This window comes from Sminthopsis crassicaudata, chromosome 3 (genome assembly GCF_048593235.1).
Source record: "Sminthopsis crassicaudata isolate SCR6 chromosome 3, ASM4859323v1, whole genome shotgun sequence".
Lineage (NCBI taxonomy): Eukaryota > Metazoa > Chordata > Mammalia > Dasyuromorphia > Dasyuridae > Sminthopsis > Sminthopsis crassicaudata.
In genome coordinates, this window is record NC_133619.1 from 24,412,529 (window position 1) to 24,650,349 (window position 237,821).

Sequence of the window (237,821 nt, forward strand, 5' to 3'; positions counted from 1 at the left end):
TAAAAAAGCCAAGAATCCCTTTAAATACACTTCTCTAGCAGAGCTTAAAAAGGTCTGGATTGCCTCGTCATTGGTCAATGCCTTGAGCTCCCAAGTCAATAGGTAAAATTGAGATAAATTCAAATTACAGCATTTGGTAATGAGGTCTGCTCCACTGAGCAGTTTGTGCTACAATCCTAAGAAACTAATGAATATTTTAATCACTATCATTATCAAGTCAATAACAGAGTCCAGGAAAGACATTTCTGCACTTAACAGTACACCTGACGGTGTCACTACTATCTATAAAAGTAGTCGTACTGCTATCAAAGAAAATATTCAGGGGGAATATTTTTTCAGAGAAACTCACCCATACCTATTAAATTTTGCAGGACTCCTACTTGAATTGTGAGCATTAGGAAAAACCTAGTGGAAGATCAGTCTCTGAATAAAACTTCAATGAACTTTCCACTCAGTAACTCCACCTCTATTTCCTTATATCCTTTTAGTAGACATGGGGTGAAGCTGTTCGTTTTACCTCCAAGTCACACTTTGTTTACTTTTTTCTCCTATAATACTGTTTGATTTTATTTTAATATAATTTCATTTGAAAGGGATGGGATGAGGGGGAGAATAGTATGTGATTTTCAAGGGATTTTTCTCTCCTTCAAATGGCCAGGTAACTTTTTTTTTTTTCTAAAGTGGAAATACATGAAGGATAATGAATTTTCCCATATTGTTCCAAGGTTGAATTAGAAACAATTAGCACTGTGCTATCAGAGTTTTCACCTTTACAATTTGGTGACTTCACTTCTGCAACTGCTTATTTCCACTTATCCTCTAGGAAGCCCTGATCCACATAATACTGGGGAAGAAGTAGTCAATCTGACAAGGGTCACTATGAATCTCCCTTTGGATTTCATGCATGAAATGAGAAAAGGCCTAAAAAAGAAAGGACCCACATGCCTTGAGCCTGAACAAGAAGCAAGATAAAACATACCAAGTCAATCAACATTTAACAATTTGTCTTTTATAAGTTTGTGTATATTCCCTTACACTCTGATTTTCTCTGTTTGGATATCCGTTGTCCTTATAATGTGAAAAGAATGACTATTTAAATAAGTTATAGATTTTTTAAATTGTGTTTACTTTCCCTTAGATTGTGGATTATTTAAAGATGAGGTAATATTTTATTTTTATTGCCTTTATTCCCCAATGTCTGGATAGAGATATACATACAATGAGAAACTTCAGAATTGATTAATAATGTTCTGGGTTTCTGGGGGAAAAGTGAAATAGCTTGTCTACAGAAAAAATCAGATTTGTCAATGAACATCATATATGTGTAATGTGTGTAGATGTTTCTATTTATGTGTATATATATATATGCATAATATGTGTATGTGCAAGTATATATGTATATATGTGTATATGAGTGTGTATGCATAAGTATGGGTATGTAGATTTGTGTGTATATATGTATGCATATTTATGTGTACATAGGTGTGTGTATATAGATATGTGTGTATATATGTGCATGTTTATGTATATATATATATATAGATCCATTTGCACATATATATGTATGTATAGATATATGTGTGTAAGTGTGTATATATAAGTATGTATATATGGGGAGACAGAGAAACAGACAGAGAGAGGGGGTATTTATGTAGATATGTATAGATAGATAGAAATATATACAAATAGATATTGATAGATGCATATAGAGACGTATAAAATCAGTTTCTTATTAGTGAGATTTATATGATAACCACTTTGAATCTGTCTTCAAACTGGACTTAGATTTCGAGCCTTTTAGCTTTTTGTAGACAAAATTTTTCTAAAGTAAAATATTTTTTTCATTTATTTATTTTTACTGTTTCCATATCTATGTGTATGTCATAAAGTTATCACCTTTCTTTTTGTACAGCAAAACAACTGTTTGGACATATATACATATATTGTATTTAATTTATATTTTAACATGTTTAACATGTATGGGTCAACCTGCCATATGGGGGGGGGGAAGGAGGGGAAAATTAGAATAGAAGGTCAATGTTGTAAAATTACCCATGCATATATCTGGTAAATAAAAACTATTAAAAAATAAAATCATCACCTTGAATTTATTAAACAGTTATTATATGACACGCACTGTGCTAAGCACTAAGACTACAAATCAAAGCAGAAAGACTAGTGCAGTTCAGGGAGCTTACATTCTAACAGAGGAGGGAAATACATTAAAAAGAATTACTCACAGAGGCTCATAAGAGAGCAAGTCCAAGGTCAAGAGATAAGCCTAGGAGGAACAAACACTTGGCTATTCTGGAACTTTTAGAAAATGGAATTTCTGGATGGAATCAGACAATCAAAAGCAAAGGACACAAGGGTCAAGATGTGTCTTATGTGGAAAATCCAGGGGTGAGTAAATTATTAGGATGAAGATATTTCTGTGACACCTTAAACACATACCAGTGATTCAGCAGCATAACCTTGGGAAGAATAGAGGTATATGCTTTATTTGTTATTTACTCCCGGGGAATAACAGGGCAGCAAAGGAAGATTATCACAAAACAGCTCTTGACTGTGGAAGCTCAGGCTTGTTATTAGAGAAACCTGAATCCAAATAGGTCAATTGAGTTTATCTGCTATCATGTGACTTATTATAGCATCATTGCAAAAGGGAAATCTGGGGAAATTTTCACTTAAATGATTTGTATGGTTTGTGTCTTTGGTTTCTCCAAAAGGAATTAATAGAATCCCTTATAAAATAGAATTATCTGATATTTTCACCACAAAAGAAATATCATTTTATTAAAAAAGATAGTTTATAAGTACATATTAATATGCAATTAGAGTATAAAACAATAATCCATCACATCTATTATATTTTCATGATAAATACCCTAAAGGTTTGCTTAAGAGATAATTTACTTTGTTCTCTTACCAAACCTGCCCACATAAATCACCAGTCCTACTAGTGGTGCCCATCTCCTTCAAGGCATATTGCAGTAGCAAAAAATAATGATTGTTCATATTTAGTCCATTTCTATAGAACTCTTGAACTGGAAAGTTCATAAGATTAGTCACCAAGATTTGAACTACTTAGGTAGAATTATAGTCTTTGTTGAACAGAAGGAACACAAAAGACAAAATAACAAGAGAATTGAACTTTAGTTAGGTAAGCTCAATTTCTCTTTGACAGGTTCTTAATATCTGCCTTACATGCAGAGGGAAAGACAAAAGGGACAAGATAGATGAGCATCATCAGCTTAGAAATGACCATTACATCTAAACGAGTTAAAAAGATGACCAGATTTCAAGGTCCAACTTCAATGGTCTACTTTACAACCTCTGACACATAAAACTCAACTTTCCTGGGCCTCAGTTTCCTTATCTGAACATTGAAATTGTCAGACTAGATGACATTTGAGGTACAGGAAAAAAAAAAAACAGTATCAATGACTTATCTTTGAAGCAATAATGTTTAAACTTATTGGATCCATACGCCCAAGGAATCTGAGATGGTATAAATCTAGAATAAGCTCATTCATTTGAAATTAAAGCTTGAGTTTTGCTGAAGTAATTTCCAGAGTTTCTATATACCTTAATTTTTTCAAAGTGCATTAAAAGCATTAAGGTCATTTTGCTATTCCATAATTTAATTTGGGTTATGTTTTATTGTTTTTCTTTTTTGGTTGCACAATGATAATGATAATTACTGTAGTAAAGACCAATAATAATTATTTCAATAGTATTTTTAAATATACATTCTCTTCATTCCCAAAGAAGCAACTAGATAACACCATGCATAGACCACTAGACTTGAAGTCAGGAAGATTCATCTTCAGATTTCAAATATTAGCTCAGACACTTACTCAGTTTCTAAATTATATTGTTTTCTTCTTTAAATTATAATCGTTCTCTTAGAGCAGATCTCTTGGGGGAGCTCCTGAAAGCAGCCTTAGTTTCAGTTCAGTTCAATCACCCCGAATGCAGCCAGGAGCTAAAAGTCCAAATCCTTTTTCTCCTTCCAAGTCTTTTATCCTTCCTTGGGCCTGGTTAGCTTTAATCGAGGCCTATTTCTCTCCTTGGTTCCTGAGAGCTCTTGTCCAAATGTCGCCAGCCAGATCAAAGGTGGAAGTAGGAATGAATCTGACTCTGGTTCAGAGAGTGGCTTGTCGGTTACAGTGGGCTTGTGGGAGCTCCTTGCTTATATGCTGTACACTGAGCATACACTAATCATTTCATCAGTAGGAAACCATTATTTGTTGTAGGATTAAATCAATGCTAAATTAGACCATTGTCTCCTCAATTCCACTCAGTACCTTGTTTCAAGTTCTGGCCCATAACATCTCCTTGTAAGGTCAGATCAATCATACTGAACCATTCTAAATTAGATAATTATTATCTCTTATCCATTCCAGTGACTTAGCACCTTGTAAGAATCCTAACACTAAATCAATAAAATCAGTTGGAGAAGAAAATGATAAACTACTCCTGTATCTTTGTAAAGAAAATTTCAAATAGAATTGCAATGTTTTAAACATGAGTGAAGAACCCCAAAAACAACTTTATGAAGTAAATGGTATTATTATCTCCATTGTAGATATTAAGAAAATTGAGGCACAGAGATAGAAAATTATTTGTTTGGGGTCACAGAGCTTGTTTGAATTGTCTTGAATACAGAATTTCTGAATGCTAATTATTCTATTCTGTCCATTGCACATCCAGTTGCCTAACTTTTATCCCCTTGGAAATCCTTCTCTAATAAACACACTCTTCCAAATCAGATAAGGTATTAGTCAACTGGCAGTGATTATGTACCTACTATATACCAAGTGCTTTGATAAATAAGCACTCACAAGCAGGGAAAAGGAAAAAAAAAATAAGCCCTGTCCTGAAGGAGTTTACAATCTAACACTTATGCGATATTTAGTCTCAGAGATGCTTGAGACACTGAAAGTTCAGATGATTTTTCCACACACATTTTATGGCAGAAATAGGGCCAACTCTAAGCCATTAGGTGCTCCAATATATATTAGCTTAATACAATGCTTTGCATATAGTAGAAGCTTAATAAATGTTAATTAGATTGGGCCACCTCTTATAAATTAGTTCCAGTCATCCAAGAGTAGCTGATTAAAGAAACTTGTCCAAGAAAGCAAATATCCGCCACTATTTTAAAAGAGTAAGTTCAAATGGACCTTTACATTTAAATTGATTCTGTAAAATGGTGTTTCAATAAAATCAACTTATAGGCAAAAGATCTACCATCTCTCTGGTCAGAGAGTACAACATCTGATGCCATCTACCACGAGTAAATTCTTTTTATCTCAGTTATATTTTGTTGTTTTTCCTTCTTTCTCACAGTATTGTGACTGAGAAACAAAACTGGCTCAAAAGCCAGTCAGGACACATCTTTAAGATTACTTTGATAATGCTAATATGCCCTTTAAAATTGAGGCCAGCTGGGAAATTGAAAGGGTGACAAGTGGAACCAACTTGTTTTGGGCTGGCATGAAACCAGCCATTGGCGTGGTCTAAATGACAGCCGCAGCATCTGGGGAAAGGTTGATAAGAAAATCCTGTTATAATGCTGGACTAGTTTTCCTTACGTTACATCTTATATGATTTAAGGCCCTTTTTTTTCTCCATTTTGTCATAAATGTATATGTTTTTCAAGACAGAAATGTTCTTGTACCCAAGTGCCTGTGCAGGAAGTGATATTTAGCTATCTTTTGGGAAAAGGCTTCCTTTGTGTATATATAATTAACTCTATTTATGGGATTTCAGCCTTAGAAGCACAGATAGAGATCAAAGCTTTAGAGAACTGATCACATGCTATCAGAACATACAGAGTAGAATGGATGAATTGGAAAATATATTCAATGTTGTAAAGGCAAAGCAACATGGCATAGGGTGGCTTAGTAGTATCACCATTTGGTGTGACCATGGTCTTCCTTTCATTCTTAATTGAATTGCTTTAACAGAACAAAGAACATAATCTTCCAAAAACACAGACTTGATCATGTCACTTGCACAATCCTACTCAAGAGAATTTGGTGTCTTCCTATTTGATCTCACTCCAATGTCCTGTCCAAGCTTTCTCTCATATTACTCTCCTTCCTAAAGCCTATATTATAATTGATTTGGACTTTTCTCGGTTCCCCAAATTAAGCATCCCATGATACACCATTAAGGAATTGTATAAGCTGTTGCTCATGTTTAAAATGGATTAATTCACCATTCTCCCCTTTCAGAATCCTGATATTCCTTCAAGGCTCAGCTCAATTGTCATGCTCTAAATGAAGTTTCTTCTTATTCTCTTCCTCTGGACTGTCGACTTCTCTGTAATTTAAATTGTAATTTTTCTGTGTCATCATTTCTTTTTCAACCAATATAATGAAGGCAAGCAGCAGTTCATATTTTGTTTTTCTATCTCCAGTAGATAGTGTTCATACACTGTGCTCAGTATGCATTTCATAAAAGTCATAGAATCTGAAAGTTGAAGGTACTTTAGAAGCCATCTAGTTTAACACATACTTGAAAAACAACAAAAATGTATTACCTCAATATAGAATTGGGAGTTGTCATGTAAGTTTACTGTTTTCTGAATTCAAATGGCTGAAGCTGCTCACAATATTATTTTATTAAAAACATTTACAATCTTTGGAAAAACAAAAAAAAATGTATTACCTCTGGGGTTCTGTGATATGAGTGTTTTTTAACCTTATCATTTCCAGAAATAAATCTCCACACTAAATTTCAGTTACCATGCATAGACCGCCCCCCAATTATTCTACAACTTTCAACTTCTAGGTCCCATATATTTATAACTTTCCAGTCTTAGAATGTAAGCTATTGGAACAGAAGGATTTCCAAGTGGTTTTCCATTGTGATATGCAATGGTATCTGGTATAATGGTTAACATGGTATCTGGCACAAAGAAAGTGATCAATTATTATTTTTGTTTATTTACTTATAAGCACAGTGCTTGATACAAAATGTGTTCTTTTTTAATTTATTAATTCTTCTGTAAATAGAGTTCTTGGTCCATACTAAAAATACATGCTATTTCAGGTATTAATTCATTCATTGATCATTCACATTCCAGGTTTTGCTTACAGATTTCAAGTAAAGAGAAACCCACAAAATTTTGAAGCAGTCCATTCTACTTCACACAACTGCAATATGAAATGTTTTACTTATATTCCACTTAAAATTTACTCTTTGAATTTTGATCCATTTTTCCTAGGTCTGTTTTGTGGGATAGGACCATAATACCTCTTTTGGAGGGCATCATTTCAATACCTGATTTGACTTTAATAAATGTTGAATGAATGGATTAAATCGAGCTACCTTTTCCCAGCAACTTGAAGAGATAAAGGAAATAAGCTTATACTGACACAATCATTGTACAATCAATGATATTCAAAGCCCGGGCATTTTTTGGGCCAGTGACCTGTAATGTTCTTCTCTAAATTGTAATGTTTTCTGGGAGCAGGTTTCTTGGGGGGCTTCTGAGAGGCAGTTTTTGTTTCAGTTCAGTTCAATAATCATCCCAAATGCAGCCAGGAGTTAAAGTCCAGATCCTTCAAAATAGCCCAGTTAGTTTTCTTAGAGGCCTATCCTTCTCCTTGGTTCTGAGACCTCTTGCCGCTAGTACTTTGTCTCTTCCAGTTTCTGCCTCTAGCTCCCTCCGAATCCAAAGCCTCCAGCCAGCACAATGGTGGAAAATGGAATGAATCTGTCTCTGCTTCCAAGAGTGGGCTTGTGTGTCTGGCCCTGAGAACTTCTTGCCTATATGCTGTACACTGAGTATACTCCAATCATTACATCACTAGGAAAACATTGTTGTAGGATTAAATCAATGTTAAATTAGATTTAACCATTGTCTCCTCAGTTCCACTTAGAACCTTATTTCAAGTTCTAGCCCAGAACATCTACTTATAGGGTCAGGTGAATCATACTGAACCATGCTAAATTCGATAATTATTGTCTCTATCAATTGCACTGTCTTAGTACCTTGTAAGAATCATAACAGTGACCCATGCCCCAATTTTTGCTACATGACTGGAAGTAATTGCTTAAGTTTGGGATACAATTTAAACCTTGCAGAATTCAGAGGGATTCTTCTTTCACTACTATGTCTTCCTGCTAGACTCACTCCCAAAAGAAATGAGACCATTGTATCCTCGGCGAGTTTCTACTTGAGACTCCCTGAATCATATGAAGTATATACATGAGGTTAATCAAGTAAGTTGATAAGTCACTTATTGCCAATCTATTTATCAAACTCTCTAAATTAGAGAGGGAGGGAGAGAGGGAAGGAAGGAAGAGAAGGAATGAAGGAAGAGAAATAAAGAAAAGGAGAAAAGAAAGAAAGGAAAGGAAAATTTCTAGCCAAGACCGTAGTTAAAACAAGGGAATAGATACAGGGTTTTGCATGGTTATGGATTATATAAATCTAGATATAAATAATCTGTTGTTGCCTTAGCCACCCTAAAAAGAGTAATTCCTTTTTTTAAATTAATGTTTATAATTATAACACTTTCTTTGACAGTACATATCCATAGGTAATTTTTTTACAACGTTATCTCTCGTACTCCCTTCTGTTCCAAGTTTTTCCCCTCCTTCCTTCCACCCCCTTCCCTAGATGGCAGGCATTCCCATACATATTAAATATCCTATAGTATATCCTAGAAAAGGGTAATTCCTATGCCTAAAGGGCTGCCAAACTGTGCATACCCTCTGGTGATATTGGGCCTGTATCCCAAAGAGATAATAAAGGAGGAAAAGGGAGTTGCATGTGCAAAAATGTTTGTATTTGCAAGGAACTGGAAACTGGGTGGAAACCCATCAATTGGGACATTGCTGAAGAAATTATGGTATATGAATGTTATGGAATATAATTTTTGATTTCAGAGAAGCCTGGAGAGATTTACATCAACTGATACTAAGTGAAGTGAGTAGAATCAGGGGATACAGTAGAATCAGCAGTACAGGGCAACAGTAAGATTATACAATGATCAATTCTGATGGACATGGCTCTTTTCAACAATGAGATGGTTCAGGGCACTGCCAATAGTCTTATGATGGAGAGAGCCATCTACACCCAGAGAGAAGACTGTGAAAACTGAGTGTCAATAACAACAGAGTATTTTCACTTTTTTATTATTTGCTTATATTTTGTTTTATTTCTCATTTTTTTCCTTTTCAATTTGATTTTTCTTGTGTAGCATGATAAATGTGGAAATATGTATAGAAGAACTGCACACATTAAACAAATATTAGATTACTTGCCATCCAGGATGAAAGGTAGGGGGAAGGGAGGGAAAAATTATAACACAAGATTTTGCAGGGGTGAATGTTAAAAATTATCAATTCATATGTTTTGAAAATAAAAAAAACTCCGATAATAATTTTTAAATAAATAAAAAAATGTTAAAATAAAGAGTGGTTTAACAATAGGACCCATTATTGGGAATTAACTTGGAATTTTACTTTGGGAACCCTGAACAACTAAGATCTGCACTCTGGGGCCACTGTGCAGTAATATTATCACTGCATGTAAGCTGGCTATTGGCTCAGTGTCCTTTCTGGTCCACTTTAAATCTCTAGGCAAGGACAGCTGTTTAAAGAAGATCTGAATGAGTTCTAATAAGTAACACAATACAGATCTTTTACAAAATGTGTTTTTCAGGAAGATACAGACACAAATAGGACACATTGTTTAGAACACTTCAGGATGTATTCTGTAAAAAACTAACAGATTGACATCTAATCAGTCCATTAATAGAATAGTGATGGGTTAAAATGGCTATGTTTTTGGACAGAAAATAAGCCTATTTTAATAAAAGTCTTAAGTGATGGACTGGCAACAGGTAACCATAACATATTATTATTTTAACATCAATTATTTACTATCACAGTTCAGTGAGTCCTAAGTGAGAATTGAACTGGAGTAGAGTGCTTCGTAATGTTCATCTATTGTCTCTTTTCTTGCCATTTAATTGTTTCAGTTATATTCAACTCATTGAGGTTCTTTGAGGTTCATTACTTGGCTTTCTTGAAAAATATACTGGAGTGGTTTGCCACTTCTTTCTCTGGCTCATTTTCTAGGTGAGGAAACTGAGGTGACTAGATTTAAGCTACTTGCCTAGGGTCACACAGCTAGGAAGTGCTCAAGGCTAAATATGAATTTAAATTTTCATGAATTTAAATTAAAATTCCCAGACTGCTGGTCTATCCACTAAGTCAATCAGTGGCTTATGTTCTACACTAAAGGTTTAGGCATATGGACGTTTCTAAGGCAAGATGTCCTGTACTTAATTCCCTTTCCTCACCTATGACCCATTAACTCCTCCTTTCTCAAGGACTAAAGGGAGATGATTATTGTCAACCTGGAGCTCAATTATTACCAAACATCCATAAAGCTCCATATTTGAACAATTACCATTCAACATTTTGGTCCCCTGTATGATAAGCCTAGGAAGTAATTAAATGACTCAATGGATAGCACATTGGACCTGACCTGAGTGCAAATGTGAATTCATTGCTAGCCATGTGACCCTGGACAAGATAAATAACCTGTGTTTATTTTAATCTATTAGAGAAGGAAATGATAAACCACTCCAGTATCTTTTTTCCAGAAAAAAAAAAAAAAAACTTACAACATAGTCTATGGGGTTACAAAGTCAGATAAAAAGTCAGACAAACAGAAAAATGGTAAAACAATAACAAAAAGAGGAGCAGCTAGATGCCACAGGGAATATAGCACTGGTTCTGGAGTGAGGAGTACAAAATGACCCGACTTCAAATCTGGCCTCAGAAATATAACTTTACCAGCTGTGTGACACTAAGTAAGTCACTTAATCCCAATTCTCTCCCTCCCCCCCCCCCCTCTCTCTCTCTCTCTCTCTCTCTCTCTCTCTCTCTCTCTCTCTCTCTCTCTCTCTCTCTCTCTCTCTCTCTCTCTCTCTTCTCTCTCTCTCCCTCTCTCTCTCTCTCTCTCTCCTGTCTCTGTCTCTATGTCTCTCTCTGTCTCTCTCTGTCTCTCTCTCTCTCTGTCTCTCTGTCTCTCTCTCTGTCTCTCTCTCTCTCTCTCTCTCTCTCTCTCTCTGTCTCTCTCTGTCTCTCTCTCTTTCTCTCTCTCTCTCTCTCTCTGAGAGAAGATCATCTTTCCTTGAGGTGAATATCTAAATTAAGAATGGAATAAAGGCCAATTGAATATCAGTTTTATGTTCAAACCTCAGACTAAGGAAGCAAGGGGGAGACGGGTGAGAAGACTATATACATCAGGCAAAAAGGCCTCTTTGGGCTTTTTGCCCAAATGTTTGAATTTCTTTGAAATCAAAGTCAAAGTGTCTTAGATGCCAGGGAATTTACCTTCTGCCTAATTAAACAGGATTCTCCTTCTCTACTGTGCCAGCTCACCAATGGGGAAAATGTATTAAGCCCCTTTCTGATTCAGTTGACCTTAGTGTGACTTTAGGTCAGAGACATACATACATGTACAGGAATTTATTACTCTGACACACCTTGACTTGTAAATGACTACTGAGGTCTCTGGTAGTCATAAAATTCTAGAATGAAAGATTCCATCTATACAAGGCAAGCAGGTGACCTAATGTATAGAGTACTAGAATTGGAACTGGGAAGACCTTTCTTCAAATAATGCCTCAGACATTTACTATGATGTGATTCTGAATTCCATTTCCTCAACTGTGAAGTTGAGGAACCTGTGTTTACCTAATAGGGTTTTTGGAAGGATTCTCACTTAACCTGGCACATAGCAGGCACTTAATCAAGATTTATTTCCTTCCTTCCATCTCCATAAATTTGTCTTTATCTTTCTGTCCCCTTCTTACCACTCACATAGCCAGAACTCTATTTAAGACTTTTTCATTATTCTCATATGGACTATTGTAATAAATCCTTCATGCATCTCTTTGCCTTGAACTCCCCCCTTTCTAATTTATCTTCCACATAAGTGCCAAAATAATATTTCTCATACATAGATCCTAATTCTCCTCCTCAAGGATCTTCAGGGGCTCCCTATTGCCATGTGGGTAAAATACATTTTTTTTCTTTCTAGCTTTTTAACATCATTTATAATGTAGTTCCAACCTACTTTTCAGCTAACTTAACCTATTTTTTGTGCCCTGAATATATTTCAAATACCATCGCAATGCTTTTGCACAGACTTTCTCCTTTCCAGAAATTCTTATCTTCACTTAAACAACATAGAATCAATCACTAGCTTCTTTTAAAGCCCAATATAGGTATCTTTGCTTACAACAGATTTTAACAGCTTTTTAAATTTTTTTTTCCCACAAATAGGCAAATAAAGTCTTCAGCCTTTACTTTTGCAAATCTTGTGTTATAAATATTTTTACTCTCTCCACCCTCCCCTAGACAGAAAATAATCCAACATAGGTTAAATATGTGCAAATCTTCTAAACATTTCCATATTCATCATAAAGCACAAGAAAAATCAGATCAAACTAGAAATTAAAAACATGAGAAAAAAATGAACAACAACAACAAAGGTGAAATACTGTGCTTTAATCCACATTCAGTTTCCACCATTCTCTCTCTGATTGCAGATGGCTCGCTCCATCAAAGGCTATTGAAATTGCCTTGATTCATCTCATTGTTGAAAAGAACGGCCCATTTTTCTGATATCTCACATGTTAGCTCTCTTCTACAGATTCAAAGTTTTTATATTTTATATTTTATATCTATTTTATATTTATATCTATATATATTTTATATTTATGTTGCTGTATCAATCATTCTTCATATTACAGAGATTAAGAAACAAACATAGAATGTTCCAGAGACATATCTAGAACTCAGGATTTGTTTGCCAAGCCTGATGCTCCACCCATTGCAACCTGGAGCTGCTTGGAATCACCAAATCAGATCCAAAAAAAAAAAAAAACCACAACTAATCCTTTTACTAGTGAAAACAAAAATAACACCTGATTAAGATTTTCTATGTATTATTTTCTATGACTTTCTTAACAGGATTTTGACTTGGTCAATAGTTTAATTTTTTTTTTTCTTAAGTGTCTACTATGTGCCAGGCATGTGCTAAATGCAGGGAATATAATAGGAAAACAAAGGTCCATGTCTTCAAGTTGAAAAGTGAGTTGAGGAGCAGTCTGGAAAGGAAGAAGGGGAACAAGGGAAGTACCTGACTTGGGGAGATGGGTTGAAGAGTTGAGAGGCCTAAGAATTCCAAGATAAATGTATGCCGTTAGGAATAGAGGGGGAAAAAAAGGGAGATGTGTTTCCTGTCCATCCTCCTTAAATGGAAGTCATTTGATTAACCTCCAAAACAATGCTAATGACTTGTGTAGTAGATGTATTTTATCCCCATTTTACAGATGAGTAAATTAAAACTCAAGAGTGATGTTGTAAGGGCCCTTTAAATGGGCTGCGCCAATGGGAGATTGAGGCCCAGAAGTAATCTCTGTGGATATTAGAACTGCCCTGTAGGTGGGATCTTGACCACATTGAGATAGCTTTGTCATGGGTGACTCTCTTGCTGGTTGGCTGTGCCTGTGACCTCACAGGCCCTTTATAAGCTCACTGCAGACAGCAGCCACTCTCTTTACCCTGGCTCCCTAGCCTGGGTGTCCAAGCCGAGACGGATAGCCGAGAGGTAAGGAGTTTGGTAGTGATCATGTGGGTCTTCTGACCAGGTGTTCACTAGGGAACTAACAAGTCAGGGCATCAAGTCTGGGCATTATGTGAGTAGGTATAATAAAGGCTTTTAAGATTACATGTGGCTGTCCTTGAGTGCGCTACTGGTTATTAAACTATAGATTCTAGAAATCATGGCCAGAGACCTTTGAAGGCCTCAGAGGAGGCGAGCCGGGTAGAGTTGACACTGCAAAGGTCAGTGGTCAAAGGTACTCTGTTGGGTCTAGGGCAGACTAATAATTGTAACTGCCAGGAGGGCATGTTACATGATGTGATATTCCCATGGATATTGAGAGTCCCCATGTACATATTTAATAGTCTTTATTCTCATATCTTCCTGAGTCTGTCTACTATACTCTGCTTTGCAAATAATCCTTGAAAAGGAAGGGGGTATACCCTTTTATAAAAATTTACTGACAAAGAATAAAGAAGTCCTATCTGAAAGATTCACTTGGGTGCCTGACATTTAAACCTAATCCACTGACACCTGGCTCTCAGTGATCCTGATAAGTATTCACCACCAACTGCAAAAATGAACTTACCTTGGGAAAGTACTGAAATGAGACATTTTATTTGTTCTTACTAAAATGTATTCTCATTTTATGATTTCAGGAGGGGAAAGAGAGAAGAGTGGAGGGAGGAGGAGGAAAGACAGGACAGGGAGAGAGGGGGATAAGGAGAGGTAATAATAGGGGAATAGTGGAGAAAAAGAGGAAGGAAAAAGGGAAACATAAGATGGGAGAAAGAAAAAAAAAGTAAAGAGAAGGGCAGGTACAGGGAGAAGAGAAATGAGGAGGAAGGAGAGGGAAAGTGAGAAGGAAAAGAGGGAGGGAGAGGATGAGGAAGGAAGAGAAAGAAGGATAGGAAGAGGAACCAGAAGGGAAAATGGAACAGGAGAGAGAGAGGGGAGAGGAGGAAAGAAGTCTTCCCCTCTACACTTTTATAAATTTCCTACAAGAATCTTTATCTTGGACTCTAATTAAGCTATACTGTGGCTCACACATGTTGTCAGGTTCGCATGGATTTCCAGCTCTTTGGCACAAGGGTGTAATAATGCATTATACAGTTGGCATTCAAATACAGCTGAGAAAATGAAATCCCTGGCATATGAGACTTTTCATTGCTCTCAGAGCTCCAATTTTCATTTTTGGGTTTGGTATTTTTTTTTGTAATTTTTGTTTTAGCTTTCATGTAAAACCATCTTAATATGCCATGGGTGGACATCCTATACAAGGCCAAGAACAAAGAGCCAAACTAGAGATAATAATGTGCTAGTTGACTCAAGGGCCCATTAGGCACATTGAGAGAGGGACTCAAGTATTTGATTCTATTCCAAATAATCTTGTTTTATTTTTCCTTTTTTTTTTGGTCCCAGGACAAATTGACCCTTGCTGAGCTTTAGGAAGGATTATTTTTAAACCAGACTTACAAGAAGCTTTCAGTTTTTGCAATAATAACAGCCACCAAGTGTTTATAAAGCTCCCACTATGTGCCAACAGCTGTTTTGGTCATTGAGAATACAAAGACAAAAATGCAATAGTCCCTCTTCTCAGGAAGCTGCCATCCTATTCAAGAATCAACATGCATACATATATGTACACACACATATACATACACATACGTATATGTTATATGTTTTTATCTGTGTGCATTTCTATATTACTATAAAGGAAGTATTTATATATACATATATAACTTTTTTGTATTATTTTCACTATTTCTGTAAATGGATGGTAATTTCTTGAAGATGTTTTAATTTGCGCTTTTCTGATTATCTTAGCATCATTTTATGCAAATATTAATATTGGCATTTTCTCCCTCAAAATTACCTGTTCATAATGATGAGATTTAGATTTGGGGAACCCAAATGAAATTAGGATTTCTGGTGGTCAGGGAGTTATTTAAGGTCTAGTGTCATGTTTGGGGTTCAGGTAATCAATGGAGAGGTTTGGCTCCTCTGTAACCCCTCAGGATTCAGTGCAAGAGTAGGGAGTTTTGGGGAACTTTATTCTGGCAGTGCAAGAAATCCTCTGTAAAGGAATTTACAGACCTGAAAACCGAGATTGATAAAATAGATTTATTATGGGGATTGGAAGTAAGGTAAAGTCTAGTTAGGGAAATAGATGAGAGTAAAGAGATGCTAGCACCGGAAACAGTATTCCAGTGGTCAGAGTGCGAAGCATAGGCTGACATGTTTGGAACCTCTGCAAAGAGAAGATTTTAGTTTCGCTCTTTTATAATACGGGGCTTTGGCTAAAAGTTGAAGGGGCCTCATGGGTGCAGTCCCAAGTTGGCTCCTAGCTGGGTTTCAGCTTCAAGCTGGAATCTGAATTGAATTCAATGGGTTTCAGGACTGAACCCACCCCACCCAGATAACAAAGATGAAACTGTCCTTCAGGGTAGAGTCCCCTCACTGAGGCAGAGTTGAAGGAGATTTTCTCCTTCAAGGATTTTCAGAGTTTTGAGGTCCCCTCTTCAATAGTTGTTGAGTAATTTTCCATTAAGAACTAGAATAGTAGTTTTGTAAGTAAATATTAATGTGTTACTGATTTCAGATATCAAAGCTTGATCTGAAGCATTTAATGGCAAAATTATTTACATTGTAATTTTTTTTTCCTTTTAAGTTTAGAAGTCTTTGGCTTTTGTTATTTGGCTTTTTGTCATTTTTCTATGTATAACAAAATCATTGCTTTTGTTTCTAATTTTTTTTTATTATTTGATGAGAATGGTCTTCCTCCTTATAATTACTCCATATATATCACTAGTTGTTCTTTCATTTTGCTTTACTAGAAAATTTAGTCCATTTTCATTCATTTTTGCAAATTTAGTTTTGTCTTTAGTTCAATCATTCTGTCATATGGGAATATACACACTTCTATTCTTATCCCATTCTAAGGGCAGTCCAGATCTTTTCCATTCAGGCAAAAATAAAATGGAAGGTTTGTCAGCTGTGGTGAAGTTTCAAGATCATTTGAATGTCATCTTCATTAGGTGCCAGGGGCACAATGAAATTTAAAAGGAAAGAATCAGTCTTGTGAAGCTAACAATGAGAGTTGGTGTTGTGCTAGTCAATTTGAAAAAGAAAAAAAAAAGTTATTGACAGATAGCTTTAATTTACAAAAGAATGGAAAATTCACCCAGAGGCAGGTTTCACAAATGAAGGATAGCAATCTCTGAGGAAAAGAGAAGCCAACACAACAGATGACATCTCCAGCAGCTGGCCAGCAGAATTTCCAGAAATGTCATTATATGGGAGCTTTAAAAGCAATGAGGAACAACTATGGGTGAGCTTCAAAGTTTCTAGGGGTTGATCTCATAAGATAAGTTCTATCAACAATGCAAGGAGACTTATCTGTATAATGTTCCTTCTCTCCCTAACATGATAAAGGGATTGCACTGACTTGAGCATCTACGTGACATAGTAGAGAGTGTGTCTGATCCATAGTCAAACACCTGAGTTAAAAGCTAGCCAGGTACTAATTAGCCATGAGATACTGGGCAACTGACATAATCTTGTTTGCCTCAGTTTCCTTATGCGTAAAATGATCAGGGAAATACCAAAGCACTCCAGTATTTTTGCCAAGAAAACTCCAAGCAGGGTCATAGTCAAGCATGACTCAAATGAATGAGGAACTACAATCTGTAATAAGAGGGAGATTTTTTTTCCTAGTTAGATTTTTCTATTTCATTTACTTTGCCTTTCTATCTGAATTAAAATGTTTGCTATTTGATTTATGGTATTTTCTTGATACATTAGTAGAAAAAACAATTTTTAGAACCTCAAATGATATTTGAATACTCAAAATACTCCAGAATAAATAAACGTGTTGAAGAGTTCCAGCATTGAGAAAGCCTCTTAGTATGTCACTATTTATTGATCCAAACAAATGGAAACAGATTGCAGACTGCATTAAAAGCCAGAATCTTACAATATGTTATTTACAAGAAGCACATTTGAAACAGAGTAAAGGTAATAGAATTGATTATGCTTCAAGTGAAGTAAAAAACGCAGTGGTAATGATCCTGATCTCAGATCAAGAAAAAGCAAAAAAAAAAAAAATAGATCTAAACAAAAAAGAAAAGCAGGAAACTACATTTTGCTAAAGGGTACTATAGATAATGAAGTAATATCAATACTAAACATATATGCACTAAGTGGTATAGCATCCAAATGCAACAGGAGAAAGTAAGAAAGCTGCAAGAAGAATTAGATAGGAAAACTATAATAGTGGAGGAGGATCTCAACCTTGCTTGGTCCAGAACTAGATAAATCAAACTACAAAATAAATAAGAAATAAATTAAGAAGATAAAACAGAATTTTGGAAAATGTTAAATATTATGGACCTATGGAGAAATTTGAATGGAATCTGAAAGGAATATATATATATATATATATATATATATATATATATATATTTTTTTTTTTTTTTTTTTTTTCTCAGCAGTACATGGAACCTATACAAAAAAAAAATGACCATATATTAGGGCATAAAACCCTAAAAATCAAATGCAGAAAGGAGAAATAGTAAATGCATCTTTTCCAGATTATGATGCAATTAAAATTTACATGTAATCAAGAGCTAAGGGAAAATAGACCAAAAATTAATTGGAAACTAAATATTCTAAACTTTAAGAATAAGGGGATAAAACAAGAAATCACAGACACAATCCATGATTTCATCCAAGAGAATATTAATTAAGAGACAACATAGCAAATTTATGGGATGCAGCCAAAGCAGTTGTTAGGGGAAGTTTTGTATCTCTACATGCTTAATTGCATAAAATAAAGAAAGAGAAGACTGACGATTTGGGCATATAACTAAAAAAAGCTAGAAGAATAAATTTAAAAACCCAATTAAATACTAAATTTGAAATTCTGAAAGTAAAAGAGTGTTGAGACCCTGGATATCTTAGAATCAGCTGGAATCAGGATAAGCAAAAGTCTTTATTCTTGGTCTTTTTGGGGTTGCTGTCAGGGGATTAGATCTAGCAATCTCCACACCTCCTTCCTCTCTCTCCACCACCCAAGAATGATCCTTCTTCTCCTACTCCACCTGCTGATCTCTCACTTCCTTCTTTGTCCACACCCACAGATTCAGCCAGCACAGAATAGTTAAGTAGGGTCATCCTCCAAAGATGTTAATAGAGAATTGTCCAATTGGTAATTAGCCTTAAGTGCTAGGTTAAGTACCACTGTTCAGTTCTAGCCCTTTACAAAAGAGCAGATTAATAAAACTGAAAGTAAGAAAATTATCAAACTAATAAACAAAAATAAGAGTTGATTTTATGAAAAAAATAGATGAACTTTTAGTTAATATGATTGGGAAAAGGAAGAAGAAAATCAAATTGTTAGTATCAAAAATGAAAAAGGTGAACTTTCCACCAATAAAGAGATAATAAGAGCAATAATTAGAAGCTATTTTGCTTACCTGTATGTTAATAAATCTGATCATCTAAGTGAAATGGATGAATAGTTGTAAAAATGCAGATTGCCCCTATTACATAAATACATCAATTATATGAATAATCACATTTTAGAAAAATAAATTGAGCAAGCTATTAATGTCCTTTAAAGAACCTCCAGGATCAGAAAGATTTACATGTGAATTCTACCAACATATTAAAAATGCTCAATCTCAATACTATGTATTTGGAGAATAGGGAAAGGAGTCCTACCAAATTCTTTTATATATATATGGTGCTGATAACTAAACCAGGTAGGGTCAAAACAGAGAAAGAAAATTATGCATTTTCCCTTATGAATGCTGATGCCAAAATCTTGAGTAAAATATTATCAAAGAGATAATAGCTAGTTATGCCCAGGATAATGTACAATGACCAAGTGGGATTTAAGGCAGGAATGCATGGCTGGTTCAATAATAGGAAAACTATTAGCATAATTGACTAAAACAATAACCAAATTAATACAAATCATATGATTATCTCAATGGTTACAGAAAAAAGCATTTGACAAGATCTGTTCCTATTAAAAACACTAGAGACTGTGGTTCCAAACATAAATTAAATTATTCCACATAAAAATTAATAACTATGCAGGTATCTGTGACTTTGATGGTACTTCCAAGCTCTCTATTATTCTATTATCTTGTCATATTTAACTTGAGCTTCTTCCTTTATCAAAGGCAGGATCCCTGCTTGGTTATTATCTTTCTTCCATGCGCCCCTATTTTTTATGTTCTTTAAGTTTCTCTGAAGTACCCTTCTGAATCATTTAGTGTTTTTACCCAACATGATACTCTGAGGATTCTCACTTTGTGAGCAACTGGTTGCTTTTTTTTATTCCTGATTTGAAAAGTGTTAAATGTTTAAGTATTTATCTCCTTTTTTTTTTCTTTTTCGCTAGGAGGCTAGACTGCTGTTGGAAGACATCCTTAAAGTGAATATGTCTTTGACTTAACTTTTCAAAGTCTTAGACAAGCAAACCAACTTGTGCTCATTATAGAATCTTGGCTTTGTGACTCCTACTTCATCAGTGTATATGCTATATTCTACTTTCTCCAAATGTCCCTTTTCTTTTTGATTGATAAGTTCCTGGAACAAAAAGACTATTTTCACTTTTGTCATTTAATCTCCAGTATCAATAATTTCTTAATAAACTGTTGATGAATTATTGCTCAATTGATACTCCTTCATAGATTACTACTGTTCCCCTGATAGTTCCAATTATTTTCCTCTTATCCTCACAATGTTAATGCTCAATTAAAGTGTGTCTAAGAGTGTTAGAGCATAGAATCTCTCTGATCATGGTAAAATGAACTCTACTTCTATAATATTAATAATGGAGTCAACAACTATACTTATCCTAAAACAGTCAAGTCAATAAAATGCAAGAAACAATATTCATAAGAAATAGGACAGCTCAAATAATATTATAGAGTTAAATAATCAATATATATATTTATTCCCTTATAAATTTAGGTAAGCAGCCTACAAGTGAGAAGATTTCTAAGTTAGCTTATCAAATTAATTTTTTAATAGATTTCCTTAGCCAAATAGTCCATCTCTCCATATCCTGATAACAAGGTGATTTGGAGGTAACAGGTAAAAGGGTGGTTAACAAGGGTCTCCTTAATTTGTTAAAATAGTCCTTTGAATGCTGGTGTAAGTCTTTCATGAAAATGCTAGCCAAAAGCTTTCTAATACTCTTCAGGCAAATCTGTAATTTTAATATGCATTTTTGAGCTCCTGATGATGAAAGAAGGAAGGGAGAGATGGAGGGAAGAAAAGAAGGAAGGAGGGAGGAAGGAAAAAAAAGAAGGAAGGAAGAAGGGAGAGAGGAATGGTAGGGATAAAGGGAAGGATAGGAGGGAGATAACTTGAAAATTTGTAAAACATGACACTATCTAGTTCCCCCTTTGCAAGGAATTTAAAAGAAGACTATAAGAAACAAGGTATGAGGGAATAAATCCTAAATACTTGCAAAATATATAAGAAATAAAAAAAAACTTTGTCTGTTAGAAAATTTTCTATGTTTCACCATTCTAGACAATGCCCACATTCAGGCTATACCTCATCAGTAGACTTTATTCTGTATATTTCTCTTTGTTTTTATGTTACTGGGTATAACCCCTTGTGTAAATGCTGCAAGGACAGGTATTATTTCCAATCAATAAAGTCATCTCCACAGCTCATAGCACTGAAACATACCCTCGTTGAAGAGTCAATATATTGTTGGTGAAACTAAAGTTTTTGGAAACTGGAAAATCTCATACTGAGTTTTCAACACTGTACATTTCTTCTATAAAAGTACTTGAATTTATACAATATGTTCTATGTAACCAAATATGACAGTTTCACAGTGCATAGATGATCAATTCTATTCCACAGCTGAGGAAACTGAGGCATAAAGATATCCAATGCTTTACCAGAATAAAATAGCTAGTAAGTATGAATCACGATTTGAACCCAGGTTTCAGGACGCTAAGAGTGAGAGTCATAGTCTGTCACTTTTGTCTGATTGTCTATCACTCAGAAGGTCTTATGGATACTAATTGCTATCCAAACTTAATTAGCTTTCAGAAGAAAGTATTTATTAATGTAATAAAATAAGAACAGTTGAGAGTAAAAATGTACAGTCTCCTACAAATGTACAGTCTCCTACAAATACACATAGGTTTATGTGAACAGTGGGTTCAAATACGGAGCCCAGTGATAAGGAGACACTTGGAGAATCCATATTATGGCAATGGGGTAAACCATAGGTTTAGCTGCTGGATCCTGGAAATCCTTTTGTACCCTCTTCAATCCTTCATGAAATTATTTTTTTGATTTGCTCTGAATCCTGAGTTCTGAAGTATTCTTTTTTCATTGTACAATTCTAAAGTGGATTACTCTGTAATATACACAGTCTCAGAAATGTGTCTTATTCTTTCAGCTGATAATAAGATAAGATGATTTCCATGTGTCATAAGCTGTCTTTACCCATGAACAAAGCACATCCCTCTTTCCAAATTAATTAAGAACTTGTTCCTAAGGAGTCCTAACAAATTCCTTTTATGACACAGATATGGTACTGATAACTAAACCAGGTAGGGTGAAAGAAAATTATATACTACTTTTCCTAATGAATATTGCTACAAAAATCCTAAATAAAATATTAGCAAAGAAATTACAGCAAGAGAATACACCATGACTAAGTAGGATTTATCGCAGGAATACAAGGCTACTTCAATTTAAGGAAAACTATTAGCATAATTGACTAAATCAATGACCAAACAATAAAAACCATAGATGCAGACAAAAGCCTTTGACAAAAGCCAACACAAATTCCTAATACAAACACTAGAGAGAATAGGAATTTTCCTTAAAATGATAAGTAAGCATCTATTTAAACTCATCATCAAGCATTATATGTAAAGGGGATAAAGTAGAACAATTCCAAGTAAGATCAGAAGAGAAACAACATTGCCCACTATCACCATTATTATTCAATATTGTATTAGAAATACTAGCTTTAGTAATAAGAGAAGAAAAAGAGATTAAAGGAATTAGAGTAAGTAATGAGGAAACCAAATTATCACTCTTTGCAAATGATATGATGATATTCTTAGAGAACATTAGGGAATTAATTTTAAAAGTACTAGAAACAATTTACAACTGTAGCAAAGTTGCAGGATACATAGTAAATCCACATAAATCATCAGCATTTTTATATATTACCAACAAAGTCCAGCAGCTATAGATAAAAAGAGAAATTCCATTTAAAATCACTTTCAATAATATAAAATATTTGGGAATCTATCTGCCTGGAGAAAATCAAGAACTACATGAACAAAACCACAAAACACTTCCCATACAAAGAAACACAGATTTAATCAATGGGAAAACTATTAATGTTCATGGGTAAGCCAAGCAAATGCAATAAAAATGACAAAGCTACTTAAATTAATCTACTTATGTGGTGTCATACCAATCAAACTCCCAAGAAATTATTTTACAGACCTAGGAAAAAATAATAAAAAAGTTCATCTGGAAATCAAAAGGTCAAGAATTTCAAGAAAATTAATGAAAAAAGGTGACCTTGTTGTTCCAGACCTAAAAATATATTATAAAGCAGTGGTCATCAAAACTATTTGATAATGGCTAAGAAATAAGAGTCATTGATCAGTGGAATACGTTGGGTTCACAGGAAAAAATAGTCAATTACAATAGTAATGTAGTGTTTGCCAAAACCAAAGACCCCAGCTTTGGGGATAAGAACTCATTATTTGACAAAAAATACTGGGAAAATCAGAAACTAGGCACTAACCCACATATAACACCAACCAAAAGGTTGAAATGGGCTCATGATTTAGAAATAAAGAGTGATATAAGCAAATTCGAAGAACAGAGAATAGTTTGCCTCTCAGATCTGTGGAGAAGGAAGGAATTTGTGACCAAAGAAGAACTGGAACTCATTATTAAACAACAAGTAGATAATTTTGATTATATTAAGTTAAAAGGTTTCTGTACAAACAAAATTAAATCAGACAAGATTAGAAGGGAAGCAATAAAGTGGGAAAACATTTTTACAGTCAAAGTTTCTGATAAAGGCCTCATTTCTAAAATATATAGAGAATTGACTCAACTTTATAACAATCTAAGCCATTCTCCAGTTGATAAATGGTCAAAGGATATAAACAGACAATTTTCAGATGAAGAATTTTAAACTATTTCTAGTTATATGAAAAGGTGCTCTAAATCATTATTGTTCAGAGAAATGCAAATTAAGATGCCACTACATACATCTCAGATTGGTTAAGATGACAGGAAAATACAATATGGAATGATGAAGAGGATGTGGGAAAACTTGGACATTAATACATTGTTCCTAAAATTGTGAACTGATCTAACCATTCTGGAAAGCACTTTGAAACTATACCTAAACAGTTATCAAACTGTGCATACCCTTTAACCCAGAATTTCTTTGATTAGGCTTATATCCGAAAGAAATCTTAAAGGAGGGAAAGGGACTCACGTGTGCAAAAATGTTTGTGACAGCCCTTTTTGTAGTAGAAAAAAAATGAAAACTTAGTGGATGCCCATCAGTTGGAGAATGGCTGAATAAGTTATGGTACATGAATGTTATGTGCTATTATTGTTCTATAAGAAACAATAAGCAGGATGATCTCAGAGAGGCCTTCAGAGACTTATATGAACTGACGCAAAGTGAAATGAGCAGAACCAGGAGATCATTGTACATAGCAATAGCAAAATTATCCAATGGTCAGTTCTGGTGAACATGGCTCTTCTTGACAGTGAGATGATTCGGGTCAGTTCCAATGATCTTATGATGATGAAAGAGGTCTGTGGGAACTGAGTGTGGGTCACAGCATAGCATTTTCACTTCTTTTGCTGTTTGCTTGAATTTTATTTTTTCTCATTGTTTCTTCTTTTTTGATCTGATTTTTCTTGTGCAGCAAGGTAATTGTATGAATATATATGCCTATATTGGATAAACATATATCTTACCAAGCTTAACATATATTGGATTACTTGCCATTTAGGGGAGTGGATCACAGGAAAGGGGGGAAATTGGAACACAAGGTTTTGCAGGATTCAAAAGTGAAAAATTATCCTTGCTTATGTTTTAAAAATAAAAGGGCTTCAATTAAAACAAAACAAAACAAAAACAAAAATTTGTTCTTCCCTAGTTTATACTTTTGGTGGATTGATTCATTTAAACTCTATCTCTTTAAACTCTATCTCTTCATTAATAGAAATGGCATTAAAAAAAAAGGATAGAGAGGTGATGAAGGAATTTCACTACTGCCTGTAACAGCCAATTGTTAAATTTCTAGTATGAGCACTTATTCCCCAGAAAGCACAATCAGTTTGACTCACTGTTTTCTTGATTTTCTTGATTAAAAAAGTGATAAAGAAAATGTTAGTAAAACATACAATATTTAAAAGTGTGACATATATGCCCTTTAAAAAAAGATTCAAGTTTTAAATATTCACCAGCATAACCCTCAATAGAAATATATATTCTTACAATAGAATTATAGATATAAAGATCAAAGGGACTTTAGAGATCATAGAAGTCAAAAGTCCTCATTTTAAAGATGATTGATCCAAGGTATGAGAGAAGTGACTTGCCCAAGTTCAAGCAAGGTTATGTTGCAAGCAGGCTCAGTTATTTCTAACCGTAATCTGTTTTCTTGGGTAGACTGATTGATGTTGGTAGATTGCTTGAACCCAAAATCTCTGAAATGCAGCATATTAAGAAAGTTAGATATCTGCATGATTGGCAACAATATGGAGAGTCCATTACCAGGTAGGAGCCGCAAGTGATTTTTTTTTTTGCATATAAAATCCACACAGTAACCAAATTAATTATCCTAAGTACATATCTAATCGTGTCATTGTCTTCCCACCAATTTCACAAATTCCTGTGGCTCAATATCTCTGGAAATGAACATAAACTCCTCTGTCTGAAATTTAAAGCTCCAACTCTTTTAACATAGTAGTGTCTTCCACAAGTTCTATAATTCAGCTGTTCTGTTCTACTTGCTATTTCTTATCCATGATGCTCCATCTCCCATCTCTGTTCCTTTCTATTGGTTATCCCCATGTCCATATTCTCTGACTATACCCTGCCTCTTCTTTCCTTCAACTAATCAGCTTTTTCCATTTTTTTGGCTAAATTTAAGATTTTTCTTGATCATTCAAGTGTCATCAATCAACATTTGGGGGATTGCATATATCACTTCTGTAAATATAGCTTTAAGATAAAGGACAATATTTTCCCTTTGTTTTATTTGTATTTTTTGCTTTTGATTTTCAAAAAGCCCATGATAATTCACCATTGACACTGGAATACTTTACAATGACAGTTTAGATGGAGTTTTTAATCTTAAAAAAAAAAAAAAAACTCGAATATGTTCTCCTCTCAGCTAGCTGATGAATAATGGCAAAGCCCTTTTGAATCCATTTGGAAATACAAAATAGGAAATCAAACAGCATCCTTTGCTTCTAGAAAAATTTACATTTTGAAGTTTATGTAATAAATGAAATGATAATTCATTTCCCCTAAGAAAGAAATGAACTAAGGGTATTCAATCTCTTAATTACTATCTCAGGCTCAATAATCATATTCCATACTACATTTATTTACTATGTTTAATTACTTCTATTCTCTTTCATAGATTGTAAGCCCTCCAAAGGACAGGAACAATCTAGCTTTTTATCTCTGTATACTCATTGCTGACTTGAGCTTGATATTTGAAAACAAAATAATTCTTAGAACAGTGTCAGGCACACTGAAAACACTTAAATATTCACTAAATTTTCTTCTTGATCAATTGTTTTAAGTAAGCAAAATTTTGAAACATTTTATTGTAATGTCAAAACATTGATATTTGCCATAAAATTTGTTTTTTCTTACACAAGGCAATAGATCCTGGAAGAGTAAAATCTACATTTTAAAACAGAGAATTGGTCTCCATTAAACTCTGAATCACTCCTGATAAATTCATTTTAAGATTTAGGCTTAATTTAGAACCCAGAGACCCAAGCTACTTGTCAATTCTGCTATTTCTTTCTCCTATGATTTGAGACAAGTCAATCATCCTTTGGAATCTTATATTCCCTATCAGTAAACATGATTTTTAACTGGAATACCTCGTGGGTTCCTTCTAATGTGAAAGACTATGATTCATGAATCTGAGATCTCATGTTCCCAAATTGCCTTCCAGTAAACAACGATCTTTCTAATATAACTCAAGCTCCTTCTCCATGCTTGGCCTTCCCAATCATCATTGGAAAACCACTAAACAGTAAAGGTAAAAATCAGAACAGGATTCTGTCCTCAGTGCTTGTCTTATATCAAGCATGTGAAATGGAACTAGGAGCAAGAAGGCAATGTGAAAAAAAGGCTGTTTATTTTGGGATTGGGACAAACCCTAGTGTCTACCAACCATAGTATAAACACTATGAATCTATAAGACAAAGTAAAATCTTATATCAACCCATCCCTCTTCTAGTGGTAGACTCTCTACATGGTTTTACATCTGATAATCATATATATCATACACATGCAGATAGTTCTTAATAATGGATTAGAAACTGCTATAGGAATTAGAAGAGATACAATGATAAAATCTCATACTATTTTATCAGGAAATAAAGGTATCTATCCAGCAAATTGTGTGACTTTAGATAGGTCACTTCAAATGTGTTGGTCTTAATTTTCTCATTGAAAATATGATCAAGTAGAACTGGAAAACTCCAAGGTCCCTTCTGCTCCTGAATAATCATAATTCCATGACTATCAGGAGGTCGTAAGAAAAGACAGTTGTCACTTTAAATTTGTTTTGGAAATAAATAAATAAAAAGCAACAAAGGAATTTCGATACTTGGATGTGTACCTATAACCACAAAAGATAATATTTGGAGAATTGTATTTACCCCAAATGAGGAAATATTTGTAGAGCACTTAGTTTAGGACCTGGAATATATTATAGACACATCATACATCCTTATTCCTTTCCTCCCCATTTTACAATATTGTAAAATGGAGATTAAGTTATTTGCCTAGGTCACATAATCAGTAATTGTTCAAGGCAGGATGTAAATTTAGGTCTTCCTGGATCAGAAAGCTATTCACCACTTCACATGGATGTATCTTTTTAGTAGACTTGGAACAGAAAGTACATATACAACTATTCAAAAGATTGTAGAGATCTCTCTTTCTCCCTCTTCCTCTTTCTCTCCATCTCCTTTTCCTCTCCCTTTTTCTCTCCCTCTCCTTCTCTCTATCTCTCTGCCTCTCTTTGTGTGTCTTGCCTCTCTTTGCTTCTATCTTTGTCTCTCTCTTCTTCTCTCTCTATCCTTTATCTGTCTCTTTTTATCTCTTTTATCTCTGTCTCTCTCTCTCTCTCTCTCTCTCTCTCTCTCTCTCTCTCTCTCTCTCTCTCTCTCTCTCTCTCTCTCTCTCTCTCTCTCACACACACACATACACACACACACACACCCCTTGCAAATACCTCCAAAAACGTTATTACCACTACTGTCATTATTAGTAACAGTATTTGATACTATTAGTATTAATGCAGTAATAGTAATAACAGTAATAGCAGCAGCAACAATGATGGTGATAGTAGTAAAAGTAGCAATAGAAATAGCAGCAGTAGTAATTGTAGGACCAAGCAGTGCAGGATTAATATTAGTAGAAATAGTTCTAGTAGCATTAGCAATTATATGAAAAGTAGCAATAGAATCAGTAGAAGGAGGAGGAGGAGGAAAAAGAAATAATATTAGTATTAGTAAAAACATCACATCACAACTGCAGTATTTCTAAATGAGAGTAGTAGTTGTAAAATAGTAAGTAGTAGTAGTAATAACAGCAACAACAGCAGCATCAGAAGGAGGAGTAGAAGAAAGAGAAATAGTATTGGTAGTAATAAAAATCAGCAATAGTATTTCTAATAACAGTAGTAGTTATAAAACTAATAATACTACTTGCAGCAGCAATAAACAGCAGCAGCAGTAGTAGTAAGATGAAGAAGGGAAGGAGGAGAAAGGAGAAGAGGAGGAAGAGTATTGTAAGTCTTCATTTTTATTTGAACAAGTTCAGATTGAAATGGTTCTTGGATAAAGCTTTGATCTTTCCTTTTTAATGTTATTTGAACAAGTGGATTAAAAATTGTTGGGGGGGTTTTGGCAAGAGGATGAAAGTGATGCTATGTGATTTTTCTGTTATCTCATTGCATGAATCTTGGGAACAGCTATAATATGATTATTGTTATTATTGTGATTACATTAATATAATAGGATTACTAGTATTGTGATGATATTTAACAACTAGCTGATGAGAAAGGTTGCTATTCCCCACCTTACTACTAGGAAAATGATCGCCTCCTAATAAGAAAAGGATTATTGCAGGGGAATTACAAAAACAAAAAGTACCTATGCAAGTATAAGGAATACTCATTAGGTCTCTTTCTTCCTGTTTTTACTAGCCATGTAAAGAAGAAATCTATATAGTAATACAAATCCTGTTTCTTCCACAGACACATAAATTAAGGACTGGGTAAATAAGATCATGGATCATAAAGCTAGAGAGGGAAGTCATCTAGTCCAAATCCCTCATCACAGAAGCTGCATTTAAGCCAAGACAAAAATCACTTTACAAATTCCCTTGTTTAAAAAGAGCCATCTAAACTTGGTATAAGAAGTAACTTGATTATAAGAAAATGTTGAAGATAATTTTTAATTAAATAGGCCCAGGCTTCAACTAACCATTTATGGATGCTTCCAATTAGTAAGAATGTAACTAAATTTATTCAGGCTTTTGAATTTTTCCCATTCTTAATCTAAATTATGTAAGCACTTTATACACATACATAAATATTATATATAATTGTATAACACATATACACACATGTGTACATACGTATACATATATATGGGACTACACATTAAAATTAGCAATCATGCTTTATTATTTTAGGGGAAGCTACGTGGTAAAGTGGATAGATCACTGACCCTGGAGTCAAAAAGACCTGAATTGAAATCTGACCTCAGACACTTCCTAGATGTGTGACCCTGGGCAAGTGATTTAACACTATTTACCTTAGTCCATCATCTATAAAATGATTTGGAAAAGGAAATCTATTACATTTGCCAAGAACATCCCAAATTGGGTCACAAATAGTTGGACGTGGCTGAAATGATTAACTAAATTGATTATTTTAATACTAAGCAATAACTAATTTAATGGAAAATGAATTTTTCCTGTCATAAGTATTAGTTTCAACCTTATTAAATGAAACTAATCCATTTGAAGCTTGCACTCATAACTTAGACTGCACTGCCAATCTAACGTGATCTATCCACATCACATGATATCCTATAAAATAAATAAAGTAACTGACTTAGATGTGCTAAACTGGTAAATCTATATCTAAATATTACAATCAGCAAAAATTATTTGAGAAAATTTCAAATGAAGTATCAACAATGTCAGCCACCTTAATAAAATATTTCCTTCTCCCTGTACTTTATATGATAAATTATAGATGTAGACGTCTCCTAGTACTTCTATCTGATTCAAAATAATGAATTTCTCTTTTTAGTGTTTCTTAGCTCATTTTTTGAAATAATAAAAACCACAAAAATAGATATATAAGGAGAGAAACACCATAATCTTGCAAGCATTATAATTTTATAGATGCCATTATGCATGTCAAAATAACATCAAATCCCATTTAGTTTATCCTCGTGTATGCAATACAAAACACCAAGCCTGATTGGGAATGTTACCTCTGAAGCAATGACATTGGAATGCAAAAAGTTTTTAATACTATAGTGGAAGGCCATGCTTACTCTTTATGCTTAATTCCCCCCCCATGGAGATATTATAATACAGTGAAATATTTAATCTCATTGTCACCATAAAATGTAGAATGCGGACATTACTTGTGATTTTTTTCTATTATAATAAATCATATTTTACAACCCATCTATAACTTTATAACTAGGTCAAAAGGAGAAGCTAAAAGGCTGTAAAAGTTAAGGGGATTAAAAGGAATGATACAAATAAAAGCATTAAATGAAGGTTTTAAGTTTTGATCTTCATGATAATTGCCCACATTCTTTTATCTTTGTCCCACCACCTCTGAACCATTTTTTGGTCTAATATCATTGTTAACTGTGGAATTCTTACAAGATATACTACTATTAGACTTTAATTCCAGTCAATATCTGTTTTACTCAACTCTTGGGACCTATACCTACGGGATCAAAGTGAAGTACATGCCACTAGTATACTTTATCAAAATTAGTTTGAGGGAGAGAGATTAGTAACAAAATCCCTAATCAAATAACTTCTCCCAAGCTTATTTAAGGTAATAATAATAAAAAAATCTGTCCAAGGTCCTCAGATTCCAGAGCTAGGGTTTTATCCTGTTTGTTGTTGTTATTGCTTGTTGTTTATTGGTGAGGGTGATGTTTATGTGTTTCTTTATTTTTCCTCTCACAGTAACATGTGATGATTGATTTATTATGAAATGGAATTTTACTACCCTGATTATCCACTTTAAATATTAACTTAAATGTCTTCATTTGAAAAACTTATCTAATAATACTTGTGATAGCTACCTCATTATACTATTATGGAGGAACGGTTGTCCAATCAATGAAGTAACACATATTTTTTAAATGGATATTTGCTTATGTAGCAGACAATATGCTGCCATTTAGTATCTGGATGACAAGGAAAAAAAACTGACATAGCTCCTGCCCTCACAGAGCTTGAATTCTATTTTGAGAGGCAAAATGTATATCTTTAATTATATATAGAAAACAGAAGATAATTACTTTAGGAAAAAAACAACTTTCAGAAACATGATCTGTTTGTTCCGATGCATCCTGGAGTCACTGAAAGTATTCTTCACAAATGGAGTGGTTTTCTGAAAGTCTTTATATAGAGAGTACATTAGTCTTAGTGCATTAAAGAATTCCCCAATGAAATGTATGATGCTTTATTTATAACATGCCAAATACAGATCATACACATACCCATATATCTGTGATTGATACAGCAGCTAGGCAGATAGATAGATGTGTATGTACATATATACATATATATATATGAAACATATATGTATATATATACACATGTGTATATATACATATATGTAAATATTGTGGTCCTCTGCATACAATCCATGTTATGCACACAAATAATGCATGTATGAATTGTGTGCACACACATACACATATTCACCTACATATATTTAATTACACAAACACATTTTCACAAGCATATGTGCATAGACATACATATCATATGTGTGTATATATCTATTGCCCTTTTTTTTTTTCTAGAAGGACAAACAATATAATGATGTTATGGATAAAGTGTTGATTTACCTGTGAATTAGACTTAAGAGAAGCAGAGTTGCTCAAAATGATCAGTTTTCTTCTCTATTACAGAGTAAATAAAGTCCAGTGGCAAAACAAAAGTCAAGATGAGTGCTAGTGGTCCAGAATTCAGCAAATCTTGGCACCTCTGAAATCTGGCCAAGTTCTAAGTGCTCCACAGTTCTTACTTTATCTGCATTCATGGCAATTCTGATCCATCTATTCTCCAGGGCAAGTTTGCACATGCTGGGGATAGACATGCCTTTAATTCACGAATAGGTTGGAGACCTATCTTAACCCAGCTTTGTCCATCTGTCAAGACAGTTTTACCAAGGCTTAATGCTAACCTTGTGGTTTCCAGAAATTGTAGCATATTCATTGGCAACATACCAGTAAAACATGTTATGTTTGGTGTTATTGTGTATGCATACGTGTATATAAATATATGAATATACAACATGTATATACATTTGTGTAGATACATATATATATAAATATATGCATATATTATATGCATCATTTTTGTATATGTATAGTGTGCTGTATATATATATTTATATATATATATATGCATGCATATATCTTGTATACTTGTATGTAGATATGTTCTCTATAAATTTGATATATATTTTTAATATATGCATGTGCTAAATGAATATATATATATAAGTGTGCATAAGAATAAATGTATATATTGTATACATTTATAATATATATGTTTATGTGCATTGCATATATATTCATATATGATTCACATATAATTATATGATTTATCCAATTCATTAAACATATTTATATGACTCATTTCTCAAGGACAAACAGACTGAAAGTGTGTATATGCAGAAGTGTATTTTCAGTTATAAACAGAAAAAAATTGGGTCTTTAATGATTCCAGAGACTTTTTCTCTCTCTTTTTTAAATGAGATAAGTAACTCTGTCAGTGAATCAAAATGAATGGAAGTTTTCCAGGCATGAGTAAAAGAATTTCAAAATGTTGGTTTTCATCTCTGTCTTTCACAGGATGTCCAGCTTACAGCTTCTAGGAAAATTTTTTCTGAGTGTGTGATAACTTAATTTAACGTTCTTTAAAAGAATACCAACATCATTAGTGACAAATTAACCTCTTCTCAATTTCTCCTCTCCAGTCTGTATCCCATTAATCATGCCTGGAGGAATTCAGATGCTATGGAATTCTCAAGAAGATATTATTAACTGTCATGACAATGGTATAAATGTTCTATGAAGACACCACATCTGGATCCATTCCAATTTCTAACCCCTTCAATTTATAGATAAGGATACTGAGGCCAATAGAAGAAAAATACTTGACAAACATCTGCAGTAAGAGGCAGAATTTCAAAGGCCTTCTGACTCTAGGACCAGTTTCTAAGATACTATATTTGTTCTTAAAAAGTTGTTGGGAGAGAGGGAGAGGGAGAGGGAGAGGGAGAGGGAGAGGGAGAGGGAGAGGGAGAGGGAGAGGGAGAGGGAGAGGGAGAGAGCGAAAAGACACACAGACATGACAGACAGTGAAAACTGCAATAAGATTCCTGATATTCCAAGAGAAGCCTAATTGAGATAATCTTCAAAAGTTAGATAAATTTTCCCCATTTGCATAGATGGAGATGTTTTGTTATTAGTTGCTGTTTTTGTTGTTGTTTGTTGTTGTTCTTGTGCTTTTTCTTCACTTGGTTTCATATATGGTGAACACATTTAGTAGATGCTTCTGGAGTCAGTTACCAAGAAGAAACCAATAAGTAATGAACCTATGCTTTGTAGCTAATTGAGTGATCTGAATGACTGATCTGAGTTTCCACTCCCATCCATAAAATGTTGTCTATTTGAGGATTAAATGAGAAGAATAGCAACTTAAATATGCTATCTTCAAATATGTTGGGATATCCTTTAGGAATTACTATACAGTAAACATTTATTAAATGTATTTCTAATATAATATGGAAACAGATCATGATGACATATTTGGTCTGAGAAATTTGGTTGTAATTAATGGATACAAGATTAAAAACTATGATTAAAGGAAAATGTTGTCATGGTTAAAGTTTTTTCAAGTGGAGTAGCTATCTTGCAGAAGAGATTGGTCCCCTCATATTAAAACAAAAGTTTCAGGACCATATCTGTAGTGTGTTGGAGTATAGGATTCTTTTTCAATTATGAGCTCAATTATGGGCCAGATTCCTGGAAATTTTAAGATTCAAAAATCCTTGGAATTTATCATGCAACACTGTCATTGTAAATATTTGCTGAATTTATGAGTTACTGCACAATTTCATTTAGCCAATTTCAATTCAATTCACCAACCATTTATTGAATACATCCTATGTTCCTGGTAAAATACTAGGCATCATTTTTTAAAAATTAATTGATCTTTTACATATAATTGGGAAAATGTTAGAATTTTTAAAAGTTAATTAATAAATGCAGAACATGGAAAATTTTGCTTTAATTGTATAAAATAGTTAAGAGAATCATGATTCCTTTTGTGTAACATATATCCAGAGATTTTCATTTCTCTTATTGACACTATGTTGAGTACACTGCCTCAAGAATCCATGTGTATGAAAAGTGTTCTTATGCAAAATTCTGACAAAATTCTTATTATATAAAGTAAAAAAAAAGAATATATAGGAGACTGAGTCAACTCAACCTATTTCCTTTTCATCTGATTATGGACAAATAACTAGTTTCAAAAGATTTTCCTTGTCTCATTAGATTTATTTAAAGAAAAGGGGGAAGGACTACTATACCCCAGAAATAAAAAAGCCCTATAATATAATTCATTTAACAAATATTTCATCTGATTGGTCAACTCTAAGTAACTTGCTTGCCCAATACAATCTCTGAATAATCTTCTTAAAAGTGGACAATCCTGTTCATTAAAAAAATCTTTGGCAGAGCAGAAATAGAATTTTGAGATTATTTTTTGGATACAAATAAGATGTAAGTTCACATTCTGAATCTATATACAATTTATTTTTTTAAATCTTATATGGAATTTTCTTAATGTAGTACATTATCTTGAATTTCTGAGGCTTCACTCATCATTTTCTTTTAGTACTTGGGGTGAATTCAATTTAATTTTTATGTCAAATAACTTCCAGATGACCTAATATCCATAATTATTCTTGTACAAATACCAAACATTTAATTAAAGATAAAAACAAGTCAAATTTCTAAAAGTGTTCTTGATTTAGCTTACCAGAGTGCTTGACATATAATAGGCACTTTACAAATGTCTATTGATTGATTGATGATGGATGGATTGCTTAAATTAAAGAGGCATAGAAATAACACCTTCTTTCTCATGCACTGGAATAAGCACTTGTTAAGGATATAGTTTTCACAGAAAGCTCTATCCTGAAGTAGACACAAATTTGAAAACTAAAAATCTTCATGGAGATTTTATTCTCAAGGAAACATTATTTGCTATAAGGAATAAATGAATTAAAGATAACATTACCAAATTTGTGTTAATTTTTTTAAAACCTTCATTAGGAATTATGTTCACAAACAAATGAATAGTAAGTCATCATGAAATCATGGCTTCCATCATAGCATCAAACCAAAGTAATATGTGAAGATTACTTTTATTCTAAGTTTCATAAGCATGGATTTCAATCTATGTTATTTGAAGGGATTTGTAGGATCATGAATTTAGGGCTTGTATGGATCTCATAGCATATTGAGTCCAATTACTTCATTTTATAAATGAGAAAACTGTATATCATAGAAATAAAGTCATTGATCCAAGATCACACAGCTACATGAGGAATATAGCTGGGATTTGTTCCAAAGCTCTATATGCAGAGCCATTCTCTTTCCAATATGTTATTTTGTTTCTGTCTCATGCCAGGGGAGAGCTTTGGCATATGCACTCATGTACAATCTTATTATTGTTCAGTAGTTACAGTCAGGTCCAACTTCATGATTCCATTTGAGGTTTTCTTATCAAATATACTAGAGTGGTTTTCTTTTTTCTTTTCCAGATCATTTTACAGATGAGAAAAGACAAACTGACTTAAGTGACTTGTCCAATGACACACAACTAGTAAGACTTAGGATCAGATTTGAATACAAGAAGAGTTTTCCAGACACCAGGCTTGGCACTTTATGCATTGTACCACTTGGCCTCTCTATTAACTTCGTATAGATCTTTAATAAAACCAAGCCTGCATTTACAATTATATTCAAAACACTATCCACAATACAAATCGCTAAGACACTCCTCTCTGTCCTAAAAATAAGTCAAAACCCCTGAAGAGGGAAAAAAAGTGGGGAAAGAAGTAGAAAACTTAGTTTTAGCAGTTCTAAGTAGGGAATTTAATTTCTTCTGAGTGAAGGGTGAAAAACTGGCAGAAAAAGAGAAAAAGAGTTGTGTGAGTATAATTGCCATTTTTTTTTACCAATTGTAGTAACTTAGTTATGGTAGCTTAGTTCTATCTCTTACATGAAAGAGATTAGAAAATACTTTTTGGTAACTTCATATTTCAAAAAGCCAGATGTTGATAACTGTAAAACATTTTGAAAATTTACTCTGTTATCATTTAATCAATCAGTATGTATTAAGTATAATTTGTGTCATAGATATTATGATAAAAAAGCCAAAAATGAAATTATTTCTTCAGCCAAGTAGCTTCTATTCTATCAGATAAGATAATATGTTCATAAGTACATACAAAATAAATATAAAATGGCTTTTGAATAGTGAGTAGAACTAGGGCAGACTACATATAGAAATATTGCTTGCTCAGAATGTAGAATGGGGAAAATGAATCATCTGTTATTGCTAATTTTTTATTGGCATATGCACAATCTTTTCCATTCTTCTATAAGTTCTTTGAGGAACACATTGTCTTACTTTGACATTTTTCTTGCCTTAATTATCTAACACAGTGTCAAGCACAAATGAGGTGCTCAGATGATATTTTTGATTTTATGATACTTTAGTGAACCAATAAATACAAGTTTTTTTTTCAATTTGGATGCTTCCTATAGCAAAATATATCAAATACCTCTCAGCCTTTTTAAATATGAATGAATTGCTTCAGAAATTCCTATAACTGAAAAATGTATCATCTTGTATTCAACCAGGTAAGATGCTTCTCTTAATTTAAGTTGTGAAGTTGGTCCTGGTCTTCTTTTTAACATGTTAATAATTAAATTGCTCTGGGCTAACAAAATGATTGGGAAAAGTAATAACTTTGGACTAAGGTCATAGTATCTACTCTGTGTTAGCATAATTATCCACCCAAGAGCAGGGGGGAGGATACATTTCTTTCTAAAAGGTTACCAATCACTTCTTTCTCAGTTGGTGAAACAATAGGATACAGTTTCCTTGGTAACAGCACCATCTGAATGCATCTTAGAATCACCCCTCCTGTTTAGAGAGAAGAAAAAGTGATTTGGTTTTGACAATCAATCAATGCTTATTTCTGTTTTCCCTCAATTTGCATGGAAAGATAGCTGATTAGATAGATAGATAGATAGATAGATAGATAGATAGATAGATAGATAGATAGATAGATAGACAGAATCTATATCATTGTAATCAGAAAAAATGGATGAAGAGGTATCTGATCACAGAAAAAAAAATGTGCTTAAACATAACGACAGATCATGTCCCATGTCAGATACCTGTTTATCTTGATGGGATAAATGTCCATCTATCTTTAAAAAAAAGTCACCAAAAATTGTACTGGCATTCAAGAATGACAAAAATGGAGGATTACAATGGACATTAGTCACCATATATTTCCAAGAATGTCCACAATATACAATTCATATATAAAACATATCCCTGATGCAACAAACCAAAAAGTCTCAACAATTTCACTCTGCTCTAAGAACTTTATAGAGGAGAAACACACACACACACACACACACACACACACACACACACACACACACACATATATATATAATTCCACTTTTAGAAAACTTTAACCACTGAAAAGTTTTGCTGTTTTGTTTCCTGACACAAAGATTATTTGGATCTCTTTGCACATTGTATCTTTTTCTTAGCTCTACTAACGAGAGCCAAATAGAACAAGATTGATGATACCTTCTCATGATTCTTCTGAGTCTCTTCAATTTAACATGACCAACTTCTTCAACTGTTCCTTTTAAAATATGGAACCAAGCCTTTCACCATCCTGGTTGCCTTTAGGGGTAAAATCTCAGCATCCATACACTATGATATACAGAACTGAATCTAATATTCCATATCATGTTTGATAAAGGGATAGTCAAAGGAGACCATAATCTCAATATTCCTGAAGATTGACTTTTTTTTTTCAATACAGATCAAGATGATATTACTTATTTTCCTGTGATATGAATCACCTTATTGACTCATATTAATGTGGTAAAATCCCATGCATTTTTTATTTTCATTTTGCATGGGTAAACTATATATATATATATATATATATATATATATATATATATATATATATATATATATATATATATATATACATAGGTTTAAAAATTTAAAGTTATACCTACTGAATTTAATTTATTAGATTCAGCTCTGCTCTGTGTGTATCTTTTATAGAACCTTGCCTATTATTCAAAAGATTAATTCCACCTCTTAGCTTCCCATCATAAGTAAATTTGATAAGCCTGCCATCAACATTTTTACCTAATTCATTGTTAAGTAGCAGAGTGGCAAACATATTCACAAGATAATCCATTGGAAATTTCCTGCTACTTTCATATGAATAGTTACTTCTTGAATTCAGCCATTCTTTCAAGTTTGAAGCCATTTAACTATGATCACTTAGTCTATATTTATCCATTCTCTATCCAAAAATAAGTTTTTTTTTTATCAAATGCTTTAATAAAATCAAGGAAAAATATAATTGCAGTATTTATATGTTATGGAAATAATGATGAAAAAGTGAATATGGGATTTTTCTTTTTTGAACATACACTGATGGCATCAAAGCTCCTCAATAGTTTTATTTTTTTTTCTTAAGAATGTGAAAGTAGGAGAATTGATCATTTCAGATGCTTCCCACAGAACTTATCCACAAACAAAACCAAAAACTTGGTCAATAGAATTACTCTAATTAAAACTGATCATAATAGAATTTGGTATAAAATATCAATTTTAGACGTGGTATCAAACTGCCTCTGGTGGTGCTGGATAGCCCCTTTTGCAATTAGTGAAACAGCAAATAGATGTTCTCCATTAAATTTAGAACTAATTTTACAGAGACTAATTAGATTAGATGGTAGCTGAGCTCCTTTTCAATATTAAAATTCTAATATTTCAAAAATGCTAAACAATCATCCAAATCCAATGTTTCTCATAACTCCACCTGTATTTGGTTATCAAGATCACAAATGTTAAAATGAGGGGAGGATCTCATGAATGGTTCTACAAATATCATTTTAAGTCTTTAAACTTTAAAATCAGAAAAAAAATATTAAAAATTATTCATTTAAATTCCCTCATGTTATAGATTGAGCATTTTACAAGTAATTGGACCACAACAAGGTTAAATTACTTTTGAAAAACAAAAGTTTCTTCAGTGTCATGTAAAAGGTTCTAATATTTCTCCCATAATATAGGAAATCTTTATTCTACTGGAAGCTATTCATGTCCCTGTACAATCAGATGGCGGATATGTGTGTATGTGTGTACATATACATATATATGTATATTTACAAGCAAATACATGCACATAAATCTAAGTAGAAATATGCATATATGTACATTATAAAATTATATGTTTATGAACATAAAATTAATATAAAAGCTTATACATATGTATATTTTCATACACATAACTTAATACCATAAATCTGCACTGATTCCTTTTGGACAAATATATAGTCAACAAACATTGTAAATGTTTACTATTGCCAAACACAGTTCAGTACATTTTTTTCTAGGTGTTTAATAAATGCTTTAAATAGTACTTATGCCCTCAGACAGGCAGACAGCCAATAAATAAACCTTTAAGTGTCACACAAAGCAATAAGCATCAGAGAATATAAAGAAAGGGGAAAACAGCACCTACCCTTAAGAAGTTTACTTTAGATTGTTTTGAAGAGGATATAATTTCATAGATTAAATATGTAAGTGATGTAAAGGAGTTGAATTTAAAGTTAGGTGTCTTAGTTGTTTTTTTTTGTTTGTTTGTTTTTTTGTTTTTAGGTAGACTCTAGTCATTTCTTGAGGTGGGGGTGTGTAAAATGAAAGGTTGCACTTTTGAAAAGTGTTTCTTAATGACTAAGAATATCTTGGATTTTTTCCCTTGAAAACTAATATTTCTTATTCTTGGTTCACCTATCAATTGGGAAAATGGTTCTAATAATTATATGTTAGAATTTGATTTTTATATATTTTGAAAATACAACTATTATTAAATATTTTTCTAATTTTTTTCTCAGCTAAATATTTCAGCCAGATTTTAGCTACACTTCTTTAATGCAGGGGAAAAAACACTTTTACCTAAACAAAGTTGTAAATGTCGTCTTCTGTAATTTTCTAAAGAAAAATCCCCTATGTCAGGCATTCTTCTTTCCTTATCCCTAAGTATAAAAAAATAATTCCTTCCTTGCTTATCTAATTTTTTGTGAAGTGCCTTTTTAATCTAAATATTGTATAAATAATTGTACATGGTATTAACTATTGATTTCTGCTAAATGACTTTCCAATTTTCTGTGCATTTAGAAGCATTACATAATGAATCAGACTATTAATTTCATTCTATTAGTTTCATTTTCATCCCTATACTGTAGATATATTTTGTCCTAATGATTGATCTTATATATGTTTCAATGCATGACAATTTTATTCATGGTGAATGCTTTGTAATGCAAGCTATGGTACAGAAAGGCCACTTTCCTTTTCACTTTTTTCCCATATAATGAAGTAAATAGATTGCCAGATCTGGACTAGGCAATATGAGTTTAAATTCTATCTCTGACATTTATTACTTATAGGTCCATTATGTCAACCTTAAATCTAACAAAAGCAAATATTATATATATATATATAGAATAATAATAATAAAATATTATATATATGTATATATATACACACACACACACACATATATATATATATAAAACAACACCTGCCTCATAAAGTTGTAGTGAGTTTCAAATGACTTTATTAAAAATAAAACAACAAAAAAAAACTTATGTAAACTAAAATCCTTTTAGGTTTTGTTAGCTAAATTCTAGATATTGTTAGGTATTGCTTCCATAGGAATTCTTGATGTGTATTGTTAAGATGAATTTAACGAATAATTTCCTTCTTTATAAAGTAAAGCTTTTTGTGTAATTACTATAATATTGACTACTGAGGAATAAAGTTATGTTTCAGTTTATTTGTTTTCCCTTTATATTCTGAGTGCTTACTGTATATCTGTCATATAGTAGATATAAAATAAATGCTTCTTGTTTGCACAAGTAAATTAATTTAGCTAGCATTTTCATTATTATATTGGTTCAGTCACTTACAAGGAATTAATTGTTATTCAATCATTTACATGCTTTCATTTCCATAAAGAGTGTTATGTTGCTGCATCCATAATAATCGTTGTATGTAACTTGGTAGGCAGATTCTCAAGGATTTTATATATTTTATATTCACCAAGAATGGAATCAGTCTTTACTTCATTTTTCAAATTTATTTCAAGCAACTTCATGCTTGATGATTTTGGTAATCTCTAAAGATAAAGATGATTTTATATCCTGCTATGTTTCTTGAGAGTAAAAAAAATCAAATAAGTTTGACTGATTCTCTAAGATTTTCTAAATAAATCTTTTCATTATCTCTAATGATATAAGAATTAAATTTATTCTTTGTTATGCTATTAATGCAATTTCCTTCTACAAGCTTTATATGTATACTTAGTAACATACAACAACAATAGTAATGGATAGATATACTTTCTTTACCCATGATCTTATTTAAAAAGATTCAAATTTATCCCCTTCTATGATATTGGCACTTGGTTTTAGAGATATATTACTCTGAGGAGAGGAGACATGACTTTCTGTGACCTTATCTGACCTTCTCTCAAACCAATAGCAGATTAAGCTTCTAAACTGTGGAAAAGAATCCACAAATATTTGGAGTACAACACATTCCCAGAAGATACCTTTGAAAAACTTCAGAACAGGTCTGTTTCAAAAGGCCAGTGGGACAGCTTTCCAAGCCCAAACCACAGCACAGGGAGCCAAGGGCAAGGAGATAGGGCAAGGACTCAGAGCCTTGCAGTTTCCACATATCTGGGAATCTTCTGTGACCTCTTAGGCTATTTTGTCACGGTTTCAAGCAGGTGATTTGGCATATTTGCCTTTTGTAAAAGGCAAATTGTAATCCACTGAGCCCCAGGGGAAAGCCAAATCTAGCTGCCATAATCCAGCAGTGGAAATCAATGAACAGGACTGTCCCAAGGCAATTTAAAGCAGCTGTTACTCTTTTGCATTGTACAGACCTTAAGTTTAAAAAATGATTAAAAAAACAAACAAACAAACAAATGAAAAGTTCTCACCATAGACAGCTTTTATGGAGACACAAAAGAACAGACCTCAAATCCTGAGGCTCCTAAAAGCAAAGCAACTTCAGATGAAGCCCCAAAAGGGGGACATGAGCTGGTTCCCATTTCACAAGGCTTACTTGGAAGATTGCATAATAAATCTTAAAAGAGTGATATAAGAAAAATGAGGAAATGAAATGAGATCATTGCAAGAAGGAATTGAAAAAACATATGATGCCCTATAAAAGAGATATGAAAAAGACACTAGTTTACCAAAAAATAAAATTTGTGAAATGAAAAATGAATGCAATGAACAAAAACATCAATTGTCCAATTATAAAAGGAGTTTGAAAAAAATAATACACTAAAAATTAGAATTGAACAAGTGGAAGTGGAAGTGGAAGTGGAAGTGGAAGTGGAAGTTCAATAACACTTCAATAATCAAACAGAAAGAAAAAAAATTGAAAAAAATAGAAGAAAATATGAAATATTTTCTCTAAATATCTCCTAGGAAATACTATATATGAAATACATACCAGGACAAACAACTGACCTGGAAAATACATTCTTGAAAACCATGATAAAAAAAAAAACTCAGACATTATATTACAAGAAAGCACAAAAGAAAACTGTGCTGATATTTTAGAATCAAAAGGTAAAATAACCTTTTAAATAATTTACTGATCACCTCCTGAAAGAGACCCCAAAAATAAATCCCCAAGGAATATCTTGGCTAAATTTCAGAACGATCAAACCAAGGAAAAGATATTGCCAGCAGCCAAAAAAAAAAAAAAAATTAAATACAGAGGAGCCACAACTAGGTTATATAGGATCTAACAGCTTTCACCTTAAAGGATCAAAGGGGCTGGAATCTGATATTCCAAAATGCAAGGAGTTTGAATTATAGACAAGAATTAGCTAACCAGCTAAAATGAGAATTATCTTTCATGGAAAAAGATGTATATTCAATGATATTGTTGGGGGCAGTCGCCCTCTTTGATATTCCTTGTTTAATCTCCAACTTCCTTTGGGCTAGTTTTGGTTTTCAGCCCCCATTCTAATGATCTGAAATTCCTTTCTGGGGAGAGACTGAAGGAGATAACAACAGAGAATTCCTGTCTTATTTATAACAACAGAGAATTCTTGTATTATTGACAAATATCTCCAGAACCTCTTGGATAACATCTCTGTGCAAACATTGCTTTGATGACTCTAGTTATGTATATAAGGAAGGTTGAAAAATGGAATCTTAGCACTTGGTGTATACAGCCAATGCCTGCCAACTGGCATCCCCTTGCAGGCAGTTTGGTCTTCCTGAAGGCCAAATGCTTATCTATCCCTTTACTATCAATAAATACTTTGTTTCCATACAGCATTGAGTAGCAAATTCATTTGCTACTGAACCCGTGAGGCGGTTGCTTTGGGAAGGAGAAAAGGAACTGACCTATCTTGGTTTAGAACCTCAGTTTACTCATCATTATAGGTGAATTTTACCTATTTCTAATGAAAAGACCAGAACTGAACAAAAAATTGGATCCCCAAACACAGAACTCAAGAGAAACATAAAAAGGTAAAAAGAAAGAACTTTTGAGAACTATATTTCTGTTACATATATACTTAGAGAATGTGGGTATAATTTGATTGTATTATGATAATATAAAAAAGGAGCTAGAGCTAGAAAGGGGATCTTACTGGATAAAAAGGAAAAAAAGAAGTAAAATAAGGGAAATTACATCTCACGAATAGGCAAAAAAATATTATAATTGAAGCAAAGAAAGCAGGAGGAGGAGCACTGTGTGAATCTTACTCCCGTATGTCTCTAAGAGAGAATAACAGACATATTTGGTTTCACAGAGAAACTTGTCTCACCTTATAGGGAAATGGGAGGGAAATAGATGCAGAAAAAGCTTTTGAAAAGATCAAGAGAATGATAGTTTTATTTCCTCATTGCCTATTCTAATTTCTTTAATTTATTTTTCTCATTCCTAAATTCAAAATTTCCAGTAAAACTTTGAATAATAGTAGTGATAATGGGTTTCCTTGTTTCTCTCTTGATCTTATTAAGAATACATCCATTACAAACAATGCTTGTTGTAGGTTTTTGATAGATACTGCTTATTATTTTAAGGAAAGCTTCCTTTGTCCCTATGCACTCCATGTTTTTTAATAGCAATGGGTGCTGTATTTTATCAAAATATTTTTCTGCATCTACTGAAACTATTGGAGGGTGGCTGAGCACAGTTGCCAGCAGCAGACAGTGCAGACAGCTCAGACTGAGGGTGGTGTGCGCTCCATAGAGCAGTGCAGACTTCCCTGGACTGAAAATCTACAGGGAGGAATCTACAGCAGTATTGGTTACTCTGCCCTGTTTGGAAGCCAGTACTTCAGCAGTGAAGTTATAAAACATCCAACACAAACAGAAAAAGTAAATAGTGAACCCATAAATGACAGAAACTCACAAAACCTGGCCATACCCAGCAACAGGGATGTGACAGCACTAACTCATCACAGCCACTTATAGAGGAAGCTTGGCCAATGTCCCTTGCCCTAAAAAGGGATCTCAACTTAAAAAAAATGAATAAAATAGCAAAAATAACTCTGACCATAGGTAGTTTTTATGGTGAAAGACAGATTTCACACCCTGAGGACACTAAAAGCAGATCATCTTTAGATGAAGCCCCAAAAGGTAATATAAATTGGTCTCCATCACACAAGGCTCTCCTAGAAGAAATTAAAAAGTATCTTAAAAGAGAACAAAAGAAAAATGGGGAAAGGAAATGAATGCTTTGTAAGATAGTTTGGAAAAGGCAACACAGAAATTATCTGAAGAAAATTTACTATAAAATACACTTAGTGAAATGGAAAAAGCATATAAATTCATTAAAAAATAGATTTGACAAAATGGAAAAAGAAAACAACTCCCAGAAAAACAGAATTTGTGAAATGGGAAAAAAAATCTATATAACAAAACAACTCACTTAAAAATTTAGTTGGACAAATACATAAAGAAGTAAAAAAGTAAATGAAGAAAATAATTCAATAAAACTCAGAACCAAACAAATAGAAATGAATGAGTCAATTAGATATCAAGAATCAGTCAAGAAAACAAAAAACAAAAGAGAGAGAGAGAAAGAGAGAGAAAGAGAGAGAGAGAGAGAGAGAGAGAGAGAGAGAGAGAGAGAGAGAGAGAGGTAAAATACCTAATTTAGAAAACAACTGACCTGGAAAATACATCAAAAAGAGACAATCTAAGGATTACTGGATTTCTTGAAAGCCATGATTTTAAAAAGAGCCTAAGCACTATTTTTCAGGAATTCAGCAAAGAAAACTGCCCAGCTGTCCTAGAATCAGAAGGTAAAATAGTTATGGAAAGAATTCACTGAACACCTCATAAATCAAGGAAAAAATCAAGGAAAGAATATTATAAGCATGAAGGCAAAAAAATTAAAATGTGGAGGAGCAACAATAAGGATTACTCAGAACCTCGCAGTTTTGACCTTAAAAAATCAAAGGGACTGATATTCAGAAAGGCAAAGGAACTTGGAATGAAGCCAAGAATAATCTACCCCACTAAACTGAGCATTTTCTCTCAGGGAAGAAAATGTGCATTCAATGAAACAGGTCAATTCCATTTATTTCTGATAAAAAGACCAGAACTAAACAAAAAAGATAATTGACCTCCAAATAGAGAACTGGAGAAGCATAAAAAGTTAAAAACAAAAGAACTCTTGAGAAGTATATATCTGTTATAGGTATACAGAGGAGTGCATATATAATTTGATTTTACTGCTATAAGATTAAATAAAAACTAAAGGTAGAAATGGGATTGTACTGGAAAAAGAAGAAAGTGGAGGTATAATGAAGGAAAGTACATCTCAGGAAGAGGCAAAGAAAACCTATTATAATCAAGGGAAAGAAGGGAGGGGGTGAACATTCTGTAAATCATCAGAGAAGATATTAGACATATTTGGTTTCACCAAGAAACTTTTCTCACCTTATAGAAAAATGGGAGGGGAAAGGAGAAAAAGGAAGGGTTAGGCTAAATAGAAGGGAAAACAGAAATAGTAGGGGAAAGGTATAAGAAAGCGGGAGGGACTCTAAAGATGGAGGGCTGCTTGAGGCAAGTGTTGCTCATAAGTAAAATACTGGGGAAGACTAAAAGGGGGAAAGGACAGAGAAAAGTATAAGTTTGGGTTAATAAGATGGCAAGAAATACAGAATCAGTAGTTTTAACCATAAATGTAAATAGGGTGAACTCTCACATAAAGCAGAAGTGGTTAACAGATTGTATTAAAATCCAGAATCCTATAATATGCTGTTTACAAGAAATGCATTTAAAGAGGTCTCCTCTAGTGTTTTTGTCCTCTCATCTATCCTGTCCCTCCCTTTTCTTTTCTTCTTTCTCCTCCTACTACATTATATGGCTATATAAATTTCTATATCTAATTGAATGATTAAAATATTCTAAGAGCCAAAACTGATGAGATCAAGCTTCAGACAATACTCACCTTCCTTCCTTTCTTTCCTAAAAATACCTTTTAATAGGTCTTTTGACCTCTTCCTGTTAAATAATTTTCCTCTTTGTTCAATACAGACCTTTTCCCACCACTTAAAGTCTTTTTCTTTGATGTCATCACATCAGGTACCATTCACAGCCACACCTTCAGTCCATATGATGCCTCCCACCATCTCCTCCAGTGACAGATACAGTTCACAAGAGGTACAGTTACTATTTTATATTTAGGAATGTAAACAATTTAATCTTTAAATATTTATTTTCCTTTTTTTTTACCTTCTTATGGTTCTTTTGTGTCCTGTATTTGTAGATTACATTTTCTGTTTAGTTCCATTTTTATTTTTTTTATTTTTTATAATATTATCCCTTGTATTCATTTTTCTAAATTATCCTCCCCCTCCCTCTATTCCCTCCCCCCGATGACAGGCAATCCCATACATTTTACATGTGTTACAATATAGTCTAGATACATTACATGTGTGTGAATATCATTTTCTTGTTGAACAATAAACATTAGATTCCGAAGGTACATGCAACCTGGGCAGACAGATATTAGTGCTAACAATTCACTTTCACTTCTCAGTGTTTCTTCTCTGGGTGTAGCTACCTCTGTCCATCATTGATCAACTGGAAGTGAGTTGGCTTTTCTTTATGTTGAAGATTTCCACTTCCATCAGAATATATCCTCATACAGTATTGTTGTTGAAGTGTACAGTGATCTTCTGGTTCTTCTCATTTCACTCAGCATCAGTTGATTTAAGTCTCTTCAGGCCTCTCTGTATTCCTCCTGCTGGTCATTTCTTACAGAACAATAATATTCCATAACCTTCATATACCATAATTTACCCAACCATTCTCCAAGTGATGGACATCCATTCATCTTCCAGTTTCTAGCTACAACAAAAAGAGCTGCCACAAACATTTTGGCACATATATGTCTCTTTCTGCTCTTTAGTATTTCTTTGGGATATAAGCCCAGTAGTAGCGCTGCTGAGTCAAAGGGTATGCACAGTTTGATAACTTTTTGGGCATAATTCCAGATTGCTCTCCAGAATGGCTGGATTCTTTCGCAACTCCACCAGCAATGTATGAGTGTCCCAGTTTCCCCACATCCCCTCCAACATTCATCATTATTTGTTCCTGTCATCTTAGCCAATCTGACAGGTGTACAGTGGTATCTCAGAGTTGTCTTAATTTGCATTTCTCTGATCATTAGTGATTTGGAACACTCTTTCATGTGAGTGGATATAGTTTCAATTTCTTCCTCTGAGAATTGTCTGTTCATATCCTTTGACCATTTATCAATTGGAGAATGGTTCAGTTTCTTATAAATTAGGGTCAGTTCTCTATATATTTTGGAAATGAGACCTTTGTCAGAACCTTTGTTTTTAAAAATATTTTCCCAATTTGTTACTTCCCTTCTAATCTTGTTTGCATTAGTATTATTTGTACAGAAACTTTTTAGTTTGATGTAATCAAAATCTTCTATTTTTTGATCAATAATGATCTCAAGTTCTCCTCTGGTCATAAATTCCTTCCTCCTACACAGGTCTGAGAGGTAGACTATCCTCTGTTCCTCTAATCTATTTATTATCTCCCTCTTTATGCCTAAATCATGGACCCATTTTGATCTTATCTTGGTATATGGTGTTAAGTGTGGATCCATATCTAATTTCTGCCATACTAATTTCCAGTTTTCCCAACAGTTTTTTCTGAATAATGAATTTTTATCCCTAATGTTGGTATCTTTGGGTTTGTCAAAGATTAGGTTGCTATAGATGTACCCTTTTTTTTTTCCTTTGTATCTAATCTGTTCCACTGATCTACCGGTCTATTTCTTAGCCAATACCAAATGGTTTTGGTGACTGCTGCTATATAATATAGCTTTAGATCAGGTACACTTAGACCACCTTCCTCTGAGTTTTTTTTTCATTAGTTCCCTTGCAATTCTCGACCTTTTATTCTTCCATATGAATTTTGTTGTTATTTTTTCTAGGTCATTGAAATAGTTTCTTGAGAGTCTGATTGGTGTAGCACTAAATAAATAGATTAGTTTGGGGAGTATTGTCATCTTTATTATATCCGCTCGGCCTATCCAAGAGCATTGAATGTCTTTCCAATTATTTAAATCTGATTTTATTTTTGTGGCAAGTGTTTTGTAATTTTTCTCATATAATTCCTGACTTTTCTTTGGTAGATGGATTCCCAAATACTTTATACTCTCAACATTTGTTTGGAATGGAATTTCTCTTTGTATCTCTTGCTGTTGCATTTTGTTAGTGATATATAAAAATGCCGAGGATTTATGTGGATTTATTTTGTATCCTGCCACTTTGCTGAAATTTTGAATTATTTCTAGTAGCTTTTTAGCAGAGTCTTTGGGGTTCTCTAAGTATACCATCATGTCATCTGCAAAAAGTGATACTTTGATTTCCTCATTTCCTACTCTAATTCCTTGAATCTCTTTCTCGGCTCTTATTGCCGAGGCTAGCGTTTCTAGTACTATATTGAATAGTAATGGTGATAGTGGGCAAACTTGTTTCACTCCTGATCTTACTGGGAAAGGTTGCAGTTTATTTCTATTGCATGTTATGCTTACTGAAGGTCTTAAATATATGCTCCTGATTATTCTAAGGAATAGTCCATTTATTCCTATACTCTCAAGAGTTTTTAGTAGGAATGGATGTTGGATTTTGTCAAATGCTTTTTCTGCATCTATTGAGATGATCATATGGTTCTTATTAATTTGATTATTAATATGGTCAATTATATTAATAGTTTTCCTAATATTAAACCAGCCCTGCATTCCTGGAATAAATCCTACTTGATCATAGCGTATTATCCTGGAGATGATTTTCTGAAGTCTTTTTGCTAATATCTTATTTAAGATTTTAGCATCAATATTCATTAGGGAGATTAGTCTATAATTTTCTTTCTCAGTTTTCGCTCTACCTGGTTTAGGTATCAGTACCATATCTGTGTCATAAAAGGAGTTTGGTAGGACTCCTTCATCCCCTATTTTTTCAAATAATTTATATAACATTGGGGCTAATTGTTCTTTAAATGTTTGGTAGAATTCACATGTGAATCCATCTGGTCCTGGGGATTTTTTCCTGGGGAGTTGATTAATAGCTTGTTCTCTTTTTCTGAAATGGGACTATTTAAGCAATTTATCTCCTCCTCTGTTAATCTAGGGAGCCTATATTATTGGAGGAAGTCATCCATTTCACTTAAGTTATCAAATTTATTAGCATAAAGTTGGGCAAAGTAACTCCTTATTATTTCTCTAATTTCCTCATCATTGGTGGAAAGATCCCCCTTTTCATTTGTAAGACTATCAATTTGATTTTCCTCTTTCTTTTTTTTGATCAAATGTACCAAAGGTTTATCTATTTTATTGGTTTTTTCATAAAACCAACTCTTGGTTTTATTTATTAATTCACTAGTTTTTTTTACTTTCAATATTATTGATATCTCCTTTTAATTTTTGTATTTCAAGTTTAATTTTTGTTGGGGGTTTATAATTTGGTCTTTTTCTAGCCTTTTAAGTTGTAAGCCCAATTCGTTAATCTTCTCTTTCTCTATTTTCTTCAAATAAGCCTCTAAAGATATAAAATTTCCCCTTATTACTGCTTTAGCTGCATCCCAAAGATTTTGGTATGATGTCTCATCATTTTCATTATCTTGGGTAAAATTATTAATTGTTTCTATAATTTGCTCTTTCACCCAGTCATTCTTTAAGATGAGATTATTCAGTTTCCAATTACTTTTTGGTCTATTTACCCCTAACTTTTTACTGAATGTAGCTTTTATTGCATTGTGATCTGAGAAGAAGGCATTTATTATTTCTGCCTTCCTACATTTAATTTTGAGATCTTTATGTCCTAATATATGGTCTATTTTTGTATAGGATCCATGAACTGCTGAGAAGAAAGTATATTCCTTTCTATTGCCATTCAGTTTTCTCCAAAGGTCTATCATACCTAGTTTTTCTAATGTTCTATTTACTTTTTTAATTTCTTTCTTGTTTGTTTTGTGGTTTGATTTGTCTAAATCTGAGAGTGCAAGGTTGAGATCTCCCACTATTATAGTTTTACTGTCTATTTCTTCTTGCAATTCTCTTAACTTTTCCTTTAGAAAGTTAGATGCTATATGTTTAGTATTGATATGGCTTCATTATTTATGCTACCTTTCAGCAGGATATAGTTTCCTTCCTTATCTTTTTTAACGAGATCTACTTCTGCTTTTGCTTGATCTGAGATAAGGATAGCTACCCCTGCTTTTTTGGCTTTACCTGAAGCATAATAGGCTCTGTTCCAACCTTTTACCTTTACTCTGTATCTCCCTGCTTTAAGTGTGTTTCCTGTAGACAACATATTGTAGGGTTCTGCTTTTTGATCCAATCTGCTATCCGTCTCCGTTTGATGGGATCGTTCATCCCATTTACATTTACAGTTAAAATTACTAATTCTGTATTTCCTGCCATCATATTAGACCCAGATTATGCTTTTTCCCTTAACCCCCCTGATCCCCCACCCCGATATTTAATTTACAGACCGCCCCTTGTGACGTGCAACCCTCTCTCTCTTTTTTTTTAATATCCCTCCCCCCTCCCTCCAAGTCCCTTCACTTATTCTCCTTTTCCTTTTCCCTTTTCCTCTCCCCCCTTTTAATGAGGTGAGAGAAAATTCTCTGCAAAACAAATATGTTAATTATTTACTCTTTGAGCCTCTCCTGATGAGAATAAGATTCACACAATGATTCTCCCCCTCACTAAATTCCCTCAGATATGGTGTATTTTCTATGCCTCTTCCTGGGATGTAGTTTCCCTCTTTTTATCATTCCTTCCCCTTTTTCTGAACCGATCTCCTTCCCTTTACTACACCCCCCTTTTTTTCTTTTATATCAGTAAAATCAAATTATCCTTGAGTACTTTTTATATACCCACAACAGAGTTACAGTTCTCAAGGGTTCTGTGTACCTTTTTCTGTTTCTCTTCAGTCTTGTGGATGTAGATCAAATTTTTTGTTTAAGTCTGGTTTTTTTCTTAGAAACATATAGAATTCCTCTGTTTCATTGAATGACCATCTTCTTCCATGGAAAAAGATGCTAAACTTAGCTGGGTAGTTCATTCTTGGTTGCAGTCCTTGATCTTTTGCCTTAAGGAATATCAGGTTCCAGGCCCTTCTATCTTTTAATGTGGAGGCAGCCAGATCTTGGGTGACCCTTATTGTGGCACCTTGGTATTTAAATTGTTTTTTTCTAGCTGCTTGCAGGATTTTCTCCTTTGTGTGGTAATTCTGCAGCTTAGCCACTATATTCCGTGGTGTTCTTTTTTTAGGGTCTATTTCAGAAGGAGTTCGATGAATTCTTTCCACATCTACTTTCCCTTCTGTTTCTATTATCTCTGGACAGTTCTCTTTGATAATTTCCTGTAAAATAGAATCTAGGCTCTTTTTTTGGTCATAGTTTTCTGGAAGTCCAATGATCCGCAGATTATCTCTCCTAGATCTATTTTCCAGGTCTATAGATTTTCCCAGTAAGTATTTGACGTTGTTCTCCAGCTTCTCATTTTTTTTGTTTTGTTTGACTGATTCTTGGGTTCTCTGTGAATCATTCATTTCTATTTGTTCCATCCTGACTTTTAAGGAGTTATTTTCTTCTTTCACAGTTTTTAGTTCTTTTTGTAAATGCCCAATTTCATTTTTAAATGAATTATTTTGCTCTATTGAATTTTTTTCCATTTCCCTAATTTTTTTTTGAGAATTATTTTCTTTTTCCAATTCAGAAATTCTGTTTTCTTGAGACTTTTTTACCTTTTCCAATTCAGAAATCCTACTTTCCTGTGTTTTTTTAACCTTTTCTAATTCACAAATTTTGTTTCCCTGCATCTCCTATGAATTCTTTATTTTTTCCAACTCCAATTTCAGGATATTGTTATTCTCTATCATAGCTTCCCTTTCCTTTCCCCATTTTTCTTCAAACTCCCTTAATTTTTTAAGAGTCTCTTCAAGGAGAGAGTTATGTGATGGGGGGCAGGAATCGTTCCCCTTTAGGTTGTTATCTGCTGTCTCTCTGCTGTTAAGTTCCTCGGGGTTGGATACCCGCTCTTTCTCTGTGTAGAAGGATTCTATGGTTTTTCTGGGTTTTTTGTTCATATTTTAAAAATCTTTTGGGGTCTGTCCCTGGGGTAGGAAATTATTTATTTACTTCTTTACCAGCTTCCTCCCAGACCGGATGGATGCAGCGGCTCCTGCGCCTGAGCTAAGATAGAGCTCTGGGAGAGAGTTCCCCACCCCCTCCCTGGAAGTGCCTCAGAGGTGATCAGCACTGCTGTGTCCGAGGGCGCTGTGTTTTAGCGGCTTCCCTGAGGTTGAGACTTAATAGTAAAGGCAGCACAAAGCCTAGTCTATGTGTCTGGGTGGGGCCTGGATGTCTGTAGCAGGTGACGTAAGAAGCCCCTGCGCTCAAACTGGAAGTGTCTGCCAGAAACCTTGGTCCCTAGTTCAAAGGTTCAGCTTCTCTGGGACTTCCTGGAGCTGAGTTCCACTCCCTCCAGCTCAGCTAGGCAGTGTGTGTTGCCTTGGGCCGTATCCACCCACTTGTCAATCTCTTAACTATTCTCAGGAGGTAGCTGAGGCCACCCACTCTGGTGCCGAGATCTGCTGAGTCACCTCCAGGATCCGGGGGAAATCTAATCTATCTGAATTTTTAAGGTATTTTAGCTTTCTCTTCTGAACTGCTAAATAGTTAGCAGAGAAGAGCTAACAGCCTGTGCCAGATTCCTTTATCTCAGTGGCTTCTCTGATCCCAGAGCCCTCCCCAGCGCGATCGGCAGAGTATGCTAGCACCCAGCCGTCTGTGCTGGCCTCTCTTCTTCCTCCCCTGGGAACTGACCTTTTCTGTTGAAACTCCAGATTCTCTTCAGCTGGTAAGTCGTGCTTCCAGTCCTTGTGGTATCTGTCAGTCCTGGGCTTATTTTGAGACTTAATTTATCTAATTGTTTGTGAGGGAGTGAGGACATTCACAGAGTCGAGTGTTTCTTCTCCGCCATCTTGGCTCCGCCCCCCTAGTTCCATTTTTAAAAAAGAAAGTCTCTTGCTTAATTGAAGCTCCATCTCCTCCCTTGAATGATCATGCAGAATCTCTCTCATTATCTTTTCTTTTCTTTTTTTTTCTTTTTTTTCTTTTTTGTTTCTTTTTTTTTTTTTTTTTTTTTGAGTACAGGGAACACTTTATGTTTGTAGAGGGTTACTTGGCTATTCATTCCAGGAAATAGCCTGGTTTTCCTAAGTTTGCCTTCTGAGCTGGTACTAAGGGCTGCCCCTCTGATTTCCTCCTCTACTGAACCAGAACTGAAGGTTTTAGTTGCTAATTTGCTGTTATTGAGACCTTCTCAGCAGCTTTTTCAGTGTATAGCTGACCTAGACTGAACACCCATTACATCCCATTGAGACTGACCTTACTTGATGTTTTCTTCAGTCTGTCTTGAGCTAGAAAGTGGTTTCATTCTGTCAGATTATGTTCAGAGGTTTGGTTTCATGTGGTTTTTGAGGGAACCCAGGAGAGCTAGAGAATCTTCCTGACTTTATTCTGCCATTGTGTAAATTTTCATAACAAGGAGAAAAACCTAAGATTTAATTGATGTTAATGTAAAATGTGGAAACACAAAAAAATAAGGTATTAAATAGGGGAATTAGAAAAGTTGTTGAGGTTTTTTTTCTTCTTCCAGGTGGTACTTAAGAGTTATAAATAGAATAAAAATATCTAAACAAAATTAAATTATAATTCAAATATAATTTGAATTCCTTTTTTGGCAAGAAAAGAGCCTAGGAACACAATAAAGCTTAATTAGTTGAGAATATAAGTGAAATTCATTCTAAATGATATTCAGCCATTAAAAAATTGCAGAATTTGCAAAGCACCAGAAATGACTTAACAAAAATTCTACAAAGGGGGCTGCCTGCAGTGTTGACTACTTTCAAGGATTTTCTTCAAAAAGTAGACTTTTATATAATATAGTTAACTATATTTTACTTGTAAAAACTACAACAATAAATTTCATTAATAATAATAATCAATGTACTTGCCATTTCAGAGTATGCAAAGGTTTTAAAGAAAACATAGCATTTTATTTTCAAAACATATGCAAAGATAGATTTTGTCCTTGCAAAACTTTGTGTTCCAAACTTTTTCTACCTCCCTTCTCCCACCCCCTCCTTTAGGTAGCAATAAATCCAATATATGTTAAAGATGTACAATTCTTCTATGCCTAGTTCCACAATTATGCTGTACAAGAAAAATCAGATCAAAAAGGGAAAAAAAGAGAAAAACAAAAAAGTAAAAAAACAAAAAAACAAAAAAAAAAACAAAAACAAAAACAACAAACAGTTAAAAATACTATCTTGTGATCCATATTCAGGAGCCATGGTCCTACTTCTGGATGCAGATGGCTCTCTTCACTACAAGTCTGTTGGAATTGGTGTGAATTACCTCATTATTGAAAAGAGTTACCTCCATCAGAGTTGATCATCACATAATCTTATTGCTTTGTATAATGTTATTTTAATCCTACTTTAATTAGTATCAGTTCATGCAAGTCTGTCCAGGCTTTTATGAAATTATCTTGCTGAGTGTTTCTTATAAAACAATAATATTCCATTATATATATATATATATATATATATATATATATATATATACATATATGTGTGCACATACACACACACACACACACACACTCACTCACATACAATAGCTTATTCAGCTACTCCCCAACTAATGGGCATCCGCTCAGTTTCCAGTTTCTTGTCATTACAAAAAGAGCTGTTACAAACATTTTTGCACATATAGGCCTTTTCTCTTTTTAATGATCTCTTTGGGATACAGATACAGGAGAAAAACTGCTCGATCAAAGGAGTATGCACAGTTTGATAGCCCTTTGGGCATGGTTCCAAATTGCTCCCCAGAATGGTTGGATCAGTTAACAATTCCACCAACAATGTATTAGTATCTAAGTTTTCCTACATCTCCTTCAACATGTAACATTAACTTTTCCTGTCAGCCAATCTAAGAGATATAGTGGTCCTTCAGAGTTGCCTTAATTTGCAATTCTCTGATCAACAGTGATTTAGAGTATTTTTCATAGAACTAGAAATGGTTTATTTTTTTCATCTGAAAATTATCTGTTCATATACTTTGACCATTTATCAATTAGAGAATGATTTTACAAAATTATTTTCTCACATTAATGATAATTCTATATTTTAATGACACTTGAAGGTTATGCAATATGGTTTATATTCATTAACTCATTTGACACTGTAAAAGATAATGAAATATTATTTCTCCCCCATTTTACAGGTGAGAAAATTGAGATTTAGAAAAACTTCAGTGATTTTCTCATTAACATAGTTTGAGTGCAAAAGATAGTACACATATTTTCTTGCTTTAAAACTAATACTTTTACTAATATATCATGAAACTCATGGTTCAAAATTTCAGGGAATAGAATTATTCCATTCCGATGTCCATCAATTGGAGAATGGTTGGGTAAATTATGGTATATGAATGTTATGGAATATTATTGTTCTGTAAGAAATAACCAACAGGAGAAATACAGAGACGCTTGGAGAGACTTACATCAACTGATGCTAAGTGAAAAGAGCAGAACCAGAAGATCATTATACAGTTCAACAATGATACAGTATGAGGATGTATTCTGATGGAAGTGGATATCTTCAACATAGAGAAGAGCTAATCCAATTCCAATTGATTAATGATGGACAGAATCAGCTACATGCAGAAAAGGAACACTGGGAAATGAGTGTAAACTGTGATTTTTACCTTCTGAATCCAATTCTTCCTGTGCAACAAGAAATTCGGTTCTACACACATTAAAAAAAAAAAAAAAAAACACATGGAACATCTTTTTTTTTTTTGTTACAAGAGACTCTTTTTATTAGTTCAAACATAAAAGCCTGAATCAACCAATTCATCTCTAATCAATCTATAATAGATCAAGATAATTGATTCACATCCATCAATGGAACTTTTTTTATTAAAGCTTTTTATTTACAAACAAACAAAAAAAAGAACTATTTCATTCCCTTTCCATATTAATATTCCATTTTAACTTTAGCTATACTTTAAAAAATAATTGCATCCAATTCTGATTTTCATTTGCATGATTTCTTTTAAAAATAACAGATCACTATCTGTCTAAAATCACCAGCAAGCATTATATTTAATGGGGATAAACTAGAAATATTCCTAATAAAATCAGGGATGAAACAAGCTTGGCCATTATCATTACTACTATTCAATATTGTACTAGAAATGTTCACTTTAGCAATAAGAGGAGAAAAAGAAATTGAAGAAATTAAGAACAGGAAATGAAGCAAAATTATCACTCTTTACAGATGATATGATGGTATCCTTAGAAAATCCTGGAGAATCAACTAAAAAAACACTACTAAAAACAATTTCACAACTTTAGTAAAGTTGCAGAATTTTAAATGAACCCAAATAAATCTTTGACATTTCTATATATTAAGAATAAAGTCAAATCGCAAGATATAAAAAAAAGAAAAATCCCATTTAAAATAACTGTAGGTAAGTAAAATTTGGGGGAGTCTACCAGATAAGACAAAGCCAGGAATTATATGAACACAATTACAAAGCAATTTTCACAAAAATTAAGTTAGATCTAAACAAGTGGAAGAATATCAAGTATTCATGATTAGGCCAAGCTAATATAATAAAAAAATGATAATTCTAAATTAATCTACTTATTTAATGCCAATCATACTGTCAAAAAATTACTTTATAGCGCTCAAAAAATAACAAATTCATCTGAAAGAACATAAATTCAAGAATTTCAAGGTAATTAATAAAAAAAAATTAAAAAGGAAAATAGCTTAGGTTTACCAAAACTAAAACTATATTATAAAGTGGCAGTCATCAAAACCATTTTATACTAAGAAATTATCAGTTACATATGAAATTGAACACCATGAAAAAAGCATAATTACAGGAATATATTGGGGCAGTTGCTAAAATTTTCATGATTTTATAGATATAGCATTAAAGTATACTACTACATTTAGCAATCGAATCATCCAACTTCATAGTTGGATGTTAGTAATTTAATGGTAACAATTATCCATCTTTTTATGTCACAAAGAAATAGCCCTAATGCAGTAAAGAAAATCATTTGGACAGTAAGCAATTCATCATTGAAGGTATGTTTTTCCTCAGTTTGGATAGATATAGCCATTCCTAGAATGGCAAAATGGTTATATAAAACATTTCTTGAAGTAGTATCATCTGCAATTATGTATAAGTGTATACACACATATGTGTGTATATGTATGTATATATATATATATATACATATATATATATATATATATATATATATATATATATATATATATATACATATATATATATATATATATATATATATATATATATATATATATATATATATATATATATATATATATATATATATATATAAAAGCATACAAACATGGAGCTAACATCACACAGAAGATAGAGCACTGAACTTGAAATCAAGATGACTCAACTTCCTGAATTCAAATCTGGCCTCAGACACTTATTAGCTATGTAATCCTAGGCAAGTTCTTTAATCCTGTTTGCTTCTATTGCTTCCTTATCTACCAAATGAGGTGGAGAGGAAATGGCAAAGGACTTCAGTATCTTTGCCAAGAAAACCCAGAATAGGGTCATGAAAAGTTAAATAGCTGAACAAGAAAAACACAAACATAAAAGCTGAAACCTTTCCAGTAAAGATAACCAGAATGTATTTTACTTAAAATATTTAAAGTAATTCACCCACATGAAATATATTTTAATCAAATAGCATACACTTAGATTTACAAAGACTGGACAGTTGGCTATCCAATGTAATTCTGAGTATATATATATATATATATATTTTTTTTTCTGATTACAAGAAGTTGCTCTTTGAAAAATAATATATTCTAGCTCCTACTGAAATAATGATCCCTGAAAATTGTTTTGTATTTTTTAAAATGAGATAAGATGCCTACACATTAACAGAAAACAAGATCATTTAATTAATCATGATAGCAAGGAATATAGCAAGGAAAATCTTTCCCATATTCATAGGAGCATGGTCTCCCACAGACTTTTATACCACAAATGAGAGAAGAAACATAGAGTATTTGGATGTCTTAAAATAAAATCAAATTGCCTTTTCTCCTATACTTATTATAAAAGATTTCTCACTCAATGTTATTTCCTCATTACACTTTTTTTTTTAGTTTTTGATCAACTACAGAAGATTCTCATATAGTTCTTTATCTCCAGCCTTCTACACTCCTTTGTTCTTTTTGCTTACTATGTTATTTCCTATGATACCCTTAGTAGCTCATTATCATGAAATCCATGTAAACTCCAAATTTCTTAGGTGAAATTTCTTTCCTCCCCTCAGAATCTAGGGGTGAAATAGAGATAAGTTTCTCTTGGTATGAATTACAACCTAAAATGAAATTCTTTGCACTTAATGTTGGAAATAAGGAAGTTATCATATAATAACATCCTCAATCACTTTGTCCTTTCCTGTCTCATTCTTCCAATGATGTCTTCATATATATTTTGATTCAGGATCTTGTTTGAAAATCTTCAAACTTCATGTTTTATACTTTTTGACTATGCATGAGTTATCAATATCAACTTCAAACTTACAAATAGAGAATGCAGTGGTAACATGGGGCCTGGATAGATAACATATTCCAGAGAATGAAGCAATAAACTTCTGACTCAAGTCTAAGACTACGTTTGAAATTGTTGACATGAGTAAAGCTCATTTCTGGCCCTTTCCAACAACTTGCTGAGTGCATCTATATAATTCTGGACATAAATTCAGCAAACAAACTGAAGTGTTCCCTATGTAAACTCAGATATTAATATTTATTAGCCTTCATCTTTTTCATTGGTTTTTGCTGACTTTCTTATTTTGTTTTGGAGTGGTGGAACCTAAAGCTTGAAGCATTGTTGTTCCTATAAGACAAAGTTGTTTTTTATTAAAATCTCATTTGTTTATACTAGGGAAAGGGCACCATTTGTAATATACTCTTAACAACCCTGTCATATCCTCTACACCACTCAAATAAACCAGCATGGTCCAAGAAGCAGCATTGTCTTGTGCTGCAATATTGTGTAACTGAAATATTAAACTACAGCTCCACACTAGCTTCTTACTGGATAAATGAGTCTGAGTCAAGCCATAAACTTCAGATGACTGAGCAGCGCCGTTTCCTAAAATATTTATGTCTGTCTTTAAACGTTCTGTAAAAATACCAACTTCACTTCCCTCAACTCTACTAACGGTTTTAAGGGTTTGCACATCAATAGATCTAGAGGTCTTGCAGTGAACTTTTCTTGTATAATTAATAACCAAACTTATTTTCAACTTAGAGTCAAATAGAAACAGAAAAAGAAAAGTGATGGATTTTTTAAAAAATTACATTATGAATTTGATAACATAAACAAATATGAACATCTCCCTGCCAAAAGAACAGAAAAAGTACACTACATTAGAAATTACTCCCCTATATATAGCTTGTTTTCACTTTTGTATATTTCAAAATTAATGTGGTGCTTCCAATCAACTGGCCTGTTTTCTATATCACCTTCTTAATTTTCCTCATTTCATAATGCATATTTTTATTTCAAAATGATTTATCAATTTTCTATTTTTTCTTCCTTTTTCTAGTACCATTACTACTCATTTCAAATCTATCCTCTCCTCTGTTCCTCCCAAACAAACAAATAAATTTCCCCTTATCACAAAGAATAAGAGAAACCTGTGTGTCCATTTACACATAGAACCCACATCTTGGATGTTTTTGAAAATGTTTCTTTCATTCTGTACTTTAGTTCATCACCACTCTGCCAAGTAGAAGGAAAAAAAAAAAGAATTATTTTCATGTTTCTGAAATCATGATCAATCATACCATTGATCAGAAAGACTATTTTTCAGTTGTTTTTCTCTAAAATGATAAAATTATACAAATAATCATAATACTCCTTTCAGTTCATACAAGCACTCTAATGTTTCTGTGAATCTTTCCCATTTTCAATTTCTTAAGAAATGACATTTTCTATTCATATGCTATATTTTTTTCAATTATTCCCTAATTGATGTTCTTTCATTTTTTCTTTCCTACCATAAAATAAATCCTACTATAAAAGTACATGTAGATCTCTTCACACTGATCTTTTTGTGGTATAGGACTGGAAGACTTATCATAATATCAAAGAGTTTGTACAGTTTAGTGATTAAGGGAATAGAGTATTGAAGAACTTTCCATCAAATCTCTATAATGTTGCATTAGTGTGCTTAATTTCCTAAAACTGTTGAAAAATGTAATTTTATTATTTTAAATTGTGATCTTAGCAATTCTCATGTTTGTAAAAAAAAAAAAAAAGAAAAAGAAATCTGAGTTGTTTGCTTCTCATCCATATTTCTATTATTAGTAGTAATTCAGAGTATTTTTTTTGTTTTTCTTTTTTGCTTGTGGTTTTTGATTTTTTTTATTTTTTAAGATATCCCTTAATAATGTATATTTTGTAGAAATAAGATTTTTTTCTGAGATGTATATCAATTTCTTATATATCACAGAAATCTTACTTTTATTAGATAAATGTGCTATAGTTTTTTGTTTGTTTGTTTGTTTTACCTACACTTAACTATATTTCTAATTCTAAATGCATTGAGGTTTTTTGTGCAGTTTGTTGATTCTAGGAAATTAAAAAAAATGTTTATGCTTTCTTTTTTTTTTTTCTTTTCTTTTTTTTTTTTTTGAGGCTGGGATTAAGTGACTTGCCCAGGGTCACACAGCTAGGAACTGTTAAGTGTCTGAGACCAGATTTGAACTCAGGTTCTCCTGAATTCAAGGCTAGTGCTCTATCCACTGCACCACCTAGCTGCCCCTATGCTTTATTTTCATTTCCGTACTATCTCTTGTTTGGTCAGGTAGTTTTTCTACATACAATTATGAAAATATCTCTTTCACTGCTTCCCTAATGTGTTTATGATTTGATCTTTAGTATGCAGATCAGAGTTTAGAAAACTATAACCTGAGGGTCAAATCCAACTGCAGCCTATTCATTAATCTGTGAGCTGAGAATTTTTTTTTATATTTTTAAAGTTTTAACACATTTAAAAATATAAAAATCATTCCTAGCTAATGGGTTATAGTTTGTTATATTTAATTAAGATCAAAGATATTTATAAACTGCTTCCATGAACCTTCAAGCCCTTAAAAATGCTACCCATTATGTTGTCTATGAACTTGCTGAAGGGTAGAAGATGTGGCAATATCACTGCAGTGGTTCTCTATCAACTTTAAGGAAAAACAAAAAACAAAACAAATATATATATATATATACATATATATGCATATACATATATGTACATATACATATACACATACATATATATGTATGTGTATATGTATATGTATAAAACATATCCTATCTAGAGTGTTTAAAAACACTCCATGACCTTTCCCGCCTTTTAAAGTGTTCTTATATCTTATAGACCCATGCCCTGTGCTCTCCAGAAACACTATCTCTTTGCTGTTCCTGGGAAAAAAAAAAAACAAAAAACAAACACTCCATCTCTCAGTTCTCAGCATTTTTGCTAGCTGTTCCTCATTCCTAGAATGCATTTCCTTGTTGTCTACATTCATCTCCTTATGTTCACTGCCTTCTCTGTCTTCCTTCAGATGTCCACTAAAATCCCATTTACAAAAGAAGTTTTTTTTTTTTTTGACTTCTGTTGATTTTTTCCAATCTTCAAGAACTTAACTTGTTTTTAGAAAGTTATCTATATTTGTATCCCCCATTAGACTAAAGTCCTTGAAATCAAAAACTATCTTGTGTTTTTCTTCGTTTGACTAGTGTTTAGCACATAGCAAAATCTTCATAATTATTGCTAATTGACGCAGTGATTTATGTATTAGGACATGATTTTCTGCAAATTTATGAAACAAAATTGAGACACATATTCATTCCTTTTAATTTTCTAGTTAATAATCACCATGTTTCTGTTTAAATGTAACATCTTTTTTTTCTAGCCATATTCATCTTTTTAAAAGACAAATTTATTTTTATAGATTTCTAGCTCTAAAATAAATTGCGATTCCCATCCATTTAATTTTTGATGTCATTATTTTTCTAAAATGTTATAATAGTATTTTTCTTCAAAATACTTGGATGACAGGGTATCTGGGGTTTATGTATATTATAAATTGATAACATTTTATTGTTTACACAGTCTTGAATTATAATGGTCTTTTCCTGAATTTAATATTTTAACCATATCTAATGGAGGGGGGAGGCAAATCAAGATGGTGGAGAGGACACACATTTATTTCTGACCTTCTCCTACAACCATCACACTAATTAGCAAATCCAGCCTCTAAATTAGTTTGGAATGGCAGAATCCAGGAATATTTGGAATGCAACAAATTACCAGCAGAAGAGAATTTTGAAGATCACCAGAAAAATATCTGTTTCAATCGGGTACAGAGGAAGCTGGGTCAAGTGCAAGCAGACTGAGTACAGAGACCAGTGTAGCATTGCAGACCAGAGGTGGTGCAGATTACATGGGCTGTAGAATCTATGGGGAGAAATTTGCAGCAGTGTTGGCTACTCTGCCCTAACTGCAAGCCATAGATCAGCAGAGAAGTTATAAAACATCCAACACAAACAGAACTAAGCTCAAAAAGTTATCAAACTCTGCATACCCTTTGACCCCACAGTATTTCTACTGTCCTTATATCCCAAAGAGATCTTAAAGGAAGGAAATGGACCCACATATGCAAAAATGTTTGTGGCAGCCCTTTTTGTACTGGTAAGAAACTGGAAACTAAATAGATGCCCATCAATTGGAGAATGGCTGAATAATTATAGTATATGAATGTTACTGAATGTTATTGTTCTATAAGAAATGACCAGCAATATGATTTCAGAGGTGCATGGAGAGACTTGCATAATCTGATGCTAAGTGAAATGAGCAGAACCAGGAGATCATTCTACATGGCAACAAGACTGTAGATGATCAACTCTAATGGATGTGGCTCTCTTCAACAATGTGATGATTCAAACCAATTCCAGTTGTTCAGTGATGAAGAGAGTCATCTACACCCAAAGAGAGGACTGGGGGAGCTGAGTGTGGACCACAACATAGCATTCTCACTCTTTCTATTATTGTTTACTTGCATTTTTTTTCTTTCCCACCCTTTTTTTTCCTTCTTGATATGATTTTTCTTGTGCAGCAAGATGATTGTATAAATATGTATTCATGTATTAGATTTAACACATATTTTAACACATTTAACAGCTAGGAGAGGGGGGAGGGGGAAGAGAGGAAAATTTGGAACAGAAGACTTTGCAAGAGTCAATGTTGAAAAATTAACTATGCATTTGTTTTTTAAATAACAAGCTTTAATTAAAAAAAATTCTAAATTATGTCTAAATTATGTCATCCTTATTTGTTTTGGTTTATTTACCTGAAATATAATAAATTATGTTTCCCTTTTGACTCCATGTGACTAAGTTTCAACTGTCTTCCTTGGAAACAACATATTAATTGATTCTTGTTTCTACTCCAATCTGTTACCTTTTTATTTTAAGAGAGCTTACATTTCATTTATGTCCATTGATTAAATTAATTGGATATTTATTCCCAATATTGTCTCTCATGTTCTTTCTTGTCTTTTACAATTAGTAGAAGAAATGTGATAATATTATTATTGAAAAACTGTTCATATATAATTATTTTGAGCTTCTCTCTTTTCTAAGTCCAAACCCAACAGCTGGCTTTATCTCTTTATTTATTTTAGTCTCCTTTTACGAACACTGCCTCACAATGCATATTTTTTTGGCTTAAGAATCATTCTTCTTTAACTCTTCTTTCTCTTAGCTTTCAATTTTCCTATTTCTCCACATTTGTACCTCAGATTTTGTTTATAAGCTTCTACATTCAGTAATCTAATTTACATATGAATAAATGAAAAAAAATTCTCCTTCAGGCTCTATTTATTGATGTAGGGTTAGTTATTTCTTGTTATTCTCAATCCACATATTTATTAGTACTTGTAGTAATAGAAGTAGTAATTTACTTACTTGGTGGACAATAGGATTGAACAGTGGATAAAATGAGCACGAATGAGTAAGACTCATTTCCTTGAATTCAAATTTGTTTTCAGTCACTTACTAAATTTCTGAGCCTGGATTTATCACTTAAACCTGCTTGCCATACTTTCTCATCTAGAAAGTAAATTTGAAAAGGAAATGACAAACCACTGTATTATTTCTGCCAAGAAAACCCCAAATAGGGTCAAGGAGCATTAGATGTAACAGAACTGACTGAATAACAACAAAATTAACTTATTTGTTTATTTTCTTGCATTTGCCTATATTTTCAGTCTCATGTATTGATTTAGTAGCTTGTACTTAAGTCAGCTCCTCAGATCATGTATGGATTGGGTAGACTGCTCCATTCCATCCTTTCTATTGTCACAATACCACTCACAATATGGCCATATCATCTGATGAAATCCAGATTTTGTCTCAATTAATCCACTGAAGATTCAGGGTAAACCAGACACCCATTTCCTTGAATAGTCCTCTGCTGGGATTTGATTCAGTTTTTTTTTTTGTTTGTTTGTTTTTTCTATTCCACCAGAGTGGAACATTAGAGATGATGATGGTCGATGGTCTCAAGAATCCTGAATAGTCCCAGTGAAGTGGCCAGTGCTAATTTAATTATCATTTAATAATTGCCTATTGGGTACACCTATAGCAATCTAATCTTTGACAAACCCAAAGATACCAACATTAGGAATACAAATTCATTATTTGGAAAAAACTGTTGGGAAAACTGGAAATTAGTATGGCAGAAATTAGATATGGATCCACACTTAACACCATATACCAAGATCAGATCAAAATGGGTCCATGATTTAGGCATAAAGAGGGAGATAATAAATAGATTAGAGAAACAGAAAATAGTCTACCTCTCAGACCTGTGCAGGTCATAAATTCCCAGAGGAGAACTAGAAATCATTATTGATCACAAAATAGAAGATTTTGATTACATCAAACTAAAAAGTTTCTGTACAAACAATACTAATGCAAACAAGATTAGAAGGGAAGTAACAAATTGGGAAAATATTTTTAAAGTTAAAGGTTCTGACAAAGGTCTCATTTCAAAAATATATAGAGAACTGACCCTAATTTATAAGAAATCAAACCATTCTCCAATTGATAAATGGTCAAAGGATATGAACAGACAATTCTCAGATGATGAAATTGAAACTATATCCACTCATATGAAAGAGTCTTCCAAATCACTACTGATCAGAGAAATGCAAATTAAGACAACTCTGAGATACCACTACACACCTGTCAGATTGGCTAAGATGACAGGAATAAATAATGATGAATGTTGGAGGGGATGTGGGAAAACTGGGACACTAATGCATTGTTGGTGGAGTTGTGAAAGAATCCAGCCATTCTGGAGAGCAATTTGGAACTATGCCCAAAAAAGTTATCAAACTGTGCATACCCTTTGGCCCAGCATTGCTGTTATTGGGCTTATATCCCAAAGAAATACTAAAGAGCAGAAAGGGACCTGTATGTGCCAAAATGTTTGTGGCAGCTCTTTTTGTTGTAGCTAGAAACTGGAAGTTGAATGGATGTCCATCAATTGGAGAATGGTTGGGTAAATTATGGTATATGAAGGCTATGGAATATTATTGCTCTGTAAGAGATGACCAGCAGGAGGAATACAGAGAGGCTTGGAGAGACTTACATCAACTGATGCTGAGTGAAATGAATAGAACCAGAAGATCTCTGTACACTTCAATGTTGTATGAAGAGGTATTCTGATGGAAGTGGATATCTTCAACATAAAGAAGATCCAACTCACTTCCAGTTGATCAATGATGGACATAAACAACTACACCCAGAGAATGAACACTGGGGAGTGAATGTAAACTGTTAGAACTACTGTCTATCTACCCAGGTTACTTATACCTTCGGAATCTAATACTTATGTGCAACAAGAAAATGGTATTTACACACATATATTGTATCTAGGTTATACTGTAACACATGTAGAGTGTATGGGATTGCCTGTCATCTAGGGGAGGGAGTAGAGGGAGGGGGAGATAATTTGGAAAAATTAATACAAGGGATAATACTATAAAAAATTACTCATGCATATATACTGTGGGAAAAAATTCTAAATAAAATTAAAAAAAAAGAATTGATCATCACATAAAAAAATAATAATTGCCTATTGTGTATTAACACTTTCTTCTTTCCTGTTGTAGCTCCCAATATTCTAGGAAATGAACATTTGTTTTCTTTTTCTTTTGTTCAATGATAAGTGGAGCCTATCACCTACTTTTATTTAAACAGTACAGAGCAGTAATTTAACTAGATCTCTGATTATTAGAGCTCATGTTGCCTTCTACATTTTTGGTAGAACTTGCTGACTTCAGGCACATTTGCAATACTCACACTGGTGTGGCTCCTTATCTACCATCACCTGGCCTATTTATAAAAGTTCAAAGTGATTTTCCTATAATAAACACTCAATCCTCATCAATTTCCATATTTATTTCCTAGTTCTTTTTTTTTTCCCCCTATAATCCCAAAAGGGATTAAAGAGCCTATTTATTGCCAATCCTTTTTTGTTTTCTTTATTATTTATCTTCCTGGAAACCATTTTAGATATTTCTAAAGATTATGTAAAAAATCTGGGAATTTCTATAAAATGCCACATCCATCAAAACTAGAATTCCCACCAGCTTTAAAGATTTCAACTTTAGTCGCATATCTCATCAGTAGAACATAAGCAAATAATCTTTTTTTTGGAATTATACTTTCAAATCTTAATATATAGTAGGTACTTAATATTTGTTAACTGAATATCCATCAAATGATCCTGCTTTTATTTTTGTGGGTTTCTTTGTATGGATTAAGGAATGCTGTAGTGAAACAGATTTTAGAATAGTGGATTAATCTGTCAGTTAAGAGAAATAATGGTAATGAATTTCTTCATTTATAAATTGATCTTTTTTTGTTGTACAGACATAATTTGTCTCTGTATTCCAATTCTTTTGATGAACATAATTATTTTTAACCTTTGTCTGTATGGTTTATCATAAAATACTTTATATTTTAATACAAAATAACTTTTAAAAAGAGTAGGATATCAATTCCATGTGTTCTGTTGCCTATAAACATTTAGGATTCATTCCTGAACACTACACTTTTGAAGATGTTTGTGAGAGAAAGGGGAGGAATGGAATAGTTAATAGAGAACAGATCTTAGAAACATAAAGACTATTTGTAATCACGCCTTTAATAAGTCCTATCTATGGGACCCTGGAAAGCTGTTTATCCTTTCAATGCCTTTAGCATTTTTTTTAAATTAAACATCACAAAGAAAGGGCTAATGAGCATTGGGAGGAGAAGTTCATCAGCAAGGATTTTCATACCCCTTAAAATCACAGGCCCTATCCCCAACATTATTAATAAATCAGAGCCCATAAATTTACATATTAATGATGTACAAACACATCTTCTTAGAAGATAATTTATATAAGATTTAAATATGAAAATTCACTTATAAAGAAAAGAACATCTAGAAACTCAAGGAAAATAATCAGAAGTACAAATGAAAAGCGCATAAGATTTCCTGAATTCCAATTATTTTATGTAATAATGATCATTTTCATTATTTTGCACTATTTTTAAAAAATCAAAAGGGAAGTATAATAGCAAACTGAGTAAACAAGAGAAAAAATAATGAAAAGTAGTAGCCAGACATTAATACATGTCAAATAAAAATAATTGGAAAATATGCCTTTTTTAATAGTACTTCTGGGAAAACTACATAGTACTTTGGCAGAAATTAGAATTAGACAAACATATTATACCATGTACCATGACTAGCTTAAAATGGCTTTCTAATCTAGATATAAATTGCAAAATACTTGAAAATATTTATCAAAACAAGACTTTCACAAGTATGAGTTGGAGGGAAATTTATGCAAAATAATGGATAGAGAAAATTGCAAATGATAAAATAAAAAATAATGAAACTACAAAAACAAAACTATAGCTTAAGAATATACTTATACGAGATTAACAATTTACATCTCATTTCTAAGAAAATGGATAAGATAATGCAAGAGCAATTTTCCAAAACAAAAGTTAAAGGATACAAATAAATATTTTCCAAAATGAAAATAAATTGTAAATAGTAAATAAGATGAAATCCTGCTCCTAATCGCTAATCATAAAAGAAAAGAAGTTAACGAACTTCTGAATTCTCATTTCATAAATATGGGTATTGTTCATATTGAAGGGATTATAAGAAGAGAGCCAGAGATTTAGTGTCTTAAAAATTGTAGGTCTTTAATAAATCTTTGTTTACTTACTAAGGAACACACTATTTAAAGTGATCTATTAGTCTGACCATTTGATGAGAGTTAGGGAAGGGGAATCCCTTTTTGGATCAGCACAGAGATAGTCACATGATGGCACAGAGTCCCATGTAAAAGGAATTTACAGGCCCTAAAACCTAGATTGGTCAAAAAGGTTTATTGTAGGGATTTAGAACCAAAGTTAAAAGTAGAAAGACTCCAGGGCCAGAGGTGGTCGCTGGGCAGGCAGGAACCCTTACATGGCTGGAAGGATACCATGTTTGGGGGGGAAGGGCTCCTGCCAAGAGAGAGCTCCAGTTTGGCTCTTTTATACCTAAAGGGGCTTGTGGGTGATGTCCCAAGTTGGCTCAGATCCGGTGGGGACTGGCACAGGCCCAATGACTAGGATTTGTAAATCAAAGGTCAATCATGGGGGACTGGGGGAGGGTTTCTTAAAGGAACCTCAATCCCCCATCACATTCAATATTGATTGATACAATCAAAATAATTAGATTATTGGATTTATAACTTCATAAAATAAAAATAAAGATCCCAGATTGGAATTTACTCCTTCCCCTACTTTATCCAGTGAATTTTAACTCATTTTAATGCTCAATTCAAGACTACCACTAAAAAGATTTCCCTTTTTTTCCTGATTGATACTAAATTTCCCCTTTAGATATACAATGCCTTTAAGTCACTAATGTACTTATTATTTTGTTTCAAGAAAATATTTTTCAATGATATATACATATTTTAATATTCATAATTTAAATTTTTCCTTCTCTTTTATACCTTTCTCCTCCTTTAGAAGGCAAGAAATTTTATATTGATTATGCATTTGAAATAATGCACAATATTTTCATGTTAACCATGTTGCAAAAGAAAAAAAAAGGTCTTTTTAAAGTATGCTTTAATCTGTATTCACAGTTTATCAGTTCTGTTTCTGGAGGCAGGGAGAATTTTATATAATCAATCCTTTGGAACTGTCTTGAATTATTGTCTTGATCACAGTAGCTAAAACTTTCACACCAGATCCTCCTCATAATATCTCTGCCAGTAAGTGCAAAAGGCTCCTGATTCTGCTTACTTTAGTTTATGAAAAAATATACATATGAAAAAATGCTCTAAATTACTATGGATCAGAGAAATGCAATTCATGACATCTGAGGTATCACTAAACACCTCTTAGATTGACTAATATGACCAGAAAAGATAGTGATGAATGTTGAAATAGATGTGGAAGACTGGGATACTAATACGTTGTTGGTGGAGTTGTGAATGGAGTCAACTATTTTGAAGAGTAATTTGGAACTATGTCCAAAGGGCTATCAAACTGTGCATATCCTTTAATCAAGCAGTATCTGTACTTGGTCTATATCCCAAAGAGATTATAAGAAAGGGAAATGAACCCACATGTGCAAAAATGTTTTTAGCATCACTTTTTGTAGTGTCAAGGAACTAGAAACTGAGTAGATGCGCATCAGTTGGAGAATGCTTGAACAAATTATGGTATTTGAATGTATGGAATATTATTGTTTTGTTTTTGTTTCTGTTTCTTTTAGAAATGATCAGTATAAAGACTTCAGAGATACTTGGAGAGACTTACATGAACAGATGCTAATTGAGGTGAAGAGTACAAGGAAAACATTGTACACAACAACAGCAAGATTATACAATGATCAATTCTGATAGGTGTGGCTCTTTTCAACAAAGAGGTGATTCAGTCCTGTTCCAATTGTCTTGTTATGGGAGAGAATTATCTGCACCAAGAATGTGGATTGTGGGAATTGGCCATGGATCACAACATAGTATTTTTACTTTTTTGTTGTTGCTTGCTTGCATTTTGTTTTCTTTCTCATTTTTTGATCTGATTTTTCTTGTGTAGCATGATAATTGTAGAAGTATGTATAGAAGAATTTCACATGTTTAACATATATTGGATTAGGTGCTGTCTAGGTCAGGGGTTTGGGGGAAGGCAGAGAAAAAATTTAATGCAACATTTTGCAAGGGTGAATGTTGAAAATTATTTATGCATATATTTTGAAGATAAAATAATTTAATTAAAAAAGACAATCCAAAATGGAGTCAAAAGAATTAGACAATTGAACAACCACAACCTCAGACTCCAAATTCAGCATTTTTTTTTCATGGAACCACATTGTTATAACAAATATTTATTGTTTCACTCTCATTTTGTCTTACCCTTTCCTAAGAGTTTTTTTTTGCTTTGGAATACTGCCTATCTTAATTTGCCCTCCACTTTTCCTTTCTCTGTTTTTTTCTTCCCTCCCTACAATTTCCTTATTGAGTAAGATAAAGTTCTTTATTCAACTGAATATGTGTATATCTAGATAGATGATAGACACATAATAGATACATGATAGATAGGTGATAGATGATAGATAGATGATAGATAGAAGTTTTTGCATTCTTTGTATTCCAGTGAGGATGAGGCTCTAGCATTGCCCAGCCCAGTTTCCACTTTCTCCTTCCCTGCAAAAACTCTTTCTTGTCAGCTCTTTTAGGTAAGATAATTTCCCCCATCTTACCTTTCCTTTTCTTGCCATGTATCTCTCTTTTTACCTTTTCATTTTGGAGGATATTCTATCAAAAACCAACTCAGACTCATACTTTCCACTTTTGCAGATTCCTTCTAGATTTTTGAATAATTATAAAGTTCTTAGAAGTGAGATAGATGATATTGTTACATAGGAATGCATATAGTTTAACTTTTTAAGTCCCTATAAATAGTTTTCATATTTCCTTTTTGAGGTTTCTCTTAACTCTTGTGTATAAAGGTCAAGTTTTTTATACAGTTCTAGTCTTTTCATCAGAAATGCTTGAATTTCATTAAATTTCTATTATATTAAATATTCATTTTTTTCTCCTGAAGGATTATTCTTTATTTTGCTGGATATGTTGTTCTTGGTTGAAATTCCAGCTCTTTACTTTCTGTAATATCATATTCTAAGCCCTTTACTTATAACATGGTAGCTTACTAAATCTTGTGTGATTTTGACTATGGTTCTATGTATATAAGCAGTTCTTTATGACTGCTTGACAATTTTTTGACCTGCGATTTCTGGGCTTTTTTATAATATTCCTGGGAATTTTCATTAAAGGATCTATATATCAGGTAGTGATTGATGTATTCTTTCAATTTATATTTAACTATTTTAAAGCATATTTGGACAGTATATCTTGATAATTTTTTGAAATGTGTTATCTAGGCTTCTTCTCTAATTATGGCAGTAAGGGACCCCAATTAATTCTTAAATTCTCTTTCCCTATATATTTCCAGATGATTGTAATTGTTTTCAATGATATTCTTCATAGATTCTTATTTTTTTTCATTATTTTTACTTTGCTTAATTGTTTCTTTATCTCTCATAGGGTCATTAATTTCCAGATAGCTAATTTCAATTTTTAAGGAATTATTTTATTTAGCGAGCTCATATTATACACACACACACACACACACACACACACACACACACACACACACACACACATATATATATACGTATATATATATATATAAAACTTGGTTAATTTTGTTTTTAAGGTATTATTTTCCTCAATATATTTTGTGCCTTTTTAACCAAGTTTTACAACTTGTGTTGTATCCACATGGACTCTGAATAAGCCTCTACTGCCATGTCCCAGTTCTCTTGAGAATGTCTCGCCCTGCTCTATTGCTGCCTCTGCCACTTCAGATTAGATCTGAGCTGTTAAAGTTTACTTGAGAGAAATTTGGGGAGAGCTTGGTTTAGCCCTTCCTTTTACTCCATTATATTGGCTCCTCCCCCAGAAGTATGCCTATTGTACTTCTTATAATAATGTATGCATAACTGTTTATAAACCTGTAACTGCTCATTGTGCCATTTGAGTCAAATGTAACTTGTGGGGGAAGAAGATAAGTAAGAGTAGATTACCAAAGGTCTGTCACTGCCATTAACCCTATGATAGTTTCTGGGTGTTCTAAGATGTGCAAGTTTCCTAAGCAGAAGTTTGTAATGGATCCCATATAATTTGATTCTTTCATATTCAGAGAGGAAAGAAAACCCAAGAGAGTAAGCAGAAATAGATACCTAATGGAGCTATATGGAACGAATTTGTATTAAACTACTTTCTAATTACTAGAAGGAAGCCAATCCCTTCATTCTTTGACTATTTGAGGGAAGGAAATCATACAACCACAACTTTATGTCAGCATCCTGAACTAATTATGATTCTGACTACCTTTATGTTTGTAGCCTAGCAGACTACAAATTTTATAACTCCTTGATAACAGAGGGCATGTCAAAATTTTTTATGAACACAAGGATTGTCTAAGACAGCTCCCAAGAGACAACAAAAGATACCTTTCTATTCTAATAAACCTCTTTCCAGGGAAAACTGATTCCTAATTTGAGAAAAGTAGGAGAATAGCAATGAGATTGGATGCTTTGTTATCTGGTCTCAGAGAATACTACTTCACTAGAATTTTATCACTCTGTAAGCATTGTTTATCTATAAATGCCTATATTATTAACCTAGAGGCCTAATTTTAACTTTTAAAGAAAGCACATTTCTGGCTCCTTTTAATATCAAGATTTCTTATCCCAAGTTTACCTTAAAAAGCTTATTTGCTTTCCATGAAATGCTATTTACAACAGTACCAACAGATTATAAATAGTAAATGGTAAATAAACATATTTTTAACTCAAAACAACAAGAATAGAATTCTACATATTAAAACATACTAGAAAATATCTAAGAATGACTGAGCTCTTTAGATAGGTATCACATTAGATCAATAGGCAATGATTCCAATCTAACTTAAAGAAAATTTATCAAAGTTTCTAGGAAAGAAGATTTGAAATTGGTTTCTGGTGCTTCCTCCTACATGTATGCTGCATTCAAGGTCTTTTTTCCCTGTCTCAACATGTTTGGGGCTGAGTAGAAAAAGAGTCTGCCACCAAGGGTGTTTTCTCAAAAGAAAAAGAATATATTTTCTCTTTAAAAGCCCCAACTGATTCCACCCTATCACACAGATAGCCTGGAATCAGCATCCCTTCACAAGTGTCTTGATACTGCCAAAGTAACAGTACTCAAAATGCTCCAGGATTGAGTGAAAACTTAATGATATTGCTTTTTTTTTTCCCTGAGGCAATTGGGGTTAAGTGACTTGCCCAGGGTCACACAGCTAGGAAGTATTAAGTGTTTGAGGCCAGATTTGAACTCAAGTCATGCTGACTTCAGGACTAGTATGTCATCTAGGTGCCCCACTCAATTACATATTTGTCTATCTCTAGCATCTACCAGAGTGCTCTGCAAACAGTTGGAGACCAAGTAATATTTAATGAATTACAATTTTGTTTTTGTTTTCTCTTTCATTTGTTGTTTAATGAATCCTCCTCCAAAAAAAAAAAAAAAAAGGAATGCTGAAGTTTATTTCTTCCCTCATGAGTTAATGTGTTCTACCTATTATAGTGGGTAGAATTCATACAGTAAATGGATGATGAAAATATTGAGTAGACCATTATGTGATTTTATCAACTATGTTATTTTTTATCATTATCACTAATATAATAATAATTGCATCATATTTTGTAAAGACATATATTGTAAAGATGATGCAAGTATTAGCCTAGAAAACATCTAATATCTCTTCAGAAGCTGAGATTATTTAACTATCTCCTATCTTGAGGAAGCTTTATGCTTCTCAAAGTGATTTCAAATCTGTTATGTCTTATGCTCCCAAATATGTAAGGAAGTAGGGAGCGGGGAACCACATGATATTTTTAGACTTAGGAAAAACCTTAGGGGTTTTCAAACTCAATCTCCCATTTTACAGATTAGAAAACTAAACACCATAAAGATTATGTGACATAACCAAATTCACACAGCCTTATCCAAGGCAAGATTTGAATCTAAATTTTCTTGATATATTTCTCTGAATTGGACCCACTGCCCTATCTACCAATCCAACATTGTTCACTGGGTGAATTATAACTCTTCACTGAAACAAGCCTTCTATTCTATTTCTTATACCATTTAGGCAGAAAAAGAGTGAAATATGTGTCTCCACTTAAATTGTTCCCTCCATAATTATTTATTAGACATCTCTCAGTTATGCCTACATGATTCCTTTATAGAGCTGGGAGTGACTTTCTACCTAATCTATAAAATATGCATCAACAACATTAATTTATAGAGGGAAAATTATCTAGAAGAAGCAAGTTTCCTAAGTCACAGACCATTAATTTATAAGTGTCTTTGTTTAAGATTAATTTTCTTTTTAATAATTCACTAGAGATGAAAGGGCATGATTATTATTAAACGGGCCCAGAAATTCCTAAAGTCGGCAAAACGTGTTCGCTACTGATGGCGTTGCCTAATACAGCAGTATCAAGACCTTCTCTTCAGGAAATCACTAATATATAAATTCATTTATTCATGTCTTTGTGGGTCGCTGGAGTGGAATGAAGGAAATAGAGGCTATAAAGTTTTCAAATATACTAGTATTATATGTGCTTCCTCTACTCTCTGCATGCTACTGAATTTGGTCCCTCATTTTGAATAGCTTTCTTTTTTTTTAAATTTCTCCTAGACATATTACTGTTGCTCCTGTTTGGTTCTTTTGACTCTTTATGATCCCATTTTTCAAATTTTGGGGGAAGTAACAGTGGGGCAAAAATACTGTTAATTTTTTATTTCATTCTTTAGCTCTTGTTACAAATGAGAAAATGAGGCAAACAGACTTAAGTGACTTTCTCAGAATCACAAATATCTGAGGTCAGATTTGAGAACAACGCTCAAGCTTTGCCACTGATCTACATACTGATTTTCTATAATATCTTTCTTAGTTCTGTCTCCATAGAATTTGTTAAAGAGCTAAAGAGTTTGAATTGGAATCAAAAATCAGAGTTCAAATCCTACCTCAGGCCTTTAGCTCTGTGACACTGAGCAGAAAGCAATCATTCCTAATGTCAGTTTTATCTTCTGTAAATTATGGGTAGTAACAAAATCTATCTCATCAAAAAGAGAGAGAGAGAGAGAGAAAGAGAGAGAGAGAGAATATGTAGAGAATTTGGCAAACTTTAATTGGTATATATTGCTAGTTATTAACTATTACCAGCATAATGAAAAATGTGATAGCATTGAATTATACCAAAATCTTTTCTGTAGTCAATTACTCTTGACATTTAATATAAGATCATGTAGATGGTTCCACCCAAACCAAGCTGAGTAGTGAGAAGGGCTAGAGGGAAAGAAGCTGATTCTTCTTAATTTTTTTCCCCAACCCATGATAAAGCTATTCTGTATCTTCCATTTTTCCTTTGCATTAGACTTTACATGGTCCAGTCATAAAAAATGACCTACCCTTTTGGTAGTCTATAACTTGTTCTTCTGTTTTCACCTTATCAAGATGACACTTTCTGCATTCCAAACTTTATTCCACATTTGAAGATCGATAAAGATGCTGCCTTTTTAATTAACAGGTCAGCTTTCAAGGAGGTCTAGCAAATTGACAAAGAGAAAGTGCCTTTGGAGTTCAGTCACAAGAATAATTATTAGCCCTTTTTCAAAAAAGTATTCAATGACAGGAAATAATTATGTATAATTGACAATTAGAATATTGCTAAAGAAAACATTGATTAGATTAACATTGATAAGATTTTCTATCTAAAATGTTGATTCTGACCCAACTCTTTCTCATAGAATTTCTTCAGGAAGCAAATGGAAAAAGAAAAACTGTTTACAATTTATGGTGAAATTTATGACCCAAAAGTAAATTAGCATTTCCATTTGTCTTTTCTCTATCTGCTTCTTCTTCCCTTTATAAATCCAAGAGGGCATGATATCATTCTTTGACTTTGGTCCTGCTTGAGTTGGTCTTGAAGGAAAAGTGACTTTACTGCAATATCACCTGGGGAAGTCGTCTGAATGACAAATGTTCCATTAGAAGAGAACTTCATCAATGTTTCAGAAACCAAACTCTTCCCATATTTCTAGTCTTCATGCATTTCACTTGCATTTTCTCTTTCTGTGATCTTCTGATCTTCCTTGGATGTTTCATCAGATACATCATCTGAGTTTATCTGATTATTCCCCTACCTAGAATTCCATCTGTCATCTGCCTTCTCATCTCTTTCAGTTGGTTTGCTTTGAAGTTCTTAGCTACAATACTACCTTCTGCAAGTAAGTTTTCAAGATGCCCATCAATGCAATGGATACAAAAATAGGCAAAGTTCTTGTTCATCGGGATGTTAACTCCCTTTTTTAAGTGTTAGTTTCCTGAAAGACAGGAATATGTTGGGGGGGTTTTCTCTGTCTTTGAATCCCCAATTCTTAAGTCAATGCCTGTCATCCTGTCAGTGAGCTGGGTCAATTAACATTTTTAAGTATCTATTGATCTGTTGGCATTTTGCTAAGTACTAAGGATATGCAAAAAAAAAAATGTCAGGGAGTTTAAAGTCTAAAATGAAGACAATATTGTAAACATCTATCTAGTAACATAAAAAAAAAAGAGATGGGGGTATATATATATATATATATATATATATATATATATATATATATATATATATATATATATATATATATATAATATATATACATGTGTATTGTACATAATGTGTATATATTCACATATATGTATATGTGCCTTATAATGAATGAATATATATTATATATGTATGTGTATATCTATATAATATGTGTATACATGTAATTGTGTTTGTGTGTATATAATTAGGGTTTATATTTCTGTAAGGAATCATACAGAGGATTCCTGTAAGATCTCTGAGGAAAGGTTAAAAAAAAGGGATGAGAAAGACATCTTGAAAAAAGTGAAATTTTGTTCAAGACTTGAAGGAAACCAAGATAGCTATGAGGCAAAAATCAGGAAGAACATTTTAGATATCGGGAAAAGCTAGTGAAAACTCTCAGACAAAAATGACTTGTGTGAAAGGAAAAACAATGAGGGCAGTATACTTGGATCATGAAGTACATGGAGGAGAGTAAGACATAAGAAAACTAGAAATATAGGAAGGAAGCAGATTATGAAGAGCTTTGAAAATCAAACACAGATTTTTATATTTGATGCTATAGGCAAAAAGGAGTTACTAGAGATTACAGAATTGGGGGGGAGGTGATATTCTGAGACCTGCATTTTAGAAAGATTAATTTGACACCTCACTGGAGCTTGTATTGAAAAGAATAGACTTGAATCAGGGATAGCAACCAGCCTTACTTGCACAGTAATGAGGTATTAAGGGACTCTATCATAGTATTGGGAATGTCAGAGAAGGGAAGGGAGCTCATGTGAAAGATATTACAAAGGCTGAACTAACAGGACTGATTGTATGTGATGGAAAAATGAGAAAGATGACATCAAGATTGTAAGCCTAGGTAACTGACAGAATGTAGTCCCCTTAAAAGTAATAAAGAATTTAGGGAGAGAGAAAGGTTTGTATTGAAAGATAATAAATTTGGTTTTGTATATATTGGTTCAGTTGAACAAGGAAATTGAGTTTAATGTGTTTAAGAAGATGTGAGACTAAAGTATGAAAGAGAAAGGTTAGTGAAGGTTAGATTAAGATTCATCTCTGTAAAGATAATAATTAAATCCATGGGAATTGATGATTTCTCTTTGTAAAATGATACACAAAAGAAAGCACAGAATAGAGCTCTGGGTGATCTCTAAAGTAAATGGGTATGATGTAAATAAAATTCAAGAAATAGATGAGTGATCATACAGGTAGGAGAGAAGAGTAGAGAATTACAAAACAAAGAAATCAACAATAGTGTCAAAGATGTGGTTGAGAAGAGTTGATAGATTAGATAATGCTTGAGGTGAGAATTATTTGACAATGAGAGAGACATAGGAATGTTTGTAGACCATCAGGAAGAAGTCAGTAAAAAGAGAGAAAATGGAGATTAGTGGTAGAATGAGTGTGAAGAATATGGGTAGAGAGAACATTACAGAGGACTTAAAGGATGAGGGACATATTTGGAAAACTGTTGTGTTGCAAAGGATAATCAGTCAATTAGGGAAGAGTAAATAAACTGATTGTCTTTCCCAGGGCCCCATTAAGAATACAGTAAAGTTAAATTATAATGAATAAAATAAGCATGGCTTTCTGACTTTCTCCAACTTTGTTCAGTAAGATACACATAGGAGTAAAGACACCATGTGATGGGAGTAATGTCAGGCTGGGGTTTAGGAAGACAAGATTATCAATAAAACAAAGGGAAGAGAGACATAAAGGAAAGAAAGTTGTATAGCAGACTTGTCCTTCACAGAGTCATGATGAAGAAGCAAAGAGATTATTGCTAGTACAGGAGTGATAGCAAGGAAAAGAATTAAGAGGTAAAGGGATGAAAGTCAAAGTAAAGATAAAGAATAGTGTCCAGAATTCCAAGAAAGTGGAAGATAAGGAATATCACCAGATCTGATAAAGGAATTTCAGAGTACTTTTCATGTTACTTATGAATAACGGCAAAATAATGGCAAGGACTAAGGATAGGATCATTTTGTGATTAATTGTGGTGGAGTGAAAGGCTAGATTTTGGAGAAAATGATAAGTTTAAGAATTGAGAAGTTACAATACTTAAAGCCACAATAATATGCTTGCTGAAATTCTCTAAGTTGAAGGCTAGACTAGAGAAAACAGAAAGACTTTCATTCATGCTATAAACCTAGAGGAAGGAAGGAGAGTGACCTGGAAATTGGTAAACAACAACTATTTGAAACTTGATGAATGAACATCAGAGGAGAACTTAGTGTTTGATATGGAGAGAGGAGCCTTAAAATGGCAATGGGCTTCAAAAAGAATTCCAATTTCCCACACAATCAGTTGTATGAATATATAGGTAGTCTCAGAAAGTGGCTCACCTTGAGTATGATGGAATAATATGTGAGGCAAACAATGTATAATGGCCTCAGTATATTGTGCACAAAGTAGGTACTTAATAAATGTTTACTTGACTTGTTTTTCTATATAATATTCTATCCAGAGTAGAAAATAAGGCATTTTTATGAATCTAATTTCTCCTGATTTTCAAAATATCCCATCAAAGCAAGAAAAAAAATCAAAATAAAAAGTGACACCTTTACAATCCCATCCTCTTTAACAAATATCTATTAGGTGCTTACAAATGTCAAGTGCCATAGCAAAAACCAGGAATTATAAAGACCAAAAATAGCCCCTGGTGTGATATGGGAACCACTTGCCAGTGGTTGTTGGAGATCTCAGACCAGTAGGATGGATCTCTTCATGTGAGAGGATGATGATGATGATGATAATACAAGGAGACTGAGAGGCAGATGCTGTTCTCTGACCTCACCACTGGGAGGCAGCTGCATTGTCTGATCTCTCTTCTCTTCCCTCTGCCTTCAATTTATCTGACACCTGTGTCAGTAAAGGCTGCCCCCAAACTCCTTCAGATGTTATGATTTATAACTGTGTAGGCTCTTGGAGAATTGACCTGCCCCTTCATCTAGGCATTGTCCTTAACAAGCCCCTGCCCTCAAAAATCTTATACTGTACTTCTACTGATGATTTTTAGCATGTATATAGATGTATTTACACAAATTAATAATAAAAAAAACTTTCAAGAGTGAGAGAAAAGAAAGAGAAGGGTCATGGTAACAAAAGAATTTCGGTAAAATGTTATACTTAATCTGCGCTTTAAAGTAAGCTGAGTTGAAGGTAATATAGGATCTCATTGGGTTTCTTGTTGCCATTTCCCTATGAACTGTTCTTTTCTCTTGTATTCATTCTATTCTCCAGAAGCTCTATTTCCTTTATAGTAAAGAACCTGAATCAGAATTGTGCACTTTTCAAAAAATTGTAAGGTTAAGAATAAATGAAAATATTCACTCCCTACCCACCTTCTCAAAATTATTTTATTTTATAATGTCATCTTTCTCTTGTTGAAAATATTTCTTTCAAAAATGGAATATAATGGGATTTAAAACTTTTTTCAATTAGAAACAATAGTATCTATGATAATTCTGTAATTATAAGTTATAAATGTCACTATCCTTCCCTATTCTCTCTAACCCCAATTTGAGATTCTAGATAATGTTCCTTTAGGTAATAAATCGATCACTAATAGCAGAAGTTGAAGTTCTTAATTTTCACTTTTTGTCCCTGAAATGGGCAAAAGGCAAAACTAAAAATAAAAACCTGCTAAAAGATAAATATTAATACCATAGTGGGACATCTAGATGGTGCAGTAGATAGAGTGGTAGGTCTACATACAGGAAGATTAACCTTTCTTAATCTAAATCTGGCCTCAGATACTAGCTGGATAATCCTGGACAACTCATTTAATCCTGTTTACCTAAATTCTCATCTGTAAAATGAAGTGGAGGAGGAAATGTCAAAACACTCTGGAATCTTTGCCAAGAAAAGCCCAAATGGGATCACAAGGAATTGAACACAAATAATGATTGACAAACCACATCCTAACATCTGTGTTTCCTGTACTGTAGATCAAAGATATTATTCAAGGCTATTTTTGTTCATGTCCAGAGAAAGTAAGGGCAAAGAGAGAAGTTATAGAGTTCATCCAATCTAACAAAAGGAGCATGGTTTCACTTAATATTAAGGTAATTTAAATATATCTTTAGCATTGACTAATTGTTATGAATTAACTAATTAATTAAAAATTGATAAAATTAATGTGTTTATTTTCTCTCCCTCCCAGTAGGGAAGTAGAGTCAGGTTAGAATATTTGACAATAAAACCTTGAAATCCTCTGTCACAGCTTGGGCATATTATATGAACTATTGTTTATTTAAACATTTGAGAGGGATTCTCTAACTTTCCACATCTTGCCTTTTTTTGAGCAATTTCATTTCTAACTGTCAATTATTGCAAATGGAGACTGTGGACAAGTTCACTTACTTCGGTTGCATATTTCCCAGGTATGTCCACATCGCTGATGAGATTGAGACATCCATTGCCAGGGCTAGCTCAGTATTTGGGAGGCTCCAAAGGAAGTGTGGGAGAGGAGAGATATTAGACTACCAAACTGAAAGTATACAGAGTCATTGTGCTAATCTCATTATTATTTTATGGTATGATTTATATAAGAGGAAAGTGATGCTGGGGGGAAAAAAAGGGTTCTCGGCATAACTCAAATAACCTGAAGAAAATACTGACAGAGGTTGTCCCAGGATTTAGGGCGAATTACCTGAAGTTATACACCCATTTACATTACCTTGAAAAATAGGGTTTACTATATAGCTCCAATTAAATTAATAGAATTTACATTAAAAAATTGATATTTTTTTCTAAATTCAAAAACATCTAATTATTGTTAACTAGACAAAGTTGAAATAAAACATCTTTTGACTTCTGTCCTTACAAAATGAATTTTAGTTTCCAAATGTCCTAATTTTAACTCATTTTTGAATCTCCAGAGGAAACTAATGAATTCCTTTTAATCAGCTAATTAGGAGACAAACTATCTGCTGCCTCTTTCCTTGTTCTCCTAAGCACCATCCAAGAGTAAATATTTAGTATCAAAACTTTTCCCTTTAGTTTTATTATAAACCCTAAATTCACAATACCCTAATGGGAAATCCAATCAATAGCAGGGTAATTTCCTTAAGGAAAAGTTTCATGCTACTCAACCCAACATAGAGAAATCTTCTGTAAATTGCATTCATCCAGTAATGGGTAGATCCTGCAGTTCTTATAATGGGAATGACTCCAGCATCAGCAATTGGGATGACCCTCGGCCACATGGTATTTGCTTTTGTGCCTTCTTTATTTCTTTTTCCTGTAATTTCCTTTTTTCCCTCATGTTCAAGAATCTAGTGCACAGAAAATGTACAGAAAAACACCTTGGAATGGTGCTTGGATCTACCATTATGACATCTGGGCAAATTTCTTCCCCAGTAAAATTCCTTAAAAGCAATTAAGTGACAGTAACTAAAATACTAGATCTGGAATTAAGAAGATCTGAATTCAAATCCTGCCTGAGTCACTAAGTAACTCTCTGTAAATCACTTAATCTCTATCTGCCTCAATTCCTCCTATGTAAAGTGGAGAAAAGATACCACTTAACTTCTAGGCTATAATGAGAGATAATGATTGTGAAGCACTTACCACAATGCCTGGCTTATTCCTTTCTACTTCACTTTCCTCCAGGCCTTTAGTTTTTTTAAGTGAAAAATCTTGGTAATCAGTATAAACCAAATGGTGTGTTCTTGCTGCTACTATTGCTATTAAAATGAGGGGATTAGATATTTGACTTACAAACATGACTCTTCCAGTTTTAAAAGTATGGTCTCAATTTTTCTCTATCCTTTGTCCTTATCAAAATCTATCATTCAGAAAAAAAATTGATAATTTAATATGTGGTAAATGATGATGTCCCTCTCACACAAAATCCAAACCAAAAATAAAACTACTTGATATATCTTTTCTATTCCAGTTTTCTCTTTTTGCCCTTTATCTTTTATGTTTTTCCCTTGGATAAGATTTTCAAGGACCCCTTCTCTGGACACTATATTTTCTTAAAGACACTGCTATATTGGGAACCACATAGAAGCCAACCAGAATGGTGAAAGAACTTGAATCCAGCCACATGAAGACTGGCTGGAGGAACTGGGGTGTTTAGCCGGGATAAGAGAAAGCACAGAATTGGGTCTTTTTTTTTTAATTGAAAACAAAGTCACTTTATTATAATTTTTGACAGTATATATGCATGAGTAATTTTTTTATAACATTATCCCTTGTAATCATTTTTCCAGATTATCCCCTCCCTCCCTCTACTCCCTCCCCTAGATGACAGGCAATCCCATACACTCTACATGTGTTACAGTATAACCTAGATACAATATATGTGTGCAAATCCAATCCTCTCGTTGCACATCAAGCAATAGATTCCGAAGGTATAAGCAACCTGGGTAGATAGACAGTAGTGCTAACAATTTACATTCACTTCCTAGTGTTCCTTCTCTGGGTGTAGTTGTTTCTGTCCATCATTGATCAACTGGAAGTGAGTTGGATCTTCTTTGTGTTGAAGATATCCACTTCCATCAGAATACATCTTCATACAGCATTGAAGTGTACAGTGATCTTCTGGTTCTATTCATTTCACTCAGCATCAGTTGATGTAAGTCTCTCCAGGCCTCTCTGTATTCCTCCTGCTGGTCATTTCTTACAGACCAGTAATATTCCATAACCTTCATATACCATAATTTACCCAACCATTCTCCAATTTATTTACATCCATTCATTTTCCAGTTTCTGGCCACTATGAAAAGAGCTGCCACAAACATTTTGGCACATACAGGTCCCTTTCCCCTCTTCAGTATTTCTTTGGGATATAATCCCAATAGCAGCAACGCTGGATCAAAGGGTATGCACAGTTTGATAACTTTTTGGGCATAGTTCCAGATTGCTCTCCAGAATGGCTGGATTCTTTCACAACTCCACCAACAATGCATTAATGTCCCAGTTTTCCCACATCCCCTCCAATATTCATCATTATTTGTTCCTGTCATCTTAGCCAATCTGACAGATGTGTAGTGATATCTCAGAGTTGTCTTGACTTGCATTTCTCTGATTAGTAGCGATTTGGAACACTCTTTCATATGAGTGGATATAATTTCATTTTCCTCATCTGATAATTGTTCATATCCTTTGACCATTTATCAATTGGAGAATGGTTTGATTTCTTATAAATTAGGGTCAGTTCTCTATATATTTTGGAAATGAGACCTTTATCAGAACCTTTAACTGTAAAAATATTTTCCCAATTTGTTACTTCCCTTCTAATCTTGTTTGCATTAGTATTGTTTGTACAGAAACTTTTTAGTTTGATGCAATCAAAATTTTCTATTTTGTGATCAATAATGGTCTCTAGTTCTCCCTTGGACACAAACTCCTTCCTTCTCCACAAGTCCGAGAGGTAAACCATCCCATGTCCCTCCAATTTATTTATGATTTCATTTTTTATGCCTAAATCTTGGATCCATTTTGATCTTATCTTGGTATATGGTGTTAAGTGTGGATGCATATCTAATTTCTGCCATATTAATTTCCAGTTTTCCCAACAGTTTTTTTTCAAATAATGAATTTTTATCCCTAATGTTGATATCTCTGGGTTTGTCAAAGACTAGATTGCTATAGATGTACCCTTTTTTGTCCTTTGTACCTAATCTGTTCCACTGATTGACTGGTCTATTTCTTAGCCAATACCAAATGGTTTTGGTGACTGCTGCTATATAATATAGCTTTAGATCAGGTACACCTAGACCACCTTCATCTGACTTTTTTTTCATTAGCTCCCTTGCAATTCTCGACCTTTTATTCTTCCATATAAATTTTGTTGTTATTTTTTCTAGGTCATTAAAATAGTTTCTTGGGAGTCTGATTGGTATAGCACTAAATAACTAGATTAGTTTGGGGAATATTGTCATCTTTATTATATTCGCTTGGCCTATCCAAGAGCACTGAATGTCTTTCCAATTATTTAAATCTGACTTTATTTTTGTGGCAAGTGTTTTGTAATTTTGCTCATATAATTCCTGACTATTCTTTGGTAGATGGATTCCCAAATATTTTATACTCTCAACATTTGTTTGGAATGGAATTTCTCTTTGTATCTCTTGCTGTTGCATTTTGTTGGTGATATATAAAAATGCTGAGGATTTATGTGGATTTATTTTGTATCCTGCCACTTTGCTAAAATTCTGAATTATTTCTAATAGCTTTTTAGCAGAGTCTTTGGGGTTCTCTGAGTATATCATTATGTCATCTGCAAAGAGTGATAGTTTGATTTCCTCATTTCCTATTCTAATTCCTTGAATCTCTTTCTTGGCTCTTATTGCCTAGGCTGGCATTTCTAGTACTATATTGAATAGTAATGGTGATAGTGGGCAACCTTGTTTCACTCCTGATCTTACTGGGAAAGGTTCCAGTTTATCTACATTGCATATTATGCTTACTGAAGGTCTTAAATATATGCTCCTGATTATTCTAAGGAATAGTCCATTTATTCCTATACTCTCAAGTGTTTTCAGTAGGAATGGATGTTGGATTTTATCAAATGCTTTTTCTGCATCTATTGAGATGATCATATATGGTCAATTATACCAATAGTTTTCCTAATATTAAACGAACCCTGCATTCCTGGTATAAATCCTACTTGATCATAGTGTATTATCCTGGGGATGATTTTCTGAATTATTTTTGCTAATATCTTATTTAAGATTTTAGCATCAATATTCATTAAGGAAATTGGTCTATAGTTTTCTTTCTCAGTTTTCGATCTAACTGGTTTAGGTATCAGTACCATGTCTGTGTCATAAAAGAAGTTTGGTAGGACTCCTTCATCCCCTATTTTTTCAAATAGTTTATATAACATTGGAGCTAATTGTTCTTTAAATGTTTGGTAGAATTCACATGTAAATCCATCTGGTCCAGGGGATTTTTTCCTGGGGAGTTGTTTAATAGCTTGTTCTATTTCTTTTTTTCTGAAATGGGACTATTTAAGCAATTTATCTCCTCCTCTGTTAATCTAGGAAGCCTATATTTTTGGAGGAAGTCATCCATTTCACTTAAGTTATCAAATTTATTGGCATAAAGTTGGGCAAAGTAATTCCTTATTATTTCTTTAATTTCCTCTTCATCGGTGGAAGGATTGGATCTTGAAAAAGTTTCATATACAAATGACATCAAACTTGTTCTCTAGGGACCTAGAGAAACACACAAAAAAGAATTGGAAGAAAATGAAAAGTAAAAATTTAGGGTCCACATTAAGAAAAAATCCCGGCTAATATAGTACCTTTGGGAAGTAGTGGAATACCTTTGCAATGAAGGACTTCCCACAGAGGCAGGTATGTCATAATGGGGTTACTTCTTTTAGTATGACTTGAACTAAATGGTTTCTAAATCTTGTGATTGGTGTCTGTCTTTAGATCATTGTCCATTATCTCAACCCAAACCTCATAGACAATTTTCAGGGAAGCAACTCCTGTTAAGAACAGTGCAGCCATTCCTACTGAATGCCAAATAGCAAGTAAGCCAGATAAGATGAAAGAGCAGGAAATCCTAAGGGATCTTTATGAAGAAGCATTTGCTAAGAAAATCAAACTATCACCATTAGCAACTTAACCAACATGTTCATTCAGACCCTGGTGAAGAGAGTTATTTCTAAAGATCTTGAATTCAGAGTACAAACTATGTTCTATAAACTACCAGACCTTCTTGTAGCCCAATTCTTCCGCTGTCATTGAGTGGAAAAATCATTTTTAAGAAAGGACCCACATGAACAGAGTGTGGAACACAACATAGCATTTTCACTCTCTGTTGTTATTGGATTACATTTTGTTTTCTTTCTTAAGTTTTTCTTTTCCTTCCCTCTTGATGTTATTTTCCTTGTGCAGCAAGATAATTATATAAATATATAAATATATATTGGATTTAACATGTGTCTCAATATATGTAACATGTAATAGACTACCTATCAGCTAGGGGAGGGGGTGGGGGAAAGGTGGGGAAAACTTGGAACAAAATGTTTTGCAAGAGTCAATGTTGGAAAAATTACCCATGATTTGTAAACAAACAAACAAACAAACAAATAAAGGGAGAAAAAAAAGAAAAAAGGAAAAACATAAAGGGACCCACATTTCTCATTACCAATCATTCAATCAATCATTTTTATAGCTCCTACTTTTTGTCAGACATGGTGGTAAGCACTGGGGAAACAAAAAAAGTAAGGGAAAAAAAGAGAATATCCCCTGCTTTTAAAAGCTCACAATCTAATGGGGAAAAGAAAGAATATACAAATAATTATGTACAGAATTATGTAAGAATAAGAATTTTCTATAGAATAAATAATAATCATCAGAGGGATAGCATTAGATTTAGGAGGGATTAGACAGAGTTTATAAAAGAGAGTCAAACTTGTAAAGAAAAACTAGATATAGATGGTACTGGGTTTATAAATAGGGGGGTCTTGTAATATTTAGTTTAGGGTAAAGCTATTTAGCCTGTTTGACTGGAATGGAGAGTATATGAAAGCAACTAACAAGAAATAAATCTAAAAAGATAGGTTAAAAAGTTAGATTATGAAAGACTTTAAATGTCAGGTGGAGGAGTTTTATATTACAGTGAGTAGAATGCTAGACATAGAATCAACAAAATCTGAGCTCAAAATTTGCATTATACATCTATTAGCTATGTTACATTAGGTAGGTCACTAAATCTCCTTCAATATCAGTTTTTTTCTGGTAAAAGGCCAATGACAATAGCACCTACTTCACAAGGTTATTGTCGGGATTAATAGACAAACTATTCAAGCAATAGTTAAATATGGCTTATGTTTATTATTGTAATCATCATCATCATTAATCATTATCATCATCATCATCTTAATAGCAATAGAAGATGCTGAGGAAATTTGAGCAGAGGAATGACCAGGTCAATTAATTTTTAAAATATTAATTTTATGGTAATGTGGGTAAGGGATTAGAGAGGACAATATAAATCAGATGTGCAAATGAGATATGAGGGGCTAATTTAGGCTGGTGGCCTTAAATGGAAGATCTGGATTTGCATCCTGCTTCTATCCCTTATGCACTCTTTTGTAGAATCCTGGGTCAGTTTTTCATCCTGAAACTTAGTTTCCTTAGCCATGAAGTGAACTAAACTAGAAAACTTCTGAACTCCATTCCAGATCTATATGTTTATTTATCCTCTATCCTAAAGCCAATCTATCTTTCTTATACTGATCCTGGAAATAATCAGGAAGCCATGGGGCAAAGCAAGTGAGTTAAAAACCAAAGTGGTAAATGGGAAGAAGTGTAGCAAGTTTCAGCATTTGCTAAAACTGGCAGAAGCTCAAGCTCAGTAAAAATGCTTTTTTATGCTTTATTGTTCAAGTTCACATCAGGATAAGGACTTTGCAGCTTCCCCCCTGGGATCAAATGGTACACGAATTGCTTTGCAAAAATATTCTTATACTGTGTCATATTTTTATGATTTTTAAAGATTTTTTACATATATTATCTCATTTAATCCTCATAATACCTATTTGAGCTACATAAAACAGGGAACATCTTTCTTTTACAAATAGGAAACTGTGAGTCACAAAAATTAAATCTGTTACCCATGGTCAGCTAGTAAGTGAATGATAGTAATAATAATTATGAATTAAAAATAATAACTAGAATTTATATAATTTATATAACCAATATTCTACATTATATAAACTTATATAATACAGTGCCTTGCTGAGTATGAATATGGGATATTCATAAATATCCCATTTTATCATCACAAAAATCTTAGGAAATAGATTCCATCGCTATGCTGTCAAAGAAACTAAGACAAACTAGTTAAATGATTTGTCCAAGGTCACACAGTTAGCTGAGAAGCATCTGAGGCAGTTTAAAACTCAGATCTTCCTTGATCCCCTTGAAAGTTTTTAACCCAAGACAACTCCAGGGCCCACATTTCTTGAGTTGACAGTCTAGGTTTGTCTTCACTGTTCCATAGTGATAAATTACTGAGTGATAGATCTTAAAAGGGCTGCTATGTGGCACAGTGGTTAGTGTGTCAAGTCTGAAGTCAGGAAAATTCTTTTTTTTTTTTTTTTTTTTTTTTTTTTTTTCAGTCCAAATCTGCCTTCACACATTTACTAGATGGGTCACTGAGTAAGTCACCATAAAATGAATTGGAGAAGGAAAATTGCAAACCAATCCAGTAAACACCAGATAAGTTTATGAAGAGTCTTAAATAAAAGAACAATGATCTTTAAAACTTAGCAGTCTTACACAATTCAGGTTTCTGTGCTATTTTACCACTAATTTTATTTGTTCAATAAGTAAATTCATTGAGCTTAATCAATGCCTATATTTGGCCTCAGACTTCACAGGATTACTCTACGTCTCTGATATAACAGGCAGGTTAGCAAGGGAGGCAGTAGATTTAAAGTTAGAAAGATCTGAGCTCAAATCTTTTCTCAGACACAAGTTTAAGGACTCTAAGGAAATCACAACTCCTTGTGCCTCACTTTGGTCATCTATAATAACGTGGAGTGGCTGAACACTCATATCTATGATTCCTTCTAGATATAAATCTATGATTCTCTGACCTGTTGGCACACAGCAACCACCCTCATGTAAATCACTTGGAATTATAGTCATTTTATGCTACCTCCAAATAATCAGCAAACTCCCCATGGTTTTAATTAAATGGATGTGGAGTTAGAAAGTTGCAGTTAACAGAAACCATCTATGAAGTCTTTTTTTCAAATAATCTGATTTCAATACTCTTGTGTTTCTTCACACTACAAAGTCATTTTTTAAAAAACTTTCCATAGGTAGCAATTTTTCTTCCTCTTTTGTCGTACAATCTGGGGGGATTTATAAAGCTTCTGTTGAAAAGTGAATTCTAGAGAGGCCAAGATGATGAATAATAACATGAACAAGGAACAGAGTTCACTGCTTTTGAAGTTATTCCCAGTTATGGTTAATTCTGAATAAATAAATATTTCTGGGAACAGAAAAGCGTCAGAAGAATAAGGCCCAGTTACAGTGTGTCATGTTATACAAGTCCAGGATTCATCAGTTGATGGGCACCATGCCATGCTGCAGAGGGCCCCCTGAGGCTGGGAAATCATAAATTCATAAAATAGGTCACTCAGAATTCAAACTTTTTCATATACACTAGGAATCATGTAGCACTGTAAGAAGCTGACAAGAACAGTGTCAAGCAGTATCACTTATTCCTTCAGTATTTCTCTTCTTGCCATTTGTATATAAGATATAGGAGATTGAGCTCAAAGTCCACTAAAATCCCCAGATCTTATCTTGACAAACTAAACATATTCACTTTGTTTTTTCCATCTCAAGTTACCACTTTTATATGCTGGAGATAACATTCTGATGAAATCTGAACCAACAATCCTGATTCTTCTCATTATTGTGTGATTTTAAGCAAGTTGCTTAACCTCTCTGGGCCCCGAATTTTCTCATACATACAATAGCCATCATGGATTATGATTTCAAATGCCCCTTGCCACTCTAAATCAGTGCCATGTGACTTTTATATCTTAATATGCTTTTCTTCATTCTTGAAGCTTACTGCGTTCACAATTCACTTGTGGGAAATACTTCTGCTCCCCTCCCCTTCTCTCTGTCTGTTTCTCTCTTTTTCTTTCTCTCTTTGTCTATCTGTGTATCTTTCTCAGTCTCACTTTCTCTCTCTCAATCTTTTTCTCTGTGTGTATTTTTCTCTCCCTCTGTCTCTATCTCTGTCTCACTTCTGTCTCTCTCAATCTTTCTCCTGTCTCTGTCTCTCTCATCTCTTTCTGCCTCACTTTCTCTTTCTCAATCTCTGTCTTTGTCTCTGTCTGCCTATCTGTCTCTGTATCTCTCTGTCTGCCTGTCTGTCTCTGTCTCTCTATTTCTCTCTCCCTGTCTCTCCCGTTTTCTACTTCTTCTTTTTCCTCTCCTTCTCCTTTTCCCTCATTCTCTCATTGACTTGTTCTTCTCAGAACCTCTGTTTTATGGAGGAGATGCAGACTAGCTAGCTGTGACCTTTTGGGGAGAATCTCTTCTGATTCTCCAGGACCTATAACTATATTCTCATCCCCCAGGTGCCGATGTTCTTTAATCCACTGCCCTCCCAACTCTAAGCTATCTTTTGTGTTTTGTCTCATTACAAGGCAAACTTCTTGAGAGCACAGAGACTCTTTCTGCTTTACTTTCATTCCCACAGTGCTTAGAATGGGTTGTTCTTCAGTCAAGGCTACTCTTTGTGGCCTAGGTGGGGTTTCCTTGGCAAATATTGGAGCGCTTTGCCTTCTCCAGCTGAAGTGCATCTCAATTTGACTTTTCTTTACTATTTTAACTGTGGAGATTCAGCAGTCAATCTGGCTTCTACCTCTGAGATTATGCCCCTCATTTTTCATTTCCCTTGTGACAGAAAGATTTTGATTTTGGGATAGAAAGAGGAAAAGATTTTTGATCAAGAGACAAATCTCAATTTTAGAATTTTGCATCCATCAGTATGTAAGACATATAACAAATGGCAAGATGAAGCATTTTGGAAAAAGCAAAGAAGGAAATCAGGAGAACCTCACAATTTGATTTTATATGCTTTCTACTATACTAAATTCAAATTGTCCATGGTCAAAGGTAAATTCATTTTTTCTCCCTCCAAGAGAAGCTCTCTTCCCCAACATCCCTCTCCATTATGGATATCACCATTCTCCCAGTCTCCAAAAGTGTGACGCCATGTTCTTTGTTCCCCATATCAAATGAGTGGCCACACTTCACTTCAGTCACTGAAATGCCTCTGAAATCTCTCCTAGATTTCTATTTCCACGATTGTTACTTTCTGCCTTTCTGTAGGAAACCCTTACCTCTTTTCCAGCTTCACACCGTTCCCTGACATGCCAAGACACCTTCACTTTCAGGTTTAATCCCTTTGCACAATAAAGACCTCTAACCCTATTTTGTAATCTCTTAACTGATCTCCACCTCAGGAGTATTTTTTTTCCCCTCCAAATTACAAGACATTACAAGAATGATATGCCCTCAAGCACACCTCAGATATGTTCATTGACCAGTTGCCCCAAACCTATCCACTCCTCATAGCCTAATGAACTTGGACTTCCTGAGTGCAAATGAGCTGAAGGTAGGGGAAGTTAGGATTTTGGTGCTGGTTGTTTTGGTTCTTATATTCCCGGCAAAAGCTTGGTTATGCAGGTTCTTCATAAATACTTGTCTGGGTTGTATTAGCTTGTTTTTCAAACTTTTTACAATCTGACCCCAATTTGCTAAGCCAGTCATGTCTGTAAATATTCTTTCTACTTCCTGTTCTATGGACAAGTTAAGCCAAGCTGTATTATTTTCTTTGCTGCTATTGATTAATCTGCTTGACTCCACTCCCCCCAACCCTCATCTCTGTCCATCAAATTTATCAAATCTAAACAGTCCAAAATGGCTTCCTGGTCTCCCATTGCATCCATCCCATGGTTTTCTGTCAGTCTTTTCTGAGATTTCACTTCCATGGCAGTTACCTCTCCCTTTCTCGGGAAATACCCCTACCTCTTTTCCCGCTTCACACTGCTCCCTGACATGCCAAGACCTTCACTTTCAGGTTTAATCCCTTTACACAATGAAGACCTATGAGATATCAACTCTCAATGATGCAACTATTCCCACCATTTTGTTTCTTCCATACCACAATGATTCTGTATCCCGACCTTTCATTGTTAAACCCCATTTCTGATCCCTTCATGGATTATTTCCATCATGAACCTAACACCACCATTATAAAACTCTAAACCTACCTATGTTGGCCATTGCATCCTTTGGATACAATAGCTTCTCCATAGATAACAAACTAGTCTTCATCAACCCTTTGCCTTTCTTGTTCCCTCCATCCTCTTGCATTTGTTGACACCCTGGCTCCCACAAGATGAGGTAGCATCCCCAGCCTAGTACTGGTTACACTTTAAGTCATTCCCTCCTGATCATCGGTCAAGATTGGCCAACTGGATTATTCATTGCTCCACCTGCCACTTCAAGGCCCTTGCTCTCTATGACCACTACTTTCTTTGAAGGTTGTTCAATCTATATTTATTACTACACTGATATTTGTTGTTGTTGAATAATCTGTGGAATATTTTCTTCAATGAGTTTGTTGCCTGACTCAGATGTTTTTCTCCTCTCCAACTTCTGTCTTAATACAAGTGGACTTTAATATAGATATTGACATTCCCTCAAATAGTCTCACACCTCAGATCCTTAATTTACTCCTTTCCCATGACCTATTCTTCCATCTTATTACAAAATACAAAGAAAATTTCATGAACTTGATGTTGACGTCACCCACAAATTCACTTCCATGTCATGGATTCTGAAATTCCTTTATCTGACTACTGTTTAATCCTTTTCCACTACTCCCTCTGCCTTTTCCCACCAAACCCTATTCTTCATCCTCACCATGATCTCCAATCCCTCCACACTTTAGTTATTTTCTAATTTACATCACTTCCACACTACCTATACTTTTCTCCCCTCTCTCTCTTTACTACATGGTGACCCAGATGAAGTCTGCATTCTCTTTTCTCAAGTTTCTTGTTCCCTTATCCTATCAAAGATCCTTTATTTCAATGTCTCAATCTTGATTTCCTCCCACCAAGCACTTTCTTCTTTCCTACCCATGTGCTGCTGAGCAAAGTATACATTTCATACTTTAGTGGTACATTTTCATGTTATACGTTTCATGTTCTCATTGGGTTCTTCATAGAATCCACACAATCATTTTGCCTTCCCCTAACTGACTCATTCTCCCACTTTCACAGTGGTTTTTCCAAACCTGTCTCAAACTCATACTAGCTTTCCAAACTGGTGCAAGTTAATCTTTGTCTGCCTCAGTTTCCTCATTAATAAAAATGGAGGTAAAAATAGAACTTACCTCAGAGTATTAGTGTAAGAATCAAATGAAATCATGTAAGTAGTGTTTTTCAGACATTTAGGTGAAAGAAATTATTTTTCTCTCTTGTGTTAATAACTAATTATTAAATCAGAACCAGTATTTGTCTCCTTTTTTACCCCCTCATCCAGAAATCAACCAGTGTGAGAAATCTTTCTCTAAGACTTAACTCAATAAAGATATAATCAAAGATAGGAAAATAACTTTTATGTTCAGGTGAATATATGAATTAGTGCTCATTAAGTTTGCTCAGACAAGTCTGAGGAAACATATTTTTCCTTTTTCTGACAAGTGAAATGGAAATTGATAGGTCTCTTTAACCAAGATATTTGTATGTTTCTTGTCATGTATCCCAATATTCATCCTGTCATTCATTATTAACCAATCAGAGCTTTTCCAAGGAAAAGGGGTCTTTGCCATAAGGAGTCTGCTATTCAAGAGGGCCATTGACCTCTTTTATTAATAACATATTAGCCTTATTAATAAAATTATTAAATTATTAAATTACCCAGAAACTATTTTAAATATCACATAATATCATTCTGTTATTGACAGCAAGAACAGTTTTCCCTCTCTTCTCTCCATATTCCTTCCTATTATCTTAAAAGTCCCCTCATTTTCCACAACCAATAGTCAAATATGTAAGTTTGCTTGGTTCTCCTTCAATGGAATTTTATACTCTCTTAGCCTGTGTTCCTCAGGAACTCTTTGCAGGCTCAGTGTGATATGTATCTGTCTCTAGCACATTCAGCCTGAGGGGGGAACTAACAAGTAAAACTTGCTATTTTTCTGGCTCAGTGAGGTAAGGAGTGCATGCTAGGATCTTTTCTCTTTCACTGATTTAGGATAATAGTAGCAGCCTAAGGATACACATAAGGGAAGAATGGCCAAAGACAACCTGGTTAATTGATGAAGGCCACAATGAAAGAATGATGAAAAGTAAGAAAGAGGGCGAAGTATAAATTTTCATAATAAGAATGTTTGAGATTTGATCCCCTCTCATGTGACAGATTTTCCCTCCCCTTTTGCAAGGAGTTATGCAAAGAATAGATATGGTACAGAGCTTGGAGAAGGATTGTTATATGTTACGTCTGGAAGCAAGACAAAGTGCTACTTCCTTTCTCCAGCAGAGAACAGGAACAACTACCTATAGATTGAGGAAGCTTATAAGGGGAATTCAGTAATGGGAATCTTTATTTAGGGTTTTAAGTGAGTCTAGTGGCATACACAGATCTTTAGGACCTATAGTTATTCAAGCAAGAATTGAAATTTGTCTTCTTGCTGGAAGAAGGGGTGCAATAAAGGATTCATTCAATGAATTTTGCATTCTGAAATAATTTGGAGTTTTTAATTAACACTGAAGATGTTTAATTTAATGATATTTGAACCTAATGGATATTTTATTTGAAATTTCAGTATGTTTTTCTCTTTCTCTCATATAATTATAGGATCAAAGATTTAAGGTATAAGAGGCCATCAATTCAAATCTTCCTTCCATCCCCATTTTGAACAAAATAAAGACCAGGGTTTAAATGACATATACTAGGCCATACAGGGAGGAAGGGATGAAAGAAGGATTTGAAACCATGTCTTTTGATTCTAGTCAAAGTTCTTTCTATTCTTTCATATTGCCTATTCTAGTAAAGCTTTCTTCTGTAATATTGTAAATCTTATAAGTGTAAGAACATAGCCTCTGCATACTGACTGGGACCCTTCGCCCTGAGAGAGGAAGAAAAGAAGTTATACTGATGATACAAATACGTTGTCCCTGATTGCAGAGGATTTCTAAGAATATTTCTCATTCTCCATGATTGGAGTATTCAGAGGTTCCAGGGACTGACTCACCCTAGATTTGTGCATTTTCCAAACCTCAACAGACCCTGCTTGTTCAGGCTAATTGAAATCAGTGGTTTTGTTTGTCAGTGTTTCTGTCTTTATTTTTAACTCCAGTTCAACTTGGTGCCTGGAACATAGTACGTACTTAACAAATGCTTGTTTACTGATTGAATGAAAGAAGTTAGGAATTCAGTTCAGAAAAAAAAAAAAACAAAAAAAAAAACCACTACTATAGAGAAAAATCTCCAATTCCATTTGCCATTTTATAAGGAGAAAGAAAAGAACCTAGCATTTATTAAGCACCTACTATTGCCATCTATTACATGAAGCATTTTACAAATATTGTCTCATTTGATTCTTACAACCTTGGGTCATTATAACTATCCAAATTGTACAATTGAAGAAACTAAGGCTGAGAAAGATTTAAGTGACTTCCCCAGTAACATACAATTAGTAAGTGTCTAAAGCTGGATTTGAACTCAATCTTCATGACTTATGGCCCACCATTCTATTCACTGAGTTATCTGACTTACCTGTACAGTGGAGTAAACTAAGATTTAGAAAGGGGAAATTTCTAGTCTAAGGTGACAATGGGACTAGCACAGAGACCTATGGTTTTACCCAACTCCTGTGTCCTTTCCATTGCCTCATGCTACAGATCAAGTATTTTCTGATTAAAATTTAGGCTCTTCATCCAATCAGACTGGCCAAAAGCACTCTTGAAAAATCACCCAGCTTCAAGTCGGAGAACAAAAGTTCAAATCTAGTCTCAGACCTTCTTATTTGAGTGACCTTGGGAAGTCAATAAACTCTGTTTGCCTCAGTTTCCTCACCTATAAAATGAACTAGAGAAGTAAATAGCAAACAACATTATCTTTGTGAAGAAAATGGCAAATTGGGTTACAAAGAGTCAGGCATGACTGAGCAATAATAACATCCAATTATATCCATAATATCAATTTACAGCACCAGCAATGTTCAAACAGCAAATTCATGAACTTGCCTCACTCACTCTACTTTTTGACATGTTCTATGTAAATCTCTCTGATCCTCTCTGAATCTCAAAGGCTAACTGACCCATTATCTGTACAAGAAATCCTCTATAACAAGCTAAATGGCCTTTTGCCTGGAGACATCCAATAAGGAGGAACTCTCACCTCCAAAGGAAGCTCATTTGACTTTTGATTAATCAGCCTTTGTGTTCAGTCTTGCTAAATGGTTAATCAAAGAAAAATACAGTTTACTTATAAATATTTTACCATTGCAATAATCAGTAAGAGCAGAGAAGCCAGGGTAGATATGCAGAAAAATTTGATTTTATAGATTTGGGATTAAACTCAGTCCCCTGTGTCTTTGACTTAAGCCACTTTCCTCAGACTAAAATGTTGAGACTTTTTTTTTAATATTGGAAACAAGACTGGACAAAGCAATGTGAAGGTGGAAAACTCAGTGAACATAGAGATTGATGCTAGGATCTTAAAGGCAGACTCACAATATCAGGCTCCAAAGAGGCACTCAGCACTCATGAGATAGGAGGCTAGGGAAACTTCTGGAATAATAAGCATCATTGGCATTTATTTAAAGTAGTAATGTTTGGAAAGCACTTACATATTTTTTCTCACTTGCATATTTGTCACCACAACTCTATGAATTTGCTTCTATCAATGTCAGCTTCTCTAGGTCACAAAATAATAGCATTAATGTGCTTAGCACAATATGTGATACATAGAGGATGATTAATAAATGTTTGTTGCCTCCCCTTCTCTTTTGCCCTCATGCTACTATATAGAAGGTGATTAATAAATGTTTGCTGTCTCTCATCTTTTGCCTTCCTGCAGAAATCTAATATATGCACAATATCTAACATATAGAAGATGATTACTAAATGTTTGCTGTCTCTCATCTTTTGCCTTTTTGCAAAAATCTAATATATGCACACTAATACATAGAAGGTGATTAATATGTCCTTGTTGCTTCCCATTCTCTTTTGCCCTCATACTATAACTGGAAAAGCACCAGGCTTTTCCATCAGCACAACAGCCAACTCTTCCATATGTATTGACTTTTCTAAAAAGAATATGAACTATTTGGAAGGAAGGACCAGTTTAATTTACCATTAGTAATACTAACATTTAGCACAAACCAGAATGTGTGGTATACAGTAAGCACTAAATCACTGGTTTTTCTATTCATTTTTGCCAGTAAGAAAGCTGGGGGTCAGGGGAGGAAGATTTCCAATCCAAGCCTTCATAACTACAAATTTAGCACTCAAATAACTCACTCCTAACTTTCTCAATTCTATATTCTCTAGATGTGTCCACCCCCTGCACTCAGTCCTCCAGTCCTAGAGATGATTTTACCGTGAATTTCTGTGTACTTACTGAGTTCTTAGTCTAGACATTATTTCATGAAGCTCCACAGTCATATTGTCTTCATCCACTGTGCTTTTTCACTTCCTTACTCATTCTCCCTTTTTTGTATTGTTTCTCTCTATTTGGATGGAAAGGGAAGCCTAGTGGTATAGTACATGGAGTGCCAAATCTAGAGTCCGAAAGAGTAAAGTTCAAATAAAACTTCATGAGGCTCTCTTGTATGAAATGAAGTAGGGCCTTTAAAGAAACTGTTTTTTAGACAAGACTCTTTTGCTAAGGGTGCCAATGGATGGATTTTGGGAGAAAAAAAGCTATGTTCCTCTTAGCTTGATATGCCTCATCCTGAGAATATCATTCCCTACTATTTAATATCTCTTGGGAATTCTCTCCAGATATTTTCAGGAAAATCAATGAAAAGTGATGTAAAGTCATCTAGTTCCCCAAGGACAGGGACTTCACCTGCAAGTGTCTCAGAGCAGGGCCTCTGATGGAATAGAAGCAGTGCTTATCTATGTTAATGGTATACTTGTTACAAAAAGCATTAAACAAAAATGACTGTAATAAAACTGCCACAAGGGAACTGGTGTGGGGGAGGACAGAAGTGGGATATAGCAAGGGGACAAGAGTGGCCAAATTAAGCATGCTCCAAGTTCATTAGATTCCTGAAAATTGAAAAGGCTGGTGCCTTTCCTAGTGACAAAAATACGTGCTCCCATTATCCCCAGCTTCTTTCAGTGGTTTCTAATAAGAACCTTGGAAGTCTGACAATCTCCTCATCTAGAACTGTGTTTGCTTTACATGTTTACAACATATTCCATCATACAAATACAAGTATATGACAATAACATCACAACATTATCCTGTTTTGAGCACTGTACTTTCCTGGCCTTCAGAACAAAACCACAACCTAAGTATCATAAGTGTTATCATGTTAAGCAACTAAAGTGAACAGTGGATAGAGGAATGACTTAGCAGTAGGGAAAACCTAAGTTTAAATGCTACTTTATATACCCTGTTAGTATACTGTAGGAATACAAAGAAAAAATATTTATGCTAATTCCAAAGTCTATTCTCCAAGGAGAAGGACTTAAAGTTGCTACTAAGGATTCTTAACCTGGAGGAGGTATATTATGTGAATGTTTTATAGTATGGGGGATGTATGTAACTGAATGGGAGGGTAAACATCTTTAATTTCAGTTACTTCTAATTAAAAGTTAGCATTTCCTTCAATTATTTCAAACTATTATTTGGAGAAAACTTTCATGGGCTTTACCAGCCTGCACAGATGATCTAAAAAACAGAAAAGGATAAAATAAACAAACAAACAAAAAAAAACTTATATATACAGAAAAATAAGTACAAAGTAAATTTTAAAAAGAGAGCATGCTATAAACCAAGCATATCAGGGAAGGATTTTTGGAGAATGTGACTTATGATATAGGATTAGAAGTATTTTCAGTCAGAGGGAAGAAAGAACTATAATCCAGATGGGTATATGTGGTTCAACTTCTTACCTCTCTTGGCTATCCATCAGCTTGGCTTGGCTTGGCTACCCCAGGCTAGGGAGCCAGGTTAAAGAGCGCCAGGTTAAAGAGAGCAACTGCTGTCTGCAGTGGGCTTATAAAGGGCTTGTGAGGTCACACATACAGCCAACCAGTGAGAGAGCCGTCACTCATTACGAAGCTATCTCAATATGGCCAAGATCCCACCCACAAGGCAGTCCTATGTCCACAGAGATTACTTCCTGGGGCACTCAATCTCCTGTTGCGCTGGGGCCGCCCATCTAAAGGACTCTTACAGGTATATATCTTGTACAATGGCACAGAGAAAAGGCCATCTTCTGGGAGGGACCAGAGAGCATGAAAATAAAAATTATGTGAAATAATACTAGAAAGAGTGCCATATTATAGAGGGTTTAAAATACAAGAATGAAATTTTCAATATTTTTTTCTTTAAAGCAATAGGAAGTTATTGAAAATTTTATACCTTTTTAAAATAGATGATTAACATTCATAAAATAGTTATTGATTTGGCAGCTGGAAGGAGGATGTACCCATTTAGAGGCTCCTACAGTAATCTAGATGGGAGATGATGAGGTCCCAAACTAAGGTATGAAATAGTGAGTGTAAAAAAGGGAATGAATGTAAAAACAGACATATAAAGTCAGTACTTCGACTCTGCCTCTTTGACAATAGAATCAAATGTTATCACACAAAATAAGTTTTTGTCACAATGCAAAATGAAATGAAGGGGAAATCTCCCAATTTAACTATTAAACTTTTCAACCAAGCAGGTTCTTATGTGGATCACTGAAACCTGCCACAAAACTTCCAAGTTGAAGAAGTAAGTTTTGAAGTAGGAGTTGGCATCTTCTACTCTCACTCCCATTCTCCACCAGGTTCTCCATCATGGGTATATTTGGCACTGTATATTAAATTGAGATGGTAACTGTGAGCTCCCCAGTGGGTCATGATTTCCATCTTCTCTGCCAGCTAGTAAAACCATCATCAATGTCACTTTTGATCACAGAGGACACAGTAGCAAAATCCTGCTCACCTCAGCCTGGAAGAGGTCCATCAGAAGAATGAGGATGCTCTGCTTTTGTGGCACTTGTGATTAACTTTGATGCAATTTTAGCTATCCCATTAAGGATCCTTTACCTGAATAAATAGAAAGGAGTCAACAGTGAGGGGGAGTGGGAATAAATTTGAATCCATTATTGGAATATTTGCAAAATGCAAACTTTGGGAACTTGCATTAACTCTTTAAATCCTCATTGTAATTGGGAAAGTGACCTCCTGTCAGAGTTGTAAACTAGAGAGGATATCTGGGGCTTTTACTCACATCACCAAAATTTACAGGACATTGACAAGATATAGGCTTCTTGAAGTGACCTTACTATCCAGTTAAAAACATATTTTAAAGTAAACCTATGATTCTATTGATACAGGAATTATTTCTCAATGTATGTCACAGTATGTGGGACAAGACCACTGGCTCAAACAAATCATATAAATTAAGGAGACTTCTCAAGGCAAAAGCAGAAAGGAATTTTATTATGATCTCACAAGAAAGGGCATCTCCCTCCCTTTCAGGTAGAAGCTGCTAGGTTCTGGATAATGCTAATTGTGACTTCATGACATTTATTTATTTGTTTATTTTCTTTCTGGCTGCTTGAAATATCTTTTCCTTGGTGAAACAGTTCTGAAATTTAGCCATCATATTCCTTGGGGATTTAATTTTGGGGTCTCTTTAAGGAGTGAATTATTTAGATGACTATTTTACCCTCTGATTCTAAAACATCAGGGCAGTGGTTTTTTATGATTTCCTGCAAGATAATGTCCAGGGTTTTTTTGGTTTTGTTTTTGTTTTTTTTTTGTTTTGTTTTGTTTTGTTTTGTTTTCATCATGGCTTTCAGAAAGTCCAATAATCCTTAGATTATCTCTTAGATATATTTTGCAGATCAATTTTTCCCCCACAGGTGCAGATTTCTTCTATGTTTTTCATTTTTTTTTGTTTTTGTTTGAGTGATTCTTGAAATCTTATTGAATCATTCACTTCCATTTGTTCAATTCTAAATTTTACTGTATTATTTTTTTCAGTTACCTTTTTAAGCTACTTTTGTAATTGGCCAATTGATTTGTTTTGTTCATTGCATTCTTTTTCCATTTCACAAATTTTGCTTTTCAGTGAATTGGTGTCATTTTCATATCTTTTTTGTAAAACATTATATGCTTTTCCTATTCCTTCTTGAAATGATTTCATTTCATTTCCCCATTTTTCTTCTAACTCTCTTTGAAGATCCTTTATGGTATCATCCAAAAAAGCCTTGTGAAATGGAGATCACCTCAAGTCTCCCTTTTGGGGATTCATCTGAGGTCGCTTTACCTTTAGGAGCCTCAGGACTGTAGTTCTATTCTGTCTCTCCATAAAAGCTGTCTATGGTGAAAGCTCTTTTTGGTCTCTCATTCATTTTTTTAAGGCTTGAGGTCTGTTTAATGGAAAAAAAAAGTTGCTTTAATTTGCCCTGGGGTAGTTCTGCTGATTAATTTCTAGCACTGAGTAATGGTGACTAGGCTTGGTGTTTTTCCAGAGCTCAGTAGTTTACAATTTGCTTTCTGTAGCAAATACGCCAAATCACCTACTTTGCAACCAGGACAGAGTAGCCTAAGAGGCTTACAGAAGATTCCTATGTGTGTGGAAGCTACAACTCTCTGACTTCCCACCCCATTTCCTTGCCTCAGTCTCCCTGTGCTGCAGTCTGAGCTCCGCAGACTGTTCCCCTGACCATTTGAAACTGATCTGTTATGAAGTTCTTCCAAAGCATCTTCTTCAAGGAATGTGTTATACTCCATATATTTGTGGATTCTTTGACTGTAAAACCAGTTTAGTGGCTTAATCTGCTATTGGTTTGAGAGAAAGTCAGAGGAAGTCACAGAAAGTCATGTCTGCTCTCCACCATTTTGGCTGTGCCCCCAAAGTTATACACGGAATGAGTATGGAATGGGGCATGCTTTGAATCTAGCTTCTTTAAATCTCAAACCCAGCTTTCTGGTGACAATTAAATGGAGGGCCATTAAATATGGAGTTAAAAGCAAAAAAACTACAAGATTTCCCCAATTCATAAAATTTCATACCTCAGTTTTTCCTCCCCCAAGTTAGTCTAATATTTTCCCTCCTCCAAGATACTACTATAGAACCCAAAACTGGGCTTAGGCAGTACCCTTAGAGATTATTTAGATTGCCCTCTATTAGTAACTTTAATTGTGAATGTGAATGGGATGAATTGTCCCATAAAGTGAAAGTGGATAGTAGATTGGATTAAAAGCCAGAATCTTATAAAGCATGTTATTTACAAGAAACACATTTAAATAAGAATGATACATAACAGGGTAAAGGTAAAAGGCCAGAGCAGAATCTATTATGCTTCAGCTTAAGTTTTTAAAAGAAAAGCAAAAATTGCTATCCTGTTTTCAGAGCAAGCAAAAGCAAAAAAATAAAAATAAAAAAGATTGAATTGAAAGAGGTAAGGAAGGAAAGTACATATCGCTAAAGGAAAGTACTGCTAAAGAGTACCATAGATAATGAAATAATATCAATACTAAATATATGTACCAAGTGGTATATTATCCAAGTTCCTAGAGGAAAATTTAAGAGAGCATCAAGAACCAAAAGTATACTACTGAGGGATCTCAAACTTGCTCTATCAGAACTAGATAAATCAAACTACAAAATTAAAAAAAAAAAAAAAGAAATAAGGTATGGAAAAATATAATTTTAGAAAAGTTAGATATTCTAGATCTTGGGAGAAAATTTAATGGAAACAGAAAAGAATATGCTTTTTTTCTTGGTAGTACATGGAAACTACACAAAAAATATGCCTTGTATTATGGCATAAAAACCTAAAAATCAAATGCAGAAAGACAGAAATAGTAATTTCATCTTTTTCAAAGCATGCTGCAATAAAAAACGCAGGTAATAAAGGGCCAGAAAAACAGACCAAAAGTTAATTAGAAACCAAATAATCTAATCCTAAAGAATGAGTGGGTGAAACAACAAATCAAAGACACAATTGATAATTTAATCTAAGAGAATGACAATAATGAGACAACATACCATAATTTATGGGATGTGACCACATAAATTCTTAGGGTAAATTTTATATCCCTAGATATTTATCTTCATAAAATAGATAAAGTGAATATCAAAGGATTGGCATGCTACTAAAAAAGCTAGAAAACATAAAAAAAAATAAAAGAAAATTAAATTTGAAATTCTGAAAATAAAAGGAAAGATTAATAAAATTGAAAGTAAGAAATATATTGAACTAATAAACAAAACTAAGAGTTGGTTTTATGGGAAAAAAAATAGATTGCTTTCTAAACGAAAACTATCGTAGCTAGGGAAATTTTCTTCCTCTTATTAGCCAGTTTGAAGGATGGTATAAGACAAGTAATTACAAAGTAACAAATGAGTGAAAAGGTATTTATTTTACGTTGACCATGAACAAAGAAATATTTTTTAAAAAATAGAAACAAATGGATCAGAATTTCCATTATGATCTGAGCACTTAGAATAGGAAGGGACTTAACCCAACTTCTAAATATATATGAAGATGCAGAAAATTGAAGTGATTGACCTTGAAAGGAGAAGTCACTTCCTTGAGCACCAATATTCTCATCTTCAAAGTGAACCACATGGTCTCTGTGTTCCTCTATAACTCTGAACTTAAAATAATATAACTGTGTAACCTTACACAAGTCAACTAGCTGGTACATAGAAGACAGAAAACTTAAAATCCAAACTTTGTTCCTCTAATTCCAGTTCTTCATTCTTGGCAATATTAGCCTTGATATAGAGTAAAATAAGGTGCAATGTGTAATATGTCCTAAACTAAGGGAGAAAAACATAGTTTTCTACATGTAGGGAGGCAGTGATTAAACTCTCCCATTACTTGAGTCAATCCTCGGTTGCGATTTCACTCATCATCAATACACTCTTCTTTCTTTGAACTTTAAGCTTTGATACCTATTACTGTGTATTGCTACACGCACTCTATATCTGTGTGAATGGAATACATGAAAGCAGGTTTGGATGATGACAAGGGGTAGAGAATATATCCCACAAAGTGGAAAGGAAAGTCTTTCACACAGGAACCAAGGTCATGGAAACAGACAAGAGCAAAGTTAGGGGCATCCAACAGACAACTTAGTTTAATGAGAAAAGCTCTGTACTAGAGTTCAAGGACCTTACTTCAAATCCTGATATATCTTATAATTAATCATCTGAGTGACTTGAGGCAAATCAATGTCTTGCTCTAGGTCTCAGATTTCTTCCCAAAGTCACATGGTTGGAGCAGGTAGTATCTGATTGCCTTTCCATCTCTAGATATATGACCCTATGATATTCATATGAAGACAAAATTTACATTCCTTACAATTTTGCCCTTCTCCAATGCTCACTGAAACCTATTAGGTTTCTTGGTATATCTTAGTGGATAAAATATCTAGGATAGTTTGGAAGTCCTGGGTTTTAATCTTACCTTACACGCTATCTGACTGTGCAATTCATTTTATTTTTCTTGGCCTTAGTTTTCCTGTCTGTAAAGGAAGGATGATTGGAGTGGAGGCTGGAACACTTTCCTCATAGAACTGTTGTGAAAAACTTCACAATGATGATAAATAGAAAGCACTCTGTGAGCTCCAAAACCCTATATCAATGTCAGTGAATTTAATTATCACTGCAGCTATGTGTCACAGAAGCTACGAGCATTAGAATATTGGACCTGAACTCAGAGTTGGGACAGGTATGGGTTTGATTACTTCCTTTAAAACTTACATATTTGTGAAAGTTGCCACCCTTCGAAGTAAAATGGAAATTTTAACACTAGCAATAGCTCATCATGTAAGGAATAAATAAAATAAGGAGTAGAAACTATTCCAAAATTAAAGTGATGTCGGTTGTTAACCATAATTCCCCAGGACAAGAGTAGATTGTAGTTGTTTTTGTTGTTTTAAAGGAACTATACTAGAGATAAGAGAACTGGTTGGTTGTAGTGCTTGGTACTTGAAGAGGACCAAAATTGCATCATTATGTCAAGATTAATATACAACATGTCTGCTTATGGCTATCCAACCAATACAAATTCAGAAGGTTCTATCACAAAATGCAAAAAAAGAATCCATCTGTGGAGTGGATATATCTCTAAAAGACAGTTAGTAGTGTGGACCAGATGCAAAAAAGACTTGTTCTGGAGTAAAAGGATCTGGGTTCAAATCCCACTTTTTGACCTCTGGAAAGTTACTTATCCTGCCTCTAAATCAATTCCTCATCTATAAATTGATGTTTTAACTACAAGTCCTCTAAAGTCTTATCTAGCTATAGGTCTATAGCAATATGTCCTTGGACACCAATTGCCAAGAAGGTTAATAGATTGTTTTGAGTCTCAGTTTCTCCATCTGTAAAAATAGATTGTTGTCTTCCCTGCTCCAGAGGGAAGACCCTATGATTCCTTTAATATCCCTAGAATTTTAACTATAGCTGGCCTGCACCAGCACATATAGGCAGAATGCAAATCTTCTCTTTCTTCTTCCCTTCCTTTTATAAAATAGCACGCAGTAATTTATGCTGGTTCACTGATTCTAAAGGGTCAGAGAGAGTGTCTTGGGTTTCTCCCATGGCCCAGAATAGCTGAATTCAGCAGACTCTTGCAGAAACTGTCCCAGATCTCTTTAGCAGGAACAGACTGTGATATAGGGTTTCCCTGCACATCTTCCAGCCCATATACCTTTTTTGTCATTTCAGAATCTCGACTCGTGGAATGCTCCCAGAACCAGAAAAGTGGCCCACAAATAATCAAACACAAACAACTCTAGAAAATAAAAAAATAAAGGGATTTCAAATAGGAGACAAAGACTATTTCTTTACTGATTAACTACTAACATACAATAATGTGACTGTTTCAAACATGAAAGAAAAAATGGGATTTTTATGTCAGATCTAACATCATGTTTATTTTATCAATGTTCTCCCTCCCCCCTCATTCCCTCTCTCTCTCTCTCTCTCTCTCTCTCTCTCTCTCTCTCTCTCTCTCTCTCTCTCTCTCTCTCTCTCTCTCTCTGTCTCTCCTCTCTCTTCTCTCTCTCTCTGTCTTCTCTTTCTGTGTCTTTTTTTGTGTCTCTCTGTGTTTTTTCTATCTTTCGTCTCTCTCTCATACAAACATGTGCACATGTGCGCACGCAGAATAACATAAAACTAAAGGAACAGTTTAGAGGAAAGAAGACAAAATAATTGCTCTTTTGGACTCATTCATATATGAAGTCATTCCATGGCACAGTTCATCTTAATGAATCTGGGCCTTATTCTATTCCAGCAGGTAACAGCATTCACTTTGTTTGCTATGTGCTGTGTGCTATGAGCTTTTTTTCAGTTTCTTCAGGGGTTGAGCATGTTAAGAGGTGCTTCAATTGGCATTTGTATTAATGCATTCATCTAAGTCGACTTTCATTTTCTGTGCTGTATTCTCCTACCACTACTGCCTTTTTTGTCTTTGTTCTATTTACCAGGCATGTTTGTTCATTTATAAGCTGGTGCTTTCCTATAGAAGCATTACCTATACCGACAGCAGACAGCTCCATCCTTCAGACTCAAGGAAACATGCTTATTATTCCACTTCCTCCAATGCCTCCCCCAACCCAAAGTCCTTGATCAGAATTTTCCTTGGCTATTTCAGGCTCAGATCTCTGAAGATGTAAATGGCAGGAAGTTGCAATTCCGATGGGTGGTTGTTAAAAGAAGGATATTGGAAATGCATCCCAATGAAGATGAAATAACATAGCAAGCTACACCAGCCTTAATGACCTGCAGGGGAAATTCCCTTGCCATCTAAACATATTCTGGTAATGTTTCTAGGACAAACAGAGGAGCAAATGTAAGAAGGAAAAACATAGAGGCAATAACTTTGATAACATCACTCATTCAACAAGCTTGAATTGAATTTCAAGGGCATCCATTTGCTCCCTCAAGTTATGTACAAATGACCTGAATTTGAGACTTTTGCCACTTTTAATTCTTTTCATTTACTTTAAAAAATTTACTTAATATTTTATTTTCCAGAGTTACATGTAAAGATAATTTTAACATTCTTTTTCCCACAAATTATGAGCTCCGAATTATATCCCTCTCCCTCACTACTTTAAAAAGGTAAGGATTTTGACATGGGTTATACATGGGCATTCATTCAAAATCCATTTCCATATGTCATTCTGTGAAAGAAAAGACACCCCTCAAAAAAACCCAAGAAAAATAAGTTTTAAAAGAACCAAATTCAGGCTCTATCAGTTCTTTCTCTGGAGAGAGACAGCACCTTTTCATTATAAAGCCTCTAGAATTGTCTTGGATTGTTGTATTGCTGACAGTGGTTAACTTTATCCATAGTAGAACATCATATAATGTTGCTGTTATGGTGTACAATATTTTCCAGGTTCTGCTCATTTTACTTTACCTCAATTCATATGTTTTCTTGAGAGCATTTGCTCTTAAAGCAATCATATACAACAACTAATTGAGTCAGTCTTCAATTGGTGGACATCTTAATTTCCAATTCTTTGCCACCACTAAAAGAACTGCTATAAATATTTTTATACACACGTATCCTTTTAAAATAATCTCTTTGGAATGCAGACCTAGTGATCATAATTCCTGGTCAAAGGATATATGTGGTTTTATAACTCCTTAGGCCATAGATTCAAATTGCTCTTCAGAATGCTTGAATCAGTATACAACTTCACTGTTAGTACATTAATGTTTTAATTTGTTTTCATTTTATTTTTCTTTTTAAATTAAACATATTAATTCAAATGGGAAAAATATTGACAAAATAGAAAAGAGTGGAATTAAAAACATTTTTGATCTTTAATAAAGGAAGTCTAAAAAGGGAACAAAAAAAGGAACTGATTGGAAGTAAATTGTTTACATCTCTAATACTTGTAATTCTTGAAAAATTAATAGTATCCATTAATTATTATTGAGTAATAGCATAGCTAGAAAGAGTATACAGACATAGAGAGTATGGGTATAATGTGAATTTGGGGGAATGAATAAAAATAATAAAGGGATGAGAAAGAGGAGTATATTAAGAGTAGAAGAAAGAAAGCAGTAAAATAGGGCAAATTATCTCACAAGAATAGGTAGAAAAACATGATTATAGGGGAGGTCAAATTGGGAAGATGAATGATAGGTATTACTTCATTATTCTTATCAGTATTGGCTCAAAAAAAGGAAATAAAATACACTTCATCAGTTGAATATAGAAATTGATCTTACCAATAAGAAATTAAAAGGTAATTATGTAAAGGTAGAAGGTCGGAGAAGGAAAGAGACACTAAAAGAAGAGGGAAGATGAGGGAAAACAATTGATAAAAGGAAAACATTTTCCAAAAGGGAAAATGTGAAAGGAGAGAGAGGACAAACAGGAGAAAATATAGAGTGGAGAGAAATATATGGTTAATAATCATAATTGTGAATTTAAATGGTTTGAAATATCCCATAAAATAGAAGTAGATAGCAAAAACAATATAATTCTACAATATGTTCTTTATTATACACTTAAAACAGAGAAACACACAGAGTAAAGTTAAGAGGCTGGAGCAGAATATATTATGCTTCAGTTGAAGTCAAATTAAAGCAGGATAACAATCCTGTTGTCAGAGAAATCAGAAGCAAAGTAGAAGTAATTAAAATATATAAAGAAATAAACTTCATCTTGCTAAAAGATTCCATAGATGATGAAGTAATAATATCCATACTAATCCTATGTGCATCAAGTGGCACAATATGCAGATTCTTAAAGCACAACTTAAATGAATTATAACAATAGATATAGAGCATCAAAAAAGTAAAATAGGTAATTTTTATTACATTAAATCAAAAAGGTTTTGCACAAACAAAATTAATGCAAGCATAATTAGAAAGGAAATAGAAACTTTAGAAACAATCTTTACAGGAAATTTTGGGACTCATTTCTCAAATATATACAGAACTCATTAGAAAGCCATCTTCTAATTGATAAATAGTCAAAGGATATGAAGAGGCAGTTTTGCAATAAAGAAATTAAAGCTATCTATAGGTATATTAAGTGTTCTAAATAACTTTTGAATAGAGAAATATAAATTAAAACAATTCTGAGTTATCAACTTACATCTATCAGATTGACTAGTATTACAAAAAAGAAAATGATAAATGCTGGAGATGATGGAGAAAATTAAAATATTAATATACTGTTGGTGGAAGTATGAACAGATCCAAGCATTTTAGGGAGAAATTTGGAACTATGCCCAAAGAAAAAACTGTACATATCCTTTTTTCATGCAATATCACTACTAAGGTCTGGATTCCAAAGAGATTATTTTTTTAAAAAAAGTTTACATGTACAAAAATATATAAGGTAGAGCTTTAGGTGGTAGTAAAATATTGGAATTTGAGGAGGGGATGCCCATCAATTGATGAATTACTGGAAAAGTTGTAGTAATAAATGTAATGAGATACTATTATGTAATAAGGACTGATTGAACAGACAGATGTCATAGAAACTGGGAAAGGTATGTAGTAATTCATGCAAACTGAAATGAGCAGAACCAGGAAAACATTGTACAAAATATCAACAAGATTATCTGATAATCACACACAATGATCTAAAACAAATGCCAAGGAATCAAGAATGGAAATGTTACCCAAATCCACACAAAGCTGATGGACTCTAAATGAAAATCAAAGCATATATTTTTCATTTACTTTATTCTTTTTCTGTTTTTTCCACTTTTGATTGGTTTCTTCTTTCACAGCTGTGATTAATATGGAAATATGTTTTACAGGATAGCTCATCAAATTGCCTACCATTTTAGGAAGAGAGAAGGGTAGGAGGGAGAAAATTTCAAACTATAAATCTCATAAGAATGAATGCTAAAAACTGTCTTGATATGAAATTAGCAAAATATTATTTAAAAAAAAAAGAATTATATATAAATTTCATAATTCCCTTATCTTCCCAGTAAAATGTAAATTTCTTGAGAGCAGAAACACTGTCATGCTTGCTTCTGAATCCTTAGGTCCTAATTCAGGGCTTAATAAATTCAGCACTAATTCAGGCACTTAATAAATGCTTCTTGAAATGCTGTGAATTCAACTGATTTCATAAATGGAGCCTTCCACATAGATTATATTGCATAAAACTATTAAGTCTTAAATAACTTTGAGTCTCAATGTAGTCATGTAGAAGTGATGAAGGTCAAGCATAAATTTCATTTGAGGTCAAAGAAAGAGGTATAAAGCAGAATGTAGATGATTAGAGATTTGGAGTACTTGCACTGGAATTGTCTATTATGGGAGAGAGTAAATATATCTCCTAAAACAAAGTAAATGCTATAAAGATCATAAGTAAATAGTACTACAAAAGAAAAATATATATATAGATGCATATATATATACATATATATGTATATATATACACATATATACGTATATGTGTATATATATACATATATAGATATGCGTGTATATATATATAGATATATATATACACATATACATGTATATATATATATAGATATATATATATCTATATATATATATATATGTATGTATATGACTAAGGACCGGATATTGTTTATGCTTACAATTGATTAATATAAAGTTGCATCATATACAATCCTCTACTAAAGAGATACACAGGTTTGGTTTGGTTTTGTTTTTTCTTTTGCAATACAAATATGATTTTATCTGATTTAATTACTAGTCTTTCATTATGATTTTCTCTGATGCTTCTCCTTTTGTTTTTTTTAAAGAATAACTGATAGATTTTGTTTTCCTATCAGAAGCCTTTTCTGAATATTCTCTCTTTTCATGTATCACTCAACCTCTACCCTGTAAGCTTTCTCTTGTAAAAAAAAATAAAATTAATAAAGCAAAACAAACCAACCTGGTGATCACATCTTAAAGTATATACAATTTTACACACCCATAGCCTTCCACATCTTTCCTAAAATAGAAAACCTTTCCATCACTTCTTCAGTTAAATCAAGACAGTGTGATGTAATTAAGTATCTATGATTATTAAGCTAAGCAATGGAGATAAAAAGAAAGGGAAAAAGTTTCTATCCTCAAAGAACCAAGATTGGCCATGGCAGTTCAATAGAGTGTGACTTTGCTATATTCTTCCTTTTAACTGCAGTGCTATAATTATTGTATATATGTATAAACCAGAATATGCAAGAGATACACAAAGAGAGACAGACAGAAACAAAGAGATGGAGACATAGGTAAAAACTATAGCTATGAATGGAGAAAAAAGTATACTGGTTTTGTTGACTTAATCCTACATCAGTTAATATGTCTTTCCAAGTGTTTCTAAATATTTATTCATTATGGTAAATTTTTATTTAATTACATTCATAATTTATAAATTCTTCTGTAATTTTTCACCCAGTGTCTCTCTTTTCTAAGAGATGCTAGTTAGAGTAATGACTTCTGTACTCATCCATTCTACCCTTGAAGGTTATAGCTCATCCATTGGATGCACAATTTGTGAGGAATGATCTTTTTGAAATCAATTTGGACAAATATGGTACATTACTGGTTGCTTTGAAGAAAAAAATATGATTAAATTTTAATTGAATTTAGTTGGATTAAAATATTATTCTACTTTGAATTGTGATTATACAATGAACAATTTAAGTGACAATTGAACAATTTTATGGAGGTGAAAAGGAAACTTTTTTTAACACTTTAAGTTATGCAAGAATCTCTCAGTAAATCTGCCTGAAATAGAATTTTACATTTTGCAGAAATTCTTTGAATTAGATTCTCTGCTGCATGCAAAGAATAGTTTTCTTGCTCTTAAAATCATTTCAATGCTTTTATACCAAGTATCAAATTAGTTTATGGTTAAGTCAACATAAGATGAGATGCATACTAGAAAGTATATTCATTGTGTTTCTCTTTTTGAAGTTCTTTTAAGGTTAGTGTAATTATCCAAGAATTGACTACAGCTCGGGTTTCTTGGCATTGGGTTGAAAAAGAGTTAACAAAGGAGCTTAAAATTACTCTGTTGTCTCTTCAGGGGTTTAACATTGATGCTGGTCCTCAGTGGTCTCATGTTTTCTCTTTCTATCCATCCAGTTCTTTTCCAGCAACTTTAAATGCCAAATTTCTAGAGCCTTTCAGATGGTTATTGGCAAGGCTGGATATGTTATTTTGGCAATTACATGCAATTTTATTAGGCTAAGATTCAAAGTCTTATAAAATATCTTCTAACCAAGACCTTGGGAAGGAGGCTCAAGAAAATGATTCTTCTACCTCAATCTTGACAGAGGCTATGGTGGCATGGTATAAATCAGGCAGCTAGATGCCACAGTGGATGGAGAACAAGTTCAAATTTGCTCTTAGGACCTTATATTGAATGTGATTCTAGGAAAATCAATCAATCAAACTCTTTTTGTTTCATTTTTCTCACCTATAAAATGGGGCTAATAATAGCATCTGCTTCCCAAAGTTGATCAAATGAAATAATAATTGAAAAATGTTTACCACAGTGTTTGGCTTATAGTTAGCACTATATGAATGTTAAAATAGTATTTAATATGCATTTATTAAATGCCTATTATGTACCAGGAGAGCATCTATAATATTGAATACTCTCAGTTCTTATCTCTGATAGGTTTTATTTTCTTTTTAAAAAATTCATTAGTTCTATTTCTCCTCCTGAAACCTGACTAGGTACCAGATGGTACCATGGATAGTGTATGGGGCCTGAAGTTAAGAAGACACATTCATCTTCATCAACTCAAATCAAACATCAGACACTTAATAAATGTGTGACTCTGGACAAATTCCTTACTGCTGTTTGCCTCAGTTTCCTCATGTGAGAAGTGATCTGGAAATGGAAATAGCAAACCACCATAATATTTTGCCAATAGAGTCTCAAAGAAGGTCACAAAGCATTGGAAATGATTAAACAGCAATATAATTGTTTTAGCAACTGTATAAGGCAAATATAAAACCAAAAGTTAAATTATCCCTGCCCTTTACATTCTATTTTATTATAATAGCACTGGACTTGGACTTAGACCTTAATTCATATCCTAAAATACCTGGTAACTGTGTGACCTGAGAAATATGCTTTTTTGAGCCTCAGTTTCCTTATTTGTAAATTAGAGAAGATATAATATTTATATTATAGTTACCTTCTAGACTTGCTAGGGAGATAAAATTAGCTAACCTACTAGCAACATCTGTGTGGTGAGTGTTGCTATGGATCCAAGAGACTACTTAAATAGGACAAAGTCCATTTGTTTTAACTTAAATTTCTGGCTTCATGTGTTATGAACTTGAAACAAAGGATGCTTACAAAGTACTAAGTAGAATTGAGGAGACAATGGTTATCTAGTGTAGTGTGGTTCAGTATGATTGAGTTAATCTTTCAACAAATAATGGTTTCCTAGTGATAGAATGATTGGTTTATACTCAGTGTAGAGCAGATAAGCTAGGAGTCTCAGCCAGGATTTATTCAGAGAGATTCAGAGGGCAAAGAAGACAGGCTGGAGCTCAAGCTCTCAGAACCAAGGACAAACTTTCATTTGATCTTCAGTCAAGCCACTGGTGGCAGGCTCTCCTCCTGCATTTCTCCACTGAGACCAAGGCAGGTCTGAAAGATTGTCCAGAAAGCTGCCCAGCCCCAGGAAGGAAATAAGAAAGGATCTGAACTTTAAGAAAGCTAACTGGGCCCCAGGAAAGGAGACAAGACTTTGAAAGAGATAATAAAGGATTTAGACTTTAACCCCTGGCTACTTGTGTGGTGATTACTCTGACCAAAAAGAAGGATGCTCCCAGAGACCTCAAGAAAACCGAACTGAGAACATTACTATTATGTTTTGGAGAGTTCTGGAAGATGTAGTATTTTTATGCAATCTCTCTCTCTCTCTCTTTTTTTTTAACTAACATTAGCTAACAAAATTTTTTGTTTAAAGATTTTCAAAGTACTTTTCATACCTCATTTTATTTGTTCTTTACAACAACTCTCTCTGGGAGGTGTTATTATCACCATTTTACATATTACAAGCCCAGGAGTGAGAAATTTAAGTGAATTCCCCAGCATTACAAAACTAATTTGTAGTTCTGTGGAAGAATTTGAACTCAGGTCTTCCTAAAATCTGTCAAAACACACACACATGCATACATAAGTATATAAGGAATAAAGTCTTTGTCATAATAAAAAAAGATTAGACTATAGAATTATTTGAAATACAAATAATGTACACTTGAACATTTCATGCCTGTCTAGACTTATTTCATTAGGAAGAACACAGCATGGTTCCTGGTATATAGTAGATTGTGGGATCTGGGGACCTGGGTTCCAATCCTGCTCATGACACTTATTATTTGTTTTATTTTAGTTGCCCACTTGAGCCTCAGCTTCCTCATCTGTAAAATGTGGGGATCAGACCAGATGGTCTCTAATATCCCTTTCAATTCTACATCTATAATACTCCCTATGTGAATGTGGAATTTCCTCAGTGAAATAGAAAGTCAGGAAATATTATTTAAACTGCAGTGGTCCTCAAACTTTTTTAAATAGGGGGCCAGTTCACTGTCCCTCAGACTGTTAGAGGGCCGGATTATAGTAAAAACAAAAGCTCACACTCTGTCTCTGCCCCTCAGCCCATTTGTGATAACCTGGTGGGCCGCATAAATGTCCTCAGCGGGCAGCATCTGGCTGGCGGACCATAGTTTGGGAATCCCTGCTTTAAAGTCTCTCATCAGGAAGAACTAAGGGGTGAAATGGTTGGGAAGTAGTGACTTCTTTGAGATAAGTCATGACTTTGGAAGTTATTTTTGGACTGATGATCAAAGCCAGATTGCTCACCATTAAGCAACCCACTACACATCAGAGAAATCTTGAGTATGAGCCCTCTGTAACTGAGTTAGAGAAGCCACTTAATAGGAGAGGAGTCTTCAAACACTACACACCAAAAATGTTTTCCAATAAAGCTACTAAATGGAATCCAAGAGAATTTAAAATCTCATTTCACTAAGTTTAAGGGGCGAGAGAAAAACAAAAACATAAAACAAAGGCACTCATCCACTCACATTCCTACGAGCTCATCAAGTGTAAATTTAAAAGAATTATTTTTTCTGATGATCTTTAATATATGATCTACTTGGACTATTTGTTCCTCAAAGATACAGAGGGATTTGCTGCCAATTATGTTGGTAACTCTTTTTTGAATGGAATGTTTTGACTTTTGTTTTAACTTGAGTTGAGCTATCTAACTTTTCAGTCAACTAGGTGGTATGATAGATAGAGCACTGGGCCCGGAGTGAGGAAGACCCAGTCCTAGATACTTACTAGCCATGATGCTTCTGGTGAGCCATTTAACCTCATTTTGCCTTAATATACTGGAGAAAGAAATGGCTAAGCAATGCAATATCTTTGCCAAGAAAACCTCCCATAATCACAGGTATACTATGATACCTGGAATCACAAAGAATTGGTCACAACTAAAAAATCAGTCTTAGGAGTGGCTCTCTAAGACTGGTGCTGTAGACAAGCTGAGTCTAAGAGAAAACATTTTGAGTGTAAGAATCAGGAAAACTGTACCTTAGTCCTGAATCAGTCAGTAGTTCTGTGATCTTAGGTAAGCCATCGAGCCTGTCAGTTTTTCCATCTGTAAAATGAAAAGTTTAGAAAAAACATGAGCTAAGATCCCTTTCAGCTATAATTTTCCCTGATTATAGAGTCAGTGTAATAATAATTATGATGAAAAGCATAATTATAACTATTATTTATACTGCGATTATTCAGTACTTTAAGGTTTTCTAAGAGTTTTATAAATATCTCATTATAATTATCATTTCATTTGTTATCTTACCCCAGTAATAAGGTACTAATAATATGTTCATGTTTCAGATGAGGAAACTGAGTCAAATAAAGACTAAATGACTTATCCAGGGTCATGTCCAGGGGCCAGATTTGAATGTGATTCTTCCTGATTTCAGGTCATGACCTTTGTCCATTATGCCACCTAGAACTGCCTGTAATTATGTCTTTCTAATTTTCAATAGAACACAGGAAATTTGTTAAAGATTTGATAAATCCTTCATAGCTCATAAAACTAAAAATGATACTAATAAAAAGACAAATCAATTTTGATATCTTACTGTAGATATTCTAATATTTTATTTAGCCTTCATAGCTCATAAAACTAAAAATGATACTAATAAAAAGACAAATCAATTTTGATATCTTACTGTAGATATTCTAATATTTCATGCTGCTCTATGATGATAATATTCTGATTACATAAGATTCTAGGATGATAGAATTATAGATTTAGAGGTGGCAGGGCCCTTGGGTTTGTCCTTGATGACATTTCTTATGTCTCTCTTCATTCTCAAATAAATCACTGGTAATGTGCTTCTTTATTCCCTCTTTTCCTTCCTCCTCCTTCAACTTTCCACTGTCCTTTGGGTCACTGGAAATTCAGATATTTTATGAGATAATGAGCCACCTCCATATGGCATCATTATAAGCATATTTGTACATTAAAAATGATAGTGAGCAGCTTGGGATCATTAAAAAACATTGCATAATTGACCACATGTGATCCAACCTGTTTCTCCTCCTAGTCAATTCTTAGGTAATCTTATCATCCATCTGTCATGCTTCAAAAGAGCTATATGGAGGGTCTAACATAACAAGTTGTCCATTTACACAGCATACCATAGTCTATATAATGAGAATTAGTCATCCACTTGATCTTTTTGGTTTGAATTGCTAGACAATGATCATGGATAACACTAAGAATGCTCTGTAGATACCCAGGGCTCCATACAATTAGCATAATATCATTCGAAAACAGGAATGTATGGAACACAAATTTGTCAATGAATAATATTTGTATTTCACATACAATAACCTCTAAGACTTTGTCAAGCATTTAGGAATAGAAATCTGACTTGCCATTTTTTAAAGCAGAATTAAAAATAATAATTAAAATTTCATTATAAATATATTATATTTTGAATGTATTATTTTATTTTTGGTCTCAACCAATAATTTTTATCAGTGGGGAATCCCTGATAAGAAAATTCCATGGACTAATGTATACAACTCTTCAGAAATCTTCAGATGTTCAGCTAGGATATCAAGTGATTAACTTATTTAGTGAAAGATTCAGATCGTGTATGTATCAGGGGAAAGATAATATTCAGTCTTCTTGATCCTGAGGCCAGTTTTCCATCACATTCTAATGCTGACTTATATGTCTGTAATATATTTTAAAAAGAGAAAAATTTCAAGAAGCATTGGTTTCTTGTGACTATTCTTTGAAAGAATTATCATTGCCAAAGTCTTGGAGTAGGAGCTAAAATTGTCTAATTGTTTTATGAAATTGGGGATGGTGATTTTCAATAACAAAGAGTATTCCTGGAAAAAAGACATACTTCTTTTCTATCCACTAGCCAAATCTGCCTGAATCCTAAAATACAAGAATTTATTATATTTTATATTATGTTAATTTCTAATTGAATGATTTCAGGAGGTACGTAGGAGGCTTTACTTGGTTGCTGAAAAAAATAAGTTGAATGCAAAAAGGTTAGTTTATTCTTAAGGACTCTAATAGAAGTAACATGACACACACAAAAAAAGAAAAAAGAAAAAGAAAATAAATAATACAATACAAAGTCATCCCAAAGGGAAATGAAGAAAGGGAACATGCTTAAGGGCTTTTTACGTGAAGATATTTTTTGAGTTTTGTGTATATGTGTATGTGTTTTATCACTACTACTCATAGGCCCAAGTTTTTACAGAGGCAAAGAATATAAGAACTAGAAAGGACCTGAGAGATCACTGAGTCCTAACCACTAGTTTTACAGACAAAGATACTGAGGGTTGGACAGGTGAAGTTAATTATGTAGTATAACATATGACACAGTAGTTAGAGAATACCAGAACCAGAATATAAAGCCAAACCTCTTCTGAGTCTAAAACATTTTTATGATCATCAAAGATAGTGTTAAAAGAGGAATAAAGTTACCAAAGGTTTAATGTCCAAAAAAAGCAGTTTGCTGAAGGATAAAATTGGAACTGCCAACTACACACATTTCTCTCCTAATTTTATGGGCTGAGTTGATAAGGAAATGGTCCCCCATGTAAAGTAGCTATCACTTAGAATGCCTTAATAGAAATTCAAGCAGTAAATAAATGCCTGATTATGTTACAAATATAATTTTTCCTTGTAACAACAAAATTGCACATGATTGAAACTTTCTGTTTCTACTATAATTCTGACTTACACAATTATTTTGGTATTTTGGCATTAATCAAACACTTTCCACTTCTAATCACAATGTATTTTTGCAACCCTAACCTCAACCTGTTATCAAATTGTTTCCAAACTAATGCAAGTATTTTACATTGACTTGCAAAATGTTTCTTAACCTCTGGCCAGTCACATGAACATGCATACTCTCAGCCATTTTTGATATAGTGAATGAGATGTTTCCTCATCCTTTTGACAGAGCTAAAAGGTCAAGATGTTGGAAAATTGTGATCACTAGAAAGATACTTTAATTCTGAAACCATCAAAAACCACAACAAATAGTCTTCAGAGATAGCCTTATCTTTCCTGTCACTGAAGTATTAAAGCCATATTTCAATTGAAACATCATCTGCATGTGTTACTATCCTTCCCTTTGTAGGATATACAAATTAACTAGTATGCAACATTTCTTCAATTATTCAGTAAATATATATAATGTAGTCCTAGTTTCCCAATAGTACAAGTAAAAAAAGTTACGTGTATATGCATGTATATCTCTCTGTCTCTCTATATCTATGTGTGTCTCTCTCTGTGTCTCTTTTTTTGTCTCTGTCTCTCTCTGTTTCTCTCACTTTGTGTGTGTGTGTGTGTGTGTGTATGCATGTGGTTTATAGATTATTGCTATTTGCCATTCATTCAAGAAGATGACCATGAAATCAGAGTTGATGCCATAGCATATGAATTGGATTTAAATGAGAGAGAGCTGGGTAAGGTCATCTGTCTCACTTTCCTCTCCAGAGCCACTTGGGTCCAATGGCAAAATATAGATGAAGACAACTGGAGATGGTGTGAAATGGGATATCTTGGCCTTTTTAAGCTAAGGTCTTCAACATGTCTAATTTTGATTGAGTTTACATGCAAGTTATATTAGACAGTTATAAAGGTTAGTCTATATATAAATTAAAAAGATAAAGAACAGTGTGTACAATATAATTTTAATTACATTCTAACTTGATAAAGCATTTTAATCAAGCATAAAAATAATTATTTTATATCACAATTAGATAGTTATTTACATTAATTGGCTAGGTGGTTAAAATTTTTAAAAATAATAATTTCCAATCTCTTAACAAGAAAACATGTAAATTCCTCCTTCATTTCCCATCACATATATGTGTGTGATTTAGCATTTCTTGCTTTAAATCAAAATGCAGAAATCAATTCAATGGGAAACCAGAGTTAAAACTGTGGGAGTTAGGCAAGTTTTAGAAATTCTTACTCAAATTAAAAAGCTAACATCAAAATTAAGATCATATATAATTGTCATATTAGGTTAAAATCTTGTAAATGGTAACATATTTAATCAAACATATTTAAAAAGTGGCAAAATAAATTTAATGTGGAGTACTGGATTACTTCTTTTCTTATAGAATATCCCATGAAAAATATTCATTATTAGTTCATAATTAAGATTTTGTACATTTTTATTCATAGTTTGACTAATTATATGCAAATTTATTTATATCTTAATTGTAATTATATTATGTAAATTTTAATTTGAAATATTTGAGTACAAATTTATTATAACTAATGTAAACATCTAATGAATAAATTTAAAAGAGTGTTATGTATGTGAACACCTGGAGGTTTACAACATATTGTTGTGGTGGTGTCGATTGTCGTGGTAATTGTTTAAAAGATTGTGCTAAGAAAATAATATTGGGAACAATTGATGTAAGGTATATTCAAAATAATATCTATTTTACCAGCAGCTAAAAACATTCCCTCTCCCTTTCACATCACCATGTTTTCCTGTAGAAAACCCAGCAAAGCAATAACTTGGATGAGGTAACTGGAATTTTTCCATGGAATTGGAAAATTATATTTTCCATCATATGGGATACTCAGTTTCTTCAGTAGTGTGGAAATTGTTTCACAATTAGCAAGAATAAATAATTAAAAATAGGAATTAATCCTTCCTGAAATTGTACCCAACACGAACAATTTCAGTCACCTGCTTTTGAATTATTGTACTAGGATCTCTTCCAGCCAAAATGAGACTCTGTGTCTTTGGGTATAAGTCCCTTTTCTTGATTTTTTTTTTATTTCTTTTTTATTGGTAACATGGTCATGAACAGAAAAATACACATTAATAAACAAAAATAATAAGAAAAAGTATTTCATAAAAAAAAAACTTTGAATAACTATGCCTTAAGAAGATTGATGGCACATAATTGCCTGATCAAAGCAGAGATGGGATAGTGAAGGACTAGAGATTCCAAATGAAACATACACTCTCAGATGGCCAAAGTATTGATGTCTGCTTTTGTGTACATTTATGTTCTTATGTTTGTGTTACATAATATGCATATATGTATGTTCATTTCTGTATAAAACATATGCAATGCACATGTGTGTATCTATTTATAACTAGATGTATGCTAATACACACACACACACACACACACACACACACACACACACACACACACATATATATATATATATATATCTCATAAATATGTATGTGTAGGTACAATCTCTAAAACCTGGCAAGGTACCTTGAGATTTACAGGCTGGTATTCTTTCTAAGGACCATGTTTTAAATTCAAATTATTCTAACTCTTATTGATGACCAACAATAACTCCTAGCCGAAGCCTCACTTAGATAAAGTTTGGGCCCTAATGGTCAGAGTGAATATAAATAACAATTGTTTCCATTTCAGTCAGAAACACTGAGAGTCTTCCCCTCCCACATTGAATTTTTTCTGACTAGATAAAAGAGTTCATTCTTTGCAGCCAGTTCTAACCCATCCTCAATAACTGAATAAGTGTTGGCTCAGTCAAACTGAGACTTTTAAACACCTTAACTTAAAAAGGACAAAAGTGCCCCATTGCATCCTGTGTCTTATCTAATCATGTTGATCTATATCTTGCCACTGGACTCAGATGGCTCCAGAGGAGAGAGTCAGATTGGTAACTTTGCAAAGGATCCCCTCACTTAAATCCAATTCACTTGCAAGTCACAGCATCACCTTCCTGAAGTCATGGTCCTCTTTGAGAGCAAAGGACAAACAATATCTCTATGGAAACATTCCTAAATGTTTTTCCTGTTACCCCAGTTTTTTTTTTTTCTGGGATCACTAGAAAAAATGGAAGATCCAACAAGCAAATCTTTGTGTGCATTTCCATCTCAAAGCCAACAAATCTTGATGCTACCTCCCCATATAATTTTAATGAGAATAAAATGCCTATGGCTTACTGCAGTTTGGGAAAGTCTAAGGGCCAGGGTAACCCTCCCTCTAACATCCTACTGATTGAGTTGATCCCCAAGAGTGGGGGATCTTTCACAACATGTGGGGCATTCTCAGAATGCTTGAGAGCAGGCTTCAGGCCGAATCTAAATTCCTTGCCATAGTAAATGATATGGGGAAGGCATTAGAACTTACTGACTTGTCAAATAAAGAAGGATTTTCAAAATCTACAGTATTTAGCTAAATGAATAGAAATTGCTTATGAATATTCTATTAAGAAATTATGGTAATAACATTTGCTCAAAAAAAATTAAAGGGATTAATTACTTAAAATGTGCCATGTGCAACATGAGACTAAAATAAATTATTCTTCACTCTTTAATTGGTCTAATGTCCTATTGAGATATTCATGATGACTTATAGAGAGGATTATAAAAAGAGTTTCTGGATCTTTAGAAAGAACTGATAAGGAGTCCATTCTGGTAAAGAGAATTTTTTTTTGCAATGTTTCTAGGCATTTTTTAATGACATCTTTACAATGTGGGAGATCTGGCTTCCAGTTCTTCTTCTGACCTAAACTGGTAAGTCACTCAATGTTGCAGTGCCTCAGATACTAAAACTGCAGATTACAGAGCAACTTCATATGTACATTGATATACGGTCTGTCCTCATCTTTTTTGTTTAGTTCCTATACCTATAAAATCAAATTATGGCTTAACACAAACTCCAAAAATATACGAAGACTCTTTGACCAAGAGATACATGGCAACTGGCACTGGTTAAATGCCTACTGTATGCCGAGTGCTGGAATCTGATGAATTTCTTTTGCATTTACTGTTTTTTTTTTCAACTATGGTAGATAGATATGAAAACAATGTGGCTGGGAGCAAAATAATGTACATATATATTGCATAATGGCAAATTATTTTCATATCTGTGCATATATTCCATCTATTACCTAAATATCTGTCTGTCCTATTTTTATGTATGTAGATTTATTTTGAACAAGGTCTGTACCCTTGTGTTTTATCCACAAATAAAAAATCACAGTTACTCTGGAAATTTTAGTCATACAGAACTTTAAATGCTAAAAGTTTAAATTATTTGTCCAGGATCTCAAAGATGTAGCTTTAGAACCTACATCAGTGGTCCTCAAACTTTTTAAATAGGGGGCCAATTCACTGTCCCTCAGACTGTGGGAGGGCCAGACTATAGTAAAAACAAAAACTCACACTCTGCCTTTCCCCCTCAGCCTACATAACCATACTCTTATCTGGCCCGTGGGCCATAGTTTGAGAACCCCTGATCCTAGATAGTCCTTCTCTGAAATTGTCTATCTGTACAATGTAAGATAACCTCTTATGTTTTTTCAATTCACAACGCAACATATGCAAGCACGAATACACAAAACAAGTAAGTATGTGTGTATATGTACACAGAAGTACATGTAACAAACTATATAGTGCTTGTACATGCATGTGTGCAAACATGCTTATATATATATATATATATATATATATACATACACACACACACACACACACACACACACACACATACTCCTACAAAAAAATACATTAAGCACCTTCTCTAGGCCAAGCCCTATGCTGTGTTTCTGTAAATGTAAATTCTGTAAGTGTTGTGTTTATGTGTACATTATGAAATCATTTCTGCAACTATTATTATGCCAATTTTGTAAATGAAACGTCAGTTCAGAACTGAGTGCACTGCCCAGTGTTTCATCATAAATCACTATCAGAGAAGGATTGCAATCCAAGTCACTTTTAATGTCAGCCCCGCTGATTTTTCTGCTATACACCTTTCCTCCCAGGTTGTTATCTACCCATTATTGGTTACTGTTTCTCTAAGTAGATGTGCCTATTGTCTGAATTCAACTGTCTATTCTAACAAAGACCTTCACCAATAGAAAGGTATCTTCTTTGCTTAAGGATAGAGTGGTAGCTATAGTGAGAGGAATAATGTTATACCGGGTATAACTAATATTGGACTTGAAATCAGAAAGAGTTCAGATCATACATCAGATTCTTACTGGATATATGACCCTGAGCAAGTCATTTAAGATCTCTTAGGTGCAATGGAAACAATAATAACACCTACCTTACAGGATTGCTGTGAAGATCAAATGAGATGATACATGTAAAGAATTTTTCCAACTAGGAAACTCAATTAATTATTAACATCATTGGAATACTCTCCAGAGATAACTGCCATGCCAGCTATAAAATATGTTATTCTTATTCATTTCCTTAATTATGTTAATTAATAACTGCACTCTATTAATTTTTAACTTAAAAACTGAGTTCAATTAAACTCCATTCTTCTATAATGAACCTCTTTAGTTTCTTTTATTACTTCTTACTTTAATCTCTTTATTTTTTTCCTATGCCATTCATAGGATTTCAGGGCTATAAGGGAATTTCAAGATGATCTAATTTAATCCCATGTTTTAGATGTGAGGACACTGAGACCTAAGAATGGGAACTGACTAATTTAAATTGGAAATATATCAAAGACTAAATCCTGAGGCCCCTAGCTCCCTGTCCACTACAACACAGAGAAATTCCTTTATACTGTTGGGCCCAGGTCAGGGATGGGAAGGTACACACATAAATTGATAAAGAGCATTCTGCCTGGACCCCAAATTTTTAAGTCTCTACTTCTGCCTCTTAGTAAATAGATAGCCCTATATATAGCATTACCTCTTGGGGCTTCTGCTATTTGATTGATAAAATAAGGCTTCTTGTTTGTAGTTTCCCTTCATTTTATCAGGGGTCTCTTTTGTCCCCACCACACAGATACCCATATGTCTATTGTGGAAATAATCAAAATCCTGACATCATTGACATGGACAATAACACATTTTACCAGATTACATTTTTCATATTTATATGTATGGGGATATTTATAGAATATATATATATACATATATATATATGTGTATGCATATATATATAAATATATATATATATGCACACATACACACACACATTAGTTAAACCAATGTATTGATTAAATGCTCAAGAGGCAAATTGGTATTATAGGAAAACTGGTCTCAGGTCAGAAAAACCTGGGTTAACTATATAGGCTAAGTTAACTTATTTAACTTCTCAGGCAACTCTCTTAGGATATAGTATAGCATTTATGTAATGTGTTTTTCTTTTGAATCATACAAGAACCTTGCGATTACATCTTGTTATTATTTCCATTTTACAGACTAAGAAATTGAGGCTGAGAATAAAATCAGTGGTTTGTCTAAGATTGCATAACCAAGAAGTATCAGATGATCATTATTTGGACTTTCCTAAATTGGAAGTCCATTACTCTACCCATTATTGTTGTTAATGGATAGATAGACAGATAGATGAATACTTTAGATATAGATGTGACAATATTCAAGAACCAAGGCTATTTTTGTAATCAAATGTCACTTCCCTACCTAGCTTCATTGTCTTCCAACACTAGTAGTTTATAGCTCTCAACCACCCTTGCCTACTCAATGTTCTCCTATCACTTTCTAGCTTCTATTTGAGGTAGAAAGTAAGACTATACTTCTTTATATTCCAGATCTATATTAGTGAGGATTCTTTTTTGGAGTGTGTTATAAAAGGCAGGTGACAATGAAGAAAGCCTAGCCCATGTAAAATTATCTTCTTAATTCTATCACACTGCCAAAAGTCTTCTCTTCCTGAAATGTCTACTCTGGCTCAGGCTTCTTCACATTAGAACCCATGGAATTAATTAACTAGGATCCAAAAAGATTTCTTGGTTATGTAATGACTACATTGGATTTCTAGTAACAAGACTGGAAGGGTCCTAATTTCTTATGATTCTGAAGGCAGATGATTAACTCTTATGATATCTGGAGTTCCCAGCTACCTTTAAGCTCTACAGTTCCATGTCTTTATCCTAAAGAGATAAAAAACAAAAAGAAGAAGGACCTATATTTATAGCAGGTCCTTTAGTGATGTCAAATAATGGGAAATGGAGGTGATGCCCATCGACTTGTTAGTGGCTGACCAAGTTATGGTACATGAAGTTGACAGAATACTATTTAGCTATAAAAAATGATGAGCAAAAGACAGGAAGAAATTGGGAAGCAAAAATGGCTGCTACCAGGATAAGAATTCACTATTTGATGAAAATTGCTGGGGAAATTGAAATTAGTATGACAGAAATTAGGCATTGACCCAGACTTAACACTGTAAGCCAAGATAAGGTCGAAATGTTCATGATTTAGACATAAAGAGTGATGTTATAAGTAAATTAGAAGAACAAAATATAGTCTACCTCTCAGATCTGTGGGAAAGGAAGGAATTTGTGGCCAAAGAAGAATTGAAGTTCATTATGGAATACAAAATGAATAATTTTTATAATATTAAGTTAAAAAGGTTTTGTACAAACAAAACCAATGAAGACACGATTAGAAGGGAAACAATAAACTGGGGAAATTTTACATTCAAGGTTTCTAATAAAAGCCTCATTTCTAAAATATATATTGACTCAAATTAATAAGAATTCAAGTCATTCTCCAATTGAGAAATGGTCAAAGAATATGAATAATTTTCAGATGAAGAAATTGAAACTATTTGTAGTCACATGAAAAAGGTGCTCTAAATCACTATTGATCAGAGAAATGCAAATTAAACAATTCTGAGATACCACTACACACCTCTCAGATTGGCTAAGATGACAGGAAAAGATAATGACAGATGTTAGAGGGAATGTGGGAAAACTGGGACACTAATACATTGTTGGTAGAATTGTGAATTATTTCTACCATTCTGGAGAGCAACATGGAACTATGCCCAAAGGGCTATCAAATTGTACATGCTCTTTGATCCAGCAATGTTTCTATTGGGCTTATATTCCAAACACGTCATAAAAAAAGGAAAAGGACCTACATGTACAAAAAATATTTGTGGCAGCTCTTTTTGTTGTTTTTTTGTTTGCTTGTTTGGTTTGTTTGTTTGTTTTACTTTAGTTTTTTGTAGTTTAGTTTAAACTGGAAACTAATTGGATGCCCATCAGTTGGGGAATGGCTGAATAAGTTATAGTATATAAATGTTATGGAATATTATTGTTCTATAAGAAATGATCAGCAGGATGATTTCAGACAGGTCTAGAGAGAATCACATGAACTGATAAGTTAATGAACAAAACTAGGAAATCATTATACATGGCAGTAGCAAGATTATATGATTATCAGTTCTGGTGGACGTGGTTCTTTTCAACAATAAGATGATTCAGGCCAGTTTTATTGCTTGTGATTAAGAGAGCCATCTACATCCAGATAGAGAACTGTGGGGACTGAGTGTGGATCACCACATAGTATTTTCTTTGTTGTTGTTGTTCTTAGCTTGCATTTTGTTTTCTTTCCCAATTTTTTTTCATTTCAATCCGATTTTTCTTGTAAAGCAAGATAATTGTGGAAATACGTATAGAAGAATTGCAAATGTTATAATTTATTATATTTATATAATTATATATATTTATTATATAATTATAATTGCAAAATATAGATTACTTCCCATTTGGGGAGGGATTGGAAGGATAGGAGGGAAAAATAAGAGCATAAAGTTTTCCAAAGATGAATGTTGAAAATTATCTATATATAAGTTTTGAAAATTAAAAAAATTAATAAAAAATAAACAAAAACCTGAAAATACTTAAATGAACTTATGTAAGATGAAGTTAGCAGAACCATGAAAACACTGGGCATAATAACAGAAATATTATATGATGATCAGCTATGAATGACTTTATTATTCTCAGTAATATAATGATCCAAGACAATTTAAAAGACATATGATGAAAAATGCTATCTATTTCCAGGGAAAGAATTGATGGAGTCTGAATCCAGATCAAAGTATATTTTCTTTTAATTTTATTTTTGGGAGATCTGCTTTCTTTCAATGCAAGACTAATATGGAAATATGTTTTGTATGACTATATACATATATTTATATATATATATATGTATATATATATATACAGAACTCACATTTAAAATGAATGCTAAAAATTATTTTATAAGTAATTGGAAAAAATAAAATATTAAATAAGAAAGGACTGGAGTTTCCTATTTATTACACATTCTGAAATAGCCTTTGTTTAAAATAAAACTGAGTAGAATTATATGTTTTGATCTGCTAGGGATGACTTAAAGGAAGCATGACAAGTATCTTAATGATATGTACAAATAATGTGTGGAATCTAGGAACCATCCATCTTTGAAGGAGATTAATCACTGCAAATATTTCCTCCGTATATTCACTGCCTGCTACAGGATTATAAGGGATACACATGTTTTGAAATTCTTGTTTCTCAGACACACAAATTCATAATCTAACAAATGTCAGAAGCAAGATTTTAATTCAAGAACTGTTGAATACAACTTGAGGTTTCTTCCACTATGCCATGCTTCTATTTCATGCAAATCCCTTAATCTCAATACTAATATCTATTACAACTTCAATTTTCCCTATGGAAGATTTAAAAGAATTACAATTCCATACCACTGTAAAATGTTACTAAGTAAAATACTACGTATGTGAACATCCATTCAGGCATGAGAATTGATAACCCCATATAGCTTTTTCAAAGAGTTACTTAATGGTATTAATCAATTAATTTATTCAGATATCAATTTATGTCTTGCTAGAATAAAGAAACACTAAATGATTATGGACAGCAATGAATGAACCTCTGTCTTTGATGAAATAGAAAAACTGAACTCCTCAAATGAATGCTTCATGTACCTTTGGTTAAGCCATAAGGATAGAGCTTTTTCTGTATACAATAAGCCTTCTGGCTTTTAAGGGATATCAGTCATCTGTAATCCTCAGAAATTGTTTCATCCATCAAATGTTGAGTAAACTCAACAGGCACTAAGTCTTTTTTATACTCTATAGAAAGTCAAGTGAAAACTGGTGCTAAATATATGTCCCTCCTGACTCCTACGTGAGGAGTCATAGGAACATAGATTTAGAGCTAAAAGAGATCTGAGGCTATCTAGTCCAACCCGTCTCTTCTTAAAGATGAATTAACAGAGCTCTATGATATCTAAAGGGATTGCCTGGAGTCACATTGATGGAAAGTGCCAGAAAAAGGATCTGACCCCAGATGTCTGATTGCAGAGTTATTGCTCATGTGTTATATTACATAGGAAACTCTAGATTCTATTACTGAAGCTTCAGTAACAGGAGGGGAGAAGTTCCTCTGTAAATATATCCCAAAATTGTTGAGAGATAGAGAGTTTAATAGAGGTTAAATATCATTGATTCACTTAAATGAATGTCATACCTATCAAACTGATGAGGCATGCAAATGGAAGCAATACACACACACACACACACACACACACACACACACACACACACACACCCTAAACACACACACCCAAATGGCAAAGATAAACAAAAAAGCAAAATAGTGATTGAGAGGTTGAAGAAAAATATTCATTGTATCATGCATTATCCCAGTCATTCCCAAAATAATTTCAAATGTGAGAAAATTCACTAAGCTTTGTACTCTTGATCCATGAATATTGAACATCTCCTCTCACCATCACTATAATCATTATCGTCCTTCTCCTCTTCCTCCTGTAGAAGCTATTTCTCCCCCTCACCTCACACCATTGCTTTGGAACAGGTTATCCTATTATCCTAGTAGCTCTATTGTGAAGAAGGGATCTGAAAAAGACCCCCAAACTCTCTATGGCCAATGAAAAGCTAAAGAAGGAATCCAGACTAGGAACGTTGATTTGAAGATGGCAGGGCAAGATGGTTCATTGGTGCAATTTAAGAGGCACATACCACGTAGTAAACTAATGAAAACCTACTATGAATAACAGGGTTTGTCAATGGGGCAGATGAGAGTCTGATTTGATGAATAACCAATCAATGAAATAGAAACAGTACACAATTGGAAATGAGGATAAAGGTAAAATTGATATATTTCAGGAACTAAAAAGAGAATCTGCAACTCTATGCCAGAACTGTGCTCCCAAGGAAAATGATAGATTTACAATGAGATATCTGGATTGGGTTCTTCCCCATCCTGATTAGTGCAATAAAGATTTCTCTCTTCTTTGATTCAATTCCCCCATTTTTAAATTGTTCATAAAATAACTAGTATGTGTGCATAGGCATAATGCATTATTTTAAACTAAATGGCCAGTGGTATGTTTTGATAAACATCAGATGGGGAGCAGAAAAACAAATTGGTTCTGTGAAAATATCTCTTTTCTTCATTAGTGGAATGATCATTCAACTTTTTATTTTTTATGTTTCAGTAAGTTAGATTGCTCTCAACGGTTTAACAGCAGCAATAACACACACATATCCTTGGATATCTTATTTGATTAGAAAATTTCAAGTTTTTTTTTTATATATATATAATTATAAAACCAATAAGGTGTTCCATGACTTTTTTTTTCCACATAGAATTTACATGTAGGGAAATCTCTGTCTTTCAAAAGAGATAAATTATTATAAAGAAATTAATTTTAGTTTCCCCTTCAAGCCCAAACTTTTGCTATTTAAATAAAATTCTTATTTATTTTTTTAAAGAATATAATGAAGTAATATTGTGCCTTTGGGAACAACAATGAAAAGATGGGAAGATTTGTATGAAATAACGCAGAAGGAAAAAAGTAGAAAAAGGAAAACTATATTTATTGTGACTAAAAAGTTACAGAACTTAGACAAATACATCCTTTCTTCTTGATTTCAGAGGCCTAACAACACAACATGCCATTGTGAATTATAGAAGCCAAACGCTGTATGTGCTGTCGCACACGGTATGCATGTATTCATTTGTTTTGCAGAAGTATTTGTGTATTATAAAGGTAGTTATGGGAAAATGATAGAGAGTATAATTGTTGGAAAGAAGTGATGTAAAAGACATAAAAAATCTTATATGAAATATATAATTCAGCTATCTTTCTCAATCTTCTCCACATAAAATCACTTGAATTTTGCTCTTCAATATCCAAGCCTCTAAGATTTATAAGTCTGCCCATAAGAGTACTCCATATAATTTCCAGCCCCTTCCAGACTTTTCAAATACTATTAGAACGGTCCCTTTCAAGTCTCTCTTATCAGAACTGGTCACCTCGGTTTCTGGAACTGCTTTTTTTTTTGTCTTTGTTCATTAGAATTTAAACTCTGTAAGAGCAGGAATAATCTCACTTACTTTTACTTGAATCTGTAGAGTTTAGATCCATACCTGGTGGAATATGTATATATATATATATATATATATATATATATATATATATGTATTGCTATTGACTTACACTACAATGTACTCTGCATATAAACTAAATATCATTATCATTTTTAACAAAATATTGTATAGTAGAGAAATGATCTTTTTTGAATTATTTTAATGTAAAATCAAGAAACCTGAAATAGTGATAAATATTCATGTGTACACATGCATGTGTTTACATACACATATGTATGTATGTGTGATATGTGTACACACAAATATACAACATGCAATTCTACATGTGTATATAATATATACATATATGTCGATATATAACTATATATAATGACACGTCATACCTTTAATCATATATATATATATATATATGTATATATACAGTCTTTGTGTATATGGCAATTAACCATGAATGCCCAAGTTCTCACAAATAGTTTTAATTAGTGCCACATTTACTCATCCAAACCAAGACATAGTTTTATCCTTCTCATTGAATAGCTTGCCTCTATAATCAATGCTACTTTTTATTCTTTCTTCCAATGAAGACTAGTGGTTAATCTTCATTGCATATATATATATATATATATATATATATATATATATATATATATATATATATATATATATATATAAAACCATAAAAAAGGTCTGCATTAGGTACCATTCTGCAAAGGTTTTTCTTTATTGCTCATTACTCCTCACTCATTCAACATTTTTAGAACCCAAAGCTGAAGTTATCTGTGTTTAACCATGTATGCCAGTCTTGCCTTTCCTAAAGAGAAACTAAATGAATAGATATCTACTGGTTCATTTCTTTTCCATATCTCATAATACTCATACATGAAAAAGATGAACCCCTGCTATGCTGAGTGTCAAAATATTCTTGAGGCAATAAAAAGTCTGAGACTTAAAGTTTCTAGAAAACACAATGAGTACAATGTGCTTTCTAGGGATAAGGATAGATACAGCTAGAATACAAGCTAGAGAAAGCATACAATAAGGAAATAGTCATGAGAGTTTGGGAAGTAAAAAAGACAAGGGATGATGATACAAGAAGGAACCAAAGTGTTGAAGAAATGTATGGAATCCCAAAAGTAATCTAGACAAACCAACCAGAAAAAAATCACTTAAAATTAGTCATTCACTTATTTTTCTAGAGCACCCCAAGGCAAAGGGCTTTGTTACTTCCTGGACAGATGATTTCACTATTACATAGCTCCAATTTCCCTTATTTGAACTCAAAATTCTGCTTCTTATCAACTGCCCAGCCCCAATCACAGCTTCTTTTTCTGCTTTCTTGGAACAAAGAAGTCTTATTGCTCCTTTTATCAAACAGCCCTTAAAACAAGGGAAAATTGAGGCAATTAATGAATTTACTAACCACTTTGGTTTGTTTGAGCTCCCTTACTATGCAGAGAAAGCTGGACTGACCTGGAAATCAGAATCAGGTAATAAGAAGGCAGACTAAGTATCCCACAAGATTCACAATAATTATCAGATGAACACAGAACCTCTTCTGCTGTGACGGGAATTACAGGACTGGATTAAGCTTGCACAGATATTCTAAATTAGGGTTACTTCCTTGATTTTGGCTTTATGATCTCTCTCACTTAATGTTTTTTTTTGAGCTCAATTATGATTGCAGGAAATTGTGTATGCTCCAACATGAAAGAAATAAAGCATGCATGCAACCTAATTCTGTTTGTCCTTCTTAGACAGGATTCTGAAGTTGACATATGTCCTCTTCTGCAAACTCGAATGCCCATTTCCTGAAATGGATCCATTAGGACATATTTTCTGCTCTCCATCCTGAGTATCCTCTTCTGTATGGGAAGAATTCCCTGAAGCTTGGGATCTTGAAATATAGCCTTTAAAAGTTGGTGACAGCCTCCAGAGAAATGTGCTCCAGCTCAGGCTGTATCAGGCATTCATGTATTTCATCTCATCTAAGAGTGGTATTTGAGCAGAGTGGAGATGAGTTGAAAAGCTCTAGACTCCTACAATTGTGGGGGAGGCTGTTTGTTTTTTAAACAGAACAATATTAGTGAAAAAATAATTTCTTCCCCATCTCCTTCTCTCCAACCTTTCTTCTGGTCTCTTCCTAATCTAAAACTACCTTCTGTATTAACCTTTCCTAACTCTTCTAATTTCTAATTTTTCTCTGACCTAAAAATGCCTTGTATTTAACTAATATGTAATATAAACTAATGTTTAATGTATATATTTACTTTATATTTAGGCCTCTGTGCATCTTTATATTTGTTCTTTTTTTGCTTCTTCCTTTAGAATAGAAATTCCCTACAAATAAGAGCAACTAGGTGATAGAGCACTGAGCTTAAAATCAGGAAGCCCTGAGTTAAAAATCTTTCTTCAAACAATTACTAGCTGTACAAACCACAGCAAATCACTTAATTTCACTCGCTTTAATTTCCTCATCTATTAAGTGAAATAGAGATGGAAATAGTAAATCACTCTTTACCAAGAAAACCCCAAAAGCCATCATGAAGAGTCAGACACAATTGAAAATGACTAAACTACAACCACAATTCCTGCCAATGAGGATGTACCATTGTTTGTAATTGTATCCCCAGTCACTAGCACAATGTCTGGTACAGAGTTGCGTTTTTATTTTGCTTGAAGATTCATCATTCCTTAAGAATCGCTGCTCTGAGGACACCTAGATGTAGTTGATGGAGGATGGGTCCTGAAGTCAAGAAAACCTCAATTCAGACACTTGTCAATTCTTATCTGTTGTGACCCTGGGCTAGTCACTTAACCTTAATTGCCTCACCAAAAAAAAAAGTAAAAATAGAAACATTGCATTATAGATTTATATCTAAAATTATCTGAGACACCATTGAAAAGAGTTACTTAATTTTGTATGTGTCTCATGAACTCCTTGGAAAATCTGGTGAAAACTACACGTTTTGATTCATAAAATAAAAAGTATTATATAGAATTGCACATATAGCATTAAAATGCTAACCAATTATTTTGAAATATAATTATCAAAATGTTAAAACCAAAAATTTCATAGGTTCCAGGTAAAGAACCCCTGAATTCAATAAGTACCCAAATTTTATAGATGAATAAGTTGAGACATTATACCCAAGATCTCAGAGGGAGTAAATATTAAACAATGATCACATGCTTCATTTTGGGCACTGTGCCACATAATGGACAATATAATTATAATGAAGAAATGAAGCTTATATTTAGGAAATTGCTTTAATGTCCTCCTATACCAAATACTTAAACAAGTGTTTTAGGTTTGCCAAGTATTTTACAAAGATTACCTTATTTTTTGTTGTCTAATTGTTCTTCAATCATTTTCAATTCTTTGTAACTTTGGGTTTTCTTGGCAAATATATTTTAGTGGTTTACAATTTTCTTCTACTGTTTTACAGGTGAGAAAACTAAAGAAAACAAGATTAAAACAATATGCCCAGAATCACACAGCTGGCAAGTGACTAAGGCCAGATTTGAACTCAGCAAGATGGATTCTTCCAGATTCTTGGCACTCTGCCTACTGTGCCACCTAAGTGTCCCTATCTTATTCTTCAGAATAACATCTATCCATTACAAGTGATCTGTAATATGTAATAACACTTTGAAGGGATTGTTATTATTACCCTAATTTAATGGATAACAAAACTGAAGCTGAGTCATTTTCTCAGGAGCAGATGATGATTAAGTGTTCAAGAGAGGATCCGAGTTCATGTCTGCCTGGCTCCACATCTAACATTCAATTCCATAAACTATATTGGATCTGTCATTCCCTCCAGGTCTTCTTATTCCAAACCTAGTTCTCCTTCTATTATGGGAGTCAAATATGGAGTAGAATGAAGAAAGAGAGAAAAAGATGGAGTATCCTATTCAAAGAAGAGCAAGAAGGTCAATGTTATTGGACTAAATATCTCAGGATGCAAGGAAATATATTATGAACAAGATATTCAGGCTTCCCAAAACATGACCAAAACAAGACAGAGAAAGATCAAGAACTTGACTTTTTCTTTCCCCACACAGATCATAAATTATTTAAGGGCAGGAATTAGGGGTAGGGGTATGTGTGTGTGTGTGTGTGTGTGTGTGTGTGTGTGTGTGTGTGTGTGTGTGTGTATGTGTGTGTGTGTGTGTGTGTGTGTAATAAATAGATAATCCCTCAGGATCCAAAAGAGTATTGAACCCTTAGAAGACACTCAAAAAATATTCCTTGAAAATATGATCAAACCTCCAGAAAACTATGTATACCTTTTGACCCAGCAGTAGTACCACTGCCAATATATGGCCTAAAGACATCCAAAATGATTTGTGCAAAAAAAAAATTGTTAGCTGTTCTTTTATGGTGGCTAAGAATTAGAAATTGAATAGATGTCCATCAATTGGAGAATAGCTAAACAAACTGATGTATGATTGTAATGGAATATTATCGTGCTATAAGAAATGAGAAACAAGATGATTTTATAAAAAACTAGAAAGACTTACGTGAACTTATGCAAAGTAAAGTGAGCAAAACCAGGAGAATATTGTACACAAGAATAACAATATTGCATGATGAAGAATTATGAATGATTTAATTGTTCTCAGCAACACTATGACCCACAATAATTCCAAAAGACTCATGATGAAGCATGCTGGCCACTTTCAGAGAAAGAAATTATATTGTCTGAATTTTTACTTTCTTTTTTTTTCATTTTATATTTGAGTCTTTGTGGAAAATGATTAAAATGAAAATGTTTTACTTGATTGTACATGTATATCCTTTATCAGATTGTTTACCATCTCAGGGAGAGATATAATGGAGGGAGGGAAAGAATTTGGAACTCAATGTTTTTCAATTTTTTTCAAATATATTTTAACATCTAATTGAGGAAAATAAAATTTTGCATTAATTTTTAAATATCATAAAATATTCCTTAAAAGAACAAATTCAAATACTATTTTCATGTTGAGTATAACAGAATAAATATACATTGCCAAGCAATTTGCCTGAGAGAAGCTATTAAAATCGAGAAAGAACTGTATTTCTTTGTTGTCAAATTATTTAACTAAAGTGGCTTCATTAAGTATGATTATACAAAAGGTGTACTATCCACTCCAAACTGCATTTTCCTTCCTGTTTTCATTTTGCTTTATTAATACTCTGTATTATGATTTTGGACCATTGCATTATTTATAAGGAAGATATGTTTAATATTTTCATCATCAAAGTACTGCATTAAAAACAGATAATTTTACACTTATACACATAAACATACAAATTTGTGGTATTCATATGCTTGGTGCTTTCTGGGAGGCTACTTTCTGATAAATAATAGGTACCTAAAAAGTACAAATCTAGCTTGCTATTAAAGTGGATATTCAGAGGGCTATATCTGAAAGACTAAGATACAAGGAATGGAATGGAATCCAGAGAGGATGTCTGAAGCAGAGTAAGCATGTCGGTACAAATCAGCCCCTGTGGCTCAGGTCAACAAAAGCTAAACATTATTTTGACACATGTAGAATTCATTGGAGGCTTCTTTTCCCTCCCCTCTGGTCATTCTCTGCCACATCAAGTCATACAGCCCAAACAAATAACATTTCAGGGGTCTGAAAGATGTGACCAATACATTGTCTAAGCCACAGTCAGTAATCTTTGAAAGGTTCAGGAGATGGGGGAAGATGAAAGCACAGATTAAAGAAGGACAGTTGCTGTTGTGATTTTTTTAACTGAAAAAAAAAAAAAAGAAGAAGAAGAGAATAGAATCTGCAAACAATAGAACAGTAAGCTTGATTTTGATTCCTGGAAAAATACTAGAACCTGCTATGAAAAAAATAACTGCTATAAAAAAGGTGACTATAAAGAGGAAATGTGACTTCACCAAGAATAGTCCACGTAGGACTGGTTCTGCTTTGTGCATCCATCAAGTCTTTTAAAACATCATCAGTCTTTTTAAATCATAATTCATCAGTATAATAATCAGTGTTTTTTTTTTTCAGAGAGAATAAAGTCCATAGAAGCATATAATAAGATTATATATATATATATATATATATATATATATATATATATATATATATATATATATATATATATATATATATATATATATATATCATGGATGAACTAAAACTTTGACAAACAATATGTCATGAATGTCATGACAGATAGGATAGTTTTATAATAAGAAAGACTTGAATCCAAGTCTTCTGGGAAAGGCCCACAAAGTGCCCCCAAGGAATTCTTTAAATTCTTAAGATGCAAAAGAATTGTGGATTTTTTTTTTGAGAAGGGGGTTCCCTAAATCAATGAAATCATAAATATGAACAATAAAAACAAAATGTATGCTTGGATTGAAAGCATTGTCTTCATATGTACAAGCTCAGGAAGGCATAGTTAGAGAGGTCATCTGAAAAACGTGTGAAGCTTCTAAGACCTACATTATGACATAATGATGTGGAGGCAACTAAGAAAACTAAAAAAAATGATGAACTGAGATTCAGGATTCAAGAGCAAATAGCCACACTGGGATTCATTTTGATTAGATCATATCTGGAATATTGTGATTATTTCTATAAACCATATTTTAGAGAAAACAAAATAAATTGACAAACTAGAGAGCATCCAATAGAATAAAACCACAAAGACTAAGGGCACTTGAGGCTATAATACAAGGATCATGTGAAGGGACAAAAATCTTCAGTTTGTAGATGTTTATATGTTCTAAAACTGTCATTAAGCAGTTGAAAATGTGTTGCATAGGAAAGGGATTAAGTTGATCCCAGAGGCCCGAACTAGGAGCATTAGTAGAGAGGACTAAAAGGACTAAAATTTAAATTTGATGTCAGGAAAAACTTCATAATAATATTAATAGCCATCATTTTTATAGTGTTATAACACTTGTTTTTAACTTGTTAACTCATTTTGTTTTCAAAAAAGTCCTCTTGTGTTAGTTGCTCTTATTATTGCCATTTTGCAGCTAAAGAATTTCAAATAGAAGATTTCCTATAAAGGCAGAATGATTTTGACAAGTAATTTGAAAAAAGGCTTTTGTTCAGGGATGGGTCACATGAGATGACCTCTGAGATTTTTTACAAGTCACCAGTTTGTTATTCTCTGAGCTACTGAAGGTTTTGTTTGTTTGTTTGTTTGGTTTTGGTTTTGGTTTTTCAGCAACACAGTAATAAGACAAAATACTATTTTTAGCAAGACCGTGACATGATCAAAATATTAAAAGATTACGTTGACATTTGGATAAAAATTCAAGTTATATAAAGTTAAATTCAGGGAACCCGATTAGGAGGCTGTTGAAGTAGTACAGGTATGATAGGTTTGAGCCTTAGTGATATGGACTTGAAGGCTGAAATAAAAATAGAAGAGAAGGGATTTATTTGAGATAAATCAAAAAAGAAGAATCGGCAGGACTTTGTAATATTTCTTTTTCTGGTCACATCAAGAAGTAGAAAGAATTCAAAAATGACTTCCAAACTTTGAACCTGGTAACTATAGGAATAATTGTGTCATTCACAGTTAGGATTGCAGTTGATTTAGTAAGAAATGTGATCAGTTCATTTTTATTAATACTGAATTGGAACTAATGGTAGTATAGTGATGTGGTAATATCCAGCAAGTAGCTATAAATGAAATGTAGAATGGTTAGGAGTAAAGGATACATATGTTGAAAGAAACAGGGCAAAGGGGAGATTTAAATCTCAGTGAGGAAATGATATTTTTCAGAAAAAAGAGTGTAGAAGCTAACAGAATTAACCTTAGCAAATGCTTACATGTGGAAACGATCCAATGAATAGACAGAGAAGGTGCAGGTGAAGAGCTGTGATGGACATGCAACTCATAAAAAGGAGAGCATCACAATAGAGGGAGTCTCACCATTGTCAAATGCCATGAAGCATTGTATTGAAAAAAACAATATTAGATTTATATGGCCCAGGGGTGGAAGGATGGTGGGATAGAGCCAAGATGGGGGAGAGCAGACACAATTTTCTGTGACCACCTCTTATCTTCTCTCAAACCAATAGTAGATTAAGCCTATAAACTGGTTTTATAATCAAAGAATCCACAAATCTTTGGAGTACAACACATTCCCAGAAGATACCTTGAAAGAACTTCAGAACAGGTCTGTTTCAAACAAAAAGGGGGACAGTCTGCTGACCACAGCACAGGGAGACCACAGCAAAGAACTGGGGTAGAGAGTCGAGCATTGCAGATTGCACACACCTGGGAATCTTCTGGGAGCCTCTTGGTCTACACTGACCTTTTTTGCAAGCAGATGGTTTGGCAGATTTGTCTTTTGTATAAGACAAATTGTAAACCATTGAGCCCAGCAAAAAAGCCAGATCTAGCCATGATTACCCAGTACCAGAAGTCTGTCAGCAGAATTGCCCCAAGGCAAATTGAAGCAACTGTTGATGCTTTGCATTGACCAGACCTCAAGCCTTTAAAAATGAGTGAAAAACCAAAAATAACTCTCACCAGAGACACTTTTTATGGAGAGAGAGAAATAACAGACTTCAAATCCTGAGATCCCTAAAGGCAATGCAACTCCAGATAAAGTCTCAAAGGGAGATATGAGTTGATCCATATTTCACAAGGCTTTCTTGGAAGATTGCATAAAGTATCTTAAAGAGAGAAGAAAAATGGAAAAAAGAAATGAGATCATTACAACAAGGAATGGAAAAAGCATATAATGTCCTACAAAAGAAATATGAAAAAGATACCAATTCACTGAAAAACAAAATTTGTGAAATGGAAAAATTTGTGAAATGACTAAAAAAATTCAACTGGCCAATTACAAAAGAAGCTTTAAAAAAGGCAACTGAAGAAAACAATACACTAAAAATTATAATTGAACAAATGGAAGTGAATGACTCAATAAGACTTCAAGAACCAGTCAAACAAAAAAAAAAAAAGAAAGGAAAAAGAAAAAAAAGTAGAAGGAAATATTCTTAATAATTCTTAGGAAAAACAATTGGCCTGAAAAATAAATCTAGGAGAGACAATCTAAGGATTACTGGACTTCTTAAAAACCATGATTAAAAAAAAGAACCTAGACTTTATCTTATAAGAACTCATAAAGGAGAACTTTCCTGATATCTTAGAATCAGAAGGTAAAATAGCCATTGAAAGAATTCACTGATCACCTCCTGAAAAAGAACCCAAAATTAAATCCTCAATCCACAGCTAAATTTCATACCTATAGGACCAAGGAAAAGATATTGCAAGCAGCCAGAAAGAAAAAAAATTTAAATACCGAAGAGCCACAATTAGGATTACTCAGGACCTAGAAGCTTCCACCTTAAAGGATGGAAGAGCCTAGAATCTGATATCCTGAGAAGCAAAGGAACGTGCATTACAGCCAAGAGTAAGCTATCCAGTTAAAATGAGCATTATCTTTCAGGGAAGAAGATGGATATTCAATGATATAAGTGAATTTCACTTATTTCTAATAAAAAGAACTGAAGAAAAACTTTGATCTTCAAAGACAGAACTTAAGAGAAACAAAAAGGTAAAAAGGAAAGAACTCATTAACTATATTTCTGTTATGGATATACTTAGAGAATGTGGGTATTTGATTTTATTATGATAATATGATAAAGAAACTAGAAGTGGAAAGGGGATCATACTGGAAAAAGAGGGAAAAGGAGGCAAAATAAGGAGAATTTCCTCTCAAGAGGCAAAGAATACCTATTATAATTAAGAGAAAGAAAGGAGGGAGATGAGTATTTTGTGAATCGTATTCTCATTAGATTGGGCCCAAAGAGAGAATATCAGATACAATTGGATTTCACAGAGAAACTTGTCTTACCTTATAGGGAAGTGGGAGGGTAAAGGGGAAAAGAAATAGAAAGTATATATATATATATATATATATATATATATATATATATATATATATATATATATACAGAGAGAGAGAGAGAGAGAGAGAGAGAGAGAGAGAAGTTAAAAAGATTGAGCAGAATCTATTATGCTTCAGATAAAGTTTAAAAAACACACAGGGATAGTAATTGTGATCTCAGATCAAGTTAAAACAAAGATAGATCTAATTAAAAGAGATAAGGAAGGAAACTACATTTTACTAAAGTATACGGTAGATAATGAAGCAATATAAATATTAAACATATATTCATCAAGTGGTATAACATACAAATTCTCTTAAGAGAGATATAAGAAGAAATAGACCACAAAACTATACTAGTGGAGAATCTCAACCTTGCTCCCTCAGAACTAGATAAATCAAACCACAAAATAAATAAGAAAGAAGGGGGTAAACAAAATATTAGAAAAGTTAGGTATGATAGATCTTTGGAGAAAATTGAATGGAGAAAAAAAGGTTTTTACTTTTTTTCTCAGTGGTTCATGGAACCTATACAAAATTTGATCATATATTAGGACATAAAAATCCCAAAATCAAAGGCAGAAAGGCAGAAATAGTAAATGCAATTTTTCAGATTATGATACAATAAAAATCACATGCAATATATAAGGCCAGGAGAAAACAGACCAAAAGTTAATTGCAAATTAAATAATCTAATCCTAAAGAATGAATGGATGAAACAGTACATCATAGACAAAATTTCATCCAAAAGAATGACAATAATGAGACAGCATACCAAAACTTGTGGGATGCAGCCAAAGCAGTTGTAAGGTGAAATTTTATGTCTCTAGATGTTCACTTGCATAAAATAGAAAAAGAACGAATTGGGCTGACAACTAAAAAAGCTAGGAAAAGAACAAATTAAAAATCCTCAATTAAATAAAAAATTGAAATTCTGGAAACAAAAGAGGAGATTAATAAAATTGCAAATAAGAAATGTATTAAATTAATAAATAAAATTAATATTTGGTTTTATAAAAAACACAAAGTAGATAAACCTTTAGTTAATTTGGTTAGAAAAAGAAGAAAATCAAATTTTAAGTCTCAAAAATGAAAATGGAGAACTTTCCTCCAGTGAAGATGAAATAAGAGCAATAATTAGGACTCATTTTGTCTAACTACATGGCAATAAATTTGATAATTTAAATTAAATTGAGTAATATTTACAAAAATAGAAATTGCCCAAGTTAATAGAAGAAGAAATAAATTATTTAAATAGGTTCATTTTAGAAAAAGAAATAGAACATATGAATTATCTCCCTAAGAAAAAATTCTTCAGGCCAGATGGATTTACATTTGAATTCTACCAAACATTCAAAGAACAATTAACTCCAATATTATATAAACTATTTGAAAAAAATTAGGGAAAGCAATAGTCCTACCAAATTTCTTTTATAACACTGATATGTTGCTGATAGCTAAACCAGGTAGGGTGAAAACAGAGAAAGAAAATTATACACCAATTTCCCTAATGAATATTGATATAAAATCTTAAATAAAATATTAGCAATGAGATTATAGAAAGTCATTCCCAGGATAATGCCTTATGACCAAGTAGGATTTATACCAGGAATGCAAGGCTGGTTCAATATTAGGAAAACTATCAGTATAATCAACTCTATAAATAACCAAACTAACAAAAATCATATGATTATCTCAATAGATGCAGAAAAGGCATTTGATAAAATCTAGCACCCATTCCTATTAAAAACATTAGAGAGTATAGGAATAAATTTATTTTACCTTAAAATGATCAGTATCATTCTGACTAAGGATTAAATGACCAGGAGGAAAGATAACATTTTTATCTCAGAAATTTTAGGGAGTGGGTGGAGTTTCTTCAGCAAAAAATGATATGATGAGACTTAGGTTTAATTATATTGATTTAGTCACTATATAAATAGTAGTTTTGGAATAACTGGGAAAGTTTAGAAAGGGTAGATAGGAGATTTTACAGATAGGGATACCAATTACTAAGTTTTTAGAGAAACACAGATGAAAGGAATTGTTTCTAAAATTGAGTTTGCATCTATATGAGTGGAGAAAAGGGGAAGGATGCCAGAAACAATGCAAAAGTAAAACACATTGTAATTGATTATGATTAATATATCATAACATATCCTATATCTTCATTCTACAATGGGATGAAATTTGAGGAAGAGGAAAGAATAGAATATATGATTCATGATTTTAGGCATTGTAGACAGAAAGGTATAGAAACAGACAAGCTAAGAAGAGAAATGGATTTAAGAGAAGATATAATTAATTCTGCTTTTGAAATTTTAAATTTGAGTTGCCCAAGGAACATCAAGATAGATATCTAAGAGACAAATCGTGATGTTGCAGACCTTGCTGACTAATAGCAAAGTGCTGGCCTCAACAAATATAGGCTAATTAGGGGAAATGTGAATTTTAGTGGGGAAATAATTTGTATTTGTAAATGCTAATTTTGAGACACCTATGGAACATCCAAGCATAACATCCAGCACAAAGTTATCGATATAAAGATCTGAGGATGGATAATAATAATCTATTAGTGATACCATCATTGTTCATCCATCTCAAGCTGAAAACATTTTCAAAGGTGACTTATCACTTTTGACTTGTTCTTCATTCCTATCCTCTTTTTTGTAATTTACTTTTGTTGCTTATTTATTTAAATAAAGCTTCTTTATACCTTTTATATCCATTTTTGTTGAGATTCTCATCAGGCAGCTACCTGATGCACATGTCTCATGTGTGTGATATAGAAAAGATGCTGAACATTGAACCAAGACACACCTGAGATCAGGTGTTACTATTTGTACAAGACATGGGCTCATTACAATCTGCATTCTTCTCCTTGTACTATAATTAAAACCTCTTTGGCAGATCACTACGGGTCATGTGAAACTTTTTCATAAAGCTTTTATTTTCAAAACATATGCATGGATAATTTAACAACATTGACTCTTGGATAGCCTTGTGTTTCAGATTTTCTCCTCTTTTCCCCAACCCCATCACCTAGAGGGCAGACAATCCAGTATATCTTAAACATATTAAAATATATGTTAACTCCAATATGTACAAATATATTTATACAATTCTCTTGCTGCACAATAACAATCAGATTAAAAAAAAAGAAAGTAAATGAGTAAGAAAACAAAAATGCAAGTAAAGAACAACAAAAAGCATGAGAGTGCCATGTTGTGATCTACGTTGTAGATCATATTTTCAAGTCATATGATCGTTGGAAATTTTGTTTATTACCTTTTACATAGGGCTTAATTTATTTTCATCTTATCCTTTCATAAAAAAGAAATAAGTAAATTTGCAATGAAGGTTTACCCATTTTGTATTTCATTTCCTTTGAGGCAAATGTGGCTCTCAACTTGTTCCACTAATAAGGAAACTTACACAAAACATCCTTCATTATGAACATCAAAAGAGCATCAATGTCAGGAAATCCATACTCATGCTCTTTTGACATCCATAAAAAGTGTGGTTTGTGTTTGTAATGTCTCAGTGGGATCCAAATGGAAAACATTTTCTATAGTATAATATTTGTAATAATGAATCAAGATTTGTCCTCTTTTTTCTTTTCTCCAAGATGATTTACTTTCCAACTTGGTTATGAATGATAGAATGAAATCCAAGCAGAAAACAATAAAGATTCTGGGAGACAGAAATAAGTGGGCGGAAGAATCGTCTAAGTATGAGAGACACAGTCTGTGCAAGGAAGGAAGAGATGACATGTAGCATATTGATTCTATGGAAAAGCAAGTAAGCTATGTAGTTATGAGAGAAAGTGTATGAGGGATAGAAAGATCAAAGATCATGTGTCTTGAAAATCTGACACAAAGTAAATGAAGTGATGAGCTTATGGATAATAAGAGTTAGCTTAAAAATGGAAAGGGTACTTTACTTAGACTGAGCATAGCTGCCACTCTGATGGATATTGACGGGTATTTGTATCTTTTTGGATGTGATGACTCAGATAATGGTATTAACAAATAAAAAAGGAAGAAAAATTAAAAGACTTAAAAATTAAGCTCAGCCAAAAATAGCCTAACAAATAGCAATGATAAAACCATCATTAACTGATTTAGAAAATGTCATTGAGAGAGTGAAGAATTTTGGGGGTTTGCAAGATAGTAAACCTGGAAGATTAGATAATTTATTAGAAATAAGGAAATTCAGAAGTATGGTTTTCAGAAAGAAGGTAATGTTTTGAACATAATCAAGATTAGATATCAAAGGAATACCAAGTTTGGAATGTCTAAAAGATAGTTCAGGATGTAGAACCAGAAGTTAATAGGAAGTAGTCCTGATTACCCACGTAGAAATAATTGATATTTGGATCAGATTATTGGATCAAGCAAGATATATTTAGACAAATGCTTCAGAAGAAACTCTACACCTAGAAAACATGCATACGTTCATTTTAATGTTCTAAATTTGAAGAACCAGGTGAATTCCTTCTCATCTTTGGTACCCTCAATAAAAGGGGTACTCTCCTGGGAACAAATTCCCTCCTTTCTATAGGTATCAAATGAGTGGTTGAATGGAAGGCATATTTCCAAACAGGTTAAAAACAAAGTAAGAAAATAAAAAGAAATCACAGAATGAGAAAAAGAAAGACTAAAAGGGGTTGTATTCTATGGCTAGTAAGTAATCTGTTTCCTCACCAACAGAGGTGTCTGCAAAAAGCTGATATGAAACCTATTGTCCAGGGATTGTATGGCAGATGTTGGCTACTTTTGTCTGAGTTAAGGGAAAATTGTAGATCTTTTCTTTTCTGGATGTCAGCATCCTAAGCAGAGCAAAAATATTAGGAAAAAAGTTTTAATGAAAGGAAGAAAAGGGAAAGCCCAATCAAAGCAAAAAAACAAAAACAAAAATAAAAACAAAACAAAACAAAAAACACTCGGATATATTCAAATCAGGTTTTAACCCAAGTAAGAAACTATTCAGGACTCCAAATAATAGTGAATACATGTAAACTGTAGTAGGATGTTTTATGTGTATGGAAACTGAATGTTAAACAAGTCCCCAAAACCTGTATTGCAATTATTTCTATTGAAAACTTGATAACTCACTGAGTAATACAACCATCATTTTGGAGGACTTTTAAGATAAAAGCAAACAATATGCTTAACAAAGGGTTTTTTATGACACTGCCCAATTATTTAAAGCATTGTACAGAGGTTATTTTAAAAATATAGGTAAGGCCTCTTATAATTTATTACAATATATATAATCTATAATGTAATGAATCTGGATGGAACACATACAAACCTAGCTCAGAAACCAATCATTGAAGCTACCTACATGCCTAACACTACCACTTCCCTGGCAGAAGTAAATCATTTCTCAATTTCTTTGTCATGGATTATGTATTCACAAGATTCATTCCGATTTCTTCATATTAATGTGAATTTAATGAGCAATTCCTGAATAATGACTTTTTGGTTAATTACTACATAATCACAGTTTTTTTTTTTAATGCTACATTCTCCATTTTGGTCCATTCAATGAGAATCAGTAAATAAGACTATAAAGCAATCGATTCTGTACGTTGCTTGGAAACCTTGGTGTTGATATGACAACCTTGGTATAATAAACTAGATCACCACCTTCTTTTTACTTACATGAAGAAATCATATATTTTCAGAAGGGTAATCTACTTGGATAGAAAAGTCTTTTTATCCACTAGTCTATAGTGACATCTACAGAAAAGAATGAAAAGGGATGAAAGAGAAAGAGAAAAAGAAAAAAGGGGGAAGAAACATAACACAGAATGTATTAATATCATAGGATTTTATAATATATGTGTGTATACATATGTACACATATATACATGTTTTGCAAATGTTAATGTTTCCAATAAGAAAATTTGTGAAATAATCTATGATCCAAAAGAATTTAATTTATAAGAGCTCTCATATAAGATGGAAGTGAAAAATCTAAGCAATAGGGAATTTCCCAACAAAGTGAATCATTATCACTTCTAAAAGAAATAAATATTTCCTTCACAAGGGGCCCTCAGTATTAAGGGTTTTTAGTATTATGGTTAAATTTCAATGATCTTGGTCATAACTTGCCCCTGTTTTGTTACAGCAATATATCACATTGAAAAGGCAATTCTGCGTTATTTTTCTCATCATAGATGGATAATTTGAATAAATAAGCTTCACAGCAGAAAACACTTTGAGTAATAAAGCAAACTCCCTGGTCTTTTGCCTATATCAAATCAATTATAAAGTCAGTCTCCCTTTCATTTTTAATTCACCATAAAATCTGTCTTCCTTGTCTACAGAGAGGGATCTAGAGTAAATGAGCTTTGTTCCCAAGAACCAACTCCCAAAAGTTTTTTGGTTTTTTTTTTTTCCCCTAATTTAACCTCAAAGTTGATATTGGAAATAACTCAGCCATAATTGTAAAAGTCATTTGGAGGACTTTTAAAAAGAAAAGTATCTCTTACCACAGAACCTTTAAATTGGTTATTAATTATTGTTAAGATAATTTTGATAATTATTACTCATTCTTAATTGATATAAAAATTATATAATCATTAATCAGGTATTTTAAAATAATTTTAGTCTAATCATTATGGTATTAAAACTGATTATTTGAGATTATTTTAAAAGATTGAGTTAATGTTTCATCTGAAATAACATCAGATGTGGAAATAAATAGCTGTAGCTAGAATCCTAACTCATCGAGCCCTGTCATTTGAATCTTCTCCAGATCTTGCTGTCAACACTTTCTAGGGATCTTGTCCAATGTGCTAAAGATCTTTGTCTAAATTGGTAGATGTTTCAGGATATCAGTGGGGCACATGGGCTACCCTGTTATCTGCTGCTCACACCACTATTAGACTGGCCCACATCCTTTAATTTTCAAGCGTTTCTTTGATAATATGAATTAATTCATAAAGAATTAAGACTTAGTCTCTACTTTCACATATAAGAGATTGAGAGCTAGAAAGTTCTCTTCTGGACAAGGAAGTCAAAGATAATTTTGATTGGGGCCAAAAGGTAGATGTACTTCCCAGGAATGGTAGTACTGATATGACTGCTGTTCAGAGTTTAGGATCATAGGGAGGGAGTTCAATTTCTGGTCCAAGATTGAGATTATCAAGTCAGGACACATGACCAGGAAATTATATGGTGAGCCTGATACTGGACAAGATGAGATGAGTGCTTAGCAATCTGATTCCAGAACTAATTAATGTAGGACTTCTATTTTCCCTTCTATAAAATCTTGTTAAGATCCCTTGTTGACATTATACTGAAAATATTCATGCCCCACAAGGAGTACTCTACTGCCATTTGTGTGACCTGTATCTACTATCTTTAGTTTCTCACAGATTGTGGTATCTCATTCTTTGGAACCTCACTGTAAATATATTACTGTAAATAAAAAGGAGAAGCCTGGAGGGTCATTAGCAGTCCCAGATAATGTCCCGAAGGCAATCTAACCCAGAATGAAATAGGAGAAAGCAAGCTAAGTTGAGTTGCCACTGGGAAATTGCATAGTTCTTTTAATAACCCCAAATTCCTTCTGGAAACAAGAGCAAAACTTTTAAACACAAATAGATACACAACACAAGGTAGGGTTTTGGCTACACTGCACCTGAGGTGTTTGGTCTTACACACAAAAACACATTGTGTTATTCCATCACATTTTACCAAAAGACAGTTTTCCTCCTCTTTTCCAATTGCAACTTAAAGTAAAAGACAAATGTGGCTTCTTAAAATATCCCTTGTAATTTTAAGCTCTTCCCCCACAAGAAAGGTGAAAAAGGTACATAATTTGGGTAATGAATGGCCATGCAAAAATCTATATAGTGAATTAAGAAATCATATTCTATCTAACTTATTCCATCAGATAGTAATTTTATCTATTAGATATTACATAGAATTATATATTCTATCTAAATTATATTGTCTATCAAACTACAGACTAATAACACTGGTCCCAAAGGGGAAGGTTTTCTACCTTCTTATCAATAAGGTCAGATTATCTCTAGATTTCTGTTATGATATATGGTTATGATCTTCTTCCTACTTTAAAATCCAGCTAAAATATTTTCCTCCTATAGTTTTTCAGTAATATTTTCCTCACCCTGCTCATCAGAAATCCTATTTGTTATTTTCACAAACATGTCCTAATTTAATTCAGTCAAATAAATATTAAATGTCACCTGCCTATTTTGTTTAAAGAACAATTCTTGGTCCTGGAGACAGAAAGGCTGAACTAAGACAGTTCCTAATTGCAAATTCTCTGAGAAAAGGAATATTTTACAGTCTTTATTTTGTTTGACTTGATGGCCTCCATCATCCATGAAGATTTAATTTTTTTTTCATTAATTAACACTTGTTTTTTCTCACTTTCCCATCTGTCTCTTCATGTGAAAATTAAGAGAAATTTTTAAAAATCACCAACCCCTGGTAACAAATAGGAATAGTCAAATAAAATAAATGTTTTTCTATAATATATGATTCTTAGTTTGAATCAAGTTTTTGTACATACAGTTTTTGTGTGTTTCATAAATATAGCATTGACCTTTCTTCCATTGTTTTTCATACCTCTCTATCTCTTCTCATTTTGGAATTACTTGGAGTAAGTCCTCTAGGTCAGCACTAAATATAAAAAAGAGGAATCAACACCCAAACAGATCACATGTAAAAATTATCAAAGTTTAAGAGCTAGCATAGAGTGCTTCAGTGTATAAAGGAAAACAGTCTGAGGGAAATCGGTCAGCAGATTTCTAGCTATGAGAAATGATGGTTAAAGTAGATATTGAAGTAGATGGTTGATGAGTTGAAAGAGGGAAGGATTCCATTCCACCATATCTATAATAGTTTTTTTTGGATTTGGTAATTGGGGATGCTGTACTTTTCTTTGATTTTCCTGCTTACTGGGTCACATTGCTCATGTCAGTCCAAATCCATTTTTCAAATAAATATTCACCTTGATTACTGCAGATAAGTCAACCAATGTTTTGCCAATGATCCAGTAATATGGGCAGCACAACCACCCTGGCTCCACATGTCCCTGAAAGCAGCCACTCCTTTTAAATAAATAAAAGTTAAATAAAGAAGGAAACACATATTTTCTAGATAAGCAACTTCAATAACCAAAAAGTTCAGGACAAAGAAAAGATTAACCCTGGAAGCATTGCTAATATGAATATGTCTCCTAATATGTTTGGATGCCTGGGACAATGGATCTTCTGTTGGGGATAGAAAGAGCTTCCAACCAAGCCTCTCAGAAAGTTTATCAAGCCAGTTGGTAAAGGAAAAAAATAATGTCAAGAAAGGTTTTTTCTTTACTCCACAACCATCTGATCCTATGACTGAGTCAAAGGCTTTTTTCTAAAAAGAGCTATTTTAAAAGTCCCTTAAACTAAAAGCAAACATGGAGCACATTCTGCTGGTGAAGTATAAATCTATAGTGAATAAAGTAACATAGCACCATGGACAGGACCCTGGACAGGACCCTGGACTTGGAGTTTAGAAAACCCAGATAAAATCCTGCCTCAGATATTAGCTGTATGATCCTGGTCAAATCACTTGAATCATCCTGTGTCTCAGTTTCTTTTATTGTAAAAAATTAGGGAATTAGATTTTAGGGATCCTCATGTTATCAAGTTTTAAATGTATGATTCTCTGACTTTAACTGAAGCTAGGAGCTGGAAGGAAAAAAACAAACCTTTAGTATTGAGTGCAGCAAAGCCATGTTTTGCAATATTTAGATAACCAGAAGAGTAGCATATGATAAGGGTGATATACTTCATGGAGCTCTCAAGAAGAATTACAGTCAACCATCCAGCAGATACTATTAGTCAGATAGAATAGTACATAGTAGAGGGAGAAGTGTTCAGCAGGAACTATACATGTGGTATCCAATAGAATACTGTCCAGAAAAGTGTCCAAGTGAGGAGCAGACCAGGCAGCAATCCAGCAACTTTTCACTGGGAGTGTGTATGTGTGTGTATGTGTATTTATTTGTGGGAGACTATGTACCACATTTATGGAGAAAATTTATTGTTTCTTTGCTTTCTATACCATTTAATTAATGCCTTATTTTAAGTGTGTCATTTGTCTGATCATTAAAGGTAGATCCACTAAAGAATCATTATAAGCTATTTTGTTAGGAATGTACAGGATATTTAAACTTGGGTGAGCCTTTTCTATGGGGACTCTTGCTATAAGTTTTCCTACTCTTTTCAAAAAAGGAAATAAAAGATGGCATGTTAGAGACTTCCTCAGATGAACTTTCTCAACTTTCCCTTCTAAATAACTTTATAAAAATTCCTCAAATAAAATTTTGGAGTGATAATCAACAAAAAGCTAGAATAAAATAATTTTTCCTTTTCTTTTTGTTTTCTTTTCCTTTACATCCTTTTTTTTTGTGAGGCAGAGTTAAATGACTTGCCTGGCGTCATAGCACTAGTATTAGTCAGTGACTATAAGTTCAAATTCAGGTCCTAGGGTGAGATGTTTTTACTAGCCTAAAAATACTCAGGAGGTTACCAAGAATCATTTGTGATACTAGGGGGAAAACTGCCTGGAGTCCATACCCATAGTGGCCGTGAGAATAGCCACAGCAACTTCAAGAGTTCTCACAAAAGATCTATCAAAGGAAAGTTAGATTAAGAAAGAAATTATTTGAGATTAGTTGGCAATTGCATGATTCTAAGTGTTACACAATTCCGGGTCAGTTCCAGGATGAAAAGGAGCACTGAGTGATAACCCCAAGGGATGGGGAGTCTGGTCTCAATTTCAAGGCAAAGAGGGCCACCACCACTTGTGACTACAAGGGATCAGGTCCCTTCTTGAGTAAAGACCAGAGTATTACAGATCAGGAGAGCAGTGACTACAGTTCTCCCAGGATCAAATCACCCTGAAAATATATTTTTTTAAATTTGCAGAACCCCAGAACTGACTCAGAATACTATAACACACACACACACACACACACACACACACACACACACACACACACACACACACACACACACCCTGAAGCTTGGAACAGTATCTCCCCACCTCCAGGTAATCAGAGCACAAGTTTCATATAAAGGTCAAAATCAAGAAATAGGCTGAAAAATAGCAAGCAACAAAAAAGAAAACAATAACCCTACCAAAAAAGAGAAAGAAAAAACCATCAAAAACTACTCTGGTGACAGAGAAGACAAAAACATAAAAAAGACAACAATCTGAAAATAACTACAAAAAAAACCTATAAAAATGTTAATTGAACTCAAGCCCAAAAAGAATTCCTGCAAGAGTTAAAGAAACAGATAATAGTTGTAAAGGAAATATTGGAGAAGGAAATGAGAATGGTGCAATAAAATTATGAAAAAATGGGTTAGTAAAAGAGGCACAAAAAGGCTGAAGAAAACATCACCTTAAAAACAGAATTGATTATACTTTAACATATGTCACATGTATTGGTCAACCTGCCATCTGGGGGAGAGGGGTTGGGGGAAAAAGGGGAAAAATTGGAACAAAAGGCTTGTCAATTGTCAATGCTGTAAAATTACCCATGCATATATCTTGTAAATAAAAAACTATAATAAAAAAGAAAAGGAAAAAAAAAACAGAATTGACCAATTGGAAAAAGAGTTACCAAAACTAACTGAAGAAAATAATTTCTTAAAAATTAGAATTGGGATAGTCAGTAATTCTGTGAGGCATAAAAAATAAACAAAACAAAATAAAAAAATGAAAAATCAAAGAAAATATAAAATATCTCATACTGACCTGGAAAATAGATCAAGTAGATATAATTTAAGATTTATTAGACAACCTAAAAGAAAAAGCCTAGATATTATATTTCAAGAAATTATCAAGGAAAATTGTGCCAATATCTTAAATCAGAAAGGTGAAATAGAAATTAAAAGAATCTACCAATCACTTCCTAAAATATATCCACAAATATAAACTCTAAAGAATATTATGAGCAAAGCAGCCAGATATAATTAAATATTTTTGAGTTATAGTCAGGATCACGCAAGATTTAGCACCTTATGATGGGAGAAAACATGTTATGTTAAGAGAAGGAAAGGCTTGATAGAAGGTAAAATTGATAGGATTACAAATAAGAATAGATCTACCTAACACCTAAGAAAACTAAGTACAATCTTCATGTGAGGGATTGGGGGGGGGGGGCTAAATATTTAATGAAATAGAGCACTTTCAAATATTCATTATGAAAAGACCAGAGGTGAATGGAAAAGGTGATATTCAAATATTAGACTCAAGAAAAGCATAAAAGACATATATGAAAAGTACTCCTAAGAGCCTCAATAAAGTTAAACTGTTTAAATTCCTATATGGGAAGGTGATAAATATAACTCCTAAGAACTTTATCATATTCCAGATTAAGGGAGACAGTAGTTATAAGCAAAGTAAACTTTTGAAGAGGAACAGGATAAAATGAAAAAATAAAGCAAATTACATGGGGTGAAGGGAAATACATAGCAAATAATCATAATTGTTAATGGGATTTCCAATTTATAAAATGAAACTGGTTAACAAAATGGATTAGAAACCAGAATTTAATAAGATGCTGTTGACAGGAAACACACTTGAAATAGAACACAAACTTAAATAAAGGGCTAGAGCAGTATCTAATGTACTTCAGTTGATTTATAAAAAAATAAGCATTAATGAGCTCATTAATAGAATAAATAAAATATACATAACTAAAAGATATAAATAGGGAAACCACATTATGCTAAACCATCAACAAGTAAATAATATCAAAAATATTTCCATTAAGCTTATCCGATAAGGCTTCACTTCTTAAAGATACACCAAGAATATATCTGAGTCAAATTTATAATTTAAATGTCACTCTCCAATTGATAAATTGTCCATGGATATAAGTAGGCATTTTTCAAAAGAAATCAAAATTATCAATAGCTATATGAAAAATGTTCTCAATCACTATTGTTTAAAAAATTCAGATTAAAACAACACTGAATTTCCACTTCGCACCTATCAGAAATTACAAATGCTAAAGGGGATGAGGAAAAAATAGGTATATTAATGAATTATTGCTGATCCATCCATTTTGGAGAACAACTTAGGTCTGTAAAGATATGCATACTCTTTAACTAAGCAATAGCACTAAGAGCTCTATGTTTCAAAGATATTCAAGAAAAAGGAAAGGGAAGTACATATACAAAAATATTTATAGTAGTTCTTTTTGTAATGGCAAGGAATTGGACTTCAAGGGGGCATTTATCAATTAGGAAATGACTGGGAATCTTGGCACAATTGGCCCCAACTTATTCATTCATTTCTATCCCAGCAACCAGTCCTTTGCAAAAAGGGAGAATCAGAATTAGCAATGATTTTTTTTTATTAGTAATGATTTTTTTACCTTGTTAGTTTCTATCCCCTCATCAAGGGCAAATAAATCAGCCTACTTTCCAATTATAAATTGCAGTAGATGACCATTATTGAGTTCCCCTCTAAATCAGAAATTCTGATATTGGATGATATTGGATAATACCCTCTTCTTAATGTCTTCTGCAATACTCCTCTTTCTACCTTATCCTTATATTTTTGTTACCATTCATTATTTTTATTCACTATTTTCCAGCTCTGAATAAGTTGTGACATATGATTGTGATCGAATACTATTCTATTCAAAATGACAAGGTTGGGGATGGTTTCAGAAAAAATGTGACAAGACCTATATAAATTGATTCAGAGTGATGAGAGAAGAATAAATAATGCTATACAGTAACAGAAATGTTGCAATGATGATTAACTATGAAAGATTTGGCTACTCTGATCAATACAGTGATTCAAGATAATTACAAAGGGCCCATAATATTAAAAAAAAATCCTATCCCCCTCCAGTGAAAGAATTGATCAACTTTGAGTACAATGGAATTATATTTTTTCACTTTCATTTTTTCTTGCATTGTATTGAAATACAGCTAATATGGAAATATGTTTTGTGTGATTTCATGACTTTAACTGGTATCATAACACTCACTTTCTTAGTTATTAAGGTGGAAGGTGTGAAGGAGAGAGAATTTGAAATGCAAAATTTAAAAAGAAAAAAATAGAAATAGAAATAATTTTAAAAGGCATAAAATGTGTTTGGAATGCTCTGTTTCTGATTAAACAACATTAGACAATTAACTGGTACAGTGTATAGAGTACTGAACATGGATCTGGAAAAAAACTGAGTTCAGAAGCAATTTCAGACAATAGGTTTCTGACTCTCAACAAACCACATCACTTTCAGTCTCAGTTTTCTTATGTGTACAAAAGGAACAAAAATAGCATCTACTTCACTGGGATGCTGTGGAAACCAAATGCACCAACACATACAAAATTCTTAAAGCATCATATAAATATTATTATTAGTTTTCATTTGCTCTTCTAAATGGTAACTTTCTTAAGTGGTCTATTTAGTTAATTTTTTCATGTCTCAACGTTAAGCTTACTGTCTCTTGATTTTTCCCTTAAATTGAAAACATTTGTTCATTTTTAGTACTGTAGCTCCTTTCCTTTTCCTCACGATTGTTCAAACATTTCTTATGGTGGCTCAGCAATAACATCTGCTGGTTCCTTAAGTATCTAAAGATGCTACAAATGTCTTGTCAAATGACTTGAATTCATTCATAGCAATGAAGTTCTCATGGACTGTCACCTTTTGTTCTCTTAAGTATCAAGTGCTTACTGGTCATTTGTAATCTGTCATTTTCAAATCAAAGGTCCTTCTCCTAGGGAAAGAAAGCAAAGGAAGATAAGATTCTGGCAACTTTATATTATTTTCTCTGCTATCAGGTATCATCCTATTTCTCCCTATCAATTCTATTTCTTTCTTGATGCTCCTCTTTTCTCAATATAGAAAAAATATCCTTTTGCTGCCCCCACTTTTATTTGCCAGCCTCAGATGATTCTAAGATTCAGTGCCTCTGATACCATTTTTGCAGGACTAGGTCATGCTCTTTTCTGTATCCTTTATTTCTTACTCTTTCTTTTATCTTCTGCACAATTTTATATACTTTAAGATGACTGATGAGTTTTCCAGTGTCCATACTGTTCTCTTAAGAGAACTCAGTTTTTTTGTGTGTTTTGTTTTTTTCATCAAAATTGTTTCCCTTTGTGTCTTAAGAATCTCAGCCTTAGAAGTTTTTATTCCTCCTGGACTACCTCCCTCTATAAAAATGTTAATCCTTGGGGTCCTACTTATCATTTTTAGAATCTCTTCTCCTCAAATCTAAAATGTACATCAACCTATTCTCAAATTTATTCTCCTCTATCACGAAGTTTAGGACAGAATTATAACTTCTTGCCAAATTTCCCATTCATTTCCATCCCAGAAACCAGTCCTTTGCAATTAGGAAGAATCAGAATTAGCAATGATTTTTTTTTATCTTTTTTGGTTTCTATTCCCTCATTAAGGGTATTGTTAAGGGAATTCATAAAATAAATCAACCTATTTTTCAATTGTGAATTGGAGTAGAAGACCAAGATTAAGTTTCTTTCTATTTCAGAAATTCTGACATTTGATGATATTGAATAATATTTTAATATCTTCTGCAACACTTCTATTTCTTACTTATCCTCATATTTGTCTTACCATTCATTATTTTTATTCACTATTTTCCAGCTCTGACTTTTCCCCCTCCCACTTTCCCTGTCTTTCAATCTTGGCATTGTCCAAAAAAAAAAAAAAAAACACCTAAATTTGAATTTAAGTTCATCATCTCTCTATCTAGTAGTATGTATGTAGCATGTTTCATCATGAATCCTCTGGAATTGCAGTGGTTTCATTGGTTGATTGGGTTTATTGAGTTGAGTTTCTAAATTATCCTAAATTATTTGTCTTTACAATTTAATTGTTGTTCAATTATTTTTCATTTGTGTATGACTGTGAGCCCATTTTGTTTTTTATAGCCAGAGATATTGGAGGTTTTTTTTACCATTTCCTTCTCCAGCTCATTTTACAGATGAGGAAACTGAGGGAAAAGGGACTTACCTAGGGTCACAAAACTAGTATCTGAGGCTATATTTGAACTCAGGAAAATAATTATTCCTGCCTCCAGGCCCAGCATTTCAATGCCAGCTAACTGCCCCCAAGAATATCATTGTTACTGGTATTCTTCTATTACTTCACAAATTTCTCAAGTTTCTCTAAAACTATCCCCTTCATCATTTATTAGCATACAATAGAATCATATTACATTTATGTTCTACAACTTGTTCAACAATTGCCCTTACACTATTCATTTTTATCTCCTTTGTTGGTTCAACTTTCTACTCCTGCCCTGTAACTGTGGATGTATCTCTCAAGTCTCTGTCCTTGATCCTTTTCCCTTTTCCTTTTTCCATTAAACATTTTAATAACATCATTTACTTAAGTCACATGAACCAAAGAATTATAGGGCTCTGATGTCAATTTTCTCCCTCCTACTAATCTGATATTTCTTGTATATGCTTATTTTTTTTTCTCTCTTATGATGCTGGCACCCAGGCTTCTATAGGCTTTCATCCCCTCAGCCTAAGATAATATAAGCAGACTTCTAGCTGTTCTTACCGTCTCAAGTATCTTTTCATTATAATCCCTCCTATATCCAGTTCTCAAAGCTATCTTTCAAAATCTCAGGTTTTTCATAGCACTTATCCATCTCCAGTCAATAAATTGTGGCTCCCTATTGCCTCCAGAATCAAATAACAATCTATTTAACTTGAGCTTAACTACTGAATTTTAAAATATTTTATAACCTAGACTCTCATTTTAATTTTCTTATGCCTTTTTCCCCATCCATATATTCTGAGATCTAGTGATAATGGCACCCTTCATTTTCTTAGCACAATACTTTCCATTTCCTGATTCCTGGTATTTTCTGTGGCTGCCAGCATACCTGAAATAGTCACTTTCCTAACAGCTGCCTCTTGGATTCCCTTTCTTCTTTCAAGGTTCTATTAGAATCCTGCTTTCTGAAAAATAAAAGTCCTGATACCCCTTATGGCTAGAGTCTTCCTTCTAAAATAATTTCCATTTTTTGGTACATATTTTGCTCATACTTAGTTATATACATGTTGACTCCCTCAGTAGATTGTGAGTCCCTTGAAGACATACTGCCTTTGCCTTTCTCTATATTGCCAATAATTAGAATAGGACTTGACACGTATTAAGCTTATTGACTTAAAGGTTTGTTTTAAAATGATTGTGAAAAATTATCTATACATATAATAGGAAAAATAAAGTGCTCCTTTTAAAAAAGGAAATAGAAAAAAAAAGTTATTGTTGTAACTTACAGCTGTGAATATTAGAGATTATTTAGTCCAAAAGCTTTACTTTATAGAGAAGAAAACTAAGGCAAAAGGATGTTAAATAATTTCTTAAACTTTATGCAGCCAGAGAATTGGAGGAATCATAATCCATATTGAGGTATTCTGATTACATCTTTTTTTTAATTCCCTCATTTTTTAAAGGAGAAAAATGAGACCCAAAGAAGTCAAGGAATTTGCCCGATTTCACACAGGTAGTATCAGAAGTAATGTATGAATCAACATAAGCTTTGTTATAAAGTACTTTAAAGATGGCTAAGAAGCCAGCCTCCTAACATTTACTTCAAGGAGCATGGAAATGTTACAGGATTTGTTGAATAATATAATAAAAGTTAAGAAGTAAGGATACAATAAATGACATTTACTTAATATTACAGGATTCACTCTTAGTCATCTTTATCCTACGGACATTGCCTTCTACTTGACCTAGAAAACTGTGACCTTGTTCAACTAGGGAACACAGCTTGCTTTAAAGAGAAATGCTTTCTGTGATTCAGTGGGATATTTGTGTTGTCATATGTCCTTGAAATGTCATCACAATATAATTCCCCAAAGAATGAATACCATATTATTTGTGTTGTATAACAGATTCTGTAAAGATGAGGAAAATGGGTTGTAATCTTGTCATTACACCTACATGGAGCATTTTAAGGAAGTAAGCAGATTTTTCACATAAGCAATGAGAACCTGCACAGCTTGCAGATAAAAGAGTAAAGAAAACAGTAAGGTTTTTCTTCTTAGGAGAGGCCCAAAAGACACTTAGTGAGATAGTAGAGAAAGATCAGCTGATACCTCTGTAGTGTCTTTCAATTCAAATCAATTCAATTCAGTATTTATGAAGCGACAATTTTGTGTGAGCTGAAATAGAGCATAATGGATAGAAAAATACTTCAGAGCCAAGAATACCTGGGTGCCAGTGCCATCTCTCATATATAATGGCTATACAAGTAACTAAATCTTTCACTGTTCTTGGTATTTTTTTTTTTACGTCTATGAGATTCCAAGAAATTATTGATCTGAATTTGGGGAGGTTTTTTTTTTTTTTTTTTTTTTTTTTTTTTTTTTTTTTTGAGGCTGGGGTTAAGTGACTTGCCCAGGGTCACACAGCTAGGAAGTGTTAAGTGTCTGAGACCAGATTTGAACTCGGGTCCTCCTGAATTCAAGACTGGTGCTCTATCCACTGCGCCACCTAGCTGCCCCTGTTTTTTTTTTTTTTTTTTAAATTCAGGAATTTTCTCTAGAAATGGAATGACAAATCCAGGCACTATGGCTATTCTATTATGTGTAATAGAGAACTTTTAAATAGCAAAATGCTTGTCTTCAACCAAACTCCAAGAAATGGCATTAAAAGAAATAAGAATAACACAAGTATTCTTTGCATAGGAACTAGTCCTTATAAGTTGGAAGAGAATTCCCATGCCAGAGCAGGTCTCAAAGTCAGGAAGCTATGGAATCAGGTCCCAGCTCTGATAACTCTTGTACTATGTAACCCTGGACAAGGTGCAAACTTTCAGTACTCTGGTCAGCTCCTTAATGATAGAGAGCTGCTGAAAAGGGGATCTTCTCCATTAGTAGAATGAATTTCTAGAATAATTATACTACAGATAAGGATTTTACTATGCCAGAGAACAAGGAGAGTTAAAAAAGGACAAAGAGTTAGGTTCACATGATTCAAGCCCTGCCACTAATGAAGAATAGGATTATGGGCAAGTTCTTGATCCTGTTTCCTTATCTTTGAAAATAGGGTAATAGCATTCATGCTATTCTGATGCTGTGGTTTAAAAAGTTGTTTTGTTTGGTTGCATTTTTTATTTGGTTGTATTTTTTTTTCCAAACTAGAAAGCCTGCTACATGTGGAGTTGACATTTATAGAGCATTTTAAAGCTCACAAATGACTTTGTTTACATTACTTCATTGATCCTCAAACAATCCTACATCCAGTGAATTAAGCAAGTTTATTACCCTAATTTTATAGATGAGGAAGCTGCCATTCAGAGATGTTAAGTACCTGGCAAGGAGGCAGAGAGCTAGATAGCAGCAAGTATAGGATTTGAATCCGTCACTTGAGGTCCAGTGATATTTCTGCTTCTAACACAACATGAAGTCTTTCTATACATGAATTTAGCTGGTGTGGTATAGAAAACTGCTAATCCTGGAAAACTTGAGTTCATACCTTCCCTCAGATCTTTACGAATTGTATGACCCTGAGTGGGCTTCTTAGTCTCAGTTCCTTTATTTATAAAATGGAAATAATAGTAAGTCCTGCTTCCCAGGCTTGTTGTGAGATTATATATACATTTATATGAGAGAGTAAAACAGAGAGAGAGAAAGAGAAAAGTATAGAGAGACAAAGAGATGGAAATAGAGACAGAGAGAGAGAGAGGGAGAGAGAGACAGAGACACACGCAAACAGAAACAAATAGAGAGGGAAGGGAGAGTGGTAGATCCATGTTCACACAAAGTGAAAAATAATCTCTACTGGTGCAGATTTTAATGCCCACTTTGTGTGGATCTTGTTCACGTGCTTCCAAATGTTTAATCAAATGGGAACATTTAACACATTCTAGGCTCCTATGAGCATCCAGGTGGAGCCTTTTGTCCTTACATCCACCATGGTTACTCCATATATCATTAAGAATGCAGCTTCTTTTCCTGAATTACAATTCCTGGATGGTGCCCTTCACTATTCTTCTTCAAAGATTAAATAGCTCTATAGCATAGCTTGCTTACATCAGATACTTCCATTGCCTTCTGTATAATTTTCCAGGAAGCACATGTTCATGCTGATCCACTCCTAGCCAATTGTGTATGGACTCTGTTTTGGTCTCTGGGCTTTTTCAGGGAGTCCTGGCTTCATCCTGGTAGCCTGTTTCCTCAGTCTTTACTCCTGGGTCAGCACAATCTAGTCTACCCACCTGTGCCTTCTTTCTTTTGTGCCTTTCCAGGGTATTCTCCAACAGTCCCAGATCCAGGTTTCTGGCTGCTGCCATTGAAAAAGGATAATGTCTAGTATTCCAATTCCCAGATCAGACCCATGTGGAATTGTCAGCTCTTGCCTCCTATCTGGACCCCCTTCCCCAGAATATAATATTTGCCATTCCTGTCTATTGTGATACGGATTCTTTGAGCTTCACAAAACTCAGTAGCACCATCTGCTACGAGTCTGGAAATTGAGGTATTAATATGAACAGTCGAATCATCTTCTTCCTTCAACGGATATCTTCCCAGGGACTAAACATTTGTCTGAAGTCATTCCTCCATGGTTAGCATATTCCCCTTCAATCCTGTTCATCCATTTCAGAGATTTTGAGCCTTCAGCTATTACTTTACAAATCTACTCCACAATTCTTCACTGTTTACTTCTTTACACTTATTCGTCTCCATCCAATTCTCTCAACATATTTCATATTTCCCCACCTTCTCCACTGTGTTTTTTGAAATTCCTAATCCAGTTAAACTTTTTTTTTTATTTCAAACATTTTTCCTTTTTCACTTATTCCATTTTCTTGCAATCAATGAGACCTGGATTCCTCCTGATGACACAATCCCTTGGGTAGCCCTTTCTATTGTTGGTCGCACATTTACATATACTTCCCAATAAGTTGTGTTGTAGAAATTAGAATCTCTCTGTGCTACCATCACCCAGTAACTTTGTTTTCGAGCTTCTTGTGATCTATATGTAAACCCATTTCAATCCAAATTCTGGTAACTGTTATTTACTGAACTCTAGGATACACCCATTTTTATTCAGTAAATCCAGTACTTTTGTCACAATCTCCATTTCCCCAATTTATGCTCTCATATCAGGAGACTTCAACCTATAGATTAAGTACTCTAATTTCCCATTTCCACAATGTCTTTATTTATCATGACCTAGTGCTCTACCCTATTTCAGTTACATACAGAGATGGCCATACCCTTGATCTTGTAATCAACCACAAATGTTTCATATTCATATTCATTAATACTGAAATTAATTTACATAATCATAAACTTTTATCATTCAATCTATCTCTCTACCTTATAAACGCCAACCCTATTCTTCGTTCTCACATTAACTTCCAGTCCTTCTTCCCTTTATCTCATTTCCTAGTGATCACTCTGATATCAACCATACTCCCCTATTCTGACCCTTTTGTGAAGGATTTCAAATGTATAAAATACTTTACTCCAAAGCCTGTTATGTTGTTGATCTTATCCTTCAAAGCCCCAACTTTAGATTATTTTGGTCATTGACTGTCTTCCCTTCCCTGCCTCATGCTGCTGAATAAAGCAGAAGAAAATCATGAAGTCATGCTGACTTGAATATACTACAGATTTATGTTATATAATTTCAACTGGTCCCTCACTGAAGCAAAGGGATCTTTCAACAGCTCCCTAAGAATCTCACTTTCTTAAGACAGAGGCATTTTCACACATTTTCTTCTCTATTCAAATTTTTCATGACACTAGTGCATTCTACTATATCATTTAAAATTATCTCATATTTCATTGAAAAAAAGAGGCCATTCACTAAACACTTGCTCTGTCTTCCTTCATCCAATATTACTCAGATGCCTCTCCCACTTATATACTCATTCACCCCTGATTCATATGAAGAAATGGCTCTTTTCTTACCCAAGGTTAAACCTTATAAATGCACATGTGATCCCTTTGCATCCTGTCTTCTCCATAAGATTACCCCTTCTATCATGCCTACTGTCTCATTAATCTTCCACATCTGTCCTTTTAAAAAATACCTTTACTTGATACTATCACCACTAGCCTCCAATTTACGGCTAAACTCTTTGAGAATTCCATCTACAATTAGTCTCCATCCCCCCCCCCCAACATTCTCCTTTTAAATACCTAGAATCTAGCTTTTGATCTCATCATTCAACAGAAACTTCTTCAAAAGTTAGGAATGTCAAATCCAAATGTCAAATACCCCATATTCAGTCTTCCTCCTTTTTATCTTATCTGAGGGTCCAGGGTTCAAGTCCCTGTTCAGGCGCCAAAATGTCAAGGTCCAGGCTAGCTCCTCTGAAGGGCTCAGAATAAGTCCTTGCCCCACATTGGGTGACAAAATGTGAAGGTCCGGTAGTCTCTAAGTTATCCTTCCAGATTGCCATCTCAAATCACTCTCCCAACCTAGACTCTCCTTCCAGACCACCATCTAAACTCAATCTCCCAGTCAGACTACTCTCCAGACCCAATGCTGCCCTCTTTTATTCTTGCAGAGATTGGGCTAGTGAGAACTCAGTGGGGCTTATGGGAAATACTTCAACCAATGAACTTGCTCCTCTTAAAGGTACAAACATGTAAACTCCACCCCCGCCAGAAGTCCAAAGGTTCAAACTCCAAAGGTGTGAATTCTGAGCTAGAGAATTGTTTGGATAACCTGAGTTATCACCTTGTAATCCTAACATCCTTCACCCACTGACAGTGTTGACCACCTTCTTTTCCTTTATCATCTCTTCTATTGATCATCCTTTTCACCATCTGTTATTCTAAACCTCTCTGACTACTTCTTATCAATCTCTTTTGCTAGATCTTTGTTCCAGTCATGCCTGTGTATCCTGGGTATTCTACTTCAGACCTCTTCTAATATCCCTGTATTCTATTTAATTCAATGATCTTATCTCATCAACTTCTAAGGAGATAGTTATCATCCTTAAATAGATGATATTCAAGTATATTTGTCCAGCATTATTGTTCCCCCTCCCCTTTAATATTGGATCTCTAACTGGCTTTTGAATTTCTTATACTAGATGTCCTTGCAAAGCCTTTGCTCCACTTTTTTTTTAATTGTTCATACTCTGCATTACTTCTACTCTGCTGCCCAGAATTTTTCATCAGTCTTCATTGTAATATTTTATAGATTTAAACAAGTTTATATTTTAACTCCTCAATACTACTGGCAGTTATGTCACTGCATTAGGCCAGTATGGCAGATCTGTATTGATTAAAAGATTTCATTTTCTAGAATCTTTTTTGTTTATTTACTTTGGTATAAATTTCAAATGAAAACATTATAATTGTAGTCAATGTCATTTATCTTGTTTCGTAAATTAACTTCTATTTATTTTGTATCTGTTCTGTACACACTATACACTCTGCTCCGATAGAATGCAAGTTCTTTGAGGGAGATAACTTCTGTTTTTATCTTTGTATCCCCAGTACCTCACACAATATCTTATGCAAAAGAGTATTGTTAAATTAATACTATTGTTTTCCCATACACAGGTGCCATGAAAACCTCTAAATAGCTAGGTAACTGCTGTCTCTAGTCTAGGTGACCCCAACCTTATCTCACATATTGATTCTTTTCCAGGCATGTGAACTATGGAGATATGAAATATTTCCCCCATCTGATGATATGGAACCATCGGGAGAGGGAAAAATCAATTTTATACCCAATGATATAATATCAAAGAAAACTGAACTGATTGTACCAACATGCTCTACCTAGTCGATATATATTTACCTTATTGTGTTCAACTATCATTAGGCTCCAGAGTGTTTAGACAAAGGTGATAAGGTTGAGAAAGAACATCAAGCCATATGAATATCGAACTTATGGGGAATGTGGTAGCTCTGATTAAAGTGTGAATTCTGTCCTGAGGAAAAGGCATTTGGAAGTAGTTAATTTTATCTTGGAGGGATGGACTAGATGAAGGGGTGAAAATTGCAAAGAATAGATATTGTCTTGATCTCGGGACAAAGCTTTCTGATAATTTTGAACACCATCCTTTTTGAAAGCAGAAGACATTGCCTCAAGAGGTAATTGATTCTCCCTCAGCAGAAGCAGAGGATGGAGAACCATCTTTAGAGTAGAATCTTGAATAGGCACAGGTCTCAACTCCCTTATAACTCTTATCCTTGATTCTGAGTAACACATTTATGGTATAACCATGCCATTAGCCCTTAAGTTTTTGCTTGAAGATAACTTGTTATTTAAGCTTTCATTGAGACTGACTGGCTTCTTTCTTTATTTCATCCAGAATCACAGCTGGCATATATGAAAGAGAAGAACCTTCTGTCTTTCTCACATTGTGCTGATTATAGATATTCTTCCTTGAACTTCATGCCCATGAGCCATTTGATAGTGAGCTGTATAATTCTCTGCATGTTATTTTGGTCAAAAATAATACTTTTATTTCTTTTGCAACTCTATTTAAGTTTAAGGTCCTTTTATTTAATGAGATTTTTAAAGTTAAAGGCATGACTTTATTTTTACATCCCTGCTATTTTTGGTTATTTTCCCAACTTCATTCAATAGCCAACATTTGAACTTTCTTTAGTAAAAAAAAACTATTTAAAAAACACAAAGCAAGCCCATTTGAAAATGAATATAAGATTCAGCATCCACAGTCATAGACAGCTTCAAAGAAGAGAAGATTCAATCCTGACTTTCTTTGCTGCCAAATTGTTCATTATAATTACACAATGAATCACTTTGTTTTCATGTTCTGTTCATCAACATTAGCATAATCAATATGTATATTGTTTTGTTGTTTTCCTGATTTTATTTATCTAAATCTATATCAATTCACACAAATTATCAATGTTTCTATAGATTTATTGTATCCCTCATTTCTTACAGACAATATTCCATTACTTTCATATATCATAATTTGTTCATCCATTGTCCAATCAATCGACACCTGCTTTATTTCTTATTCTTTGCCATCACAAAAAAGCTTTGCTATACATTTTGCTATATGTAGGACCTCAAAGCTATAACAACCACAGATACCAATTGAAACTTAATGTTGTGTTAGTATAGGCCAAGCTTGGTACTAATGAAAAAGTAAAATTATACTTCTTTTTTCCTCATAGAGGTAAGATCTGTGTAGATAGAGTGCTTCATATAAATAAGACTCTTTCAATATGTTGATTTGCTGAATTTTTATCCATTTTTTCTTCTTTATTCTAAAGCTTTGGTTCTTGGAGAGTAGGTAGAGGAAAAGATTGAGTAGGAAATGTAGATCGTATAAATACAAATACATAATTTAAAACTTAATTTTAAAAAGGTATGGTCTCATGTACATCTCCTTAAGAGTATAATCTCTCTGAGAGTAGAGACCTTTTCCCTTTTGTCTGTTTCTCTAGAATTTAACAAAATGTCTAGTAGACAAACACAGCATGATAAATGCTTGTCAATTGATTAATTCCCAATTGTCTCTAAATAGGAATGTCTCTATTATCATTATTGAAATTGTTGTTGTGATTATGATTATTATTAAAATGGGTGCAGGCTGAATCACATTAAAAGACAAGTCATATGATGATTATCAAAAAACAAATATTTTTTAGCTCATTTACTAAGGAAATCAGAGCTCAGATGCAGCAGCTGGTTTTCAGAGAGTGTTGGCTCATTACCCCTTTTTTCCATCTGGGTTGACTGAGGTACAAGTCAATCAAGTCAAGAGCCAGAGGTCTCACTTACAGGGAATAGAAGTTCTGGCCAGAAATAAAATCCCAGGGCTCACCCATTTTGATTCACTGACTTCTTTAAACATCAACACAGCTTTATAAAACAAAATTTATTTTTATTTTAAAATAGTTTATGGTTCTAAAAAAAGTAAAAATTATAATTTTATTATTAGTTTTAATAATGATGTTAATAGTTTATATAGATACGTGTGTTTGTATATATATATATATATATATATATATATACACACACACACACACACACATATATATATATATTTCTCATACTAACCTTAGAAGATAAGTGCTATAGCTCCATTATTCCCTTTTTCTAATGAGGAAACTGAGTTTGTGGAAAGGTTAAGTACCAATAGAGCCATTGAGATAGCCCTATTCTATCTATGGTTAGATGTTGAATTTTGGTACTAGAGCTTAGGCAATCCTGACTGGGAAGTACATAATATAACTCAATATATCTAGCCAATGTCAACCATGTTTTTTAATGCCTTAGCCTTTTCAATAATTCAATCTGCTGGGCATCAGAACTTCCACCGTGTCTTCTGAACAAGAGGCTATGTTCTTAGCCCTAAAATTTGCGGGATTAAACTCTCTCTGAAATTCCTGTCCTGATGATCATGTTACTCTGATTAGATAATTCATTTGAGCATCATACAAGTTCACCATATTTATCTGACTGACACCTTGTTTTGAATTCTATCCACATAAGTCTTGGTCTAATATACCTAGCTATGTTTTCATCTACCTCCAAAAATATCCTTTTTCTATTATTCAGTTCTGTGACCATAACTGAATCAGTTTTGTAATTGCTAATTAAAACAAATCAATCAACTCTCCTCTAGTGATTCTACTCACCCTGCCTGTGAATCTGAAACCAAAACACACCCGTGGCTCCTTATTCTCTATAGGTTTCATTCTCCCTCCTTCTATTTGTGTCCCTGACACTTAGTAATAGTTTGGCACATTGTAAGTACTTAGTAAACTTTTTTTTTTCATTTACTCATCTATAAACTTGAAGATAAAACCTTAGCATAATGTTTTCTCCATAAAATAGAGAAAATTTCAAATTTACTAGAGTCAAAATGGTTTGGAAAAAAGATTATTCCTCCCTTCTTCTCTCCGTCCCCTTCCCACTTTCCAAGAAAGAGAAAAAAGAGAAAAGAGAGAGAGGGAGGGAGGGAGGGAGGGAAGGAGGGAGGGAGGGAGGGAGGGAGGGAGGGAGAGGGAGGGAGGGAGGAGAGAGAGAGAGAGAGAGAGAGAGAGAGAGAGAGAGAGAGAGAGAGAGAGAGAGAGAGAGAGAATGTTAAGATTCTTTGTTCTTATCACCTCATTCTACAGATAAGCAAACTGAGGCTCAGATTTCCACTATGTAGAATGGGAGGAGAGACATTTATCTAAATCACTAGTTGTCTTACTCTTACTCCTGAGTTCTTTTTCATTTTCTAAAGAGGGGTTTAGGTGTCATAGACAATGAGGCTGGAGATTTGAAATTAAATCTGCCCTCAGAGACATACTAGCTGGGTAAGTCACTTAAACTTAATCTGCTTTGATTTCCTCAACTGCAAAATTGTGATAGTAATAGAATTACCTCTCACAGTGGTTGTAAATATGAAACAAGAACATATTTGTAAATTGCCTACTGCTTAGTGTATGTGCTTGATAAATATTTGTTACCTTATTTTTCTTCTTTTTCTGTAATACTGCCATGCCTTGATCTGATTTTGAAATGAAGGCCCATCATTTCTTGCCCCAAAGAGATCTCTTAATCTACTAGACTATAAATTCTATTGGAATACAGAATTTATATTACTTTGACTTTGCAAAAGACCTATGATTTCATTAGTATAGAGGCAAGAGGGATCTCAAAGATTCTCTAGTTCTTGAAAGCCATTTCTCTCACATTAAAATGTTTGATAGTTGACTCTCCTGTGGCTAACCTGTTTTGTTCAACTTTAGTCATCTATAAGTTAGAGGCTGGTTCAGTCCAGTTGATAAACTATAGAAAGCACACACAACATGACAAAAATGACCTGTAGAGGAAAAGATTTGAAGAGCTCTAACCACAATATGTCTTCTAACAATGAAATTACTATTGAAGTAGGAACTTTTTAGGAGAGCCTAGATTGTCAGAAGAAGCCTCATGGAAAAATCAGCAGCTGATCTGGACCTTAAAGGAAAGGCTAAAATTTAATAAGCATAGAAGTTTGTATTCCAAAAGTGGGCAGACATATGAACAAGAGGACAAAGGCAAGGATGGCTGGTAAAGGATAGTCAGCCAGTCAATTAACATTTATTAAGCCCCTACTTTGATACTATTCTAAGCACTGAGGATCCAAAAATAGGCAACAGACAGTCCCTACCCTGGAGAAACTCACAATTTAATGGGATAAAATGGTGTTGCAGAGTTCCTAGTTTAATTGGATCAAAGAGGGCATAAAGGCAGCTGAACTCATGGATAGAGCACTGAACTTGCAATCTAGAAGAACTGAGCTCAATGAAATCAGAATCAGGAAGACTTGGAGTTCCAATCCCACTTCATATACTTACCAGGTAAGAAACGCTGGTCAAGTCACTTAAAGTATTTAAGTGTCAGTTTCTTCACCTGTAAAAAGTGTAAAATAAAATACACTTGCTGTGTAATAATAATAACTTGCTGATGAAATATCATAAAGGCTAAAAATACATGAGAAGAAAGGAAATATCATTTATTAAGAATTATGCTAAACTACAAAAAATTAAACTATATTGGTGGGCAGCTGGGTAGTGCATGGATAAAGTACCAGATCCAGACTCAGAAAGACACATACTAACTGTGTGACCCTGGGTAAGATATTTGATCCTATTTGCCTCACTTTTCTCACCCATAAAATTAGTGAGAGAAAGAAATTATAAACTACTCCAATATGTTTGCCTTCCCCCCCAAAAAAAATATGGTCATGAAGAATCAGAAAATGACTAAACAACAAACTATAAGGAGTCAGTCCTTGCCCTCAAAGAAATTACTTTTTTTTTTTAGCACAGACAACTATACTTTTGGGGGAGCCTGGAAGCTTGGAGAGAGCTATTTTGGTTTTAAAAATTGACTTCCCAATAACTTTAATATTCTAGTTTTTGACAAACCCAAAGACCCCAACTTTTGGGATAAGAACTCAATGTTTGACAAAAATTGCCAGGAAAATTGGAAATTAGTATGGCAGAAACTAGGCATTGACCCACACTTAACACATACTCCAAGATAAAATCAAAATGGGTTCATGATCAGGCATAGAGAATGAGATTATAAATAAATTAGAGGAACATAGGATAGTTTACCACTCAGACCTGTGGAAAAGGAAGGAATTTATAACCAAAGAAGAACTAGAAATGATTATTGATCACAAAATATAAAATTTTGATTATATCAAATTGAAAAGGTTTTGTATAAAAACTAATGCAAATAAGATTAGAAGGAAAGCAATAAACTGGGAAAACATTTTTACAGTCAAAGGTCTCATTTCCAAATATATAGGGAATTGACTCTAATTTATAAGAAACCAAACCATTCTCCAATTGATAAATTGTCAAAGGATACGAACAAACAATTCTCAGATGAAGAAATTGAAACTATTTCTAGCCATATGAAGAGATGCTCCAAGTCATTATTAATCAGAGAAATGCAAATTAAGACAACTCTGAGATGCCACTACACACCTGTCAGATTGCTAGAATGACAGGGAAAGATAATGCAGAATGTTGGAGGGGATGTGGGAAAACAGGGACACTGATGCATTGTTGGTGGAATTGTGAATATATCCAGCCATTCTGGAGAATGATTTGGAACTATGTTCAAAAAGTTATCAAACTTACCCTTTGAGCCAGAAGTGTTACTACTGGGCTTATATCCCCTTAAAGAAGGGAAAGGGACCTGTATGTGCAAGAATGTTTGTGGCAGCCCTCTTTGTGGTGGCCAGAAACTGGAAACTGAGTGGATGTCCATCAATTGGAGAATGGCTGAATAAATTGTGGTATATGAATACTATGGAATAGTATTGTTCTATAAGAAATGACCAACAGGATGATTTCAGAAAAAGCTTGGAGAGACTTACATGAACTGATGCTGAGTGAAATGATTAGGACCAGGAGATCATTATATGCTTCAACAACAATACTACATGATGATTAATTCTGATGGACATGGCTCTCTTCAACAGTGAGATGAACCAAATCAGTTCCAATAGAGCAGTGATGAACTGAACCAGTTACACCCAGCAAAAAAACTCTGGGAGAGGACTATGAACCACTACATAGAATTCCCAATACCCCTATTTTTGTCCACCTGCATTTTTGATTTCCTTCACAGGCTAATTGTACACTATTTCAAAATCTGATTTTTTTTTTGTACAGCACAATAACTGTTTGGACATGTATACATATGTTGTATTTAATTTATACTTTAACATATGTAACGTGTATTGGTCAACCTGCCATCTGGGGGAGGGAGATGGAGGGAAGTAGGGGCAAAATTGGAACAAAAGACTTGGCCATTGTCAGTGCTGTAAAATTACCCATGCATATATCTTGTAAATAAAAGCTGTAATAATAAAAAAATGTTGACTTCCTACAGGGGAGTCAAGGGAATAAATAGACAGATATATCCTCCTCAAAAGCAATAGAAATAATGACTGGTTATGGTTACATAATTATATGAGGGCTGGGAACCTGACTATTAAAACAGAAGGTGAGAGGATGACCTGGCAGGGAAGTTGGACTCTTGCTTTAATGGCCATAGAAGGCAGTGGCCAATCTGAAGGGGCTTTGGGATAGTACTAAGTCTTCTTAGTTAACAAGGTTAAGTTGTTCAAGACATGGTATCTGATCTGGGAAATAAACAGCTGTGAGTTGTTCGGTTTGAACTGCTGTTATGAGAGTAAAATTAAGTTTAAAAATTATAGTGGAAACAAACTATGGAAGGCTAAAGAATTTGCATCCTAAAGGGAATAGGAAGCTACCAAATGTCTTTAAGGAAGGAGATAGTATTGTCCATCTTGTACCTTGTGTATTTGGAAGATTACTTGGATAGCTATACATGATTGGGTAGTATCTATAGTTAGAGAGTAAAAGTTTTCCCACATTAATTGGCATGAATGGAAACAGGAGTCAGGTCCAATGATTTTAACTCCCCCTAAATGCACTATTTTGAAAAGAATCTGCAGATAATGTATGGTTGATTCTTGTAATCAAATGCAAAGAGGGAACTGAGCAGAATTGGTTTTGCTTTTATTTTCTCTTTTAGTTCATCCACTCATCTCCAGGCAAATGTACTAAAAGAAACAAGGACTGAAATCAGTCTTCTTTTCCACTTGTTCACAAAATATTATACTGAGTGAGCAGCTAAGAAACTTTCCTTTTTTATTATTTTAAGTAGAAGTACATCCATAAAAGCCATGAGCAGTCACCTGACACATAGGGATTTATCCTAAAAGCCTCCAGATAAGGAGATCTCACATCCTCCTTCAATGACCTACCCAGCTAAAGAAGTTTCATTATGGTTTATAACTGGCTACAATTGCTGCTGGTTTCCTCTCCTTCAGTAATTACTGAGAGTGGAACACCACCATCCCCTATCTCCCACATAACTTAATTCTTTCTTTGTGAGAGTAGGACATCAGGGAAATGCCCTCTCCAATGTCAATGCACTTTAAAAAGTTGGCTGTGTTTTCTAATATAAAAATGGCATCAATAACAGTTCTATTTCAGAATTTAGGAAGCAGAGATATGACCCATAAGAGGCAATATAGTATAGTGAAAAGAGCATTGGATCTGCAACCATAGGATCTGGGTTCAGAAACTGTTTGTGGCTTATAATTGAGTTGAACTGAACCAATTAACTACATAATATCTAGCATCTATGTGGTTCTTAAATCTTGTAAAGCATTTTTTATGTTATCTCATTTGATTCCCCAATTATTTTACAGAGGAGAAGGGAGAGCCTGAAGTAGGTTAAGTACCTTGACCAAAGTCACACAGATGCCTGAGACAGGATGTGATCTTAGTTCTTTCTGATTCAAGATCTAGACCATCCCAGCTAACTCTTTTCCTCCCTGGTTGCCAGTTTTCTCATCTGAAAAATGAAATGATTTGATCTAAATAGATCAGAGGTACTTTCTAACATTGGGTTTGTGAACCTTGATCAATCAATCAGGTATACATATAAGGAAAGCAATTATAAGCTGTATTGATGATGGGAGAGATGCTATTAGCTACTTACATGGACATGGACAGGGTACCTCAGCTTCTAAATATAATTTTTCTAATCTGTGGAATAGAGGCAGAGTTTGCGATTATCTCTACAATCCTTCCTGGTTCTCATGTTCATTTAAATGCAACATTTATTATTATTATTAATATTATTAATCACTTATTTTGTGCAAGATATCAAAGACAAAATGAAAAACAATCCCCAAACCTAAGTGTTTATATTTTACTGAAGTATAAAACATTAATGTTGATAAGTAATTGTGAGATAATTTAAGTGGAGAAAGAATATTAGAAAATAATAAATATCAGGGAAGATTTCCCATAGAAAGTAGAAAAAGAGTTTAGCCTTAAAGGAAGCAAGAATGCTTACTAAAAGTAGAGGTGAAGAAGAAGTGCTTCCCATGCTTGAAGGTTGGAGATAAGATGATATGCTTTAGTAATATCAGGTAGTCCAGTTTGAACAGAACCTAGAATATGTGAAGGAGACTGATTTGTTTAAAAATTCAGTTAAGAGCCATATTGTGCTATTTGATCTGTTTTTCATCCTCAAAGCAATATGGAGGCCCTAAAGATTCTTGAAGGGGTGAAATATCATTTTCAGGTTTGTACTTCAAGGTTATTTTGGTAGCTATTATTGTTTGTCCTTTGTTCTTGAAGAAGATCACAAATTCAGGGAGGTACTACCATGACATGCAAGTAAATTGGATTTAAGTGAGGAAGGGTAGTGGAAGGTCATGTAAGGATAATTTAGGTTTGAAACTGGCATTCAACAGGTACACACTCAAAGAAGTTTATTATTTCTCAGAACCTTGATTAAAAGAAGACATATGGAAAGAGGAAAATTATAACATAAAAGAAATATACAATTAACAAACACAGTGATCACCATAACAATAAAGACAATGTAAGAAACAAACAAGAAAACAACAGCAACATATACCATCACCTCTCTGAAGAAGCACCAACATCCGAATTACTTGGCTGAAAGTATCTCTTGTCCCAGCCATTCAGAAGGGTCTAGGAGTGAGGAAAAAAAATAACCCTGGCAAAATATAGAAACCTTTCTGAGTAACCTTCTCAAAATCCCTTTCTCACTAATGGCCTTTTATAGACTGAGAAATAAGGAGTTATGCTAAGTATTCTCATGTGATATATGACACTTGATACAAAAGAGTCTTCCAGGTACAAAGTGCCCCATCTCATGGGACCTACCAAGGAGAAACTGGACAGGTTTCCAAGGCAAACACAGATCAGCAAAAAAGGGAATTTAATCAAAGCACAAGGAAAATGATCTTTCCTTCTTATGTTTCCTGACATTCCATCAGGTAATTGAAAGCGTGTTCTCATATTCTGAACAAAAAGTTACACAAAAATCATGGCTGAGACTCACTAGAATTCTTTACTCACTAGGATTCCTTATAGATCAGCTGTCTCACTTTCACTTGCAGAGCCATCTGGGCCCAGTGACAAGATATAGATAAGAACTGGACATGACTCTGGATGAGATGAGAGACCTTGGCCTTTTTCAGCTAAGGTCTTCAACAGGTCTCAGTTTGAGGTTATACCCATTATGGTACACTGCATGGAGCCTTGGGCTTGCATCTAGAAAAAACCCGAATTAAAAAAACTGCCTCAGACACTGACTAAATGTATCTAATAATAGTTTAGTAGCTGAGCCTCTACCTAGCTGAAGTGTTTGGAAGTAGAAAGATCAGTTCAAAGACCTGACAAGTAATGTCAGTCTGAGGCAGAATATTGTTCCAGTAAGTAGAAAATGCAGATTTAAGAGATACTTAAGAAAGCCTGGTATTTAGTTGAATATTGGGTGCAAGAAAGAAAAAAAAAGTAGAGAATAAATTCAAAGATGTAAACCCAGATAACTGGAAAGATGGTATCACCAACACAAATAATAAATGTTGTTTTTGGAGATTGGGGGATGTTAACAACTTTCATTTTGGCTCAATCATTGGGGGACAAAATAAGAGTCTGTGGTTGGGAGACAGGTCCAGGAGGCATCCAGATGTTCTAAATTTGAACAGGACACAGTATCAGATTCAGAAAATCAAGAAAATTATTTCGTGCTTTCTCTGGACATGACTTCAAAAAAGGGTAAAATACAAAATATAATCTGTGACATTTATGAATGAAATGACAAGAAGAAGACAGGGCAATAATCTGGTTACCAAAATGACTCATGCTCATTTTAAATCCTTCTTGTTCTGTACCAGATCCCATTAAAATATGACAAAAAAAAAAAAAAGCTAAGACTGAAATACAGCTAACTACACAAGACCTTTATGAGCTTTTAAAGTGATCAGCAGGAGAACAAGAGTCAAAAGGGAAAGGATTCTTTTCCTTAAATAACTTCTGAGTGCTGCTCATTAATTCCTCTGTCTGCCAGAATGGAGAAGAAGCAAAAGTGATGAAGGACTGAAATCTTTCTGAAAGTTATACAGAGTCCCTGATGCCCATCAATTTGCTTTTAACTCTGTTTCCTTGGCCCACAGTGCAGCCAAACTTCCCAAACTCAACTTTGTCTCACCAGATGGATTGGTCTTAAGTTCCCCAGAAGCACAGCTCAAATTCCACCCCTATTCTCCTCCAAGTGTCGTGAAAAAATTATGACTTCCCCAAGCCAAGCGGAGGGAAATGTTATTTGATCCTGGCAGTGATATCTCTCTCCTTGGCAGCCAACACAATCAGTTAACATTGTTAGCACTTTGGAGCTGTCTCCGAATCTGGTCTTGTTTTGGAGCTGATGAGCCCCCTGGGTGACTTTGGCTTCCAGGACAGTAGTTCTTTTGACAGCCTGCTGTGGGTACAGATGTCTGGACAATAGATAAAGTTCCTAACCCTTGTTTCTCATTTGGTCTCCAGTGGAGCTCCCACAAAGTTTGGAACAGAAGGCAAGGATGTTCAATGGTTTCTTAGGATGCCATTTGACCTGCTAGCCTCTAATGACTCCACATAGGATCATTGAAATCCTCTCAAAAATGACACCAAATTACCCACGAGTCTCAGATCAAACAATGATACTGTGAGTGTACTGTCACTGTATAGGATGGATTGCCAAAAACTAGCAGCACACAAGATGTTTGTGCCTCTTGAGTACTTTTCTTTCATTTAAACAAATTCTGTCTTATTAATTAAATTAGACAATAGCATCTGAACATACAAAGAACTTTTAAAAGTAACTTTATATACAAGTAGGATAATCTATAAAATCCACAGTTCTATTAAAAGTAAAAATTATTTAATGATAGAGGAAGTCAGTTGTAATCCTGACTTTGGATCTTATTACTTCTCCATTCTTTGGCAAGGCACTAGATCTTTCTGAGACTTACTTTCCACTTGTGTAAAATAGAAGAGTTTGATCAAATGGTCCTTCCCAACCCAAATCTATAATGCTATATTGACTTTCTTTGCACTTAGCATAGTGCCTGAAGCACTGTGGGTGTTTAATAAATGCTATTTAGCTGACTGACTACTGTCAAGTTAATAATAGAACCTTGCTTGTTACTTCATAAGCTATTCTTCTCATAGGTAAATTGAGATTTGCACATTTCTCACTATTTTAAGGAAGAAAGATGGGTTGTAGACTAGTGACAATTGTCAAATTAATATATTTTAAATGACTACTATGTGACATATATTGTGCTAAACAGTCCCTTCTCTCAAGGAGTTCATGCAAACAACAATGTATAAATAATCAATATACAAGATAAATTAGAAATAGTATCAGAAATAAGGTACTAGTATGAAAAGGATCAGGAAAACTTCTTGTAAAAAGCAGGATTTTGACTGAGACCTGAATGAACTAGATACTAGATACTGAGGATCTAACAATAAATAAACAAGTCAGTTTAACCCTCAAGGAGATTACACTGGAATGGGGGACAACAATATATAAAAGAAGCTGGAGAAGGTAGAGCGGATACAAGGTAGCTAGTGAATAGATGGGAAAGCTAGAGAGAGAGTTGAGATAAGAGTGAAGTGAGCATGAAATGATGATCTCGACTAAATTGGTGTCTCATAAATTGGGAGATTAAACTTCAAAGTGCATATTTTTTCTAGGGTGACAAACATGTAATCATATCAACACCATTTTGAAATTGATAAAAGTAACAATTAAGCATAAATCTATAATATGGTGACCACATCAGACAATGTACAGAGCTTTCCCTAACAGTTCTCTACCTCTCCTCTAAGAAAGGAGAAATGTTTCAGAAATGTTTCATTTTCTGTTCTCTGTAACTTTCTTCTCTACTCCCATTATTTGGAATTTCAATCCTCTAAGTAAAGCATTCATTTTTTCCAAGGTAATAAAACATTTCTGTAATGATGAAACTTAGTTTGCTCTGTATTACTTTCTACAGATTTTTTAAAACATTTTTCACTCCCTTTTTTAATATTTGTAATTTATTTTTGTACAATAATATTCTATTGCTCTGTTTGTAGGTTTTCAGCCTTTCACCAACAAATGACTCCACTTTTGTTACCACCAAGAGTGCTACAATCAATATTTTTGATATATAGTATTTCCCAAAAGTTTTAAGGATTTAAGGTTTTTTTTTTGTTTGTTTTTGTTTTGTTTTGTTTTTTTGTTTTGTTTTTTCCCCTGAAGCTGGGGTTAAGTGACTTGCCCAGGGTCACACAGCTAGGAAGTGTTAAGTGTCTGAGACCAGATTTGAACTCAGATCCTCCTGAATTCAAGGCTGGTGCTCTATCCACTGCTTCACCTAGCTGCCCCAGGATTTAAGTTTTAACAGCTTAAAATCAGGCTAAGACTTTTAGGACACTCTCTATATTGGGACATTGCTTCCATTTTTGACATCCTTAGACTAAATGCCCAATATTGGGTCAAAGGGCAGTTTAGTAATTTTCTCTTGCATAATTTCAAATTCAATATCCAACATTTAGATCACTTTTCAGCTTCACCAATAATGGTTTAGTATGTCTGTCTTCTGATAGATCTTTTAAAACTGGCTCTTCTCATCTTTTATATCTTTGTGAGGATATAAAACTCCAAAGTTGTTTAAATATTTCTCAATTTCTAGACTAATAGAGAAATATATTTTGAATGATTATAATATATAATCCATATCAGATTGCTTTCTGCCTTTGGGATGGGGGACAAGAGGAACAGAGGGAGAAAATTTTAGAATTCAAAATCTTTCAAAAATGAATGTGGAAAACTAAATATGTAATTGGGAAAGATACTATTTAGAAAATAATGTTTCATAATAATCTGCCAAAGGAATTTTTCAATCCTGATTCCAAAATGTAATTTATTAGCTTGCTATCCTACATTTATACTGGCTATAAATTAGTGAGTTCTATAGCATTTATGCTTTCATCCAAATTACTGGTATGTTATTCAGAACAGAACAAGTTCAAGGTTGGATCGGTCACATAGAAGCTACTTTCTGGGTTCACATTAATCCTGGCTTTTTGGGTTAGATCTTCCAATTAGTTGGAAATCAATCTAATTCCTTGATCATCTCCTGAATTCTTGTATACAAAGGTAACCATGAGACTTTAAATCCAAATACAGTATTACACAGGATTTACTTAATATATGTCTTGGAAAATAAAATATGTCTTGGAAAATAAAATAAATTTCTTCAGTATCTTCCCAAAAGGTAAGAACTGAGAGCATTGGATGAAAGTCACAAGAATTCAGATTTCAATTCACTTTGAGGAAGAACTTGATATTTCTACAGATTTTGCAATAATGGAATATACTAATAGTTTCTTATAGGTTTTCCAAATATAATTTGGCTGGCTAATTATTCAGTATTATCATGGAATATAGTTCTGTATTGATTGGGAAGTTATATTAGATTGCCTATAGAATTCACTCCAATGCTAAATTCCCTGCTTCTTGAAAACTCAAATGCCTCTGACACTGAGCAGAAATACAAATGTAAAAACAAATCCATCCCCCCAAATTTGAAAAGTTTGAAACTTCACAAGACTTACAAATTTTGATTAGCCATGATAAACATGATTTCAGAAGCCTGATGATGAAGAATATTATTTGTCTCCTGACAAGGGAGGAGATAGACTCAAGATGCAGAGTGAGAAATGTCTGTGAATAATGCCAGTGTAAGAATTTGTTTTTGCTTGATTGTGCATATTTGTTATAAGATATGTATTTTTATTTACTTTTCCCATTGCAGAACGGAGAGTGACAGAAAGTAAATGCTTTTTAATTAAAAATAATTAAATTTAAAAATGAATTTGTAATGGATGATCCAACAAAGGAAAATGAAGCAAAGATCATGATCTGATTCAAAATACAAAGCCAACTTAAAAAAAAACAAAACATTATTCAAGCTTGAATGAAAGTCAGTACATGTCTGTGAAAGGATCATTTATGAAGGTCATATCTATTAATAGGGAAAAAAAAGTTGATTTCAAATCTGAAGCTTAATATTATTTAAATTTTTGATTCCTGAAAATTTTGTTCAGTATTTACTATGCACAAAGTGTCATGTTCTGGGGGCAGAGCAGTAAGATTAAATAAGACATATCTCTGACATCGAAGAGAATACATTAAATTAGGGGAAGTAAAACATAGCACAAAACAGACTAAATATAATAAATTTAAAGGAGTTATGCAAGAAGCTTGCCTCCAGCTGTTGGCTTTCAGAACCATGGAAGAGATAGCACCTGAGTGAAGTCTTGAAGGACCTAAAAGCTTTTTAAAGCTAAGGTTTGAATATATTGAAATGGGAATGAGAAGAGAATAAATTCTAAGTGTAGTTGCTAGGATTGTGATAAGAGAGATCAGCCAGCTGGAAATAAATAGTACTTGAATATACTTCCATTTAAGCCTTTCAGATAGACTACAGTGGAGAATGATTTTTACGACTCTACTCTGAGTGCCAAAAATCTCATCTTTGTAGAGAAATATATTTTATGTTACAACCTGTCCATCCTCAAGGCACAGACCTTTCCACTGCATTACTTCTGACTCCTGGAATTCATTGCACTATTTGTTCACTCAATTTTAAATTATACCACTGTATAATATTCCTCTACTACATCCACAATATCTCCTTGTTTTCAATGCTTTAGTAATATTTAAAGTGACATTTTTATTCTGAATACATAATAAATGGTTGTTGAATATACATTCATAATTTTTTATTAAGAGATCCTATTGCTAAACCTATAGCGCAAGGAGGTCAGAGACCCTTTCCTCTGTTTTAAGGGCATCTGGGTTGTATAGGAGGCAATGTCCTGGTCTTGGAGTCAGGAAGACCTAATGCTCAAAGCCTTACTTCATACGTAGCCCAGGGGCAAATAGTTTTTTTCTTTCTCAGGCTCAGTTTTGTTTTGTTTTTTTAATCTGTAAAATGAGAATAATCATGGCAAAATTATCATAGAGTTTTAGGGATCGAGTGAAATATCATATGTAAAGTCCTTTGGAAATATAAGTGCTAGCTATTTTTTTCTATGAATTTCTCACACTTCGTTAATTTTCCATCATATTATATTTGTTCAGGCATTTCCCAATTAACATCTATCCCTTTGTTTGTTGTTTGGATTGCCAAAAAAGTTACTGCTATGAATGTTTTGGGTACATTTAGCACTTTTCTATCCTTGATTTCTATGTACCAAGCAGGGAGATTACCTGAAAAAAAGAATGCAGATGTTTTTGTTCCCAATATGAATTCAACTAAGATTTATTAAGTATTTGATATAGTCAGGAAAGAGAAGTGCAATGGTCAATAAAAAAACAGTTTTTTTGTTTGTTTGTTTGTTTTGTTTTGCTCTCAAAGAACATATATTTAACTACAGGATTATTAATGGAATAATAATACCCCATGTTCCAAAAATCTTAGTTCAGTTTGAAGCCTTAACTGTCTTACAATTTAGGAGACATCTTATGCATTAAAATAAGATAAAAAATTAAAATATACTTTCAAGCAAGTGGTGTGCGTGTGTGTGTGTGTGTGTGTGTGTGTGTGTGTGTGTGTGGCGAGTATTTATGTCAGGAGTGGAGGAAGGGACAGAGGAAGAGACAGAGACAAAGAGGGACTTGAAGGTACTTGCACATAGATAGAGATAGAGAGAGAAAGACAGAGAGAAGTTAAAGATGAAGGGGTCAGAGACAAAGCGACAGAGATGGAGACGGAGAGGGAGAGATAGTGGGGTAGACAGAGACAGACAAATAGAAATGGAGATATCATTTTAAGAATTTATGAAGTGGGCAGCATAGTGCTAAATACTAGGAAAACTTGATTTCTAATGAGAGAAAATACAAAATAAAAGAGAACTGAAAAGTTGTGAGTGTGAAATTATCTAATGGGAACAAAGTAGAAAAGGTCTGGACAATCAAGAGCTGGGCGAGAAGTGAGAAGTGTGCATCTCCAAGACTGACTTCCCAGGAATCCCTCGAGTTTCAGGAGTATATGTATCTCCAAAGGGAGGAGGCAGAAAAGTCTGGAGAACCAGGAACAGAACCAGAGACTTGTGAACTATGGCTGGCCCAAGAAGTCCCTCAGATAGAAGTTCTGGGCAACAGCATTGAGGGAATGGGACTGGCATAGGAGAGTTGATCAAAAGCTTTTGTTTTTGGTTTTTGGTCCAAATCTAGTTATTGTTGTTCTCGTTCTTGTTTTTCCATTATCCAACTCACATTAATTGTCTATCTTTTTGCATCATTAACCAAGCTCCCCCTATAAAAAATTAAAATAAAACTAAGCCATCCAATACTTTCTGCAGTCTTTTATTTGTGAAGCTGAGATCCATTTTCAATCTAGAAAACTTTGAAATCTACCATGATTATGCTTACAACTTCTCATCTGCTGCATTAATGTATGCATTATCTATGAGATATCCATAGATCTGACAGGCCTGATATATTCTTTATGAATCTTTGCCAACTCCTTCAAAAATGGACTTTTTTTCCTCAGTGATTTTTATTGCTAACAGTAATTGAGCAGCTGGGTGAAGACTGCAGACAAGACTTAAGAGAAATGCCTGCTGTTCTGTGGCTGGCAATGGAGGAAAACTGCACCAATGATTAGCCATTACAGGCTTTGGCTGTTCACAAAACTAAGTGGGCAAAACCAAAAAAAAAAATCACATTTATAAGGATTTTAGGGTTGGTGCATTTTATATGTATTATCTCATTTGACTTGTATCAGAACCCTGAGAATTAGGTGTTTTTATTTCTCCCATTTTACAAGAAAGGAAACTGAGGCAGAAAGGGATTAAATAATTTGGCTAGTATCTCATAGTGTTTGAGAGAGTTAATTTCAAGGTCAGTTTGTATCTGCCATGATTCTTGCTGCATAACATTTACTTCATGATTTTCCTCATAGTTCATTGTCATCACCATGATAAATATCCCTAGCCATAAAAAAAAAAAAAACTTATTGATATATGTTATTGAAAATAAGTCCTGATGGATGTATGGCCATTTTCTTTTAAATTCCGCCTCATCCCTGAGAGAGAAAATGACTGGAGGAAGAAAGGGAGGACCAGGAGGAGGAAAGGGAAAGTTAAAGGATGGGGGAGAAAGAAAGAGAAAAGGGTAGTGAAAGTCAAGAAACAAACAAAGGGGATGTGAGAGAGAGACAGAGAGAGAGAGAGAGAGAGAGAGAGAGAGAGAGAGAGAGAGAGAGAGAGAGAGAGAGAGAGAGAGAGAGAGAAACAAAGAGAGAGAGAAAGAGAGAGAGAGAGAGAAATAAACAAAGAGAGAGAGAGAAATAAACAAAGAGAGAGAGAGAGAGGGAGAGAGGAGAAAGGGGGGAAGGAAGGAAGGAGAGAGAGGAGTAAGGATGGGATGAGACAGAGGCCTTACCTGAACAAGCTTTAAGGTGTAAACAAACCATTTAATACTTCTAGGTCTCAATTTTGGTCATCTATAATATGCCCATGTACTTTCATAATTCTTCTTTCCTCTAATTTCCAAATCTTTCTCTTTGAAGCTGTGTTGTTGTTGTTGCTGCTGCTATTGTTTTGGAAGATTTTCTCATTAGCATATTAGTACTTTGGCTCCTCCTTATTCTTTTTATTCATCAAAAATAACTTTTCTTTAATTTTTCTCCCCACCCTGAATTTGCCTCTGTCAAAAGCAATGCAATGCAGTAGTGTTGAACTTAGGTTCACTGCAAATAAATTTGAATGTTGGATCTTCCACTAAATGTCTGTGTGAACTTAGTTAGCCTGGGCCTCAGTTTCTCCTCTGTGAAATAAAAAAGTTCCCCTAAATTATCACTCAAGTCATTTCCAGCTTTTGATCTAGGATGTAAACATGTGTGCACACAGATATTTGTATTGTACATGTGTGTATATATGCATGCATGTATATGTATACACATTGTACATATATACATGTATACCTGTATGCATACACATATAATTAAAAGGAACTAAGAAAAAGTGCACTGGTTAGAAATGCAAAACAATATATACATTATGATATATATTGTATATGTGTGGATATATATCATATTATGTTGATGATATTATATAATATATTAATATAACATTATACTATATTTCATTTATCATATATATACTCTTTGTATTAAAATATTAGCCCATAATACTTTTATAGACATTATAACTCATTATTGGAATAAAAATGCATTTTGAAAATTTGATTATAAATCATACTTTTATTATCCAATCTTATGATTTCTTCCCTGCATGGAATTATCAGTGTGAATTTTTTTCCTTTATGTAACTCAATAATCATCTATGATTCTGAGGAACCTGGGGCTCTGAAAGGTTAAATTAGTTGTTCATGGCCACACAACTACCGTGTTTCCCCGATAATAAGACCTATCCTGAAAATAAGACACCCACATACTCTTTAATATTCCGCTAAAATAAGCCCTCCCCCGAAAATAAGCCCTATCGAACTTACTATGAAAACGGTCATCATGGTGATCCCCTGCGCTATATGCTGCGTAGCGGTACCTTCAGTAAGCAGCGCCGCCCTCCCCTCCCGGGTGAAACGCACATCGCGCTCCGAGCTGCATCCAATCAGAGCTGCAGCAGTGAGCGCGTCATCCTCTTCTTCCCTGGTGATTTGCTTGCTGGCGCTACTGAGAGCAGCGCCGCGGAGTAGAGCTGAGACAGGACCATCTAAAAACTCGGTAAGTTCAGTAAGCGATGGAGAATAAAATAAGCACTCAGGGGGCATGATGGAGGCTAAAAGGGGCATGATGGAGGCTAAAATGGGCATGATGGAGGATAAAAGGGGCATGATGGAGGCTAAAATGGGCATGATGGAGGATAAAAGGGGCATGATGGAGGATAAAATAAGCCCTCCCCTGAAAATAAGCCCTCTGGTGTTTTTTAGTCCCAAAAAAATAATAAGACAGTGTCTTATTATCGGGGAAACACGGTAATATATATTAATGTCCTTGAATCCAGGTCTTCCGGATTCCATGGTTAGGCTTCTTCTCAATACACAATCTCATTCTCATCTAATCCCAAGACTTCATTGAACATGAACTGGAAGGGATGGTAGAGTCATCTCGTCCAATATTCCTTATTTTGCTGCTGAAGTGAATGAGAACCAATAGAGTTAAGTGACCCATCTAAGGTCACACAAGTAGATAGCATTTGAGGCTGTAAAGTCCAGGTTAGCTCCCTGGAGGCCTCGGAATCAGCTGGAGTCAGGATAAGCAAAAGTGCTTGGTCTTTAGGAGAAGTGAAGGGGATTGACAAAACTGCCACATGTTCTCCACCGACTTCCCTTCTCCTTGTCCTCCTCCAAAGTGACTCTGGTTTGTTTCATTCCATCCCCTAATCCCTCCGATGATTATCTGTCTACACTAAAAGATGGAGCCAGCACAGAACAGAGAAGGGCCATTTTTCCAAGCATATGCTAATAGAGTATTCTAATAGATAGTTAGCCTTAAGTGCTAGGTTGTCTGATTCCAGTGAACCTAATGTCATCATTCTGAAATGTCATCATTCTGACGACTACTACAAGTTATTGCTAATGCAATTAATTGTGTTTGTCCAGGCTCTCAGCTCCTCTCCTAAGCTCACTGCCAGGATCCGCTGCTTTGCGAACATCCCTGAGACAAGATGGTGAAGGTCGGAGTCAATGGATTTGGCCGTATCGGACGCCTGGTGACCCGTGCTGCCTTCTGCTCAAGCAGAGTAGACATTGTGGCCATCAATGACCCCTTCATTGACCTTAATTACATGGTTTATATGTTCCAATATGATTCCACCCATGGCAAGTTCAATGGCACTGTCAAGGCTGAGAATGGAAAGCTGGTGATCAATGGAAAGGCCATTACCATCTTCCAGGAGCGGGATCCCACCAACATTAAATGGGGAGATGCTGGAGCCAAATACGTTGTGGAGTCCACTGGAGTGTTTACCACCATGGAGAAGGCCGGGGCTCACTTGAAGGGTGGAGCTAAGCGTGTCATCATTTCTGCACCTTCTGCTGATGCCCCCATGTTTGTGATGGGAGTGAACCATGAGAAATACGATAATTCCCTTAAGATTGTCAGCAATGCCTCCTGCACTACCAACTGCTTGGCCCCCTTGGCCAAAGTCATTCATGACAACTTTGGCATTGTGGAAGGACTCATGACCACAGTTCATGCCATCACTGCTACTCAGAAGACAGTTGATGGCCCCTTAGGCAAGCTGTGGCGTGATGGGCGTGGTGCTGCTCAGAACATCATCCCTGTTTCCACTGGCGCTGCTAAGGCTGTAGGCAAGGTCATCCCTGAGCTGAACTGAAAGCTCACAGGCATGACTTTCCGAGTTCCTACTCCCAACGTATCTGTTGTGGATCTGACCTGCCGCCTGGAGAAACCTGCCAAATATGATGACATCAAGAAAGTGGTGAAGCAAGCATCAGAAGGACCCTTGAAGGGCATCTTGGGCTACACAGAGGACCAGGTTGTATCCTGTGACTTCAACAGCAACACCCACTCTTCCACCTTTGATGCTGGCGCTGGCATTGCCCTCAATGACCATTTTGTCAAGCTCATTTCCTGGTACGACAATGAGTATGGTTATAGCAACCGTTTAGTGGACCTCATGGTCTACATGGCCTCCAAGGAGTAAAGTGGGAAGCCATGGATCTTCATCCCCAGCCAAAAAAAGTTGTTCCACCACTGGGGAGCCCACATCCCTAACCTATGTTCCTATACTGGGGATTTTATTCCCCATTCACATCATTGTCCTACAGCCACCCCTGTAGTAAGGGGATGAAGCCTAGAGTGTCCTATATTGTGTACCATCAATAAAGTCATCTTATTTCAGTGTGAAAAAAATTGTGTTTGTCCACACATAGGCAATGGAGACAAATTACACACACACATGCATACATATATATGTATATAATATGAGCTAGTGTATATAATATATGAGTTAATTATTCAGATACTCGGCTGGCAATAGATAAATGATACTAGTGAAAAAAACTAAGATGAAAAAGGAAAACATGAATTATCTAGGAAATTAACTTCATTTTGCTCAGATTTTCATAAGTTTTTCTGAAATCCAAGTACAAAACATCAAGGCTGCCACAAACTGAACCAGAGTATGCTCATGTTATATCCAATATCTCAAGACAAATAGACATAGATTGTGTTCAAGTGGATAGAAGGAGCACTGCATTCCTTTTGATAAAGCAGAAAGAACAAGGAATTTAATCCAAATCTTAGTTCTGCCCACATAGTTCTTTAAGTCCCTTCACTTCCCTAGACCTCAGTTTCTCCAGGTCTTAAAAAATGGTTGGACTGATCCAAGGTAGTTAACCTGAGGTCCCTGAATTTGCTCTTGCTTTTGTACATTTTTATAATTATCTTTATATAATGAGTTTTCTTTATAATCTTGCACATTTTATTGTATGTATTAAGAACAACGACATGAGAAAGGACCCATTGATTTCAGTAGGCTGACACAGGTGTCCCTGTTGCACAGTAAAGACTCCTACAACAAATAAATGTATCCAAGCAAATCCAATGAAGAGCACATTGCTCATAGAATAGTGAAAAGACCCTCATTCTGAGGTCAAAGGACTCAATTCCAAATCCTTACCTGGTCACATTACTTTTATGACTTTATCTTTTTCTATCTTACTTTTCAGAGTTGTAAAATTAGTGGGATGGAATAAATGACCCATAAATCCCTTTCTCGACCTAAATCCTCAGTCCCCTTGATTCTCAGATCAATGAGAAATGAGGTTTCTCATCCAGAGTACAGTGTGATGTACAGTCTTATCAAACCTGATATCATCATTGAGTTCTGCCTTTGCAAACCTCCATAAACATTAAACTTCTTTCAAGGCTCAGCTTATGAAACTATTTGACCACTTGTTTGCTGATTTTCTCTCCTTCCTTAAGTTTTCATGGTTTAAGCTTATCTCCTTATATGCTTATATCCCCACTACTCTGAAAGAACATAAACTTCTCAAAGACAAGAGTTATCTGTATTTTCTAAATTTTATCTTTATATCCATAGTGCCTAGTAGCATGTCTTGAACTTGTAAAATATTTATTGGATTGAATTGGATTGGACTAGATTCCTAGCCTGTTTAGAACACGAGTCTAGCCTTTAGTTACCTTGTTGTTGTTGCTGTTATTTTTCTCAAGTTTTATTATGTTTTAATGTGGGATCTGTTGTGATATGGGAGCCACCTGACAGTGGCTGCAGGAGGCCTAACTCACACCTGTAAAATGGATCGCTTCATATGAGAGAGGATGATGATGATTTAAGGAGACTAAGAGGCAGTTGCATTGTCTGACCTCTCTCTTCTTCCCTCTGCCTCCAATTTATTTCATTCCACAAGCAACACCCTTAGTAAAGCTGTCCCGCAACTCCCTCAAGTGTCACAATCCCCAGCTGTGGAGGCTCTTGGAGAATTGACCTGCCCCTTAACCTAGGCATGGTCCTTAACGGGGATCTTCCTTTCCTTTGCTTTTTACTTCTATTATTGAGAGTTTTGCTTTATACATTCTTGTCACATTTGAAGTCCATATGTAATAACCATTTTCCTAAGAGAATTCATTCCTAAACATCATAAAAAAATTACTAGAAAAAAGAACGCTTCTTGGATACAAATGCAGAACTTCATAAAAGTCTTCCTGCTAGCCTGTTTTGTGGACCATCACAAGTTCATTATTTTCAGTACAGTGTGATGTACAACAAAAATATTTCTTCCATCATGGTTTGATCTTTCAATAAGGAAGTGACCTCAATTCTGCCAAATCCTAGAGCTTGAGTCATCTATTCAGAAAAGAGGCTCAGTGGAGTCTTTTGTATTGATAGTGGGTGAAGTTGTAATAATATTATTCAACACAGTTCTGGGAAAAAAATAAACAATAAGTGCATGTTTTTTTTTTATTTTATATCTCTACTTGGACAAACAATCAAGTCAAACTTGGAAATAATCCATGTAACTTTAATAATAAGTATTAGTCAGAAAAGTCTGATGGGAGAAATATAGTGTTAATGAAGCCTGGATGAGCCATTAAAATGTCATCATTTTAAGTGAAGTCTTCGATGAAGGTGCCTGAAACACCTCAGATACTGGAATTCAATTGCTAAAATAGACAAGGCAAAGGTCAGAACTGAAGAACCATGGAGAGATGAACCATGGGATAAGAAATCAGTCAGTCTAAAAAAAAAAGCAATTCATTAAGACAATTCCAGAAATGGCAGAATGAGCACTTTCTGATCATTTATACCCCAAAATTGCACTGTGTTTGTAGACAGGTCACTGTTAACAGGACTAATTGGACCTTTTGGACACAGCCTATTTTATTGTATCACATAGAGTTGCATCAAGCCCCAAAAGGAGATAACTTTATATGGTATCTTCCCCTTGTCCCGTTTGAAACTAATTTTTATCCTCCATAGCTCTGGTGAGGGGGCAGAAATGAATTTGGTAGAGCCAATTATTCAATGCTTTTTAAGTTATGCTATTATAAGTTATATTATATTTATATATTATGCATAATATATAAGTTGTTATAATTACCATTTTACTCAATATATCTTTAAAACTTTAAAAATATGTATCTATTTTTGCCTTGTGTTTTCCATCAACATTTCATTTTTCTTTTTATAAGACAAATATATAATATATACCATTATATGCCTATAGAGTGACCAGCATACTACAGTTGCTTAATAAATCAGTGGATTTGCCTAAAGAAAATCATTGTGCTACTTGTCAGCTTCATTAAAATTATAATGCTGAACATATTCCAGGTGGCAAAAACTTAATATTCAAAATGCACACTGGTTAAAGTGATTTTGACTTTCAAAACAGACCCATCTCATACAGCATATGAAATTTAAGTTGGTGATGCTTATCTAAGACAGTTAGAAGAATTTTAATTTTCAATCCATGCCCGAAATGAATACTTTCTACAAGGTTGTCCTTTGAAGTCTTACAACTTTAAACTGTCTGTTAAATTGTCAAAAACTCACTTTGCAAGGATTACAGAAAATAATGTGCAGCTGTGACCTTTCTTGGAGTTTCTGATCAAATGAACAACACGCTTCCCCAAATTATCCATCAAAATGAAAGCCTTCAGCATTGATGCATAGTAAAAATGTTTTGCACAACTTATAGTTACTCAGGAACTAGGAAAAAAAACCACAAGTTTATTTATGACTTGAAGTCATTCTTGGATATTAACACAGTATTCAATTACTTCATTTTCAGTATTGATTCCACAGAAATATGCCAAATTGATAATTTCCTAGGTTTTTTTAACAAAAAAAAAAAAAAAAGAAGATCTAATCATTAGAGACTCTGGATAATTACTTAAAAGTTCACTTTGTAATGTTTGTTAACATCCTTTTTACTAAAATAAAGTCATATTGTGGTGAATGTTAGTATCTGTCAAAGTATTGTTATAGCTCTAATTACAGAAATTCTTAATTTCTATCATGCTTTGTATAAGCATGAGTAAAAAAAATTAAAAACAAAAACTGTCTTACTCTCTAGGTAGGCTTTTCAGGATGGGTGAGTAAGTATACAAAACTGGACACTTAAGATGCATATAGAAAGATAACATGGATGAATTGGATAGCTAACAGATAGATAATATAGATAAATAGATAAATGTACAGTTAGAGGTATAAATGGCTAGATGACAAACAGAATAGACATACAGATGTGCAATAAGCTGATTTTATACATATACATATGTGTATATGCATGTGTTTATATGGATACAAACACTTGTTATGCAGAATTCAACAGAAGTTGTTGAACAATAAGATTATCACCAAGCCCATGACAAATTTATTGATTGGGAATCTGAAATTTGAAATCCATCACAAATTTCTTAACTTCTTCCTTAAGTGATTTAAAAACTAAGCGATCCAAGTATAAAACATCTGGCAAATAGGTACAAATCTTATGCTATGAAAGATGACTTATATTTCTCAATTAAAAAAATGTTCAAAGGATATGAACAGAAAATTTCCAGATGAAGAAATTTAAGCCATTTCTACTTAAATCTTTATTGATTAGAAAAATGCAAATTAAGACAACTCTGAGGTACCATTTCACATCTCTCAGATTGGCTAAGATGACACGAAAAGATAATGATAAATGTTGGTGGAGGGAAAATTGGGACACTAATGCATTGTTGGTGGAGTTGTAAAGTGGTCCAACCATTATTCTAGAGAGCAATTTGGAACTATGCCCAAAATGACTTGTGCATACCCTTTGATCCAGCAATATCACTACTAGATCTGCATGTCAAAGAGATCATAAAAAAGGGGAAAAAAAGGAATGTACAAATATATTTGTAGCAGCATTTTTTGCAATGGCAAGGAACTGAAAATTGACTGGATGCCCTTCAGCTGAGAATGGCTGAAATTAGTTATGATATATGGGTGTAATGGAATATTCTTATTCTATTAAAAATAATTGTGAGCAGACTAATTTCAGAAAAGCCTGAAAAGCCTTACACTAATTGATGCTAAGTGAGATGAACAGAGAACCAAGATAACATTGTATACAGTGTCAACACTATGTGATGATTAACTGTATGGACTTGACTCTTCTCAACAATATAGTGATTCCAGATAGTTTCAATGGACTCAGGATAGAAAATGCCATCTGCACACAGGGATAGAATGATGGAAACTGAATGTTTGATTGAAGCTTAGTATTTTTACCTATTTGTTTGCTTTCTTGTGTTTTTTCCCCTTTTGTTTGATTTTTCTTATACAATATGACAAATATGAAAATATATTTAAAATAATTCCACATATTAAAGTTATAGAAGATTATTTCCTGTTTTGAGAAAGGTGAGGTAAAGAAGTCAGGGAAAAAATCTGGACCACAATCTTACAAAAATAAATGTTGAAGACTATTTTAAGATGTATTTGGGAAATAAAATACATATGAACTCAGGTAAATTGAAATGACTGGAACAACAACAACAAAAAAATCCTTGTCAAGAGTAACAACAATTTAGTCAAGACAATGATCCAAGTTAATTTCTAAGGATCTATGTGAAGAAAAATGCTGTTCACTTTCAGAGAACGAAAGAGAAAACTGATGAATTCAGAGTGCAGATGGAAGCATATTTTTTTTGTTTATTTTTCCTGATTTTTTTAACCACACAACTAATAAGAAAAAAAAGTAACTTTACATGTATAATTGATTTCTTGCCTTCTCAATAGATGGGAGGGAACTGTAGGAGGGATGAGTCTAGGACAAAAAATAATGAGTATTAAAAACAATTTAAATTTTTAAGCTCAAAAATAAAATAAAAATAAAAAAGATGTCTTCTGCATGTTACTAGGTCAATGTCTGTTTATTTTAATTTTTTTTTTCTCTTAGAACATGTAAGAATTTAACCCTCTTAAACAGCATACTGATTCGTTCAATTCTTCCATATAGGTACTGACTTCAGGAGTACAGCGTACAACCCACGCATCCTTACTTCTCTGGTAAGACTCTCATCCATGCACTCCCATAAGCTCTCTGGAGGAAAATATTTCCAGTATGCTAGGGAATTTCCCACAGGTTTCTTCCTCTAGAGGACTTTTAAAAAAGTACACCGAGTTAGTGGCCAAGGTTGTTGTTTAAATATTCCTTCTGATGCTCACCGTTTATGTGTCTCTGCTCAATTGACTCAACCTTCCTGGGTCTCAACTTCTTAATCTATAAAGTGATGAAGATGGACTGTGTGACCTTTAATGTTTATTCCAGTTCTAGATCTAGAATCCTATGATCTTGTCACCATATGGATTAGAAGGAAATATACAGGCTCAATATCAATTACCTCCTATTCTTTCCCCTGCAAAACCTAGCTTATATTTTCTATCACAAATCTCCCTGATGAGATCTCTTATGCAGATGATGCTTCTGATGATGACGTGCTTTATCCTGCCAACACAATTCTGTGTTTCTAATGTATAGTGGTTGAATTGTGAGTATTTGTCTTCTTTGTGTCTATATCACAACTTAGCATTCTAATACTCTGATTTAGTCAAAGTGGAGGCTCTTTCCAAACATATCATTTCCATTCTCCCACTCCTTAATGACTGAGACCTGTATCTTCCCATAAGCTTGGCAAAGGGAAGAAGGGTACACTCAATGTGATGGGGACCTTCCTTGCTCTTTGTTGACCTCATGAAGATATTAATGGATTCCACTATATATATTTAGCCCACTTTTCTCTTGCCACAGCTATTGATTTGATTAGTATTTCACAGAATCTCTTGCATCAGATATCTTCTTTCCAGTTACACAATTACTACTTTAATTCAAACTCTCATCACTTCTCACTAAATCATTGTAATAGCCTTCTAATTGGTCTCTCTGCCTGAAGTCTTTCAACATTAGAGTCCATTTTGTGTATTATTAAAGTAATATTCCTTAAATCTCAAACTTATGTGAGGCCTATTCAATCAAGGAACTGACTTCCTATTGCCTCTAGAATGAAATTTAAATCTGTGGGCAAGTATGAACACACATCACACAATAATCATTTTCCTTATTTCTCTCTACACACTGGTGGGGGGAAGAGAGGGACAGAGGGACAGAGACAGAGACACAGAAACAGAAAGACAAAGACAGAGACAGACAGATGGGGTGGGGAGAGGGAGAGAGAGGGAGAGGAAGGGAGCAAGGAAAAAAGGCATAAAAGGAGGCAGGAAGGAAGGTTTTCTGACTTTGACAGAAATACCTACAAAGGATAACAAAATAATTAAATCCAACTACCTATGATCTCTTATAGCCTAATGTCAGGCTTATGATCTTATTCTATATTGATATGCTAAGATGGTCTATAGTAACCTTCAAAAAGAATATTTTTCTATCTCTTTCCTTATTGATCTTTAACCAAATATTCTCTACCATGTTCTCCTACTTGTTTTCTGAAATTTTCCCATAGGGCTTTGTTCTTACTGTACCATGCAATTCTTCTCCCTCCTCCCTTGACCTGTCCTGGTTAGTTTGAATGAGATCTATATTTCCAATTCATGTGGCTCAGATTCATTCCATCAAGATTCAGAGATACTTTTGTCACATTAAAAGCCATTTCTTTAGAATCTTGAAAAAATTTGAATTAAAAATTTAACTTAGTAAAGACACATGAAGCCATGCCTTTTATTGTTTTATTGTTGCTGGATCTATTCTTGGATTGTGTCTTCTATGGATTACTAGAAATTGTAACAATTTCTTCATCTTATAATATGATTACTATCCATAATTCCTACCTTATAAGGTATATATAAATAAATTCTGTCTTCCTCCTTTTTTCACCTAACTATAAGGTATATATAAAGAAATTTTGTCTTCCTCCTTTTTTTGGTTCAATATCTCATTGATTAGATCAACAAAATGCCAGATCATGGATTCATATATGTGTGTATGAATATATGCATATATGTATGTATACACACACATATATATATAATATTTTATATATATATATGTGTATATATATAAAATTATGGATTCATTTTGAAGATGAGTGATACCTATGTAATCCCTTCTCATAAACATGAAATGTACAAAATGCCTGGGATTACAAAGGAAATCAATTATCCTGAAGTAATGTTATAAAATATGTTTAAGAAATATGTTTATAGACACTATATTTAAATACCCCTGTAGTAAGTATTTTACACAGTCATTTCCATAGTCATACTATCAATGGTCAATAGTCCATTCATTCCTTTATTTTAATCCATGGGTTAAAAAAAATTATCTGTTCTCAGACACCACTTTTTAAAGCAACTTTCATTTTCTCATTCCATCTCTCTTTTCCAAAGTCCTTGCTCTTGATCAATCAGGGAGATGAAAACACCACCTGTCTCCTAAGGTCTTTAGTTCCTTTCCCAGGATTTCCTAGTCCTTGGCAGTGCTTTCTGTATTCCTTTTGGCAGGATCATTTGTCCCTGTGTGAATCACCAGAGGTGGGTAGTACTCATCAGATTTGACAAGTCTTAGGAGGTTGTCTGTCACATCTTGGATATTTGCCATGAGAAGATAGCAGAAGTTTCTATTGTTAATGTCAACTCAACAAATATCTGTCATCGTGTTCTCCAGCAAGAAGACACCAAACAACAATGTCTCATCTCCTCTTTCCCTGACTGATTAAAAGAGTTCTCTCTTGATATCATCTATGAAGCCAGATGATCATTCTGAGGAGTATAAGTTTCTTCACCTTCGGAATGTCCAGCTTTCCCCTCCACAGAATGAGCTTCCCATTTATTATAGAGTCCAAGTTTTAAGTGGTTATTTTTGTTTCTGCCTCATTCTTTCACCTTCCAAAAACTCCAAAATAAAGTTTTTTTTTTTACTTATTTCTAATTTTTTTTCTCTTTTGTTTTTACTTTGATATTTACTACTCTTTTTATCATTCTATATTATAATCTGGATTGTGGATGATCATTTTTAACCCCTTTTCCTTTTCTCACAGAAGGACGATCAATCTGTAGGATCATGGGATTATAGTTCGGTTCTTTTGTTCTTGTTTTCTTTCCTTGAAGAGACTTCAAATGTCATATATACCATCCTCCTTACTTTAAAAATGAAGAAATTGAAATACATCAATTCTCGAGTTGCCTTGAGATCTTCTATTTTATATGATGGGGAGAATTGGGAGCAGTTTCGAGTCTTTCATAGAAAAAAGAGAATCCTCTAGGTTATACTTTTCTTCCAAAAACTGTATCATCTGGAATAGACTGTAATAGTCTAGTTAGATGAAGTCTACCCAGAGAAAAGTGTTTTGACTCCATCACTTTTATAGTCCAGGAAACAATGATCTCATTGATGTACAGAATTAGGCTTTTGTTTTTTCCACTGTCATGTTGTCATTGACAGATGTTGAGTTACGGTTCAGTGAAACATCTTTGGACAATCTCTTCTCAAACCATGATACCCTCAAATTCAGAAGATGATATTCTGGATACACTACATTCTTGCAAAGGAATTTTATTATAATAGATTCAAACTAGTGATCCTATAAGGCACATAGATGGCACAGTGAATAAAATATGAATACTTGAGTTCAAATTTAGGATTAGTCAGATAATAGATTTGTGATGTTGGAAAAGCCATTTAAACATGGTTGCTTTAGTTTTTTTCATGTGTAAAATCAGACAGAGAGGGAATTGCCCTACCATTCTTACATCGTTGCCTGAAAAAACTCCAAAAACAGTCATAGAGAGTAAGACATGACTTTAAAGTTATTAAAATAATAATAAGTACTCCTATCTGTCAAGATTTTGAGGGATCCTGATTTTGCCCTTCTAGCTATTATTCCTAATTTGGGTCATCTATAAATTTCAAAAATATGATACCTTTGTCTTCATTCAAAACACTGATAAAAATGCTAAACAACACAGAGTCTGTGTTTGACTTAAAGGATTACACTGGAGATTTCCTTCCAACTTGAACCATTAAATCATTAATAGCTACTATTTTTTGAGTCAGCCATTCAATTAGTTTAAATATACCTAATTATACCATAGTTTAACCCATATAATTCCATCTTTTGCACAAGAATAGCCTAATGTACCTTACCAAATGATTCATTAAAACTTAGTAAACTATTTCTTCATCGGTCCTATAATCTACAAGTTTAGTAATCCTGTCCAAAACAGCCAATACTCTGGAATAAAACCATGTTGAAGTCAAGCTGGGGGTGAGGGGGGGGATAATTTAATTTCTTTCCTGTCTTTAATCATCGCTTCCAGAATTTTCCCAGGAATTGATGCCAACTGAATTGACCTCTATATTTCAGATACTAATTTCTTCATTTCTTGGGAAATAAGAATATTTGCCTTTTTCTCATCTATGGAAATTTACTTTGTTCTCTATCATATTTCAAGTCAGTTGCATATAGTCTTTCTGTCTAAATTGGAAATGTCTGTATTTGAATAACTAGTTTGAATTATAAATTATGAAAGTGAACAGTATTCTATAGGGGCTCTTAAATGAGATATTCTCAAGAACAAAATAATTAGTTGAAGAATAGATAACCTATAGATTTTGACATGAACTTTGATAACAAATTCATTTAATTTAGTAAATATATCTTGGGCAGTACAGCTGCTGAGCAATGCATTAGACCTAGAAATGAATATGTTGAAGTGAAGGGGATAGGTTGATTAAGGCTCCCACCATGTTCATATATTGCTCCTTCTTAAAACAATTTCTGACCTGGCATCCCATTAATCTGCTCTGGGTCACTGGGCTTCTGATTCCTGAGCCTTCTTCATTTCCAGTCCATCTCAGATCCTTTTGCTCCAGACTTCATTTCTAATCTGCCATTGCATTGATCCACTATTATTGCCTAAGATTGTGATTGCTCATCTTTCACCATTTTCACCCTCTATATCTTTAGACCATAACAGTCATGTTCACTATCATTATAATCACACCTCTCTCTGTCTCTCTCGAGTTGTCTCTCACTCTTACTCTCTTCCTCTTTCACTTTTCCTTTTTCATTCTCTCATTCTCCCACTTCAGGAATACTGTTCACATCAGCACTATCATTATCAGAAAAGTCATGTTGATACTCTTCCTCTCTGTGATTCCCCTAAACAAAATAGCTCCCAGATCACCAGATCCCTATATGTGTTGCCATACCTTTAGAATGTAATTTCTTACACACTACATTATCTTCCTCATTTATATTTATTTGTTCAGTGCTAATCCAAGTAGCAGAATATAATTTATTTCTCTATTTATTAAATGAATGAATAACTGCCTTTTGATTCATTTATTCAAACTCAGAGATGGTGGGGGTGGGGGCTTTTGACCCCTAATATTAACTTGGTAACAAAATATATTTACAAATTAATCTAAACTACACTCTCCAAAGAAATGCAAGTAGGTGGCACTATGGCTACAGAATAATTCAAATTTAGGAAGACAAGTTCAAATGCTACTTCAAACACTTATTTAGTTATATGAGTTTGGGCAAGTTACTTGACTATTCCAACCTTAAGTTTCCTTACCTATAAAGTGGGGGTAATAGCAACCATCCTGGATTGTGAGTTGAACAAATGAATTAACATGCCTAAAATGCCTTGCAAGGCTTAAAAGGAATATAAAGTATATCTTTAATCTTTTGGGGGGGTTATTTAATGTGGCCCAAAGACAATGATGTAATGTGTGATGAATGTATAATAAATGTGATATAATGATCCTGTATACTATTAATAATAATAATAATAATAATAATGATGATGATGATAATAATAATAATAATAGATACAATTTACATAGAATTTCGAGATCTGAAAAGCATTTTACAAATCCTGTGTCATTTAAGAAAATGATGACTTGCATGAAAGAAGTGACATAAAGAGTTACAGAAAAAATATAAGATTATAAAAAGGCATAGATCACTTCTTTAGGCACAGGGAGGATAATAGTTAAAGGGTAGCCCTAACATCCATGAAACTTAAAAATATTTATAAGTTGGGATATTCAGGATTTGGAACGATTCTTTTGCAGAGGATTTATGAGACAACATAAAAAAGAATCAGATAAGACAGGATGGTGTACATTGATCGAGATCTGTACCATAGAAGGGGGTCTTCTACAACTTTGAAGCTGCAGAACAAAAAGTCACTTCTTAAAAATGATTTAGAACTTGATTCTCTAATACTGATAATAATAATAATATATGTGCATTTATAATTAAATGTACATATTTAATATTTATATATTATATGTACATATATACTGTATATATGTGTACAAACATATACATATATACATATATGTATATATACATATTATATATATAGTGTGTATATATACATATATATATACATACATACATACATACATACATACATACATACATATATACCCACACACATGCACAAGTAAGGAAACTAAAGCTTAGGAAAATTGAGTACTTGCCCATGATCATAGAAGTAGAGAGGCGTAGAGCCTAGATTCAAAGCAATTCCTTTTGATTCTGAACTGAATACTCTTTCTACTGAACCAAGCTGATTTAAAGAAGTAGTAAGAACTAATTTCCCCTAGTTAAAGAATCTTTACATAATAGAAAATCAGACACTCACTCAATTTTAAACACTTAAAAAAATTAGAGATTATTTAAATTCAAGTTGCTTAACCTGTTTTTGAAAAGTACCTTTCTTAACTCTTTAAATGTAATACATTTTCTTTGCAATTTATGTAGCTGCCAAAAGTATACATAACAAAGAGTTAAGCAACTCCTGATCTTCTACTCTCTCATTTTACTAATGAGGAAATTGAGACCTGAAAAGCTGATTGATTTGACAAAAGTTACATAACACAGATGGTAATAATAAGATTAATATTTATATAGAGCTTGCTATGTGCCAAACACTGTGCAAAGTGTTTTATAATTATTATCTCATTTGGTCTTTACAAAAACCCTGGTGGTGTATTAATAGCTCAATTTTACAGATCAACTAACTGAAGCGCACAGACAGAGATTAAGCAACTTGCCAACAATCATACAGCTGGATTTGAACTTAAATCTTTCTGACTCCAGACCTTGAATTTTTTTCAGTGTCACTTAGTTGCCTAGTGAATGACAGAGGCATGTGACCAGCTAGTAATAGACCAATTATGGCACATCCATGGAAAGTTTTCTCTTTTGAAAAAGAACATTAAATATCCCTCATCCCTCCTTCCAAATCAGTCTAGTACTAGAGTATAAATTCAGAATTGTCTTAAATACAAAAATGAAATCCCATCAACCTGTTATTATAACTTTATAGGCAATATCGAATAATTTTATATACCCAACCTCACTTTATCAATTCTGCAACTCTGCAATTCCAATCTACAATCACTTTAATACATCAGAATATATCACATAAGTACCCTTTCTTCCCCAAATTGGAAATCATTCTATTATGTCTCCCAAAGCCAGTGATACAAGCAACAGCTTTCTCCTAAGTCATAATATTAAAATAAGATTTTACTTTTGAAATTACTAAGCAAACTCCATTTGGACCCAGGAAAAAGAGAAATGTTGCCTTGCTAGGATATCATCCAAATTCTAGGACAAGAAGATTAATTTAATTATGAAATACCTTAAAGTAATGACTTTCAAAATATCTAGTTGCCTTCATGTGAATAATACAAAACTATTTACAAATAAATACAAAGCAAGTGCTGATTCTTGGATTAGCATTTGAAATAAATTGTGTCTACACAGTCTGCCAAACAGACATGGGGAAAATGATCTGATTTCTAATGATGTCAGTTTTATACCCATGATAATATTCATCACACACTCTGATTTTTCAGAACTTGATTCTGAATCATACAATTCATGCAATCCTGTGTGGCAAGATTAAGACATTTTCCTCTGAGACATGTTGCTTTTTAAAGTAATGAAACAATAAAGGCAGGAAACATGTTGTTGAAGTTACAAATCATAGTGTTATTGCTCCTGGAAAAAAAAATGTATTCTTGGAAAACTCTTTGGCAGTTTCACAGTCAGGCTAAATGGATAAGAACCTTCTTCAAGTGTGAAAAATTTCTCAAGGCCCCTTGATTGACAGTAAAAATCATTTCCATTTTTTAAGTCAGGAAATTCCTCATTACATGTAATTCTCCATAAAATATTCTGTATATGCATATAGCATTAGATAGTGGATAGACATCAGACCTTGAAGCCAGAAGACCTGAGCTCAAAAGCAGTCTCTGACTCATAATGCCTTTGGGACTCTGAGCAAATCATTTACTCTTTCAGCACCTCAAGCTACACTCTAATCCCATGTTTCATAGAAGTCACCATGTATAGACAGAGGGGGTTTCTTTACAGGAAATATACCTAGACCAAAGAAATCAGTTCCCTAAGCCTCAAATGTTCTGTAACTTACAGATTTCTATATGTTTCAAAATCTGTAAAAGTTAAAAATTTGAACAATAAATATTAATGCATCTCAAATTATCAGTGATTTATATTTTTCAAAGTGCTTTCAAATATATATCCTCGTTAAATCACTCAAGTTAGATTCTAATCCCACTTCCTCTTCTTAAGACTGAAGAGATGGATAAAATCAGGTCATTATTTTTGTCAATTTTTATTTTAAAAGCTTATAATTTACTGGATTGCCTAAAATAATGAACTAAATGAAGTCAAGATTGATTGAGTTTGAAGGCTATGACTAAATTGAACACATTTTAACTCTAGCTGTGCTCCATAATCAAATGGATTCATTACCAAACAATGATTTTTAAGATGCTAACTTAAACTACATTGAATTCTCAGTTTAGAGTTCAAAGAAGCTGATTTCAAATCCTCCCTTAGATACTTGATTCATTTGGTATTTCTAAGCTTCAATTTCTCTATCTGTAAAAGCAACTTTATAATAGTACCTACCTCAAAATGTTGTTGGGAAAATAAAATATCATATTTTAAAATGCTAAAATATAACCTTAAGGCTATATGAGTATGTATATGTGTGTTTATATAAACACACACACACACACATGGATGCTTTTCAAAAAATAACAAGTGGAAGTAATATAATAAGAGACATTACTCTTTTTTTTGCCAATGGCTTATGGGACTTTTCCATCTGACTTGAAATGACTTGAACCCTTGGTTGTCTTTTATATTGGAATGATAGGTCCCTGAAAACAAGAACTAATAGTATTATCATTTATTAGCACCATATTTTACATTAGGAATCATTTTATAAAGACTTAATTCATCCAGTTATCTGTATCCTTCCCAGTCTATGGAGTCCAAAACTGAACACCACCTTCCAGATATTCTGAACAGGACAAAGAACAGTATTATTGAGGGTGAATATTTCAAGTTGCACATACCATAAAGGTTTCCATATAGTAAAATAAATTCTTCTAACTTTTTAATATTTTGATGGTAGGAAATGCTTATAATTCTCAGAAAACTAGGCTATCATTGTTCTTCCTTCATTAAAATTTCACCAATTGTCCATTTTTTTGATAAAGTGTATTGTCACTAGGGGGAGATGAAAATGTCTATTGGTTTTCAAACTACTAATTAGAAAATATGGGCGACTCTCAGGATTAACTGTTTTGGAGGCAGGGAACATGGGAAAAAGTAGCAGCAACTCAACAGCAAATTTTTTGGTCTCTTCCATCCCGTAATTCTATGGTTACATGGCCCCAACCTTCTTGAAATGAGGCATTTTTGTTTGTCAAGTGTGATGACAAATATAACAACAAAAACCATTTCTGGCAGGATGGTGGGAGTTGTGAGAAATCTATCACTGATGGTGGGTGGTAAAATAGCATATCGATGGCTTCATGTTAAAATTGTACTACATGCAATCTGTTCCTTCCAATGCTTTTTCTGTCACTTGGTTCGTAGTGGCTTAATGAGAAGAATAGCTAGTTTTATTCAAAAAAGGAGAAGGGGATGTGAGCTAAAGAAAAAAAAAAAAGAAACAATTCTTAAAAAAATATATCAAACCTTGACAAACAAAGAGCTGGCAATTAGTGGCTAACTTGAAGGCTTTCATGGAAGTCAGCACTCATAGGGCATGACTCTTGGGTGTCTGAGTGATGGAGCTGAGTTCTTCCTTCATCATTGCACAATTACCTTCTACGGCATCTAATTGAAATGGAAGCAAATGATACTTGGGACCATAACACTAAGTCATGGAAAATTTGGCAGCTCCAATTAACATTTCAAGAATAAATCTAAATGAGTACAATGAAGACCAAATCTAAAACATACTATTAGTAGTAAACATATACTTAAGTATATTGCCATCCAGGGTAGCAAGCTAGATGAGTGAATTTTGAAGTTAGTCATAAAAATATCCTGTATTTAATTTGAGTGCCTACAGTAATATAAACACAAAAGACATGATGTTATGCTTCTTGCAATGATTCCCCAATTGAGCCCAGTGATTTCCAGAAGGAATTCATTAGCAGTGATAAATGAATTGCAACAATAAGGTAGAAGATGGGCTGGACCATGATACCAGTCAGATGTATTGGCCCCAGTATTCATTCCAAATCCCCTTGTAAGCTGACACTAATGAACTGTGATTATCTAATATGATTGCTGAAAAAACTCATCCAAATGAAATATTTCCTGATATTTTAATTATACAATCATGTATCATATACAATAGAGTAGAAACAGTATTTGGGAAATAGGAGCCTGAGTTCAAATCTAGCTTTGATATTTAGTACTTGTGTGACACACATCACAACACCAGTGGACCTCAATTTTTTCATATTCAGAATGTGGAAGATGGACTGGATGCCTGCTTGATTTTTAGTTAATATGTTTTGGAAATAGCCACAAAGTAGCATGATGGCCTTGTTTATGGCAAAGATATGGCAAAATGTTAATGATATGCAACAAGGAAAAATTCTAACAGAGAGAAGAAAAAGGTTAGAAAAGACATAGAATGGCCTAGAGATTGCCAAGAAATGGCATGGCAGACTGGAGAAATATGGAAATTCTTGTCAAAAATGAAACTAGATTAGAAACTTGTTGCTAAAAAGATGGATGATTCAAAATTTCCCCTTAGAGATGTGAGTAAAGAGCTAACAGAGTTGGCTTCATCTTGCCTTTCAAATAACAGAGAATGATATTTTTTCAGGGGAAAATTATTAAAAGCAAAATGAATTATAACAAAAAGGATAATTTAACTCACATTTCAAAGAATAAAGAAGTAGTAATCTTGGAAAGGTTCTAATAACAAGTAGTTCTAGTCATAAAGAGACTTCTTTCTAATTTCACATGAGTTGAGCCCTGCATCATTCTTTACTTTGTATCCATCCATTGCCATTTGTGGACCAGTCTGGAGAAATATTATGTGATTACAGGTCAATTTAGTTTCAGCTGTCCATTTAAAGGTAGGTATCTCATAGTAGTCTTTAAGTAATTTTAAAGAAGCAAAAATCAACAGGAAATTTGAACAAGATATAAAGCTAAAAGAATTACCATATGCAATTGAGAAAGTTCCACTCTGATCTTCTCAAACCACAAGTGATTCTGAAAATGGAGAAATTTGGAAATGAATTTTTAAAAATTACATAGAATTTAAGCATATCTCAAACCTGCTGCCAGAGAGGGGGTGTATTCCAACTGATGAAAGGGGTACACATCTTCAAAGATGATCAATATATTGATTTGTCATATTGACTTCCTATGCATTGCATTTCCTTATTATGAGATGAATAGGAAGTCATCAGGAAATAGCAACAAAAAATAATGGCATTATTAACTCCAAGTTTAACAATTATCTATAAAATTTTAAACAATTTAAAGGAATCACCTCAACCATCAATAAAAGGCAATCTCGTAGCATCTAGGTGGTGCAGTGGATAAAGCACCAGCTCTGAAGTCAGGAGGACCTGTATTCAAATCTGAACTCAGACACTTAACACTCCCTAGCTTGTGACCCTGGGCAAGTCACTTAACCTCAATTGCCCCAGTAAGCCAGAAGTAGGCCTTGTGGGTGATTCAATTAGCAGCACCTTTCAGAGATTTCAGACCACAAATGATGGTGGGGGTCTGACAAGTGCACAGAAGGAGATTACAGGCTTCTTTGCTTGAACCAGAGGAAAGAATATTGCATTGCCCATATTTGGTTCAATGCTGCAGTCCCAGGAAGAGTTAGAGATCTAGAACACTAGAAAGTGTGGCCTCAGAAAAGCAGGGATGTGAGTCATAGTTCATTGTAGAAAAGAAAATTTGTGGTCATTCACAGATGGGACTACAGGCCAGTGAATACACTATTCCCTAGATCATACCAATTTGGAAGAACTAAAACACAACATGATCAGAAAACAAATTCTGAAAATAGAAGCATGAAACCCAAAGTTCGGGACAGTGCCTCTTCCAATTCAGGAGTAGAGTACAAGTTCAAAATAAAGTTAAAAATCAAGAAAAAATGAAAAATGAGCAAAGAACAAAAAAGAACCTAACCACAGAAAGTTGTTATGTTGTCATAGATGATCAAAACATATCCTGAGGATAAGAAAATAATAATAAAAATTATATCCTAAGGCTCAAAGAAAAATGTGAGTTGCTCTTAAGCCCAAAAAGAGTTCCTGGAAGAGTTCAAATAGCATTTTTAAAAAATCAAATAAAAAAAGTAGCGGAAAAATTGTGAAAAGAAATGAGAGTGATATGAAAAATTTATGAAAAACATCAACATTTTAGTATAGAAAAAAAGCACAAAAATTTATTGATTAAAAAATCCTTACAAAGTATAATAGAGTAAATGGGGAAAAAAAGATGTACAAAAATCCCAGTAAGAAAAGAACTTCTTAAAAAGTAGAACAGAGTAAGTGGAAACGAATGACCCCATGAGAAAATAAGAAAAAATAAAGCAAAGTAAAATATGTGAAAATATAAAATACAATGTGAAATAACTAATTGAAAAAGAAAACTGGCCTAGAAACTAAAACAGGAAGAAATGATTTAAAAATTGTTGAACTACCTGAAAGCCCAGACTCAAGAGAAGCATAAAGGAAAATAGGAAAGAGAAATTATAAGATATTTAATAAGGTTAAATATTTTACCTTACCACATGGGAGGATGACATTTATAACTTCTAAATTTTTTCCTATTTTTAGCATAGTCAAAAGGAGTAAAAATATACACAGGAAAATGGTGAGTTGACTTTGATGGAATGATATTTCATAAAATTAAGAGATAAGGAAAAGGAATGTACTAGAAGAAGGAAAGGAAAGGTAGAATGAGGTAAATTATCTCACATAAAAGGATGAACGAACATTAGAGAGGAAAATGGGGTGAATGTGGGCAATACTTGAACTTTATTCTCATTGAAAATGTCTGAAAGATAAAATAATCTACACAGTTAGTTGGATATAGAAATGTCTTACATTGCAGAGAAATAAGAAAGAAATGGATTAGAGAAGAGAGGAGAAGAAGGCAGATTCAAGAAGGCAATAGCCAGAAGCAAAATGCTTTTAAAGAGGGACAAAGTGAAAGGAGAAAGAGAAAGATAAATGGGGAATAAGATAAAGGGAAATATAAAAATCATAATTATAAAAAACTGAAGCAAGTATCTCTGAAAAAGGTCTCAGTTCTCAAATGTATAAAGAACTGAGTTGAGTTTATAAGAATACAAGTAATTCTATAATTGATAAAAGATCAAAGAATATGAACAGTTTTCAGATGAGGAAATCAAAACTAAAGTAATTTTTTTTTAAATTCTCTAAATCACTATTAATTAGAGAAATTTAAATTAAGACAACTCTGAGGTACAACCTCACACAAAACCTCAGATGGCTAATGTGAAAAAAAAGGAAAATGATAGATGTTGGAGAGGATATAGGAAAATAGAAAAATTGAATTGTTTTTGAAGTTGTAAACTCATCCAACCATTTTGGAGAGAAATGTGGACATATGCTCCAAAGTCTACAAAATCACATACACACATACCTTTTTATCTAGCAAAAACACTACTTGGTCTGTATTTCAAAGAAATTTTAAAAAAGAAAAAGGGAAAGGTCTTCTATCTATGAAAATATTTTGGTGACTCTTTGTGGCAGCAAAGAATCGAAAATTGAGCGAATTCGCAACAGTTGGGAAAAGTTGAAAAAGTTGTGGTATATATGTATCATAGAAACTACTTTGTCATAAAAGAATGATATTTTCAGAAACCCTAGAAACACTTAGAGGACCTGGTAAAAAGTGAGGCAAATAGAAACAGGAGAGCAGTTTACACTGTAACAGCAACACTATATAATGAGCAACTGTGAAAGACTTAGCTATTTTCAGCAATACAGTGATCCAAAACAATTCTGAAGGACTTATGATGAAAAATGCTACCTGATATATACATATATTGTGTTTAACATATACTTGAACATATTTAACATGTATGGGACTACCTGGCATCTAGGGGAGGGGGAACAAAAGGAAAAGTTGGAACAGAAAGTTTTGCAAGGATCAATGCTGAAAAATTACCCATGCATATGTCTTGTATATAAAAAGCTACAATAAAAAAATAGTGGAAAAAAAAAAAAAAAAAGAAAAATGCTGTCTTCAGAAATAGACTTAATGGAATAAGACAGAAGCATTTTTAAACTTTATTTTCTTGGATTTTTATCTTTCTTTTCTTTCACAACATGACTAATATGAAAATGTTTTCTATGATTGGACATGTGTAACGTACCAAATAATTTCTCTTCTCAATGAGAGAAGAGGGAGGGAAGAAAAGAGATAATTTGGGACTCAAACAAAACAATGTTAAAATTGTTTTACATCTAATTGGAAAAAATAAAAAAAAATTAAAATAATTACTATGTACTAGATTCTACGTTTGACTCTAGAGACATGAAGATGAAAATGCAAACATTCCTTGCCCTATCTCCAAGAAGCTTCATTCTACTGGACCTGGCAGTAAGGGAACAATATTTATGTATATCAGCAAATATAAATTGCTGTTGTTGTTCTCATCTGGTTTGCTTTGTTTTCTAATTATGGATTCTAATTATGGACCAGGAAAAATTTCCAGTAAAAAGCAGGAATTGAGATGAGACTTAAAGAGAGGTAGAGACTCCAAGAGATAAACATGACAGAGAGAATTTCAGGCATTGAGTATGGCCTTTGCCAAGACACTGAAGAAAGAGAAATTGCATTAGACCATGTATAGGAAGCAACTAGTTGGCCAATTTGATTGGAATACAGAGTATGACTGATCTGAAGTGCAATGATTCAGCCTAGGGAGAAAGACCATATGTACCAGAATTGGGATTGAATCATTCATGCAATCTGGATAAGGGAAAGGAAAAATATCCAAGTCTCTTGGCATCTTCGTTTACTGGAAAAACAATCAAAGATTTAGATTTTCTTAACTGTCGGCTCAGAAAACAGCATGAAGCTTATGAAGATCAATTTCTACTCTCTAGATTTAAAAGGAAATTTGATCAAAAATTTCAGCCTAGAAATGTAAATCTTTATACTACAGTATATCAGTTTTTGAGAATTCACATGAAATGGACTAGAAAGGATTTTGTTTAAATGATCACAGTTGTGATCTTGTCAGGCCAATGAAAAACTAGAAATACTTATCAGATGGGAACTAAAACATAGGATGTTAAATAGTGCAGAGTAATATCTTCATTGCATTCTTGCTGTATATTAGGCATTTTAAAAGATTACATTAACTCTAAGAAATATTAGTTATGACTTATTAATGAATTTATGTTGTTTTCAAAAGTATCTAATACTTCCCAAGACAAGTCTTCAGAAAGACTTGTTTTGTTCTTGTCAAGTTATTTCAGTCATGTCTGACTCTTCCTGATCCCATTTAGGATTTTCTTGGCAGAAATGCTAGACTAGTTCACCATTTCCTTCTCCAACTCATTTCACAGATGAGGAAACTGAGTTAAACTGAGTTAAGTGAATTGCCCAGGGTCATACATATAGTAACTATCTGAGGCTGGACTTAAAGATGACTCTTCCTGACTTCAACTCCAGCACACTAACTACTGTGCCCCAAATAAACTTATACTCAGATAAAAAGTTATAAAATCCAATATTCTCTCCTCTAATCAAAATGCATTGTGAATAAAACAAAGTTAGAGTTTGAAGGAACATGAGAAATATAATCTAAGTTACTTACTGTATACACAATGAAAATGACAGAAAAATGGACCTGCCCAAGGTACAACAAGGGAGAGGATCAGGATGCAAACTCACATCTGACTCCAAAATCAGGAAAAAAAAAGTATAACTTAATAAACTCGATAATATGGAGGTCATGAAGAACAGGGGAACCAGGAAGGTGGAGGCTCTTGAATTCATGCCAGAGGAAGAATAGGTTGAAGGAATTGAGCATGTTTCATTCAAAATAAGAAGATATAAGGAACATGATAGTTATCTTAAACAATTCAAAGCACTGTCACAGAGAAGAGGGATTAGGTTTGCTCTGCTTGGCCCCAGAGGCAGAGCTAGGAGCCATGAGTGTAAACTGCAGACAGGAAAATCTAAGTTGAATGTCTATTAGAACTGTTCTATAGAACAATGGCTGCCTTAGGAATTCCAGGGTTTGCCCCTTACTGGAGGTCTTTGAACAGAAGCTAAAGAATGGTTTTCAATTGTCAGTGCTAAGCATTAAGGTGTCAAAACTGATTTTTTGGATTGTTGATGCTAGTTTCAATTGTATACAACTAGCCATACTCTGAAAAAAAATCTATAAGGTCTATGAGTCAAGATCTAGTCCATTGTTTAACATAAGGTAGGCAATTAATAAATGCTTATTGAATATTGAGTCATATATTTGCACTACCATATGTAAGTGATCCTTATTCTCTTTACAGTGACATTATAAGATAGCATAGATTTTTCCCTATATGACAGAAATTTGCCTAAAATCTTATTATGAGTAAGTCAGTGATCAGACAAGACCCATGTTTCTTGATCGTTGACTCTGTTCTTTCTACGAGACCATACTAACTTCTACAATAGTATAGGAGAATCTCAGTGTAGTTTTATGTGATTTTTTTCTCACTATGATTTAAGTGATTTGGATTACAAGCAAACTTTTCATCACCGAGTCCTCTAATCTTGACTCCTATAGGCTACTCTTCTCTACATTCCCCACCACAGTAATCCTAATGAGCTTTGTTTTATTTCTTAACTACTTTGTATGCTATATACTGAAATCCAAAGAGCCGAGTACTTTCCAAGAGAACCCTGGATTGTTTGATTTTTTGAAATCAGATCTTGCTGACTCTGGGCCCAATGTTATATCCCCTTTGTGTCTGACTGACTAGAAATATACACAAGAAAAAATGAATCTTTAGACTGGGAGATAGATAAGATTTCAATGTAAAAGCAATAGAGAGAATAATCTCATCAAAGGAAATTCCACTCTCCATTACCTCTAGTTTTGTAAGCACTAAAAATCAAAGGAAATGCAAAGGTAGAGGATAGAGAGCAGCTCTCCCTCCATGTCTGTGATTATGTCAGTTCCTAGCAGCAATTCAAAAGTTAAATTTTACCTCTCATGACTGTCTAAATTTTCCACTCATCCCCAAAAGTCTCTTCTTCATTCACCAGGTACAGTCCTTCCTGGTTCAGCATTCTCTCAGCCAATCAGGAATAACTGCTCCTTCTAATTATGCTGTATAGAAGTCACAGATGGAAGATAGGGATGGAGCACTGGTATAGGCTAGGCAGTTGTTCAAGTGAAAAAAAAATTAAAAGGCCCTAGAATCAGAAGTGGGAGTTAAACTTTTCCTGATGGAAGTTTTGATCTTGGTCAAACCAGTCTATTCTCCATTTCTCTGAGCTTCAAGTTTCTCAACAGTAAAATGGGGAGGAAACATGTATCACCTGCTTCACATTGTTATTGTTGGTTAAGTACTTTGTAGTGCTACAAATTTCTTAATAAGTATCAGGTGGACAAGTAACATTTACTTGAAAGGCAAAACTGGTCCCTAACCTAAAGGAGCTCAAGATCTAATCAGGAGCTATTATCAGAGAAAGAAGAGTTATTTCTTCTCCCTAATTCTTCTTATAAGTCTGTTAATACTTGTTTGTTTGTTTGTTTTTTACTTAAAATCTTTCAGGAATCTATTTCATTAGCATGCAGGTCTTTCTATTTTTCCCATTCAAAAAATAAAGTTGCAACTTAATTCTCATTAAAATTTTGTTTTTATTTTTTAATCAGCAAAATATTCCTCTGGCCAAAGCAATTTGTAAACACTCTGCTGTTGATAATTTGCAATTAATGATATAAAATGGAAGAGAGACAGAAATAGAGACACACAGAGAAAGAAACAGACAGACACAAACAAAGAGTTGGACAGAGATAGAGACACAAAGAGGGGGACAGATAGAGAAGGAGGGGAAAAGACAGATAAATGGACAGACAGACAGAAAGAGAGAGACAAACAGAAGTGGAGGGAAGAAACAGAAAAACTAAGAGAGAAGAACAGATAGGGAGATAGAAAAGAAAGACAAGAACAGGGAGTGACAAATAGGGAAAGGCAGAGATAAACAGACACAGATAGATGGACTGAGAAACAGAGACAGAGAGAATAAGGGAGGAATCTAGTTGTATACGCACTCCATTTCAAGGGACAAATAAAACAAAGCTAATTGCTCAGGTACTTTATATTCCTGATGTTACTCACTCAGGTGCACATAAGGTAAATTGTAGTGAATAGAAGGAAAATGCTCATGTTTTCCTGTAAACCACAAAAAAAGGGAAAAAATGTCTAAAAATAGCAGCGCGTCTAACTCCTAAAAGTACAAGTCCTTGAAGATGTGTCCACATCTTTGATTCACCCCAAGAAGTGATTGCACACAGAAACATTTATTTAAGCAATTAAACAGTGTAGCCTAAATAATATATATATATGTGTGTGTGTGTGTGTGTGTGTGTATCTACATATGTAATATGGCTATAATACATTGCTACATATTTATACATTTTAAATATACATATAGTACATCTTAAGATGGATTTAAGATGAATGTTCATAGGCTTGTAAAGGTATACCTATGTATATGTATATAGACATATATAAGTTATCCCAAAAGGGTTAGTGTAACTTTTATTACTTTTAAAAATAATATGTAATAATAATAACATTTTAATTTAATAATTTAATTAGCTTCATTAAATATATGTTAAATTATCTAGTAGCTATTAAAATGTTAATAGCTTAATAATGCATAAGGACTTAAAGATCTTTCTTTACATATGTATATTTGTGTGTATGTGCATGTTAAATCTTGGGTTTTAGAATGTTATGCCTTATGAGAGAGGATGTGGTTCATTGGAAAGAATGAAGGATTTAATATCAGAGGACCTAGGTTGGTTATTACTTAGTAGCTAAATGAAATTAGTAAATTAATTTATTTCTCTGAACCTTAGTGTAAAATGCAAGATTTAGACCAGATGACCTCTAATGTACCTCCCAATTTTATATCTATGGTTGTTATTTTTGTTGCTTACAATCTATCTCTTTGTCCGATTGACGTCCATGACAGCAGAGAGGTGATACCACAACACACAATATGGAGCTGCAATTGTGCAACAGAGTGAATAAACAACCTGTGCATGTCCTTATATATTTGAAGGTTAGACCAATTTGCTAAAGTTCCCCTGACAGATAAAATGGAGAAAGTATTATATTTGGAAGCAAAGCTATGTTCCTAATGAGTTCTGTGGCCCTTAGGCACATAATTTTAACTTTCAAGGCTTCAGTTCCTTCCTCTGTAAAATGAGACAGCTAGACCAGAATGACCCTCAATGTCCCTTACAACTATGTGACTTGGAATCATTATTCCCATTGAAGACTCCATTAAAGGGCCACATGCTAGCAGATTTGTCCTACTGGATACTCATATCTTTTAAATTACTTCTTATCTGTTTGTATATTATTATCTACATAAATGATGTTTTTCCCATAAAGTGTAAGTTTTCTCTATATTTCAGTGACTATTACACTGTCTAGCATAAAATAATAGAAGCTAATATTTATATAGCTCTTATTCTGAACTACTTTACAATTGTGATCTCATTTGGTCCTTACAATAATCCTGGGAGGTAGATACTGTTTTTTCACCATGGTACAGATGAGAAAATTGAGGCAAACAGTGTCTCAGGTCCCATTTGTACTCAGGTCTTCTTGAAACCAGGCCTGTTGTTGCCCTCAGCAGGTAGCTTAATAAGTACAGGGTAGATAGGATTGATGTGCCGCCACATCAGTTAAAGTTCAGCTTCCATTATTTCATTTTCTAATAACTTAAAGAGCTGACTCAATCGTTGTGAACACAACTTTGACATTGCTATGATGTTTTAAACCACAAAGTCCTTAGAACTGGGAAACAACATGGGAATGGGAGCTAAAGCTTCCTCTCTCTTTGTATCACATGATTGAAATTCAAAATGAGTCACAGAAAATGCTCAGAAAGGAAGGCTTTAAAAAGAAAAGCTCCACCATGGATTCTGTGCATTCAAAGTTTCAGTTCAAATCAAGTCTTAATACTCATGGAGGCTCATAATTGAGTTTCTGGCAAAACTTTTAACTGTCACTAGTATAAAGAGATTGCAGTATAATGAGGCTTCAGTGTGTGTCCTAGAAGGTTGGGAATCTATTTCAGCGCTGCTGGTGGGGTAAATGGCTAGCACTATTATGGACACCCAAGTAAGGCCAGCCTCATCTTATCTGGAACATCTTAAAAGATGTCCTTGCTTTAGAGCTATAATTATACCCATTCATGGCTTAGATTAATCCTCAAAGAAAAGATAAATCAGCCTGTGAAATATTGCATTTGTGGCTGGATGCAGTCTCAGTGTTGGCAAGTTTCACTTGAATGCTTTCACTACAATTCAATCTATCAGTTAATCAGCAAAAATCTATTAAGCTCCTACTATGTGTCATAGCTATGCTAGACCTTAAGATACACCAACATATATGTAATAGTTCCTACCCTCAAGAAGCTTGCATTCCAGCTTCAAAACAACAGAAACACCCAAATATAACAATCCAATCCAAGATACATTAGTTTCATGTTTGACAGTGGATGGGGAATGGGATTAGGGGCTTACTAGCATCTATAATCATGTTATAATCACTAAACAAGAGAAGAGAAAGGTAAGACCAAGGAAACTTTTTTTTTCTTTAGTGGGGGTTGGGTAGAAGGAAGAGGGGATTGAGAATGGATGAACCAGTCTAGCTGATATGAAAAATCAGGCATGTTACATCCAAAGAAAAACCCAGGTAGTTATATGCTCTGACACAAAGAGCTTTGCAGGCAATTATAGTTTAAATTCCTGGACACTAGGGATTGTGTTATCTCCTAGTCATCACAAAGCCTAGAATAGTACCATCTGTGCAGCGATAGGAACTGAGTATGGTTTCACTGGTACAGGGAACACCTATATTAAAACAAAAAATCCTCCTACTAATGCAAGTAGTCACTTGACAAGCTATAAACTAAATTAATTATTAACAGAGAGCTTCCTGTAACAAAGTGAGGTGTTTATTGCCCAGGATCACTCAGATATTATGTGCCACAGGGAAGACTTGAAGCTGGTCTTCCTGGTTTCCTGACCATTCTCGGTGTCCTAGTCCGTTCGGCTCTCACCATATGCCAAAAATAAATAAATAAATAAATAAATAAATAAGCAAACAAACAAACAAATTAATTAATTAATTAATTAATAGATAAATGAATAAATAAATAAATAGATGGATGAATGAAAAATAAATAAATAAATAGATAGATAAACAAATAAATGAATGAATGAACGAATGGATGAATAAATAAATAAATGAAAGTCAAGTGGCTGATTTAATTTGAGTTATAGATCCTTCCATCAAAGGATAACGAATATTCTTCCTCAATATTATGATACAAAAGGATTTCCCAAAACTTAAAACATTTAATTTATTACTTATTTTAAGAAGAGATTTTAAAAGAGATATACATTCTTGAACTAGATTCAAAAATTCAGCATCACACATATAAATAACATGTGATTAAATTACAGGTTGACACAAAAAAGATCTGGAGGTCTTAGGGGAAATAAGCTAGTTATAAAAAAAAGTGTAAGCACACAAGTCTAAAATTTTTGCTTGTTTTTAAAGAAGAAAGGGAGAAGATCATTTTGAATATTGAATTCTACATAGCAAATGTTTATATTTTTGCAGGTTATTGTGACATGATAGGAGGATAAAAAATTAATGTTGATTTCAGTTATATCAAATGAAGTCTCCTCTCTTGGAATAAGGAAGCTATAAACTTCCTGAATTTTACTCTGATTAAATCATAACTGCCATACTGTGTTTGGTTGTAGTTATCACAATATGAATATTACATTAATAAGAAATAAATATCCATTATGTTTGTTCAGTACTGGATGATGGGTTATAGACATCCCCTACTTCCTTGCCATTAGAACTAGGAGAATTGAGCTTAATAAAAAAGCCCATGTCAAACCTTGAAGCTCCAACCAACTTTACATATGATTGTGTCATACACTCCAGGTGCATCATCTTGAGCCGTACTAGGGTAATTCCCCCTCTTTTGGGGTATTTCCCCTTGCCTGGATGTCTCCTGCCCTCGACATTCTTACTTTGACCCCTATCCTGTCAGGATCAAGTTTTGATCTTCTCCTGGAATTATGGCTTGTCTATCCTCTTAGTGTCCTTGCCCTCCTTATCTGCCTTTGTTTCCCCTATAACTTTATATACTCAGGTTATATATTCTGTTTGAGAACCCTAATTAGTTAAAATCCTATATAATATCTCTGCTTCAGATAATCTGTACCAAATGCTCTGGAAAATAGTCCCATCCTTTCAGCAAGCTTAAACTCCACATTAAATATTAGAAACCAATTTCTGCTTGCCTCAGTTTCTCTGATATCACATAATTGGAGGCCCCAGCACAATATGAAAGATTTGAGAGTGAGATTAGAGATTAGAGAACTGGACCTCAATGAGGAACTTTGATCCAACTGATTCTGGACTCCATCAGGGAAGTAGGCCCCTGGTTTGTTTCAGGTCTACAGGGGAGACCAGGTCCAGCTACAGTAAAGACTCACCACCAATAGACCTCTATTTAGCCTAAGTGGAGAATCTGATTTGAATCCACTGCAGGGTTTTTTATCTGGTCTGATTGCTAGTAAATCTGGCACCCCAGGAAAGGCTAGCTGGATCAATAAAACAGCTCTGGGATGTAGTGGAGGGGATGCCTTGTAATACTTCTGGGTATCCTTTGTATAAAGCAAAAGATATATTTGGGTCCTGTTGGCACAAATTTGGGTGCCTTCGGGCATGAATCTGGATGCCTTTGGGCACAACTTGGTCCTGGATGCCTTTGGGCACAAATATGATTGCCATTAGGCACAAATTGGTTTGGGGTATTTTTGATATATAGATCACAGGAAAATACACTGGGGCACTCTCTATAAAGGCAAGGAATGCACCTGGTCTGACCCCTCCAGCTTTACTCCAGAATTTGGAAGCCAGGTTAATCTTTGAAACGGCTCATTTTAGGTATTTCTGTTTCTGGGAAGGAGATAGTGTCGAACTGAAAACTTCCCTCATGGCACTCTGGGATAGCAGGAGCTTGCCCCTAGTTTGTATTTATTCATATATGGTGAGAATTCTGTTACATTTGTGTGGTCTGTGTTTGTGACTTGTTTGTCTTTGTTATGTGTTGATTTAGGAGCTCTGTTAAGTTTTCAAATTTGGCAATTGGTCATTTAGAGATTACAAAGATGCTTAGCATAAAACAAATACTTTATGAGTATTAAGTTCTTTATTGGACTTAATTGCACTAACTTGAGGAAAAACAGAAAAACCTTGTCTGCTTTTAAAATCTGGCAGAAAAGCAACTTGTTTCAAAAGCCTGTTAGAAAAATACAGGGGCAAAACCTTATTTGAATCAGGTTATATCTCTGAATGGGAGGGTAAGAAAGAGAAAAAAGGAAATTGATATCAATTGCTTAAAACAAAACAAAACAAGACAAAACAAAAACAAAAACAACAACAACAACAACAACAAAACTCCGGCAAGGAATAGTCTCCTTTTGAGATATCTAGTCAAGATTTCTGAACCTGCTCATACTTTTGAGAGCTAGTTTTTTATGGATTGAAAAATTGCAAAATGGTAATTCAGTTTGTCTGCAACATTAATTAGAATTTAGAGAAATTTATTTAAGTGGGAAAAGGGTATGCTTATTGGCTTGTCTATTGAATTTTGGGGCTTAGTATGTTTAAATTGCAATTGTGATTCTGAAATTATGGCAGATAATTATTATTGCCTGGTACATGCTAAATCTGTTTATTCTGGGCATAAGATCTTAGGGATTTGTTTGAATATTGAAACATTACTAGTGGAAATCTGCAGCAGTATTTGATTTGATTTGGTTTAAAAATAGCTTGTTAAAACAAAGTTCTAATAACTTACCTGAAGAGATCACATGTTTGGATTCCCTATGAGCTTGGCTTTAAAATTTTGTCAGCTCTGGTGAACATGTGTTTAAGCTTTGTGCAGTTAACTATACTGTGGATCTTAAAAGTTTTGAAGAAAAAGAAAAAAAAGGAAAGAAGAAAAAAGGTGATTTTACATACATGGGACAAAAAAAAGATCAATTTGCAGAAATAATTGACAGTTTGAATGAAATATCTAGTTAGAATATCACATGGAAAAGTATTGATTTTGTTTAAATAACTTTAATTGGTGTTTATGTTAAAAATTTGAAACGACTTTGGATTACATGAGGTTCCTATCCATTACTGATAGGTTATGTTATGTTTGTATATTATGTATATTATGTGTGCAGATTATGTATATTGTATGTCTATCATATGTGAAAATTGTGAAACTAATAATTGTGTAGGAGTTATTGTCAAAATATTGAAACATGAAATTGTTAAAGGTTATTGGTTTGGAACTATGTTGGAAAAAGAGGGAGAAAACATGTTAGAGAAAGGGAGATGCAGAATGTTGGAATTGGTAGGAGAGAGAGATAGAATATGTTGAGGAGAATGTTGGAAATAGGGATAGGGAGAGAAAAGGAGTATGTTGGGGAAAGGGAAAGACATAGGTTGGTCAAGAAGGCCAACTCCTTTAATGGAAGGGACTTGCCATTTGCTTGGGAAAGGAAACACACTGGCTGGCTAAATCCTGAGAAGGACTGGCACCCTAAAAGAGTTAATTGTAAGGAAAAGTAGAGTGAGGGGAAGAAGAAAGGGAAAGATCTTTCAACTTGGAAGGTGAAAATTTCACTTACCCTCCTCCCTCCTGGGTGTGGCTGCTTCTTATTAGTGAAAAATTGCAGCTCACTCCCAGCTGGTTGAAACATTAATTGCTTATATTGTTTAAAGGATCAGTCTACATTTACATGGTATTAATAATTAATTTTTTTTCAATCTATGGCCACTTTAAGGCAAGGTCATTTTTGATGCTGTATCATAGATTGCACTTCGTAGCAATGCAAGAATCTTATAAGAGGTTTGTTGTAACCACAATTTCTCTGAAAGTGATTATTTCTCCCAAGATACCCATCTGTCTTCAGCAAATTATTTAATGTTTATTTAAGTGCATAATGGTCTCCTTGTTTAATGAATATATAACAAATGTGATCTATAGCTTTCTTGAAGTACCTAGAGTAGGATTTTAACCTGATCTGATATGGTATGCACAATTGTGTGTGGAATATTTTTGTTTTATATAGACTTTGTTGTACCTATTATTTATATTTCCAAAAGTTTATAGGTAATCCTCAATTGGAGAAAGATGATTTAATATATTTAGAATTAAGTTATTGATGTGAATTCTAATAAGATTCTTTTATCTGAAATTAGGATACTCTATATTGTGAATGTTTTAATTGATTGTATTGAGTCATCTTAAAGTATAACTTTTATCATAAAGGACTCTGAGGATAATAGTTTTTGCCTTTGTCCCATTGAACATGTTTCTGCTATAGACAATATGCAATTTGGAATTTTTCAGTACACTGTGAACTTTCTAGGGTGAATTATTTACTATTATCAATATAAGGTCATACATAGTCAAGCCCTATTTAAGATGTATGAGCTTTGAGAGCTAGAATCATCTGAAATTTTGATTAATGAGATTTGCTATTGAAGATTAAAATTTAGGGAGGGAGGGGAAAATTTGGAAAAATGAATACAAGGGATAATGTTGTAAAAAAAAATTACTCATGCATATGTACTGCCAAAAAATATAATTATAAAATTAATAAAAAATTATCTTTGCAAAAAAAAAAAAGATTAAAAGTTCTTCTGACTGTAGCTGATATTATTTGGGAGGTTTTCATTTAGGTATGACTGTCTGACAGATCATCAAGCCAGTGATCCACAATCTGAAAAGAATATGTCACAAGTGACAGAGATTCTCTCTCTGAACTTCTGGGGGCAAAGCCAAGATGGCAGAGAGGACACTCATTTCTTTCTGACTTTTTTCTACAACCCTCAGGCTAATTAGCAAATCCAGCCTCTGAAGTAGTTCTGGACTGGCAGAATCCATGAATATTGGAAGTGCAACAAATTACAGCAGAAAATAATAATAGATAGAATCTTACATTGCTTCAAGGTCAAGCAAGCATAAATACTACCTTATCTTTAAAGTCTTCCCTAAGTCCCCTTCGCATCTGTAATGTATTATGCGTAATTATAATAATAATGATAATAATAACAGTAACATTTCCACAAGAATTTGGGACAGGGTAAGCATTTTAAGCAGACAGAACACTGAATGAGTTAATGCTCTCCCTTGAACATATTTCCTCCTCATTAAAATTAGGAAATTGGATTAATCGATTCCTATTGTTCCTTCCTGATTTCAGCTTATCAGACCAACCTCCTGTGTAAGAAGGAGTAAATGTTTTTTGACAAAATATATTTTAATGTTCAGTTCATCTCCAAGTTCTTTAAGTCCTTGGGATTCCATGTCTTCCCCTAGATACTCTCCAACTCTTTTAGAAGACCCAGTTGTACCATCCCAATCATTAAATATTTTCCAAACTAGCACCAAGCTTCAGCTTTCATGTCACTATATTTTCCCTTTTTATGTCAGTTAGCTCTAAATATAAACTTGTGGGTGACCTGACAACAGAATGATTTCCCCATGATGGCTAATTGTTCCAATTTTTTCCTCTTTGAAATGATAAAAATCTTAGCTAGAGATGAAACAGAAATGGTTGGAGACTTGAATGCCTCAAGCACTTTCACCTTATCAAATGACTCAGGTCGATCTGCTTGGCAGACGTGACAACAGGAGGGAACATTGCGGGTGGGAAACAAGATATTAACAGGCTCAAATGAATGGTAATTAGTAGTACATTATCCCCACATCAGTGCTAGATTGGTTTCCCAATATGCATCCGAATTAACCAGGCATCCCCTTCCAATGCATGCTGATTACAGGCATATTTTTGTATTACTTTCAGACTTTCCATAAGTAGTTTCACATCTATTCTCTTAGGTTTAGGTAGTCTTGCAAGGGTTGTCTAAAGTCAACTACTTATCCAAATAATATGTCTATTTTATGCAAAATTAATATTTATGTTAAGAAAATGCAAATGAAGCAAAATGGAATCAAGTTTACTCAGGGTTCTCTCAGGGCTTGGACATATGGTTTGGTTTCCCCAACTCTTATACTTCCAAGTCACTTCTCAAAATAATACAGCTGAGAATCTTAATATTTTTCATGACCAATAACTTCCTAGACATCCACAAGAAAGGGAACAACTATAATTATAATGGGATCATATATTCTGAATGTGAAGAGAATTCAAAGATCATCTAGTCCAATTCCATTTTGCAAAAGAGAAAACTCAGGTCTCAAGAATACAGGACTTAAGAAAATGACTTGGCCAAATAAGAATCAAGTGATGAAATCTAGAATTGAACCCTGGACCTTTGACTCCCAATCTATCACTAATTCTATCACCAATATGCTTCATGCAAATCATAAAAACCTTTTAAAATTGGTCTTATTCATATTCACTTATATGGTCCTCACAAGAACTCTGTGAAGTACAGACAATTATTAGTCTTATATAAAAGAAGAGAGATTATTATTCAAGATCACACCACACATAAATGAGAATCAGCAGGTTTCTTCATCCTGATCCTTGAATCCTCTGTGCTGTGAGTTGGGCAGATACATTCAATATCTATCCAGATTCTATGCAGTTTCTTTATCGACCTGATTTTTTTCAGTGATTAGAGGAGGCCCATTGAAGGATGGATTCTAAGGAGTAAGACAGCACTGGCCAGTGGGAAATAACCTGAGATAGAGAACTAAACCTCCATTGGCAATTGGATTGGAGCCCGGGCTCTGTTACCTTCTGCCACATTCAGTGGCATTCAAATTCAACCATAGTGGTTTCTCACTGCTAACCAGGCATTGTTAATTGTTTTGAATTATCCATATCCACATGAATCAATTATCCCTGTCATTTCTCCAGTCTATTAAGAAGGATAACTAGAATTTTACTGGGGAGATAATTTTTTGTTTTGATTCAAATCATTTTTCATAGTTAGGGAATACACATACCCACACATATCCACATAAATTGACTATCTTTCATGATTTAAAAATATAGACAAACACACACACAAATGGGTAAACCATCTTTCATAGTTAGGATGGAGTAAGATTGGTTAGGGGGTGAGATGGATAAGATCTTAGCCTATAATTTCATTAGTAGAAACAAGGAACTCCTCCATGAGGGAATTCCCTCTATCAACAGCAAATAGTTTTAGAAAGTTTCCTAGAGCACAAAGAAACTAACTGAATGATGAGGATCCAAGAACTTATAACCAGGTCTTTGTGGCTTCAAGGCCAGTTTTTTATGTATGATGCCAGGTTTTTGTGGCTCTGAGTGTGATGCTCTATAGATTACAACATATTGTTTCTCTGTCCTTAGAATAGCAATAGTATAACAGAAATCCTATCTCTATAATATATATTTTATATAATGGAGGTGCTTCCAGAAGCAAAGATAAGGGGAAAGTTTTGTCTAATGATGGAGATTATGTTAGTAACAATGCTAAGAACATTTTACACTTATTAAGCACTTTAAAGCTTGCAAAGTACATAGATTGTTATTGCATTTGAACCTTGCTAAAAGCCTTGGTGGTTAGTGCAACAGATACAATTGTCTCCAATTTGCAGATGAAGTAGTTGTGGCTGATTGACACTTAATGCTTGCCCACATATTAGGAGTTTGAGCTGGGATCCACAACCAGTTGTCTATAGCATCCAACTACCCGTTATGCCATCATCTCTCCATCATTGGTTGTGGAACTAGAGCTAGTGACTACATTACTGTTTATTCAGTGTCAAAGATGTTACATAGAATTGTCCAATCATCTTATTCACTTAAAGAACAACAAAAAAAATGATCCTCCAAAAATATTCTCAAAGGCAGAATAGATATAGTGCTGAGATGAGACTGTAAAAAAACAAGCATGGATTAAACATTCTTACCTACTGGAGATGACCAGAGATGGACAAACTGTCTTTTACATTATACTTGAAGCAGCACTGAGGCCTTTTTCTTTGCAGAAAACTCCTGACTGGTTTCCACTGCTGCTGAGAATCAAATGGCATCTAAATTGTGTTACATGAAGCCAGCATTCCATTACTTGGTAACTGATTTTCCAGTTTGCAAATTATTCAGGTCATTGGTTTCCCTTTCTTCATCTAGTTCTTGGCATTTTTACCATTTCACTGCTTACTAGACCTCAACAAAAGGTGTTCAGGGCAAGGAGAGCACCCCAAACCTAAAGCAATTCAGTTTGAACCTATAAAAGAATTGGTAGGGGGTTGAAACAAAACTTCCTCTACACTCCTATGTCTAAACACAGCACTGAAGTGACCTTAATGAAAAAAACTCTGGAGTTGAAGGATCTATGTTCAGATCTCACCTCTCTCACTTATTTCCCAAGTGGTCTCTAGTAATTCGGCTCAACTCAATTTTCTTATATGTAAAAAAAAAAAAAAAAAAAAAAAAAAAAAAATGGGGTGGGATTGGTCAGCCTCAGAGCTTCGTTTTTTCTGAAAATCCATAATCTTATAAAATTAACTTCTCTCAGTTTACTTATTCATAAAATAGAGGGATTGTATTATTTGGTTTCGAAGATTCCTTCTAGCTCTAAAATCATGGTATTATATGGATTCTGCAAGGACATTAAAATGGAACACAGTCTTTGGAAGGTTTGACCAATAAACTAAACTAAAGACTACAGAGAGATAAATATCTTATGTGCAAGTGATAGGTAGAAAGTACAGAGGTGATAGATTATAGTTAGATTAATACATAATATGTAAACAGATAAGTTAAAAAGAAATAGAGAAGCCAGGTAGACAGATTGTAAATAAATGGAGAGATAGATAAAGCATAGATTACAGAAAACAAGTAGATAGATAGTAGATAGAAGATAGAAAGAAGGGAGATAGAGATGGAGCAAAAGAAAAACATCTTGCAACTTCTTCCCCAAATGACTACAAATTCCTTTAAATAATTTTAGAGCATCAGAACACTCAAAAAGATGAAGTAGAACATTTCCAAGCCAAAGAAATGAATGTCAACAGAAAAGATTTGTGACAACATGGTGGGACCCCAGCATACAATCATAGTGCAAACCCTAGACTAGGCCCTAGGATCAGCAAATCAAAAACTCTGAATCTGCAGCAGCACTGATGTTTTCTAGACCAGAGACACTAAAGACAACTTGAAAGGTTGGCAGAAAAAGTTTATTAGTGGGGTGAGAGGGTCTTAGGAAATCAGCAAACCAAAAATAGGAATGGGCAATGGTGGTGGTAGTGGTAGCAGTTTCCTGAGGCCTCAGCTACTTGGAGGTCTTTTTATTAGTAGTGATAAAGAACTGTGTTGTTTCAATAGACTGGATCTTACAGCTACAGTAGGGCAGAAATACTTCTAACAACTCCAGGGTAGAAAAGAGTGCTTTTGGTCAGATTCAAAAACATCTATCCAAACCTCTGAAGCTTGGAACAATACACTCCACCCTGGAAACAGTCTTAGCTTAACAAACAGTTAAAAGCCAATTAATAAGCTGAGAAAATAAGCTGACAACAGAAAAAGTTTCTGACCATAGAAAGTGACTATGGTGCCAAAGATCAAAACACACACTCAGAAGATGATAATAAAGTCAAAGCTTCTACAACCAAAGTCTTCAATCAAAAATAAGAATTGGTCTCAGGCTATGAAAGAACGCAAAAGGAATTTAGAAAATCAAATAAGAGAGATAGAAGAAAATTTAGGAAGAAAATTGAGATAGGTGCAAAAGGAAATAGAAAAAGCTAATGAGAAGGCTGTCTTAAAAAACAATTAACCAAATAGGAATGAATCACAAAAGCTCACTGAAGAAAGTAATTGCTTAAACATTAGAATGGAGTGAATGGAATCTAATGAATTTATTAGAAATCAAAATACAACTAAGAAAAACCAAAACTAAATGAAAAATAGAAAAAAAATTGGTGAAAGACCTCATTGGAAAAACAACTGACTTTGGAAAAAGATTCAGAAGAGATCATTAAAAAACTATTAATGTACCTGAAAGTCATGATTTTAAAGAGAGCCTGGATATCATCTTTCAAGAAATTACCACAGAAAACTTCTAATATTCTAGAACCAAGGATAAATAGACATTTTAAAAATTCATCAATTACCTCCTGAAAGAGATCATAAAATGAAAACTCCCAAGAATATTATAGTAAAATTCCAGAATTATAAGGTAAAACACCCAGAAAGAAACAATTCAAGAATAGTGAAGCCAAGTCAGAATAACACAAAATTTAACATCTTCTACAATAAAGGGCAAAATGACTTGAAATATGACATTCTAATGCAAATTAAGACCACTCTGAGATACCACTACACACCTGTCAGATTGGCTAAGATGACAGGAACAAATAATGACAAATGTTGGAGGGGATGTGGGGAAATTGGGACACTAATACATTGCTGGTGGAGTTGTGAAAGAATCCAGCCATTCTGGAGAGCAATCTGGAATTATGCCCAAAAAGTTATCAAACTGTGCATACCCTTTGACCCAGCAGCGCTACTACTGGGATTATATCCCAAAGAAATACTAAAGAGCGGAAAGAGACATATATGTGCCAAAATGTTTGTGGCAGCTCTTTTTGTTGTAGCTAGAAACTGGAAGATGAATGGATGTCCATCAGTTGGAGAATGGTTGGGTAAATTGTGGTATATGAAGGTTATGGAATATTATTGCTCGGTAAGAAATGACCAGCAGGAGGAATATAGAGAGGCCTGGAGAGACTTAAATCAACTGATGCTGAGTGAAATGAGCAGAACCAGAAGATCACTGTACACTTCAACAACAATACTGTATGAGGATGTATTCTGATGGAAGTGGAAATCTTCAACATAAAGAAGATCCAACTCACTTCCAGTTGATCAATGATGGACAGAGGTAGCTACACCCAGAGAAGAAACACTGGGAGGGGAATGAAAATTGTTAGCACTAATATCTGTCTGCCCAGGTTGCATGTACCTTCGGATTCTAATGTTTATTGTGCAACAAGAAAATGATATTCGCACACATGTATTGTACTTAGACTATATTGTAACACATGTAAAATGTATGGTATTGCCTGTCGTCGGGGGGAGGGAATAGAGGGAGGGGGGGCAATTTGGAAAAATGAATACAAGGGATAATATTATAAAATATATATATATATATATATATATATATAATAAAAAAAAAAGAAATTCCCTTTCCTAATAAACCCTAAAAAAAAAAAAAAAAAAAAAAAAAGAAATATGACATTCTAGAGAGCAATGGAGCTAGGATTACAACTAAGACTCACATATCCAGCAAAGTTGAGTATAAGCTACCAGGGGAAAAGTTAGAAATTCAAGGAAATTGAGAACTTCCAAGTATTGATGATGAAAATACCAGAGCTAAATGGAAATTTTGATTTTCATATATAGGACTCTGGGGAAGCATAAGAAGGTAATCAGGAAAGTGATATCATAAGGGAGTTAATAAGGTTTATCTGTTTATATTCCTACATAAGAGGATATAACTTGTAACCCATTAGAACCTTTTCATTATTTAGGCAGTTAGAAGTAGTAGATATAGACAAAGAACACACATGTGAGTGGAATATGAATGAATAATATGTTTTATAAGTGATTAAATTTAAAGTGTGAGAGGAAATATACTGGGAGAAAGGAAAAGGGAGAAGTGGAATGATGTTAATAGTCTGCCATAAAAAGAGGTAAGAAAAAAAAAATTTTCAGTTGAGGGAAAGGGGAATGAGAGGGTGGTAGAGTGAACCTTACTCTCATCAGAATTGACTCAAACAGGAATAACATACACATTCAATATGGTATAGAAATTTATCTTACCTTGTAGTCAAGTAGGAGAGAGATTTTTTTTTAAAGAAAAAGGACATAGTTGTACAAAAATATTTGTAACAGCTGTCTTCTCAGAGAAAAAAATAATGGAAACTGAGGGCATGCCCATCAATTGGGGAATAGATAAATAAATTGTGGTAGGTAATTGTGATGGAATATTATTTTTATAATGGAAATGATGAACAGGATGCTCTCAGAAAAATCTTTTATGTCCTCCAAGAACTCAAGCAAAGTGAAATGTACTGTGTACAAATTAATAACAATGTTCTGGGATGATCCTTTGTGAATGACTTTGCTAATCTCAGTAGGATTATCCATGACTACTCTGAAAGACATATGAAAAGTCCTATCCATACCCAGAGAAGAAATTGATTGTATTTGAATATAGATTGAAGCATTCTCTCTCTGTCTCTCTCTGTCTCTGTCTCTTTGTCTCTTTGTCTCTGTCTCTCTCTGTCTCTCACACACACATATATACACACATATACACTTTAATTTTCTTGAAGATTCTTTTTTTCTTTTTTTTCATTATGATGGGAGATTTATATTTTCTTTTATAACATGATTTTATGGAAATATTTTGCATAACTTCACATGTGATTTGTTAAATTGGAGTGGGGATAAGGGAGAGAACCTATAACTCAAAAATTTGAAAAGCAAATGTAAAAAAATGTTTAAATGTAACTGGGAAAATTAAATAAATTAAATGATATGAATTTTTGCTTTGAAAAATTTTTCTAATAAATATTTTTTTAAAAAAAATTGGTCCCAAAGTGCAAAACTAGGAAGAATGAGTTTAAAGAGAAAAATGTAATTTTGTTATCAAGACATGTATATAAATGTGTATATACATATATGAATCGTGTGTATGTGTTGAATAAGTCTTTTAGAAATGTTAAGCTGTCTTAAAACTGTATTAAGGCTTTTGGAAGATCCTGTGAACATATTTTAACACATTAAATACCTTGGAATCATGGAAAAACTGGGTTCAAGATCTACAACTGCCACACACTACTTGCATGACCATGGACAAGCCACTTAATGACTGTATCTCAGACAGCTCTCCATTACACAGAAGTTTTCACATTGGGAATTCCCTTTACATCTGAAATCAGACACAGACCAGAAAGTCTCCTAATACTCATATAGAGCTGTTTGATTTTCTTGCATGTAATGAATATGCATTTATTTTCTATTATGTATGTGATACTTCATATGTGCTTTTTTTTTTTTTTTTTTTTAATTTCTGGGAACCCAAAAGTTAAATGCTATGCAAGTTAATGAATCAAGGAAAGAATAATTATCCTCTGACTCCAACACTGGTCTTCCAACATCACTCCTGTCTAACAGTGAAAGATACAGAATTTGAGCATTTGTGCACATTCATGTGTGTACAGATGGGTGCATAGGAACAGCAAGGTCAAGACAGATACTCAATCTATAGAAAAGCCCACAGGATATTGTGCTCTATGGGACTTTTGAGATCATCTAGTTCAAATTCTTCAATTCACGGGCTGAGAAAGTAGAGCCCACAAAGTTAAAGAAACTGCCTCAAAAATCACACAGCCATAATTAACAAAGCCAGGATATGATCCCACATTGGTCTATAGAACCTTTGTGTCACCATTTGGCTACTTTTCAGAATTAAAATATGTTGAGACCCTGGATATCTTAGAATCATCTGGAGTTAGATAAGCAAAAGTCTTTATTCTTGGTCTTTTGGGGTCTTGGTCAGGGGATTAGATCTAGCAATCTCCACACCTCCTTCCTATCTCTCCACCACCAAAAGAATGATCCTGCCTGTCCTACTCCACTCTCTCATCTCTCTCTTTTCCTTCTTTGTCCACACCCACCAATGGAGCCAGCACAGAATAGTTCTGGAGGATCATTCTCCAAGCATATGTTAATAGAGAATTGTGCAATTGGTAATTAGCCCTAAGTGCTGGTTACCTTGCATCTAGATTATATATATACATATACATATTATATATATATACATATATATATATACGTGTGTGTATGTATATGTGTGTATATGTGTGTATGTATATGTGTGTGTATGTGTGTGTATGTATATGTGTGTGTATGTGTGTGTGTGTGTGTGTGTGTGTGTGTGTGTGAGATGCATTATTGAAGCCTTCTGGGAAAGACAGTAGCCTGATCATGTAGGAGGAATGAAAGACTTCAGTGAGAGAAACCCATCAGTCATCTCAAGAAGTGGAGAAATGACACAAAATGAAGAGATACCTTAGATTTAGAAGTTGGACCTTAGATCTCAGAACTCATTGAGGTCAATTCTCTCATTGTACAGGAAACTAAAGCAAGAGATAAGTGACCTGTTGGGAATCACATCATAGGTCTAAAATAGGATCTGAATGTTGGTCATGCTGACCTCAAGTCTAATGCCCTATCATTATACCACCCCTGTCTCTTAAGAGCCATGACTTGTATCAGTAGATTAGATATGAAAATATACCAGGTCCAGTTCTCAATGCTACATTGTCAGATATCAGCTTCCACAAATTCATGGAGTTTTCATAAATATGAAAGTAATTTAGCTCTTTCCAAGCTTAGTTATCCCATATCTATAAAAAGGCACTCTGAATAAATACTTAAATCATTTGGAGGGAGCAAGGACAGGGTACAGATGAAGGATAGTCTTCCGTTTCCAAATGTTGCTTCCTCTTCTGATTTTACTTTAAAAGCTGGGAAAGAAAATATTTCCCAAATTATTTTCTCCAAATCCTCTTTTCAATCTAATTCTCAATGTGGGATAGATAGAAAATTAAAGGGGGAGAGGGAGGAGAACTGCAGGAAGCATTTTCTCACTCTGAGATTGTGTTTTTTTAATGCCAGAGGAGAATCAATCAACATAATTTCTCTTCAACCAATTTGAAAGCAGGGGACATTTAAGCTTCTACTTTCATAAGCAGATAATATAAAAGGGGGTGGAGACGAGGTTGAAAAGGGGAAAAAGAGGATGGAAAACTAACCCTATTTATTTTCAGACCCAGTAAATTCATTTTGAGTTATTAAAGTACGTGTCATACCCCAGTGAATAAGAAATAATCATTTGTGAAATGCATTTTTAAATGTGAACATCGAAACAAATATTTCATCTTCTGATTTGCTTTATTTTTAATTCTTCTCTAACGGCGCAAAGAAATCTGTTCCATTAATATCTCAATATTCTTTGAAATGATTTGTTATAAAAATCCTAAATCTTTGTGCTGTCACACTATAATTGTTTCACACTTTGACAATAAACTATTCAACCCCAATATAATGTTTATTTGTGGGATAAATGGTTCATTTTCACCTTGGCATTTATCTGGTAGCAGGAGACATATCTTGGTACAAAATTCTATTCTATTATCATTATCTCTTATTTTAATCACAAGCATCTGGTTCTGATTTCGTTTTTCTTCCATAAAAAAGAAAATGGGAACATTCCAAGAATCAATAAAGGGGGGAAATGGGTGATATGGGTTTGAACTGCCATAATAATCATCTGCTACGTGTTTTGCAGGAGTGTTTTAAGTAGGGGCTTGATGCCCTCTTGCACATACAACCCACAACCAAACAGCAACCTAGAAAAGTAGAAAGCATATTCTCGATTGCTAATGTCACTTTTGAAAGGAGTCTAGAATTTCCTCATAGTATTGCTGCAAAGGAACTGACTCAAACAGGATCAGAAATTAAACTGAATTACATGTCTAAGAGTCCATCGAGAGTAGAGGGAAGGGGAGTTGACTGGCTTTAATGTGGTCTCACAAATATTGCACATCTGGAAAAGGATCCTCATATTGCTTAAATGACTACTCTGAAATTGGTGTAAAATTTGGTAACTATTGTTAAATCTAGAGAGATTGTTGAAACCAAGGAAGCCTGGATTCAGTGCCCAGCTGGGGCACACCTTGGTGTTGTGACCCTGGGTATAAATATTTATATTCTAGGCCAGAGGTGTCAAATACTCAAATCACCACCCTTCTCAATGGATCTGAAGCATATTAAAAAGGAAATGTTAGAAATAAAAATATATAATAAAAGATAGATATGAATATATGGTTTTCTAAATGAATGTATACCTCATGGAGATCCTTATGACTGATTTTGTGGTCACATTTATGAGTCTAACAACCCTTCTCTCTTAAGACTAAATTCTCTTAAGACCTGATTTAGCAATTTCCTCAACAGCATCTTCTCAATCCTAATAAACTCACCAATTCAGTTGCTGTTCCTGATGAAAACAATGGAATTTTCCATAGGTCAGAAAGTAGGCCCCAACTAACCAAGGAAAACATTTAGTGGAAAGGACTTGTCAGAACACCTGCTTAGCTGGGTTCTACTTCTTACTCTAGTGCTCAACTCCCCCATTCCACCGCAAGCACATATAGAACACTCATTATCTTGTCTTTGGGACTGCCCCAGACCTGAACTCTCTAATTTATTTACTTTGCATACTATATTTCTAAAACAACACATTTTTTTCATTTCCACTCTATTAATATATCCATCTTGGTGTTTGATGCATTATTCATTTTAAAATATTCTAATAATGTTTATGTGATTCTTTTGAAATATTTTAACTGTAGTTATATCCAATCAGTACATATGTGTGTATACATATATATGTAATTATGTACTTTGGGGGAAGGAGAATGAAAAAGAAAATGCGGCATAGAATACTGGCCCTTAGCTCCAAAGAATGAAGTTTAAGGGCAAAAATTGTATTTCATAATTCATGGAATGCCTTTCAAGGAATCCAATTGCAAAGGGACAGAATCTGAATAATGATTAAGCAGATGTTTATTTAACTAAAGTGAATTCTTTCAGGCTGGAACAAGATTCATGTTTTCCATATAGATTTTAGTCATTTTGATGTTAGGACCACCTCTTTTCTTTGACCTTTTTTCAAGCTTAACAGAAGGAGTCGGTATGGCCCTGGACTCCTGAGCTCTGATCTATAAGCTTTTATTTTAGCATGGCCATTCCCAGATCTACCATACCAACTTGCATCCATCTCCAAGTCATGCCATGTTCTTTCCATTGTCCCCGTTCTCCAGTTTTTCCTAATTTTGCTTCCCGAGAAATGTTTTCCCCAGTTGAAATAGAAATTCCTTAAGAATAAAGGTCTTGCTTGCTATTATTTGTAGCCCAAGGACTTAACATATTACCTGGCACATAAGAATTTTCAATAATTTTCCAAGTCAAACCAGAAAACATTTATTAGGCCTCAGTTTGTGCTTCAAACAAGAATTGGAAAATAATAATATTCCCCCAAAATGTACCTTAGCATATGCATGCTGGAAAAAATATTGTACAAATATAATTTAATAATAAAAATTAAAGAAGAGGTTATTACTTCTCAAGGAACAATAATTTTTAAATAAAGCATTTTAAACTTAAGTATAAACATCTTGAATTTTTGTAAAATATGTTCTTAAATCTGTGTTATCCATGCCAATTCTAATCTGAAATTGCCCTTCTTAGAATAATGCTAATAAATATATGAAAATATGGGATCACAAAGGAAATTAATTATCCTAAAATACAGTTATCAAAATATAAAATGTTATAGTTGGGCAGCTAGGTGGGGCAGTGGATTGAGCAGCAGCCATGAAGTCAGGAGGACCTGAGTTCAAATTTGGTCTCAGACACTTGACACCTCCTGGTCATGTGACTTTGGGCAAGTCACAACCCTAATTGCCTCAGGGGAAAAATGGTATAGTCCTCTGCTATAACATCATTACCATCTTAAACATGATGCTTTATTATGGTCAGTTTTAAATAAACACAGATAATGTCACAGTATAGTGACACAATGGATAGAGCACTGAGTCTAAAGTAAGGAAAACTCATCTTCCTGAGTTGAAATCTATCCTCAGACACAAGCTGTGGGATCATTGACTCCTATTTGCCTAAGTTTCTCATCTGTAAAATAATCTAGAAAAGGAAATGGCAGACTACATCAGTATCTTTTCTAAGAAAACCCCAAATGGGGTCACTAAGAGTCGAGCGTGACAGACAAATAACTGAATGACATTGTCACACAATTCTTTGGGGCAGAAGGAAAGGAGATGACTGGCCAATGGTTTTCTCAGACCCATGGATGATGAGGTAATTTTGCATAAAAGATAAAATGTAAGATTGTTGAGAGTAAAGGGTATGGGAGTATTCATTTATTTTGCTCCCGGCAGCCCTGGGACCTTATACTTACGAGACGCTTAACAGGATCATTTTAGTTGGACTGGAGACACTTCAAGGACAGGCCAGATTCCAGTTGTCAACAAAGGAGGAGAGTGTTCAAGCTTCCAACCTGGCACTTCTTGGCCAACTCTGCCTGCTTTTTCTTCTCCTTAACTAGAAAAGGCATTTGCATGAAAAGAGGAGGATCATTATTTCTTCCAAGTTCATCTGCTCCTGCTGGTTATTCCCCAGCTCCACTCATAATCCTGTTTGCAACATCATAATCATTTACACAGCAAACAATCAGGATGTGTCACAAACAAAGAATTATGACTTGAGAGGAGGGAGGGGGCAGCTGCAGAGGCAAAGGAGCTCTAAGGAAATCAAGATTGCTTCTGAGCCAGTGTGACTAGCAAAAAATATGAGAGAAGAGACAGACAGACAGAAACAAAGGAGGGATGGAAGGATAAAGGGAGGGAGGGAAAGATAAGGGAAAGGAGAAAGAGAGAGGGAGAGGGACAAAGAGAGAGAGAGAGAGAGAGAGAGAGAGAGAGAGAGAGAGAGAGAGAGAGAGAGAGAGAGAGAGAGAGATATGAGGGAAAGAGAGAGATGAGGGAGAGAGAGAGATGAGGGAGAGAAAGATGGGGGAAAGGATAGAGGGGGGAGAGAGGGGGAGGGAGGGAGGAAAGAGGAAGTGAGGGAGGAAGGAGAAGAAAGGGAGAAAAGGAGGGAGAGAGAGTGTAGGAGACAGACAGATGGACAGAAAGAGAGACAAAGAAAGGAGGGAGGGAGGGAAAGAGAATAATGAAGGGAGAGAGGCAGAGAAAAACACAGAAAGAGAAAGAGTGAATGGAGGGAAAGAGGGAGCTAGGGAGGGAGAAAAAGAGGAAAAAGAGGAAAAAGAGGAAAGGAGAGATGGAGGGAGGGAGACAGAGACAAAGAGATAGAGAGCCAGACTGAAACAGAGACAGAGACTGAGGAAGAAAGGAAGGAAGATAGGAGGGAAGCAGAGAAAGAAGGCAGGGAAGGAGACAGACAAAGAGAGAATCAGAGATACAGAGACAAAGAGGAAGGGAAAAAAGAATGAAATCAGGGAGACAGAGAGACAAAGACAGAGAGACAGACAGATGAAAAGATAAACTAAAACATTCTATAATTTGTAATCATTCAACAAACATTAAGTGCTATCTAGAAGTCTAGGCACTGTACCTGATGTTGGAGATAGATATTTTAAAATAAAATTCCTATCCTTAAGGATGTCACACTATCTATGAAAACAACACTTGGGTCCTAGAAAAACAAAATCTGTGCAAAGTCAAAGGACAGTGATTTCTAGCTGGTTAGACACTAGTATCTGGCATGGTTTGTAAGATGTTCTACATAAGGAGTATGCATTTTAGCTCTGAAGGGAGCTAAGTTTCCTAAGAATCCTAAGTGAAATACATTTGATGCATAGATGGCAGCTTGGGCAAAGGCATGGAGAAAGGAGCTCGAACGCCATGTGTGATTAACAGCAAGGAGAGGATGAAGAATGTTTAATAAGCCTGGAATGAAAGGCTTGAAGGGCTGGAAACAGATGGGTTTGTATTTTATCTCAGAGGTAACAAGGAGCTTATGGAGTTTTAATTTATTTTTTTTTTAAGTGTGGATATGATCACCAGATAGATCTGTGCTTTGGGAATGCTGTTTTTGGCAGATGTGTTGAAGCTGAATTGAAGAGAGGGACTTGAGGGAAGTGGGCAAAGGAGGAGGCTGTTGCAATGGTGAGGTGAGAGATGAGGGTTTATTTGGGTGAGGATGCTCAATGCATACATGAGTCAAGAGAAGGGGACAAATATGAGAAATTGTGTAAAGAATCTAGAAATCTGGTAAATTATTAGCTATGAGGGGTGAGCAAAATGAAGGGCTATAGGGAATTCTGATGGGTGATTAGAAGCATGGTGGTAAATAATGAGAAGAGATAGATGTCAGAGGACAGGTGCATTGGACATTTTGAATTTAAGATGCTTATAGGAAACATCGAGTAGATATTTGATGATAAAGGACAGAACTCCAAATGACAATTATGGTCTGGGAGTCATCTACCTGGAATTGATCATGGAATCCAAGGATGTTAATGACATCACCAAGGGACAAATGTGGTCAAGACAAAGAGAACCTAGGACACAGGCAAGAAGATACAACCAAAAAGGCCATTTCCCCAAAAGATTTCCAAAAAGTTTAATATAGAAAGTTTCTTCACATATTGTATACTGTATACATCCCAGATCCAAGCAAATATGAAAGCAAAAAAAAAAAAAAAATAGATGATTATTTTACCCAGAAACTGCTTCAGAAGCAAAGGAAGGTTGGTTACAGGAGCCTGGTGGAACTAGAATCCCTCTGGAATTTCACATGCTAAGGTTCCTTGATGAGATCTTCATCATCCTTGATCTTTCTTGAGCACTTTCTTCTTCTGGATACTTTGTATTTTCTAGGGCTCTATGTGTCTGCCTACCTCTCTGACTTTTTTTCACTCTATTTTTCTGATACTTCATCCACTAATCATGTATGTCCCCCAAGGTTTCAACCTCTCTTTTCACTCTAAATAATCTAGCTTGGTGAACAAATGGGTTCAATTCTCACCTCTATGCAGATGATTCCCTGGTGTATATGTCCAGTGTATATCTCCTAAGCTAATCATGCATTAATAATTGCCTTTTGAATATCCTGAACTGATTACCCCATAGGTTTCTGAAATTTGTCATGCCCCAAAAGAATTCAATAGCTTTTGTCCCCATGCCAACTTTTCTTTTTCTGAACTTGTTATTAATAAGGGCACCAATGATTGTCCAATTACTCAGTCTCAATGTCATTATTATCATAATTTCTCATTTTCACTTTACCCCATAACCAATCTATTCTCAAATTATCCTAACTTCAATCTCTTGTATGTTTTCCCTCCTTTCCACACACAGCCAACAATGCAGTTCATGTTCTTCATTACAGTTCACCTGTACTATTATAAAAGTTTTCTAATTGGACTCCCTAATTCAATTGTCTCTGTACACCAATCCAACTCCATTTATCTACCCATGTGATTTTTGAAAGTATAGAAATATACTACCCAATAAATTCTAATGCTCCCCATTACCTCTAAGATCAAATATATAATTCCTCTGTTTGGAATTTAAAGATTCCCATACACTACTAGCCCCTTCCTACAGTTAAAATCTTTTTTCATAATTTATTCCTCAATCCCCAAGCTCTCTGTGATACAGACTTACTTGCTATTCCTCACACATAATGTTTCATCTTCTGTTTCCAGGTCTTTAAAATAGTTGTTTCCATATCTGGAATGTGCTCCCTCCTCAATTTTGCCCTTACTTTCCCTGATTTCCTTCAATATTTTGTTCAAATCCCTTTTCTATAGGAGAACCATGGCAAGTCCCTTGTGCCTCCCTCTCTGAGACTGGACACTAGACAGATAGATAGATTTAGTTTATAAGAATCTAGAACCACTTATATAACAATTATATAATGATTACTGATTTGGATAAATTTATAATGATACTTGTATCAAATGTTCAAGTCATTTAATTCATAAAAAAGGCATTTATTACTTTTAAAAAGTACTTTGCAAAATATCATTTAAATGTTAAGTGTCAGGTACTATGCTAGATAGTAGAGATTCAAATACTTAAATTGATGAACATTTTACTGAGATAATTAAGTGGGAAAAATTTATATAGATAATATTAAGGGTAAGGGTGTGTCCATCTTAAGAATAAAAGACATGGATCAAACTTTAATGACTACTCTCTGGGTCTGGCTATTCAAAAAATTCCAAATATACTAAACTGTACTATCATTCAGTCTATAGTTTTATATCCTTCCATAAAATATATAAAAAGAAACTTAAATAATATTCTAACATTTAGGCTAAAATGAATCTTTAGCATTCTCCTAAGGCACTAGTTTAGCAAGTCTTTTAAAAAGAAAAAAAAGAAGGGAAAAAAAGGAGAACACAAGTTAGTCTAGCATAATTTGATCTTGATGATGCTATACTGGAGTTGTAGAATCACTGCTTCTTTTTCTAGTTGCTAATTAAAAATTCTTTTAACAATACATTCAAGTTATTTTTCTTAGGAATTGAAACCAAGCTCATTATCATATATTTTACAGATATAATTTCCCACCTTTTATAAAAAATAGGATAGAATATTTAAAATGCTATGTGTTGTTTAACATATATTGGATTACTTGACATCTAGGGGAGGAAATGGGAGGAAAGAAGAGGAAAAAATTGGACACAATGTTTTGCAAGGGTGAATGTTGAAAATTATCGATGCCTAAGTTGTTTTGAAAATAAAAAACTTTAAAATTAATAAAATGCTATTATGTGAACTTCAAATTAACATCTTAGACTTGTTTTGCTCTCCCAAAAGGCCACAGATATTACTATAGCATAGACATTAATTTGAAGGCAAATAATCTGGTCTTTAATTTCAATTCTGTTACTATTATAAGATCTGAAAAAAGTCATTTCACATTCTATGATCTCACTTCCTTAACTATATTAGAGGTTGCACTAGAAGTCTTATACAACCAGAAGATCTCTCTAAAACTATGAATTTTTATTAAAATAAAAGCTATTATTTATCAACCGAAATACATAGGTTTGAATGCTTTTCTATACATTAGCTACTCTTCATTAACAATGTTCAACCAAATTGAAGTTAATAAAATGCTGGGTTTGAGTCTTCTGAAGTAACACTATTACTGCGTGCTTAAAATTTTCTTTTAACAAT

General features: G+C 33.9%; 1 long non-coding RNA gene and 1 pseudogene across 3 annotated transcripts; one reads left to right on the forward strand and one right to left on the reverse strand.

Annotated features, from left to right (window-relative positions):
• Nucleotides 1–87,060: 87,060 nt before the first annotated feature.
• On the reverse strand, nt 87,061–210,992 carry LOC141564803 (uncharacterized). 3 transcript variants are annotated; one of them, XR_012488731.1, is made up of 4 exons: nt 210,929–210,992; nt 117,441–117,507; nt 101,846–101,949; nt 87,061–87,325 (listed from the first exon to the last, which is right to left on the reverse strand). It is a non-coding gene; the product is annotated as an uncharacterized LOC141564803 (long non-coding RNA). The 3 variants fall into 3 exon arrangements; XR_012488730.1 differs by lacking the exon at nt 87,061–87,325 and having other exon boundaries at nt 100,626–101,949; XR_012488732.1 differs by lacking the exons at nt 87,061–87,325; nt 210,929–210,992 and adding an exon at nt 151,442–151,505 and having other exon boundaries at nt 100,626–101,949.
• On the forward strand, nt 186,501–187,640 carry LOC141560258 (glyceraldehyde-3-phosphate dehydrogenase pseudogene; annotated as a pseudogene).
• Nucleotides 210,993–237,821: the final 26,829 nt, after the last annotated feature.